Source organism: Rhinolophus sinicus, chromosome 17 (genome assembly GCF_057876585.1).
Source record: "Rhinolophus sinicus isolate RSI-liver-muscle chromosome 17, RSI-T2T, whole genome shotgun sequence".
NCBI lineage: Eukaryota > Metazoa > Chordata > Mammalia > Chiroptera > Rhinolophidae > Rhinolophus > Rhinolophus sinicus.
In genome coordinates, this window is record NC_142517.1 from 46,959,367 (window position 1) to 47,179,938 (window position 220,572).

Sequence of the window (220,572 nt, forward strand, 5' to 3'; positions counted from 1 at the left end):
AAAAAAACTAACACGCACCACACTTTTTTTAACCCCACATTTTTAAACTTTGAGTCGTACTAAGTGCAACTAATTCCCCTGTCACTGATAACTTATTCATTCATTTTCTAGTATACATTCAATCTATAGATGGACTTTGTTTCATAAATCTAAAAAGGACAAAAGAGCTACACAAAATATTTAAATCTTTAAACTGCCAGATTTAATTTAGAATGCATGTTAATTTCAAGTCCAAACTAAGGACCTCGGGGCTCAAAAGTATTAATTTTTTTCCAGATTGTTTTAAACAAACAGAGGAGCAGATAGGACTAGACACATGGAAGCAAGCAATAGATTTCAGGGTTTTCATGAATTCTGGCTAGAGATATAGAGCCATGTCTCTGTTCGTGTTTATTTCTACCAGCGCTACATGTAACATACAAGAGGTATGACTTCCCGCAGGAGCTAAACTTTGTAGGCGTTCCTGGGGCACTAACTAAAACTCCGTTCTTCTCTGCCACTCAACAAAATATATCAGAATGTAATAAGTGAACAAAATAGAATACAGTCAAATTTATTTTTTAATTGTTCACTCATTTATTCAAAAATACATATTGAGTACCTACTATGTGCTGGATATGGCCCTCGGCACTACAGATACACAGGTGAGAAAGTATACAAGTTCTCCACTCTCATGAAGCTCGTGTTCACATTGTTTGGCCCTTTCTTTGCTAGCAATTAATACAGATACATAACACCACTGGTATATTCATTCCTTCTCTTTGGCTCCTTAGCACTGTTCTATATACTGTGGAGAGAACAGAGAAGTGGGATCTGAGCTAAGGGAGGTCTCTAACTCAATCCTCAACAAATCCTAAATGTCGCCCCCTATGGAGGGCCTGGCCAGGATAATGCCTGTATCCTTCCTTTAGTATTCGGATCATCATAATAATATGGCTCTATAATCACTCTAGACATCTCCATGAACCAGAAATGGTAATGGAGATGCATGGATCTTATCAGACGTTCTCATAATACGCCACTGTAGAAGAATATGTCACAATAAATTTGTTAGATTTTTAATGAAAAAAAAAAAGTTTCTAAAACATTAAATGCAGTTATAACATTATATATGCAGTGAAAACATTATAATACAGTTTTGTTAAAAGACAAAGAATAATTACGCATAGAAAAAGAAAGCTAGAATATATAGCAACATGTTGCCAGAAGATAGTTCTGGTTAGGATTGTGGGTGCTGTGCATGTCTGCATGTATGTGAACTCACGTGTACATGTACTTTTCAATGTTTTCTAAATTTTCTACAATGAAAATATTTACTAAATTATCTAATCACTGGGAGAAAAACTTTACCCCTCGTCCCAGAAAACTACATCGAATATTACTACAACAGAAGGCGGGCTCCAATGACAGAAGAGCCAGCCTCCTTGTCCAGGTGGCCTCCTTTTGTAGCTTATGAGGTGATATTGTTAGGCCTAGTCACACTGGAAATAACGCTCTGAAGTTTCCCTTGTCAAATTTCACTTGGACCTATTAGCCCACAGCAACCCAATGACCATAATTTTTTAAACCCTGCTATTAGGAGCCGTGCATAGGTGATATTTCATCACCTATGAATAATTGGTAATTTTTACAATAGCACTTGTTCTGCTGAAATAAATTATGCATTTTTTACAAACATCATCAAAAGAAACTTACCACAATGTTATCAAACACAAGACCTTCCAACAAGTAAAATTTTTTTCAAGGGGGTCGTGAATTTCTAAATCAGCCAAGGTACTATCCTTACTTGAGATATATATATGAAAAAAAATATATATATATATACATATACATATACATATACATATACATATATATATATATATATATATATATATATATATATATGAAAGAGCCTGCTAAAACAGAAACAATGACACATAGCATACCTCCTTTCATTTCAGTCTGTTTCTTCCAAACTGAATCACTCCCCCTTTCACTCTACCTTTTGGAGAAAGTACAAGGCCATTCACCAGTGGAGAGAAAATAAATGACTGTGTAAACTCATAGAATCAGCTTATCACAAATTGGCAAATACACTTAATGGTTAATTATCTGCAAAGACTTCAGTCTTGTCACTTTTCAGTTTTCTGGTCAGCATTTAAAAAAAGGAACCAACTCTAATTAGTAAAATAATTTTCAGGTCCCTATAGAGCTGATTCTTTATAAAGCTCTTAGAAAAGCTGGCTTTTGTTTTGTGTGTGTGTGTGTGTGTGTGTGTGTGTGTGTGTTTTAAGTTAATATAATTCCCTTACTCCTATATGTGAGCTAAGAGCACTTGCACACTTAACCCACCTCCTAATCAGGAAAATATCTTTTTAAAGCTTCCTATTTTTTTTTTTAGGCACAAATCTAACAGCTCTAAATTTCTTCTGCCATTCATCTACGCTGAATGGCAAGAAGAGAGCCTAAACCTCCCAGATAGAAAGTTGTATTTGAGAGTTAGGATGAGATTTGCTTCACGCATGTAAATTATCTCAGGATAATAATAATAGAATCTGAGGAGATGACATGTATAACTATTATGGAGTCAAAATTATAGATATACATGTAGATAGTTCCAATTAACTACTGGTTCCATTTAGAAAAGAATCTCCCCTGAGAAAAGAGGGTTTGAGTTTATCTCTCTGTTCCTCGCTCCTTTACCTTTGAGCTTTTGGGGGGCCAGAAATGCTAACCTTAATTAATGGAAGAGCCACTAGACCCCAGGCAAGGGTTTGGGTCCCAGACCCGGGTCTCCTCCTGTGCCTCTCCCTGGAGTAACGAGCAAGCAGGCTTCATTACTGGCAGCTGAGGGGAAGGGTCACTGGGAATGGATTTGCAGGGCCCTCATTGAGCGATCACTCCATGCTGAGAGGAGCTGGCCATGCTCTCGGACACCTGGTCATTAACATTGCTAATTAGCAGCCATTAATCAGGGCGCTCGCTTTTTTTTGTTGTTGTTGCATGTCACCGGCTCAGAGGAACCAAGTGAATAAGAAGATTGTTTCATTACCTCCACAAGAGGTGGAATGAAAGCAGTTCCCATCAGCTCAAGATGAGATGGATTAAGGGAAAGGTTAGACAACAGTTTGAGATGAGCTGGGGCGGGCAGGGGGTTGTTGGAGGGGCCAGGAGACCTGAGCTGTCTGCTCAGGGAAAATCAGTCACCTATAATTAATGAAATCTACTGCAACCTAATTCTAATCACTGTGTGAGCGGTCCTTCAGCAACCAAATTTTTGTATCTTAAGAGCTTTATTTTCTTCTGTTAGTGCAGGGAATTAGCTTTAAGTCGTTTTAATTGTTTCGAACTCAGTAAGTTTAAGTTTGATATTTTCTGCCTTCTCATTCTAACTTCATTTTTCCTTCTAAAAGATTATGACATAATTTAAATTTTTAAGTAGTTATAGCTAAAGCACTTTTAGAATAACTTCACGTATTTACCCAAATGTATACATTCCAACCAACAGTCAAAGGGTAAATTAAAAAATAATTATTCTACAGTTTTTAGAATGGAAATAATAAAAATAAGTGGTTCATTCTTACTCGTAACTGCCCTTAAAAGGCAACAGGAAATGAAAAGACACTATACAGATTTATACATAATGACAGTGAGAAGAATAACGTCATTAAAAAGGGCTAAAGACTGTGTGACTATGTGTGTAAATTTATTTTTGTTGTTAATTTAAATGCAATGTAATAAACCTGTTTAATGGAGCGTTTTCTCTTCTGGAACGTGGAGTGTCGTGTGTATATGTCACATCATATGCATATTTACCTTAGTTTCTGGAAAATGGAAATCTTGGTAACAGGTTGCATGTCCCGGTGTTATCATTGTCATTGTTTTTTATCTAGAAAAAATATATATTTAAGAATATTTATTTAATTAGCAGTTAGTTAGCTGCTATGAATTCATTTGTTTATTTGTTAAAATGTGCTCACCCAGGAGCTGCAAACCAGATCTCCTCAACTTATGTGGGAAGTTCCTTTCATTAAACAGTGAGCACTTCAACAAGCTTTTTGCTGTTTCTGCTCTAGTCTCTCTGTAGTGGGTTACAAAATGTGGTTTGCAGTGGCACTGAGTGACTAGGACGCAGAGATTCCCTAAGTATTTATTAGTGTTGCAGCCTCATTTGGACATGTGTAATAAATATACATTTGCACATGTAATACGTACCCCTGCACTTTCAAAGCAAAATTATTCATTTAATGCGCCCTACATTTCCAAACAATAAAAAGCTAAACCTGTTTTTTATGTACTAATTTGCTCTGTTTACAAAGAACTATGAAGTTGTTGGGGAAAGGAAGCAAGTATGTAAAACTAATCTGAGGCGCATTTCAGTTGGGTTGGAAATCTGTAATATGATTTCTAGGACTTCATGGGAAAGTTGAACGCTCAAGGGGAAGTTACACAAAGAACAGCTGAGAAAAAGTTGCATTCTGGCACAGAATCATGCAAATGGGGCACATTCTTCAGTTTTCTCATGACGGATTGCCTCTGAAACCACTGAGCCAAGCTGCAGCAATGCTAATGAGGGAGATGCATCAATGAACAGTGTCATCCCAGGGGCTTCCAAAGGGGATGGGGACGGGGGAGGAGGAGGGGCCCGGAGGGAGCTGAAGGAGGAAGAAGGAAGAAAGGAAGAAAAAAGTGAGGGGTGGGGGAGGAAAAAAGAAAGAAAAAGGAGGGAGAGCAGTCGAACTTTGAATTATTAGGGCTAGACCATTAAAAAAAAACGAAAGGAACTTAGCAGGTAGCGATGGAAGATACAAAATGAACAGCACTACAATTATATCCTGTTAAGTGTTTAGAGATTTTAAGAAACAAAATAGGATGGGAGATAGAAAACTGTTGAAACTGCCTGTTGGACTAAACACGAAATTAAAGTTGGGAGCTAAAATGCTTCTACCCAGAGAATAGCTTGTGGTTTCTTTATTGAGTGCTCTAGACTATAATGGAAAAGACTAGGGGACCGACTATGCCAGGAAAAAAGTAGCACTTTTCAGTCTTAACTTCTTTGTGGTTGCAGATTTCTCATTTGAATTTTTCTTCTTTAATTTCTGTAAATGCATACATTTGTAGTTCATTTACCACAAATGAAAGACAGTTTGCTTGTCATCCCAATTGTGTTTTGAAAGATTTTTTTATCTTTAACCGCATTAACACAAAGACTAGTTTTTTAAACGGAATGTTTCTCTGGAGATTAACAAATGATACTTTTGTAGAGATCTGTGAGATTTCTCTTTCTTGAGTTCCTAAAACCATCCCACCTAGTGAATGCAAAATTATTAATTTACTTTGAATTTACCTTCCATTCTGAGCTTCCAATGCACACTTCTCATGGAAATCAATCAATAGTTATTTATTGAGCACTTATTATATTAAAGACACTTGAAAGGATTTTTATAAAGAAATTTCTAAAAATATATAACACTTAAGTTTCAAACCGTTTAAAGTGGTATAAAGTTTACAAACATTATGAATTAACTCCCTTTAGAACAACACCATGGTGAGAACAGCCAATTTGGTATTGATGTGACTTGTGTGGTACACTTTCAATATGTCCCACTGAAACTTACTCAGTGCTAGTTCAATCAAAAGTATAGTTAAAATGTATCATGTTTTTCATTTCAGTATCTTATTTTATTAGCATCTGATTTTTAAAATGTAAACAGCCAGTTGTGTCCCCTGTTTGATAGCCATTTCAGCCCCTTTAGCTAGGTAAATAAACAACTTAAATAGAAAAAATAACGACTGGTAGATTTAAATTCTTTAATCAATGAGGAGTATATAAGGAGCTCTGCTCTAACCCATCAACATAGTTTGAGGGTAAAATCAGGTCCCTTTTATTCTTTTGCTCGATTTCAACCAATAGGAACTGCAAGATTCAGAATTAAAGATCCCCAACTCACTCTATTGTGTATTACAGTTCATATGGTATAGTTTCCAAGACCACCCACAGTTCTGAGACTGCCTAATGGAAGATTGTATCAGCTGCTGCACCTAATGACAACTAGATGAGTTAAGAATGAAGTGTTAGCATTCATAGTACTTGTGGGCATAAAACAGATTATTCACATCATTTAAAAGATAACCTTTGTAGCAAAATGCATTCATTCGTGGAACACATTTCTAACTAATCAGCTACGTTAACTATGGAAATTGGCTTTAAAATTTTAAATTTCTCAGATAAAAAAATTAACATCTATTGGCATTAGAGGATCTCTTATATATTTAGACAATTTGAAATTATATGTTAATGGAAACTACAAAGCATGTTTCTGGCATCTCACAATGTCCTTTAACAGCATAATTCTGAACAACATTATTAATTGGCAGTTCACTATTGTTCATCACACACCTACGAGATCCCACAGTGTCTCAAAAAACTTTCCCTCTGAAAAATCTGTAACGGCAGAGAGAATACATTTGAACCACATGACATCTGGGAGTAAGGGCTGAGGTAGCCCCTCTTCTTCCTCCCCTGCCTTCCTTTCCAAGAAGGGACATTTCTTCGAAGTCTCCTGTTTTGTTTATTAATTCTCTATGATTTACTCCACAATATGTCCACATTCATTTTAATATAATTTTTTTAAATTACTATTTAATTTGCTAGCCCGCTTGCTTGCTTGCTTGATTCTAAATCTTAAAGTAAAACTAATACTCCAAGAAGATGCACCAAGTTAATACCCCTGGAATACTGTTGTCTGGAGTGAGAGGGTGCTGCAATCAATGAGCCTTCCTTTGGGCTAAGAGACTCTGGTCTTAAGCCCTGCTGCAGACTCCTGGTGGGGTTTCGGCACCTAAGTCCCTTAGTTGCTTTGGTTCTTGGCTTCCTCATGTGTAAAAGGAGGTGGGTAGACTAGGTGTTGTTCTTTAAAGTCTTTTCACTACTAGGATGCTATAAGAATTCTGGTAACACATTTTGTTTTTTCAATGGAGAGGAATGGCTACTACGCCATTAATGTAGATTAACTCTGTGAATCTCTTCCAATAAAAGGAGTTTAAGAGTGCATGGCCTCCACATGTGAAATATAAAAATAAAAACCTACTTACTGTTTTGGCAAATTTAATCCCAAAACTTTAAAAATAAAAACCTCTTTGTATTTCCCTCAGTTTTTGCATGTTCAATAAAGCCATGCTTAGTTGGAAATAAGTAATCAAAGCTTTTTCTTTGAGCATAATTCCAAGAGGAAGATGCAGAAAGAAACCCAAAAAACCTCAAAATTAGTTTTTTGTGTGTCTACATTTTGTACAGTTATTCACGAGACTCAGTGTCCAGCACACTGTACATCCTTAACTATGGAATTCTGATTTTGAGCTCAGGCTCTGGAGTCAACCCTAGGTTGAAATCCTACTTCCACCATTTAGTTATGGAGTTAATCATCCTACGTCTCAGTGCTCTCATCTTGAGATGACGATAATAACAATACCTCACAGAGCTGAGGGGATATTAAATGAGATAAGTCAAGTGCTTAGCACAGTGTTTGGTGCAAGACCAGTGCCTCACTAATGTTCTCTCTTATTAATACCATTACTAGACAGTGGAAATTGATATTTCCCTTAACATTAAAGACCCATTGTCAAGACAAGATATGTGGAGCATATCAGAGATACAATAATAGGAAAGTAACCCAGAATACTTAGCCAAATGTTGTCCAAATTATCTTCCCCAAATACCTTCTCTGACCAAAAACAAAAGGCTTCCATCTCCCTCCCCCTCCCCAGCTTCCCTGATCCCACCCCAGCCACTAACATGGTGCAAGGTCTGCAGGGACACCCCTCTCTGCTGGCATGGTGACTAGCTGCACATTCAGAAGCAGTCCCTAGGGGTCATCAGGAGGCTACTTCCTGTCCTGGGCGCCTCACCAGCACCCTCAGGCTGAATCTGGCCAGGTTCGCGCTTACCTCTCTGCCATCGCTGGTGTGCCCCTCCCTCACTCCACCTCAGGGCAGTCTCTTTCCTCCCAGGTTTCATTTTGGCACCCTTCACCCCTTCGTTAGCTCCCTGTTTCTTTCAGTATCAAGTCTAAATTCCTTCACGTGACCTTCCAGGCCCTTCTTTCTTTCTCAGCCTCAATCTCCTTCTCTGCCCTCCACCCACTACCCAATCTCCAGCCATATCAAACTACTGAAAGTTCTCAAAATTCCCCAATATTCACCTGCACCTCCAGGCCTTCAGGGTTCTCTTTTTTCTGAAATGCTCTTTGTCTCTTTCTCCAAACCTCCCCTCGCAGGCTCCCTGTAGCTAATTTCTGTTTGGCTTTTAGTTCTCAGCTTCTAGGGGAGACTTTTCTGATGGCAGAAGATTTGGTTAGGGACCTGCTCATGTGTTCCATGGTTTTCCAGTCCTCGCCCTTATCAGAGCTTTTATCAAATGTCACTGCAATAGGCTATGTGCTTATTCATCCTACTCCAAATAATAAATTCCTTGACAGCAGGGGCTGGTTTACTACTGTACCCTTAGCCCTGAGCACAGAGCCTTCCCCACATTAGGTTCTCGGCAAACATTTGTTACACAGATTTATTTTATATCTATCTTCATATGATCATCTTTGGTGCCCAACATAAATAGTTACTTTGATTATAAAAGTCATTTTTAATAAGTTGCATCAACATTAGAAACTGCTGTTAACTAGCCAACCATAGAAGCGATACTGACCTAGTGAAACACATTGACACTTCTTGCCCTACTGTCCTGGAGAATGTTGCAGAGAGGCCCTGGAAGAGCTACTAAATTGGTACTGAAGAAAAATTTCCTGGCTTATTTATACATCTTCAAGGCTGCCCCATCTTAAAGGCTAAAGAACATGGTGGGAGAGTATTATGCAGAGATGAAGAGCATAGAACCATTAGGAGTAACGGAGACGGTACCTATTTGAAGTTCTGATTGGCTGTGTAGAAGAATTTAGAACATAAACCTTTTTAAAATGTTTCATTTATGATTAAGAAAAACTGTGAGGTTGTCTGGGCTCTGTACCTCTCCAGTGTATATGTGTGGACGTAGAAGTGAGGTGGGCAGTTCTCTTCATCATGTCTTATGATTCATAGTATTTAAGTGTTTTCTTTATATCTTTCTCTACCCTGATTTTACCCAGTGTTTGACCCAGCCAGGCCCTCCTACACATTACATGCCAGTAAAGGAACATCTCAAATACCTCAGCTCCAATCACCGACACTTCTTTCTGAAATACCTTTCTCACTTCACTTCTGACTTTATTCCCATTCCACTTTCTCCTGACTTTTGATCCCATTTTCATGCTCATTTTTGGCTCCCTTTCCGGATCCTGGAACTTGCTTTTTCTCAAGTGTTCCCCCTTGATGCTCTTTTAGAACTTTGTTTACTGATACTCAATGTTTGACTAATTCCAATACTAGACCCTAATTCCCCTGAAGGAGTAGATTTTTAAAATCTCTCTTTTACTAGACATAAGAATTTCACATACATCAAGAGCCAACTTAAAAAAATAAATAGCCATTCTAGAACTAAATATTCATAATGGACTTTGGACCACCTGAGCCCCCGACCACATGATGGATTGCTTTTTCCTGAAGTATAGGACATGCGCCACCTGTGGACATGCCACCAGAGACGATAAGTACGTATGCAGGTGGTAGGCTGGCATGGCACTGGATACCAGAGGTCCACAGAGTGTGTGCAAGTTATTCTTTTCAGTTTTTTCACTCCTTCTGATTACAGTAAGAACAAAGTCTCAGCTAATCTTGAACACCTTTGCTATGCTTTACAATACCTCTAACACAAAAGAATTTAATAACAATTGTTTTCATTTGTTTACTTTAATAGTTACATTCTCTTTATGGCATATCAGATTTGTTTATCATTTATTTAGTGCTACTTTCATAGCAGTAGTTTTCCTTGCAACTAAATTACATTTAACCGATAAGTCCATATAAAGAAAATATTCTTTAAAAAATAGTGCAGGCACAAGTCGTGTGGGGCCATGATAAAAACAAAACAAAACAAAACAGAAACATGACAGTGGTCATGAATTGCTGAATTTCGGTAAACAATTAAAATATAGGCCAAAGCTGTACATCAAAATTACAAACTAGACTTACGTATCAATAACAGGTTAGATATTTTCTGACCCTTCACATGCTAGGTTTTCTTTAAATCAGCAATACAAACATTTTCATTAATTCTCTAAGAATTTCTTAAGGGCATTTTAAAAGATAGAAGCTCCCCATACTTTCATCCATGGCTTTTTCTTCCTCAAAACCATGAAATGATTATTCCATAGACTACAGCATGGGTCAACGAAAAAAAAAAAAAAAAAAAGAATGCTTCAGTCCCGTAATTGCCAAAAGAATAAACAGAACCTTGAGAAAACAAGCTGGTGTTCAAGAAAATAATTTTCATTGCCAGCACCTAACCACCGGCCTCTTTCTTAAAAAGAGGATGAGGCCCGTGGGGTAATAAAAGGCCCTATAGAACCACATAAAAGTTCCACATGTGCTACTCCCTGAGTGGCCCTCAAGGGTGTAAGGGTTGGAGGGGGCAGGGGAACAGAGCTAAGAACAAGACAAAAAAATCTTGCTTCTGGAGAAGCAGTTCATTTTACACACAAAAACTAATGAACATGACTCGTTCCTGTTTGCAGAAGATTTTTATCAGTGAAAAACAACAACAAAAATAATAATCGCAAAAATAACAAGATGAACCCTAGCAGTGGTTGGGGTTTCTGCAATTACAGTGTGAATTGCATGAGAGGATTATATGAAGTGCTCTTGGCTTGGAGGGGGAAGTAAGACGCTTCAGCTTGCGACTCGCAAGCAGCTGCTTGGGGGTCATGCACCTGCCGGGTCCAAGGCTGTTTTCACCTCGAAAGGAAAACAGGCCCTTCTCTTTCCCTTTCACAGCCCCCAATCCAAAACCCACCTCTAAGGAGGGGGGAGAATTGGGGAGAAAAACAGAGAGGAGAGAAAAGTGTGGCGGGGAATAAAACTAAAAAAGTTCGTCCATAACAGTGAGAACGGCTCCCGGACTTAGTGAGACAATAGTGGGACTGGAGGGCTGGGGAAAGGTACGGGTGGGAGGAGGGAGACGAGTGGGAGGGAACGACTTCATTTTAATGCAGCAACAGACAGAGTGCGATCTGATATTGGCAAAGTTTCAACGAAAATGGGGGGCGAGGGCGGGAGGAGAAGAAAGGGCTCTTTTACTGTTTCAGGCGGCTAAGTCTTCCCGAGGAGCATAAGCTCAGCTCGACATTCTGGGAATAGCAATGAGGCACACACAACAATCAAAACACACTACATCTGTTTGATGATTCAAACACATCATGCATCTGCACCCACAAAATAGGGCTTCAATTAAATAACCTTGCCGATTTGAGCAGGAAAAGAAGGGAGAGCTTGAGGAGTTTTAATTCGTACCTCCAAAATACAAGCCGTTCTGTAAAAATTAGGTGTTTGCACTACACTTCATTCTAACGTGAGTTGTAAGCGTGTGCTGCTAAGAAGCACGACCAGCTCCTCTCTAGCACTGGCTTGAAGCTGTGTTTCCTGCCTTGTCAACAAGACTATAGGAAGCTGCTTCCAGGAGGCCTTTACCAAAAAGGTGAGAAGAGTCTGCCTGAGGCTTTTTCATACACATTCACACAAACAGATGCATATACACAGACCTTTTCCAGTATTACAGGAAAACTCTATACAGTTTATGAAAACAACACACACACACACACACACACACACACACACACACACACAAAGAATAAAGCCCATGTCATTCTACAAACTATAATTTCTGTTCCCAAGAAGTTTTACTTATAAGGATTTCTATTTCTATGGTAGGGATAAATTATTTCACTACACAATTATTACTTGGTCTTTGAGCATATGATCTATCATATATGTTTGTATCCACACAGTAGAATAACACACAACTGTGAATGATGTACTTGAGTGCCCCAGAAAAGGCCTTTTTTTGTTGTTGTTAGAAAGATCCAGATTCACTTATTTTCAGACTGATTTCCAAATAAGCTTGGCACCATCTCTGCTTGCTTTTAAAAAAAAAAAAAAATCAAAAGAAATAATTCATATTGAAGAGTGGGAAAGCATTTGTAAGGCTCTCTCTTTGGACTCTTAGAAACACTTCTTTTATTGAAAATTTATTCTACCGTCAACCTAAGCAGAAATTTGGAGAAATGAGTACAAGTTTTTGAAATTTCCTAGACTACACTCCCCCCCCACTACACACACAGAACGACTCCAAAGGTGTCAGTTATCTGACAGAATATAAATAAAATCTATTTGAGATGTAAGCTTTTTTCTCAACATGAGTCTCTGAGGTTAATCCACAAACTATTTAGTAGAGCAAGAAAGCCAAACTTGCAAACTAATAAGACATGAAAATTGACTAAATCATTCTTTAGGCCCTAAAAATAGAAATGAATCACAGAAAGGGAGGCAAGAGGTCAAGAGTCGGAGCATGAACATCAAACGTCTCACCACATTTATATTTTCAAAGAGGAATCGGAACAGTTGGGAGGTTTGAACCATGGTGGTTTTACTTACTAGAAAGCACACAACTTTGGGTCAAAACCAGAGCTCCAGCCAGGGACATTGGATATACCCATCGGTCCCAGTGAATATGAACCCCCTTTACAAGACTTAGGTAAAATATGATATAAAGGATGGACAATTTTGTTCATCATGGAAGTGGAAAGTAACTTCTGAAAATGGCAAAGTGTAGGGACTTAAGAGTATCCTTCAGTAAATGAGTGAAGCTTTACCTCCTGCTGCAGAATGAGGCCAAATTTGGGGTGAGTTCTTCCCTAATGGAATTGAGGAACGGGCTTAAACCTGGGAGGGAGGAATCCTGAGGCTCAACCCTAACTCAGTGTAGCCTCGAGGAAATAACTGGGTCTGTCTGGCCTCAGTATTTTCACCTATGAAACAGGGGAATTGAATCACTAGAAAGTCTCGGAGATGTCATCTGGTTCTAAAATCCTGTGATTCTATGGGTAGAATCAGTCAAGACATAAAATATTTTGCACCAAGTGGTACACAAGCCAATTTCTATTTCTCTCTCACTGCTATGATTAAAATCCCCAAAAAGATGAATCTCCAATAACTCACAGCTTCGAAGGCAGCTCTTCAATTAGGCTGCGTAATCTCAAAAAAGTCTAACAAAATAAAAATTGTCAGTTATGGAGTCCCCGGAAGTTCTGAGTGCTCACCCATCTTTAAAGCCCCAGTATTTTTCAAGGTGCATTATGTGAGGTGAGGGTTCAGCATCTCAATGGAAAATGGAGTGAAAGGCATTTTTTTTAGCCTACTCACAACTCCACCCCCTCAGCTCAACCTTCATCCCACAGTGAGACTGCTATTAATGGGAGTGTGTCCTCACCAGGTACAGGGAGAAAAAAAGATGAAAAACGTTGGCGCTACCTTACCTCCCACCTAGCCAGATTTAATCTGTCCTTCAAGCTTCTGTTTTCCTTCAAGATTTTACAGACTGCTCCTCATTAATCTTTCTCCTTTATAAATTGGTACCATAGAGAATGTAGCACACATCTGACATTAATTATGCCTTGTGACATCTCATATTCTTTATTTAACTAAAAGCAGCATTTCTTCAAGTATGATACTACTTTGGTGTTCCTCAACATGATGCTGTGGTCAGAATCTAGTACAGACTGGATCAAACAAGGTTGAACACATTTTACAGCAAAATGTCTCACAGCAATTAATACACTGATGTGCAGAATGACACTCCAAGTGATGTAGGTAAGCACTTGATCGCCCCAAGCTTACTTTTTTTTAAAAAAAGCCTTTACCAGAAAATATTGTCCAATTTCTATAATAGGATTTCACTTAAGAATTAGGATTCCAAGGTTCACTTATTCATTTGATCATTAATGCCATAAATATTTACCCAGTACCTGCTTCATGTCAGAATAGGTGTGGAGCCATCAGCTGGGTAATTCCCAGGCCCTCAGTCCAGTGGGGAAGATGTAACAACTAATCATAATCCGATGTGATGAGTGCAGTGACAGCAATATGCACATATGTCAATGGAGAAGTCCCCCCCCCCTAGTGGGAGAAGAGTCATCAGGAAGATAGAAAGCTTTCTCCATGAGATGACATCAGAAGTGAGAATAGGAGGGAACTATCATATTATTGATATACGTATAATGATTTATAATTTATGAAGTTTTTCTCATAAATTAGTACAATACCTACTTTTTCATATTCCATGACCACTGCAATATATTAGATATCTTAAATGTATTTGTACTTTATTTTACCTTTCTGAGAAGGTGCGTTTTCTTTAGCATTTCCCCATATAGTCTTCCTATCTGTGAAATGCTTCTATCTCAACTTGAGATGATAATGAAAGGAAACTTAAGCTTGGGCCTCTCCTGTATGTATCTTTTTCATATATCCTTAAGGCCAAAACTCATAAAGCAATACCTATGACATTTTCAAGGAAAGAATGTGGTAGTATTTTTCAAAATAGTGAGATTTAAACATTGAAAGCCTCATGAGCAGCACAAATCACAGAAAGGAACTTTTTGTTTTTTTCTGGTAGAGATATGATTTGGAATTTCTTGGGGGAGTACCAACAGAGAGACCCTGGACCCTGGAAGGAGGCTAGCGTGACAAAGACAAGGTATTGTTGCCCAGTGGAACCCTTAAAGACACTGCCACTGAAAGGAGGACCAAAGCTTGACTTGTTGGCTAATGGGTATTGCTAATCTTTCAAGCCACGTGATAAGATAACTTACGGAACATGTTTGGACCATGGACCATCCAAAGTCATTTGATAATAACCTGTGGTTTATCAGGATTCTGTAATAGTTACACTATTATCACTTCTTACACATATGTAAACATAATGGATCATCGACATAGGACACATCTCTGATTGCTCCTTTAAAATAGAGATTTAACACCACCTACCTTCCTCCAGTGTCATGTTAGACTCATGACATAATCGCTCACATTTTTCCTTTCATTAGGGTAATTTATGAGAAAGGATATAAGATAGGTCCTCCCCCTCCCTACCAGGCACAGGAAAAAAGAGATCCTCCTCCTGATTCCTACCTAGCTGTGTAGAGAAATTTTAAAATCAAATAAGGAAACTTAGTGGTGGGAGGATGGGACAGCACAAGTGAGGATCAGTGTGTGGGAAACATAACAATAGCTTCAATGCATGTGACAGACTCCATTCATTCTGTAGTGAACAGAGCACTAAACTAGAAGCCAAACAGCTGGAGTCCTGGCCCAGCTCTACCTCTTACTCACTGCGTGACATTTTCCTTGTCTTCAAATGGAATAATAATGTCCTTCCAGTGTCATCCTTAGGGTGCTTAAAGGTTCAGATGAGTCACAATAGGAGAAAGGACTGTGAAAAGTCTACAGTGCCAAGTGCAGTACCCAGGCCTCTCTCCACTATATACGCTTCTTGGTCAAGAGTATGGGGTCCCAGTCAGACCCACCTGAGTTAGAATCCTGCTTCTGCCTCACAGCAGCTGTATGACCTGGGCCAGTTTCACTCTCTAAGCTTCATATGCTTCATCTGTAAAGTGGAGAGTACTAAACCCCAAAGAGCTGTGAGGATTTAATGGATCATAAACATCGCACCCTGACAGTAGCTGAAATAAAGGTTTCTCAGTGAACACTGCTTCATGTCCTTGGTGAAGAGTTACTGCCACATGGATCACCTTATTGCCACCGTATGGGAGAAGGAGACTCATCGAGTGTGCTTGGCAACCCCATCACATATGAAATTCATACATCACTTCCTCGTGAGAGGCTTTCCTCCCTCCTCCAGACCCCTGCCCAAGTTCATTAGTCCTCTCCCATAACACCTCTGTTTCAATATTCTATCGTATTTATTAGGCACCGTTTTGTAATTTATTTATTTATTTATTTATTTAGGCATTTCCTCTACTAGATTATAAGAAACTTGATGGCAGGACTCTGCCCTAGTCATCTCAAAGTCCTCCGTGCCTAAGACAGCGCCTACCTCACAGTAGGCTTTGAATGATACCCCATGGATAGCATCTTACGGCATTGAATATGTAAATATATAATGTTCTGCTACAACTTAACCCTCAAATAAGTGATAGAGACATAAATACAAAGGTGACGTGATACAGGAAAAGAGCAAAGGGCTCAGGATCTAGGAGAGCCTTAACTCTGGCATTCTCTCCTGCCAACTTTGTAGCATGATCTTATGCAGGTCTGGTGCCCGGCTATGCAGTTCAACCAGTTATAACTCATTCGTTTTACTGACCCTGTAAGGCCAATAAAAAGGAAGCAAGACAGTACTGGGAGTAAATTTTTAAAATTCAGCTAACTTCATCTTTCTTCAGATTTTGCATCCCTAATATAATGTCACAATATCCTGAACTCCAAACCAAGGAGAACAAACATAAACTGTCTAAAAACCAGGAGATTAAAGCAGAGGCTAAAACTAGATGGAGTTGATGGCTTCCCACATAGTGGGATTTCCAGATAGAACAGCAAGACCCTCCCCTTTCAATAACTTTTTTCCCACGAATCTTTCCCTCCTTCCAAACCAGCTTGAAATTCTTGCCTTTGTAAGTTTATGTGTAAGTATGTGTATTTGAGGTGGTGGTAGGGGTGGGCTGGACATGGCATCTTCAGAAAACCTTTGCAAAAATGCCTATCTTTTCACTTGCCTTTTCTCATTAGCATATTTGCATCATCCCTAGGAATGTGCCTTTTAAATCATAAAAAAGTATCATTATTAACACAGAATAAATTATCAGATCAGCTTTGTGGTCCCAGCTTGGCCTTGGGGCAAGAGAAATTGGAAAGAACAGATAGATTTTAATCATGGGCCTCAGATCGCTATGGGATCGGAACCATGTGCAGCCTAGAAAAGGTGGACCAGAGAGGAGTAACTTACTTAGAGCCTGGGCCCTGGGCCCTGGGCCCTGGGCCTTGGGCGAGAAAGCCTAATGATGAAAGTCAAGGTCAATATTCCATCTTGTGGTCCCTGGAATCCTCTCATTATTCTTTGCGTTACTGTTGTTTTCAAGTAAGGCTTATTGAGTAGTGAGCACGCCCTAGCACTAGGACAGGTCTTGGTATACAGTGATGTGAATGCAGATATGGTACCTCCCTTTTTTGGAGCATATAATCCTAATGTGAGAGACAGATACTTAACCAGGCAAGCATACTGATTGATATTTAATTTTAAAACACGCTGAGAGTAAAAGGAGAAAGGACAATTGATCATGAGAGAATAATGGAGCACAGGAACCTAACTTTAGGATTGAGTGTGAAAGTCCCATTTATTTCTAATCACACTTGTTTAATTATAAAAATAATGCATACTCATTGTAGTAAATTTGACAAGATCAAAGTTTATGTTGAGAAATCAGCTGATAATCTTATGGGAGCTCCCTTATAAGCAACTAACTGCTTTCCCCTTGCTGCTTTTAAGATTTTTCTCTTTGTCTTTAACTTTTGGCACTTTCATTATGATGTGTCTTGGTGTGGGCCTGTTTGGGTTCACCTTGCTTGGGACTCTCTGCACTGGGCTTGTATGTCTATTTCTTTTGCCAGACAATGCACAAACTATTTTAGTAGAGCAAGAAAGACATATTTGCAAATTAATAAGACATCAAAATTAGCTAAATCATTCTTTAGGGCAAGTTAGGGAAGTTTTCCATCATTATTTCTTCAAGTAGTTGTTCAATTCCTTGCTCTCTCTCTTCTCCTTCTGGTACCTCTATGATGCAAATGTTGGTACACTTGATGTTGTCCCAGAGATCCTTTAAACTATCCTCATTTTTTTAAATTCTTTTTTCTTTTTGCTGTTCTGATTGAGTGTTTTCAGCTACCTTATCTTTCAAATTGCTGATTCGATTCTCTGCTTCATTTAATCCTCTGCTGACTCCCTCTAATGTATCCTTCATTTAAGTTATTGTATTCTTCATTTCCGAGGGTTTTTTTTTTTGTTTTGTTTTTTTTAATGTTTTCTAGCTCCATTTTTATGTGTCCTATTTCTTTGGTGAAGTTCTCATTGAGATCATTGAGCATCCTTATAACCAGTATTTTGAACTCTGCATCTGGGAGATTGCTTATCTCCTTTTTGATTAGTTCTTTTTCTGGAGCTTTGTTCTGATCTTTCATTCAGGACATGTTTCTTTGTCTCTCCATATTGTCTGTCTCCCTGTGTTTGTTTCTATGTATTAGTTAGGGCTGTTATGTCTCCCATTCTTGGTAGAGTAGCTTCATGTAGGAGGTGTCATGTGAGGCCCAGTAGTGCAATCTCTCTGGTCACCCAAGCTGGGTGCTCCAGGTGTGTCCCTAGTGTGGGTTGTGTGTGCCCTCTTGTTATAGTTGAACCTTGATTGCTGTTGTCACATTAATGGGAAGGATTGACCCTTGGGCTGATTGGTTGTGAGGACTGGTTTTGATTATGGTAAAGGAGCTGTTGTGCAGAGGCTGACCCTGCAGAGTAGGACTCACTTTAGTGAGGCGCTGGTACTTTCCCAGTCTTCCCTTTGACTATGTCATTTGCAGAGGTGGTTAGGTGGTGCTCTGGTGTGGTCTGAAGGTGGCGACCAGGTGTGCTGGTTCTGTGGTCTCTTTGGAGGGCTTGTAGTGCAGGCCAAGGTCCCTGTACCTGCCAGGGCCCATGTGGTATAAGTAAAAAGTAATCTGAAGATTGTTGCCCCTTGTGCTGGGATTGGAAGTGTCTGGGAGAGGCTAACATGTGAAATGAAGCTGTCTACTGATAGTTTCAGGCCTGGGGCTGCTCAGCAAGAGGTATGGGGCACACTGAGGCTAGATGTTTCTTGTTTGGGGTTTGTGACCTTTGAAAGATTTTTAGGAAAGTCCACAGTATGAGCCAAACAAGACAGGTAATTCGTATAGAAAAGCCACTGGAGGCAGCTTGGGTGGGTCCAAAAATTGGGTCTCAGGGAATTACCAGGGTAGGGTGAATGGTGTTAGCTAGGTTGATGGAGACTCAGATATGGCGCTCACCTGCACGTGCAGGCTGGGTGAAGGGAGTTCTCAACAAATGAACAATGGTTTCTGCCAGCATTTCTGTCTAAGAGAAACCTGCCTCTCCAGCCCTTGCCCTGTAGCCAGACAATTCAGTTCCCCCCTGTATGTCCCTGGTGCTTTTCTAGCTGCTGCCCCAGTGCTAGAGCTCAGAACAAGTGAGTCTGTCAGTGAGTAAATCTTTGTGTGGGCCCTTTAAAAGGAGTACCTGGGACTCCAGCTGCCCATTTTCTTACTCAGCCACAATCTCTGCTGGTTTTCACAGCCAGAAGTTATGGGGACTTATCTTCCCAGCACTAGAGTCTGGGCTGGGCACTCTGATGTGGGGCTGGGACCCCTCACTCCTCAGAGGGGACCTCTGCAGCCAAGATATCTCTCCCGATTTTTAACCACCACACATGGGTGTGGGACTAACCTGTTCCATGTCTTCGTCCCCCCCCCCCCCCCGCACCAACTGGTCTTGACGTGGTTTCTTCTGTGTGTCTTTAGTTATAGGACTTCAGTTAAGCTAAACTTCAGGTGATTCTCAATGATGGTAGTTCTGTAGTTTACTTGTAATTCTGAGGTGGTAGTGGGAAGAGGTATGCACAGTGTTTACCTACTCTGCCATCTTGACTGGATGCCAAACCTGGCAGATTTTTAAAGCACTGTACCAATATAAAGAATCTGCTAAGTGAAATAAGTCAGACAGATAAAGACAAATATCACATAATTTCACTTATACATAGAATCTAAAAAAAATTTAAAAATTTAAGAAAACAAATAAATAAAACAGAAACAGACTCATAGATACAGAGAACAAACTGATGGTTGTCAAAGGGGAAGGAGTGGAGTAAAAGACGAAAAAGGTGAAGGGGACTGAGAGGTGCAAACTTTTTTTGTTATTAAAATTTATTGGGGTGACAATGGTCAACAAAACCATAGGTTTCAAGTGTACAATTCTACAATACATCATCTGTATATTGCATTGTGTGTTCACCACCCAGAGTCAGTTCTCTTTCCATCACCATACATTTGACCCCCTTTACCCTCTTCTACCTTCTATAACTTCTAATTATAAAATAAATTAGTTACAGGAATGTTAATGTATATGACAAGGAATCTCATCAATAACATTGTAATAACTTTGTATGGTGACAGTCAGTTACTAGGCTTATCGCGATCATTTCATAAGTTACTATGTTGTATACCTGAAACTGATACGATGTTGCATGTCAACTGTACTTTAAGTAAAAATTATTTAATTGAAAAAATAATCTGGTTGCTCTCATCATCATCATCTTCACTATCATCATAATTATAAATGCTTAATCAGAAAAACAAAATTAAAATGCCCTCTTTTAAATCTTTTGCCAAGATCACCCAGCTATGAAAATCTACATAGCACCTCTGTGGCAGTAAAGACATAGATGAAGAGAGGTCCTTTAGGGTTCCTAGGAAGTGAATATTTACTGTTCTGCTGTCCAACACTCTCCCTTACTCTAGAAACAGTCCCTCTCTTTTTAGGGAGCTAACCTTTCCACTGTTTCAGCTATACAAGTTTAATAGAAAGTAGCAATCACAGTTCCTCTTCCCAGCTCCCAACCTCAGTTGATGGTTTGGGAATGGGTACATGACCCATTTGGGCCAATCTGAATTCTACCCCCACAGTTTCTAGCTGGAGCTTAGAGAGGACTGGCCCCCTCTGTAGTGGTAAAGATCAGAGATGTGGGCCTGAGAGCAGTAGAAGGCCATGTTTCAAACCAAGTAGAAGTTAGTCTGAGAAAATAAGGCTGAAGATCTGGGAAAGGAGCAGATAAGAAAGATAAAAGAGTGTCCGCTCCCCAGAGAATTCCTGTTTCTTGGCATCTCTGAGACCTAGCAGCCCTAACAGCTTTTCCTGCTGATTGTCTGATGACATAGTAAATAATCCCCCTCTTGCCTACGTTAGTTCAAGTTGTATGTCTGCTACTTGAAGCCAAATTATTCCCCAATGTGCTAAGTTTGAATGCTTCCTGGGGATCTCTATCAAGTATGTCACCCTGCTGGATTTAGGGTTTCTAACAAAGAAGAAAGGGACAAGAACTAACATATACTGTCTACTGCATTTCAGGAACTACACGCAAATTTCTTAATTTCTTCCTCATAGAAACTCTAGCAAGTAGGTATTGTTTTTAGGAAACTGAGTCTTAGTGTGGTTAGTAATTTGTTCAAGCTCTCACAAGAAGTAAGTGAGGCAAAATTTGAACTTAGATCTGACTGTGCATTCCATTCTTATTCCTCTGCTACATGATGCCCATCATGGGGTCTTATAAGACAATTCAGAAAAGAGAATTTTATGCAAATAATATAATGTAATATGAGCAAACAGGGAAAGAGGAAGCAGTGGGTATGGACTGACTCACTGCCCAAAGGATCACCCATTTCTAGGTACCAAACTGGAATCTTGAAGCGCTATTATTGCTTTTAAATCCTGTCCTTACCATGAACCTGTCATTGTTATTAGGTAAGAGCTTTAATCAAAGCTCCTCACTTACATATGTTCAGATCTATGAGCTGGAGGTGGGGGAAAAAATCTTCAAAGACTTAGCAATTTTATTGGGAGAAGAGTAATGTTTAACCAAGTCTATAATAAAATGTGGGATGATCAACAAAATACAGCCATCCAAAAACAGGGCAGAGAAAATGGGTCTAAACTACAGCAGAATTACTTAAGTCCTTTATATGGGAAAACTGTTGGCTAATAGTAAGGGCTGTTAAACAATGAAATGCGTTACCAGGGCAAGCTAAGGAATCTCCTCATCTACAGGCCTTTAAAATAGTTAAATTTTCTTGGTCTGAATGGCTTTACGTGTGGTCTTCCTTGAGGTGGGGTGGGGTCAGAGAGCTACAGAGGGAGGGATGACCCCTCCAAATGCCTTCCCAAAGCCTGGGATTCTCCCTACCTGACCATCATCACCTTGAGGAAAGGGCTCTTTGCTATTCGTCAATCTGCCCCCTCTTTTAGTTCTTGCCTACCTTAGTAATGCACTAATTCACAACTTTTTAGAAATGACTGAACATTTAGACCTAACGAAGGAAGTTTAATAGGGTCCAATGGGAAACCCAGGTGTTTAGATCAGCTTAAAAATAATAACCACCTCCCCTGCTGGGGGCTTTCTATTCACAATCAACTCTGCTTTTATTCTTAACCATAAAGGCTACCTCAGACAGGAAATTATTCACGTGATTGGTCTTTACAAGTGCTGTTGGGTTTAAACTGAGGGTTGTAGAGGTCATTAGTGGGCAGCCATGTGATTAACCTTTGCTAGCCCATTGCTTTTCACACTTTGTTAACAGCTTCCATTATTGCCCCTCTGAGTCTTGAGGAAGCCGTTTATTGACAGTATTAAAAATACATAGCTACAAATTCTTAAGAGCCTCATGTTAAAGGAAAAAACACACACACAAAAAAAACACCCTCCCAACATCTTATAGCCATCCAAATGGGGAAATGGGAACCCTCTAATTTGCCATAAAGGTTTATCAAGAACTGCATTAAGTTCTTGATAAACTACGTTTACCTCAATGGTGGTCCCTAACATCACTCCTTTCTTTCATATTTATGGATGTTATGGTGACACCAGAGAATTTTAAAATTTGACACAGGAGCTGTAAAACCTCTGGAAGTATTTGAGGCTTGGAGTCTGTTATTTTTGAGGAAATTAGTTTGTACACAAGTTTGAGGAGGAGAGAGGGAAAGACGTTGATAAGAAAAATGTCCCTCTTAAGGAAAAGAAAACTCCTTGCCCACATAGAACAACCAAAAGTTTCAGAAAGAATTTTTATGTGTGAATCAGTAATCAATCTCATGTGAATAAACGATGGCTGTTTAGTTTTCACCCCTCTCGTCACCCCCACTCTGGGCTATAAAATGTCTTGGGAGGCATTTCCTAGAATTGTTTGTGTAAGAAAGACCACATTGATGTTTCCCAACCAGTGATATGCATAAAACCTACTTAAAGGATGGCACTTTTCAATTAATCCTCAATCCACTGCCCTCCCACTGCCCCAATGACCTGCCTGCTAGAATTGAATGGCCTTTCTATGACACCCCACCTCAGCATAAGACGTTTTCCCAAGCACATTCCTTTTACTTTCTGAATTCTCGTGAAGAATTTAACTCTCACCTTCAGAAGTATCTAAAGCTTCCCCCCTCCATATTCAAGGTGGGAAAAATCCAAAAGATGACTCTTCAAGAGATTTATCACATGGTTTTATATATATATATATATACACACACACATATATATGTATATACACACACATAAATATATATGTGTATATATATATACACACAAACACAAACTGATTGATTACAGATATATAAAATAAATGCATATATACTACATTGTGCATGTATATAATATATATAATATATACATACATAAATACATATATATTATATATAATAAATGAGAAGGGAAGAAAAATTAAAATTCCTTATAAAATTTCTATGCCGAAAAGATACAGAAAAAGAGATAATATACAAAAGGAGAGATGAATCTCCTTCAGAGGTCTCGAGTTTTCATTTGTTCTCTATTTTGATGCTACTGCTCTAACTTTTTCATGTGCTGTTTCAAATGTGCTGCTATAGACCCAAATTCTTTTCCTGGGAAAAATCACAGGGCAAGTATTATTTCTTCCAAAAAAAAATTAATTAATTAATGTTCTTATTAAAAGAAGACAAGCATAGTAAATGAGATTATTGCCTTCCCCCCAGAACCATATGTTATATGCTCTGATTTTTGTGTGAATTATACTGTATGTAGCAAGACTTTAGTTCCCACATATATACTCTGGTCAACAAATCCAAGCAAATAAAGGTTCGATTTCCTTTTTTAATTCCTCTATAACTTTTAAAACTGACAAGCCTCATATTCTTCTTTTTCATGATGAAAGAGTGGAGGGGAAATTGTTGCTAGGATAAGACTTTGTATTTTATGTCAAATTCTATCTGGAAGCTCATTTTAAAAGTGGAATTATAACCCGCCCACCCCCCAAAAGCAGGGATTTGAGATGAAAATGCCAAAATAACTTTAATTATAGGTTTCTTGGGGGTGTGACATTAAAATATCAGTCAGTGGAAAACTTCACATTGTTAATGTGTCACTCAAAAAATTTGAAATTTGTGTTATACCATTACTATTTATTTGTACATTCTTCATCTCCAAAGCACACGCTTGCTAGATAAGAGCCCAAATAACTTTAGCAAGTGGTCCAACATTTTCAAATTTCTTTTAAGATCATAGTTAAATATAAATCATTGTAGTCCTCTTAATGTAAAAACCTTGCTTCTACTTATTGCAGATTTTGGAAATTGGGCTAAATCATATCTAATTTTTTAAAATAGAAAAATAAATTTCAATTTCACCAAAAATCTTTTCATTTCGTTCTATAAAATACAAAACAATATGTGGCATTGGGGAAAAATATACAGTAGCCTCTAATATCGAACTACTATTTCTTGCCCTAGACTTATGGAGACAGTAATTAGTTTTCTCTGCTCCCTCTCCCAAGCTCCATGAGAAAGGTAACCATGGAAACTGGGCCACCATAAAGCAATGCTTTCTAACCTCAGCTGAGCTTTCACTGATCCTCAGAAATGGTTTTATACACATCCCTTGTTGACTAATTATTACAGGGAACCATAGTGGATGTTTGAAACACTCTTCATCTTCAAGGGCCCACCCCTTGACTTCCTCCAACTTCACCTCACTAATATAAGACGACATCATGGCCTACTTCCCTGAGGAAAGTCAGTCAGCATGAGCTCCTTGCACTGGTCCTTGGTCAAACTAGACCTGTGCCTGACCTGCCTGGCTCACCTAGCTGGGTCAGCACGTGTAGCTGGCTTAAGTTCTCTCCACCTATATTGCCTCCGTTCACCAGGCAGCCCCAACTTGACAGTCTTAAGGTCTGTATGTCACTGCCTAGTCCCAGCTAACCTTGATTAAAAGCCATTACGACTCTTAACAGCATTTTCTCTCTTCTGCCAATGGCCCCCTATCTATATCTGAGAATATGGCCAGCTTCCCATCCTTATTGTCGGGCGGGAGACCTTGCTCGCTCCGCCATTTGTCGTGCGTGGCGGCCTGCGGGGTCTCTCGTCCCGCTCCCCACATAAGAACGCAGGATACGGTGAGGCCAACAAGGAATACCCACGGAGCCATAGGTAAGGGAGCCACACCACCGGGGTCTCACTGGAGGCTGGGCCCACCGGACGCCGACCTGCCGGCCGCTTTTCCGCCAACTGACCGACAGACGACTCTTCTCCACTCTCTCCTCTGTTCCTCTCTCTAGGCTCTCCTCTTCCGCTCTCTTCGGCTCTCCTCTTCCGCTCTCTATGTCATAACACTTATAATGAAATTCTAACTCCTTTCCATGGCCTAAAAACTCTCTCTGTAATCTCTAATTTCATATCCATATACTCTTCCATGGCTCACCATGATTTAGCCTTGTTTCTGCTTCTCAAACCCACCACTTGGGTGTTTTATGCATTATCTTCTCTGCTCCTAGAACTCTCTAACCCCCAGATCATTCCAAGGTGGCTTCTTGTCATTTGGCCAATATGTCACCTTGTCAGAGACACGGTCCCAGAAACTCTGTCATTTCACACTATTTATATTTTTCCTATAACAACTTTTATGACTGATGTTAATCAGCTAGGATTTTTAAAAAAATGATGAGTAGCTAAACTTCAGTAACAACAGGCAGGCAAAGGAAAAGACAGGCTGGAGAATTCAGAAACAAAATCAAGAGAATTTGATGACAATTATAAAAGTAGCAAGGGTGAAAGACTCTGACATGGAGGACTGTATGTCTGGTGGACTTACTAAGCAGAATCAAAAATGCAACACAAATAACTGATTTTGGAGAAGAGACAATCAGTTCAGTTTAGGACGTGCTGAAGTTGTGTCTTCCACACAGACTGAAAGATTTCCACAAGGCAACCCAAAACATGGGTCCAGAGCTCAGGAGAAACGACATGAAACTATAGGAGTACAAGACATAGAGCATGAAGAATAAGAGCAAAAGAGGGACCCCCGAGTCCACAGGAGAACACCAACATGAAAGGGAAGAGAAACTCATGAAACAGGGGACAGCAAGGTAAGAAGGGATTGTGGAAGACAAGTGGGAGTTCCAAGAAAAATGAGGGAATCAACAGTGTCAAAAACAAACAAACAAACAAAAAATAGCTACAGTACCTAAGGTAAGAAGTTTCACATGCCATTGGATTTGGCAACTGTGCCATTAATGAATTCAGTGACGGCAGTTTCAGAGGCAAGGTGGAGGCAAAAGTCAGGTCACGCAAGGTTGAAGAGCTTAGAAGCCAATGTAAGGGGAAGAAAGAAACTTCAGAGGAGTCTCAAGCTTTTAACTCAAAGCAAGAGTTAAAGAGGAATACAGGATGGAGACGGGTTCTTCTTTTACACGATTAGATAGACTTCGTTGTGTTGGTATATTGAGAAGAAAAACTGGCAAATTGAGACAGAAAGGGATTTTCAAGGTCTCTCTGAGTGACACTGGCGTATTATTTCCAGCCTTACCTGTCACTCCTCTGTTCCTTACCCCGAATGCCCCCAAATTGGAGCTGTGAGGCTGGAGGAAGGCACTTGAAGGGGAGGAGGTACACAAGACCTAGGATCCCTTCCTCATCATTATGCCTCACACCAGCTCCAAATACCTGACGTGCAACTGACGGATGACTCAGCTATTTCTCCAGGTGTGCTACCACATGTTTACCCCACCCAGAATGAATGCTGCTTGGGATTCAGAGGGTGTATAAGGAAAAGTATGTGTGTCTTGGAAGAGAAAGCCCTCCCTGTGTGTTAAACTTAAAATGATGCAGTTTCATCCTCCCCCAAGGTCCTCCATATTCTAAAAAAAAAACATGTATCTATGCATTGTAGAGTCTCAGTACATTGTAAATAAATTTCAAACTTTCAGCTATAAAATTACTTAATGTCCCTTAATATCGTTCCTAATTTGAGAAGAAAAAAGGAAGAAAAACTAGTCCTTAAGAAGATCTCAATATTCTTCTTGCTCTCGTGATACCATGCTTCTCAGAAAAGCATTGCAATCTTTTTTATAATCCTCTTCCATTTGGGCCTTCTTGATCTTAGCCTGTTTAACTGCCCTATTTCCCTGAAAATAAGACTAGTTGGACCATTAGCTCTAATGTATCTTTTGGAGCAAAAATTAATATAAGACCCAGTATTATATTGTATTGTATTATATTATATTATATCATATTATATAATAATATATTATTATGTAACACCTGGTGTTATATTATAGTAAAATAAGGCCAGGTCTTATATTAATTTTGCTCTAAAAGATGCATTAGAGCTGATGGTCTGGCTAGGTCTTATTTTTGGGGAAACACAGTAGCTTCCACATAATAACTACAGACATGGCACCTGAAGCAAGTCCATTGGCTATGTGACCTTGAGCAAGTCATTTTACTTCTCAGAATGTAAAATATCCTATCCAATCTACTCTCAGTTCAGTTACATCATGAGATAAAACATAATACCCTTATCACTCATTTTACTGCAGGTGAGACATACTGCAAACTTACTGGAAAAAATCTTTTGGGATATATCAGAGGTTTACCATTTCAGTTTCTAAGTTACAGCAGAAAGTTGAACCTTCCAGCTTTGGGAGGCATTTATAAGGTCATTCTACATGAGAAAAAGACAAATAATGTTACTGCAAATTGCTATTGTAATTCATTCTTCCATAAAAATTACCTCTGTTGTACTAGCAAGTTCAGCAAGACCTTGGGTTATCAGCCAAATAAATGCCACTTCAGTAAGTTATTGCTGCCTGGGGCCAGCTTTAACTTGCATCGTCAACTTTTTTCCTGTCTAAAGTTCTACTGTAAGTTTTGCATTCATAAACCGTGTTCCCCTTGTCTTTATTGCTTGCCCTTTTATGACTTTTCCCCTCCTTGTGGTTGCTAAAGAGAGCCTGATTGTGTGTACTAACACCAGACAGCTTCACCCAGTGATGTAAAAGAGTTACAGTCAAATAGTTTTTTGTTTTTTTGTTGTTGTTTTTTTAGGTAGAACAAAATGCAAAAGCCCACTGAATATTTCCTTAATATGTGAAAATTGTTTCTTGCAACTTCGCACCACAGTTCTGGGAATTCAATTCAAGAGATGTGTTCAAAAATATATGACTTTGGCTCCCATGTATAATCATGAGACAATAAAGGAACACTAAACTTTGTGACAGGTTTTCAAATTTGTGGTTCTATGCAAAATTTCACCAACTTCCCATCACTTGAACTGAACTCAAAATGGAGTCAGAAAATGTGATACTTGTCTAAATGAAAATAAGAGTTTCAACAGTCTTTTTTCCGCCTTTAAATTGATGGTTAAGTGTACAACAAAAGAAGACAATAAGCAACATATACATACTTGTCTGAAAAAGCCCCCCAAAATGCCACCCACATACAGAGAATACCACACACAGTTGCTTTATGAAGAAAAGTCAGATCCATATAGGGTAACTATTGAATATTGATGACATTTTTTTCTACCTCATACGAATTTCTCCTGCTAAAGTGCACCCAGTTTGTTTTTTGCCAGTGTTTCCCTCCATTATATTGTCAAGTGTAGATTAAGGACACATCCTGGGAGCATTCTTCATAAGAACATTTCTCTCAGTGCTATTTACACGTGGCCTCTCACATACATTCTCTGCGTCACTGGCCTTTGATAATCAGGAAAGCATCTTTGCTTGAAGAAAAATGAGTAGAATAAGCCTCTTCTAGGAAAAATCAACACATGTAAGTAGGTAATGGAGGTTGAGCGTACAAAGCCCAGAAACCTAATACAAATTCTCCTTAAGGACATAGCCTTCTCCTGCAACGTGAGAATGACTGGCATTGCCCTAATATGTCCCCTATGCATCTTAAGCAATTTTAAGTTGCTGGAACTGATGCATTTAAAGGCATTATTCCAGTCCCTCATGTTAATAAAGAAAAACCTGATTAATCCCAAAAGGCAGATTATACTGATTTGAGGAGGATATTGTTGTACTTACATCAAGTAAGAGTATGCCTGATGTTGGAGAATTGGTAACTCAGCAGAGAAATAAAACTACACTGTGAAGCTCTGAGTTCTCCACTTTGCCTGCTGTGCTAAACTCATTCTCTCCTTCCAACTCCATACTAAGCTTGTATTCATTACTTCAACAAATACTTACTGAGTACTGCACGTGTGCCTGGTACTCTTCTAGGCACTAGAAATACAGTCATGAACAAAACAGACAAAAAGCCCTGCTTACGTCCTTCATCTCTCAGACTTGTGCCAAACTAAAGTGGAGCTGTCTTCTCTCTTGCAAGTCTTGCTGATCTGAACTTTTACTCAGAAAAGGGGTCAGTTGTCTAAGAAAGAAAGGCGTCTCATTCATTAGAATAAACAAAGGTCATCAACAATCATACATCCATTCACCCAACAATTATTGCTGAGCGCCCCTATATTCTGGGATTCAGGCTTCAAACCGGGGACAGTAAGATGAAAAGCCATACTCTGTCTTGTATGGAACACAGTAACACTTGAGTTTTTAAAATTGAATTTGAATGTTTGAGGTCTGCTGATAGCTGAGAGTTAGTTGCTTTTCTTTTTTCCCAGGCCAAGTATTTCTCCTGATACACTTGAGTATAGACTCTAGGGATAACAGCCATTTCTCAAAAATATGCCATTGCCCAACTTGAAAAGGGTGAGCTAGACTTGGACGTGCATCTGAGTGTTCTCACTCCATTTTCCATAGTCACAACTCCTGCTATGTTTTCAATTAGCTACAGTAACTGAAATTAATATTCCATTACACTTTTTTTTTATTGTGCTTTAATTTAACCAACAATAATGATCAGAGCGTAAAATAGCCCAAGTCCTTTGTCTGTGGCCTAGTGAATAGAACCACATGCCTGACCTCAACCCTTTGGGGAATGGACATTCAGAAAGTATTTACATGGTCCCTCAATTTTGTGTATTATTTTCCTGTTGCTTTTTTAGTCTATGTGGCTTTGTTTACTCACTACATGTGGGAGGTGAGGCTGAAGTCAGGGGTTTTGCTTTTCTTCTGGAATTATGGCATTGGAAAATGTCGCCCCATTTGTCATCCATTATGCCTCTTTTCTGGTAAGTATTTATTCCAGAAGCCTCTAGTCAAAGTATACACAAAAATTAACAAATTTTTCGTTTTATTTTTCTAGTTGAGTGTGTGTGTGTGTGTGTGTGTGTGTGTGTGTGTGTGTGTGTTTGTGTGTGTGTGTGTCTGAATCAGCAGATTAGTTACCTGGGTTAAACTGTTGATATCTAGATATCCCACCTAAAGTGGGAAGTTGACAATCTATAATCCAAATACCCTGCAGGAGGCATGCAGGCCCCTGGTGGTACCTCTCCATCATTCCTCACCAGGTGAACATACTATGGCTTTGAGCCAGACACTCCTGAGAGCAAATCCTGGCTTTACTTCGCAGCAGTACAGCAGTATGTGAGTGGGCAAGTTACTTATTAACATCTCGGAGCCTGTCTGCTCATCTACACAGTGAAAATAATGTTTCTGACCTGGCTGCCTGGGTTATGAAGATTAGAGATAATCATGCGTTGAACAGAATCTCTATGAAAGACACTCAATAACTGGCAGGCATCACAAGTATTATCATTATTATTTCTCCTCCATTCTTTCCCTTGCTCTCATCACCTGCCCTCTCTCATTTCCCTTTTTTCTTTTCTTCTTGCTTTCTCATTCTCCTGTTCTCTACTCTCTCCTGCTAGTGCCTCAGCTCTCTGAGTTGTGTTCAAAGGCATTGCTCAGTCCCAACAGTAACACTCGGAGACAAATGTGTCGCAGATCTTTGTTCTCCATGACCAGCCAAACAAGAAACAGCCAGAGAAATTGCCATCACGGAAATATTGTCTCATGTAGAAAGATGTCCGATGTAGCTAAAGTTATCCTATTGCTTAAAAATGCTGAGTTTCTCTTCTGCAGGTAATATCAAGCCCCAGAAATGTAACATTCCTTCATTCATTTAGAAAATGTATTAAAGATGTATAATGTGCTGGATCCTCTGCTAAAATTGAAGCTATGACAGGTTTGTTTCTTATTGATCTTTGTATCAACTTACTCTACAGATATTTGTTGAATAAGTAGCAAATGAATGATGAACAACCCAAAGTTTCCAGTTTTGAAGACACTGAAAAGAAAAAAGTGCATTCCGTATTCATGAATGTAGGTCATGTATACATGCCATAGTTTTTTGTTTTGTTTTGTTTTTTGTTTTCCAATTAAAATGAGTAAGCACCCTCTATGTGGCAAGTTCTGAACTGTATGCTAAGATACAAGATAAAAAACAAGACATGGCCCCTGCTCTTCATTCGTCCATTTATTCACTCATTCATTCAGTAAACATTTCAAATACCTACTTTGTATTGGGCAGGGGGCTGCAGATGTAGCCCGGATCAAGACAGACATGGACCCTGATCTCATGAAACTTATTTCCTAGTATGGAAAAATATACAAGAAAACAAACATAATCTCCCTAAAGGAAATAAATTCATTACAAATTACGAAGAGAGCCACCAATGAGACAATAATGGGCTGAGATGGGCAGGGCATCTACTTTAGACAATTTAGTGGGAGACAGAAGAGTAATTTGATAATTATAATTCAATATTTGCTTTTCTGCCTATCAACCTATAGGCTCATTATTCCCTCCTTCACCCTCAAAAAGTTTTGAAGATGCAGTGAAATAATCTAAGAGTAGTAAAGGCGCATACAGCACTATGTGGACAGAGCTGAATGAGGAATCAAAACCACATGGAATCCCAATAGTAACAAAGAAACACAGAAGGGCAAGTAATATACTTGCCAAAAAAGACCAGGGAAAGGGCAAGTCATGAGGGTGGGGTTGGTGGAATGCCACCTACTTCCAGTCCAGGCCCATGGAGAATAGCAACAACTCTTACTTGGTAATGTAGTCAGAGCACCTCGGTGGCACCCAGACCTTGGATCTGCACGTGTGGTTTCTCAGTACCCGCTCCAGTAGCCCTGGCAGTTTCCATGGCTGTTCCCTGCGTTTGCTGCATGTCCTCCTGCTGAAGGAGCCCTTACTTGGCATCGAAGGCCCTAAGCTCAGTCTATCCCTGCCACTCATTAGCTGTGGGACCTTGAGCAGGTCACTTCCTAGCTCCAAGTCTCAGTTTCCTCTGCTGTACAATGGGTGTATTTGTGAGAGCACAATTACAGACAACAAAATCCACTCTAACTTGTTAACACAAAAAGGACTTTCTTACGGAGTAAGAATAACCTTCCAAATCATTGAAACGGCTAGATGACTGGGCTCCAGGCTCAGTTTCCAGGTACAGTTTTCAGCCCCTAGAACCACTTAATCTCTGGGATCATCTTTGCTAGAAATACTGATGCCTCACACCCAATCTCTCTCCCTTTATTTAACCTGTGACTAATCCAAGTCTCTTAACAGTACAAGTGATAAAATAGAAATTACATCCAAAATCATAGCAGCAAGGGCATGTGGAAAATGTTATTTTTAGTTGTACAGCTTCTGTAGATCACGAAGGCACACCAGAAGGGGTTGGAACAGGTGGAGCAAGCCCATCTACACAATTTGCCACAAGTTACAACAATGCATCCCTCACATGGTTGTTACAAATACTGGTGTTTGTGAAGAGGTTTCCACATAGTAAGTACTGGCTTGGCCCGGCACCACTGGCTAGCATGCCTTGTGCACCAACACTGAGTCTAGCCTGGGAGCCCAGCTCCATAACGCCAGGCACCTCCCAATGCCCTGAGGCCGGACCTTGCTTTCAGCAAGCCAGCCCTCCTGTCTGATGGACCTTATAGCCTGGACCCATTCAGAAAGAGAGAGGTTCCTGCTCCTCAGCAAATTAAGCGCACAAGGTAGAATGGTTAAGTGCTGGATTTGAGTCTTCAGCGAATACTATGAAAATCCAAAGTGGCGGGGGAGGCAACTAATTCTGCCTGGAAGAGTTAGGTAAGACTTCATGTTTTGTCATCCCTGATAATAAGTCTAATAGACAGAATAGAACATCACTCTATTTGGCTTTCTTTTTTGACCTATAATCCATCACACATTTTTGGTGCTTAAAGCTGCTTCTATGACATATAAACTCTGTTGTATGCAAAGTTAGGCAGCTGTTTAAGAATCTGACCTCAAAGAATTAAGCCTGACCAGAAAGGAGGCTCTCTCTCGACTCTTTGTCATTTTTACATTAGATTTTTAATACAATTTTCCTAGTTATGAAAGTAATGCATACTTATCACATTTGGACAATACTGAAAAGCATAAAGAAAATACAATTACTTCTCATCTCATAATCTAGCATTTAACCACTGTTAACCATTTCAGACCATTTCCTTCCAAGCAAATACTAACCAAAAGAAAGCCAGTCTAGTTGTATTATCATACAAAATTGACTTTAAGGTAAAAAGAATTATTAGAAATAAGTATGGTCACTATACAATAATAAGAGTTTCACTTCACAAGGGACATATAACAGTTTTAAACTCTTAGGCATGTGTTATACCTTCAAAACATAAGAATACAAAATTGAGATATCTATTAAGAAAAATTTTTTGTTCACACACTTCAACACACTTCTCAGAATTCATACCTAGATCAAGCCAACAAAGAACAGCAAGGACACATATTTGAACACAAATAGCAAGCCTAATCTAAAGCGTATGTTATGTATCCAACTACTTGGTGAACACACAGAGTTATTTACAAAAATAGACCATGCATTGGGCTATAAAACAAGTCTAATAAATTTCAAAGACTCTCTGTAGGCCGTATCCATGGGTCACAATGTAATAAATATAACTCTTCAAAAGCAACAGAATAAAATCAAATATTTCATTGGAAATTTTAAAATACATTTTAAATAATTCATGACAAAAGAGAAATAATAATGGAAATTAGATTATTATATAATATTTCAAAAGAAATAATATGAAACATCAACATATCAAAACTTGAGGGTTTCAGCTAAAACATTTCTTAAAAAGAAACATAGGCTTAAATGCTTAAAGTATGAAAAAAGGACTCAAAATTAATGAGTTAAATACATACCATGAAATTAGAAAATACTTAGAATTAAACAAAGACAACTGGGGACATTAAAAAGAGTAATAAAATTGAAAGTTTTCCAACTGAAATGCCCATCAGTAGATGACTGGATAAAGAATTTGTGGTACATTTACACAATGGAGTATTACTCTGCCATAAAAAGGAATGAAATCTTACCATTTGCAACAATATAGATGGACTACAGGGTATTATGCTAAGTGAAATAAGTCAGACTGAGAAAGACAAATATCATATCATCTCATTTATATGTGGAATCTAAAGAACAGAATAAACAAGCAAACAAAACAGAAATAGACTCATGGATACAGAGAACAAACTGATGGTTGCCAGATGGGAGAAGGATTGGGAGATGCGTGAGAAGGTAAAGGAATTAGAAAGTACAAATTGGGAGTCACAAAATAGTCCCAGGGATGTGAAATACAGTATGGGGAATATAGTCAATAATGATATAAGGACTACGTAGGTTGTCAGATAAGTACTGGACTTACCAGAGGGATCACTGCAAAGATTATATAAATGCCTAACTACTGTGCTATACACTTGAAACTAATATAGTCAATGCTATTGTAAGAGCTATGTATGATGTCAAAGGGGTAGTAGACTTGGTGGGGTTATCACTTTCTGAGGGGTGTAAATAAATGTCTAATCTTTATGTTGTTTTTGTACACCTGAAACTAACAATAAAATTAAATTAAATTTTAAAAAATGGAAAGTTTTCTTGTAATGTTAATCAAGATAGAAAAAGAAATAAGTAAACAATATTAATGAAGAGGGCATAACTTCAGATGCTATATAAATTTAAAAGATAATAAATTAATAGTATGAATAACTATATGCGAATACACTTAAAAACTCAGATGAAACAAATTCTACAAATATACAATTTAACAAGAGTGATCGGAGAATTATAAAAATTTAAAAATAAAAGAAAATCTGAATAGGCTATAAAAGTATAAAAGTATGTTTCATTCTAAAAATGCAAGGTTGGTTTAATATTAGAAAATATTACATTACAGATTATTATTCAGTATCCACATTAATAAGAAAAAAAGAAACATAATCTTCATATGTAGAAAAATCATACAAATAGATGTAGAAAAAACAATTGAAATAAATGCAGATTCATTCATGAATTTCTTTAAAAACTCTTAGCAAACTAGAGTAGGGTTCTTTGTTTCCTTAAAGAGAGTAATCAATCATAAGCATCTACTGCAATGTCATACTTAATGGTGAAATGTTGAAAATATTCCTTTGAAATATGTTCATACCTCTATTATAGCACTTATTGTGAATTACAATGATCTAGTTATATTTGTCTCCCTGACTCCCCTGTTCCACTTCCCCCAACTCTGCCCCCAATGCTTAGTACAGTTCCTGGCATAGAGCAGGCATGCAACTCATGTGTGTTGAATGAATGGATGAATGAATAACCAGAACTCCTTAGTACTAAAATGCAGGTTGCATAAAGGTCACCAGGTAAGTTCTGACTCCCCAACTGAATCCATTTAGCACTCAAGGACTTTTTGAATGGAATTTGAGTACTGCAAATGTGTTGCCCTGTGAAATTTAAGACATTCCAGATGGCTCTTGTACCTTCCCAACTTTACTGTGTAAACACATATCCCCAACTTGTTTTCATTTACTTAACCTTTCTGAGATTAAGTTCTTTCCCTTCTAAGTGGAAATTATAATAATAGTATGTTTGCCTCACAGGGTTGCTGTGAGAATTAAATGAATACTCATGAAACAACTTAGTGCTTGTCACCTAGTTAGTATTCAATAAATGTTGGCTATTGTTGTATGATTGTAATAGTTAATAACATCATAGTTAGTACAGATTTCCATGGTATCTGGTATAATGCTTTGCACATAAAAGCAACTTCTCAAAAAAATTTTGCTAAATGAATGAATGAGTGGTCTGTGATGCTGCAATACATTAGTGGACTTTGTGCAACCAGCATTTACTCATTCGTTCATTCATTCAGCCAAAATGAATTGGACAGCTGCTGCATGTCAGATGCTATACTAAGCATTGGGAACACAACAATCATTAATGATTAAGACATGATTCTAGCCTTTGAGGAGCTCATAACATATCTGAAATCACTCGGCAGGATGAATTTATTTTAATTTGAAAATTCTACATTGACAGCTCTCTATTTTTATACCTACCTCTTACAAGTAAAGTCCATTGACCCTTGTCAAGGTGGAGTCAACATGGAGAAAGTTCAAGCTATATCAGAGCAGAGATCCTCTCACAAACACCGGAGTCTCAGACGAGGGTCAACTCACTTGGCTATAGGGGTTGGTCTTAAAGGAAAACCCAGAAAATAAAGGGCACGGTATTCAAAGAGAGTCATGAGCTGAGGCATAGCTCAGAAAACTATTGGTAATTAAAGGTCTCATCTTAAAGCTGAACCATGGACATAAGGGATGGTATGCAGGGTCCCAATAGGAAGTAACCAGTAGAAAACATGACCCACGCATCACCACCACCACCCCACCCGATATCCCCAGTATGTGGGAGAATGAATTTGCGAGAAGAGACGATGTGAAGAAAGTAATAAAGAACAGGGTCCTTCATTAGGAAAGAGAGGTATCAGGGATGGGAAAGATGGTCTCTACCACAAACTCTCCCAAAAAAGTTTCAAATACTACTAAGTTACCAGACAGACTAAGGAAATTAGTATAACAATGTCATATAGTTTTATGTTGGTTAAAATAAAACATTAATGTCTTATAGAAGATAGATTATTCTCACTTTTTCTAGTTGCTCACTGCCTTTTCAGAGCCCTTGTAATATCTGGAAAACTTTCTGCCTTATGAATTTCAAGTCCTCAAGGTAGAAACCAGAAAACAAGTCTCCTCAATTCCTTAGCTGCTAAGATGTACACATGAGACCATGGATCCACCAATCAAGTGCAGCCATGTAATGCTTGTATTCAAAAGTAAGCAATGTGAAAAAGGAAGCCTGTAAAATTCACCTTCTAAAGAATATATGGCTAATTTGTCCCATGTCTTAGAGAGCAGACGAGTCAACGTTCCTCATGTCTAGTCCCTTATTTCATTAGTGACAGCTGCCCAGTATTTGTTGAGCTATGGAGTTGATGCATGGTAGGTGAGGAGTTATACTCTCAAGATACATTTGATATAAGAAACTTCATTTCATTTCTCCACCTTGACATCAAAGGCCTAACTTGCTCATACTTTTGTGATAGGAAGGCTAAAGCCTTCGCTTCCTGGAGTAACCCCTGAGCGAAACACTGGAGTATAAAAATGAAGAAGGCTCAGCTTCTGCCCTTAGGAAGTTGGGTTGAGTGGGAAATACAGACAAATGTACCACAATGGAAAAATGTATAATAGACACATAGACAAAGTGTTATGGAAGTCATGCTCATCTTCTCCACAGGTGGGGAGAGAGAAGCCTTTAGAAGACTTTACAGAAAGAAGTGACATTCTGGCTTTTATGCATGAACAGAACTTTGATGAAAAAATAAAGACATCCCAGGAAGAGAAAGCAACATAAACATAGGCACAGAAATATAGACTTGAAAGTCATGTTCAGGAAATGTTGACTGTTTGATGGGTATAGTGTGTACATAACAGAGGAAAGGGGTGGTGGGGAGGACAGACTGTTCTCTGGGCTACTTCCTTAGTTAGAAAGCAGCCAGACATTACACTTGTTGATTGAGAGATTAGGGCCTAGAGTCACTAAAAAATTGAAACAGTAAAAACAAAACAAAACAAAAATCCAGACACTTCACCCCAATGTCCCAGCTGCTGAACTCTTCAAAACTTTCTGACAGAACTCCAATATTGCTTGGTAAGACATTATTATTTTAAAGGGGGAGTTCTTCTATAAAATTTAATTAAGCTATTTTACTCAGTTAAAAATCAGTATAAAGATAATAGTGAGGAACTCACTGGAGACTGAAGTGCTACTGAACTGTGAAGAGAAAGAGGTCCTAAAAGGGAAATATTCAAACCTGGAACACTGAGTTTATGCTCTGGACCTTGAAATGGCTAAATTTTCAGGATACTCTAATTTCCTCTTGACTGGTTCACACACTTCTAGTTCCTCCCCTATCTCACCCTAAGCCCTCGCTGCCTCCCAGAAAGTGGGAAATGTCCCTCTTAAAGAGATCAAATGAAACAGGGAAAGAAACTATATATTTTAGTCTGAATCCCCCATCAGCTCAGAAAGGAGGCAGCATTGACCTAACTTAGCACCATATACCTCACCTTTCAGCTGGTACCTTTGTGTACCCCTAACTGATGCCAGCAACTCCGCCCCACGTCTCCCACTCAGCTCTCCCAGGCTTCTTAGAACTCAGATTCCCAAGACAAAGCACAATTGAGGCCCAGTTAGTGCTCAAGTTTACTGAGAATTAAACCATAGGCAGATACCATCAAAACACATTTCACTTGTGACCTTTCACAGCCAACGAATGGGAAGGATTTTCCTTTGCCGGGATTGAATTTAAAACGACTTCCCAGGAGCGAAAGGTCAGCCCATGGAATCATGATATCCAGTTAAACACAGCTAAATAGAACGTTTTAGCATGACAATAAATGGAGTTATATTTAGCTGATTTGGGAAACTATCTGGCTGAGGGAAAAGGAGGAGTACAGAGATTCTTCATCTACCACCCCTCCTCCCCCAGCTAGAAAAAGTAATGGAGTAGTGCAGGAAAGCACAAAGGTGAAGAATTTTACTAAGTCTGTCCAGTGAGACCGTTTCTGCTTTCCCAACATTTACCATGTTCTGAGTAGGACGTGTTCGTTGAACTGCATAAAGGCTATATTGTCTTCTTGACACACACATGAAATTCCTATTAGCATGACTGGAGCAAGATGGGCTCCAAAGGGAGAACATACCCTCAAATAACTTTCTAGGCAGCTTTGATTTCTAGATATGTATGAGGTGAAAGCACATTAGCCAACTGGCTTTGATAACAAATGCATTCTTTTTTAACAAGGAAAGACTGAAGGGAAAAAAATAGTTGGCACCCGTCTGCCCTTAACTTGAAATGCCCCATGCCATTTTGAAATAGCCTCATATTTTGCTGTTGTTAACTAAAGATGGTTTTGTTAGCTGATGACTGTTTCTCTAAATAACTCCTGACAATAAAAGGCTGTGATACATGAGAGCAAAACGGGGACCATAAGTGGTAGCCTTTTACCTCCAGAATCTTACCTTGTCGTCCATCCTGAAATTTGATGTTTGTAATTGCACCCACTGGGAAGGTGTGGAGTGCTATAGCATCACAGATCTGCCAAGAGTTAGAAGAGATTATAGATGTATATTGTTTTCTTAGAAGGAAAAAAATATTTAATTGAAACCAATTTAGAAATCAGGATCCCTGTGAGTTTACAGTGAGAATGTTTTCAATGAAATACTGTTTTACCCTGGCTGAGAGACCCATAACATTTCTCTCCCAGGCTAAGTGAGCTATTTGATAGGGAATCCACTGTTTGTACTTGTACCCCAAGACTCTACTACACAATAAACTGGTGCTCTGGGTAAATATAATCCATAGTGATTTAGCAAAATCCATCAGCCTGAGCCTTGTGGATTCCATCTAACATTGTTTCAGTTACAGTGACTGATCTCTCTGCTTATAAGGTCTTTTTTATATAAATCTGCCTTCTTTCATTTTATCTTTTAAAAAATCTAACCTGATTTGACTATCTAAAACTCTGTTACTTATCTTTTACTCTGCCGATGGACAGTCCAAAATTGGCATGACCTAACCTGTTTGGGAACAATATTGGCCACTTTCAATCTCTAGCTAAAGAAAAAAAAAAAAGATCTGGCCAGGGAGCATTACTCAATTCATAGAACTGATACTCAGGCTTCAAGCCCTTGGTTACTAAAGGTCTATATTGGTTCAACCACTTTGAGTCTACCCTCAATCTGGGAAGACCTTGATACAACATAAAGGAGAATATGGCTGTACACAAGTCAACAAATACGTCCTACTTAGAACATGGCAAATATTAGGAAAGTTATGATCTTATCTCTCCAACTTTTCTTGTTCTTTTCTCTTCATATACTGCTGACCTCCCATTGTTCTCTTAATACCTTACTTAGCTTCTACAGTGTAGCACACTGATCTGTTATGCCCAGAATCCAAACCCAGCTCCATTTTCTGCTTATTGATTTAATCTCTTACCCTTGGCTCAAAGGGTTCCATAATGATTTTTGCCTGCCACTAAAATGAACCACCCCAACTTGTATTCTCTCCTCATAGATGGTCTCTCATCTGGCTCTATGACCACCCATTATCACTCAATCCCACCGTGCTCTATACCCCTCTAGGAGCATAAATCATTCCCAGACATCTATGGCTCCAAGAGGCCTAGATAAGCATAGATTACCTAAGATATTTCATTTTAGGTACAGCTAGCATGTTGTTGCAGTAACCCATCATTGAGATGAGGAGATAATGGTGAATTGAAGTTTAGCACTGGCAGTAGAAAAGAAGAAATACAGTCCTATTCAAATTATATTTTTGACAAGATTTGATAACTTATTCACAAAAAGGAATAAAAAAGAGGGAAAGTTCAAGGGTAACTCTCAGATTTCTGACTTAGCAAAGCTGTTGGATGCTGGATGTGATAAAAGAATAAGGGCAAAGAGTTTGAGATTTTAAAATCATTGAAACAAGTGCTATCTAGTCACATGCCCTGCTTTTATCCTTTTTAAAAAAATCAAGATTCTTATGTAAAATCGCTGCATGAATGTATATGACTAGCGTATCTTTCACTTGAATAAACTGTCAAAAAACTGAGTAGGGAAATCTTTATCCAATCATTGAACTTTGAAACCCAGTCCCCTTGTCTATAAATGGTGATAAAATATTTATTCAGGATATTGGTGAAAATCAAACACGCTTTTTACAGTGCCTGGCACATATATATATATATATGGTTTCTGATGATATATATATATATATATATATATATATATATATATATATATATATATATATATATATAAATGATAGCTACTAGTGTACTTATGCTTCGAAATAGCATACTACACAAGATCCAAGGATTGAGTCAGGCAATTTGAAAACCAAAAACTGAACCAACACTAAAGTGTTAAAGCATGCAGAGGGCACCCAACTTAGACTGTGATCTCACGGAGTCACTGCTATTATTTACTGTTTACCTAGCACTTTAGCTCGGCAAAATTCAAGGTCAGTCATTGTCATTTATCGAACACAGGAAATGAGAATATCACTTCACAGATGGGGAAAACACAGGATCCTTGCTGGTAGGAGTTGTATAGTTCAACTCAAACAAGTTCAAACACTTGATGGCCTAAAGCCATTGTCTGTGAACAAATCTCCACACCAAGACATCAAAGAAAACCACCCCAAAGTACCTCTGGCTTTCTTTGCTATAAAGACAGAGGCTGAGTAATTGTGTTGTATATACAGAATATACAACCTCAGATAACCTTGTGGATGAAGTGGTAAAGTTATGCAGGCTTTTCCCTCAAAGAAGGCCTTATGTTCTCTCTTTCTGAAAATGACAAATTATGAGTAATCTGTCTTTCACATAAAAATAAACAACTCTGAGAATGATTGTACCTATAAATACATAAAACAAATAGAAAAACTAAATGTGCCTCCAAAAAAAACCCCAACCTCTTTTGTGAATAAATAGGACACACATCTCCCACACCCCTTGTTACTGACTGAAATCTTCTCTAAAAGAACTGATCATGTCATCGTGTAAATAATTTTCAGAATCATCTGCCATGGTTACAGTATAAGCTGCTGGCAACCCACATATCCACCCACAAAGATGTGTGTATCGGTTAGAATTATCTGTTTGCAGGTAACAGAAATGGACTCTGGTTCACTTAAACAAAATAATGATACTAACAATAATAATAAACAATAATAAAATAGATTACAGAATCTAATGAAAAAGTGAACACTGAGGTCTAGGATCAAAGATGCTCCAAAAAACTAGGAAATAGGCAATGTGGATCCCGAGAAGAAAGATTCATTTGACATGAACCCCAGGAAGGAATTTATCTTTTGAGATGGACTCCCCATGGTCAACCAGGGACCCAAATTTTATAAATAATAAGAGCCTAGCGGCCATTTGCCTGCAGGGGCTCCTCATGTACTCTGTGCACCGGGAAGATCCTTAGACTGAACTCTCAGCTTCCCGCACTCTGCCCCGCTTGTACATGCCGTCTGAGTCCACCACTGCAGGGAAATCCTGGTTTCATCTTTCTACCAACGGACTGAGACCTGCCCTAGCCAATCAGAACCGCACAGTTTGGATACCCTATTTACATTAAACAGACCTAATTGAGAAGCTGGGTGAGAACTTTCACCATAAATGGCAACCTCCCCTTTGTCTCAATGGAATACAATTTAGATTGCTACCTGAATCTGTGTCTCCTGGGCTGCAGCTCCTTTTGCTCAAATAGATGCATTTTCTTCTTTATTAGAGTCTAAAATTACTATTGGTTTGCAGCATTAACAGACTACTTCTGCTTCAGGAGATGGCCATTGGAAGGACGAATTTCACTGTTTTGTGTCAATGTCCACCCACTGAAGACTTACCCTCCCGGGAGCGTAGGATTAGCCTTACCTCAGACATGTGTCTGAGGAGGATGAGGAAAATGCACGTGTCTATCCCACCAGAACATCATGGAAGGAGGGAAGCAGAGTCCTCAGAAGGAAAACTAGAGCACTATTCACAAAGAAAAGGGGACGGGCTGCCGGCAGGTCAAAACCACAGATTCCACCATAGCCCATCTCAGAGAACACTGGTACTGAACAGAAACAAGCCCGGGTTTATGATACCTATTTGTGCACTTCGATGCATAGAGCTCATGCAACATGAAAACTTATTAAACATTTTTAATTTAGAAAAAAATTCTGTTGTGAGCTCAGACTCTTAAAAACATCTTTCCCAGCACCATCCACAACCGCTGCATTTGTGTACACAGCTTCCCGGCATGAGCCCTCGTAAAGCTCAGGTTATGGTTTCAAATCACACTCAGAGGATCCAGGGCTCCTTGGAAGGCACCTGCTTACATGTCTTAGGGCAAACAAAATGGGGATGGTGACATGATGGTACTGCCTGTGGTTACAGAAGATCAAGCCTCTTTTTAAGATGACAGGATATGTTGAAAAGACAACAGCCAGCTGAAACAGCTGCCACTCACCAAGCTATGATAATTCAAACATCCAAACCAAACAAAAATGTAATAATGGTTATGATTAATTAGAAAGAAGAGTTAATTTTTTAAATGTGCAAAAGTAATTGTAATGTAAAAATGGTATTTGTACTTAATAAGTAGTGAAGTATTGACATAAGTGGGTATTTTTTTTCTTACTTCTATAAGGATATGTGTATTTTAAAGTACAGCTATGTACTTATTTCTATCTGTGTGTAGTATGACCACAGGAAACTTGAATAAGTAAAATAAATCCATAAAAAAGATAGTTTGTTACAGGGGCGGTTGGTTAGCTCACTTGGTTAGAGTGCAGTGCTCTTAACAACAAGGTTGCTGGTTCGATCCCCACATGTGCTACTCTGAGCTGTGCCCTCCACAACTAGATTGAAACAACTACTTGACTTAGAGCTGATGGGACCTGGAAAAACACACTTAAAAAAAATAAACCTTTTAATAAAAAAGTTTAAAAAAAAAGGTAGTTAGAGTACTAACAACAAGGACTAATTAATGCCTGTGGTCACAGATAATAACCAACTAGAAAAAGAGTCTTTGGTAAGTCATATACAACAACAAATTGTTTTAAAATGGCTGACAGTGTGTTACATAATGAATAGATACACCGAAAGCCCAAAGAGAATAAACTGAGCAAACTTGATCCCTTGATGTCTGATACAGAAAATCTCTAGGTTTTCTAATAAGGTTAGTTAACCTTATTAACTATAATTAAATACTAATTTGATATATAATTTGGTTCCAATGAGATCAAAACAAGATCAATATATCATAATGGCAAGACAATATCCAATCTAGGGGGAGGCATTTCCAATTTCAAAAATAGTAAAAAGTTAAGGATTTTAAAATTCCACTATTAACCACCAAGTATGAGACTTAACCATAAAAAAGGCTTCATCCTAATGATCACAGACTTGGGTTTCATTCAACTTGGGCTGTGTAACCAAGTGTCCCCTTATCAGGAATCAATCCAGATCCTGCCTCAGTTAGTCTTTCCTTTCGTTTTTTCCCCCCCACCTTGGTGTCTGGTAATATTACTGCAACTAGGAAGATTACTGCAATCCCAGAAATAGTTTCTGCTTAATTATAATAACCAGGAAGGTAACTTGAGAAAGGTATAAAGTTAAAATTAAGAATAAGGATATCAATAGAGATAATGAAGAAACAGACTCAAATCCATGGTGTTAGAACTTTTGTAAATAGTTTTAGTATAACAGTTTGTGTGAGTTTTGTAATCACTATGATATTTTGTAGTCATTATTAACATTTTCTTTGTTTGGATTATTTGGTGGGGAATATGTTAAAATATTTAGGAGAATAAGACATTTTAAGTCTGTGGATTTAATTAAAAGTCAAGACAGTGTGATTAAATATATAATCAATGTTTTTATTTTGATAAGGCCATAAGTTATTTCATACTAACTGGGTCAGCAGAATGAAAATATTCGAACTAGAGGTCAGCAATGTAAAAGGACACAGAGTAAATACAGAGGGTGCAAAAAAAAATGCACACACATTTGAAGAAAGGAAAACTGTATTAAAATTGTAATATTCAATATATACCAAAAACAAAAGATGAATACAAGTCACGTTTGACTTCTGCAATTACAAGAGGTGCTCAAAGTGGTTACCATCAGAGTCCAGACACTTCTGTTTATGGCAAACGTTGACCAAAGTATCCACTTGTATACAATTTTTGGTACCCCCAGTATTTTAGGTTTGTAGGGCAGATCGTCTCTGTCACAACTACTCAACTCCACTGTTGTAGCATAAAAGAAAGCATAAATAATACCTAAATGAATGTGCATGGCTTTTTCCCAATAAAACTTTACAAAAACAGACATCAGACTGGATTTGGTCCATGGGCCATAGTTTTCCAACTCCTGACTTAGAAGAACATTAACTGTTTAATATTTAAAAGATCATTAGAAAGTTTTTTTAAAATAAACTCAAAAGGTAAACAAGATACAAATGGTATTGAGTATGCTTTTCCACATGCAAAATTCCCTGGGGTATGAAAGAAACCAGTCCCTCTAATTCCAAGTCAAACCTGCAGCCAACCACAGATGTTGACAGCCCCAGTTTCCCCCTTTTCCACTGTTCAGTACTGATCATGTATCAGTATTCTTAATTCCTTCCAAGTTGTGCTGTGCTTTGCCTTTATTGAGGTGAAGGTACAATCTCCAGATGTACTCCCATCTATAAGTTTTCTTTCATTAGAAACATATATTATTAATTATTCTGATGGGAGGAGGGAGGGAAGAAAGAAAGGATAGAATGAAGAAAGGAAGGAAAAGGACAAGGACATAAAGACAGCAAGTTGCTAAGAATTAGAACATAGTCATGAGCCACAAAACCTTATGGGTTAAAACAGAAATAATAAACATAAAGTGAAAAACACTAATCAGTTTTAGTTTTCTTATCTATGTAGATTCTATTCAAAACATTGATCTTGTCTGCCTGATTCAATCCCTACATCATCAGTATTAGAATAGATGTGTTTACAGACAATAGTTTAGCGGTTACCAGAGGATAAGGGGGGTGGGGGGTGGAAGATGAGGATAAGGGGGATCAAATATATGGTGATGGAAGGAGAACTGACTCTGGTTGGTGAACACACAATGGGATTTATAGGTGATGTAATACAGAATTGTACACCTGAAATCTATGTAATTTTACTAACAATTGTCACCCCAATAAATTTAAAAAAAAGAATAGAGGTGTTTAGCACATAGTAAATGCTCAAAAATATTTGTAAAATAAAATAAATGAATGAACTCATGAGTGTAGGTACTCAGATCCAATTCTGTCCTGATGATTGGTCAACATGATAGCCAGCCTGAAGCTGTATCAGTTCAGGTACTCCTGGATGCAGATACAAAGATATAATTAGAAGTGCAGAGATGTATTGGGGGAAATAAATTGCTGTAAAGGATAAAGGGAGTAATTACTAGGAAAGAAGAGCCTTATATCACAATGCTGATTTGACACTTGTGGAAGGCGAGAGGAAAGGAAGGAGGATTGGGTAGGAAGAGCCTCAGTCTGCAGTGTAACTTGAGAAAATGCCAGCCAGGCCAATGGGGAGCCCCAGAGTAAAGATTGCCTATGGGAGGTACCCCATATTGGGCAAAAATGACCTGAAGAACCCTTGCTGTGCTGTTACTGGCTGTGAGCAGCCCTAGAAAAGTGTGAACTTGGAATTGAAAGCTGTGGTGGAACCCAAAATTGCAATATCTGGAGTCAGTCTGTTAATTACACTCTCAAGCAGGTTCTCTCTTGATGGGGGATTTGCGAGCACATCTCTATGACCACAGAAATCAAAAAGTTCCCTGTTTCTAATGATGAGTAGATCAGATTCAACATCAACACTTAATTTTCTCTCCTCATTTCTGCCATAAATTCTGTAAACTTTCCTCCTTGAATATAGGAGATCATTCCTTTCTTCTCATTCAAATATGGGCCTGGATTTGAAAACTTTCACTTATGTTTCTTTCATCAAGAGAGTTGACAGATTACAACTTCGAAAATTACACGTAGAAAGAGCATTTCTATGTTCCAATACCATCAAAGACTACAGTCATTCCATCATTTTTCAAATATCCCCCACTTAGCATTTAAAATTTAGGAACCAAGAGCTTCCTAAAATTTGTCAGTTAATTCGTCTTGCTGCCATAAAGTTTTATGCCCTAAGTTTTTGTTTTTGTTTTTTACAAGGTTGTGCTTTATTGGCCTCATGCTTTTGAGCATATGATTCACTATCATTTACCTCATCTCCACATGCACAAATCTTACTCATCTTCTTAAATGACATCTCCTACATGAAACTCTCCCCCAGTCCTCCCAGTTGGAAGTAATCTCTCCTTTCTTTGAATACCATAGTATTTATTTATACTTCATTAGCACTTTTTGAGGATACATTTTATTAGCACGTGCAACAAATGTTAAAAGAATGAACTGAAGACACCCATGGAGTGTAGCTATTGCGTGACAGGTAGAGTGTTTAAAAATAAGTTTAAGAGGGTGTCATTAGTTCAAGTGGTGGCTCTGACACCAAATAGCTGCTATTTGACTGATCTAAGAATGAACTCATTCTCTCCCTACAGTGTTCCATTAGCGATTTTAATTGCATGCTAAGCTTTATAATGTGTTGCTGTCATTTAGGTTCATGTACTGTACTAATATTTATTCTGCATACTATATAACACCTTATTAAGTTTATTGCCCGCTTTCTATAAATTTTTTCATCTGACTTGCGTGTGAGGAGCTAACTTTCATATCTATTAAAAGTAGTGCTTGAGTTATAGGTCCTCTTAGTATTCTCAACAGTATTTAAATTGCTTAAGTCTATGGAAGGAAAAAGGAAATTATTTGCTTCCTAAATAGAAAAAAACACAAAAAACCTATATATACATCAATTACACAATAGCTATGCCCTGAGGACCACCAATAATATAAGTGTAATTACTTAATGTGTCTTTTCCATGTCCTTCATGGAGCCGCCTCTGACACATGGGACCAGTATATGTTCTCTTCTTGAACTCACATCCAGTTAAGTGATGGGTGCTTCATTTTTAAGTGCCTAGCACAATGCCTCAGACATTAAAGTTTAATGAAAGAAAGAAATATTTAACAATTAAGATTTACTTTCTAGACATCCTTTGTGTCACATCATATCATATGGTATAGTCTCGATAAATCAGCATGGTAGAGACACAAATTCAGAACAGAGTTACAGAGCAACAGCAAACTCCTCATCATAGTAGGAACCATATATCCTTGACTGTCCTATCAATTTCCTTTAATTCTTTCTCCACTCCTTTCTAAACTTAACTCTTTGATGCATCAACCCCTGCTGAACATCTGCCATGTAAATATTAAGAAGAATGTGTGAGCACTCAAGAACATTTCTGTGAGTCTTGTCTCTTTTCTTCCCTTGCTTTCCCCCCAAGTTCTTTCTTGAAAAATATCTTCAATAATGAATATGCAAGTCCACAGGTTCTACTCACCCCAGCAAACCAAAACTGTTTATTACAGGCCAGAGATGATCACCATATATGAAAGTTTTTAAGATGACAGGCACTCTTTTCCTACAAATATAAGGTAAGTTAGATTTAAAAAATCTATGAAGAAACATTCTTTGTTTATGCTCTAGAGACTATAAAGCATTTTGAATGATGGCACGCTGATCCCTTTTTCATAATTGGGCTGATATTCAAATTATTGTCTCTATCCTTGCTGACTTTTTGGCAGAAGCAGGGTCTAGTGAAAGAACAGGCTAATCCACATGACTCCCCCCATTGATAAAAATAAAATGTGTCACTGTTTTTCTGTTAATAAGTCTGTCACATGGAAGGAGCTCCAGAGTTAGCTATACCGGGGTTTAAATCCCAGTTCTTCTATTTTGTATGTCATCCAATCTCTCTGTCCTGCCAGTTCTTCAGCTAGGAAATAAAGTAATAATACACACTTTATAAGGCTATTGTTAGGGCTAAATGAGAAAATGTATATGACGCAACTGGTACAGAGCCGGTACTCGATAAATGGTCATTTTTATTCCGAAGTTATTTTATTCTTTTTTCTTATATTTGTTCAACACTCTTTAAAATTGCCCTATAATCTGTTACACATGTGCAGCTACAGATTTCCTAGAAAGCTCTTGTCACATCATTGCATCATTGGTATGTGTAGCAACCCTCAAATCAGTCAGGGAAGGGAGAGCCAATTAAAACAGGTTTACATTTTCTTAGAATACAATTTAGGGAAATGACATGTGTATCACAAAATGTGTGTTTTAGAAGGTGAGTTTTACATTTTAAAATAAAGGAATCCAGAATCTAAATTATTAATAAATTGCTGCTACTTTAAAATGCTTTTTTAAAGCCATGCATTTCTTATCAATACCTATGAATAAAAATGCTAGACAAGTAGAGAAGTGACAGGAAAAAGATGGAACTGATGGTGTTAATTTATGACCCTGTGTCATCTATTGTTGAAGAACAAAATCAACAGAGAAGGGGTCAGGAAGTACAAGAAGGAAAAGAATGAGAGATGCATTTGGCATTGCAGTATATCAAGATGCCAGTATCTGTAGCTTATTTTTTAAGAATGCACAGAAAATACATAATTTTAGAAAATAAATACAGTCCTTCCCATCAGGAAGCTTATAATGAACAAATCAGTATTTTGATTAACACAAATATAGACGTCTTCAGGAGAAGCATAGGTTAATTTCCCACCCTAGATGTTGAACACATGGTCAGAGAGCTGAGAGTGGGGCCTAAAGACAAGATTTCAAACCTGCATATATTGTCAGTTATAAACCTAAAAGTCTTTTGAATGTATCATATAATCCATCATAATTTCTCCAAGATAAATAGCCGTGTACTTTTAAATCTATATTAAGCAGCTGAGGGAAACAAACTATTGGTTTACTCCAACCAGTATAAGTTGATTGATTGTCCTACCTTATCTCTTTGAAGTAAAGAAAAAGTAATTAGATTTCCAGTCAAGATGGCAGAGTAGGTAAACACTGTGCTTACCTCCTCTCACAACCACATCAAAATTACAACTAAACTACAGAACACCCATCACTGAGAATTGCCTGAAGTATAGCTGAACAGAAGCTCTACAACTAAGGATATACAGAAGAAGCCACTTTGAGACTGGTAGGAGGGGCAGAGATGCGGAACAGGCAGGTCCCACACCTGTTTGTGGTGGTTAAAAATCAGGAGGGCTATCTCGGCTGCAGAATTGCCCCACCATCCCCACCCCAGGAGGAGGAAGGGATCCCAGTCCCACAAAAGGCTCCCCAGCCCAGGGTTCCAGGGCCAGGGAGAGAAGTCCCCATAACTTCTGGCTGTAAAAACCAGCAGAGATTGAGGCTGAGTGAGAAAATGGGTGGCTGGAATCTCAAGTACTCCTCTTAAAGGGTCCACACACAGGCTTACTCGCTGACAGACCCACTTGCTCTGAGCTTCAGTGCTACAGCAACAGCTTGAAAGGTGCCCAAGACATATAGGGAGAGACTGAACAATCTGGCTCCAAGACAAGGGCTGGGGAGTCAGCTATCTCCCATACTGAAGTGCTGGCAGAATCCACAGTTCCCTTATTGAGTCCTCTCCCATCCCAGCATGCAGACTTAGGCAGATGCCATATCTGAGTCTCCATCAACCTGGCTAACAATGTTCACCCCGTCCTGGTGATCCCCTGAGACCTGACTGCACCCAATTGTGGGCCCACCAAAGCCACTTCCAGGGGCTTTTCCATACAAATGGCCTATCTTGGCATATGCTGCAGACTTTCCTAAAATCTCTCAAAGGTTCACAAACACCACACAAGCCACATCTGGCCTCAGCATGCCCTGTACCTCTTTCTGATCAGCCCCAAGCCTGACACTAGCAGCAGTCTGCCTCCGTTCATGACTTGCCCTATCCCAGGCACCTCCAAGCCCAGTTGGTAACCATCTGCAGATTGCTTTGTGGCTCATTCCAGGAGGTCCCAGGGACTGACACACCCAGTGGCTGGCCTCAGACCTAGCCAGAGCACCACCTGGCTGTTTCCACAGACAACACACACAAAGGACAGACTGGGAAGGCACCAGAGCCTTGCTAAATCAAGTCCTGCTCCATAGGGTCAGCCACACCATGGAGCTGCACCACAGCTCCTCTACTGTAGTCACCGTCAGTACTCATAACCAACCAGCCAGAGGGTCAGTCCCTCCTACTGACCTGAAAACAGCAACCAAGGCTTAACTACAATAGGAGGGCATACACATCCCACACAAGAGACACACCTGCAATACACAACTCAGATGACCAGGGAGACTGCGCCACTGGGCTCCACAGGACACCTATTACATTAGGCCACTCTACCAAGACTGGGAGACATAGCAGTTTCACTTAATACCTACATAGAAACAGACATAGGGAGGCAGCCAAAATGGGAAACAAAGAAACATGTCCCAAATGAAAGAATAGACCAAAGCTTCAGAAAAAAGAACTAAACAAAATGGAGACAAGCAATCTACCAGATGCAGAGTTCAAAACACTGGATATAGGGAGACTTCCAAGATGGTGGAGTAGATTAAACACTGTGCCTACATCCTTTCATGAACACATTAAAATTACAACTAAATTACAGAACAATCAATCTTAGAACCTGAAGTCTGGCTGAACAGAAGTCCTATAACTAAAAACATAAAGAAGAAGTCATCTAGACTGGCAGGAGCAGCAGAGACATGGAACGGGCCACAGAACTCCGTATGGCAATTGACAATCAGGAGGGATACATCAACCATGGAGGTTCCCCACCAGAGGAGCAAGGGACCCTGGCCCCACACCAAGCTCCCCAGCCCAAAGTACTGGTGCCGGGAAGAAGAACCCCCACAACATTTGGCTGTGAAACACAGTGGGACTTCTGGGTGGGACAGAAGGCTGCAGGAAACCCAGACATCCTCTTAAAGGGCCCACACAGACCTTTTCGCAGGCACTCACCCTGGGTTCCAATAAAGGGATAGTGTCTTGGGAGGCATCAGAGACATATGGGGGCAGACTGAGGTGTGTGGCTTTGGACAGGGCTGGAAAATAGATAGCTGCCATTTCCCCTGTGTGGGTGTCCTCCTCTCATTAGACTGGAAGGTAGGAGCCATCTTTCTTGTGTTGAGCCTTCCCCACACACACACAGCCAAATCTTAATCTGATTGGTCTGATGAGCTCTGCTGCTCCACCCTGCTAACTTACTGGAACCCTAAGTCACCCAACTCCCCCAGTGCTGAAGGCACATTATCAGCGAGAAGTCAGTCCTACCCATATTGCTCTCTTCCTTGGAAACCTATCGGAGTTCAGCAGGCTCCAAATGTGCAGTGACTGGCATCAGTGTACTCTGGGACTTTTGCTGAGTCGTTCCAGGATCAGCACTGGCAACAAACCAGAATTTACATTAACGTGGTAACCACAACTCTTCCCACTTTAGTGACTTCCTGAGACCCTGCCTCACCCAACTTGTGTACTACATGAGGCTCTATCAGCAACTAACTGATAAGGGAGCTGGAAGGTGGCAGCAGGCCTCAGAGTGTCCTGGATTTTTGCGGAGCTACCCCCGGCCTGATATTGGTGGCAGACATCCTCAGTTCACAGAGTAGCCTCTCCCACGTGCCTCCAGGTCCAGTACAGGCAGCAAACAACTGTTGATTGCTTTGTAGCTTCTACCAGGTAGCCCCTGACTGGTCACAGGCAGTGGGTTACCTGGGCCTACACTGGAGCCCCTCTGAAGAAGCCCCAGAACCAACATACTTGGAGGTTGGCTTCAGATCACAGCAGAGCACCACCCAATTAGTCCCATAAATGGGTGGTCTCAACAGGCACCAGAGCCCACTGGGGCTAATCCCACTCAGTGGCGTAAGGCCCCCACACAGCAGTCCATAAACTGTAAACAGGCCAAACACCATAGCCAATCAGCCTGAGGGTCAATCGCAACCACTGACATGTCAGTAGCAATAAGAGCTCAACTATAACAGGAGGACACACACAACCCACACAAGCGATACTCCTGGAGTACCCAGCAAAGGTGACCAGGGAGACTGTGCCAGGGCCCCACAGGGTAGCTACTACATAAGGCCACCCAGCCAAGACGGGGAGACATAGCAGATCTACTTAATACACAGAAACAAACAGAGACAGGCAGCTAAACTGAGAAACAAAGAAATGCATCTCAAATGAAAGAACAGGAGAAAACTCCAAAAATGAACTAAACAAAATGGAGGCAAGCAACCTACCAGATACAGAGTTCAAAACAATGGTCATAAGGATGCTCAAGGAACTTAGTGAGAACTTCAACAAAGAGATAGCAAGCATAAAAAAGAACATAGAAACCATAAAGAAGAACCAATCAGGGGTGAAGAATACAATAACTTAAATGAAAAATGCACTAAAGGGAATCACCTACAGACTAAATGAAGCAGAGGATCAAATTAATGATTTGGAAGACAGAAAACACCCAAATGGAACAGTGAAAAAAAAAAGAAGAAGAAGAAGATAGTTTAAGAACCTCTGGGACAACATCAAGCCTAACAACATTTGCATCATAGGGGTATCAGGAGAAGAGAAAAAGCAAGGAATTGAGAACCTATTTGAAGAAATAATGACTGAAAACTTTCCTAACCTGGCAAAGGAAATACACATACAAGTCCAGCAAGTGCAGAGAGTCCCAAACAGGATAAACCCGAACAGTCCCACACCAAGACACATTACAATTAAAATGCCAAAGGTTAAAGACAAAGAGGGAATCCTGAAAGCAACAAGAGAAAGCCAACTAGTAACTTATAAGGGAGCTCCCATAAGACTGTCACCTGATTTCTCAACAGAAACTTTGTAGGCCAGAGGGGATTGGCAAGAAATATTCAATGTGATGAAAAGAAAGGACCTACAACCAAGACTATTCTACCCAGTAAGGCTATCATTTAAAATTGAAGGACAGATAAAGAGCTTCACAGACGGGAAAAGGCTAAAGGAGTTCATCACCACCAAACCAGTATTACAAGGCATCTTAGAGGGACTTCTTTAAGATGAAAAAAATATATATATGTGAATAAAATGGCAATAACCACATATCTATCAACAATTACTTTCAATGTAAATGGATTAAATGCTCCAATTAAAAGAGAAAGGGTGGCTTAATGGATAAGAAAACAAGATGCTTGCGTATGCTGCTTACAAGAGACCCACATCAGGTCAAAAACCACACAGAGACTGAAAGGGATGGAAAAAGATATTTCATGAAGATGGAAACAAAAGAGAGAAAAAAAATCTGGGCAACATATTTATACCAGACAAAACAAATGTTAAAGGCTGTAACAAGAGACAAAGAAGAACTTCGTAATCCCACTTCCGGGTATTTATTTAAAGAAACCCAAAACACTACTTCGAAGTGACATGTACATCAATATGTTCATTGCAGCATTATTTACAATAGCCAAGATATAGAACCAAGTTCATCAATGGCTGAATGGATAATGAAAAGGTGAAATATACATATATATATGTGTGTGTGTATATATCTATATAGATATAGATATAGACATATAGATATAGATATAATGGAATATTATTGAGCCATAAAAAAGAATGAAATCTTGCCATTTGCAACAACAAGGATAGACCTAGAGGATGTTGCGCTGAGTGGAGTTAAGTCAGACAAAAGAAAGACAAACGCCACATTATTACTTTAAATGTGGAACCTGATGAACAAAATAAACAGACAAAACAGAAACAATTTCAATGATACAGAGAACATTTTGATGGTCACCAGATGGGAGCGGGGTTTAGGGGGATGAGTGAAAAAGGGGAAGAAATTAAGAAATACAAATTGGTAGTTACAAAATAGTCATGGGGATGTAAAGTACAGCATAAGGAATATAGTCAATAATATTGTAATAACTGTGTATGGTGTCAGATGGGTACTAGATTTATCAGGGTGATCACCTCATAAGTTACACAAATGTCTAATCACTATTTTGTACACTTGAAACTAATATAATATTATATGTCAACTGTAATTGAAAAATAAAAATATTAAAATTAGCAAGAGAAGTAATTAGATGACTTCTGAAAAATTAGCCCATAGTTATTAAAATCTTTAAAATGAGTCCTGTTTAATATGTTTGTTTTTGCTGTGGTTGTCTTGTGCTACTGTTATTTAAAGGGAAATCTATTTTTTAAAAGATGTCCAGAATGATGAGAATGAGATCCAATTAAGACCTCATGACAATGAAACATAATATCTTCAAAGAAAAATTCCCAGACACACCTTGTCAAACATTAGGGGTTCATTCTCCCAGAGGATGGAACTATCTGTGATGGTAAAGAAAAAAAGACCTATATTCTCAAGGTCAATGAACCAGAGGTGCAAATATAGTTAATGATGTGTTTTTACAACAAATCCCTGTTTTTCCTTTCATCCTTACTGAGACCGTGGTCATTCTGACATTGCCATATTTGATGCTAACCTAACAGTTAATGTGTGCTCTCAAATGGAAGAGCTAAAGAATTTTAAAATAGAGGTTCTACCACAATGCAGCTTTTAAATATACTTTCAACTATTGTTTGATCTTTTTGCAAGGAAAACTTCTTATGAACTCTAAAGTATTCTTTCATCTATTCCACTTTAGGTGACCTATTCATTTTATTTTTACCTTCATCACGCATATCCATCACCAAAAAATATATATGCTTTATTTGTTTTATTCAGTCACAGCATTTCATTTTCAATTTGAGTTTATAGGCTCCCTGAGAGTACACGATATCAAAAAAGATAGATTTGCATGTCTTACCTGACTTACAATTAGGGTTATTAGCAACAATATATCCAAGAAAGATTTTGTGTAAGCTAAGTTCTGGGCTCCTTGGCAACAGATAAAAAAAGAAATCCAGGACATTTCCTTCACAACAATCTCCTTCCATCTTATAGTCTTTTGTTGAGTCTTTTCATTTTAGATTTTCTTCCCAAGAAAGTAGGTAGATACGGCTGCTGGCATCCCTAGAGTCTTTGTTAATACTGAAATGACAGAAGTAGACCATTGAAAGATGTGCTTGAAGTATGCAATTTCCAGTTCCTTTTGAATGATTCAATACAAACCCTTTGCTTTTGATTCAGACTAAACATAATCATAAGTATACTGTAGAAATTACGGATTGTATGCTTTCCAACTCCATATCCATATTTCCCATTTGCACAGAACTGGAAATCAGGTTATCAATATCACACCTAAGAAAATGTGGGAAGGTGAGGATCTCCTTTCTTTTTAATGAACCCTAAGAACTCCATTACATTCATGGTGATTTTTCTCTATACCATTTCACCATGATGCCAAACCATCATGATCCTACTTCACTACAATAAAGTATCCAAAATATTGGGTGAAGCAACCAGGAGACACACCTTTGCCATGCCACCAAAGTAAGTTTTACTATACAAATAGTAATGATATGAATACTTAGGGGAAAAGTTGAGATCAACATACTGATTCCAAAATGAATTCTGCTACATATTTCCAAAACCTAACATTTAATAACATTTATTAATAACAGCATTTATTACAAATTATTTATTTTATTATGTGTGTGGTCCAGTAATAATAACACAGAAATCTGTATAATGTAATGGCTAATCAGATCTTCTATTTGTTTAATAAAGCTTTAGGAAAATTATCAAAGCCTTGCAAATTTGGGATTAAGTACCTATGGGAGGGTGTGTGTATGATATTGCACTGTGGTAAAAATTTCCATTTTTCTGATAACTAATGATGTTGGATATCTTTCATGTCCTTACTGGTCATTTACATATATTTTTTGACGAGGTGTCTGTTCAAATCTTTTGCTCATTTTTTATTGGGTTGCCTTGTTATTATTGAATTTTAAAACTTTTTATGTTTTGGATTTGAATCCTTTTTTGAACATAAATTTTGTAAATGTTTCCTCCCTGTCTGTGGTTTGCCTTTTTAATTAAAAAAATGATGTCTTTGAACAGCAGAAAACTTTTGTTTTATTGAAGATTTTGATTTAAATCACTTCAAAATATTTATTTTGATCAATTTTTTATGGTGAAGTCTTTTATGTCCTGCCTGAGAAATCTGTGCCTACTTCAAGGTCATAAAGATTTTCCCCTGTTTTTTTTTCTAGATGTTTTGTAGTTTTAGCTTTTGCATTAGGTCTATGATTCATTTGACCTAGTTTTTATGTATAGGATAGAGGTATAAGTCAAGGTTCATTCTTTTCTAATAGAATAGTCAGCTATTCTAGTATGATTTGTTGAAAAGACTTCCTTTCTCATTATCCCAGCATCTTTGTCAAAAATCAGTTAACCTTAAATGTGTATATCTATTTCTAGAGTCTCTGTTCTGTTCCATTGATATATGTTTATTCTTAGGCTAATACTACACTCTCTTAGTCACTATAGCTTTATAGTAAGTCTTAAAACAAGGTAGTAGAACTCTTTTGCATATCCATATATGTTTTTAGCATCAATTGGTCAACTTCTGCAAAAAAAAAAAAAAAAAGGAACGAAGGAAAGAAAAGAGGAGAAAAAGAAGGAGAAGGTTGCTGGGTTTGGGGTTTGGGGAGATTTTATGTTAAATCTATAAATCAATTTTCGGGAGAACTGACATTTAACAAAAGTGAATCATCTGATTCTTGAATATATCTCTCCATTTATTTAGGTCTTATTTAATTTCACTCAGCAATACTTTGTGCTTTTCAGTGCATACATTTTGTTAAATATACCCCTAAGTAGTTCATGTTTTTTGATCTACTGTGATTTAATTTTTGTAATTTCCATTTTAATGATTCGGTTGCTAGTATGTGTACAATTGATTGTTTTATATTAACCTTGTATCCATGACTTTGCTAAATTCATTTATTAGTTTCAATAGTTTTCTTATGGATTTTTTTAGAATTTTCTACATATATGTTCATGTCATTCTTGAATCAAGTTTTACTTCTTTCTTTCCAATACATGAGTATGTGCTTTTTATTTACTTTTCTTCTTTTTTTTTTTTTTTTTCTTGACTTATTGTACTGGCTAGGAACTTCCAGTGGGAAAGCAAACATTGTTTTCTTGTTCCTAAACTTGGAAGGAAAGTTTGCATTCTCCAACATTAAGTATGATGTTAACTATAGGTTTTTAGTAGATGCCCTATATCAAGCTGAGAAAGCATCCTCCTATTCCTAATTTGCTAAGAGATTTTATCCTGAATGAATGTTTAGTTTTGTCAAGTGCTTTTTATAAGTATCTATAGAAACTATCATATGCATTTTCTAATTTATTTTGTTAATATGGTGAATTACATTGCTTATTTTTGTTTATAAAACCAAGTTTATATTTCTTGGATTAAAATCCATTAGTCATGATAGATTATCAATTTTATATACTGTTATATTCAAGCAGTTAACATTTGTAAAGGATTGTTGCATTTATGTTGATGAGGGATGTTGGCTGAAATTTTCTTTCAGTATTTGTCTGATTTTGGTATCAGAATAATGCTGGCATAAAAAAAATACAATGGGAAGTCTTCCCTCCTCTTCTATATTTTGAAAGAATTTGTTTCAAGTCAGTACCATTACTTCATTAAATGTTTAAGTGAATTCATCAATTGAAAGCATCTAAGTCACCTGTTTTTATATACGAAAAAATTTTAAACTATGAATGCAATTTATTTCTACTTCTTTTATATCTTTCAAGGAAATTGTCCTTTACATCAAGTTGTTGAATTTATTAACACTATTCATAGTAATGTCTTATAATTTTAATGTCCATAGTAGGTGTCTCTACTTTTTACTTTCATTATTTGTGAACATTATTGCATCCCTGAACTTCGGGTACTCTTTTCTGTTCAAAATTAAAACAGCTTTATTATAGTTTTTATTATAAAAGGAATAAATTCTGATGTAAAAAAATCAAGCAATACAGAAAAACAATAAGTAAAAATCACTTAAAAGTCTGACACCCCAAAGTAAGCACAGTTGAAATCTGTACATTCCGTCTTATCACCTATTTTTCAATTCAACAATAAATCATGGACAACTTACCATGTAAATGAATAGTGCATATATAGCATCAGTTTTATGATTATTATTATTATATTATTATACCATAAGTTCATCAGTTACTGTTGAATATTTACTTTGTTGCTTTTTTCAAAACAACTTTGTTGAGGGATAATTGACACACAAAAAGCTGTACATATTTTCTATGATTTCAACACTAAAATTTGTTCAAGTTTTTGTTTGGGCCCAAAATATGGTCTACCGTGGTTAATGTTTCATGTGAACTTGAAAAGAATATATATTCTGCTATTATTTACTACAATGTTCTAAAAATGCAAATTAGTTGGTTAGTAGTGTTGTTCAATTCAGTCCCCTATATACTTCCTAAATTTTTGTCCATTTGTACCAACAATTACTAAGAGTGAATTGTTAAAATCTCCAACTGTAAATTTGGAGTTTTCTATTTCTCCTTTCAGTTCTGACAGTTTTTTAAATCAGGTCTGTTATTAGGAGTATACATTTCAGGTTGTTATGGTTTCTTCATAAATTGACTCTTTAACCATTATAAAATCTTCCTATTTTCATCAAAGTGTATAGTCCATTTATTGATATAGCTGGTTCTAAATCTCCCATGTTACTATTTGTTTTGTTTGGTCCCATTTGTATTTGTTACTATTTTGCCCTTTCATGATTTATTTAGGACTGTTACCTTTATGATTTCATTTTATCCATCTATTAGGTTATTAGTTAAAACTCTCTGTTCCATTAATGATTTTCTAGATTTTAAAATATGCATGTTTAACTTTTTACAGTCTACATGCAAATATTACACCACTTCATGTATAAAATCCTCACAAGAATATTCTTCCACTTACCACTGCCATGTCTTTTGTGGTGTTGTCATAAATTTTACTTCCACATATGTTGTAATCTCCTTAATACACTGTTTTGCTTTAAACACAAAATTATCTCTTAAAGAGATTAAAATGATTTTAAAAATTCCTTTATATTACTCACGTATTTTCCATTCCTGGTACTTTTCATTCTTTTGTATATATACTAGTTTCCATGTGGTATTATTTTCCCTCAGCTTGAAAATTTTCTTTTAATATTTTTGTAATGCTCATGCAATATTTTATAATACTGGTAATAATTCTCTCAGCTTTGGATTATCTGAATACGTCTTTATTTTACTTCATTTTGTATATTATTTTTGCTGTCTGCAGAATTCAAGGGTAATGTTATGGATAAATGTTTGTGTCTCCCCCCAAATCCAATGTTAAAGCCCTAAGCCTCAGTGCTGCTGTATTTGGAAATGGGACCTTTTAAGTTGAGGCCATAGTGGGAGCCTGATCCTTTCCCCATCCCCTGCCATGCACAGAGGACAAACCATGTGAGGACACAGCAAGAAGGCAGCTGTCTACAAACAAGGAAAAGAGTCTCACCAGAGACCAACTCAGCTGGCACTTTTCCAATCTCCAGAATCGTGAGAAAATAAATTCCTGTTATTTAAACCACCCAGTCCATGGTATTTTCTTAAGGCAGACTGCACTAACTAATGAGGTTCATAGTTCTTTTCTTTTCACATTTTAAAGATGTTTTTCCTTTTCTTCTTGTTTGCATTGTTTCTGATAAGACATTGGTACCCTTCTGTATAACATGTAGTTTTCCTCTAGCTGCCTTGACGATTTTTCTCTGTACAACTGGTTTCCAAAATTTTATTATGGTGTCTCTTGTGGTTTCAGTTGTGTACATCCTATTTAAAATTTGATTTCCTTCGAATGTAGGTTAATAGTTTTTTTCAAATTTATAAAGTTTTGGGCAAAATTTTCTTCAAATTATTTTCTCCATCCTATCTCCTTCACATTTTTTCCTGTCAACATATGTTAGGTGGCTTGATACTATTTCCTAGATCACTGAGGTTCTGGGAGAGGGTTTGGTGATTGTGGGGTGTTTGGCCTTTTTCCTCTCTGATATTTCTTTACTGATATTTTTTTCTGTAGTATCTAATATGCTGCTAGACCCATGCTGTCAATTTTTCATTTCAAATTTTTATTGTTTTTTATCTCTAGGAGTTCCATACAATTTTAAAAAAATGTATTCATATTACTTTGCTGGGGCTGCCATAACAAATACCACAGACTCAGTGGCTTAAAAAACAGAAATTTACTTCCTCACATTCTGACATCTGAAAGTCCAAAACCAAGGCGTTAGCAGGGTTGGCTGCCTTTCTAATTACAAATCCTCATCTAGCTATTTTGAGGTTGCCTCCCTCTGTCTCCAGGCTCCTAGACCAGAATCATGTTGTGTAATAACATTTCAGACCTCTTCTCCAATAATGATAAATGAGGCTGTGGATTTCATCTGTGCCACCCTCCTCTTGCTAAACCACCCCCACCTCACTGGAGCCTGATAGTTGTTAAAGCCAGAGCCCCAAGTAGTGATCAGTTCCTGAGTTAAAACTGTTAGCCTGTATATAATGCAAGGAGGTGGTCCAGCTTCATTTTTTGTTTGGGGAATATAATCAATAATGTTGTAAAGATTTTGTAGGGTCTCAGATGGCACTTGTCTTATTAGGGAGACCACTTCATGGAGAGTGTAGATGTCTGACCACTGTGCTGTACGCCTGAAGCTGAAGCTAAATAATATTGAATGTCAACTATAATTTTACATATATATATATGTGTGTGTATGTGTGTGTGTGTGTGTGTATATATATATGTTGTGTATATATAGAGATATATGTATGTGTATATATATATATATATATATATATATATATATATATATATATATATAATCACTTTGAGAGGGGTATAAATGCCTAACTACTGTGTTTCCCCGAAAATAAGACCTACCCCAAAAAAAAGCCCCAGTTAAGATCGTCAGCCAGACGGATGCATTTAGTATGTTATGACGATGTTCCAGAAGAAGATGCCATGACTGTATTTGAATAAATGTCGATTGTTGTACATGAAAAAATAAGACATCCCCTGAAAACTTGCCCTAATGTGTCTTTTGGAGGAACAATTAATATAAGACCCGGTCTTATTTTTGGGGAAACACGGTATTACATTGTTTTGTACACCTGAAACTAATTTTTAAAAAGTGCACATAACAGATTTAAAAAAACTGTTAGCCTGGCTGTGACTACTTCTTTCCCCACAGGACTCCTCATACCTTTTCCTATTCCTAGGTCTAGAGTTCCCATGCTTGTGAAATCAGGCCCACAGGTCTACAGTGTTGTTTGTCTTGAGTTTTCATCAGCATATGCCTCTCTTCAGTTTTCTATTTTCGTGTTTTATCTACCATTGCTCTGTATTTGATGAAGTGAGTTGAAGCAGAAACTTACTGAGCCATTCTACTGAAAATCTTCCCCCTTTCTCTTTACTTTTTCCTTTCTTTTACTTTTTAAAAATTATCCTTTCCTTCTTTTCTTCTACTCCTTCATGCATTTTCTTCATAAAAGCTAAGAATGCATAATAAACATAATTTAAAGGTTAAAGAAATAGAGACTTCTGTTTTTAATTTCATATAATAGAATTTTTCCTGTTTCTGCTCTTCCTCTATCACCTTGCGCAATGTTCATACTAATAATACAGAAAACAGAAGTAATATTTAGTACAAGGCATGGCTTTTTCACATAAAATGAGGTGGTGATGCTGGTGTTCTTTGAGGGAGAATTTAATGCGAAATGCCTAAGCTAAAGTTCTGACTTTTCAGCAGATGAATGAAGGGAGAGACTCTCTGTGATGACCACCACAATCCCTACTCAGCTATCTCAGAAGCCTTTACAAAAGCTAATGATGGGCCACTGTACTCATCCAGATTCTTCAGAAGCAGGAGAGTGTTCTGTGGTGTTGAAGGACAGCTGTTCCCTCTGCCTGTCTGGTATTTCCTGTTCTTGTTTGTCCTCCTTCACTTTCCCCACTTTTAGTAATGACCATCTCTCTTTGTATTATCTGTCTCCCTATTAGATTTAATGGCTCTTTAACGGTACTTAGAAATTAAGACATGAAAAGGTGAAAGGTTCATATTAGCTGTCTCTTGTTGCATAACAGAATATCCTCAATTTATAGATTGGAAACAATAAACATTTGTTATCTTAGTTTCTGTGGGTCAGGAATCCGGGAGTGGCTTAGCTGGGTAGTTCTGGCTCAGGGTCTATTATAAGGCTGCAATCAAGGTGTCAACTGAGGGTACCAGCATCTCGGGGCTCAACCGTAGGAGGATCTGCTTCTTAGCTCACTTACGTGGCTCTTGTCAGGCCTTAACAGACCTGCTTCCAAACTCACACACACAGGGGTGCCTCGTTGTATGGCAGCTGGCTCTCTTCAGAGTAAATGATCCAAAAGAGTTCCCCAAAACTGGAAACCACAACCCTCATATAACCTCATCTCAGAAATGACATCCCATTCACTACTGCCATATTCTGTTCATTAGAAGGGAGTCAATAAATCCAAGCTATGCTCGGGGGTGGGAGGGGAAGTGGATGACAAAATCGCATGAATACTAGAAGTCAGGGATCACAGGGGATCCTCTTAGAAGATGCCTAAGGATCTTCTAGACCAGGGGTTCTCAAATTTTCATCACCAAGAAACAAACATCCCATAAGTATTTTGTGTTTTGAATTTTTGCTCCTGGCAGACTTTATTTTATAAAGCTTCATTGTATTCATATAAAACTATAATATACAATATAGTAAAGTGCAATAGTTAATCAGCAATATTTAAAATTAATGAAGATATGTAATTAGATGGCTGACTCATTAATTTACTTGTAGGGCCTCTTCTAACATACACGTGACATTTTGTTCAGACTTTCTGAAATACTAAAAATGGTCCGCAGCTTCTCATTATTTCTTTTATGAATTCTTAGAGGTTTAGATAATCCAGATGAAGTAAAATTGATCTAGTCAAACCCCATTATTTCATAGATTAGGAAACTGGGCCCCAGAAAGGTGATGTCGGAGCTAGAACTAGAGTCTCTATCTCCTGACCCCGTATCCGTTACAGCACAGTGCCATTCGTGGTCTCCTCCTTCACTCCAAAGCTGAGCAAAGGGCTCTTAATAGCTCATAATGATGATTATAATAATGATATTAAGATTTTATGGTATGATAATCATTTCATAATATATGTAAGTTAAATCATTATGCTGTACACCTTAAACTGACACATTGCTGTATATCAATTATATCTCAATAAAACGGGGTTGGGGAGATTTATATGTAAAGCTAATGTCATTAAGCATTACCACCTCAAAGGGATTAACTTATACCACAGTAATGGGGCATTTTATTCCACCTGATACAAATCCAATCCTGCTCTTAGGATTTTCATTATTCTAATTGGTAAAAAGTTGACTTTTATAATGTTTAATGGCAATTTATTGTGCTAAACAATTTGCTTATCAAATGGAAAATAAGTTGGAGGAATCACTATAAGCCTGTGAATCACCCGTAGTTCCAACGTGGTTAAAAATCAGTAACTATGGATAAGAATGACCCAAACAATTAATCTAGTTAAAGGCTCGTTGTTAACCAATGTCACCCCAGTAAACTTAATAAATTTTTTTAAAAAGCTCATTAACCCCACTCACCAACACGAGGACAGTGAGGAGGTTTAAAACAGGCAGGTTTTCCATGCCCCAGCTCTTGGTGTTAAGTACTGGATCATTATGGCTCAATGTGGAATAGCGTGAGCACCATACAGATGTTACAAAATAGCACAAGTTACAATGATAATGAGTTTTACTACCTCTTCTCCCAAAGTAAAATAGTACACAGAAACAAAACTTTGCTTTGTCGTTTTTACCGAGCAGAGCTCTTTGAAATAAAGTAATGAAGAAGTTAATCAGAGAGTGTGTTTGAGAGGTGTGCACAGAAAAAAAAAAAGAAAACAAACTCTATTCTTATATTTATAAAAGGTTGTGAAAACTAGAACATATGAAATTTATGCTTTCTTTGCTCTGAAAAAATAAGAGTTGATGGAAACAGAGTCACTAATGCTTGCAGTGGTAGGTGTGCGTGTGTGTGTGTATGTGTGTGTGTGTGTGTGTTAACCCTCCTATTTTTTTATTAAATTACTAGGTTGACATTGGTTAGTAAAATTATATAGGTTTCAAGTGCACAATTCTATAATACATCTCTCTCTATATATATGTACACAATTATATATTGCATTGTGTGTTCACCACCCAAAGTCAATTCTCTTCCCATCACCATATATTTGACCCCCTTTACCATCTTCTACCACCCTCTCTCTCCCCTTACTCTCTGGTAAACACTAAACTGTTGCCTGTGTCTATGAGTTTTTGTTTATTTGTCTTGTTCGTTTGTTGCATTTAGTTTTATATCCCACATACGAGCGAAATCATATGGCTCTTGACTTTTTCTGTCTACAATCTCAACATCCATCTATGTTGCTGCAAATGGCAGTTATTTCATCTTTTCTTATGGCTGAGAAATATTCCATTGTATATATATACCACATCTTCTTTACCCAATCATCTATCAAAGGACACTTTGTTTCCATGTTTTGGCCATTGTGAATAATGCTGCAATGAACATAGAGGTACATATATCTTTACAGATAAATGTTTACAAATTCTTCAAAGAGATACACAGAAGAAGAACTGCTGGGTCACATGGTAACTCTATTCTTAATTTTTTGAGAAACTTCTATACTGCTTTCCGTAGAGCCCGTACCAATTTACATTCCCACCAGCAGTGTATGAGGGTTCCTTTTTCTTCACAACCTGTCCAATATTTGTTATTACTTGTCTTGTTGGTAATAGCCCTTCTAAATCTCATTGTGGTTTTGATTTGCATTTCCCTAATAGCTAGTGAAGTTGAGTGTCTTTTCATATACATATATATCCACTGGCTATTTGTATGTCTTCTTGAGAGAAGTCTGTTCAGGTCCTTTGCCCATTTTTTAATTGGATTCTTTTTGTTGTTGTTGAGTTGTATGAGTTCTTTATATATTTTGGATGTTAGCCCCTTGTCGGAGGTGTTGTTTGAAAATACCTTCTCCCATTCTGTTGGTTGCCCCTTTGTTTGGTTGATGGTTTCTCTGGCTGTACAGAAGCTTTTTAGTTTGATATAGTCCCACTCATTTATTTTTGCTTTTACTTCACTTGCCTTTGAGGTCAAATTCATAAAATCCTCTCTAATGCCAAGGGCCATAGTTTAGTACCTATTCTTTTGTCTATGCAACTTATTGTTTCCGGTCTTATATTTAGGTCTTTGATCCATTTTGAGTTAATTTTGATGTATGGTGAGAGATAGTAGTCCAGTTTCATTCTTTTGCACATGGCTTTCCAATTTTCCCAGCACCATTTATTGAATGAACAGATTCCAGGCCATGTCTCAAATGTGACCAGCATGGTTCACTAGCGCATAACTAACAGGAACTCAAAAACTTTTGACCCTCACCTGCCTAACACTATGAGATTTAGATGAGATTATATTCACACCTCAGCATCTCTGCAAGGAATCACCTCTATAAGATCAGAATAAAAGAAAATGATCAGGGAAAAAACAAAGATGAAATAAGATATTAGGAAGAAGCAAAGAGAATAATGAAATATTTGTAGAGATGTTATTTGCTCTCTCTGTTTTTGAAGAAGTCTGAGAAGCCAAATCTAAATGGAATTGCCTAAAAGGTGAACCACTATTTTAGGAAGGCTAATAGAATTGGATTCAGAATATCTGGATTCAAGGACCAGCTCTACATTTAGCATCTGTGTAATCTCAGCTGAGTCACTGCACTTCGCTGGATTCCTATTTATTTATAAAATGACATGATACCAGTGGTTTTCAAACTGCTCTATGAAGGCCTAAGAGTTTTTTAGAGACAGTTTTTGGAGTTCAGTAGGGAAAGGTGATAAGGTAAAGAAGAGGCTTTCACCACCTTCAACATCAAGTGAAAGAGCTCCACTTTTGGCTATTCATGCATTAAGCTCTCAAATATAATTTTTGCTTCCAAAAGTATTTTGAAACCACTGGTCTAGCAAAGGTTTCAAAACAGCAGCATGGTATTATATTATCTGGGTTGGTAAAGATCCCTCGTAGCACTACAATAGAAAATCTAGATGATCCTGCAACATCTGTGTCAGAACCTACCTCTGCCTAAAGATACCTGAGATGCAGGTTTGGAGACATCTTGTGGAGCTCCAGCTGGGACCAAAGAATGGCTCAAGTAATCAGACAATGTGGGAAAGGATGCTATCTAGGATGCAAGAAATGAAGGCAGTCCTGGGGACGTTAACTTTTTTTTTTTAAGTTTAAATTTTATAATAATGCACAGATGAATTTTTGTAAAAGAGTCAAATAATATAGAAATATAGAGCTATGTGTAAAATTTCCTCTTTATCTGCCCATCCCACAATATTACCCTTCTTACCATAGGTAACCACTATTTTCAGTTTGGTCTATGTTCTCACAGCCCTTTTTTCCATGCATATGTATTTTATACATTTATATGCACATACATTTTTTAAAAAATAAACTATGCATTGTTATGCAATTTGCTCTATTTACTTATCAACATGTCTGGGAAATTTTCTGTATCAGTACATGTACATCTGTCCTTTCTAAAATAATTTAACTCTATTTCATAATATAGATATGCCATATTCACGTAATAATTCCCAATTAAGGGTTTTAAAGTTGTTTGCATCTTTTTATTAATATAACCAATCAGCATCATTGTATGAGTTGTGATCGAAAAATATGGTGAATGTTTAAATTTTAAAAAATTATTACAGTAAAAGACACATTGCCATTAATCCCCCTCAAAGTACTTCGCCTCACTTCGAACTTGCCACTTTCTAAAGCAGTTCTGGAAGTCCTGTTTCATGAGTGTCTTTAGTTGTACTGTCGCAGCTGCCTCGATATCCTGAATTGATTCAAAACGTTTGCCTTTCGTGGTCATTTTGACTTTGGGGAAGAGCCAGAAGTTTCACTGTGCCAGATCCAGTGAAGAAGGGTGGATGAGGACACACCGTAATGTTTTTATGTGACAAAAATTGCCGAACCAGAAGCAACGACAGCACAACTAAAGACACTCACGAAAGAGGACTTCCAGAACTGCTTCAGAAAGTGATAAGAACAATGGCATAAGTGTGTTCAAAGTGAGGGGGAGTATTTTGAGGGGAATTAATGACAATATGTCTTTTACTATAATACATTTTTTAAATTTAAACATTCAGTGCATTTTCTGATCACACCTAATACACACATCTTTATGTACAAATTTGAGTTTTTCTGTAGGTAGATTACTAAAAGTGAAAAGCTATGTTAAAAAGCATGAAAAAATTTTAAACCGCATCTATTCACATGAACACCAACAGTGTGTTTCTCTATATATTTGCCCAGAATGAATATTAATTCTCTTCATTTTTACCAAAGTGATGATAAAAATTTTGATATGATAATTTGTATTTCCCTGGTTACCAGGGAGGTTGATCATCATTTCATCTATCATTGCCCATTTAAGTTTGTATTAGTTAAAGGGAAGCCTGACTGGGAATCTAGAGACTAGATTTTAGTCCTAGGTTTGTAATTAGCTTTGCAGACTTTGATTAACTAAATTCATCCTTCTGAACCTCAGTTTCTTAATCTGACAAATGGAAATAATAATCCCAGTCCGGCCTCATTCCACAAAACTATTGTGAGTGTTTAGAAAATAATGGATGAAAAAGCAAGTGGCAAAGTCTAAAATGCTACACATATAAATGGGATTTCTTTTAGTTTTAAAAACATGTGCAACATTATTGAATAACTCTGCACTTGGGAGTTTTTCTAAGCAAAAGAAGCCTGGTGTCTGCCACTGCTCATTTACCTACCAACTTCAGGGTGTCCTCAGACAAGCTGTGCGAGGAGAATAGAAGGCAAAGTTACTTGTTCTGCTCCAACACTGCTCCGCATTCCAACCTGACCTGGGTGAACACAGAAGCTTACTCCTTGTGAGATTTCTAATCCAAGTTTGTTATTTTAAGGAGCTGGGGGAGGGTGGGGGTGTTCCCTCCCACATCTTCTCTGGTTCATCCATCAGCAATAACAATGCCATCTGGTTACCGGGGACCAGTGAGGCATAAAATGCCCAGAAAAGCAGCTGTCTTCCCCTTTACCTGTGTCAGAATTACTAATTAAGTAACAAATTTGCCTTTAGCTATAAATTAAATTTCATGCTGCTGAAACTAGTGCAGCTTTTACTCTTTATTAACCACACCTTCTTGCAACTACAACTCTTCTTTTAAAAGAAACTTACACTCTGTGAAACCAGAATAAAAATTTTCATCTGGCCATCTGTTTTTCTTGAGGTTTTGTTTTGTTTTGTTTTTAGAATAATGTATGCAGTAATTTGTATAAACCTTTAAATGTCATTTTACCTTTTGCTTTTTATCATGAGGTGAAACCAAATTGCCTGTTTATACTTAGTTTCCTTTCTCTGGTATAGGTTCCTACTATTGCACATGGCAGAATTCTCATTTCGTTTTTCTACTTGCCAATGTATCACATAAACCTGGATGTGAGGGCGGTGTGACTGAGCTCTCATAGTGTTATCCTTCCGAAACTTTGTAAAACTTCATATAAATATAAGTAGACTATTTCATACTCCCAAAATGTTAGCACTTCATCTGTATAATCTGTTGAGTAAACCAGGAAATAGAAAGTCTGAATTCGATTGGATTTTCTACAAACAACAATTCTACTTAAAAAGATCTACATATTTTTGGTAACTAATATGCAAAGGAGCACAATATATTATTCTTCAATGTACTGAAGTCTTCCCCAGATGCCAATCTTCATGTGTAGCAAACCACTTCCCTCATAAAAACTCTGGGTATTTTTTTTTTTCATCACTTAACAGGATTAATAGACTGATTAAAAACCATTAAAATAATATCTCTTCCATTTTTAGAAGTTCATCCTTCTATGCAACCATTTTGGATGCACATCTAGCCCTTGCATAGCCAAAATCAAAAGGATGCTCCAAATTATGGTATCTTTCATAATTGCCTTCCGGACCTGGCCTATTTGGTAATAGACAGGACTGACTTGGACCAGACTGTTCTGTTTGCAACATGACCCAAATGCCCAGAATCACCAAGGCACACTTTCCCCTCAGTGCTTTATGTTAGGTCATTATCAAGGTCTTTCTCATTCTCCCTAGAAAGAGCGATGTCATGCCCCTTTCAAACATACTGCATATTGATAATGTTATCAAATCAATGCAACCATCATATGTTGAGCTTCTATTACGATAAAAACCCTGGGCTAGGAATGTGAAAGGGATAAATATGAGTACTTATATTTAAGGATATTAATATTTACTGCCTCAAGAAGTTTTTCATCTAACAGGAGAATTGTCATACATAAAAATAACTACACTATATGACAAAATGTAGCATTTTCCCTAAAATGGGTAACAAGAAGATATACGAAGTAGAGAAAACCATCTGAGTCTATTGGGTCATGTGGAAGCACTGGGTTGTCGTGTCTGTGAATACCCGTTAACAGAGACATGTGGGCACTCTCTCCATTTGTGTTCAAATCCCTTTGTTGCCCCTGTGACTCATCCTCTAAGTTTACCTCAATACTGTTGAGAGTAGGGAGTGTTTAATGTTGTTTTAGAGGAAATGTCAATAGGAATATCCATTTTCAGCTAGTACTCTCCACAGGAAGCAAATCGTTGAACCAAAAAGATTTACAACGTTCCTTGAACCTCAATGTGCATATGAATCATCTGGGTAACTTGTTAAAATGCAGATTCTGATTCAGTAGTTCCTGGGTGGAGCCTGAGATTCTATATTTATAACAAGTCCCCAGGTGATGCTGATGCACTTCAGCCCATACTGTGAATAAGGGGGGAGTTAGAACATCACTCCCACAGCTGCAGAAGACGCTAGAAGTTGTTGGAGAGAGACCAACCTAAAGAGAGCTGGACAAATAAAGCACACAGCCAGCATTTTACAGAGCATAATGGAGGGAAGCAAAGCCTTTTACACAAATCAACTGAGCAGGACTCAGTATTAAAAGCTACATTTTGAGCAAGGACATGGGCAAATGTTTAGAACAATTCTGTCATTAGCAATAATAACAGATATGAAGGAGAGCTGGCATTCCAGGCAACAGTGAGACTGTGGAACCAACGGAAGAGAAACTAAACTGGATCACAATTTCCCCACAAGTTACTAGTCTCACTAGTTCCTCAGTGCTGAGATGAGAACACACTCTGTATCCTTCATGCACATATTGTACGTATGTGCAGTAATCTGTACAGAATTTTTATTGAAGAGTGAGGATTCAGTCCCACTCAACACATCCTATTGCTGTCTGCCTGAAGTACTAAGCTAAGGACCTCCACTGTTATTGAGAGAGGTATGAACTTGGTAGGTCCTACCTGTATATTAAAAATCAAGATCCAGGAGCTTGGATCATTGACTTGATGCTTGAGTCTCCACATATGGCTGCTATAGAAAAAAATAATTGAAATAAGATGTGTTTGCAGCCAGGCTTTTGGTTCTAAAGTACATGACAAAGCAAAAGGATCTTGTAAGATTTTTATACTTCTAAGGAAAAAGCTCCACAACATGGACCTTATAACCAAGGTGGATATTATAACTAAGTTCCAGAGTAGTATATTTTCTTAATGATAATAGACATTATGCCTGGCTGCTGACTCTGAGTAGAAGTCAAAGGCAGACAAAGCAGAATTCCTCTCCTTCTGAAGGGGGATTTTTACCATTATTCTCAGGGAAGAAGCTAAGTAATCTTCAGTTGAATTCTGAACTTATTACCCAATAGGCTTAAGGTTTCTTATACTACCCAAAGGGCCTCAGAATATTTTATCTAATAAAGGGATAGTTATATCAATCTCAGATTGCTTTATTTAAAACAACGACTTTAAAAGTTCAATTTAAATAGTTTCAGTAAGAACTGGCCCATCATCAAATTCTGTTGAATCCTTCTGACCTCCTATTCACAATGGGCATTATGGTTTATTCTTTAATGTACATTAATTTGGTTCAAGCAGGATCCAGACTGCACATCTCAGCATTCTACTTGAATAAAGAAGAAAGCATTCAATTCCCCTCTATAGCAAATTCAGCCTTCCACAAGTCAGTTCTGCCAGTCAGTGATGGCTGCATTGCAAAAACTGCTTTGCGAATGTTTTGCTGGGTTTTGTTGCTAGGTGATGACCGGGAAAACTTTGCAATTCCTGCTGAGAGGTTTTAAAAAAATGTGCCTGTAACCAGTTTCATATTAAAGAGGAGGGAAAAAAATAGGGCAGCCTGCACCTTAATTCCTCCAGATTTACTCCTTGCCCTCCACTCCCCCTTAGCTGTCATATAGAGAAATTGTCACCATTCAGAAACGTATATACACAACACTGAAAAAAAATAAAAAGAAAACAATATTGTTTATCATCAAACAATCCAAAGTAGAGTTAATAAAACGGAACCTGTCAAATGTCTTTCGTATAGTCTGAACTAGAACTTAAATAACTTAGGGATGGGGGAGGAAAGAGTAGAGGAAGGGATTGAATGAAAGGACACCAACGACTCTCCCAACATTCTTTTCTGTTCCACATATTAGCAAAGACTCTGCTTAAGAAATTGGCCTGAAGCTAGAGTCAGCTTGTACCTGAACTGTGTTTCAGAAACCCTTGGCCTGGACCCGACTTTCCAGCCAAGCAGCAGGGATTCCTGGGAAAACCCAGAGGCCTGTCTGAGGCCTGGTCCTGTGTCAGTGATTGATGAGGAGAAGTGCGAGAGGTGACACACTGTGAAATCAGACTGAGGCACAAAGAGTTAATCCTTGGGCTTTTACCAAACAGGGTTCTTTGACAGAAAAAATAATATTTATTCCTTCCTCTAATTTTGCAGCTAGAAAAGCATTCTTGATATCTTATTCACTAGGCTAGATGCCAGCTTGCGACCTCCTGAAACTTCGGGAGACAAATACCATACTAGTGGCAGTAATTATTTGTCCTTGTTGCAGTATCATCATAAAATTATTTTGAACTGCTCATTTAACGAGTACCATATTATAACCAGTAGAGAGAGGAGAGCACTTGTGTCTGCATACAAATTTCTTTTCACAAATTAAAGGACCTACCTATAAATCACAGGAGAGAAAAAACTGAGAAATTACAACTTTGCGACCTCGGCTTCTCTATTCTCAGAAACATGGCAACAGCTTGGTAGTAAGCGTTCCCTTCTCTCCTTCACTAACTCATTCGCTTGCGCTTACTCCCCACTGGGTCCTCTCCTGGGAGGATAGGAAAGGCCATGTGTGTCTTTGACTTGGCGACACAGGCGAGTTTCTTGTACTTTCGTACCCTCCACAGCAGATGCACAAACTTTAGCAGCATCTTTTTAACACTTCATTAATTATTGAGCTGTGCCAAGAGTAATTATTGAGCTATGCCAGGAGTCCTTTTCTCCCACATCAGTAAACAGTAATTTAGAGAAGGGGGGTTATAACCTTAGGGTGAGCAACGTATTCCCCCCACAGCTGTGTGGTGAGCTCAACAATACTGCATATGCTTCAACAAATGAAGAGGTCCACAGCCCAGCCTCTGTTGCACGCAGGAAATGTTAGGACCAAAGAAAAGAAACCCACCACACTAATTGTGTGACATACAATTTGGAATATCTCATTTGCTCACAGATCCAAGTTATCTGTTCTGACTTTGTGCTTTTGCCTTAATAATGATAATAACGGTAATAGTAATAACAATAATAATAAATCCAATAATAGCAAGGGAATTGACTTTCAGGATTTTGCTCATATATTGTAATGGAAACATGCTAACATGAATATAATACGAGTACTTTTTCAATTGCTAAGAATTCTTTTTTTTGCCATTATTCAGTAAGACTTTCATTCTCTCCTTTTCCTTCAATTAATAGATATTACTTCATGATCACTGGAAAACCCTAATTCTGGGACTTGACAAAATACAAATGTCTTTTTCCTAATTTTCAAAGCGAAATCGGACACAGAAAAGGCTAATTGGAGCTAAATGTTCCTCTGGCTGTTTGGACCAAGGGTTTTTCTGCTTCCATTTCAGAACAATAGAACCTGAGGGATAGAAGTTTACTTAGTCCATATAACACTCTTCCCATCCCATATGATGTTTAAATTCCCTCCAAATAATTCCCCCAAAAATGTGGTTATCCAGTCTCTGCTTCAATGGAAGAGAACTTACTTCTGTCAAACAAAACTCATTCTGCTTTAAGATGACCAGTATTTGAATGTTCCATCTCGTGTGTAGCAAAAATCTACTTTTAGCCTCTGTTTATCAGTCTGTCAGTTGGAGATGCAGAACAATTTTGTGACTATTTCATGTCAAGTAAGAATCCCTATAAATCAGCAGTTTTCAATCTTTAGGGTGAAGAAAAACTCTTAGGGCTAAAAATGCAGATACCAGGTCTCCATGTCCCTGGAGATCTGATTTCAGGAGGCCTTCAGATGGTCCACAATTACACTGCTCTAAAACTTTTCTTCCCAAGGGTAGCTGTCTCCAGGCTCTTTCATCTAATTCTCATGAGGAACCACAAAGTCACCAGTGAGCTCTACATTGCCAAAAGTAATGATGCGTTCTCCATTCTCATTTTTTTTAATTCACATTTGTTACTCTGTCCTTCTTGAGATGCTTCATTCCCCTGACCTTTGTCACAACCTCGTCATGCTTTTCCCTGCATCACCCCCTGCTAACACAGTGCAAGGATTCCTTAAGTTCCTTCCAGAACACAGAACACGAACTCCCACCTTAGGGTTTTGTGTTTCTTTTTCCTCCACGTGGAGTTTTCTTCTTTCATTTATGATGGCCTTTCTTAGTTATGACAGGTCTCTGATCAAATGACAAACATTCAAAGATACTTCCCTAACCATCTCATCTGAAATAGCTTTCACCTTATTTTCTATCCCCTTACTCGGCTTTATTTTATTCCATCAGTTATCACTATCTGACATTATAATACACATTTATTTGTTTATTTGCTTTTTTTTTTTTTTGCCTCCCCAGTAAGAACATAAGCTACAAAAGGGCTGTTTTGTAAACTTCCATTACCTCAGTGCCTAACACAATGCCTGGCACATAGTAATCCCTCAAACAAAAATACTTACCAAAAGGATGAAAGAAAAATAGTACTGAATCCTTTCACAATCTGTCTCCCTCCAAAGGTGTACTACCCAGAACGACTCACAGGATCCACGTAAAACAAAACAATCTATCTCCTTGTTTAGAATTCTAGATTTGTACAAATGCAGCATCCATTTTCATTCACTTTTAGGGCAGCAATGTCACACTATGGAATCACACTGAGCTCACCTTGCCCTGTGCAGCTGGAAATTGGGAACCCAGCTCAGGATGTAACATGTATCTCCGTCAAATGTTCTCTGATTAAATTGGCTGCAGCCTATTAAAATCCTTTTAGATACTAATTCTGTCGTTAAGCACATTCCCCTATCAGTATCTCTTCCACATTCATTTTATATGCCTATTGATTCATTTTCTTGTTCTAATCACTAATGTTAAAAATAGATAGTGAAGCAGAATCAACAGACCGAGATTTGTATTTGGGCACTGCCACTCATGGCTGTATGGCCAACCTTAGTTAACCTTCTCCCACTTTCCATTTCCTCACCTATAAAATGAAGAGAACAATACCTGTCTGGTTAGGTTACTGTGAGAATAACATAAGATTATGAAGTGCTGAGCACAGTTCCTAGCACATGTGAGCCAGTGTTATCCGAACACTCAGCACAGTGGCGGACACAGAGTAGACATTCAACAACACTTTGTCAGCTAGTGATCAGGACACAGGCCGTCTGTGTGGTAGGATCCTAGAACTGTGCAGCAAGGTCGGAGTGAGCAATTAATTAGCCTACTTTGGGGTTCATTGATTTCCTCAGCCAGCTATGAATACATTTCCTGGTACTGACATCATATTCGCCTTTCTCCATTTTCTTATAAAAAAAAAAAGCAGAGAACCATATGATTTCACTGATTTGTGGTATATGAACCAAAAACAACAAAAGAACAAGACAAACAAATGAGAAACAAAAACTCATAGACACAGACAATAGTTTAGTGGTTACCAGAGGGTAAGGGGGGAGGGCGGTGGGAGATGAGGGTAAGGGGGATCAAATATATGGTGATGGAAGGAGAACTCACTCTGGGTGCTGAACACACAATGTGATTTATAGATGATGTAATACAGAATTATACACCTGAAATCTATGTAACTTTACTAACAATTGTCACCCCAATAAACTTTAATTTAAAAAAAAGAAAAGTTCAAGACGGACTGCTAACCACAATCCTAAAATATGGCTATGCTATCTATGTTTAGTTTACTCTCCTGAGCTACTAAGCTACCGTGTTCCCCAAGAATAAGACCTAGCCAGACAATGAGCTCTAATGCGTCTTTTGGAGCAAAAATTAATATAAGACCCGATCTTATTTTACTATAATATAAGCCCAGGTCTTTAATATGATATGATATGATATGATATGATATGATATGATATGATATGATATGATATGATGTAATATAATATAATATAATATAATACCGGGTCTTAACATTAATTTTTGCTTCAAAAGACGCATTAGAGCAGATTGTCCCTCTAGGTCTTATTTTCAGGGAAACACGGTAGTATCTCTGTCAAAACAAAGAAGAAAATTTAACTTATTTAGCACAACTTAGTGAACCCACAGCTTTCTTTATAATATGTTCACAAATTATACTTTCATCTGTGTTGGATGCCTCAATTCCCAGTTTGTCACTGAATTACCAGTAAGTCATATGTCCCTTTTTAGTGCTTCTTCCATTCTCCACAGTTCCCTAAGGACTAAGCTCACGTACAATTTTTCTCAGTGCCCTGGGATAGGTAACCCCAAACAGGAAACCAGTACTCATTTATTGCAACTAAGACACTCACTTACAAGTTCCTCACATACCTGAAGTTTCACGAGTCTCTTACTAATACTATTCCTACATTTGATAGTTTATTCCTATCCATTTCCAAGATCTGCATTGGCACTTTGAGAATACCAATCACTTAAGCAGGGTTTGTAGTAGACGAAGTGTCTGTTTCTTCTTTCTATCAAAAAAATAGGAAGGCAAAAGCCTCCTTTGTGAACACATAAATATTCAGGAGAATTTCTTGTTCCATTAACTAAGAACTAAAGCTTAATGCCAGGTGGTAGTATTGGACAACCTCTACCCAGAAGGCACAGCAAGTTCTCATCAGCTTTGGGTATAAACCTTCTATAGCAGGTTTTTCAAGATTCTTCATTTAGTTGGCATTCTTTAAATGTTAGTGTTCATTATTAAGAAAACCTAGTATTGCTCTCTCCCAACTCTCATAACACTTTATATATACCTCACTTGGGAGCTTAGTCTGATATTCTTTCTATATTGTGAGAGCCTCAAATAGAGAGACTGCAGTTTATTCATCTTCACTAAAAACTGAATCCATTAATTAGTGATGGCACAAAAAATAACTGTGATTTTATTAATATCTTTATTGTTTATAGTAACTAAATGCTTCTAAAATATTTTAAAATAGTATTCATTTTTCTTTAATGGCTTTAAACAGTTAATCTTCATTTACTTGGCAAATACTTTATGGAGAATACAAAAATAAATATTACTCTGAATTTCTGAATTATTGTAAATGTTGCCGTTTAGTGGACTGCTCACTGGCTATGTTTCATTTATTTATATGGCTTTTTAAATATGTACCCATTTAGCCTCAGGGCTCAACACCAGAAAATGCAAGTTTTTTAGCACTTTGAAATTAATTAAGTGAAGTAGAGGATAATATATATTTTTCATCACCATAGTTTATTTTATTATTATTATTAATGGATTTAAACTTTGATAACAAATAGTCTGAACATTTTATTGTACCTCTCCAGAGCAATTAGAACCCAGATTATAAGAAATGCTTCTACTCTTAGCCATCAATAGCTCAGAACACCAGGAAGACCTATATTTTTAGGTAAGATAAACACAACCTGCAAGGCTCTTCCGGGTTCACCTCAAAGAGCTAACACACAGCTGAATAGTTTTCCTGTGAATGTTCATTGGTTTGAACCTTGGCTAATTTCACTCCAAAGCTACACCTTTGCACTATGCCACAGTAGCACCCTCGGATACAACATGTCCTCTGCTCACCAGGAGCTTCATTCACCCAAAACAGTACCAAGAAAATCTGTCAGAACTGCAACTGTTCTTAGTGACAATCATTTACTGTTAGGAGAAGAAAATGATTTAATCAATTAGACCCAAATTTCAAGAAATATCCATATGGGGGTGTGCTGTCATTTGAGATCAAATAAGACAGTCACAACATGTATAGTAGTGGAAGGAACTGTGTCTTCACTGCTTCTCTTCGTTAAAATTGTGATTTAACTGAAATTTTGCATGTATCAACATGAATAAAAACATATATAAAACCATATTGGAGACATCTAGGGAAAGAAGGCCAAATGAATCAGTATCACAAAATTTCCTTCCCCTATAACCTAGTAGCTTACGTTAAACAAACAAACAAACAAAAAATGCTTAAAAGAAAGTTATAAAAAAGGAAAAAATCACCAACAGCTACCAAACCCACAAAAGATTTTATCCTTACCACCCAAACTCAGAAAAACGGTAGCCAGGGAAGAAATAAAAAGTTCCAGTTTATCATAGCCCAACTTCTAAACTCGCACCGACAATCTCTAACCTCTTAAAATCAAAATAAAGTGTGCCAACAAAAACTTGTGAATTTTGAACAGTAAGTACTCTTGGAGCAAAGGAGACTCAGGTGGGTAAAGGATAGTCTAAGGAAGAACTCCTATAAGTAAACACTCCTTTAAATGACCAGATGACACGGGAGTAGTAGCCTGAGCTTGCCACATCCCAGGGTTCTGCGCCAGTTGGGGGAACGAGCTAAACCTCATGGAATTATGATACACTCTTGGCAGATGGAGTGGATCCCGGTACAGAACACTCAGCAGGTTCTCAAAACAGAGAGCAGATCTCTGAGCCCCCAGGGTGTGGCATGCTGGGCACCAAGGGAGCTCCACCCACTCCACCCATACACCCTCAGGCTTTCAGAAACTACATAGAAAGCAACACTTCGTCCTCCCACAGATCAGAGGAAGACCAAAAAAATGGAGGAGAATGTTGTCAAGGAAAAGTCAGAGTAAATGTAAGATGCAGACTGAGCTTCCCACATTAAGCTTCAGTAAGTTAAAAAGAAATGATATGGCAACTTTGTAATCATAGTGCAGAAAAATATTTTCAAGTATATCAAATATCCTAGGAGGCAAAAGCCTCCTTGGTGAACAACTCAGAAAAGATTATCCAAGAGTAGAAAATGCCCAAGGCTGCTTTAACGCTAAAGGAACTTAAAAGAATATCTATTCAAAGATGGAGTGGTAAAACAACAAAATTAAATGCAAAGAAAATATCAGATCAATAAACAAATTTAGAAGCAAGATAACATTGAAGATCTAATAAATAAATTAGAAACAGCAATCATATGGCAAAAAATCAAATTAATGGCCAAGAAGAATGGCTTGAGACAATTACATATAAAGGAAATATATATATATATATATATAAAATAAATTATAAAGTTTTAATATAAAAGGAAGAAGACAAGCTATTAAAGCAATTACAAAGAAATTAAAGGAGAGATAAAATCTTCACAACACCATAATAATCAGTGACAGAGAACCAAACAAATCAGAGATATATAGGAATACTAACATGAAGGAAGAACTAAATCTAAAGATCGAAAGAGCACATTATATATACCTGGGAAAACTGACACAAAACCATCTAAATAAAGGCAAATCTTGATTAAGTTATTGAATTTTAAGGCTAAAGAAAGAACTCTTATCACATCTAGGCAGAAAAAAGAAAAGAAAAAAGAAGAAGAAATATCAGCCTTGCCTCTGACATCTATGCAACATTATTCAATGACTGAATTTAATTTTTCCCCCTAAAGAGTGCAGGGGAAAAAATGTGTGTGACCAAGAATATTATATCCAATCATGTTGCCATTTAAACAGAAAGGCAATAGGCCAGATGTATTTAAACATGAAAAAACTTAGGAAATACAATACCCACAATACCATGTGAAACCTAAATAAAGAAATCACCATTTAAAAAGTTACGGTAAGAGAAGTAATGGTGAAATTTTAATCAATTTAAATATATGACAAAGACTATTCCTCTGGGGAAATTTTGCAACCAAATAAAATGAAAATATTAGAATCCTAACATAGTAAAAATTAATGTCTAGTTTCTGTTTTCAGTAATAACAGAGTAGCTTATATCATACTAGCCCTCCCACAGATAACAATTACAAACTCTAGACAAAATATTTTTTTAATTAGTTTAATACATTGGAGAATGACAAAAGGCAGACATACTGGAAAGGAGTTGACTCTTGATAAAAGGAAAATTTGCTGGGCAAAGTACAACTTTTTACTTATAGTTACTTTCTGTTCTATACGGCACATAACAACTATTACTAAGCAGGAAGCGACATTCTTCCTGGCTTGAGAAGTCAGAGAACATAGTTTGGGGCTGCCAAAGTAGCTGAAAGTGAGGAAGTGAGGGGAAAACTCACGGAAACTGGAGAATCACAGAAAAAATTACTCTAAAATCTGCATGTACATTCTACCCAACCTTTGGCTCACCCTGAACTACACATAAATGTGGGAACTTCAAAGACAAAATAAAATGTTTCACCAGGAACCTGAGAGGTGATAAATACAAGTCTACATGCACTGAGCAGAGGCTGTGGAACCTGAGTGTGCTTGTAGATTGTGGAGTTTGTGTTAACGGACATTAAAGGCTTACTAGAACAAAAATCAGCACATTTCAGAAGTAGGTAAGAGAAGTCAAAATCTTTACAGCACATCACCCACAATATCCAGCATACAGTCAAAACATCAGTAGACATTCAAACAAGCAGAAAAATTTGACCCATACTCAAGAAAAAAATAGTCGAGAGAAACCAACTCTGAGTTGACCTACATGTTAGAATTAGAAGGCAAGGAATTTAAAGCAGCTAGTATGAGTATGTCCAAGAACTTTTTAAAAATCAATCAAAATAAATAAATAAATGGAGAACCTCAAAGATATGAAACTATAAAAGGGAATCCAGTAGAAATTCTAAAATGATGAAGTACAATATTTTAAATTATATTCACCATATAAACTACTGCAGAAAAAAGAAGCAAGTGTCTACAAACTTGAAGATAGATCAATAGAAATTATCCAATCAGAAAAGAGGGAGAAAAAAGGAGGAAAATGTGAGCAGCCATTCAGTGACCTGTGGAATGGATAGAGAGAATAGAGGGAAAAAAAAGAAGAAAATATCACCAGAAATTTCCCAAATTTAGTGAAAAACATAAACTTAAGAGATCCAAAAAGTTCAATAAACCTGAAGCAAGATGAATACAAAGAAAATCACAACTACATACATTGTAGTCATACAGTTGAAAATTAAAGATAAAATCTTGAAACAAAGAAAACAACACATTACATAAGATAAACAATGATAGTAATGATGGCTGACTTCTCGTCAGAAACAAGGGAGACCAAAAGAAAATTGTGGAGGACTTTGGTAGATAAAAAATGGAAAAACTTCTTTGGTACTCCTCCCTTTGAGAGATTCCCCACCCCTCTTTGAATCTGAGTGGGCTATGTAATATCACAAGAAAAAGAATACGATGGAAGTGATGTTGTATACATTAATGACCTGATTCCTAAGAGAATGGCAACTTCTTCTCAGCTCTGGAAACACTTGCTCTTGAAGTCCTGAGGTGTCAAATACAAATCCAATTGTCCTGCTCAAAAGAGCATATGGAGAGGCTCCATGGTTTGGGAGAAATATATAGCTGAGCCCCAGCTTCCATACATTTACCAAGGTGACAGGTATTTGAATGGACCTTCCTGACTAGCCTTATCTTAACTTGGTTAAATCTACAAAGACCTTATTTCCATAAAAGTCACATTCTGAGGTGCTGGGGCTTAGGACTACAACATAGCTATCTGGGGGAATGAGGGAGACACAATTCAATACCTAAGTGCATAGTGCAATGAAAATATAAGAAATGACGGATAAAGTAAAATGCTTCTTTATAGTAGAAAACCAACCAATAAATATAGAAGGAACTATGGAAATAGAAAATCATCAATGGACGCTAAAACTAGTGAGCACATTCTGATGCTCTGGGATATTAAATAGTCTTAGAATATCTCTGCTCACTATACTTATTCATTAAAAAGAGGGAAATGCTACCTTTACAGCAGAGAAACCTGGTGGACGCCACCTGAATTATGTGATTAAAGTTAACATCACCAATGCTGGGACACAAACACACACACACACACACACACACGCACACGCACACACACATCCAACCTTTGCCTCGTAACATGGTGCACTGAGAAAAACACATTGCCTCAGTGGTATTCTTGCCAACATGCATGACTTCAGTCGAATCATGAGGAAACATTAGACAAATCCAAATTGAGGGACATTCTACAAAATAACTGGCCTAAACTCCTCAAAACTGTCAAGATCAAGAAATATGAAAGGCTGAAGAGTCACTTCAGTTAAAGGAGACTGAAACAACATGCTAACTAAACAAGGCATGATCCCAGATTGAATCCTGTACTAGGAAAAAGATATCAATAAAAAGCATCTTGGGACAACTGACAAATTTGAATATGAACTGCAGACTAGATAATAGTATTGTATCAATGTTAAATTTCTTTGCTTTTGAAAATTGCACTGTGACTATTTAAAAGAATGTCCTTGTTCTTCAGCAATACGTCTTTAACTATGTATTAAGTATGGTTCAGAAAAGAATAACATGCATATGTGTAAAATACAGAAAAAGAATAATTTAAAAACTGGGGCAAAATATAAATATTTGGCCGATCTGGGTAAAGCGTGCACAGGAATGCTTTGCACTATTCACACAACATTGCAGCAAGTTTGAAATTATATTAAAATTAAATAAAATCAGAACAAAAAACAGAGATGAAGGAAAGAGGTAGAAGAAGGATAAAAGTATTAAAGGCTTCATCCTTCATAGCAGGAAACCAATGTTAAAAATGGCAACATTTATTTCAGTTAAAAAAAATAATGTTTCTAATGTCTTGATGGTTTTCAAAATCTTTCTTTAAGCTTGGGACCTTTAAGCAAGGGAGTAGTGTCTCTTGAGGAGAAAAATATCAAAAACTCGAAAATCCTGCATTTCAAAATCAAATAAATTAGAATAAAATAAAAAATATTTTTAATGGTGGTGGACTACGACCTCAATCTTATAATATTATCTATCTATCTATCTATCTATCTATCTATCTATCTATCTATCTATCTATCGTCTGTCTATCTAATGCCCTGCCTATCAATTCATCTGTCAATTTCTATATGTGCGTATAGAGTTGTATGAAGCAATGTTCACCAAATGTTATACTCAGTTATTTAGGAGTAGTTTTTTTCTTTTTTTGTACCTTTCATCCTACATGAAATTTTGAAAGTATGTATCATTTTTATCAAAAATAAAGCACATACTCTAACATATATAATGGCATTTACATTATGATTCTCAAAACATAATGATATTAATTTTAATTTTATAAAATATTAACATGCTAAAGTCATTTCCAGTTCTATAAACAAACTAAAAAACCAACACAAAGTATCTGCTCCACATTTCAACAGTAATGAGTTCAATCATGTTAAGGTTATAATTTTGTTAGTCTATTAATTTTTTTCCTCTCAATGCAACTAGAAATTAATTCTTTGTCAGTCTTAACAATTAGTGTTCTTATCTTTTTTCTGAAATAAAGATGACATTAGATCAAAATCTTTTCATTTTTCTTCTTGTAAAAAATTCACAGTAATAGCCTACTCGTGACAAGCATATGATAATACCATCTGCATAGAAAAATAAAATTCTGTGATTTCACAACTAACTACCTCATTGGCTATGTGGCTAAATTAGAAGTACTCTCACTCACATTTATCCCAAAGCTTCCTTTATTACCATTTTCTCCCACATTCCCAGCTTCTCTCAGAACATCCTCCGTATTCTTATTCCCTATGTCTTGTTCTCCAGAAATATCTTAAAGTCTCAAGATTCTCCTCTACGACATGGAGTCTTAAGGTTGAGAAAATAGACTGGAGGCGAGATGTGGTAGATTACATTGGTGTTCATCAATATTCACTGCCCCTCCCTGTGGGATGATTACACTTACTTAGCCTATTGAATTCAGGCTTGCCCATGTGACCTTCTTTGGCTGATGAAATGTGTGAACTGAAAAACGTCACTTCCAGAAAGAAGTTAAGAGCCAGTGCACACCTCTGCCATAATGACCAGCAACGGTCCACGTGGGAAACATAATCTATTCAGCCTGGGTCCCTGAGTGAAGACAACATGCAGTAGAGCTGCAGCCAACCCACAATGGACAAAAACTGTCCTTGGGAACCACTGAGCTGTGGACATTGCTTGTTGTTGTCACAGCATAACCTGGCCCATCCTGAATAATCCACGTGGGTATACTGGTAGCACAATTACCCACCCTTTTTGAGTGGTAGGTTTCTTCTGCACCCATCTGGTACACGTGATGAACTCTCACGAACCTAAGCTCCTTGGGAGGGGGCACCTTATCCTAATCATGTCTAGACCTCCAGAAAATTAGCAAAACTTCTGACATTGAAAGATCCTTTTCTGGTTGTCCAAGAGCAGTCTGCTTACAAAAACCAACAGATATAATGGATCTGCGGAACTGCAGTGCTGGGGCTGATTTTATGTATCTGCCTTCTATAAAATAAATGTCGTACGTGGTCAGAGACTCAGACCTACTAGATAAATCAAAGAGGTTTGAGTGTTTACTTAATGGTCATGTTTTGTCCTCCTAATGACCAATTATTGCTCTTACGTTCAACTCAAGAAACAACTGAGTGTCAGAGTTTTGAATGGCTCCCTAACTGCCCACAAAGGCAGCATATGACCTTTAATAAATAGCTGTATTTGCCCTCTATAATCCAAGAAATTCTGGGAACTAAGCGAAGCCTGATAAAGCCACACCCTCAAGAGAGTCACCTGGGACACTGAGTGAATTCCATAGATTCTTGGCTGTTTCCTTATAGTTATTGCATCCAATTAATGGCCATGCCCTCTCCATTCTCTCTTCAGTTCTTCTCACATTCATTTCCTCCTTTTCTTTCCCACTGATACTGTTTTACTTCACAACTTCATAACATAACCTTCATCACTTTAATCCTTTCTTGACAATTTATGTTCATGTTTTGATTCACCTCCAAGAACCTGTTATTAGAAAGAGGGTGCATGCCTGGTTTGTCTCTGTATCTCTGACAGAGCCTACTCCAGATCCTTGTGTGCTGTAAGCATGCAATCAACTTTTCCTGAATGAAATCGGAAATCTTATCACACAATAAATTCATCCTTCACAATCAATATTGATTACAAAGCCAATCAAAAGGAATAGTTTTGTGTAACTGGAGTCACCTGGAATCTTTACACTGACCCCAAAAATGAGAACTGCCACATTTACTGCTAGGCCATAAAATCTAGCAAGCAACATCATCCAAGCTGCCTCACGACTCATAATTCAGCCCATCAATAGGATTGTAGCTTTGTCTTCTGTAGTTTCTGACTGAGCTTCAACCCTTGACATCAGATCACTAGTTCCCTTATGAAGTAACTTCTAGTGTCTCCTCAGGAGACTCATTATGACCCACCTATGTACCCACTGTGACATGACCTCCTGGATTTTGCCCAAAGCCAGAGGATGGAAAGAATACTCATATTCCTAATTCACCATGCAACCATATTTTATTTCTGCCATATTCTAAGTCTGGTTTGCACTTTTTGATAAGAATTGCCTACCCTTTAGTTTTAATTGTTTCATATGATTTAAGCATCCCTTTAAAATCTGGGCAAACATAATGCTTGATGACAGAACGTAAGATCTTCAAATCAAATGTAAAGATCTTTGATCAGAATTAAGATAATCATTATTTACTGATACATATTTTATTTATAAACATAATACATGATATATGCATATACAATTTTAGAAGTATATCAAGTAATAGTGTCTATGTATATATATATGAGGATCAAATTTTATTTGACAGATGTAAGTCACTCAGAAGAGCTCATTTTCATTTATTGGTTACATAATAATATGCCTCTCAAAAGAAAAACATGTTCATATATATTTGCTTGACAGATTGAAATGCTGCAGAACTAGTGCTTTGTTCTTTCAGAAATATATATAGATAAACAGATAGATAGAGGTATATATCTTTCTCAGTGTGTTCCTGGACTAATCATCCAAGTGAATCCAAAGAAGGTATTCTAGGTTCTTGAATAAATATTACTCATTTTATAACTTTTCATTAAAGTAAAATATAAATATCACATATTCTTTACAGACATCATCTACAAACCTGTAATTGGTGTATAGATATATGCAAATTACTTAAACTCATGTACTCACACCTACTATCCAAAAGCAAAACCAAAGCTAGGACATAAGAGTGGAATTTCTTTCTTAATTCTAAGGATTCTATGATACTTCTTTTTCCACATCAGTTATTCTACACTGGAATCTTGTAAATTTTGCTTCCCTTGGTTTGTATCGCAACCAAATTTTGTAGTTTATTGGACCTTCGTAAATTTAGCTGTGTGTTGCTCTGCGCTCGGAAGGGTCAAGGGAAACCAACACACTTCCTGATTCACTGAAGCCTCAGAGAAGAGATGAGAAACATCCACGGGTATGGCTGCAACGGAAACTGCACTTGAGATGAAAAGTCAACATCCCTTCCTTAGGCTCTGTTGTGGTTTAGCTTCAAACCTGTCCCCCTGACGCCTTGCTTCTCCAGAATGTGGGAAGCAGCTCGTCCCAGGGAGGACCAGGCAGCAAGACCCAGTGGTTTAGGCCAGCTTCAGGGAGCGATCAAGACCTGACAAATCAAAGTCATATGTGAGGAGCAATGTTTGAAGCAGATGTCCAGAGCCTCAGAAGCTTGGAGCACAGATGAAAGCCCAGAGAGCCAAATGAGAAAATGGAGGGCAAAATTGCTGTAACTCAAGCTTTTTAGACTCAGGAATGAGACATCATAGTTCTCTTAGCCACACAGAGCCAGACAGGGCAGAGTGAAATGGGCCTGGGCAAAACCAGCCCCAAGTGTGATGGTAGATAAAGAGCTGGAAGCCAGGCCTGAGGTAAAGGCAGAGTTCCTGACCATGAAAGGCATGATCTCAGCCCAAAGACAAAGGCAGAGAAATGAGTGTTAACAGGTGTGAGGCAGGACTCTTCCCCAGTCTAGACAAGGATACTCGACTTTATTCATTCAACAAGTATTTATTGAGCATCTATTACATGCCAGGCATTGTTCCAAGCACAGGAGATTCACTAATGAGGAAAACAAAAGCTCTGACCTCATGGAAGTTACTCCCTAAGAGAGAAAGGCATATAATAAATAATAAGTATATAATAAATAACAATAAAAATCTTTTTAGAAAGTTAAATAATGATTTATGCTAGAGAGGAAATAATACAGGACAATTTGACTGAGAGTGACCTTAGATAGGTTTCAGTAAAGGCCTTTCTGAGGGAGTGATATTTGAGCTGCAACCTAAAGAATGAGGCAGAGGCAGTCACGCAAAGATATGAGGAAGAGTAGGCTTGGCAGAGGAAGCAGTAAATGCAAGGGGTCTGCTGTAGGAGAAACCTGGCAATTTCAGGGAACAGAAGGAAGAAAGTGTGAAATGATTTCAGAAGGTGAGAAGGATTGGATCAGGTGGGGCCAATGGACCATGTGGAAGAGTCTAGATGTTATTACAGGGGCAATGGGAAGCTACAGGGGGTTTCAAATTGGGAAATGATCTAGTCCTGATTTTCGTTTTTTAAAAAAGCACCCTGCCTGCTCTGTGAAGAACATATGCAAGGGCAGGAGCAGAAGCAAGGAGGATAAGTGAGGAGGGTATAACCATAGTTTAGTGGAGAGATGATACTGGTTTGGAGCTGGAGAAAAGTTAACACATCGGAAATCTATTTTACGTATGGGAACCTCCAGGACTCACTGATGGACTGTATGTGAGGGTGAGGAAAAGAGAATAATCAAGGATGAGTCCTAGGTTTTTAGCCTTAGCAACTGATATAGCGATTATTAATAACTTAGTGGAAGAAAAGAGCAAGACAGATTTCAAGAAAGCAAGCCCAAGTTCCTTTTAAGCTATGATATGTTTAAGATGCCTCTTATACCCTAAGATGCTACTTGGGCATTTGGCTATGAGTCAAGAGCTCAGGAGAAAGGTCAAGACTAGAGATGCTACATGGGGGCACATCAGTGTGTGCAAATGGGATTTAAAACCATGGAGACAAATGAGAGCATCTAGATAGAGAAGAGAAGGAAATAGAGACAGACGGGGTGCGGCAGGGGGGAGAGATACTAGCCTATGATTGGTCCCTTGTCTCTCCAACTCTTAGAAGCTGGGAAGGGATCAGAGAGAAAACCTGTTAGTGAGAGAGGAGAAAAATGAGGCAATTTGGTGTCAAGGAAGCTAAGAAGGCAATGACCGCCAACCAGGAATCCAGCAGGGCCATCTGGGCAGAATCTTAACCTTGTGTCCTGGGCTAATACAAGAGGGCTAGAAGCACTCTATTATCAGGGGACAGATATATGGAGCCCAGGACTTGCCCTTAGAGAAGCAGTTCATGGGTTTCCTTGGCGGTCAAGGAAAGTGAAAACAGGAACCTAGGAGTTGTAACATGACAACTAGACAATTCAGTTCTGACAGAAGAACTTTAATAATAGATCTGCATGAGCAAGTTGGGGAGGACTGCTTACATTCATTCTGCCTTTGTTGGCATCAGCTTAGGAGGTGGGCTATGTCTGAGCCCACACTCCCACGTTAGGGTGATTGGGAGTGGAGATAGCAGCAGCAGCCAATCTTGACTATCAAACCTTAGGGAAAGCAGCAACAAGAGAAATGAGATAGAGGATGGCAAAAGGAAGCCCGAAGGTATAAGCCCTGGCCATGAGAAACCAGGGGAATTGCAGGATGACAAGAGGGTAGAACAGGTGGGCAAAGCACCCAGGCAAACATCCAGGTGGCAGGCCGTGCTCGGGAACAAAGGATAGTCTTATATTGGTAATCACTCAGTTGCCTTAACCCGGAGAACCAGAACTGGCCCAAGAAGAAAAGGGAAGCCTGAAATTAGACTTGGGAGGGAAGGGAACCACAATGGCAGATGTAAAATACATAGCACAGTGCCAGACAGATAGTAGGGCTTCAGTTGATGACAGGCACATTCATATTACCATAGTTTTAACCAGAGAAAGGTCCCACTACCTACGGGGTAATCACACATCTTCATACTGACTGGTTTCCGTATTCAAAGCCTACAAGAGAATGGCCTGCCTGGGATTTTGACCCCAAAATTACTTTCTTTACAGCAAAAACCTTGAAATGGAATTTCAAGGTTTCTGCTGAGTCTCTGTGTGCTGCAAATATACCTATAATATGTCCACACTCTCTTCAAAAGTCAGATTCTCTTCCTCTGAGTATACCTTCAACTCTGAATCCAGCCCCCAACAATGTTGCTAGGGAAGAAGATTAAATCAAAAAGCACTGGTGAGCCTTGGGATTATCTATGGATTTCATTCATGGGGACTCTATTTCCTCCCAGGAATATTGATACCTGAGAGACGCCTGTTCAATATGTTGTGTTTATGTTATATGAGCCCTGTAACGGGCCAAAGAAAGAAACCCCGAACTCGGTTGTGGTGGAATTTAATACAGTCTTTAGTTCCTTCCACTAGCGTGAACCCCAGCTGCATACACATATTTTGAAAGACTATTTCAGCAGGGTGAGCCACTGAGCTTTTCTTTGCCCAGCCTCAAAATGCCTCCTTGCTCTCACATTGACCCACCTTCCCCATGTAATACAGATGATGTAAATGTTTAATTTCAAACAGCATATTTCTAAGTTCCTGTAAGGACTAGCCAAACCTAGTTAATGTGAGACTCTTTGGGGGAAACAAACTTCTTTGTGGCAGAACTATCAGCCTGACATGCTGTCTGGAATTATATTTCATCACGTGCCCAAGGCTTGAACTTGCTGCAGAACTGGCTTCTCTACTCTCTTTCTGACTGTCAAAACTCCAAGGTGTCATTTAGTTCAGTGCATTACCCTATTGGTCAAGCAGAGCTAAGCAAGCCAATGGCAAAAACTGGGTGAGCTACATGCTGCTGTGTTTCCCCGAAAATAAGACCAGGTCTTATCTTAAGTTTTGCTCCAAAAGACGCATTAGGACTTATGGTCAGGGGATGTCATCCTGAAAAATCATGCTAGGGCTTATTTTCCGGTTAGGTCTTATTTTCAGGGAATCACGGTAGGAAGCAGATGCTATTAGTGTCAAAGACCATTCATCTAAATTCCTGTATTTTCCAGCAAAACCTATGTGGATGCCTCACTCCCCAGAGAGAAGTGCAGATGACATGGAAAGAGCGAAGGGGCATGTGCTACAGACAGCTAGGCCACACCACCCTAGAAAATTCACATTATAAGTTAGCAAGTTCAAAAAGTTCTGAAGTCGGCACTTAGCTTTTTTCATAAATCTTGCTAATGGTGAGCAGGGTCGCAGGAAATCCTAAACAACCACTGTTTTCTTTATATTGGCATTAATGGGCAACATGAAGCATTTAAGAAAACTTTGTTGGAAAATTTCCACTTTGAACACCAAGGGATTAAGTGTCTATTCCAATTTCTCTCTGACTCCTTCCCTTTCTGAGAAGGGAGTTCACTCTTAAGTTGAAAAGCAAACAGCCACAAAAAGCATTTCCAGGTACAAAACCACTGGGTATGTTCCGGCCTTTAGGTAGAGCCTTGCAGGTTTCTAACCACAGCCGGTTTTATGTTCCGTGCATCAATCCACACGCATGATTGTTACCTACACCTGTATGACATTCAGAGGTTCACCCAGCTCAAGCAAATTATATTTTAAAACTGCACTGATAAAAAAAAAAAAAACTTCAGGGAAAGGGATTTCCTAGCTCTCAAATAAAAATGTGCAGTAGAGCGCTTACTAAGTAAACAGAAAACATGGGCAGCTGAGAAATCAATTTAGCTGAACAAACAATGTTCCATGTAATGAACTACTAATTATCCTTTTATGCCATGTCAGTCTGAGTGATTACAGAGCTGTGCAGTTTAATTTGACGTTTGAGCATTGCCTTGCTCCATTAGCTTCATATAAAGCTACAACACATTGAAAAAAGGAGGGGGGTTCCGTATTTATCTGGAACTGAGTAAGCACCTGTATTAATAATAAGAGAAGCATCTGAGAACCTTTTTTAAAACTATGTTTTTAATATGAGGATAAATAAAGCATGGGGAACCTAAGGGAGTGAGATGAAATTGGGTGCCTTATGGTCAGTGGATGAAACACCTTGAAGCAGTGACATGTGCTGGGCTCCTCTTGGTAACTCCTGCCACTGAAAACACCCCTGCCTTCATGCTAAAATACCCCCCTCTCCAGCCCAGGCTCCAATCAACTGCAGGACTTCGGAGCAGGACGAGCAAGAGGATGCAGAGTGGGAGTGGAATAAGGAAGGTGCATTTTCAAACTACATTCATTAAATTGCACGGATTATTTTATAAATGAAACTGTGTTGTAGTGAAAAGATGATGGAGGAGAAAACATGGGCTAGAACTCTTCACTTCATCTGCTTTCACATCCTATCATATAGTTAGTGAAATGGCTGAGGGAGGAAATGACGATCTGGGAATTTTTTTAAATTCCATTTAATTCAAAAACTTCATTTTGAGTTCCAGCCACGTGCCAGTGCTAAGTGCTATGGTAGCTGGAGAGTGCAATAAAGATACAATGCAAGTCCTTCAAGGATCGGGCAGCCTTTAATACTTGGGTCATCTTCTTTTCGTCAAATTACTGATGGGAAAAAAACACAACTGGCCCTCGTAAGGCAGTGATTCTCCGCTTTGGCTGCACATTGGAATGACGTAGGGACTTTCAAAAATAAATAAATAAATAAATAAATGACCCCTGGATCCTATCCCCAGAGATTCTAATAGAAGAGCCATGATTTTTAAAGCTCCTCAGGTGACTCTAACTGGAAGCCACTGTTGCAATCCACTGCTGTGTTGACTAAAGTTGTATCTTCAAATTATGCCATTAACTCAGTTGACAAATATTTATTGAGTACTTGGGAGGCACTTAGGTGATGTGGGAAAGATATACAGTGGTGATAAAATGATCCCCAAGAGAAGGAAGAATCGCATGCCTCTTCAGAAAGCATAACAGCCTGATTTGCACAGCACTTCAGACAGAACAATCCCCACCAGTGCTCACCGTCCTTCTGAGGTGAAGCTTCCCCATCCCCATTTAACAGATGGGAAACGAGCCATGGCAAGATTACGTGGCTCACTCGACGTCGAACATTTAATAAGTGAAAAACTGGGATTCAAAAGGATCATAGAATTTTAGAGCCGGATGAAGTCTCAAAGGTGACCTAATTCAAACTCTTCATTTTTGTGTTAGGAGAGTTCCCTGAGTTCTGGAGAAATTAAGTTAATTTTTAATTAGAGTGTGTGCTGAGTTCCAGAGAGATTAAGTGACGTGGCCAGCCAGTGGTCAAATGGCTTTTAAAACCCTAAGACTGAAACCCAGTTCCCCAATTCCCAGTTCAATGTTTTTATCTGAACAATACATTGCACTTCTGAATGGTCAGTTCTGATCACTAGACAACCAGAATTAGGATAGTCAGTAAGAAACAGGGTTCCATAGCTCACTTGTTTTAGCCTCACATCAGACTGATGAGTAAGGAAACAAATCCACTCTTGGCACTCAGTTTTTAAACTACTTAAGAAAAGTAAGTAAACAGAATAATACTGTCAGTTAAACCCATATAAAGAGACTTTTCCAGGATCCCAAATCTCAAATCCTTGACCAGTTACGTACCTGAGGCCTAGTCTTTGTCCATGGCTATATCTAGAATTCTTAGGCAAATATGTTCTTTATGTCTAGTGAAGTCTGCAGCTCATAATCTTGGATGCACATTCGAATCACCTGCTGGGCTGGTGAAAAGGACCCAGGCCTGGGCCACATCCCCCAAAATTCTGATTTCATTGGTCTCGGGTGAGTCTGGGAATCAGTATTTTTCAACGTTCCCCCAAGTGATTCTAATGTGCAGTGGGTGAGACCACTGACTCTAGGAGTTGCCCTAAAAAATGCTGGACCATCAATGGTCCTCAGATGCTCTTCGTGCCCTTTAGCAGATCAGAGTGAGAGAAGGCTCACGTATCCTCCTCCATGTCTCTCTCCCCCAGGCTCTACCATGATTCCTCTCTGACCTTCCAACACAGAAAGCAGTTTCTCCCAAGCAAGAGAGGATCAGGCCTCATTTTCAAATACAGTTTTTTGTTGTTGTTATTGTTTTTTCACATTTTACAACATACCTAGCCAATACTCCTCAAAACTATGAAAAACAAGGAAAGACTGGAAAACTGTCAGACATAAGGAAACATGACACATAAATGGAATATAATATCCTGGACTGGATCCTGGGACAGAAAAAAAAAGACATTAATGAAAAACACTGATGAAGTCTAGAGTTATGTTACTATTAATGCACCAATATTGGTCTCTTATTTTTGACAAATGTATCATGATACTGTAAGATCACAACATTAGTGAAAATGGAAACTGTATGAGGGGTATAAGGGAACTCTATACTGCCTTTGCAACTTCTCCATAAATCTAAAACTATTTCAAAATAAAAAAAAGTTTAGTAAAATAAAAAGTAACTTTTTAGGAGCACTGAATGAGAGTTTAAGATTGCTTACCAGGCCTAGTTTTAATCATGCCATTTACTTTCCCCCTAGAATCTTTATCCCTAGCTAGTGTGGCATACTGTCTGTATTTGAGGATTTTGTCTTTAAATATATCATCCTTAAACTATCTCATAGATGGGGAGGGAGGGCTTGAGTTCTCCCCAGAGGTTACAAGTTACCACTGACAATTCTGTCAGTGTTGTGTATTAATCATGTAGGAAAAGGGAGGATTGTAGCATTAGACCTCAGTGAGTCTCACCTCTAAAGCACATAGCCTGGCTGCCATGGTTTGAGACATGAAGCCACGTGGGTTAGCCAGCATAACAATGTGTTTCCATTGTGTGGGCAGCACCATTTTTACTGTCATGTTCTTACCACACTCACATGCATATTTTATGAACTTACTGAATGCAATGTGTTCTCTACATAGCACATATGTAGTCTCCAAGCACATTAAAAACAGCTGCTTCCCGAATCCCTGTCTGCTTTCCCAGCCTATAGGCCTCGTTCCCAGGTCTGTCTTCCAAGACAGTTCCACTTAAGAAAAAAAAAAATGAATGAATTCTTAGCAAGTGGTATCTTGCTACCAGATCTCCAAGATGATCTCCATGAGAGCTCACTGACGTTGAAAGGAGTCTAACTTGTACACGGAAGAAACGGGAGCTAGCGATCTTCACTTCTTTTCAGATCCAAAGAGAAACCAGCTTATGGTGAGTACAGTAGTTTTGCTGCTAAAAATATAAACCCACTTGGTTCTGATCCGAGGCCCACTAGAATCATACCACCTTCATCCCAGAAGCAAAGAACGTTCCAGGAGCCTCCTAGTCACTGCTTCTGGGAGGTGAAACAAAAACAGGAAGCTAGGGAGGAAATATGCTGAAGTAGGGCTTTAAAAAGAGGAACTTTTATCCAACTGGGTGTGTTCTTCCGTCCCCAGAACACATGTAGTCTCCAAGCATAAGGTACCTCAGCTTTGACCACCCTGCTGGGATAATGCTTTAAATCAGTCCTCTCCATCAGGCCTCCTGGTTTTCCATGTGGCCAGCATGGCATTTCCATTATGCTATGTTCCAAGTTGGCATCCAGAGCCTGGGTGTTTCCGGATTTGGCCCGTGTTCAAACTTGTCCTTCCGGTCACCCTCCCACGTTCTTGTGTTGCTTCAGTGCCTATCGACTTCTCCAATAGATTAGAAACCCCCATGGAGGAGAGAACCATGTCTTACTCATTTTTGGGTCCCTTGCTATGCCTACCACGATGCCTGTCAAATAGCAAGTGTTCAACAAATGTTGGTGAAATACGTTTTGTAGTTCTTTCAGTGGCAATGCTTCCTATGCGGCTGGTTTATGGCTGCAGAAGGCTGCAGGCCCTGTGGTCACACCAGTGCGGGGATCAGAGCAGCGCTCAGTCAGAACTCAGCAGGAGGACCCTACATTTCTCCTGCCCACCCTGGAAAGAGTAAGGGTTGATTCATTGGAGCCCAAGGCAGTGCTAGAAGCTCCTCAGAATTACGCACCAAAGAGACAAATTTTCTTTCATCCTGAAGCTGGAGGGAAGTTATGGTTGCAAATTTTCTCCACGGTGCAAAATTCATTAGCTGAGAAGTCATGGTACAAGTATGTCTCATAAAGGAGACACATAATCCAAGGGCGAGCCCTGAAGGCCAAGAGGAGACAAGCTCTTGTAGCATGGTGATATATAGATGACTTGCAAGTAGGAGGCGGGTCACAGCACTTCCAACAACATAGTCTTACTGACAACAAAGCACAACAAGACCAGGAGGAAACACAATTTTTTTTTATGTGAAGTTGGAGCAACATTTTCCAACCTGAGTGATGGAGATTAAAGGAAGGCCTCCCTCGTCTATTCCGTCCCTCCCCAGCCCTAGCATAAGTTTTAGTTCTATACTCTAGGGCTTTCCTAAAAAGTCACCCCCTTGTGGTCCATTCCCACACAGCCACCCATTCACTCAATCTTTTTTTCCCCCCACACCATTTTTGCTTTTAAAATATTTTTGTTGCCTCCTGCCAGGGCTCTACCTGGCGCTAAGCATCCAGGTGGCTTGTCAATCATCAGCAATAGTCATGTTCCCGGACTCTAAAGGTGGAGAAGCAGAAAGAGTAGAGGGTCCTTGGTAATTACCTGCCTCAGAAGGTGTTATGAATTATGAATTCATACCCATCATACTGCTGTGATTAACCTCTTGCTAGCATATATCCTTTGTGTCATTAAGCTAAAATGGTTCAGATTCCTTCTTTACCTCAAATCTTGCTACTTTCTTGTTTATAAGAACCCCCTTTGTATTTCCTGTGTATGTATGTATATATGTATGCACATATGGCCATATGTCTTGTTTATTAAACGTACTTTGAGGGAAACCCGTATCTCCAATGTTTACTTGGTATGTACTGGGATCCCACAAAAGGGGTGGGAGAGAGAAGGAAAAATACCTGAGACATCCATGCTTTTATTCCAAGTACATAACTTTGTAGGTTTTTCATAAATCTTATGTAAGATGCCTTGTTAAAATCATCTTGGCCATTTTGGCAGACAAAAATCCAACAAAATCTGAGTAACATTAACCATTGTTTTCATGTCTTAAGTTAAATTTTGCTCTATACAGGTGCAAGCATACATGTATATTCGTCAGCCAAACTGGACAATTACCTTCTCTTCTAATTTGACCTATCCTTTCTGACCTTGTATTAATCAGATTTTTTTTCTGAAATTATGCTACATAACAAACAACCCAAAAAATCTCAGGGTTTCATAAAAATTGACATTTCTTTTACACTCACAATTTTGCATGTCTGCCGAAGTTTACATGATCTCATCTGGGCCAGGTCAATTTCAGGTCTGCCTCCATGTGCCTTTATTTTGGATCCCAGGCTGAAGTAGTCACAGTTACCTGAGACGCGTTCTTCTCATGGCGGAGGGAAGAAGCTCCAAGAGGCTGGCAGAAACTTATCAATCCTCTTTTAAGGCCTGGACTCACAAGTATCATGAAGCTACTCCCACCCACATTCCATTGGCCCAGGAAAGTCACAAGGCAAAGCCCAAAGTGACTGAGGCTAAGGGAGTATACTCCACCCCACACAATTTGGACAATGAAATAAATCTTAACTGCTGTACAAAGATCTAATCTACCACAAGTCTCTACAGCTTTATTCTTACTACGTATGGCATTTGGCTGAAATGCCTTTACTATCCACAAAGCTACCTGTTTAAATCTGGCCTGTCCTTCAATTCCCAGTTCAAATGTCACCTCTTCCATCAAATTCTCCCTGGTGTCATGGGGCAAATATAAGCATTCTGTTTTCCAAACACCATAATCCATATAGCTCCAATAGTGTTTATTATACATAGAATTGCACTGCAATCATAAGCCGTAGAACTTTAAAAAAAAAAGGGGGGGGGTGACTATGAACAATTCATTTTTTTATTACCAACATCATCCAATGCCTTTGGCATGGTTAATGCTCATTTTATATTGCATAAAGAAATGCATACATATGCATATGTGTGTACATGTGACTGTGTGGGGGGGCTGTCTGCATAAAAGAGAAAATATAACGTAATGATTAAGGGTTTCAAGTTCTGGCATCAGCCAGAGCTTGGTTCAAATCCTGTCTTTCCCTCTCCTTGTCTGTATGCCCTCTGGGAAGGTACTTGAACTCTCTGCCTCAGTTTCCTCATCTACAAAATGGAGATTATAATAATCTATGTAAAGGGTTGAGTACAAGACAAGCACTCAATAAGTTCTACTATTTATTATTATTATATGTACATTACAGTAATAATAAATGGTAAAATGTTATTTTATTATATACAATGTGATGGAAATATTTTTTAAATAAGTACATAATGACAGGGACTAAAAGGGAACATGTGTTAGGGTAGTAGGTTTGTAAGTAAAACATCCTCTTTTTGTATTTCCTTCAAGAATAATATGGTTTTATTTATGCAATTAGAGAATTAAACACTTATTTTCCTTGGTGTTTAGCCAATTCTGTTGTGGTTACACCCATATGGACCTACCGCTCCATAGAAATGATTTTTAAACAGATGCTACATGCCAGACCCACTATAAATGCTTTTTTCCTAATTCTCACAACAACCCTACAGAGTAACTACTATGATGCCCATTTTATAGATGAGAAAAGTGAGATCCTGAGAGGTTAAATTATTTGTCCAGGGCTCTGCAGTTAGTAAGTGGGAAATACGGGAAACAGTTATAAGGCCTGACTCTGAAGTTCAGACTTCCTTCTCCACCCCACATTTCTGTTCAGTCACTACTTCACAGGTAATTTATAGTGTGAAAAATAAACCAGTGGTACCCAGACAAGTCTTGGTTTCTAGTACCATTCTCCAATAAAAGAAACCAGAGCTCCTTGGAGCAATGGTTAAGTCTAGGACTGTAACAGGAAATATGTAAGATAAGCTTGGAGCATCTTATAGTGCCAGAAAGTAAGATAGTACTAAAAACATTTACAAACAGAAAACACGCACACTAAGAGGGGCACAAGAGCCACCTGAAAGGGCTTCCAATGGCCAACGCTAGAGCAACCTGAGCAACAAAGTCAAGGAATATTGGATTATAATCCAAAGTGTAAAATAAATATCCCATGAGTCCATACTAATATAAATAAAGGATTGAATAAAGAAATACATGGGGAGAATATACAAATTTCCCATGCAGAAAACTGCCAAATAATTGATGTGGATACTATCTACCCTCAAGGAGGTGGAGCATAACTCCCCACTCCTTAAGTGCAAGCTGCACATGCTAATAACTTCTTTCCACGGAGCACAGCATGGGAAAGGGAGAAAAGAGTAACCTCCCAGTGCAGAAACCTAACATACACGACCGCAGCCAGACGATCAAAGTCAACCTCAACACTGATGTCATGTTGGTAGCAAGCACACCTGATATGATGTGATGAGAATACTTTATAGTCCTCTTCCTACAAACCTATAACTCCATCTAATCATAAGAAAAACATCAGACAAATTCCACTACTGGGGCATCCTACAAAATGCCTGAGCAGTCCTCCTCAAAACTGTCATGGTCATCAAAATAAGGGAAGTCTGAGAAACTATCACAGCCAAAGAGCTAAGGAGACCTGACAAATATCAATGCGTGTAATGTGGTCTCCTGGATGGGAATCTAGAGCAGAAAGAACATTAGGTAAAAACTCAGGAAATCTGCACAAAACGATGAACTTCAGTTAATAGCATGAGTATCAATATCGGTTCACTAATTACGACAAATGTCCTACACTAATGTAAGATGTTAATGACAGGGGAAACTGGGCGTGGGGTATACGGGAACTCTGGATTCTCTGCACAACTTTTCTATAAATCTAAAACTATACTAAAACTAAAAGTATATTTTTAAAAAATACAGGTCCTGGATGTGAAGACAAGTTACAACTCTGGGATTATTTCCGGAAAAATCTTAAGAAAGTATCACCTCACAAAATGCTTGCACACTGTCACTCTGAAAGCGGACTCACCAACCCAGTGGATAGTCTATCTGGTGATCCTAAATGAGGGCCCTATGTGCCAAATCATAAAGCAATTCATTCCATGGGTATCCAATGATATCTACCAAAGTCCCCACTATTATATTTTCTTATGGCACACATTGTGAATAATTATTGGAGCAACTACCTGTTCAGTGTCTGTCTTCCCCAGACATGGGGAGTTCCAAGAAGGGAGGGACTCCTTTCACCACATTTCCCCAGAACTAAGCCGCATGACACCTACTCGGTGCTCAGTAATTATTTCCTGAATTCATGGGCTGCCGCTGCAGTCTAGAGGAACAATGATAAACATTGCCAACTGTGGTCCATGGGAAATGTCAAGCCTTGGCTTTCTGAAGATTCAGAGGCCATTGGGACAGACGTACCTTCTCTTGCAGTCTTCCCAATCTCTCTAAGACCCCAAATACCATTCTTTCTAAGTCTTTCAAGCAAAATCAGAGTGAGGAATTTTATCTCTTATTATCATATCTAGTCCTAGAAAACACTAAATTTTCCTAAATCCAAGGAAAGTATAATAAGAGCCACTTATTTTGGCCCATCTAAGCCAAAGAACTGAGCCTGTTCCAGGCATCACAAGGAAAACTTAGACTCCTAAAAACCATAGGAAACAGGTAGCCAAAAGCGCTTCAGGGAAAAACTGTGAGCATAAAACAGATTTCATTAGGGGCGGTTGGTATTAAGTCTCTCTGGTACATCAATCTTCATTATTGTTATTTTATTCTATCAGTGCGTTCCAGGTCACAGCAAGTTAGTAATTTTGCCATATCTTTCACTGCCTGGCTTTATGTAAGTGCTGCTAAGAATAAAATTAAGCAGTGGGAGAAAAACATCAGTTTGGTGTCTAAATTTAGAAAACTTGATGAATAAATCTATTAAATTCATTGTGGGGAAGAGAGAAGAGCAAATCACTCCTTATTGGAAAGATAAAATAAATAGAAAACAAAAGGTGATTGTCTTTATAATTTAGAACAACAGATTTAAAGCCCCCCCCAAACTTTTTTATTTACGAATGAGTGTATTGGATGATTTTGTTATGTTCATTCACGTAACCCTCAACCTGAATTTTTAAAAAGACATAATCCCAGGCAAGAAACCACGCAGAAAACAGTTATATAAATCCTGGATTCAGTATTGACTGGGGAGGGGTAGAACCTTTATGAGATCCTACGGATGTGACATAAATCATCTTCTGAAGATCATGGAAAGCAGGTGCCCCACACTGCACTGCAGACATCTGGCAGGCTTTTATTCTCACTCCACCCTCCCGCTCAACATCTGGCAGCCCCTTCATCCCTGTGCCCCACCCCCATCCCCAACTGCCTCTCAACATCTGCCACACACTTCTCTTAACCTCAGAAGCAAATCCAGTCAAAAGCTCAAAGCACAATGTTCCAAGGGTGGTGACCTGGAGTCACATGCTGGGCGGGGGTGGAGCAGGGTTTGTTTTTATTTTGTTCCCCTAAACTTTAAACGAATACACAGTTCACTTAGAAGTATGCTTTCATGTCTAACTGGATCTCACTGAGAAGCTTGTTTAAAATTGAAATCCACAGTTAATATTAACTTCTTAAAAAGTTTTATAATGACCTGGGAATTGGAGGATACAATAAAAAAAATTATGGGGGAAAAAAAATTTTTATGCTGATGACACGTGTCTTATGAGCAAAGAAAATTATTGCTGACTGGGAAAAAATGGACAAAACACCTATGTCTTCCCTGTAAAGTACAAATTACTTAAAGAAAGTGTCTGAAACCTAGTCCAAAAATGTTTTGTAACCTATTTAAGGAAATGAGTGGTATTTGAATTCCACCTTAGCTTAGAAATTCCCTCCTAGTGTCTCCAACACCTTATGGCACTTTCACAGAGCCATCTCACATGTGGTCTCCCCGGTTCTGAACAAGAAGATAACTTCCTGGTTAGGCTCTCCCTGAAACATCTCCCCTCACCTGGAATAAGTCACCTGATCTAGGTTTCCTACTATCCAAATTTTATCCTGGGCTATACCACTCTGACAATTTGCTGTTAACCATTTCATGGTATTTATCTTAGGGCTACACCTGAATGAGTCAACTCCCCAACAATTCCCTTCCTCCCTGCCCCCCACCCCAATACATTCACAATTATTTATTCCCTCCTTTCTTTAGACCAATCCCTATTCCTTTCCTCCAAATGAAGCTCTTTCATTTTCAACAGGAACGTGGATAACACCATGTAACCCTGAGTGTGCTAGACACAGGTGAATTCCTGAGGTGGTCTTAGTTTCTGATGAGGTAGATATTCCAAACTTGAAGCCACTCTGAGATTTGGATAGCTGCCAAGCTGCTGGATATATCACAGAGACTCTGCAGGCCAAAGGCCTATCAAAGCATTTTATCATTTTATTACATACTTAAATTAGTAATTACTTCTGGGACATTATTTAGATTCTGTTGTAGTGTACGTTTCTTGCTTAAAAGTTTAATATGTTTAGGGACTGTTCATCAGTTGAAATTCCTTGCACATGTCATTCTGTTTTGTTCCCTGTTAACACTTTATTTTGGTCCCTAAGAATACTATAAAACAAAGAGTTATATCAACATTGTTCTCTTTTGATTGTTACCTGGAGTGGGGAAATCTTTGCGCTTATTAAAATCATAGGGAACAGTAAACTAAGATAGGTTGGAAGCAGACTAGAATCATAAACAGTATTTGCATGTGAAAGTTATCATTAGCAGGATGAAGATGACATGAATAAAGCCTACAAAGAATGCAAAACAAGGTGAACTAATATACGTATTATACTGGAAAGAGCATTTGAGTGGGAGATACCCTGCTAGTGCAAGTTCTCCATTATTTAGCTTTGTGGTGTTAGGTATGCCCCCTCACCTCTCTGGGCCTTAGTTTCTCATCTAGAATAAGTAGGTTTGTCTACATACATTTTTCTTAACTTTCTATTATAAAAAAAAATCACTCACAAAAGTAGAGAGAATTATCAATATATCTTGTTTCATCTATACTGCCTCAATTTCCCCCCATTCTTTCCTGCTGACATTTTTAAAGCAAACCTTAGACATCATAACATTTCATCTGTAAATACATGAGTATTTCTGAGAGATAAAGACTTTTGCCTTAACTATATTATCAGCATTACATCAAAACAAAACACCAAACAAAACCAAAAACAAAAGAACAAAAACATTTCGCAATACTTCCTTCGATCCCTTCAACTCTAGCATTTCAAGGCCCAAAGCCTCTCACAAGCTACTAAGTCAGTTATAGCCACACCCTCCTAAAAACTGAAGCGTTTTTTACTCTGTTCTAGAAATGAGAAAGAGTTTTAGCATGTGTACCTAATAGCTCCACTGATCTCCAATTCTGGGCTCCCACCCAAACGGGAACATGAAAAACTTAGAGATGATTGAGTAAAGAGGCAACCTGAAAGTTCAGATGTTCAAAAGAAGGCAAATTCCTCATGAAACATTAAATAACTAGAATTGTTCTGCCCAGAAAGGAGACACACCAATTGGGTAAACTAGAAGCAAGAAATATTCATTCATTCATGCACCTTTTTCATTCATTCATTCATTCATTCATTCATTCAAGACATACTAACTGAATGCCTGCCTTGTGCCAATGACAATGGTAAGTGACGGGAATGCAAATATGAATATGACACAAAGTATCATCCACAGAAGTGGGGCAATAAGCTAGTCTCCATCTTCAATTAGGGAAAAATTAATAGCCGTGAGACTAGATCTATGCAGTGGGAAGGAAGACAAGCAACACATTGAAGTGAGATGTCAAGGGACTCTGGGAATCTCCTCTCCGAGACACGGGAATTTCATTGTTATTTAAGGTGGTTTAACTATGTATAGAAGATGGAAAATACTTTATCTTTCAATTCTAAGATTTTTATAAACACTGATATTTTGGCAAGAAAGGTATAAAACACAGAGCAGATACTATAATGATTATTTTTAACTGATATTTGTACCTGTCTGATATTGGGAATTTTCCAGTATGTAAGGGTAAAAATCACCTTGATTATTGAGGACTGCTTCTGTCTGAAATTGAAAATACATAACCTAACCTCACCTCTCCAAACAGAAGTCATAGATGTGTGAAACACAATTGGAAGATACAGAAACTGATTAACTCATTTCAATCTCCCCCCCCCCCACACTCTCTCCCCCTTGAATTCCTGCTACTGGGATATCAGGCTCTACGATCTGATAACTATAAATCTGTAAGTTGCTAGGTCACCACAGTAACTTTGGTATCAACAGCTTGTAAAACCAGTGACTAAGAAAGACCATGTGAGGTAACTCAGAAACCTGCAAAAGGACAGCCCTGGGTCAAACTTTGATATGAGAAATGTTCGTCCTGACTGACCCCTTCTTACTCTTCGCCTGTAGCCCCAACCCATGGCCTTCATACTGATTGGCTGTTGAGACCCTCTCTTAGGTGAGGCTCTGGCTCCTGACTTGCCATTCTTTCCCTGCCTCTCACTCACCCCAACAAAGAAATGCCCCTCCCCTATGCCCTATTCACCCAGAGCCATCCATTATCATAAACCAATTTTTAAAAGATAATGTGGGTATAAAAATAACTACACTTGTTTGCTCTCCCAGAATGTGTATTTTCATTTTAACATGGACCTCCTGAATACATCAGTTGTTCCTTAATGGAGAACGGGTGTGTCTAAGGCTGCATTTACAAAGGGTTTTCAGTGACATCGTCCAATTTAACCTAATTACCACGGCAGCCCTGTAAGATATATCATTTTACAGATTAAGAAACTGAGGTCCAAACAGATGAAGTAGCTCTTCCATGATCATCTAACAGTCAGAGGCCGAGTTATTTCTGATTTCAAATCTCGTCTCAACATCTGGAAACCTGAGCACTTACAGGTTCTCTGCTAGAGCGCCAGCAGGGCCATCCCCTGCTTCCCTGGGAAGGAAGCAGCACACACCTCATGCCGACCCTTTCCTGCCAGTCCTCTGGCTTTCAGATTCCAAACGCTCTGTTGTGTCGTTGTATTGTTGTAATTGTTGTTGTTGTTGTCACTATTCATTTATTTTGTTTTGTTTCCACAATCTCAGCACACTTAGGTCTCTTACCCTGAGACCTTTCATGGTGGATGTTTCAGACCCCTGTGACCCCCAAGTGGCAGAGAGGCTTCCAAATGACACCACAAAGGCAACACACAGCCAACCAAAGGCCAGCCAGCTCTCCACACCATGGTGGTCACATAAGAGAGCAAAGTCAACCACAGAAGAGGGAATGTCTCTGGTGCATGAATGGACAACTTCGGCACCCTTGGTTACCCTGGTCGGAGATTCAGAAACATTAAAGTACGGAGTCACGTAGATGCCAAACTGAGATGAGTATTACTGGATCAGCCAATGAGCGAAGAGAGAGGTAGTCAGATCTTTATAAAGCAGACAACGCTAACACATCTAGGGTCCACTGAGCTGCCTCTGGCTTTCACTATACACAGAACTTAAGTTTAAGGCAACCTAGCTAGATTCATGTATATCCAAATCTGTGTGATAACATACTGCCTTCTAACAGGGGCCCTATAGAGTGGGAGTCCAGATATCTGTGGTCTAATCCCAGATCTCCCTGGCTCTGTGATCCTGGATAAGTCACTTAACCTCATTGGGCCTCAGTTCATTCATCTGTAAAATAGGGGCACTGAGAAGGTTTGGACTGAATGAAAATTTCTATTTCTTACACTGCCCAGGGGACACTGTACTATGCTCTCTTCTGGAAGAACATAACTTTGCACAGAGACAGAAGGGTATATGCACTAAAGTTAGTCAACCTGGGTTCAAATCCTGGTTCTGCCACTTACTAGCCATGTGTCTTTGAGCAACTTACTAAACTTTTCTAAGACTCAGTTTTGTTATCTATAAAATGGAAATAATATTTATTGGGAGGCCAAATGAAGTAATGCATGCCAACTGATGAGGAGGATGCCTGGCATACAATAAGTGCTCAATAAGTGTTAGCAGGAGTGCATATTACATTTAAACATGTTTCTCATCCTTTACTGTCAACAGTCCACAGACTCATGTGCATCAAGAATGGAAATGATTCATTCTGCCTTTTAAGCTTTCTGGTTTCTATATAAACCTGGAAATATGGTTCTCCAGCTCAGAAATTCAAAACAGTCTGATTAAAAACTTCCTTTGCCTCATTGTGAAACCTCATTTGCTGTGATACTGCATTCAAGTAGCTATGAGCTGGCTGACGAAATACCCACTATGTGTCAAACACATCTGAAAGAAGGTAATTGTTTGAAAAAGACCATTGAAGCAAAACCTACATAAAGAAATATACTCCTAATTGCTTTATTATTGACGCTATTATTTTATATTATCGGCCCTTCGACACGTTATTAATATTAGTCCAGCAAGGCAGTGTGGTATTTTATGTTATCCCTGACCACATATTGTGTACATAATGCAGTGCAAACCACGGAGGCAGACTCAGATCACCTAATCCCCAGTGCCTGGGAGCCTGGAGTCGTGCAGGGAAGACGCTGCCTTCGTAAGCACCTACTCACCAAAGCAGGATCCAAGTGTCATAAAAGAGGTACAATGTTCCAAAAGATGAAAAAATTACCTGTGCCTCAAAGCAGAGGAGAATCAAGGAGAACTTCTTGAAGAAGGTGGAATTAAAACAGGTCCTTCAGTGGTGAACAGGATTCCAATGAGAAGAAATGGGTTTGGGGAGCAGCATCCCTGAGTATCTGGGAAGGATGACAGGCCTCCTCAAAGGCTGCGAATGACAAATCTGGAATCCCATTTTTTCAGTGTGTGAGATAGAGGGGAGCATGAGCACGCAGCCTGGAAAAGGCAAAATTAGGTGAGGGAAAGGTTTTGTCTCCACTAAGTTGCAGCATTATTTAGCAAACAACGGCAAAACACCAAAGCTTTCAAGAGCGAGGGTGCCTTAGGAAGATCAATCTGGCAACGAAAAGGCGATCTTTCTTCTGAAAGCTAAAACAGATTATTGAGGGCCTTTAGTGCTTAAATGTTAACGTGTAAGGTCAAATCTTCCTCTGGGAAGCAGCACTGCTGTATTTGCACCAACAGATAGCACACAGACACCTTGCTAGGGTTTGGTAAAGACCTGCAGGCATGTTGGACGAGAGCAACACTATCCACGCACATGATCGATTTCGCATTTCCCCTGAGAAAAGCACTGCAATCTGTAGCTCTCAAAACAATTTGTTTATACTCACATCCCTAGAAAGTGCTAGAGCCATCACTAATAGCGTAGTACCTGTTCAAATCAAAGCGTTATGTTAAAGTCTGTGGCCTTTATGTCAAGGTAGCAGTGAAGGTGCAAGGCCCATGTCATAAAATTAAATAAACTCACAAAGCCTATCCCCTCTCGAGTCCTAGATTTATATTCAGGTTGCATGATAAATGAAATGGGCTTGGTGGCCTCCGCCTATTGCCTGGGAACATTTGTTTGATTTACAATTATAGGACATGATTTGACATACTCGGTGTAATTAGTATTCACGGCTTAGGAGAATGCTCCAACAGTTAGAATTTTAATGTACCGACGGCAGCCCTGAATTTCTCTCTGTCCCTCTTCTCTCTCCCATTCCGTCCTCAAGGGACCATGCAAGCGGGAGATGTGAGTGAGCAAATCCAGATGTCAAGGGTGCTCTACACCGAAACAAGGAACAAAGTGCACGTTCCAGCCATGACTGTTCTGCGTCACTGGCAGAGGCTGCTGTGATCTGTGCTGCTCCCCAAAGCTCTTCATGCAACTGCTGATTACATAGCCTTGGTTTCACTTAAAGAATATTCTGGAAGAAGCCCCAGCTTAGAGAGGGGTACTGAGCATTTACCAGTGCTTTGCTAACAGTCATTAAAGTTATTACTCTTACTTAAATAAAGCAGGGCATAAATACACAGGAGATGTGGTAACTACTGCTCACAACATATGAAAACGTCCTCTGTTCCCAAGCGCCAAAGAGTTGGCCTGTTCACTTTAAATCAGCTTAATTCCTGTTTTAGGAGGCCTTGTGACAGTCTTCCAAAAGAGAGCTGCCAAAACTGTGACTATATTTAGTTGTTTGTTACACACCAACTCAAGGTGGTGCGTGCTGGGAGACACACAGAGAAGCAAAGAAAATTGGAGCTCATTAGTAAGGGAGGCCAGGAAAGCTTTATAGTAAAATTCTGGACTGGGAAATATTTGTTAGGGAATTTTGGTTGTGTTACTTCTAAGGACAAAAAAAAAAAAAAAAAGAAAAAAGAAAAAGAATCTAAGTTACAAACAAGCAATGTAAAACAAGTATAACAAGCAGCACAAACAAGCTAATTTTAAAGTTATAATGGACAATGAAGAAGTGATGATAAATAGAAAAAACCGACCCCAAACTCTGAGATAATGGATGAAATCTTTGATATATTGATCCTTTGGTCTGATATGGTTGACACACATCCCCTGACTCATAGCCTGAAAATGCAAGGGCAGAAAATTATTTTGAATTTTTTTTCTATCCAAGTCACATGCCATTTAGGAATCATCACAAGTTTCAACTGGGTGGCATGCAGATAAATGACCACTTCCTGTGAGTATGTGGCAATTAGAGCAACGCAGAAATGGAATCACAACTGACCTAGAAGACAAGGCGCAGTGTCTGCAAACTGCCGGACCAGATGAACACATTGCATTTAGTTTCTTCTCGGCAGTGACTAATTTTTATTAAATTGGAAGGCCCAACTTAAGCTTGGCTTAGAAATTGCTTCGAGTGCTCATTAGTGGTCTATGCCTTCATTAGCTATCATTGAAGAGAGGGAAACTTATACATTTAAGACCATCTACGCTACATTCAAAACCACAACATTTTATTTTATCCTTTGGTTTGGTGAAGGCTTGGCAGGGGGAGCAGTTCATGTTTTCCTTCATGTCTTGGAATAGAAGTAGAAACTAACTACATGTTGCTCTTAAAATCAGTTTAAAAAATAGTTTGAAACTAGTTAATAAAGTCACATAGCCATAGGTGACAACTGACCCCTAATTGTACCTCAAAGGTTGGTCACTGGTAGTTCATTTATACTTTCTTTCCCAATACACACACTACTCCCCCGACTCCCCACAATACCCCAAACAAAACATGCAACTTTTGAATTAGGATTTGTGGAAACGGCTAAATGGAGTAGCATAGATGAGTAAACAGTGCCACCTAGTGGACAGGAAAAGAAGAAAACTAGTGAACGGGCACAAATGGAAATTTGGACCAGTTGTCAACTTTTGGCCACATTTTCCCCTCACTCCAGCCCTCCATTATCACCCACGAGCAAATATGAATATCTTCTTCCCTCAAGAAGATACCAAACACAAATACAAACAAATAAACCAAAACATGCATAGCTTTTCCTCTCTAGTTTTCTAGTTCCCTACCAAAGGTCCTATCCAAATAAAAAGAACATTTACTGAGCATTTTCCATGAGACAATATTTTGCACAGTGCTTTACCTAGATCATGTCACACAGTAATCCAAACAGTCCAACTATTTGTTAGGGAGTTTGGGTGATTTTTCCAAGGTCATAGAGCCTAACTGTGATAGCCCAGGCAGTAATACCCACTATTTAACACCCTGCACACACAGCCCAAAGGCAAACAAAGAAATCTTGGAAAACATATGCAATAACACAATAATTAAATACATGTTAAGCATGTACAGTGCTCTTGTGACTATTTAAGCAATACAAAAATGAACTGACATGGATCCTGCCCTACAAGAATTTAGTCTTAAAACCTAAATTTGCAGTGTACTTTAGAGTCGACATAATTTCAACCTATCTTCACAGCCCTATAAGCTAATTATGCCCCTTACTTTAGAAATGAGGTTTTATGATTCACCAAGGTCAAACAGATAAGAAGTGACGGCTCTTCAGATTTAAAAGCAAGTTCATCATTCCACATCATGCTGCCTCTTTCCCAAATGCAGCTGCTAGAGATCCCTGGTTTTATGACAAGGGGTAGAGGATGAAGGTGGCAGAGAGCTGACTCAGGAACTAGTCATCATAGGAATCAAGGGTGGAATGTCCTTTCTCTCCACCACTTCCAAACCAACCCCCACCCTAGGAGGAATGACCGTAAGTCAAATCTCTCAACAGATCAGATTAAAACAAACTATTTCCATTCTGTGGGTCTCAAAAAATGAGAACTACAAGAAAACTTTCATAATCTAAAAAAAAAAAAAGGTATACACAAAAACCCCACAGCTAACATCATACTTAATCGTGAGTGACAGGACACTTTTTTCCCTGAGATTGGTGACAAGACAAAGATATCTTTTTTCATCACTATTATCTGAAGTCCAAGCTAGTGCAATAAGACAAGAAAAATAAATAAAAGGTACACTGATTTTTTTAAAAGGAAATAAAACTTTTCATTTGCAGATGACATGATCATTAATGTAAAGAACTCAAAATAATCTACAACAACAAAAAACTCCTGGAACTAATAATAAGTGAATATACCAAGGGTACAGGCAACAAGATCAACATACAAAAGTATTGCTTCCCTACATATCAGCAATGAACAAATATGAAATTATCCAACAATACCATTTACAATATTACCAAGGAGAAGAAAAACAACAAGTTAGGCATAAATCTAACAAAATACATATAGGATCTGCATGTGAAAAATTACCTTCACTGGGGAGAAAAAGCTTTCTGGTATATAAAAGTAGGTAACAGAATCAAGAATAAAGTATATTCTTCATCTAAGCAATTCGGTCAGAGATAAAACTCTAGATATCAAAATCCCAGGATTAGTAGCCCATCAGAGGTTGTCTGATCACCCTCTCCCTTCTATACTCTTCTAATAGAATAAGGGAAACATAATCAAGTGTGGCATACTCAGAGTCCCTTACTCACATAGGAAATCTGAGGAAAGAACTAAGAGGAGGGAAAAGTAACGTTTTTCATGCAAAGCTTTGATATTGTCAGATGGTGAAAAGAAGTAAATGCAGCATTTCTTTTGGCTCCAAGGACATGATGTTTTGCCTTTCCTCCCGAAGTTAAAATTCCAGATCTAGAATCCTATAAGGATCTTTTTAAATTAAGAGGTCATTTTAACTTGTTGAATGCAGCTGAGAGACACAGTTAGAGTTTCCCACTTACTTTCCACACTGTCAGTCCACAGAGAAAATTCATCTGCACAATCATGCATCGTAAGAACAAGGTGGATCTTGACTTGTATGATGCTTACTCTATGTGACTCTGTGCCAGGCACTTCCACAAGAGCTTTATACATATTTGCTCATTTAATCCGCAAACAAACCTATAAGGGAGGTGTTATTGTTATTCCCATTTTACATAGCTAAATATAAACTAGTTTTTTTTTAACATTGTAAAGTTTTTTTTGAAGTTTCCCTTTGGCTTTCATAACCTATAATATGTGTCAACTATGATATAATAATTTGAATCTTTCACAACATTTCAAGAAGCTATTATTTGTGAAAAGCAAGGTGTATTGGTGTTGTGGGGCTCTTGTGTAAGTAGTAGACAGGCAGGAAGTGTGACTCAGTTGAGGGGCATCTCTAAATTTAGTGGTGTGCTGGCCAGTGTTTAACTAGTAGCTCTAGATTTAAATAAAAGGAGGAATGGAGGAGAAAAGAAACCACAAAGAAAACCCTGACTTGTAGCTTTTGCCAATTTCCATGTTTCAATACTCTCACCATTGCTGATTACAAGGTTCACGGAAGTTCCTGACAATTTAACCATGGGCTTTCAACCAGACGGTGGGAGCTGGCTCTAGCACACTACTGCAAACTCCCATGAAGACAGGTTCCATGATTGTTTCATTCAAGCTAGCACCTACCACAGTGCCTAACAGTTAGTAGGCACTCAAGAAATATTTGTTGAATGAATGAATGAGTGGGTCAATAAGATGCAATTAAGTAAATTAGATAGAGGTAAGTATACTCTCCTCCATGGATTGTAACATAACTAGGACCTTGCTGCTTTGACATCATAGTCTCTATTCATCATGATGGTTGTAACTTGTGCTGCAATTTGTGGAGGGAGGGGAGTATTATGTCAACATTGTACCTTGTTGATCATAATGGAAGTGTTAAGAGATGTAAGACTCCTGCGTATGTTTTTTCAAAAGCAGTGAAAAAAGAGATATTAAACTTTTATCCAATTTAATAAAAAAGAATAATACTTATAATTTTTAAATATTATTATTTAATCTCCTATGAGAAAAAAATAGCTTTGTTATATAAATCTGAAACTCTAGCCTCTAACCCCTTGAAATAATAATTGAGACAATTATTTTGAAAACCAAATATTCTTAGGAACTCAATTGTCTCATTACAACAAAATAGACAGGGAACTAGCTCTCCACTACCACCAAATAATTTATTTCTGCTCCTGTCAATGATTTTTTTCTTGTAGTACATACTAGACAAAATGTCAGAAAGCAACTGGACATTCATCCATTCATAAATAAATAAACTTATTTCAATTTGTCTAATACCGATTGTGTGCACAAACTTCAAAACCTGTAAGACATGGATGCAGACTGTGTATAATACCATTAAATTTTAAATAGCAAATGAGAAAAAGTAGTAGTGCCCTAACATAACCAAAATTGAGAATCAAAACCATCTGAAGTATTTAAGTAGATAAGCTAGTGGCTCTCCACCTAGGGTTGCCAGGTAAACTACAGGATTCCCAGTTAAATGTGAATTTCAGATAAACAGTTAATTATTTCTTTGTGTAAGTAAGCTACTAATATTGCCATGAGACATACTGGTACTAAAAAAATGATTCATTGTTTATTTGAAATTCAGATTTAATGGGGCATTTGTATTTTTATTTGCTATACCTAGCAATCTTATCCCGAGAACATATTTGCTTGAAATGGCTTATAAGGGAGCCTGAAATTTCAAATAGATTCAATATTTAAAAGTAAATACAGAAAAATTTGAAAGAACTATTTTTTTAACTTTTAGTGTTGAAAGCCTTTTTAAATGACACAAAATCCAGAAGGCATGGAAGAAAAAATTGATAAGATCCATACTGTAAGAATCAAAACAATTTTTCTGCGGGAAAAAATAAGTCAGGCAAAAACCAAATGACAAATAGGCAAAAATACCTGCAAATTAAAACATATAGGGCCAATCTCCCACATATATAAAGAGTATCTACAAATCTATAAGAGCACAAAGAAAGATCATTTATCCAATTAAAAGTTCACAAAGATATGAACAGACCATTCACAGAAATGAAATAGATATGGTTCTTAAATAAGGGGGAAAAACAGATGTCCAGCTTCACTCATAGTAATAAAAATGAAAATGAAAACTAGATGAAGTCAAAGGTATTTTCATCCACCTAACAGACTGGCAAAATTCCAAAAGTGTGATAATAAACTATGTTGGTATACTGCATAAAAATAGCACTTTATTATGTTGCTGGTGAGGATACAAACGGGTAGAATTCTTATGGCATGCTATCTGACAGTGTCTATCAAAGCTTCAAATACATGTCCTATTGACCCAGCTATTCTACTTCTAGCAATTTTTGCTACAGATAAACAAATGCAAAATAAATTAAGTACAGATATGTTATCTGCAGCACAAGTATAACGGAAAAAAATCTGGAAACAACCTAAATGCTCTTCAATAAGGAACTCATTAAATAAATTATGGTACATGCACACATGGAATACTATGCAACTGTAAAAAAAAGAATTAATAAACTATTAATGTATTGATATGGAAAAAATCTCTATACTTATTAAAAATAAGATATGTACAGTATCTTACAATTTTGGAAACACTGAAACTATATATACACCAGGGATGCCAAAAAAAAAAACATATGCACATTTTAAGAAAGGAAAAAAATGTATTAAAATTGTAATACTCAATATATATTCATAACAAAAAATAAATACAAGTCACATGTATACCTTTTTTTGGCACCCCCGGTATATATGTTAGTGGTTACCTATCAGAGGAATAGGGATGGTTGGATGAAGGGCAGGGAAGGAAAGGAGTCTTTTAATGAATACTTTTTTTTATATATATTTAAAACCTGTGAAAGCATTAACAATTTAAAAAATTAAATAAATTAAATAAATTATTTTTAAAAATACATGTATTATGGTTATCCTGATACTGCTGTTATCCAAAAATAATAGGGCCTGGAGATAGTACACTCCATTTACTACATGGTCTGCCCTATTGGATGGCCATTTAGACCATTATCTCTTCATTTATTGAACCATTTATTAAACACTTACTATATACTCAGCTGAGTATACTTTTGCTGACAGCTTAGTGTACAGATATAAATAGTATAAACATGGTTCTGAGCTTAAAGTCTGGATGAGCTTAAAGTCTGGTTGAGAAAAAATGCTAATAGCTAATCTTTATGTAGAGTGCTTATTCTATGGCAACCACTGTGCTATGCATTTATGCAATTTATCTCATTTAATTCTCACAATAATTTTAAGTAAGGGCCATGATTTGAACTGGAGCTTGAAGGGTAAGATTTTTCCATAGGCAAAGAATGAAGACATCAACCCTGCAAATTGAGGAAACAGCATAAGCAAAGACGAAAAGGTAAAGATAGCTGGCAAATTTGCGTGACTGTCTCATCAGGTTCATGGAGGGATGAAGGTCTGAAAACTCCATTTGGAGCCTTAACCCCTAGGCTAAGGAGGTTTGGAAATTTATTCTAATAAAATAAGCACAGATCGTATCTGATACTTCCTCTTGCTTTTATTTGGGCCACTCGAGACTGTGGACTAAAGCTTTAGTGTAAGAATAGGACAGAGGTCCCAGAGTAGAATTCAGTTTGCGAAAAACTAGGCTGGCTCTCCCAGGTTTCTTGACGATGAGCACGTCAAGTTACAACTCCATTCAACAAGCACCTACTAGGAGCCAAGCACTGAGCCAAGTGCTAGAAACGCAAAAATAAACAAGTAAAGCACATTCCTTGTGCATGAAATTTTATAATTTAGCAGCAAAGAGAGACTATTAAGTGAGGAATTACAATTTAGTGACATCAGTATTTTGGTCTGGGAAGCACGCAGTGTGGACACAGTGAGCAGAAGCATACGAAGGTCTGACAATTAAGTTCACAAACTTGTTGCAACGATGTCTCTAACCTTTTCTTGACATCAGAGGGATCATTCATTATGAATTTGTACCAACTGGACAAGCAGTTAACCAAGTTGACTATTTGGAAGTGCTGAAAAGGCTGCATGAAAAAGACAAAAACGATCTGAACTTTTTGCCAACAATTCATAGCTCTTGCATCACAACAACGCACCAGCTCACACATCACTGGCTATGAGGGAGTTTTTAGCCAGTAAACAAATAACTGTATGGGAACACCCTCCTTACTCACCTGATCTGGTCCCCAATGAGTTCTTTCTTTACCCAAAGATAATGGAAATATTGAAAGGAAGACATTTTGATGACATTCAGGACATCATGGGTAATACGACGACAGCTCTGATGGCCATTCCAGAAAAAGAGTTCCAAAATTGCTTTGAAGAGTGGACTAGGCACTGGGGTGGGTGCATAGCTTCCCAAGGGCAGTACTTCAAAGGTGACCGTAGTGATATTCAGCAACGAGTAGCACTTTTTCTATGATGAGTTCATGAATTTAATTGTCAGACCTTGTATGACTTAGTGTACTGGAGTCCAGGACCAGTCCCCCACCCCAAGGAAATGCCTCTGAGACCTGAAACACAAGTGTAATTTACCAAGTAAAGTAGGGAAAAATAAGGAACACCATGTGCAAAGACATGGAGATATGACAAAGCACAGCTTGGAGAACTGGGAGAAATCCAGTGTGGCTCAAGTGTGAAGGACAAAGACTAGGCTTCATTCCCTTTCTACACTCTGGGTTTCTTTCACTGGCCCTGTGAACCGCTTGTCTCTCCCCCAACAGTCTTAGGAAACAAATGGAGAAGTAGAAGGTGAGAAAGAATTAGAAAAAGGTAAAAATTAATTGGAAATAGAAGTGAGGAGGAAAAGAAGGCAAGAGGAAATGACTGAGGAGACAAGAATGGAGAGGAAAGAAGGGAGAGTGGTGGGGGGACAGGCAAAGAGGTGATGTAACTGCAGGTATTCCTAAAACCTAGGGCACTGGTAAAGATTAAAATGCCCTGGGGGAAGGCGTGAAGGGGGGAGAAATTAAACTGCTCTGGAAGTTAAAAGAAGTAAACAGTGGGTATCCTTAACAGTGCGGGCTTTGCCTTCCTCTGAGTGTTCCTGGAAATGACAAGCTCAAATTCTGATAGCAGTGGAAAGGATTCCTTTGAGGATGAATTAGATGAAGAAAGTGTGATTCTCACATTGGTTCCACTTAATGAAGAACCTAATGAAGAACATCAAATGGAACCAAGCGTTTCTTCAACCTCAGAAGCCAATGTGAAGACACCTAGGACAAATGACAAACTTTATCTTCCTCAAAAAATAAATAATTCAAAGCTTGCCAAAAACCAATCCTCCCCTTGCCAACCATTTTGCCTCCAATTAAGAAAGTGCATTGGGACACTTTGCAGTATGGATATCAACAATTTGAATACCAATGGCAAGAAAACAGAAGTTTATCTGAGGCTCAAGGAACATGCTTTCTCTGAAGAAAAACAAGTGAGTGAGGAGTATGAAGAAGTGGAAAGAATATTCCTGAAACACCACAGGAGACCGCATTGCAGGCATGCTCAAGGAAATGCAAGTTGGCGACCAAGAGAGCAAGGAGTCAGAAAAGTTGTAAGATGAGAGAGAGCGGAAGGGACCAATACAGTTGATGTGACTTCAGCTCAGGAAGCCACGCTGACAGCATGGGCAAGAATTGCTACAAGAGCCATTCAACCTAAGGCTGTTAGTTCATGTTCTGTTTCTACTTCTGCTGAGAACTTTCTGCTGCAAACCTTTGGTGTCAGGTTATGCGTGATCCATGGCAGACCTCCCTTGGCAGACACAAAAGGTTGGATTCACCTGCAGTTCCTTCCAGGTCAGTCCTGGGTGCCTGACACTCCCAAGAAGATGATCTCTCTGTTCCTGTTATCAGCCTGTACTCTCCCCTACCCAGACCTAGAATATAATATGTCTTGCCCTGAATGTGTTAAGAGGAGTAAGAGGATGGAAAGATTAATTACAATATGAAAGGAGAAGCAATCTAGTTTGAACACACCCACATCATTTCTTTTAGATGGGCCATGTCTTAATAAAGAATAAATGGTGGAGAGCTCACAGCTAAAATAAATAAATAGATAGATAAATTAAATAAATAAATAAGTACGTAAGTAAATAAATAAATAAATAAATACTGTTCTGAGAACAGCAAAACCCAAAAGCATGTTTGAGAGAATCCTCAGAAAGGACCAGAAGAAAACAGCCACTGAGCATCCACAGTGCATACTAAGTATTTTCACACATGGTATCTCAATCTTCACAAAAGTCCTGCTAGATGGATACTATTGTGTCACTTACAAAAAAACTAAGGCTCTGGAAGACTCAATGAGTGTTCCAATTTTATATGGTTGGTGACTGAGGAAGCTGGCATTCGTCATGCCTGAGTCTACATGAAAATCTCTACCATTCAAGACAAGAGAATGGGGACACTTTCTTACCATTTTCCTCAAGTGCTTTCTTTGAACCTGGGAAAGGAGTCATCTGCATTCTAACATGAAACTCTTGAAATTATACATTATTAATAGTAAAATATATCTTTAATCTACTCGTGACTGTACACGTTATCCATGATAATAAAATCATGGGAAACAAGAAGAAAACAGATACATGAACTCTAATACTAACCCACAACTTCAAATTCAACTTCAATTTATACACAGACACACACACACACGCTGTAGGGAAGAAAAGAGGCATAGGCACAAGTGCTAAGAAATGCCGAATTAAGTTAGCTATTATTTCATCTTCCTGTGACATACATAATCCAAAATGGCAAAAGGCAAGAGAAAATATTAGAGCTGTAGATGGTCAGCTAATTATATAATCATCCCACTCCATTTTCTTTTTCCATAGATAGCCACTCTTAACTATTTGGTGTGTATCCTTCCAGACCTTTCTCTATAAATATAAATATATATGAATATATATTTATACACACACACACACACACACACACACACAGAAAATATATAAGTGTGTGCATATATATTTGATAATACACAGAACACACACAACATACGCTAATACATAGGGGTTTTTAACTATATAATCATACTATGCAAACTACTCAGCCCCTTGCATATTAAATAAAAAATATATCCTGGATTTCCCTGATTCCTTTAACTTGATGAATAATATTCTATTGCATAGATATACCATAATTTACCAATTTCCTTCTTAATGGACTTACAATGACTTCAGTTTCTATTATTACAAATCATGTGGCATTTTGCACCTTTGCAATTATACCCTTGTACACTATGTATTTCTGTAATTTAGCTTTCTGGAACTGAAGTTACTGGATCAAAGTGTTTATACTTCTTTTTTGATAGATATTGCCAAGTTGCCTCCAAAAAACTAAACTTTTTACTTCTTTTGCTAAAACTTCTGATACCTAAAAATTTTCTCATAACCACCACCATATATGTGGAGTCTCATGTTGTTACAAAAATCATTTATTTCTCAAATAGTTTTCTAAAAGGGCCTTCATTTTTTCCAGAATGGGTTGGGTTTTATTGTAAATAAATGAAAAACTGAGAAATTTTGAAACAGGCTACCTGACAAGCATTCCGTCCGAATCTCAGCACAGGCAGCAGGTTGGGCTGCCAGAAGGACGGGCTGGGGGCCCACACAGGCTCCCAAAGCCAGGCAAAGCCTGGGGTCCCACAAATGGTAGCAAGATCAGAAGGCAATTCTAGCGGCAGCCATCAGGCAGGGCCAGCAGTTGGAACTGGGAGCTTGACCCACGGAGGAAAAGGCAGGTGAGGTTAGTAAAGGCCCACACCAGTTTATTGTCATTCCCTCAACTATGTATTCAGCAACTACTACTATCTGCCTGGCACTACACGAGGCTTGAAAACTATACAAATGAATAGAGAGTTTCTCCCTAATGTTAGAGTTGCTCACACTCTAGCAGGAAACACTCTGTGTGGTCTTCTGGAACTCAAGGGCTCCGTGATCCCGCTTTTGCTCTGAGCCCCCTACCTTCACTCCACACCCCTAGCTCCCTTTCCTCTCTCCACACTGCACATCTTACACATCTTACAGTCCTGGTACAACAAGAGGGCGATGGCCAGAGTGTCAGGGGAGATGTGGTGAAACGTAGGATGTATCTTAGCTCCTCCAAAGTTTCTGGCCAGGGCGATGGAAAATCATCCGCCTTTGCCTCTTCCCCAGCCATGAGTCAGTCTCACTTTATATTTTTGGTTCGTTGAACGTGTTGAACATTTAAATACTTCCTGCTGTCCTGCGTGGCTTAGGACAGCCAATTTGGGACTGCCAATCACACTCAGATTTAGAGAATTTCAAAAAGCAAGTTCTGTGTTTGTATCCATGGAGACAGGGCTGGGGGTGGTTCACGTACTGCATGTAACAGGTAACCTAAAGCAGTCTCTGGGGAGGACCTCACAAGGTGACACTTCAAGCTTGTCAGAACACCTCCCTGTACCATTACATCGCCAATTTACAAAAGAGGGGGGACATCATATTTTCTTAGATAATTACACTGAACCGGCAGAATGACTAATCCATCCATTCAAAGCCATCGCTTGTATTCCGAGAGTAACCTCAGTCCCTGCTCAAGATCAGAGTTCAAGGCAGGCTAGGAGCTCAGCTCAGGGTTCAAGTGCTCAGTGCACTCCTCCCAAAGCCCGCCCCGATGTGCTTCAGAAAGAGCGCAGAGCTCTCAGTTAGAAAGTCTAGATTATTTTCTTTGCTCTGATACTAGGTATATGATTTTAGAGATTCAGCTTATTCATACCTTAAATGGTAAGACAATCAACACCCTTCTGGGCCTCAAAGAACAGCCATAATGACCAAACAAGGCAATGCATGAGAAAGTGCTTGGAGTTGCAAAGCGCAATAGCTACATAAGAGATGAGGAAGAGGAGGATGATGATCCTGAAGGAGGAGGAGGAGTGGGGGAGGGGACATGGCGAAAGTCCACCAACTGGATAAGGTTGGTCAGCAAATAATTCAGTTTTGTCAGAGGAAGTACATTAACTCTCAACTTGAACGCTTATTTCACTTATTGTTCTAAGGGCCAACTTAAGCCTTAGAAACCAAAGAGTAACCCAAACACAGTGTATCACTTTCTTGGGTTCAGCAACTCCTGAGGAGCTAGCACTCACACACAAAGTCACTCCACCCAGTGTAAGTTCCCCTGGATATACAAAAGTAAAATTATGAAAGCTTCAAGTGCGAGAATCATGAGGCCACACAAGTTGCTTAATCTTTGTGCTAAATAACTACAATTCCAAGGAGCAGAAAGAAAACAATCACACTCTCTTGCTAGTGACCCAGCTGTCCAGGTGAGTATGAGTTCATGTGAATGCCCACGTTATTGGGGAGTGGGCTGGGGTGACCTAGACAGACACTAACGAATGATCTTCCTTCGTGGAGTTCTCACTGCAAACCACGGCAGCCTGTTCCTCTTTTTGTTAATTGAAAAGCTACCCTCCTGCCTCAATCCTATGATCTCTACACTGCCCTAAAATACTGCAGATGAAGTCCCAAGGCCTCCTTAAGCTAAGATTTTTAGAATTGGCTTGCTTTCCTAAAGCAATGAGAGGATTAGAAAGGGTTTGAGGAAGATGGGGGGCTGTGAGTGGATGGGAACACAGATGTAAATTCCCTTGTATAAAATTATTGCATAATGGAACTTTTTGCAAAACCAGAGATTATGTAAGTCATAAAAAGCAACAATTCCAAATCAAAGCACTGTATTTGTCAAAGTAACTAAAATAGTTGTTTAAAACACACACGTGCGCGCACACACACACACATACTGTTTTCCAAAGGGTGATATTTTCTGCCTGAGCCCTTTCTTCTCACTTGGCAGCCCTGTTGTGTACACTATCTCTACAGGAATGCAGAAAAACCACCTGAGGGAGAAAATTACTAATCACTAAAAATTACTAATCACTCTCTCACACTAAACAAATCCCACTGGGAGGTTTTTAGTTACACGTCGGGATATGGGTTCTTTTTTTTTTTTTCCTCTCAGGTTAATGACACAAAGGCATACAAAATAAAAAAAAGGAAGCATGTCACATCTTAATATGCATTAGCAGGGATATTTTTACATGATAGCATCTAGGTCTCAGTCCAAAATAAAGGCAAAGTAGACTGAAAGTCTCTAATGCCCACCACTGGGTCTCTCAGAAAGAAAAGAGGTTAGAAAGAGAATTGTACTTCCCACAGCACTGAATGCAGGGCCTGTCATCCCCAGGCGGTGGTCCCTATCGTTTACGCTAACATTCAACAACCTTCTTTTCACATGATATTCAATTCACAAGCTCATCGGGTGCCTGTCATATATTATTTCATTAAATAGATTGGCGTGTTATTTATGGCAGTCCCCACCAATTTATATCATATCTCTGCACTGTTTATCTCATACTTGTTTATCTTTTACTGTTTCTTTAGTCCATTGTAAATAGCCCAGGCCCGTGTACCTACTTAGCCGATCAGAAGTTGCATGTATCCAGTTCGATGGTCATATTACAAATGAGAGAAATTAGTAGAAGCAGTAGAATTCAGAGTTTCTTTCATTTGAGTGTCCTTTGGGTTCTTTTCTTTATTGTTATGGTTTGGCTGATTATAAAACATAACACCATTCACAATAAAAAAAATGTTTAAGGGGGTCAAAGGTGTATAAAGTACAAACTGAAAGTCACAATAACCCCCTCCTCCAAAGACCGTTAATATACAAATACATTCTTTACCTACATAAATATAATTAGAGGTATAATATATATTCATCCAAGTGGAATAATATTTAAAACATAGTTCTATAATTCACTTTTCACTCAGGAATATATTCTAGACATCTTTCCATATCGATAAATATAGATTTACATCCTCCTTTTGAACAGCCACTGAGTATTTATTCCATTTGGGGTATATCATAATTCATTTAAATAATTTCCTATTAGTGGGCAAGTATCTTGTTCCCCATTTTTCACTCTTATTAATGAAGTTGAGATGAATAAGCTTATAAATTGTCTTTGAATACCTTTCTTATTTTCTCCTGAGAATAAATTTCTAGAAAAGGGATCACTTCATCAAGTCATGACCATTTTAAATTCTGAAATATATTTACAATATACTCTGCAAAAAAGTTGATCCAATATACCTGTATTCTCACAAAAAACTACCTATGATCAATATTTTTTATCTTCGCCAATCGGATAGATAATGATCAAATACAATGTCATTATTCTTTCGGGTGCATTCCTTTGTTAGTGAAACAATATTTTCAGATGACTATTTCATTAATGTGGTAATGAAATCTAATATTTTTTTAAGGTTAAAATTCTTCACATGCTATTTTAGACTGAAACTACCCCTTGCTTTTATTAGCTATTATCCGTTTATCACAACATTGAAGAATCATTCCCATTTTAAAGATGAAGAAGCTGAGTCCAAAAGCAGTTAAGCAGAGGGCTAAAAGAGTGAACAGTTGACAAGCCTCCTAATGCTACCACTACTTCTGGGGGCAATAAATGGATGGAAGGTACTCTGCTCTAGACAGGAAGTGGAAAGCCGAAATATTAAGTGACTCACATTTATCCCCATTCTAATCTGAGCCATATAAGAGTCTAACTGCATATACAGCAAAAAGCAACCTAACTGGCAAAGCATTTGAGTTTGTGTTCCAAAACTCCAAATTCTAGACCCCCTGTTTTGTGTGCTGCACTAGCACCTAAACTGCCCATAGTAACTGTGTTCTATGTTCAGTTCTTTTTCAATGTGTGGTTTAAAACTTGGGACAGATTGCATTCGGTGCTGAGAAAAAAAGGAGTGATTGAACCCCACTGAAAAATGAGCTACATCTAGAGGCAATCCACCTATGACCTGTGGCTCTAACAGTGCATGGGGTTAACCGAATGGAGTCTTTCAGTCTTTAATTTTCTAGGTGAAGGAAGAGCAACTGCCTGAGAAAGAAAATGCAGAAGAGGGTGTACGTCAGAGAGAAAAAGGGGAAGAGGGATAAGTGGGCATGTGTGCTCATGCACACATGTTAAAATTCTACTTCCTGGTGACATTTGCCATTTTAATTACATTTTGGCACTCAGAGTAATTAAGCAACATCTGCTAAACACCCTGTGGAAGAAGTGTGTCCTTCCCCCATCCCAACCCCCACTGGCTTTGTTTTTCCCCTCTTTATTTGGAGGCTTGTTGAGGCGCCCAGTCACCACCTGTGTGGCAAAACCAGCCTTCCCTCAAGATTGGCTGCTCTGCAACAGTGCACAGGTGTGTCCTGAAGCAATCTGGGCATTCTTGTTTTTCACTTAGGCAGAAAGAAAACAAAGAGGCAGAAGATTAAGTTATACCCAGGTACTAACAGATGAGAGAGAGAACATAAGAGAAACCATGTAAGCTAGAACCTTATGTAGATAAATGGTCCTGGAGGGTTCCTAGTGATATAACTGGGATCCAAATAAACTTAAAAATAAACAACTACAGAGACAGACACAGAAACCTGACTTTTGTGTGACAGCACCAATTAAATTTAGTTGTTAGGGAAATGGCAAGTCTATAGCAAATGACATTATTGGAGGGAAAGAAGAATAAATAGAATTGACGTGTATCGAGCACACCTACTGTGTGCCATACAGTGCTTATGCCAAGACGTTAGGTGTTTTTCTTGGAAGGTTGAACTTTGTTTCTAGGACAGAAAGTACATGAATCTATCAAAATAAGGCTCTCCGGCCTTTTCTCCTACCCCTCACCAGTTTGCTGGCAGTTCCTGATGCCTCAGATCTGCTCTTTCAATGTGAAAACATTTCTCTAATTCTGGCTCTCTCATACACACGCACATGTTGTGATAATAAATATGAAGATGCTGCATTCTTAGAAAAGTACTACACCCACCCAAGGATCACTGAGCCCTGTTGATATAATGTGTAAATCCAAGAAGATAATAACTACAATATTATATTGCATTGAAGGAAGGCAAATTAAAATCCTTAAAGAAAAATGGTTGTTTTTTTTTTCAATAGAGGACAGCGGGCTTCTTCCTTCTCCCCCCCACCATCTCTCTCTGTCTCTCCCTCCCTCCCTCCCTCCGTCCTTCCCTCCCTCTTTCCCTCTCGCTTTTAGGCCTCTCCCCCTCGCCCCCGACCCCCCTCCCCCTCTCTTTTGGGCTGACTCCCATGTTGCAATAACGTTTCCACAACCTTGGGCAACTAAAATACCAGTCCTTAGCTACAGAGTATTACTCATTCTGTGTTGAGTTTTCTCAGGCATTGGCATGCCAGGATATCAGAAAATCATAGAGAAAAGGCTAGCGTAATTAATTTTTCATATGTCTACAAAAAGAAAATATATTTTAAGTAAACAACCTCAGCCAACATAAATAATTCATAACAATATTTTAGAGAGGCTTCTCATTCAAGGGAAACTCACACTTGGTTTTGTTTCTGGGTTTTTTCATCCCTGAAGATGGAGAAGCTGATACCAAAACTGCCCTAAGACCATTTCTGGTAGAAACTGACTCTTGCTACCTGAACGTTTGCTGGCTGCTTCATACAGGCTAGGAGAGCGTGCGTAGGCTCAGCACAGAGGTGGGAAATTGAGGAGCACAAACACACAGGTCTCCAAGGATGCTGCCGTCACACTAATCACAAATGATATGCACATGGTCCTCCTGAGCCCTTAAAGCTGCTGCTGAATTGAGAGGCCATAGAACTGAGCAGCACAGGGTTGGGGGGTAAGGGGTGCACAGCCCTGTGGTTCGGAGCACGGGCGCTCAGACCACTTGGCTTCAAATCCCAGCTCAGCTACTTACAAACAAGTTATTTAATCTCTCTAAGTTACCATCTCTTCTTCTGTAAAATGAGCACAGCAATAAGACCTTCCTTGTGACTTGGTTAGAATGATTGAATGGCATGATGCCTGTGATGCTGTGGGTTGTACAGTGCCAGAGTCAGTGCTTGACAGATGGTAGCAGTGGGCATTGCTAGCCAGTGTCACCCTCTGGGAGAGGACACAGGACTTGCCCAAGGTCTCCCAGCTAATTAGCCAGAACTAAGACTCAGTTAAGTCTACTTCCTCTATTGCCACCTGTCACCTACCAGCTCTGCCATCACCAGGCCCAACTGATTTAGAGAAACAAGTCAGTTTCCCATGCAGTCCAGCCACACCCAGCTCTACTCACCCCACCTTTACTTCACCCCAGCCCTGCCCTGCCCTGCCCTGCCCTGCCTTCCCCAGCCAGCCCGGCTAAGTCTCTGTGGGAGGCTCTAGATGAGCCAGGCTTGAGCACCAGTCTAACTGGGTAGTGAGGCCAAGGTCTAAAACCAAAACCTTGACCCACAAACCCAGGTTGAAAACTGCTGCCATTGCCGGCAAAAGGCAGGGGCTTTCAAACTAGGAGAAAGGGGAGTAGAAACAAATAAATGATCCCCAACCAGCTCTTGCCAAACAGCTATGTAAGAGGTTTGTCAAGGTTTTGTTGACAATAGAAAGCCCAACAAACAAAATAAAAAAAATAAATAAATAAATTTCCACATAAGGGTGGAATGAAGGAAAGGCAAGGCAAGGCGCCCAGGCCACCAACTCTAGGGTTCCTGAGACACAGAGGCCGCGGTTGAGAAAGTGAAAAAGAGCAAAGGGAGACTGAGAGGGCACAGGTATGGGCAGAGAATGTCATGTTTGCAGCTGTCAGGCGCACACAGAATTCTGTATTCACAGCTGGGACCCTACAAGATAAAAGACAGACAAACATTGGGATGTGTCCACGAGACAGCCAGCAGGCTAGTGGTGAGTCTCAACACTGTGCAGGAGGAAGAACAGAGAAAAGCTTTTAAGGCATTTATCCTGGAAAAGAGACGTCTCGGATGTGTGATGTCAGCTTTCTCTGAATTGATGCTTTCTCAGCTAGCCCAACTTTGTCTCTGTGGCTCTTGAGGGCAGAGCTAGGCTTGGTGTGTGGGACTTATAGGCAGACAAATTTCAACACAATATGAGAAAGGTATCTCCAACTGGCATACAAAGTATTCTGGCAGTTGTCAAGAGGATGGTGGAAATCGTACAGGTGAGATTCCTGCATTGGGTAACAGGGGTTGGAAGAGCTGACCTCTGACACCTGAGGTCCCTTTCTATCCTGGCATGGCAAAGCGAGGAAAGTCAGCAAGCACACCCAGAGGTACTTTTCTTCAGAATTAATAGCAACTTATGTTTCCTCCCCCCCTTTCACCACTTGATATTTTTCTAAATAAGTAAATTGTTTTTTAATGCTCAGATTCAATAACATTTAGAGGCTGTTTATTAGCTTGGCTGAAAACAGTGGATTACCTCTCTCTCTCTCTTATTCTCATGTGTTGGAAACAGGGAAAATAAGAAGTAATTTAAAAGAAACCCACATTTTTAAAAAGGTCAAAATTGAAAGGTTCAATTATACACATTTCTAATTTTCCATTTAAGAAATAAAACTAAAAGGCAAACACACTGGAAAATGTAATGTTTGAAACATGTAGGACAAAAGGATAGTGTCTTAATATATAAAGAGTTCATATAAATCAACATGGAGACAATCATATCATTAGAAAAGAATGCAAAGGGCATGGAGTAGAAAATAATTAAAATTTTGTGTATGCACATATACATATACAAAACCAATAACTACATGGAGAAATGTTCAGACTCGAAAATAATCAAAGAAATGCCAGTTCAAACAATAATGAGACAGTATGTTGCATCTCTAATACTAGTTTCTACTTTTTTAAAATCAAATATCCAAACAGATCTGGATCCTATTTTTTATAGAATAAACACAGTTTTACATACAAGGGTGTTTGTTTCAGAGGGGGAAGGCATTCTGACCCCTTTCTGACGCTTGTTAGAAACAATGCCAATGGAGAAGTATAATCATAGTATGATTATACAAGACGAGTTCAGTGGGCAGACCCTCTTCTCATCTGTAGTTGTACCATTGAAAAAGAAGCTGGCGCGATTTTTGCAGAAAGATTTCTTTCAAGGATTTCATTAAGCATTACATGTTTTTTCTGCTGAAATGTAAAATTTATGTTTCTGAGAAAGGTGCAGACAGATCTTGGTGAGACATACTAGGAAACAGTAGATAAGAGTCACAACTTACTTTTCCCAGATCTTTGCAAGAGAAAAGTAAACATCATTAAGTGTGTGGCAAGTGTCAGGACTCTGTAGGCTTGTAACAGGAAATCCAGCCAAGGGTCTCTGAAACACAATTTCAAATAGCTAATTTCTCTTCTATATTGCTTGTCATATAGGTAGAATTTAAAAACACACAAACAAACAAAACCACTAAAATTCCACTCTAATGCCTATAAAAAGCTTATGTGAAAAGTTTTGTTCAGGTAAAGTTTCTAAGCACTAACTTAAAAAGGATCCCTGGTTATCTTCAAATTTCAGTGGTATGTGATTTCCCTGTCCCCCATCAGTGAAACAAAGTCAGGGGTAACTGAGTGGAAGACAGAAAAAAATCACTGTGTTGAGGAAAACGTGGAAAGAAGGGTGGACAACCTTCTCTGAAAGAAGTAAACTGGAACAGAGGGACTGAACGATTGTCAGGAAGGCAGGTATGATAGGTGAAAAAAAGGAAAAAAACAAAAGTATAAAAAAGGGAAGCAGAGAAGGAAATAGAAGAGCTGGAAGAAAGAAATGGAAAATTTCAGTAGAGCAGCTGAAGGAGTATTTTCTTTAGGGGTCTTCTCTGATCAGATAGTTTTCTGGATGTCCATCTCCTTGAAGGCAAGGAACAGTCAGTCCACTTTTGAATGCTCCTCCTTCCCAACCATCATTGCTTATTGAATCTTGTTGATTAGAACTGAATTTAAAGAACACTGAAGTTGTTCTTATATTCTTCTATAAATTATAATAATTTTTTATTATTACAAGGTACATTAATTGTAGAAAATTCAGAGAATACAGATGAAACAAAAAGAGTAACATAAAATTCACTTTTACCTATCTCACAGATAAAATATTAGGCTCAGGTATAGTCTTACTGTCGTTTTTCTATTGTTTTTGTTTACAAAATGAGAGCCAAAATCAATGAGCAATATCTAAATATTGTACCATACTTTCAGATAAATTTTAAAAAGGAAGAGTAGAAACCATTTGACATTTTCAAGATTTTTCAATGGTATATAAGGGGGATCGAATATATGGTGATGGAAGGAGAACTGACTCTGGGTGGTGGACACACAATGGGATTTATAGATGATGTAATAGAGAATTGTACACCTGAAATCTATGTAATTTTACTAACAATTGTCACCCCAATAAATTTAAAAAATAAATTAAAAAAAAAACTTCCAATTTATTGTTTCTTTAAAAAAAGAAGGATGAAATAGGACCATTTGTGACAACATGGATGGATCTTGAGATTATAATGCTAAGCAAAATAAGTCGGACAGAAAAGTAGAGAACCATATGATTTCACTGATATGTGGTATATAAACTGAAAACAACAAAAGAACAAGACAAACAAATGACAAAAACTCATAGACACAGACAATAGTTTAGTGGTTACCAGAGGGTAAGAGGGGAGAGGGGTGATAGATGAGGGTAAAAGGGATCAAATATATGGTGATGGAAGGAGAACTGACTCTGGGTGGTGAACACACAATGGGATTTATAGATGATGTAATACAGAATTGTACACCTGAAATCTATGTAACTTTACTAACAATTGTCACCCCAATAAGCTTTAATTAAAAAAAAAAGAAATAAAAAGGAGTCAGTCCTGATTTTGTACCTTTCTCAACACCAATGTACAACTAGTTAAGAAAATACCATTATTTTATAGTTTTCAGGGTAACAATTTTCATTTCAATCATTATTAGAAGCTGTACTGCATCCTAACACGTTTTTGCAAAACAGTCTAAGGACCTCAGGACAAACCTCCCCAAGAAATTATAAATAAACTGAGACCTGAGGGATATGTAGACTAGATACAAGCAAGCTGACAGGCTGGGCCTGTGACTATGGAAGCAAAGAAAGAGGATTCCAAGTAGAAGGAATAGTGTGCCAAAGATGGAGGAAAGGCTGTCACATTCTAAGACCTAAAAGGCTTCATCATGAATGGAAGTGGGATTCCAGGATGATGTGGCATGAGATGAGGCCGGCGGACAAGCCAAATCAGGCAGGGTTTCACCTCGTTCCACAACAGTCCTGGTGCAGTGCTTGTTCCAAATTAGAAATGTTAGCCATAGAAGCCATTTCTGTGTGAGCCATAAGCAATGTTATCTATAGGGAAAGCCACTGATCTGGAGCCTTCTCACTTGTAGCACTCTACCACAAAATGTACTATTGCCGCCAATGTGTGGCTCCTGCAAATTCTGTCAAGGTTGGTCAAAATCAACTACCAAGTGCACTAGCCAGTCGGCCCTTCTACAGCATTCCCTATGCTGCTGGCACTGTGCTAAGAGCTATGCATGAATTGACTTATTTAATCTGCACCATACTCATATGGGATAGGTACTATTATTAGCCCCATTTTACTGATTATAAAGCACAGAGAAGTTAATGAAGTTTCCCAAAGTCACAAAGCTGGTAAGTAGCAGAAGCAGGCAATTCCGCTCCAGCAGCCATGCTCTTAAGGATTACCCCACATCTTTTTCTCATGGGCATTACGTGCCTGCCATATGGCTTGGACTCTGCATCGGTGAGAAACAAACAAACCAGAGTGGGGAATGCACCCCGGTGACAAGAGGCCTCAGTCGGTATTCTGCTGCAGAAGACAAAACTATAGGGCAAGATCCTCAGCTAAACATTTCAGTAATACACCAACAGGTGTGCCTCACTCAGTGGCAACAAAGTGATAATGATTCCCTCTGGTATTTGTATAACGCGCTGTCATTTAGGAAGCACTTTCCCATATTGTCTCATGGCCATGGTTGTCACAACAACCTTGTGAAGCCAGAAAGACTAGATTAGCCTGAGAATCAGAGGGAAGTGACTGCCAGGATCATTAGCTGCGAAGCTCAGTCGCAAACCCTGGGGTCCTGACTCACTGCCAGAGGCTCCAAGGAGCCTCACAGCACCTGCCGGCCTTGGGGTGGAATCTTGACTGGGACGTCCAGAAACTACTTAATTTGCCATGTGACCTCTATGCCTCAATTTCCTCACCTCCAGAATGGGAATTGTACTGTCTACAATATACAGTTGTTGTGAAGACTCAATGAGGTAACAGAAGATAAGGCTCGCTCACCAAATTCTGTTTCCTGTCTCCTGTCCATTACGTGTGTCTCCCACGAAGAAGGTGTACGCTACCTTCTCTTTATAAATTCAGTGATCATTTAGATGTGGTGATATAAAGGAACACATGTGGTAGCCTGAATATTCAACACTCCCTTCTTCCCGTACCATTTTCACAAATTCACGTCTTCTGTTTGAGGTTTTCTTAAAGTAGGTCACTTAGCGTACAGCCTCCAGAAAATATGCATGTATGAGAGTGGCGTGCACAGACCCCCCCCCCCCCCCCCATATTTCTGAAGGGACAAAGCGCCTGTAGCTGGCTCAGCTTCAAACTCCCACGGCCAGAAACAGCCCAAGATGGAAGGGACCTGCTCCAGGATCCGTCCCCAGAGACACTACCAGACCACTGCCTTCCTGCAGCCCAGCCCAGAACGCAGGTCACTGAACACACTCTGTGCTTCCCCAGGCCCCAGGGATTCCACTGTCTCAAAAATAATAAAAGCCTGCACATCAGGGTAAGATGCTCCACCAGAGCATTTAAACCCCCAGGGACAAGCATCATAATCCTGCCACTGGCCCTTGGGCTTCCTTCTGGCAGCTGCAGCTGCGAAAGTTTGTTCTGTGTTCTCCTATAGAAGCGACCAGCAGAAAACGCTGGGAATTGAGGAAATTCACTGTCACCTTAAAAAAAATATATAAAAAAGAAAACATATGTCATGCTTTTTATGTGAAATAAATTCAGACACTGAAATGTCTGAGGGAGAAAATGAACCTTTGAATAGGAGCTTGCAGCAGGGAGAGAATGGAGGGAAAAGACCGAATTTCGAAAATAGCTACGTTTCTTTTCTTTCTTTTAAACACTGCCTGTTCAAGCAAGAATAAGCAGTCTCCAACAGTATCCTCCCCTCCGCTCTTCCTAGGGCCTCTAAATCTGGGGAGGAAGAAATGGAGTAGTTTGCTTTGCATCTTTCTGCTGTATTTTTGCTGCATTTGATTGCCCTGGTGGTGTTTACCTTACAAATGCAGCCTAGTTCAGGCCAGAGAGGAGGCAAAGCCAGTGAAAAGCACTCCGCGGGCTAGAAGGTGAGCAGGCTGGACATCGAACAGTGGAAGCCTTTTCAGAGGCAATCAATCAGAACTAGTGGTAGCTCTGGCTGCAAAGGATGCAGTGTTTGTTGGGGGATGGTTAGAGTACGCGCAAGGGACAGCCGACCTTGCGTTACAGGCAAGGACTCCATTATCTTAGAGGGTGGGCCGGAGCATAGATGGCCTCCCTCATTTCTGCCTCAACTGGAGCCTAGTTCGCCCTCCTTTGAAGGAGTAGGAGGAGAGCATCACTTACAAAAAGATCTAGAAGGTTTGTAATGGGCTATCACATTCTATCCTCCACCACTCCACATCCTACAGGATTCTCTCTATGGCTCTGTGCTTTAAATCCCATCCTTTCCAGGAAGCCTTTGTGGATCCCCCAGGGCAGAGCTAGGGCTCCTTTGGGGTCTCTCATTGCAAGCTGTTTCCTTTCATTTGTGGCATTTCACTATGCTGTATTTTAACTATCTTTTGACTTGTCTCTCTCCTCTCTCTGGCTCTAGCTTCCTTAAGGACAAGAACTGGCTTGTTCACTATTGTATTCCTGCACCCCATTATGGTCACTCAATAATTATCAGTTGAAGGTTGAAATTTGAAAAGAGAAAGAAAGATGTTAGGCATCTACTGACCAGGTTGGTCCCCTCCATCTATCCTACCCATCGCCCACACCCATTCATTGCTTTCCCTGAAATGCTTTGGGTCATTTACATGGGAGGAAAATGTTAGTATATGAGGGTGATTATGAGCTGTAATGGGTAAAACATGGGCTTTAGTGTCAGAACAGATCTGGCTTTGGATTCCTGGTTCTACCAACACGTAATATCTGTATTTTTTGTAATGTCTCTTAACGAACTTTCTTATTTACAAAGTAGTAGTAAGATAAAACTCATAAAACCTACATAAAGAACAAAGGAAATCAGCATGTGATAGGTAATGTATGAAGTGTCAGTCCATGCACTGCACTGCCCACTGGTTTTCCACTCCTGTACCCTCTACCCAGCTCTTCAAATGAGGCCCTGGCCTCTGCTATACCCCAACCTCTACAACTTCCCATTGCTCTCTGCCTAGTACCTATGAAACAAGGAAATTCTTGATTTTATTTTTTCAAAGGACCAGCTCCTAAAAAACAATAGATTTGGAAAGAACACAGGCTGAGTGGGGCCCCCTTCCAGTTCCTCCACTTTTGCCTCCAGGTCCTTCAGAAACAAAAGCCATCTACAAAATGAGAGAAGTGCAGAGAACAAGTTAGATGCTGATATACTCATATAGGCCAAGATCCTGCACCCTCAGACCAAGTCCCAGTAAGGAGAGGCACTGCTTGAGGAGGGAGATGACAGAACTTTGCATAGGTTTGAGGATCCCTGAAGAGAGGGACTTGTACACCACTTGTTCTAAAAGGTTCTACTGGGAGACGTATAAGGGGGTCTCCAGGCTGAATGAGGAGACACTGCAGGAAGGATACAGCACGTCTACTCCCTTGGTGGAGCTAATGAGAATGTAGTTATTTCTCAGGACACCGCCAATGCACAGAAGGATATGCCCAAAGATCAAACCAACCAGCTTTATTTCGTGGGAGACGGAACAAGATCTTAACAGATCAGGATCGAGAAAGCTTTCCATCCTCTCAGTCCCATCTATAGCAGCACATTTACAAATTTCTGCAGTTTTGAGGATCAATACCAGGAAGACGAGAGAAAGCCCAGATTTGAATGAGTTTATATATAAACCGACTAATGTAATCACGGAAGGAACTGAATTGACATAGATATAACTAGACTTAAGTTTTTTACATCAGAAAAAAAAGAAAATTGAAGACAAAATTTAAGTTCACTTTTAGAAAAATGAAGCTTTTTTCTTGGGCCTTGAAACTCATACTCACAACAAATATAAAGCACCTAAAATGGGACCTAGTACAGAGGAGGTTCTGAAGAAAGTAACTTCCTTCGCCTAGATTACCTTAATTTTTTATGCTACTATTTCTCTCTCTTTAAAGTCTGTGACATTTGTTGCTTGGCTCAAGAAACCAGCTAGGTTCACTTTGAGAATACAAACAAATCAATCAGCAGTAATTATAATATCCAACAAGTATAAAAGGAGAGCACTGACCTTCCAGGAACTGACGTTGTAATTAGTAAAACAAGATAATGTTTTCACATTCCCCAAGTAGCAGTGAGGGAGAAAAAAACGCCATATAAGACCTGTAGGTGGTACCTCCTATGTATATGCAGATTTCAACCACTCTCATCATTTCTACAACTCTCACCCTGGTCCAAGCTGCCATCTCTCACCTGGCTGCTGCCTAGTCTCCCTCCTTCCCACTCTCACCCCTACAGTTGTCTCTCTGTGTAGAACCTAAAACACTCAGCTTAAAATACTCCAAAGGAGCTTAATTCCCAGCACCGCTCTTTTCCTGAGAGTGAGCTAGATTCTAAAGAATAGAGTAGGAAAAGGAAAATATAGTAACTTGGTATCGTGGAGAAACCTGAAAAACCTACTTTAACCTAGTAATAAAAGTTAACATCACCAGTGAGCTCATATGGCTATCAGGTACTACTTGCTAAGATATGATGAGACATACTTTCCAAAAACCCACAGCCCTAATCTAATCACAAGAAAATTAACAGATTAATCCATATTGGAGGACATTCTACAGGATACCTGACAAATACTCAAGAGAGTAAAAGTCATGAAACACAAGGAAAGACTGGGAAACTGCCACCAACCCAGGAGACATGGCAACTAAATGCAGTGTGGTACCGTGGATTGGATCCTAGAACAGAAAGAAGACATTAATGGGAAAACGAATGAAATCCAAATAAAATTTGGAGTTTACTTAATAGTAATATACCAATATCAATTTCCTGGTCTTGACAAATGAACCATGGTAATTTAAGATGCTAGCAACAGGGATAAGGGATATATAGCAACTCTGTACTATCTTTGCAACATTTCTGTAAATTTAAACTTTTTCCTAAAAAGAAGTTTATTTTATAAACTCATGCAGAAATGTAATTTTCTTTATATTTCTGTAATCAACTTCAGTGTTTGAAACCCACTTCTATAAATGATGGAAAACTTTTTAGTTTTATTATGTTAGGTAACCAAGTTACCTCCAGAATAAAATTTACTTACTTTTCGTTTAAAAAGACAAGACTCAACTTAATTCCCACATTCCCAAAGCCATGGCCTAGAACATCCTATACGGCCTGATGGTGTGACCCCTCTTCTTTCCCCAGCATCTTTGCTGTTCTTGGAAGTGTCAAGCATTTTCTCACCTCAAGGCTTATGCATCTGCTGTTTTGAGAAACCTACATGGTGTCATTCCTTCATTTTTCTCAGCCCTCTACTCAAATACCACTTTTTCAGCGAGGCTTACCATCATCACACTAAAATCACATTCTCACCTTCATCCCCATCACTCCCAAGCGCCTTACCTTGCTTTATTTTTCTTCATATTTCTCATTCCCTAACATCATTCTAATACGGACTCATCTGAGGTGGGTTTTATGGTTTGTTTGGTTTAGGGGATTTTTGTTGTTGTTGTTGTTGTTTATCACTTTTTCCGTTAGGAGAGGGATTTTATCTGTTTTGATCACTGCTGTAACCCCAGTACTTAGCAGTTCCTCATACATAGTAAAAGTTTAGTCTGTTGAATCAGTGAAAATTAAATCTGTGCCGTTCTTTCAGTCCATCTCTCTTCAGGTGGCATTGGTCCACTTCAACAGGAAAACTAAAACTGCTTTGGGGCCCCAGAGATACAAATGATGGACATGTTTGATGTAAATAAAACAAAACCCCCTGCCTTGGACTAATTATAAGAAGCTATTATAATTAGCTCGTTGGTAAATTGATCACCAAGCTTTTGCTGCCTCAGGAGTAAAGTTTTCCCCAAATGATTCCGGCACTGCTGATAAGCCCATGGGTAATGGACAATATTCAACTGCCCGTAAATAAAGAAAATTACTTGCTTGGTTAAAATGCTAGTAAAATGCATTAATGAGACCTATCTTTTTAACTTACTGTCATGAATAAGCCATATTTCTTACTGCAATTATTTTTATAAGCAAATAGAGTCTATATACTTCAAACTACGCCCCTACATTAGGGAATTTTCTGGAAGGATGGAAATGTTCTGTATCTTGATTGGAGTGGTGGTCACATAGATTCATTGAACATGACACTTAAGACATGTACACTTAACTGTACGTAAATTCTACCTTGATTTTTTTTAAAGTATGGCCCTGAATTTCTTATAATCCCAATGTACACAACCCATGTTAACATTTTCACTGCGACGTTCATCCATAGTCGAATGATATTCCATGCTGCTGACTGTGGCATTTGACTTCACCCCACGAGCTCAGCGACCCAGAAAGGAAGTTTAGGAAAGCAGATGTGCATTTTTCTACATTTTTGTGTTTTTCAAGAATGAATAACAATAGGACATTTTTATACTTTAAAGTAATAATTTATTTTAATAAAATGTAGCACCTTAACTGTATTTACTTAAAAATATAAATACTGTAATTATTTTCTGTGGATTTTGACACATTTGGGAGAACTAACTTGAAATCAATTAACACAGTGAAAAGATTAAGAAAACCCAATTTATAAAGAGAACTGTACATGTTTATAGATAAGTCTATCAGTTGTGGAGGGGATATATATGCCATGGGGACTAACCTTTGAAGTATATTTCCTGTTTGGAAGTTTCTCACTAAAAAGTACTGTACTAGTATTTGCCATTATCACCATCAATATCTTTTTTTCAGTTTAAATACAAATCATCTTGAAACTATGTCACCCTTGTGAAATAAAATGCACAACAATAGGTAACAAAAACTATCCCGCCAATTCTAAATATAATTTTAGCAGCACAATCTTAACTGCAGGCAAAATTTACTTGAATACTTTCAATTGCAGGGAGAATTTGCATAGAGAAAAGGTAAATTGGAATAAATCCAGGTGAAACCCCTAATTTCTTAAAGGGGGAAATAAGGACACCTGCAGGTAATTAGAACAATTATTAACACAAAGGGAAACACAAGGTAATGAGCCAAGATATAAGCACTTAGCTCAACTCTGGGAGCAATACTGTGAATCTAGAATTTTAACAGTAAATTAGTTCTTAAAATTATTCCAATACAATAACTTTATAATATACATTTCTGTGTCTAAGTTATCAGATCATAACCTGTAAGCAACTGACATCAGATTTTCCCAAGAAGGGCACTTACATAAAAGCAGAATAAATATTTGCAACACTTCCACTTTCAATTTCACAAAGATAACCTAATATACTACCAATTGCAACATGAAAAGTTTTTTCGTTATATTTTTACTAAAGAAGGTCCCTTCAGGTAGGAATTGGATGTGTAACGCTGACATCCTTCCCCTCCTAAGTATTTGCTTTGGTCTTCAACCTTCCTAACGTTACTTATGCACTTCACAGCACATCTCCCATCTGAAATCACATGATCCATGCCTGTTGTCTGACTTGTTTATGGGTGGGCTCCTCCATTGCCATGTGAGCTCTATGAGGGCGAAACTTGGATTCTCTTGTCTTGTTGTGTGTCCCAGTGCCTACAATAGTGGTCAGGCACATAGTAGACACAGAAACCACCCAATTCAGCCACCCTAATGGTTTGTGAATACGCTGGGGAAAGGCTGCTGTGGGTAACACTAAAAGACCTATACTACCTCAGTCCCCAATGCAAGTGTGTGTGGGGCCACTCCAAAGAGACTCACACGGGGCGGTGCAATGGCCAGAGAAGCAGTGGACCAGGGGAGGCAGTATGGTGGCAAGAGGGTTTGAAGGGGGTTGGTCAGGGCCATGAGCAGTGAGGAGAGGGCCTGGGTTGGCTGAGGCTACGGAATATCATGCCCAGCAGATCTGAAGTGGGTGACCTGGGCAAAGCATACAAAAGCATGGCTTGTAGGCCAACGATGTCAGCGGCACAGAGGGATCACGAGGCTGGGCCTGGAGTAGAGCAGTGACAATGACACAAGAGGCAGTATGAGGCACAGTGGACTGATTCACAGGCAAGGCCAAAGGACATGTAGGGTACACAGGAAACATTGGAAGAAAAGACAGAAAAAATTAGTTATAATCCATCTGCAATACACAGTCATCATTACTTTATGGGCATTTCATTCCCAGTCCTTTTTGCTAGCCCACACACTACACAAACACATTACGTCCTAGGGAGGCAGTATAATTACTTCCCCTGGGCCCATGCACTGCTCACACCCGTTCCCCAGAAATGTTCTCCAGTGTCCTCATGTCTGCCCTCACTCTGTTCCTTCTGCCCGAAATGTCCTTTCCTTGGATTCCACTTTCCTTGTGATTCCATTCCACCTGCTTGTCAAAGGCCAGCTCCAGTGTTGTACTCATATAAATTAAATTATTTCTTATGTCCTTTTAGGAAATGGGTCTCTTTAATTAGCTGTATCTTCAGAAAGAGGCAGTGAGGTGTAATAGAAAGTTCTAGGCTTTGGAGTCATAAACATCTGGGTTCAAACCAGCAAAAATCACACTGACACAGCATCAGGTGAACTATCCACTCAGTTTTCCTTCTGCCATTAACCCATGATCAAAGGGCTAATCATATTTGATTAGTGATAAGTTTAGATTCTCTAAAGGCAGGAGGTGGGTTTCTGGGATGACTCCTTTGGGTTACCATCTGTCAGTGGACTAGATATAGAAGCTGACTCTGGTATCATTTTAAGTTCAACATTTTCGATACAAGACTTCTCATACCCTGTGTCAGGCGGCTGGCACAAATCACCAGGGCACAGGTGGGTATCTGTCTTGCTGCTTCAAATAGTGCTCTATTTGAAGGCAATGAAAGATGAGGACACCTTCTGGTGTCACTGTCTACCTGAAAGGCCCCCGGAAGTCCTCCAGCTTCTTAGTGTAAAAACACTAGGAGAGGAATCAGAAATTATTTTGTTCTTAGATGGTGCTCTGAAGCTCCCATGCTAGAGAGTATGCTTCAGGTCTTGACTTTGGCAGGCCAGAAGGCGTCCTGGAGGTCTACAAAATATACCAGATATGGTGAGCTGCCAGGGCCCTGCTGACACTGCAGAAATAGTGCGGAGGTGCCCAGAGGTAGCAGAGGCAAATGCCATAACTGCTCCAAATTCAGATGTCCTGATCAAAGCTCAGTTCTCATTATGTGAGAATTTCCTTGTGTGTGACTTGCCCTGTGGCAAGGGAGGTCTATACAGGCATACTAAGTCAGGCCTCTTAGAGCTCCTGGTAGCAGTTTTACTGGACTATCAGTGTAGATTACACAAGATGGACAGGTTTTGAGGGTCTTGACCAGTGAGATTCAGGTCACACATTAGGACTTTGGGTGATCCATGAGAGCAGACTGGTCATGATGACAATAATGATAATAGCTAATATTTTGTAGGCTTTCCATGTGCCAGACACTGTTCTGTCCCATGTGGGACATACTGTTATTATTGCCATTTTATAGATGTAGAAACTGAAGCCTAGAAGTAAAGTGATTTGCATAACTGCACACAATGAGTAAACACTGAAGGTGGGACCTAAATCCATGCAGTCTGAATCCAGAACCTACCCTGAAAACTAGGCTGGGAGCAGGGCCTGGGCAGTGCAGGGTGATGAGTGCAGTCTTGGTGAGAATACCCTCTACCTCACAGTGGTCAGTCAGCGTGAGAGACGTTGGTCAGAGATTGGAATAAGGGAAGAAGTAGAGGGACTCAGCCCAGATCATCAAAAACCATGTTCCTTAGCCCTTCGTAACACTAAGTCCTAAGACTCTGAAACTACGAATTACAGCTGGCCATTTTCCCACTTCTGGGCAAAACCATCATAACACTAAAGCCAAGATACACCAAGCACAAACCCAAATTTGTGCCTTAATGATGCTAAAAGTTTCAGGAAGTCTTCTAATGGAGGCTTACTAATCAGGAAGAAAAGTTCTATTTAACTCTCTGCTTCTTTCACCAAATAAAAGGCAAAGCATATCACCTCCCTGGGATCATATTTCTATATGTTCTGATAAATTGGACCTGCAGGAAAAAGCACAGCAATGTTTTTGAGTTGCAGGTAAACTGTCCCCAGAACAGCTATTGCAGGATTAGGGCAGCAGGAATGCCAGCAGGACCAGGTGTCCTAGGCTATGCACTTGAATATGAACTCCCTTGGCTACAACCTGAGGAGGAGGCCATAGGGCTCACTGCCACCGTGCCATGTCCCTCTGTGGCCTCTTGAGGTATCTGAGACCTAGAGTTGAGTCATCTGGTCCTAAACACCGAGGTACACCTTCTGAAGACACCTAAGACGGGCTCTACGCTACTCCCAAATCTGCTGCAATTGGAAGCCTGGGTAGGTCTTCGAAAACACCAGGATTGCAAAATTTGAGAATAATAGTGTGACATTGTCTCCCTGTGGCTTCAGGGTATTGGGATCAGCACCCATGGGGGAGATGGATCTGGGAGCCAAGGCAGATACAAAGAGCCAGGTCTGGGTGAGTGGGCAGAGAAGAGGACAAAATCCACAGCGCAAAGTTAACAACAAATAAAAGCAGTACAGGAAAGATTTCGAAGGTGGAGCCCAGGCGGAGAGCAAGAGCCTGACATAGAGACCTCTAAGTTCTTGCCACAGTAACTGTGGCTGAGCCCGTGGACAGGGAAGCCCAGATAAGGGCACTGAGTCTATTCAGACAAGCGTCCATAAACCCCAATTCATCCTCACACTTTTTCTGACAAAACTGGTATTGTCTTCCTCCATAAAAGATAAAAGGAATTTATGTTTGTCCATTCAAGGACAGATTAAGAGTTTCCTTTTACTTGGGGTTTATAAGTATTTAGGACACAGACCCTACATGTTTTATATAATTAGTCAACTGTTTCTATAGGTAATGTACACATAATGTCTAGGAAATATATACATAACACATCTGTGACTATAAGTATTTAGTTGATGAAGACATAAGAAGAGAGACATAGAGACAAAGAGAAAGAGACTGAAAACGACAGAGACACAGAGAAAAAGAGTTAGAGACTTTAAAAAATGGGAGAAATTTACAGATCTGAGTTCCACATGAAGGAAGGAACCAAAGTCTTGTTTGTTTTTTGAGAGGGGTGGTGCACTTTGGATTCGGAATGCCATGTCAAGAAAACAATGTCCACATGTCTGGATTATGTTTGGGTTATCTGCACCCTCCGATCTTAGTGCAACAGGATTTGCCAGTGGACCATGTCCCCTGGAACAAAGACGTAAAAAGGATGCACATTCCTTCACACACACCATCACACAGTGACCTCCAGGGTCCAAGGGCCACTTCTGTCTGTGGCATGTCCATCTCCTGTCATTAGGCTTCCATGCCATCAACCATGAAGAGCTGACTCACAAGGAGAAGGAAAAGAAGCTTTACACCTTGACCAATTAAGTAAAAGCCCCTTTATGGGTATATTTGCTTCAGTATTGCTGTTTTCCACCTTTATTACCCAAGGCTACACTTGACTACAGGTGAGGTGGAGGCTACCGTGATCGTAATCATTATGCTTCAGGATGTCATTATTTGTTGATATGTATGGAGTACTGGTCACTGTCTTCCTTTGCTAGATACAATGCATTTGGGTGAAGGGTCCTAACTGCTAGCTGATATCCCCACTCAGTGTCAGAGTGTCAGAGTGCTAGGGTATGCATGCTACTCTTTAGTGTGGGTCACTTGAAATGATAAATGTTAGAGGATGTTAGATTAGCTTTTCCTGAAATTCTAGCTTTCATTTGTATAAGTAAATGTCATCTGATGCTTAGCAAAAGCATTCAACTGAAATGAATAAGAATCTTGGGTTTCAGGCAGAAATCACCAATTGAGATAATTTGTGTCAGTGAATAAAGGTTGCTAGAACTCTTCCATTTCTTTTTTTTAAGAAGTCTAAGGCTTAGCAAATAGTGCCTATATGCCAATGAAAACATGATTAGTGAAAGAAGGATCAATGTACTGCAAGAAATTTTAATTTTTATTTTAATAATTTTAAGGAAATTAATTCATGAGAAAATTAGTTTAAAAGACAAATGAGTTGATTTCCACAAGCTGTCCAAAATCATAATCACCCATCACATTTTAATTCATAAGCAAAAATAATCTGACGAAAGTGTATATCCTTCATCACTGCAGACATTTCTCTCTGCCCTCATTTTCCCATCCCATTTATCTTTTCTAACTCACCAAAGTATGCAATTATTCATATGGAGAAAGGCTTTGTGACCCCCAAACTATCTTCTGAGAAATCCCAAAAGAATACATAGTGACACTGAATGCCTTTGCTTATTAGTTATTTCTGTAACCCACAATCAATCTATTTATTCTTTCATTCATTCAGAAAATATTTATTGACTAACTACTACGCCAGGCATTGTCTATGCTGCGAATGCAATAGGAGTAATATAAACAGGTTTCCTACCTTCATGAAATTTATAGTTTGCTGGGAGAGAAGATGCTAATCAAAAATCACATAAATAAATGCAAATTTTCGATTGTGGTAAGTGCTATGAGTAAAAATTACATGATCCGAAAAGAGGTTACAGTCAATGGATTTGACCTAGAAATAGCAGAGACTACTTCCTTAAGCAAATGACAATTGCAATCTATATAAAGATTGCAGAAGGGAGAACCAAGTTATAGGTAAAGGGACTGGGTAAAAGGGTACTAACTATACATGGAAAGATTGTGCCAATAGGGAATATGATGCATTTTAGAAATTAAAAGTACACCAGGAACTGCATTAGTCACTAGGGAAATGAAAATCAAAACCACAATGACCTACCACTTCATAACTATTAATATGGTTATGATAAAAAAGATGAGGACAACAAGTTGGCAAAGATATGGTGACACTGGAACCTTCTTCATACAATGTTAGTGGGGATGTCAACTGATGTGGCCACTTTGGAAAACAGAATTATTGTACAACCAAGCAATTCTATCCTTAGGTATATACCCAAAAGGATATGTCCACACAAAAATGTGTACATGAATATTCATAGAAACAGTATTTATAATAGCCAAAAAGTGGAAACAACTCAAATGTCCACCAACTGATGAATGGATACATAAAATGGGCTATGTCCATACAATTTGACATAAAAAGGAATTAAGTACTAATACATACTACAACATGGATAAACCTTGAAAACAGTGTGCAAAGTAAAAGAAAGCCAAACACAAAAGTCCACATTTCATTTATGATTCCATTTATATGAACTGTCCGAAATAGGCAAATCCATAGAGGCAGAACATACATTAGTAGTGGCCAGAAGCTGGGAGAGAAGGAAATGGGAATGACTGCTAATGGACTTCTCTTTGGGGTGATGAAAATGGTCTGAAATTAGTTAGTGGTAATGGTTGCACAACCTTGAAACTATATTAAGATGACTGAGCTGTACACTTCAAAAGAGTGAATTTCATGGTATGTTATACTATAAAAAAGTGAATACCAAAAAGAGTGAATTACAATTCTTTTTTTTTTTTTAAAGTCAGGATGAGAAAAGCAAAGAGGGTTATGAATAATATAATGTAAAATGAGGCTGAAACAAGAGCTAGGACCCTGATCTCACAGGGCCTTTGTGACTTAAGGATTTGTTCTTTGTTCTAAGAGTAATGGAGTCTTTTAAGGGGAAGGAAGATATTAGATTTGTGGTAAGAACCATCACTCCAACTTCATTATAGATAATGGGATAGAGAGGGCATGAGTGAATGCGACAAGGCCAGATAAGCCTTTGTTAGGAGTCCAGGTGTGAAAAGTTGGTAACATGGACCAAATGAGGGAAGATAGAGATGTAGAGAAGTAGATGGATTTAAGATTCTTAGGAAGTCATATCTATATGATATGAGTGTGATGGAGGGTAGTGTCAAGGATGACTCCAGGTTTCTGATTTGCGTAACAGAATAAATTATAATACCATTTACTGAGAAAAGGAACACTACAAGAAGACTGGCAAAGACAGGAAGACAACGATCTTGAGTCAACATTGAGTTGGAAGATCTTTCACGCGTCCTAGTAGAGATTTCAAGTAAGTTCATGGATATACAGGGCTGAGGCCCAGAGGAAAGATATAGACTGGAGCTAGACATTTGTGAGACATCTCTATGAGGCAATCATTAAAGCCATAGGCATGGGAGAGAGATGAGGAGAATAAGAAATGAAAAGAGGAGAAGGTCTAGGGCTAAACCTTGAGGAAATCCACTATCTAATGACCAAACAGAAGACAATGAACCAGCAAAGGATACAGAAGGAGTATCCAGACAAGTAAGAGGAAAACTAAGAATGTGATATCATAAAAGTAAAAGAAGAAATTATTTCAAAAAAGATGTGCTTGTGTTCTCCATATGTCAATCTTGTTTCGTGAAAAACATGTCCCATAAAACTGAAAGCAACAAAGGAACAAGACACACAAAGAAACAAAACCTGATAGACACAGAAAATTAGTTTAGTGGTTACTAGAGGGTAAGGAGGGAGGGGGGTAGGTGAGGGTAAAGGGGATCAAATATATGGTGATAGAAGGAGAACTGCCTCTGGGTGGTGAACACACAATGTGATATATAGATGACGTAATACAGAATTGTATACCTGAAATCTATGTGACTTTACTAATATTGTCACTCCAATAAACTTTAATTTAAAAAAAGTAAAAAAATAAAAATAAAATGAAATAGACTCAAAAAAAAAAGAAAAAGAAAAACATATCCCATGAGGAGAAAAAGGTGTCTATAGTCAAATCCAGTGGGAAAAACTGGATTAAGCAAAGTTAAGTAATTTTCTGTACTGAAGGAATACTCAAATTTCTTTTTGATCCTGTTAATGTATACTATAGTGAATCTCCTATGGCATACAACATACCCCAAACTTATCTGGCCATAGCGCCTTTTCTTGGGGTGGAACACCTACTAATATTGTTTGAGACACTGTCTGGGGAACACTGTAGGAGGCGTGTGTAGGTGGAGCTCAGCTGTCAGCCCGTCCTTGAAGTAAGCATCATTCTCCTCCGCAAATGACAGATTTGAAACACAGGTCATTTGTCCTTGTGTTTCACTTTCCTTTGTCCTCCAACACACCAGCACACAAGCCTGTTCAGACACGTCAGATCCCACTGAATGGTTGAAGTAACTAAAAATATTAAAACAGGGGGGTGAAGTGGGCAAGAGAGTGGGTTGATGGACATAAAATTTCGTGTGACTTTTCTCACATCCAAGGGTCAACCATCCAATAAAACACTGTATGGTAGGAGGAGGGTCCTCAGTCACAGCATCCTAGCTCCTAAGGTTGCTCCTCCAAACCTACATCTCTACTGGAGCATCTCTGCAGTGAGAACCTCCCCCTATCCGCAGCAAATCCTACTTACCTTCTAGAGAGGATCTCACCTCAAGTATCTTCCCTCTTTACCCCAAAATACCTTTCCCTGAACCCAAGGTTTTCAGTCTAGAGAAGAACATTCCCAGGACTCCAGGAAACAGACTGGGCAGCATTTGACACATGAGGCCCTAAAAAACAGTGTGGGGTTGGGGTAGGGGTGGGAGTGCAGATGTATTAATAGCTTTAAGGCTCAAAGATCACAAAGCAGTCCAGAGTGGTCCTAAGCATCCTAAATAGGCACCTTTTGGTATCGCACCTCCATCATACAACTGTTTAGTAGATAGCTGTTGAAACAGGAACACACACACACAAACTTCCCAACATTAATACTCCGAGGCAGTATAACTAGTAAAGGGAAAATATGTTTTCCTAAATTCTTTCACATCTTGCAGTAACAACCATCTCATAATGGAACTGGTAGTTGACATTTTTATGAAGGCCACTTCTTTAGTTAGTTTCTTTGCACCCCCGCCTGATTTAAATTGTACTCCCTGAGATCTGCGAAGAGCAATAAACCATCCCATTGTTGAGCCATATATCTTTTGATAATTACCAAACGACTCAGTTTATAAGGGGCCCCATCAAATTTTTCTTACAGTGGGAGAGTTTGATGCTGCTAAGAAAACATAGCCTTGGTTCTTCATATTCTTAGAAAAACATCTGGAAAAAGGAGTTGCAATGAAAACTTCTTCAACTCTTAAATGCATTAAATACAACTAAATTCACACATGTAATTTTCATGCATCATTGAATCTTCTCGTAAGAGATCGTTAAAACTCTGGAACTTCCTAAAAGGTGGCAATGGGTTCCATGTGCCATTTTCATATTTATAAATGTCTAAAAGAAATCATATACTTGGTTACCATAAAGGAGTCTATGATATCTGCAACATATTTCTTTGGTTTAGGTGGGAATTATAGCAATTCAGTGTTGAATATGCATTGTTTCACATTCATTACAATGGTAAACTGGTAGCTACAACTGTCTTTGCTTATTAAAATGAAAAAACTCACAATTATTTAATAAAATTTCATGGGGGGAAAAATCTTTCAAAATTTGCAGATCATGGCACAGGTGGGTGATGGGACTTTTGCTACTAACAATGTTGGAAACCACCTCTTCTGTGGTTTCACTGGAGTCCTCTGTCCCCTGAACAATGCATTAAATAAAACAGCTGCTTTCTGGCTTAGTAGTCACATAAGCAGGCGGTCTTCTGTGACAAATTTTTGTTTTGTTTTCTGTATTGGTGTTTACAGTTATAAACATGTCTTTCCTTGTATCTACAAGGGTGTAATTATTAGGTGTTCCAATTAAAGCCATCTAAGGACTCATCTATTGTTGCATGATTTGGAAAACATGCTATCTCTTTTGATGACTATGATATTACTAATTGGCTAACTATCATCATTGGAAAAATATGTGTCCAAGTACTTTTAAAAACACCTTCTAAAAACAAAGTAATTTGAAGTCTTAAAATGCATACGTTATTTACAGAGAAGAAGCATTTTTCTATGTAATTGTTCAGCTCCAAGCAATGGCAAAAATAAGCATAGGACCCCACAGGAACTGTGTCACCTTGTCGACTTCTGATGTTTTTGTGACATTCCCTCCAAGCTCAGCACCAGGTATGTGTCTGTCAGCAATGGTCAGCTAAAGGATTAGCTGACACAGCTCTTCACTCTATGGGTCACTGGCAGAACAGACAAGTTCAAATATACAAGATGTTGGCTCTAGCTCTTCCTGAATGCCTTTCCTACTTCATTAAGCTTTGAGCATAGCTGATTGTGTCAGAAAATAATGCACATTGGCACTCAAAAATATAAACCCACTGCTTAAATGCAATGGATCTGTGTAGGAATAATCTAACAGACTGATTCTCAAGAAAGAGTTGTGTAAGGCTTAGATAAGAAAAGATTTCAACTATGTTTCATTTTGAACTGTGTTTTATCCACACGACCATACAATTATGACACAGCGGTAGACACAAATGGGGTCACAATATCTGTTCCCCTTCCCTAAATCATACCCATGTATGCAGACAATATCAACAACAATTCATCAAAATAAATTATGACCAATAAAATATGTTTGGCATTTTCTCAGCACATCTTATAAGACAAGTGTTTGATGTAGTACCATGGCATTGTATTACTCTGGAAATGATTGAGGAAGCCCAACAAATAGAAAAAAAGATAAAAGAAGCGTGACTTATATAAAATGAGACAATCCAAAGGCTAATGTTAAACTAAAACTCTTATTAAATGTCATCGGCAGTCTTCCTTCCATAGACAGACTATTAAATATGAGACTACCCCTGAATTCTGGGAGACAGGAGGCCCTGTCTCCCTCGTGCATCACTTCATCCCGAGATCCTGGAACTTGTTGGTACTCATACATACTTGTTGACAAATAAGTGGAGTTTGAAAGAATCTTAGAGAATCTCTAACTTCATTTCACAGAGAAAGAAACTGAAACTCAGAAGGGCAAAGTGATTTGCCAAAGTCCTAAGTACCTGGCAATCGAACCACAGATACGGTTGTAGTGCTTCTACAACATCTTGCTAGTGTTTCTTGGAGGAGGGCCTCATGCTCCATCCTCCAAAGAAGGTTTTCATCCTTTTATTCCAGGATTCTACTTCCCCTGGAAGCTACAGAGTTAAAAGTGGCCACCCCTAATCTGAGATACAATTTAATCTTAGTCCACATTCCAGTGGCACCGGAATAGTTTCCTTTGCACTCAGAACTGCCCCAATTTATGCTCCTCTTGCAGTGATAATATTTGCTGATGAAAGCAGAGGGATGGGCTCAAGATGATCCTGCCAATCCAAAAAAAAAGGAAATCAGTGTGAAGATGAAGGAATTTTAAAAGCCATTTTCGTAAAATAGAAAGTATAATTGAAAGCCAAGGATATATTTAGACAAAAAAATATCTTATCCCAATGCCTAGTTTCCATAGTGTTGAAATGTAAGCTAAAGTCCTTATATAAATAAAGGGAGTCATTTCCTTTCTCATTTTGAATGTGCTTGAGTGGTAATGACAGAAGATTCTGTCATCAGAAAAAAAAGAATATTACCATTTGTACAGGGTTTTGTAGTGGAAGGATACCACTTTATAAACACAAAATTGAATGTGAGAGATATAAACCAATGTATAAATTCTATAGCCTGTAAGAAGGGATTTAACAACCAGCTATTGACTTATAGCCAAAATAGGTATGTCCACAAACCTGTGGGGCTGGATTCAGCCTTTTAGGACAATGCCAGTCAGACCCAAAGGGAGAACATTCCCTCCCATCAGTAGGAAGTGCCCAGCTGCATGCCGCTCTAGATGAGTGCCATTCAGACCAGGTCAAACACACATCCTGAGCTCCAGGCCCTTACAATCAAAGACAACTCTTTACACAACTGAACCAAGTAGCATAGGAACAGTTAGATACACATAAACCAAAGAAATCACCACATAGGTCGTAGTATATCCCCATTAATCCCACTTACACAGGGTAGATATGTTTCACAGAGAAGTGATGGAAAGGGGAGAGAAATCGTGGCATTTACTTATGCAAACAGCTTGAAGCCTGAAAGAGTTGGGACCTATTGCAAGAGTATTCAGGATGACATCATGACAGTTACTGGGCATTCCAGAAGACCCTGACTGCAGGGTATCTGATGTGCACATGAGGTGAGGATAGTGTAAACAGGAAACAACAGCCTAGAAGACCTCTCAGGAGTGAGACGGAGATGATTTGACAGGTTACTAAATAAATTTGCTTGGGAAGCCTGAGGGTGTGCGGCTACGGGGAAGCAGGGAAGACGGGAGAAAGCAGAATAGGCCATACATGGAAAGGACTGCTACGGCCCAGGTAAAGCGTTTGGTCCTGACCCTGCAGAGAACAACCACTGGACTCCTAGTTTACCTGCAGATACATTTGAGAATTCAGGAACAATATTCACTTTGATAAGCCTGGTTCCCTACCCAGGCTATAAGCACTTTGGAGGTAAGAACAATTATCTCCTGTTTCATTTTCATTTACACATATTGGGGGGTGGGGGGGGAAGCAAAATAGGAAACTCAGACACGTGGCCAGACCTGGGAACGTAGGAAAATCAAACCACCAGGCTCAGGAAGTGACAAGGTCTGAACTGAAAGGCCACTCCAGATCCAAGGAAGCTCTAACAGTCCAGTTATTGTCACCCACAGGTGTCCCTAGTCCCTTAATCTAGTGTTCAGTTGCAGAGTTGTAATCAAATACATCCCTAAAGAAATTTCTACTTTCTGGAATGATGTTTGCAAAACACCCTCTACAAGACACTTACCATCCCAGAAATGGCTGGGGCTCTTGTCTACGTGGCTCTATAAATGCCTGTTCTGGCCCAGAGGGCTCTCGGTGCTCTCCCCCAGGTGTGCTCTGCCATGCTATCACAGGGGAGGGTATCACATGTGCCTCCCTCCCCACCTCTCAGCCCCCACCTCCCATAGCACTGTGGCCATAGAGTCCTAGGTATGCCCTCCGCATCGCCTACAGGCCCACCACCAACAGATTCAATGGTCTTGTTAGAGCTCATCAGTCTATAAATACATAGTGTTAGCTCTTTTTCCTTAAGTGTGATAATATGCACATACGAAAAAAATTTTGATGAAAAAAACTTCAATGGCTGAATTATCTTCTTTCCCCTTAGTTTACTGTTAGTAAAAAAAATGTGCTTCCATTAAAAGCTATCTGGATAGCTAAAGGCTAATCTATTTTAAACAAAGGAAGTGAGCTTAGAAACTAGTAAACAGGACGAAAGTGGGTATTTTAAATAAATTCAGAACTAAAGCAAGTGTATGATATTTAAAATTCTAGATGTCAAACTCCATTTTTCCAACCCTAAATTAATTTTTTTCTAGGACCAAAGTTTAAAAAGAGAAGGCTTTACTGTACATCTGTACTTCACGGGGGCCTTGTTATATCACAACACTCTTGTGTATTGCTGTATACTTAGCAAATGCCCAGTGAGCAGAAGGAGAAATAACAGAATTTTTTCTGTGATTAAACAGAATCAGTAGAAGCACAGATAAAAGAATTTGACTCTATATTAAATTTTAAAACATGATCATTGTTTCTGTGCAGGAGGGTTGGATGTGAATAATTTGGTACAAGTCCACATTTTACTTAGATAATTTGCCCACAATCCTTGCCTTGACCCTCCCATTTGACTTAATAGGTATACCAACTTTCAATTTCCGGAACAGCAGATTAACACAAAGATTAGCCTAAATACTAGGGTAATGTTCAAAGTAAATTAAAATACCAAATTACAAAATACAGCACTACCCACTGACGAGTTTATTCCCTTTTTAAGTCTTGATTGTACCATTCTTGATTTCCTAATTAACCAGTTGTCACTAGCAAGAGAATGTTCCTGTCTCCTTAATTGAATTGAACATTTAACATCTCTTGGATTACAGCAGTGACTTTCAAACTTCACTGATCATCAGAATCAGCCAGTAGATTTCTTAAAACACAGATCGCTGGGCCCCACCCCCAGTATTTCTGATTCAGTAGGTCTGGGGTAGGACTGGAGAAATTGCATTTCCAACAAGTTCCCAGTTAATGCTGATGCTGCTGGTCCAGGGATGAAATTTTCAGAACCACCAGATTAGAGGATGTTATTATTGACCACTAGCTTTCACAGACAGAAGAAACTTCACTACCCAGAACTACCAGGATCTATGGTTTTCCAATGAGTATTTCAATAATGTTATTGTCATCTTCAGCAACAGGCTGGTAGGCCAGAGGCAAGCAACTGCTGAATCTGCTGAGGGGTTAGGAAGTGGGGATTGGTCAGTTCCATGGGGTAGAGAAAGGAATCTAAGATAAACTAACAAAATCAAGTCAACCATAACTTAAGTTTCCCCAACTCTGAACGCCATTAGAAGATATGCCAGCTAAAGACCAAATCTGAATAATACCTTACTTTGAATACCTGACTTGCCTGGTTGAGTGAGGGAGTCCAGGGAGTTGTGGGGCGGTAAGGAATGGGAATCAAGTCAGGGAGACGGCTCGTCCAGAACAGAGTAGAAATAGTGTGAACACTAAACCCAGGCCAGATTGTTCCAAGAATTTCACTAGACTGAATAAAGAAAAGTGTCTTCCACAGGTATTGTAGGTGTTTATGATGTAACACTGGAAAAAAATTGAAAATTCTGAATATCCAGAAGTACCTGTAATATATCACCTGGGGAACTTTTCAAATATACCAATGTCCAGTCACCACTGTAGACCTTAAATAGAATCCCTAGTGATGAAACCTGAATATTAATATTTTTTTAAAATCTTCTAGATGATTCTGATTGCTAGAGGATTGAAAATCACTGGTTTAGAATAACAACATTGCATGTTCATGGTAGTAAATAAGGAACCAAAGACGAAAAGTAGAACCAAAAGATAAAAACAAACCCAAATCAATAATTAAAAAAATAAAAACTTCAGTAAACTAAACAATTTAAAGACAAAGAAAGGTACTGGCATACTGGACAAAAATACAAAGAGCCAAACATATGCTGTTTACAAGAGACACATTAGAAACAAAGTAGAAATCTATTATTCCTGAAAAACAGAAATCTGGAGTTGCTACATTATCAGCCAAACCCGAACTTGAAAGCATAATTAGAGATCAGAGGGTTCCTACATGATGATAAAATGCTCAACTGCTCAGAGTAATACAACAATTTTAAGCTTATATGCACCCAAAATAGCCTCAAAAAATATAAAGCAAATATTGATAGAACTACATGGAGAAATTAACAAATCCATGCTATATTCAGAAGTAATTGCCTATTCAAGAGATTCTATTAAAAAAAAAACTATCTTATGCAAGTGGTCATTATAATCAGTTGCTCTGGACCAGATAAACTTACACATAGTCAGAAAAGTGGCATACATTTTTTTCCGTATGGATACAGAGTGCCAAACATATCCAAAATTGGGATGAAAATTTAAAATCTGAATAATCTACTCAATCTTGGATACAGATATCTTAGATGAAAGGTAATTTTCAACAGCAGTTTGGATTACTAACCACAGCATCCTAAGTATACTCCCCGTATCTTTTATTCTTGACCTATCATGCAAGGCTGCAAAGAGCACCCTGTTTTCTTTTATAACTCTTTTTATAATCTTGCTCATAATTTATAATAGTATTCATAATACTCTTTATTGTTGTATGTTGATTTCTGTGCTCATTCCTTCACTGTCTCTCTCTCCCATAAACTATAAGCCATGAGGACCAGGACCAAGTCTATTTTTCTCAACAGCACATACCCTAGCAATTAACAGAGTATCTGACAGGCATCTAATAAATGGTTCTTAAAGAATATAATCAGAGCAAGAGAGAGACTAAGAGGCTCAATGCCTGCTAGCTAACTAAAAGTTTACACTGCACCAGAAAACAATCAACTCAAGTTTTGTTTCAAAACATGAAGCAAAATAACCACAATCAATTCAATGGACAAAGAAAAAAACATTTCCCATTTTTTATTCTCTGCCAGATTAAAATACACCTTTGAAGCACATTAGAATGAAAATACTGAGATACCTTCAACTGCCATAGCAGAAGAAAGCCCGGGAGAGGATAGTGATACTGTATTTTAGCAAAGCTATGATCCACTCTTTCAAAAAGGATCAGGTCTTAGTGAGTAGACAAATCTATTTATAAGCTTTGTCGTGGCAACCAAACATAGTGACAACACAACAACAATTTGGTAAGGTGATTATATATTCTAAGATACTACTGAGAAAATTTTTAATTTTTATTCTTTCTTTCTTCTGGAGGAAGTATATACTTTTTATAAAAATATAGGGGGGACTATGAGACAAAAGAAAAGTCAAGACAACTTGGACAAGATGGGGTCAACTGAGTTACACGAAGGCAGAGTAAACTGAATTTTACACCAGCTCACATGGGAAGCTTTGGAACAGATGAATCAGTTTCATACACTATTCTTGTTTGGCAAAAGTCTTCCTAACTGTATACTTTATATAGAAAAAGACAGTTATTCTTCCATTCACAAAGAAAAAGGATATATGCTAATGTTCCTTAAGTAATGATTATGCATTAAAAAGGGCTAAAAGATAGGATTAGCATAAAATACAAAGGGGATAAAATTTCAAGTATTTTTTTCAATTTTTCTGCTGGGAACTATTTACAGAAACAACATTTTAGTGTGGGTAACATAAAATAGTGCCTTGGACATCTCTATATTGTTCTTATAATTTGGGCTAATATACTATAAGATACAAAATGTCAATAATGGAAACAAAATTTATTGACTACACGAACTCTTTACTTTTTGAAACAACTTCTAACCTCATTTTCACTTTCATTTATGTATGTTTATTTGTTCAGTTTACGTTCAAAACTGACCTTGTCAACTTCCATTTAAGTTCTTACTTGGAATTTCTCTGTCATGGTTCATTCAAGTATAGAAACACATGGAGCATTTTTTATTTGTCCTTGTTGTGTGTTGATGTGTGTGTGTTGAATGTGTGTGTGTGTGTGTATAATAAATCCTATTAATACTGCTTAAAAATGCTTAAATCTAAAATCTATTGATACCATTTACTCAGTAACTCCTTTCTGCTAAAGAAAAGTCAAAATTAAATGACATCAAGTTGAACCAAGACATTTATAGCAGCATGATATATAACAGTATAAATTCATGCATGATCTCTGGCACATATGTCCACTAATGGCAAATGAATAAATTGATTGCTTATGAAAGGAAGTGCTTTCATTTTTGCAAAGATATTTAATATGTGAAAATACTGATTAAACATATTGATTGATATACTGACAAAGACTGAAAAATATATAGTAAAATATTAAGTTTTTATATTTCTATATTTACAAATTTTCTACTATGAAATGTTTTGTTTGTTTGTTTTTTTAATAAAGGGGAAGAGCAAGTTATTGAGAAGGAAGAGAATGAGAAAGAGAGGGAGGGAAAGAGGAAAGAGAGGAAGCGGGGAGAATTTCTTAGAGTTATTCCTTCCTGTCTATGCTCATTTGACCCCCACTGAAGTTCAGTACCTGGTCATGGCACCTCTGCATTGCTGTATGGCTCCAGCATCTCTTCCTCCCATCCCTCCACCTGCTGCTGCCAGATGGCTCTTCCTCTGATCAACACCTCCACTGTGTCCGGACTTCCCTGCAGAGAATGAAATGAAATTCACACTCTCAGATTCTGTTAGTGGAAATATATATTGGCACAAGCTTACAGTAAAGTAATTTAACAAAATATTATCAATAACTTTAAACATATTCATATATTTTGGACCAAGACGTGTCCTTTCTAGTAATTCCTCCTATGGAAAAAAATCAGATTATTTTTTAAATCATCCTCATGGTAGTGTCTTACATTAGAAGAGAAAAAAATACAGCAACCGAAAAGTCCAACAATAATAGACTTAATAACTTACAAGAAGATCACAAAATGTGGTATTATGTGGCCATCAGAAATCATGCTTCCAAAAAATAAACAATGGCATGCAAAAATGCTGATAACGTATGGTTAAATATAATGCTAGAAGCAAGTTACAAAAACGTATATATGTTTTAAATAGAAAAGTAGATATTTGCCTAGGGAAAAAAGCTACAAGGAAGTATAGCAAAGTAGTTATCTCTGGGTGGTAGAATCATGGGATATTATTCTTCTCTCCTTTGTTTATGTCTGTTTTCCAATTTGATGAAGTATAATAGATCTACTTAATCAAGCTTGTCTTTCATGACCCACATCTTCAGGTCTCCTCTTGTCCCTCCATGATCTTTCCCTTCTCCACACCTTTGCTTACTTACACTGATCCTCATACCTGGAATTCTCATCATTTTGTTTTCCAAGAGCAAGTTTGAATCGCTCCCTCTCTATAAAGGTTTCCCTGGATATAATGATCTTTAGCCATCACTTCTTCTCTCTGGACCTCCGTCATTCCTCAGTAGGTGGCATTATATGCCACTTACCAAGGGCATGGATTATCTCCTTTAATCCTCAAACCTCCCTGGGAGACTTACATTATTATATCCATTTCGTTGGTGAGGATACTGTGTGATCCAGAGCGATTAGGTAACTTGTACAAGAACACTGTTTCATTACTCTTTAATTATTTCATGTCTTTACATGCTTTGTCTCTCCACCAAGATTATATGCACTTCGTGTTCAAGGATCTTATTTTACGCAACAGTACCTGACTTATCTGGTACCCAGGAATTACTTTTTGCCATAATTGTATTTTCCAAACAATTGTTTGCTTTAATTATCAAACAGTATTTGTGTTAACCATGTTTAGTCATTTTAACAATTTCCTGCCTTCTTAAATTGAGTATTTTGAGCATAATTAACTTTTTTCTAATATGTATTATCAGTATGAATATCACTTACGACCCAATGCTGTAACATAGTGATGCTATCAGAAAATATTGGGAAATAGAATTTGCCCTTAAACCAAGTGTCAGCCATAGAATCCTAGTATGTGTTACATTAAGTGTTACCAGTGAGATACATGTATCTAGTAATTCCTTTTCTCTTTTTCCCCCTATTAAAATGGACAAATGAGCTCATTTTAACAAGTATCATGTCTATGCATTTCCAGTTGTATCTGTCTGTTGATAACGGGAACTTAGCACTGAAACACAACAGCTGGGCTGACTGTAATTGAAACTAATGAAAAGTGAGCAATTTAAAGAATGGGTCAGATAACAAAAATCTGTTCTATTTCAAGAATCCATATGTGGTATTTACATTTCAAATCTCCAGTTAAACTCTCAGGTAGGTATAGGTAAGTAGGTAGGTAGACAGACAGACAGATAGGCAGACAATGCATTATATATTATATACACTCAGACACACACACACAGTGCAAAGTTTACTGCTTACTGAAAGTCTATTCACTCATTTGCTGAAAGATTAGATTCAGAGTTTTCCAAACTTGCCTTATGATTATAATTACATGAGGTCCCTCTGAAATACTCACTTTAACATTTTGAACTATTCATATTCCAGGTCTTTCCTCAAGAAATCCTGATTCCATTGATCTGAGTTGAAGCCTAAGAATCTATCCTTTTTTAACAAGCATTCTAGGTGATTCCAAGGTCTCTCTCAAGAAGTTAATGAATTTATGTTTGCGGGTAGTCTAGTCTCTGAGTCCCTGAATATCAGCATCCTTTTTTTTTTTTTTCCATGAAGGAGAATTATCTTGGCTACACATAGGACCTTCTCCCTTCATTGGACAAATGGTGAATGATCATAAGGGCCAGTTCTAGGAGGTAACAGGAAACACACAAATCCTTTGTCCTCACGGCACTCATCTTCTGGTGGGAGAAAAGATACAATAAACAAATACACAGGAAAGCAGATAGCAATAAGTGCTCCATAGGAAGTAAAACACAGAAAGGAGATAGAGAATGACCAGGGAGGGGGAATTGCTATTTTATTAAAATACAGGGAGTTAGAAAAGGCTTCCTTGGTAAGACAAGAATTAAACAAAGACCTGAAGGCAGGGAGGACGCCACATGGGAGTCCGGCAAGTGACTCTCCAGCAAGGCCAAGAGCAAGAAGGCCACTGTGGTTGGTGAGCTGTGAGCAAGGGGAGAGGAGTCGCAAATGAGAGAAGGAAGGGGAGAGCCGCTGAGATGAGAACCACTACGGGGGTTTAAGCACAGAAGTGATGCCATCTGACCAGTCTTTGAAAAGGTTCCTTCTGGCTGTTGTGTGGAGAACAGACTCATGAGTCGGCTATTGCAGTAATCCAGGGGCAAGATCTGGGTGGCCTGCACCAGTGTTTGGGGCAAAGGTTCACAGGTTTGTTTCTTTTTCCTCTCGTATGAATTAGATGACAATAATCTTATCTCAATCTTCTATAGATGCCATATTCCACATTTCAAAGAAAAGAACAAGGCCTGTCTGACTCTTTTTACATTTTTACATAACTCCTTTGTTTGGAAGCTTGTAAGACTTTTCTGTTTATCCTCGAACTAAGATTTTTTTTTAATGAAGCAGCTAAAGATGTATTAAGTGGGGTAACCAAAGGACAGAGACGGGTTGTCACAGATCAGAAAAACACAAAGCTGGGAAAAAGAAAACTATTGGAAGCCCTGGGCCTGAAACACAGGCAAATGGATAGGGGCAGAAAGTCAGCTTTCAAAATCTTTCCTTGGGCCTTCCTTACTTGGCTGCAGGGGGGCTGCCCTTCCCCCACCAGCCTCAGCTCAAACCAATTAACCTCAGATCACAGCCTCCAAGCTGGACTAACATCCTACACATCACATGCTTTTACTCTCTCTTTCCTTTGCCAAGAAAAAGATGTGGTAAGATTTAGATTTGGAGATAATTTCATTGGCTACATATGTTGCCAACATTTAATTTCTATATATCTACTTCCATTTCTATTAATAAGCATCTGTTCTAGATACTTACTTAGTACTTAGATAGATCTAAGTATCTATTCACACATATCTGTGGCCCTGAAAGAACTTGGATATATTTATTCAAATATATAAGTAGAAATGCTGCTTTATTTAGATGCATCTCTTGATTTTTTAAATTTCATATTTGGCTAAAAGCTGAGTTCGTGTCTATAAAAAGTTAGTCTCATTTTGGATGTAGACAAGGAAGAGCCTTGAAGAAATTATTTATGTCTTGTGCTATTTGGTTGGGGAGAGGCGGGGCTAAACAGGGAAGCCTGATTAAAGTGAGACAAAAGGCTCCTCCATCTACCATGGAGGGTGAGTGAATGCATAGCCTCCAGAACTACGTCAAGAAATGAGCAGCTAGTCTAATGGGAGATCACTGCATGAAAGTAAACGATAATATTTGATAGTGATCCACAGAAAGACAGAAGTGCAATGAAAACAAATAACTTCTTATTTTATTCTGCATGTCCTGCCCTCCTCTGTCTCCTCGACTACTGGGATCTGTCTTGCTTTCACTCTTTCAGTCACCCAGAATCAACATTTTCTCTCCCACCCATTCCATGAACATCTTCATCTGCTATTTCTGTGTCTGCAGGTGAAGAAACACTTCAATGCATATAATGTGCAGCATAGGAGGTACATAGGCATATGCAGTTGTGGATGAAGCTAAGTGCCCAAGGAACACCAGGAGGACACGAAGACCTAAAGAACCAGGTGGGTGAAATGCCCAGTCAGTGGACAGAAGATGAATAAAATCCAAAGTGCCACCTGGAGTACAGATGGGGACCAGGGACAAGAATGATCTTCCCAACTCAAACAGAAAATAGGAAGGCTGTCCAAAAATGGGGTGGGTGGGGGAGGGGAGGTGGGCAGGGAGAGTGAGCAATGCAGACAGAATCATGACCAATGAGCTTCTTTCCTACAGAATGGATCTAAAGCAGGTGCAGGCACAATAGGGGATTCCCATTGTCACGCAGGGTGGCCTGTGGGGTCTCTGCTCCCGCTCTCCACACAAAAACAGGATGTGTCTAGGCCAAAAAGGAACACCCACAGAGCCATAGGTAGGGGAGTCATACCACTATAGTCTCACTGGAGGCTGGATTCATACAACGTGCGACCTACTGTCCGCTTTTCTGCCAACCGACAGACTCTCTGACTTCCCTCTACTCTCCTCGACTCTCCTCGACTCCCCAAGGTAGCCGCAGCAGTTATATTAGTGGCCAATGACTCAATGGTTACAGCTGACGGCCAACTAGCCACAGCTGATGGCCATCTACTACCGGAGCCAGCATCCCTCCATGTGAGGCCGAGAGCCTGGAAACTGCTCTCTGGGGCTCTGTCCCCACACCCATTAAATGTTTATAATATGTCCAACCAGTTCTAGTGAGAAATCTCAAAGGATGCCACGATTTTCAACCTTAAAATACCCTTCTTCTTCACTGGTACATTTGTTTGTAAGAATAAAGGTACAATAAAATACTCATGGTGGAGAGTATTTGATAGTAAAACGGTATCCCAGGGGTATCTTCTGGTGCTGCATTGTCACCTTGTGTGGAACTTTCTCCCTCTCACTTCATTCTTCATTAGGTTGGAATTGGGATAAAAGAGCAGAATGGGTCATAAGGTCCCGTTCCAAGTAATTAGAGAGTTTTTTTCTTTTATCTAAATGTGCCTTGTTAAAGTATATCAGTGTCAGCCAGGTTAATTGGAACTTTAATACATAATTGATGTTAATTTATGGCCCTTTTTGTTCCAGGATGCTACTGCAGACCTTAAAGTCAGGATACAGTTTTCTTGTTATTAATTATATACAGAAAGCCAATATCCCCTTTGAGAAGAGACCCATGTCCTCTGTAGCTTATTAAAGATACAGTGTGTCAGCCATAGGTCACTTTTACTGAGTAAGTTCTCCCCAAATTCCATATTACTCTGTAATAACATAATACACTAATCACAGTAAGTGAAATTAAGAGTTTTGAGCTAAGGCTCAAGCATGCTGAACATTAAAATGTTTAACACACAATGTTAAAATATATTCTATTTCTATGGACTCACTGTATGCCACAGGCCACAGAATCCTCGTTTCATTTTGGAAATCAGTACACCATCCTGGAACCCAAAATATCTTCATAAATATAAAGGCAATACTGCCATAACTGAGGCTGCTATGAATACAGAGTGCCAAATGAAGCCTATGAACTTTGGATTTTCCTGCAGTTTTCACTGCAGTTCATTGTTTTGGAGACAGAGCAAGAGAAATGGTGTGTCCCAAATCCAATAAAAAGACCTGTGTTCTAAATGTTTTCCACTGTGAGAACCAATGCTGCCTTAAGAATTCAATAGACAAAAGTACAGAATCATGCAAAAACTGTAAGCCACCTAAGCCCATATGTTGCCCAAAGTGACTTAACCAAAATTGAGAGAAAGTCCAGCGTATGTACTGACTTGCTGAATAGCAGCTCTAGATATGCTGCCGGTTAAAAGATGCTAAATTTGCCAATTTCACCTAGTGACTATACCATTTGAAAGAGTGAAGGATGGATGACTTTATATAAATCTAATGCACTGGATTTTTCCTGGTATGTCACTCTTTCTTGTTCAACTTAACAGTGGCACCATGTGATCAGATATGACATAATGTGAGAAACAGCAGGGGTGTCCCACAATGGAACATGACACAACATGATGTGTCAAGTTTCTTTTGAACCTTTCTTGGGATCCAATATCAGCCGAAAGGAGGTCATTTTAATTATCAGATGATTAATTAATTAGACAGTTAATTGTCAGAGGTAGATGAATCCAAAGACAATGGGGTTCTGCACATGCATGTTTGTACACAGAGGGAAACGTGACTTTTTTAAATCTACCAACTAAACGAAAAGATACCGAGGTTTAAGGATATTCAAGGAACATGCAGGAATAGCTACTATGTATTACACCAGATGCTGTGTCAAGCACGCTCCGAAATAGAGAATCTTTCCTGCCCTCAAAAAGCTGATGTTCAAGTTAGAAACACAATGCCTTTCTAGAAACAATCTGGACATTTAGACATTGCTTGCTAAATAGGTATATAGTTTTTAAATCAACAACAAAGGAATAAGTTCTAAAGGAATGAGTAAAACAGTATGACCTACACTGCACCGTAGTGCTTTGCCACCATTGCTTTTTAGGGGAAACTACCACATTCCAGGAACAAGGTTGACTGGCATAGCAAAAGTTTTTTTAAAACATAGTAACGAAACCCCAGCGTCAAACACTCTTATGAGTTAGGTATAAACCTAAAAAAAATGAAGATCCAACGTAAAATTTTAAAAGCATCAGTGTTTTGAAGTTATTGTCTACTTTTTTATTTTTTGGCTAAAAACGAGATTCAGGATATGCCAAATACTCAGTTTCACGTTTTTATCTAATGAAGAGTATTTTACCTGTGGGACACCTAAGTCCCCATTTCTCTTGCTTCCAGGAAAAGCTGGAGACTCAGAACCCTAATGTAAGGGACTGTTAATATTGTAAGTCCCTTTACACATATTTAGAAGGATTTTGTGTTTGTTTAAACAATCTGTGGCAATTAATGCATTATACAGACTCATTGACAAATACATTTCTTATCTATTTGCATTAGATTCTGTCCTAAGCATTATACAAAACAAAAAAGCATGTAGTAATGATCTGCAATCTAATACGTAAAGTGCTTGTCATCATTCTAAATTAATGAAGAGGTTTTTGTTTGATTTTTATCCCCAACATTTGTAACTAACTCTGTTGACCTTTCTGGGTCTCAGTCTCTTCATCTGCAAAATGAAGATGTATTATACCCACTCAGAGCCCAATGACTGCCAAGAACTTCTCTAAATCATGTGTGCTGTTTTTTAACCATTCTGTTAAAAATAAAAGATAACCACAATGTTAGAAGGGGGGTTTAGATAAGAGCTATAGTGTGCCCAGTTATGTGAGCCAAGATGGTAACGGCTCCCAGGCCTTCATTTCGATGTAGCTAAAACAATTGTAATTTACTGCCTTTTTAGGATGCTTTTCAAAGCAGTGTTATGATTGCTCCTCCCCTTTCCCTCACATTCATCCAAATCCATCACCAAGTCGGCACGTCCTAGCTCTGAACATACCTGGACTGATGCATTCTCTCCATGTCTAGCACCCCCGCCCTACCCACGTCCTCAGCATTTCTGGCTGCAAATGACTGCAACGGTGTCTTCTCCTGGGCGTTGCCTCACCCAGCCCACCCCCCACACGGCCACAAGCATGATGTGCTTTCAACACAGCTCAGTGGGTCTACGTCAGCCCCTTTATTTTTAATTGATCATCTTACTTCTTATTTCACTGAGAAAAATAGAAGCAAATTAAACAGAATTTCCACAAAGCTCCGCCACCACATCTACTCACATACCTGCATCCACACCCTCCCATTCTGCCTTTCTTCCTGTTACTCCAGGTGAATGGTTTCCGTTCCTATCTAAAAGCGACCCTTCCACTTACTTGTCTTCTAGATCCCATTCCTTCTTCCCTACCTTATGGCATTGCTCCCATGATTCTCTTCTCTCCGGCATCACCAGTGTCTCCTTTTCTACTGAATCATCCGGTCAACAATCGTACACCATACAGTTGACTCCTGAGCGCTGGGGTTCCGGGCCCCACCTCCACGCAGGCGCACAATCGAACATCGGGGTATAACTCTTGATTTCGTCAATCGGCAACTGCGCATCCGCAGATTGAACCAACTGCAGGTGAAAACAGTATTTTCAATCCCCAGGCAGGGAATCCACAGCTGAGAAAGCAAAACTACTGTTCTCAATCCAGGGTTGGTTGAATTCACGGCTGCGAAACTCACAGATTTGAAGGGTCAGCTGTATTTATTGAAAAAACATCTGCCTGTGAGTGGACCAGCACAGCTCAAACCTGTGTTGTTCAAGGGTCAACTGTAATTTATCACATCATAAAAAGAAAATTCTCCCTAACCCTCACCTACTCACCTCCCTAAACCTCTACATTGAACTTGATTCATGCATTCAGCTCCCCATATATCACCTCCATGTGGATGTCTAAGCGGCATCTCAAAGATGACATGTCCCGGATAGTGGATGGGGGGAGGAGGGTTCACACAGTGTGAGGGATATAAATGATAAATGTGTAAGTATTGCTTTGTCTTGTGCACCTGAAACTAATAAAATTTAAAAAAAAAAAATCGAACTACCAGATCACCTAGCAATTAAACTTCTGGGTACTTATCCGAAGAAATCCAAAACACCAAAAGGATATATGCATCCCTATGCGCACTGCAGCACTATTTGCAATATCTAAGATATGGAAGCAACCTAAGTGCTCATAAATAGACAAATGGATAAAGACAATGTGGTACATTTATACAATGGAATATTACTCAGCAATATAAAGAATAAAGTCTTGTCATTTGCGAAAACATGGCTGGACCTAGAGGATATGCTAAGAGAAATAAGTCAGACAGAAAAAGACAAATACCATATTATTTCACTTATTTGTGGAATCTAGAAAACAAAATAAATGAACAAACAAAAAAGAAACAAACCCACAGATACAAAGAACAAACTGATGGTTGCCTGATGGATGAAAAAGATGAAGGGATTAAGAAACACAAATTGCCAATTATAAAAATAGTCATTGGACATAAAGTACAGCATAGGAAATATAGTCAATAATATTTTAATAATTAAGTATGGTGTCAGATAGGTACTAGACTTATCAGGGTGATCACTTTATAAGTTATATAAATGTCTAATTACTATGTTGTATACCTAAAACTAATATGTCAACCGTTATTGAAAAGTAAAAAAATAATTTAGAAAAAGAAAAAGAAAAAAAAATGATGACATGTCCCAACTGTACTCCTAATGTTCCCCACAGCTTGGCACATTTAAGAAGTAGCTAGGAGTCTTCCTCGTCTTAGTGGATGGTAACTCCATCCTTTCAGCTGCTCAAGTCAAAACCGGACTTCTCCCTTCCTCATCAGCAAATCTGTCATTTCACTGCACCTACTTTTGGACTTTTCACCAACCATACTGCTACCCCCCTAGGCTAAGCCACAATTTCCCATCTTCTAAACTATGCAATAGCCTTCTAACCAGCCTCCCTAGTACTTCCACCCTTGCCCCCCTTCAATCTATTCTCCACACAGCAGCCAGAGTAATCCTTTGAAATTTAAGTTAGATGATGCCTCTTCTCTATTCAAAACCCTGCAATGACTCATCTCATGTAGAGTGACAGTCAGAATCTTAGAAATCGTGTACTATTCCCTACATGAGCTGAGCCCCAGTTATCTCTCTGACTTCATCACCTTCTCTTCTCCTCTTTATGCATCACACTCCAGCTATACTGGTCTCGTAGCTATTTCTTAAACATGCCAAGAATGCTTCTGCCTCAAGATGTTTGCACTTGCTCTTCCCTCTGCCTGAAAAGCTCACTCCGTAGAGAGCCTCAAGGCCCACTTTCTCACATCCTTCAGTTCTTTGCCCAAATTCAGTTTCTCAGTGAGGCCTTCCCGATGCCTATATGAAGTTGCACCTTCCCCACGTCATAAACCAGACACTGTATCTTCTTGCCCTGCTTTATTTTCCTCCATAGCACCTACGTCATCTAACACACTCTATGTTAGTTTTTTGAGAGCAAGGAGATTTTTGTCTGTTTTATTCACTGCTGTACCATCATGCCTAGAATAGTGCCTGGTCTACATAGGCTGTCAAAAAGTATTACGGGAATGAATGAAAAATGTGTTTTAAGAGCTAATGCCTTTGGTGAGAGTACAGGGCAACAGTTACTCTCATATTCTGCTGATAAAAATACCAGTTTCAACAATTTTCTGGTGGCTAATTGGACAGTTAGAATGCAAACCCTAAAACCATAAGCATTATTCAATGCAACAACTACACTTTTGTAATTGAGCCAAAGAAATTATCATGGATATGTGAAAGGAAAGTTTGTATAAAAATGTTTATTGTAGCACTTTCTGCAATAGTAAAAAAATTGGGAACAATTATAAAAGTCAAACAAAAGGGGCTTGGTAGGATAAATTATAGTACAGTATACCTATATGATGGAGTTTTATTCATCTAGTCATGATAATACTTTAGAAGATCATATAATGACATACAAAGTTGTAATAGACACCATATATTAAATTAAATTTTGTGAAAATGATTGGAAGTAGATATCTGTTTATTTCTGTGTGATGGAATTATATATAATTTTCTTTCCTTTTGTTATAATGAATAGGAATCACTACTATAATAACAAAGTGTTGCTAATAACACCCATTAACATTTACTGAGCATTTATAATATTCCAAAAACTTCATATGTATGATCTCATTTAATTGTCAAAGGAGTACTATGAAATATTGTCTTCGTCTGTTCAGCTGCTATAACAAAAATATAGACAGAAATTTATTTCTCACAGTCTAGACTCAGAAGCCCAAGATCAAGGCACAGATTGGTGTCTGGTGAGAGGCTGCTTCCTGATTTATAGACATCATCTTCTCACTGTGTCCACACACTGCAGAAGGTCAGAAGGAGCTCTCTGGGAACACTTCTATAAGGTAACAAATCACATTCAGGAGGGTTCCACCCTATGACCTAGCTACCTCACAAAGGCCCACACTTCCAAAGACCATCACTTGGGAAGTAGGTTTCAATATATGAATTTTAGGGGAATACAAATAGTCAGTCTATATTAGCTGATTATCCCCATATTGCTGCTTTGGAAATTGAGGCTTAACGAGTTTAAAAAATTTGTTCAAGTTCCCACAGTAAATGGCAAAGCCCTGATTGGAACACAGTTCTCTCTGACACCAAAGTCTGTGCTCTTCATTATTACAGGGGTAAGATAGACAAGAAGTGAAATATTCTTTTTTCTCTCATAATCCAAAGCAGACATCTACTCAAAGCCAACCAGAATAGGGACCACCAATTTCTGATTCTGAATTTCTATTTGACTGCATCCCTTCACTCTGCTAGCAACTGCCACAATCCCCTAACTTCTTTCTTGCCTCCCCTTCCAAAGCAGCAGCTTCTCCCATCTTGGCATTCACCTAGTGTAAGCTGGCACAGAATACCATGAGTAATTACTGTGAACATCTTAGGACGTACCCAAGCACCTCCGTGGTTAGGGCTGATGAATTAGGAGACTCCAGAATTACAACCATAAATAGAATATACAAAAATGAAGGCTATTTATACTGTGTCAACTAAAGATATGCTTTCTTTATTGAGCTCTCTGACAGCACTAAGTAGGAACTTAGCAAAATGGGTAGTTGGTTTAAAGGCAGTGATTAATCATTCCTACTGAAGAGTGAAGAAAAATTCACAAGATGAACCGACTATTCTGTCTCCATGTAACTATAAAAGACCACCAACCATTCAATTACTATATTAAATATGTAACAATGACTAGATTCAAGAAGGAGAAAATATTCATTGTGGTGAATGAATGTTAAGAAAATACCACTTCGAGGGAGGGACCAAGATGGCAACTTCAGGGGCTCCTAGAACCTCCCTTCTCCCATGGACACACCAAATGCACAGCTAACACAGAGTAATTCCCTCTGACAGAATTCCAGAAAGTAACTGAGTGCCTCCTATCCATAGGGTAAATGAGAAAATACCCACATCTAAACAGGTAGGAAAAGCTGAAACAGAAACCTTGCCATATGACTCTTGCCATAAACCTCATCCTCCACACAGCATATAATCAGGAGGGAACCCCCAACTGCCAGCTTCTTCCTGGGGAGCAAAGGGTAGTATCCTGTCTTCTAAGGATCCCATCCAAGGGATGGGCCTCAAAATATCTACCTCTGAAAGCCAGTGGGGCTTGGGTCCTTGAAACCCATAGGAGTATAGCAAACAAAGAAGCCGTTCTTAACAGGAACATAAGTGCTCACCACTTTTATCCCTCCAGGACTCAGATCAGAGAGAGTAGGCAAAAATTCCCATCTCCCAATTTTTCCCTGGAAGGGGCTTAACTGCATAGTTTCGCAGCTGTTGTCTAAGTGTCTGGCTTCTCATCAGCCTCCATCTAGGTGCTGACTAGGATCCTCCCCTTTGGGACACTGACAGGTCTTGGCACACCCTCAAATATTGGCTGCCACAAAGAACAAAGATGGCAACTAGGACAATCACAAAAGTTTGAGAGACAACCAGGAGCTTGGGCTGAGCTGATTGACGAGATTTGTCTCCTTCATGAGACCATTCTGTCAAAACTGGGAGAGGTGGTTGTTTTATTACAAAAACCAACACAGACAGTCAAGGAAAATAAAGAAACAAAAGAACTAGAAAAAGAACAAACTATTCCCAAAGCTAGTAGAAGGAAGAAAATAAAGATGAGAGTGGATGTAAATGAAATAGAGACTCAAAAGACAAAAGAAAAAATTGATAAAACTAAGAGCTTTTATTAAAGATAAATAAAATTGGCAAACCTGTAGCTAGACTAACAGGAAAAAAGAGAGAAGACTCAAATAAACAAAACTCAAAAATGATAGAGGAGACATTACAACTGATAACACAGAAATACTAAGGATCATAAGCAATTGCTAGGGACAAATACACACAATAATTTAGATAATCTAGAAAATTCCTAGAAACTAGGACCTAACAAAATTGAATCATAAAGAAATAGAAAATCTGAACAGATTTGAATCAGTAATCAAAAACCTCCTAACAAATAAAAGTCCAGGACCAGATGGCTTCACTGGTGAATTCTACTAAACATTTAAAGAAAAATTAATATCAATCCTTCTCAAACTTTTCCAAAAAATAGAAAAGAACGCCTCCAAACTCATTTTATGAGCCCAGCATTACCCTGATACCCAAGCCAAACAAGCACACTACAAGAAAAGAAAATTACAGACCAATATCCCTGATGAATATAGATGCAAAAATTCTCAACAAAGCATTAGCAAACCAAATTCAACAGTATATTAAAAGTATCATATACCATGATCAAGTTGGATTTATTCCAGAGATGCAAGGATGGTTCAACATCCATAAGTCAATAAATGTAATAGACCACATTACCAAACTGAAGGCTAACAATTATATATGACCATCTCAATAGATGAAAAAAAAGCATTTGACAAAATTCAAACTTATTTTCATGTAAAAACTGTCAACAAACTAAGTATAGAAGGAACAAATTCAACGTAATAAAGGCCATATATGACAAGCCGACAGCTAACATCATACTCAGTGATTAAAAACTGAAAACGTTTCCCCTAAGAAACAAGACAAGGATGCCCACTCGCACCACTTTTATTCAACATAGTACAGGAAGTCATAGCCCGAGCAATTAGTCAAGAAAAAGAAAGAAAAGGCATTGAAATCAGAAAGGAAGAAGTAAAATGGTCTCTCTTTGCATATGAAATGATATTATATATAGAAAACCCTAAAGATTCCACCAAAAAATTGTTAGAACTAATAAATTCAGTCAAGTTGCAGGATACGAAATCAATATACAAAACTTAGTCCCTCCCCTGATCCAGTTGGCTCCTTATTTTCAGTAAGATCTCAAGTTCTCTGTGAGAAAGACCTTCCCTACTCATAGAGCATCAGCCAGCACCTTACCACACATGTGACACTCTCTGGCTTGCGTTTTCTTTACAGCACTTTTCACCATCTAAAATTGTCCTATTTAGTTGTGTCCTTATTTATTGTCTGTTTCCTCTGCTGCAAAGTCAACTCCATGAAAGCACCAACCATGCCTGTATTGTCCACTACCTGTACTTGGCTTCAATAAATATTTATGGAATAAGCAGATGAATGAAAGGTAGGCAGAAAGAAGCATGTCAGTGTTGATGAGTTATCCAAGAGGACTCCAGAAACTCAATGGGCCTTGAAGGACAAGGAGTGGTAAACCACTCAGAATCTGACTAAGCTGGCTTTCCTTCACTGTTTCTTTCACTGGGAAAGGCTATCTCCCTCAACATCTGCAAAAGTCAAACAAGTAACCCAGAACTGTTAAATGCTTATTAAATTTAATAACTTTATTTTTAAATAATTTCACACAATGTATATCACTTCTCAGTAGAAGCTGTAAGAACTAGTGTGAGGTTGAGAGGTTTTTCAAGTTCAGGCCTTCAGTGTCCCAGATAGATTGTTCTGTGAGGTCTGACACTTAAATTCATGAACTCGTTTCAATGATGTTACTATCCTTTTCTTGACATCAGAGGAAGTATTCATTATGAATTTATACCAGCTGGACAAACAGTTAACCAAGTTGACTATTTGGAAGTGCTGAAAAGGCTGCATGAAAAAGTTAGACAACCTGAACTTTTCGCCAACAATTCATGGCTGTTGCATCATGACAATGCACTAGCTCACACAGCACTGTCTGTGAGGGAGTTTTTAGCCAGTAAACAAATAATTGTATTGGAACATCCTCCCTACTCACCTGATCTGGCCCCCAATGACTTCTTTCTTTACCTGAAGAGAAACAAAATATTGAAAGGAAGACAAAGGAAATATTGAAAGGAAGACATTTTGATGACATTCAGGACATGACGTGTAATACGACGACAGCTCTGATGGCCATCCCAGAAAAAAGAGTCCCAAAATAGCTTTGAAGGGTGGACTAGGCATTGGTGACGGTGCATAGCTTCCCAAGGGGAGTACTTCGAAGGTGACTGTAGTGATATTCAGCAATGATGTATGTAGCACTTTTTCTAGGATGAGTTCGTGAATGTAATTGTCAGAACACGTAGGTCTAGAGTAACGACAAAATCAAGTAGAGCTGCAGGTAACCCAAACCAGTGTTGATGTAAAAAGAAAGAAAGATCTACTCCAATAAAGCTCTTTTCCCATCTCTAAGCCTCAAGCCTAACCTTATAAAAGTACATGGGATGTGGAATCTTCTCAGCTTTTGTGACTTAGACCAGTTTTTGCCTTTTATAATATATCATGCTTTTATTTCTAGGAATACTTACATAAAGAAATGTAAGGCTTAATCTTTCTCCCCATTAAACATCCATACTCCTGAACTTTTTTTTTTTTTTTTAAAGCTTGTGTTAGGGAAGGGGAACAGGACTTTATTGGAGAACAGTGTGTACTTCCAGGACTTTTTTTTCCAAGTCAAATTGCTGTCCTTTCAATCTTAGTTGTGGAGGGTGCCGTTCAGCTTCAAGTTGTTGTCCTTTCAGTCTTAGTTTTGGAGGGCGCAGCTCAGCTCCAGGTCAAGTTGCTGATGCTAGTTGCAGGGGGTGCAGCCCACCATCCCTTGCGGGAGTTGAACCGGCAACCTTGTGGTTGAGAGCCCACTGGCCCATGTGGGAATCGAACCGGCAGCCTTCGGAGTTAGGAGCATGGAGCTCTAACCGCTTGAGCCACCGGGCCGGCCCATGCTCCTGAACTTGTAAATCATTACTACTTGGAATAGTTGCACCCCATTCCCATCCCATGTCCCTAACATTATGTCATTTCAACCATAACCAGGAAGAATACCAATGGGTATTATATGTTCAGTTAAAATGAGATATAGTCGGAAAATCCTAAAGAAACAAAGACCCTTTTTCTATTCATGTGTTTAATAGTAATGAACAAGAAAGAAAAACCACAAATGGAAGAGCAGCAAGAAGCATTTGTTGCGTTGTTGTTTTGGAACTAAGGGGTTGACAGATCTTTCCCTCGTATGACAAGAGGTCTTGAGCCTAGTGTTTGTCAGACTGAGATTGTGATAACTTTTTAATTGACACATTATGTCCTGAAAAAAACTCTAAGGGCAAGGGAAACTTAGTAAATAAGAGAAGGAAAATGTGCTATATAAAATACATAAAACTGCCTCAAATCTTAGATTACAGAGCTTAGAGCGAATTAATTTGTATATGTGGCAAACAGTGTCACAAATACTTATGAAATTATTTCTTTTTACTTCTGGAGATCAAAAACTACTCAAACACACACACATAAACATACATACTTTGTATGTGGCAAAAGGTTAAGTCCTTATTATGTAAAACACAGTTTACAAATTAATAAGAAAAAGACTGCTGGGGCAGCCGGTTGGCTCAGTTGGTTAGAGCGCAGCGCTCATAACACCAAGGTCGCGGGTTCAGTTCTCACATGGGCCAGAGAGCTGCGCCCTCCACAACTAGATTGAAAATGACTTGACTTGGAGCTGATGGGTCCTGGAAAAACACACTGTTCCCCAATAAAATAAATTTTTTTAAAAAAACTGCTATCACGATAATAAATGAACAACATGAAAAAAGCAACTGACAAACTAGAAATTCAAATGTCCTGCTAATATTTATTCATCTTTCATTCATTCAAACAACGAATATTTATTGAGTACCAAGTATGTGCCTACCATTACACAAGACACCAGGTATATGGTGATAAGCAAAAAAATGGCCATGCTCTGCAAGAACTCAGTATAATGTTAAGCCTGACTAGTAACCAACGAAATTCACATTAAAATGGTATTTTACCTATTAAATGCCTTCAATTTACATCCTATAAATTTGGCAAGATACTCTAAGAAGTTTAAAATTTTTCATATGCCTTGTCTTAGTTAGTTACACACCTGGGAATTTTCCCTAAAGGAATAATTAGAAAGATGCAAACAGATTTATGCACAAGAATGTTAACTGTGGTACTTATAATAGTAGAAGCTGGAAACTACCTTAGTATTCAACAATTGATAATTTTTTCTAAAAGTATTTAATGTCATTAGAAAATTCTTGCCAAAAAAGTGTTCCTGAAAAACACATGATACAAAAATGGGCTGAATGTTAACGTGATATTGATGTTTGGATATATGTGTATTCTACATTTTTTTGCAGTTAAAGTGTTAGTATAATATTAAGAAAACACCTTTTAAAATAACCAGTATGAATGTTTTGATAACAATGCTACCTTTTAAGTTAATTGCTAAATATACCATCTGAACATGTTTTTTTTTAATGTTCACAATTTGGGTATATTTTGGAGCATACTGGGGCTAAGAAAATCCTCCTAATGTTGGAAGCAATACAAACCAATCCTCTTAACTGCTTGAGCAATGAAATGCTACTTGATTGTTTCAGTTGCTCTTGAGGGAAGGTTCAAAGTTAAGCTCGACATTCACCTCTGCCTTTATAAAAGAAACATAGCCTATAAAATCATTTCAAGCCCCAGACCACCAAGTTTGACTCAGGACTGGGGTTTTCTCTGTTTTGCTCTGACACAAAAATCCCCAGCCAACCCGCCTTCTGCAGATGGCAGCCTCCAGCGCGAAGCCCCGCAACTCCACTTCCTGCCTGGGGGAGGCACCTCAGGCCCTCGCCGACATTTCAGAGACCTGTTCGAGCCTTTCCTTTATGGCTGAACGTTCTTATTTACTAAATGTTTATTTAGCTCTCTGAGGACTCAGAACTAATCACTGCCACTTCTCTTTAATAATAAATGGTGAACTTCAAATGCGGCAGAACTCAACCGACTAATCAGTGCTCGCCGGGAGGTGCAGAACTGCAACCCACCAGTGGACATGAAAGACTGAATATTTCCTGTGCCAGCTCACGGCGGCCCAGAATAAACTTACACCAAGTGGGATGGTGTGGATGCAGCCGCCCCCCGCGCGCCGGCCGCGGGAGCCCCGCATCCATCTGCCCACGGCCGGGCGGCCCGCCCTTTCCCCTTTCGCCTCCGGGACCCTCAAAGCGTGTCGCTCTGTCCGCTCCACAGTCGGGGCTGCGGCTCCCTTGGGCTTTTAATGCTGCCTTTTAAATTCGCTGTACAGTTGGAAACCAATTAGCCCTTTCCGTTTGCTCGGGCGAGCGGCGGAGAGGCGAGAGCGCCCCGCGCGCCCCTCGCCAGCGGCAATGCGTGGGCCCTGCACAGTGGGCTCCCCGGCCGCCGCGCCTCGCAGCGGCCAAAGCGGGTCAGCGCTGCGGGCGGCGTTTACGCCCGCGTTCCAGGCTTTGGTCTTCAAGGTCTTTTTCTTTTATTTACTAGGAAAAGTAAGGGTCGCCCCTTTGATGGTTTCACTGTATAATGTGAAGTGTAAGGGCTACCCCATACGCTTGTGTTCCCATCATCTCCCACCTGCATCCACTGCTGATCTGGAAATGCTATCCGGCCTTTGGAAATCTTGAAAGACTTTTGTCCCAGACACAGGGATAAAGATACTGAATATATGTTAGGACATAATTCATATTTATCTAAAATTCTGTTTATCCATGATGTACTGATGTAATTTGAATTCTATATTGCCCATGCTAATGAAGGCATGAGCATTTGAAGTACAGCTGACTACAGTTTTCTGATAATCCACACTATAGCTTTAAATGAGAACTATACTGTCCCCAAATTACTCCATCTTTTGTATAATTATAATCATATATTGTATGTATAACCTTTTTTGTGTAATGGAGACCAAAACAGATCTTAAGTGAAACTTGTTTTCATATTTAACACATTTCGGTTACATTTTTAAACGTGAATTAATTCCGACTAGGTTGCTAGTAATATAGGGATTGATATTAAAATACCTTTGCCTCGTTCACACAGAGCCCTGCCAACGTAGTTTTAACTTTGCCTACTTAATCATCCCTAGGTATAGAGCAAAGATTGTAAGCGCTCGTTCTCCAACCCCTCGCTCACGGCAAACACGGGGCATTTCAGTGATGAGCTTCGAGTGCCTCTCTGTGGAAGAAGGTGAGCACTACAGTTTCTCTCTTAACAGGTGAGCGCGTTGCTGCTGCTGGTTTGGGAACCTTGTAGTTCTTTACCTTTGCCCAACATCAGGTCGGATGTTACTTTTCCGTTAACATCTGAGTTGAATCTCATTTCTTTCCTTCCATGGAAACATAAATATTTGTTGAAAATAATGAATGCATGAAACCTTTTGTCTCCTCTCCTCCCAAAGTTTTCCACCTGATAAAAGGCGAGAATGTTTTCCTGCAAAACCCATAGCTGTGTTAGCCCCCATTCTGACATTTAGTAGTAGATAGGATGAAACGACAAGGACCACAAATAGGTGTTATCTCGTGTCCCGGAGGCTGCCATAGAAGGATACAGAGGCCAAGTGTGAGCTAAAAAGGAAAAGAATGGTGTGATGAGTGAGCAGATGCAGAAAGGAAGTTAATCACTCTGTGCCCTGGGAGCTGCAACCTGCATTATTGATCTATCACAGTGCTGGCTATTGGCTTATACTCACGGAGTTTATTTGTAAATTTATTTCAGACTTTGTTTTTATCTCAAAAGTCAAAACAGTATATTCATCATCTCCCTTTAATCCTGCCAAACAATAAATCCCATGTTTATTTATATTTATAAATTAAAGAGCTCTCTACCTAATTAATGCTATTGCCTCTACCCTTGTTTTCTAGAAGCTGACCGGTTCTGTCCTTCATATACTGTTCTATTCCACAAATTTGCTTTGATCTGTGTGCCTCCATGTGCTAGCGCTTATGAAGCCCATGAAGCTTGTAAGTAGGAACAGGTAGAGGGCGCTGTTAGTAATTATGATGGCATAAAGTGGGCAAATTGGGACATATGGTCACCCTGCTTATAAATTCTGACGTTCAAGGGCCAGGGTCTCTATGCACTCCAGAATGCGATGAGTAATTACACCTGATAAGCTCGCATCTTGATGAATTCCCCTAAATAAATGTTCAGAAACAGTGTATGTGCTGCCTAGTTATTCACTCTTGTTTGCTTGACAGCAGATCTAACTACAAATCTCAGACTCTTTGCAAGCTTCAAGCTAACTCCTGGAGGAAACTTAGACACCTGCCACAGAAAGTTTCCTACTACTAAGTCCTCAGAAGTTGAGTACAGAGATGACATTTTAAGTACCCACAAGCACAGAACAGGCATGCTTCCACTTTATACAACTGATATGTCCCTGAAAAAAGTAAACAGCAGGTGAATCACATTCTGAATTCACTGGTGAAAATGGCTAAATAATGAAACCTTGGAGTGAAGCTCCCATTAAAAAAATAACTTTTTAAAATGCAAGTAATTGTTTTATAAATCTGGATTTTTAAAAAAAATTAGCTGACTTTTTTAAAAATAAATTTTATTGGGGAATATTGGGGGACAGTGTGTTTCTCCAGGGCCCATCAGCTCCAAGTCATTGTCCTTCAATCTAGCTGTGGAGGGCGCAGCTCAGCTCCAAGTCCAGTTGCCGTTTTCAATCTTTAGTTGCAGGGGGCACTGCCCACTATCCCATGCGGGAATTGAACCAGCAACCTTGTTGTTGACAGCTTGTGCTCTAAAAACTGAGCCATCCTGCCGCCCCTTTGGAAGCTCAGAGGCAGCTCGTTGTCTTCAATCTAGTTGTGGAGGGTGCAGCTCACTGGCCCATGTGGGAATCGAACCGGCAACCCTGTTGCTCAGAGTTCACGCTCTAACCAACTGAGCCAACTGGCTGCCCCTAAATCTGGATTTTTGTAGCGTTTGTTTTCTTAAAGCAAAAAGTGTGGCCTAGAACTTTGGTTTCCCTCAGAGATGATGAACCTTTATCTGAGTTATATGTTCAAGTTGTACTTGAAATGGAGATCTTCCATTAGGATGCTTTTAACTGCAAGTGACTAAACCCCATATCTGTCTTATACAGTGAAGGTGATGGATGCATTGGCTCGTAATACTGAAAATTCCAGCTCAAACCTGAAGCAAGACTTGCTCCAGAGGCTCCAGTACTGTTGCCAAAGTGCCAGTTCCTTTCCCTTTTTCTGCTTTATCTTCCCAGGTATTGGCTTAATTCTAAAGGTGGATGAATGAAATCCCCAACATTATCATAGCTGCATGAAGGAGGTAACTCAATGTTCTCTAAGAAGGAATAACAGATGAAAATGGCTGAGTTGTTTGATTTGAGATATTTTTTCATGAAATAATCTATAAATTAAACAGTATTTAAGAAGAAAAATAAAAGCTTTGTGTGAGCCTGTTGAGATCCATGATGGAGAAACCTGTCCTGCCTTTTTGCTACTGTATTGTATTTAGTGTGGTAGTAAGGGGAGGCTGTGGTGAATACCAACACGTACCCCAAGCTTCACATATTGCACCAGACCGGTAGTGCTAGGAGAAACCTTAGAGAACACTTGGTCCTGCCTCTGTAATGTACTGGGAACATAACTGAGACCTAGTGACAAGGAGCGAATATAAACTTCATTTTATGAGATTAAACAGACGCCTTAAAATGGGAATGGGAATCAAGTTTCTGCACACCCAGACTTATTTATTTGTCAAGAAATAGCACCTGCAATTCAGAGCCTTACCTAGAATTTCAACCACTCCAGACCAACAAGCCCCCCCCCCCCGCCCCCGGTGAAGACTCTTGTGCAACTTCAGAAAGCAAGCTGGTTCTGATACCACAACTTCTTCTTGGCCTTAATATAGTGTTTTATGAATTGAAATATGCAAAGGATACATTGTATATTGTAGGAAAATATAATCGGTATATCAGGCTCATGATTTCACCAAGATTATTGTTTAGGATGTATCATTGGTATTCTGCCTATACAATCCATTTTTTAACCTGAAGTATAGGATTCAGAAATACCTATGAACATTCTACCTAGTTAACTTTATGCTTGAAAGCTATATTCACAGAAAAGCTTTGAACGTGCTGGATATTTATGAAGATTTAAGAGAAAATTTTTATAAAGCTTTGAAGACTTAATCTCATTGATGTCAAGCCATTGATTTCTTTGCTGTTTTATTTAACTTTTTTAAGAAATGGGACTCATTGGCTTTCACTCAGTAATGATCACACTCCACTATTTGTTTTGCGAGTCTCTTCTATATGTAATCTTTAATCTGACAGATTGTCACATGACTTGTGCTGGGGTTAAAAGATAATTGCTCAGGCCAGCCCGGTGGCTCAGGTGGTTGGAGCTCCGTGCTCCTAACTCCAAAGGCTGTCGGTTCGATTCCCACAGGGGCCAGTGGGCTCTCAACAACAAGGTTACTGGTTCAACTCCTCGAGTCCCGCAAGGGATGGTGGGCTCCACCCTCTGCAACTAAGATTGAACATGGCACCTTGAGCTGAGATGCCTCCCGGATGGCTCAGTTGGTTGGAGCACATCTTCGCAACCACAAGGTTGCCAGTTCGATTCCTCGAGTCCCACAAGGGATGGTGGGCAGTGCCCCCTGCAACTAAGATTGAACATGGCACCTTGAGCTGAGATGCCTCCCGGATGGCTCAGTTGGTTGGAGCGCTGGCTCTCAACCACAAGGTTGCCAGTTCGATTCCTCAAGTCCCACAAGGGATGGTGGGCAGTGCCCCCTGCAACTAAGATTGAACACGGCACCTTGAGCTGAGCTGCCACTGAGCTCCCGGATGGCTCAGTTGGTTGGAATGCGTCCTCTCAACCACAAAGTTGCTGATTTGACTCCCGCAAGGGATGGTGGGCTGTGCCCCCTGCAACTAGCAATGGCAACTGGACCTGGAGCTGAGCTGCACCCTCCACAACTAAGACTGAAAGGACAACAACTTGAAGCTGAACGGCACCCTCCACAACTAAGATTGAAAGGACAACAACTTGACTTGGAAAAAACGTCCTGGAATTACACACTGTTCCCCAATAAAGTCCTGTTCCCCTTCCCCAATAAAATCTTAAACAAAACAAAAGTCATATATTCTACCTATTTAAAAAAAAAAAAGATAATTGCTCATTTGAACATTCTAAATCTAGGCTCCCATGGCAAGTTTACATTCCATGACAAGATAAAGTGAATGAGAAGTTCATTAAACTGAAGCTATGAGAAACATTGTTTGATCATGGCAGTTTTATTCTCTTAATTACCTTGTTTAATTCTGCTGAAGAATTAATTGTAAATATTTTAAACCTTATTAAAGAAACACTTAGAAAAAAGCCTCAAATTTCTGCTTCTGGCAGGAAGAGGGACTAAATATTCTGAAAGGTCCTCCTACCACAAAAGAAGAAGATCCTGGATAAGCCATCCTTTATTGCATTTCTAAATTTGCAAGAAAAAAGGGGAAATTTCCAGATATTCTATCCAAAAATAAATATTTAAAATGCAGGACAATGAGCAGTAATAAAAAGGGAAAGTGGACTGGCATAAAGCCAAAAGCCAATATCAGAGCTGTAATAGCTAGACTAAGTCTTGGGCTAGAAACAAGTACAAGAGTTGAATCTAAGAGTCCCACATTAAGCTGATATCTTCAAAGGGAACTAAAATGTTCCAGATCAATAGTCTCCATGTTTCCTAGTAAAAGCAAAAATATTTTCTGGAGAAAACCATCCCCACTGTATTCTCACAGGATTCCCACAGATTAAGGGCCAGCAAATATTAAGTCAAAACCAAAATCAGAAAATACATGTGGAAAGAAGACACCACTACTGCAAGTCATCTGTAACCACAAACAGATTAAAGTCCCCAAGGAATTCATATTTTGAAATTGTCAGACACAGAATATAAAATTGCTATATATAAACTTTAAATAATTAAAGATGTGTTCACAAAAATGAGTAATCATTAGGAGACTGTCAAAAATATCCTGCAGATTTGAAAAATAAAAACAAAAAGAACTTTTGGAAATTAAAAATATTGTTGAAAAAGAAAACTTAACAGATGACTTAGATTGCAGGTTATAAATCAATGAAGAGATAATTAGTAAAGTGAAATATATATATGGAAAAAATCTAGGATCCTGTATAGCGAAAATAGGCGATAGAAATTATGACAGATTGAAAGATGTGGAAAGATAGAATAAAAGAGTTTAATATACATCAAGTCAGAAAATAGAGAGAATGGAGGCACTACAATATTTGAAGAGAAAATAACCAAGAATTGTCCAGAATTGATGAAACATATAAACTCACAGGTAAAGGAAGTCAATATATAACAAGCGAGACAAATAAAAAGAAATTCACAACACAGAATTTTTTGTAAAATTGCAGACCACAAAAGACAAAAAGAAGATTTTAAAAACAACCTGAAAAAAAGGAATGATGATTAGACTCTCAACAGTAACACCAAAATACAAAAGAAAGGAGAATAATAACTTCAAAGTGTTGAGAGAAATTAGCTGTCAACTTAAAATTATGTATTCAACAAAACTGTCTTTTCAGAAACAATGAGAAACAAACAATTTTCAGTGGAACAAAAACCTAGAGAGTTTGCCACCAACCATAGGAATTTTTAAAGACTGTCCTTCAGTGAGAAAGAAATTTATTAAAGGAGAGTCTGAAATGCAAAACAAATAGTAAGTAAATGGGTACAGATGTGGATAATGCTAAAGATATATGTGCTCCAAAGTTCATTGCAGCTTTATTTATGGTGGCCAAGACATGGAAACAACCAATAGATGACTAGATAAAGAAGAAGTGGTATATATATATATATATATATACCACTTCTTCTTTATCTATATACCATAGAATACTATTCTGCCATAAGAAAAGATGAAATAGTGCCATTAGTAACAATATAGATGGATCTTGAGATTTTTATGCTTAGTGAAATAAGTCACACAGAAAAAGTCAAGAACCATATGATTTCACTGATATGTGAACAAGGGAACAAGACAAACAAATAAAGAAACAAAAACTTATAGACACAGACGATAGTTTAGTGGTTACCAGAGGGTAATGGGGCAGGGGAGGTGGTAGATGAGGGTAAATAGGGTCAAATATATGGTGATGGAAGGAGAACTGACTCTGGGTGGTGAACATGCAATGTGATATATAGATCATGTATGACAGAACTGTACACTTGAAACCTATGTAATTTTACTAACCATTATCACCCCAATAAATTTTAATTTAAAAAGAAAGGTGTGGATAATTCTAAAATGACATCATATGTATGAAAAAAAGAAAAGGACAAGGAGGAGGAAGAAGAGACAGAAAGGAGAGGGGAGAGGAGGAGACTTAATTTACAGTGTTTAAAAATAAAGTCAGAACTAAAGTTATAGCCTCTGATAGCATCTGAATCAGAAGTGAGTAGCTAATGGAAAGTATTCTAAGAAAAAGGGGAAATTCCCTTTTACTTGTACTTTTGCATCCTAATGAAATAGCTTTGTACTTTTCAGGAAAACATTGAACATATTGACTTACTTTAAACTTAAATTTAATATGTATGCTAGACTTTCAGTGTTAATTACTAAAAATAAAACAAATTATTTTTAACTAGTAAAGGGGACATTTTGGTTAAGAAAAATTTTAACTGAAAAATGAATTTTAAAAAGGCAAGGGGAGGAAAGAAGCAAGAGTGAAACAGATGTGGGAAACTTTACACTGATAGAAACAAGTCCAAATATATCAATAATCACAATAAATGTAAATGAATTAAATACATTAAAAGAAAAATATCAATTTTTCAAAATCTAGCTATACAGACTATAATACTTATATCTAAAATATAAAACTTTAGGTAGGTTAAAAGTAGAAAGACTAAAAAGTAAATACCAGGAAAATACCAAAATAATGCAGAGATCACAGCATAATTAATATTAGGTAAAATGGAATGTAAGAAAAAGTATTATTGGAAATAGAGAAGGTTGCTGTATAACAATAAAAGTTTTCATTTATTATGTGATTATAATAATTTTTAACTTGAATGCACAAAATAAAATTGCCTCAAAATTATTGTAGGATATTTTAGCACACCTCTAGCTATTAATAATGGTTTAGAAAATAGCAAATTAATACAGAGAAAGAATATTTAAAGAATATGTACAACAGGATTGCTATAATTAACATTTAAAATTATGTACCTAACAACTAAAGAATACACATTCTTCTCAAGCTCACAAGCAATTTTTCCAAAAATCAAGCATATGGCCATAAAGCAAGTCTCAACACATCTCAAAGAATCAGTACAATAAAGACTACATTCTCTGGCAACAGTATAGTTGAAATGTTACGGGACAATAATACAAACTTGATGGAAGACATCAAGCCACACATTCAGCAAGTTCCATAAATCCTAAAAAGGATAACTACAAAGAAAAGCATAACCAGCACATCAAAGTAGAAGATCTGAAAACCAAAGACAAGAAGCAAATTTTACAACCAGCCAGAAAGAAAAGACATTATCTTCAAAGGGGCTAAAGTAAGATGAATAGCCATCTTCTTAACAGAAACCATAAAAGTTATACGACAATATGCTAAAAAGAAAATAACGGGGCAGCTGGATGGCTCAGTTGGTGAGAGTGCAAACTCTTAACAACAAAGTTGCCGGTTCAATTCCCACATGGGATGATGGGCTGTGCCCCCTGCAACTAAAGATTGAAAACAACGGCAACTGGACTTGGAGCTGAGCTGTGCCCTCCACAACTAGATTGAAGGACAACGACTTAGAGCTGATGGGCTCTGGAGAAACACACTGTCCCCCAATATTCCCCAGTAAAAAAATGTTTTAAAGAAAATAATAGTAAGCTAAAGTTTTATATTCACCAAAACTATCCTTCACAGATAAAAGAAAAATAAAGACAGTTTCAGACATACAAAAATTGAGTGAATTCATACCTAGCAGATCTGCATTAAAGAAAATGATACAGGGTGTTCTTCAGGCAGAAAGACAAATAATCTCAGAAGGAAGCTCAAAGGAGGAAGAAAAGAAAAACAGATAGGATAATATATGGGTAAATATAAATAAATATTTACTATATAAAACAAGGATATTGCTTTATGGGGAAATATATATGATTATGTATTATATATAGAAATGTACATATACATGAGTTAGTGTACACACATATGTTTCTTTGCTCTGTCAACTGAGCAGACTTAAAAAAACAAACAAACAACATTTCGATAGCAATGAAGACATCTAGCACCCAGATCTTGGTTTCTAATGCCATTCTCCAATGAAAAGAACAAGGGCTCCCTGGAGAAATGGCTGGCTAGGACTAAGGGAAGAAATGTACAAGACCAGCCTGTAGTATCTTGTAGTGCCAGAAAGAATGGAAGTCTTTAAAAAATAAAAATAAAAGTTGGTGGGGCTATCTCAAGGGGGTACATACAGGAGCTAACTGAAAGAGCTCCCAATGGCCAAAGCTAGAGCAATTAGAGCAACAAAATAAAATAGTATTGGTTTATAGACCAAAGTACAAAATAAATATCCATGAGCCCATACTGATATAAATAAATGATTGAATAAATTAACAAATACAGAAAAAAATATTCTAAAAATGAATTCTAACTATACTGTATAGATACTCCACCTTTAAGGAGGGAGAACGTAACTCCCCAATTTAAGTAAGGGCTATGTGTAGAAAATATCTTAAACTGAACAACAAATAAAGTACATTTCCAAACATATGGGTTGCATACAAAGCCAATGGAAATTTTTAGATTTAAATAGTTATGTTAGAAAAGAGAGTGAAAATCAATAATCTAAGAATTTATTCTCACGAAGCTAGAAAAAAAGAGAATAGCAAAATAATCCCAAAGAAAATTAAAAGAAAGAAATAAAAGCAGAAATTTATGTAGTAGAAAATAGACATACAATGTAGAAGAAAAAGAACACACAACTTATCAATATCAGCATTGGTTTGAAGAGGAGATATCACTATAGATACTACAGATATTTAAAAAATAATTTAAAAGACACAATAAATAATGTATGCCAATAAGTTTGACAATTTAAATGACATGGACAAATTCTTTGAAAACATAATTTACCAAATGTAACACAAGAAAGAACAGAAAAATTTTCTTTATGGGAAGGTTTTTACCTATATATTCAATTTCTTTAATAGATATAAGACTATTTAGTTATTTGTTTGATCTTTCATGAGCTTTGGGCACTTGTGCCTTCAAGGAATGTAACAACCTGAGTTGTGAAATTTATGAACATAAAGTTGCATGTGATATTCCAATTATCCTATCAAAGTCTGTAAGCTTGGTAGTTATGGCCTCTTTTTCATAACTGACATTCATAACTTTGTCTTCTCTCTATTTTTCTCAGTCTGACAGAAGGTGTGTCCTTTTAATGGATTTCCTCAAATAACCAGTTTTGATTACATTGTTTTTTTTAATTAAAGTTTATTGGGGTGACAATTGTTAGTACAGTTACATAGATTTCAGGTGTACAATTCTGTAATACATCATCTATATATCACATTGTGTATTCACCACCCGAGGCAGTTCTCCTTCCATCACTATATATTTGATCTCCTTTACCCTCATCTACCATCCTCCTCCCCCCTTACCCTCTGGTAACCACTAAACTACTGTCTGTGTCTACATTGATTTTTTTTTATTATTATTATTGGGGAAGGGGAACAGGACTTTATTGGGGAACAATGTGTAATACAATGTGTACTTCCAGGACTTTTTTTTTTTCCAAGTCAAGTTCTTGTCCTTTCAATCTTAGTTGTGGAGGGTGCTGTTCATCTTCAAGTTGTTATCCTTTCAGTCTTAGTTGTGGAGGGCGCAGCTGAGCTCCAGGTCTAGTTGCCGTTGTTAGTTGCTAGTTGCAGGGGGTGCAGCCCACTATCCCTTGCAGGACTCGAGGAATTGAACTGGCAACCTTGTGGTTGAGAGCCCGCGCTCCAACCAACCGAGCCATCCGGGAGGCAGCTCAGCTCAAGGTGCCATATTTAATCTTAGTTGCAGGGTGCACTGCCCACCATCCCTTGCAGGACTCGAGGAATTGAACCGGCAACCTTGTGGTTGAGAGCCCACTGGCCCATGTGGGAATCGAACAGGCAGCCTTCGGAATTAGGAGCACAGAGCTCCAACCGCCTGAGCCACCAGGCCGACCCCTCTACATTGATTTTTGCTATTGTTTTCCTGTTGTTGTTTCACAGATTTCTGCTATCTTTATTTTTTCCTCTTTATTCTGCTTACTTTAGGCTTAATTTTCTCTTCTTTTTCTAGATTCTTAAGATAGAAGTTGATAAAGGACATCTTTAAAAACCTTACATTTAATATAATACTTAATAAAATCACTGAATGCCTTTCCCCCTAAGATCAGGAACAAGACAAAGATGTCTACTCACTGCTGCGATTCTACATCATAATAGAGAGCCGATGGAATACAGAAAGAAAAAGAACTAGAAGGCATTATATTCGAAATAAATAAGCCAACCTTTATTTGCAGAAGACATCATTTTCTACATAGGAAATCATAAAGAATCTACAGAAAAACTAAACTATGAGTTTGGCAATATTGCAGGATACAAAAATCAATATAAAATATTAATTGTAATTTTATATACTACGAGTAAACAATTGGAAATTGACATTTAAAAGCAGAATTATTTATAATAACATCCAAAAACATGAAATGTTTAGGGATAAATCTAACAAAATAGTGCAAAAGCTGTATACTGAAAAGTGTAAAGCAGTGCTAAGATAAATTAAAGAACTAGATGCACTGAATTTACAGATCAGAATATTTAATATTGTTACATTTTCAATTCTTGCCAAATAGATCTACAGATTCAACACATTCCCAATTAATATCCCAGGAGGACTTTTTTTGTAGAAATAGACAAGCTGATTCCAAAATGTACACGGAAAAGAAAAAGACCTAGAATAACCTATTTTCCTACCAGCCACCAACAGAGACCCTATACCCAAGTTTTATACTACTTTATGGTTTAGAGTTTTCCCTTAACTAAATCTATGAGGTTGGTACAAAAGTAATTGTGGTTTTTGCAATTGTCTTTAACCTTTTAAACTGCAATTGCCAACCTACTATTTGTTCTGTTCTCATTGCTTAATTTATTGTACATTGAATGATTATACATTCTTTAAACTGCATAAAATCACATTTTATTATGAGCAATAGTTGACATCAATACATTCAATTAAAATAACTTTCCCATCTTGACTGGCTTGTTGGGAAGAATCAAGAAATTCACATGTCAATATGTGAATTTACCAAATAATCCTTTTGCTAGAAAATAAAAGTGTGAATCTGTATTTTCTCACTCATAAGCAGTGGAAGTAATGAGTGCATTTTTTCCATGTATTTTTTTGCACAAAATCTTTGTGGCCTTCATTCAACATCTAATCTTTTTAAAAATTTTTTTCAGTTACAGTTAACATTCAACATAACTTTATATTAGTTTCAAGTGTACAACATAGTGGTTAGATTTCCATATTTTTCACAGCAGCTTCTGTCACTAATATCTGCTGCTCTTTATATGATGTTTATATGAAGATACATACCAGTTATTGTAAGCTCTATCAAAAAAGATTATAAGTAGAGCATGTGTGAACAAACACCTTAAAATATGAATAAGTGTTTTTAAAGCACTATGTATGTTGTTTTCTGTTATGGACTGAATTGGGTTCCCCCAAAATTCATATATTGAAGCCTAATTCCCAATGTGACTATATTTGGAGACGGCCTATAGAGAGGTAATTAAGGTTAGATGAGGTGATAAGGGTGAGGCTCAAACCCAATATGACTTGTGTCCTTAGAAGAAGATGAGACACCAAGGAATCTGGGGTGGTAAGGCCATGGGAAGACACAGAAAGAAGGTGACTGTCCACAAAGCTAAGGAGAGAGGAACCAAACCGGCGGGACCTTGATCTTGGACTTCCAGCCTCCAGAGCTGTGAGAAAATAAGCCTCTATTTTTTAAACCACCCAGACAGTGGTATTTTGTCATGATAGCCTTAGCAGACTAAGACATAGTCTATCAAGCATTTGCCACTAGTTTTGGTTTTACCTATTTCTGTGGATGTTTCTGTAAAATAATCCCTCCAAACTCATGTCATTTGGCCTCCTCACCCCTTACATTATCCCATTTGTTTGAGGAGCTAGTCATCTCCTGTGTGCGGCTTTCCTGTATGTGGTATGTCTCCAAAACCTCCCAGGTTAGGTTTCTGCTGCAGCTATTTGATTAGCTCATTTTGCACGTTTCGGGGTTGACACAGACCATCACAAAGGCTGCTTGGCCAAGGGATAGAAATCAATAAGGAGGGAGACAGCAGGAACGACAGGGGTTGGGTTCAGAAACCTTGCCACACAGTGCGCTGGCTTTGTTGAGCTTCATGGCACAGGCCCATGTTCTGTAAACTTTTTATCTGCACACAAATTGCATTTCACAGCATACTAAAAGGGTGGGTTACTGATGCTGCATGTGGGAGGCATGTGCACAAATCCTGTTATCAGATAATAGGATTACCATGCATGCCTCCTGAGCATGCTTTGAAAGTTAACTCCTAAATCTACATATACAGCCACGGGCCAGCCATTTTATTGCACAACAAATAAAATTGCTGCGAAATCATTTTTAAAGTTACTATTATTTTCCTCATTATTTCTGTCATTGTTTCTGAGTTGAGCTGCAATAACAGCCATGTCCAAGTGAGCATTTTCTTTTTCCCACATCCACACCATCACACCTCAACCCACCCAAGTAACACAAAATTATTTCTTAATTATTTGTTCTGAAGACCACAGGAAATTATACGAAACTAAGGAAAGAAAATCAACAGAAAAGAAAATGCCAGGTACTTTAGCAATATAGATGAGGAGTCTTCTTCAAAACTTATAACCAGAAAGTTATTTTAAATGGTTATTTACCATACAGGGTGTCATCGGCTTTGATTTGACCCTTTTACTTAGTCTTAGCTTATGGATAGCACAGGTGCCGGTTCAAAAATTTCAAAAATGTGATGTGCATGACTCTGCCCTCTTGCGGCTAGGAGGACTTCATGCTGTGCTTCAGCTTCAGCGCTCGGGCTGAGAAAACTGCTCTGCCTGGGAAGGCCAGGGACGTGAGCTCAGCCCCGTGGTGATGACGATCGAACTCCCTGAACCAACCATCAGAATGCCCTGATCCAGCAAAGATTTTTCTCTCAAATGTGAATTTGTTTATTTGGAAATTATTCAAGGGGTACAAATAAATCTCATTTACATGTACATTTAACAAATCATTTTTGCTGTAAATTCTTTAATGAACAATACAAAATAAAATATTCAATTCAGTGAATGCTATACCTGTTTCAGGTCACAGACGAACACTTGAAATCTAGAGTATCCTAAAATATCTAGGTTGTACCATTACCTCGTATGCAAGATGAGTCTAAGGAGAAATTGCGAAACACCTAACGTTATTCAATACCAACACCATTCAAAACCCTCACGGGGTCCTTTGACCAGTCAGAGCCTCTCCTTCAGCTGCCTTTCTAACTTCCAGATTATTCCCACTCACCCTTCTTTCGCTACCTGCCCTGAATCTCATTGCCTCAGGATTTTACTTTAAGTCTATATTGGAAAAGAGTATTCCATTCCATACCCCTTAGAGGTGTCACACTGCTGTATTCATCAACGTAGGTTTAGATTCTAATAAATTTTGCAGCTCACCACCTTCTTGATTTGGCCAAATCCTGGAAATGCCTTGACCCAATCAATCACTTACCCCTCCCCTAAAAACTCTCTTGAATTTTATGGTAATTCTCTCCCTGCTTTACTTTATAGTTTTACTACCCAAGTATAAATTCCTAATCAATATAATTTAGTTTTGGCTACTTTTGAACCTTATTTAAAAAGAGTATTTATAAAATAAGGGGTTTGAGGGGTTTGAGGGGTTTTTCTGCATCTAGCTTCTTTCACTCAAAATTATGTACATGAAATTCATCTATGTCCTTGTGTGTGGTTGTTGTTCCTTCATGTTTTTCTTGCTGTATAGTATTTTATTTTCTGAATACACTATAATTTGTTTATCTCTTCTTTTGTTAATAGTTATTTGACTTGTTTCCAATTGGGGCTATTTTAATCAATCCTGCTCTAAATATTCTTGTATTATACCTGAATCCTGGTAAACATAATTTCTTCAGGGTACATACTTAGGAATTTCTGGGTCATAGTATATGCAAATCTACAACTTTACTGGATAATGTCAAATAGTTTTCTGGGATGGTTGAATCAGTTTACCTCATTCCACCCCACCAACAGTATATGAAATTTCCTGTTGCTCCACATCTTCACCAACAGTTCTTACGGTTAGAATTTATATTTTACCCAATCTGATGGATATGTAGTTATACCTCTCTGTAGTTTTAATTTGCATGATCTCGATTATGTACTAATGAGTCTGAATGTCTTTACATACATGTTTATCCGTCATTTAGACATCCTCTTTCGTGAACTCTCTGTTCAGGTCTTTTCCTCCATTTTTCTATTTGGGTGTCTACTGAGCTGTTTTTTCATTATTGAATTGTAGCTATTTATATATTTGGATGTGAGCCTCTTGTCTGTTAAGTGTGTTGCAAGTGTTTTCTCCTCTCTGTGACTTTCCTTTTCCTTCTCTTATATGTCTTCTGACGCATGTAGTAAAATTTAGCAATCTTTTTTCCTGAGCCTTATTTTAAATTATCTTTTCCTAGCTCATGAACATAAAGATAGTATTGTAGATTACCTTCAAAAAGCTATATCGTTTTGCATTTGACATTGAAATCTACTTTCCACATAAAATTGACTTCTGTCATATTGTTAATTATTAGTCTTCTTTTCTTTTTCTTCTTTTTTGTTTTGTTTGAGGTGGGGGTGGGGGGTGGTCATTGAATTATCAGATCCATAAACATTTACTTAAGTTCCCTTTATTTTATTTCATTAAGTTTTATAGTTGTCTTCACACAGGTCTTGCATATTTTTTTATAGTGTACCTAGGTACATGACTTCTTATGCTATTTTGAATGGTATCTTTCATTTCCTTTTCTAAGTATTGGTTGCTGATACTGAAATACAATTAAATTTTATATTGGTTTTGTATCCACTGTTCAATATGGTTATACATTCTAATAATGTAGTCACAGTTTTTTGGATTTTGCATGTCAGAATCGAATCATCTTTAAATAATGACAGGTTTTTTTCGTCCTTTCCAATCCTTATAATTCTTATTTATTTTTCTTTCCTGATGGCTCTGACTGGGATTTAGCTAAAATTCTGAATGGGAATAGTAATAGGGGGCATCCTTATATTTTCCATGATTGTCTCATTTGTAAGCATAGGATTTTAATTTATGGTGATGACTGGGAGATGACATGGAGAGGTTAATGGCATTGAAAGAATGGCATTACTTATATTTCCTGAGAGAAAGGACCACACCATTCACACAGGATCACACGAGGAGCACCACGTGTAGTGAGGAGGCAGAATACAAGGGAGGGAAAAGCCTAGGCCCAGAGCTCTTATTTTAGTTTCCGTGGGAAAGGCAAGGCAGAGTACACAGTTTAGGATTAGCTAGTTTAATAATAAATGTTGGACTTTGGACTAGGTAATCTCTAGGTAGCTGCCTGGTTACTGGCCTTGGGATGATTTAGGCCAGGGGAAATATTAGCTTAGTGTGTGAGAGTTAGATAAAGCAGGTGATTGGCTCACACATGAAAGGCATGTTCCTGTAAGTTATTTACTAATTTTAGGAATTAGCTAGCCCTGGGAAGCCAGCCCCTCCTCAGCCAGCAAGATTTCAAAATATCATAAGATATAGAAAATTTAAAATACAATTAATACACTGATCTCAAAAAGAAAGCTTCCAATGTTTCATCACTTCTGTTTTGTTTTATTTTGTTGTTTTGTTCTAGATGTCCTTTATCCTTAAAAAGTTCTTTGCTATTTTTCTAGGAATCGCAATATGTCATTAAATTTTTTGTGTTTTTGGTATGAGGTTGTTCATATTATGTTCTTACAATCTTTTTATATATTGATTTATTGTTTAATTATCTTTTCTCTTTTTTTCTTGATAAGTCCCCCAAAAGTTAATTGATTTTATTAGTCTTTTCAAATAACTACATTTTCGCTTTGTCAACCTTTTTTATTGAATTTTTTCTATTTCATTAGTTCGTATTCTCGTCTGTTTTTATTTCCTGCCTTCCAATTTCCGTGGGTTCACTTTTCCGTTCTTTTCTAACTTCTTGAGATTGACAAATCGCTAAGTAGTTCTCAGCCTTTTTTCCTTCTTAATATATACATTTAAGGCAATACATTTTCTGCTAAGTACTGGTCTAACCTTATCTTAAGAGATTTAATTTATATCATTTTCTCTATTATGTAGGTAAAAATATTTTCTAATTTACATTGTCATTTGTTCTTAGACCTATGGGCTATTTAGATGCATATTGATTAAACATATGGGGATTTTTATCTTTTTGTTATTGATTTCTAGCATAAATACACTGTGTTAGAGAATATATTCTGTATGATTTCAGTTCTTTTAAATTTGTTAAGACTTTCTCAGTATAATGTTAATTTTTGTAAATATTCTACATGACTTTGTGAAGTGCAATATGCAACTATTGGTGCAATACTCTATATGTCTATTTGGTCAAATGTGTTAAGCATATTTTTCGAATGATTGATATACCTACTGCTTTTTTGTCTCCCTGCTTTATCAATGAATAAAAAAGATGTACTGAAATCTTCCCTATGTTGGTGAATTTGTTTCTCCTCATAGCTCTGCCAGGGTTTGCTCTATATATATTGCTGTTGTTGTACTAAAAGCAATGTAGAATGCAAATGTAGAATTGCCATATCTTCCTGGTGAGTTTAACCTTCCATCATTATAAAGTAAAGCCCTTTAGCTCTATTACCGTTTTTTTCCTAAATTCTGTTTTATCTGATGTTAATGTCGCTGCTCCAGTTTTAAAACAAACTGAGCAGGGGGTTAATATTTTACTTTCTATCTTTCTATATCCTTATCATCTTTTTTGTATGGGTATATTGCTTGAAAAATACATATATATCCAGTCATACGTACAATTTTTTAACTGCAGCATTGAGTCCATTTATATTTAATGTAATTACCATTGTCTTTGGGGTTATACTTACTATCTTACTGTGTGTTTTCTATTTGTCTACCAGCTCTATGTTCCTTTTTATTTCTCTCTTCTCTTGCCTTCTTGTGTAGTAAATTTGTATGTGTGTGTCATTTCCCTATTAGTTTGAAAAATATGACACTTTCAGATTTTTAGATTTAGATACTCTCTTTAGATTTTTTTTAGTGATTACAATAGAATTTACAAAATGGATTAAACTTACAAAGTCTAATGTATATTGAAAAATTATTTGTAGAAATAATATAAGGCCAACAGCAAGATTATAATATTCCAGGTGTTATTTTTTATTTGCTCCATTCAGGCACCTGGAGACAATAGCAGTCAGTATCACCTTGCTTGGGGTTTTCTAGGCTCCCCCTATGACTGGAAAAGACCACACAAGATCTGATTCACTTCTGTTTCATGTCCCAGTCCAAGGAGTAGTGGGGGGGGGGGGTGTTATTTATCAAGACACACACCCTTTGCCTGCCCTGGATCCCAATTCTGACACCCCCTAATTCAGTGAGACCTCAGCTCAGCCTCAGGGCTACCTCCTGCAAAAGTGATCAAATGATATATTCCCATTCTGAGCTCCCATCCTCTGCCACATCTCAGTCTAATAAGAGTTCACCATGTTGTTTGCTCTTTGATGCTGTCATATTGTGATTTATAATAAATATATTTTTGTGCTCCTATTTCTAGCACAGAATTTCCTAAGTGATGAGAACAACAAAGGTGTCTTTTATTATGTTAATGAGGGCTTTTGAACTGCACCTAAGGATGGTGGCTGGTTGCCAGGGGAACCAACCACCTCATTAGAGCCTTGATATTTTCAGAACCCCCCTCCCCAACTCAGGGAAGGGGAGTGGGGCTGAAGGTTGAGTCAGTTGCTAATGGCCAGTGATTTAATCAGTCATGCCTATGTAATGAAGCCTGTATTAAAAACCCAAAAGGACAGCGTATGGAGAGCTTCTGGATTGGAGAACAGAGGGAGGTTCTGGGAGATGGTGTACTTGGAGAGGGCATAGAAGCTCCTTTCCCATACGTTGCCCTATGCATCTCTTCCATCTGGTTGTTCCTGAGTTACATCCTTTTATAATAAGCCAGTAATCTCGTAAATAAAATGTTTCTCCGAGTTCTGTGAGCCACTCTAATAAATTAATCCAACCCAACGTGGGGTCATTGGATCTCCAATCTGTCAGTCAGAAGCACAGAACTTGGACTTGTGATTTGCATCTGAATTGAGGGACAGTCTTGTAGGGCTGAGCCCTGAACCTGTAGGATCTGACGCTATCTCCAGGTAGACAGTGTCAGAATTAAGTTGAATCATAGAACACCCAGCTGGTGTTGGAGAATTGCTTGGTGGTGTGGGAACTCACACACACACACACACACACACACACACACACACGTATCAGAATTGCTGACCAGAACCTTTATTTAGATGCTTTTTAGAAAACATTTTAATATATTTCATTCAGCTCTTTCATTCCAGGTCTTTAGAGATTACTGCTTGTTACTGTCACTGAGATTCCTGGAGTTACTTATAACCTGATTATCCATTGAGCCAGTACTGATTGAGAGCCTACTATGTGCCTGGCCCTGTTCTAGGCTCTGGAAATTCAGCAGTAAAGTCCTGCCCTCTTAGAGTTGACAATCTAGTTGGAGAAAGAGAAGATAAGCAAGTAAACATATCTATATAAAGAGTGAATGGATTGGCAGATGAAAGAAGTTCAAAGCAAGTTCATAGGCCCTGAGGCAAGAGAATGCTTGGTTCATGGTGTAACAGTAGGGAGGGCAGACTAGTAAAATGTGGGTAACAGAGACAAGGTCAAAGTAGCCAAAGCCAGATGGTGGAGGAGCTGGTAGTGTTTTAGTCTAGGTGTAATAAAAAGCCCTTGGTGTGTTTTGAGTAAGGGAGACACTGGAAATGATTTGTGTTTGTATTAAACTGCTCTAGCCACTTTATGGAAAAGAGACTGAATCTTTTCTCTGATTCTGACAACACACTCCAACAAATTCCTTTTCCTTCCTAAATTAGCTATAGTTGTAAAACCAAAATAAATAAACAAACAAACAAATAAATAAATATTAACTAGTTTAACTAGAGAAGAGACTACATAGAAATGAGAGATATTTCATTAGATTTGGTGAAAAACAGTGACAAATCCTATTCATATTCCAGACTACGAAATTAGTAGCCCTTGGTATGTAGGACTCCAGCCCTGCTATCCTGGGTCTGGCCTCCCCAGGTAGCTTGCTTCTCCTTATTTGATACAGCCACGCCTACATCAAGAGAGTGAGGAAAGTGCTGCAGCCTCAGCCCCAGGCTGTTCCAGGAACCAGCCACATCCCTGAAACAATCAAGATCCTGTTTTCAACCTAGATCTCCAGTCCTGATTTCTCCCGCCTTCATCCCTAGAGGGGACTTCGGTATCCTCTGTCAACCACTGCTTCAGTTGAGGTCACCTCTGTCACCTGAGATGTTCTCAGAATGGAAAGAGATCGGGCAAGGGTACAGCAGTTACAGATTGCACAAAATATGTACCCACTAAGTAGTAGTTGAACACCCACTCAATCTCACTGCCGCAGAGACAGCACGCTAATAGGCTGGCCAGAAAACTTCACAGAGTAGTTTTCTGACCACTCTTGAAAAACGGAGGAGTAAAGCATGGTAAAAACTCTAATGAGCACTGTTCACCATTCCTAGATTAAGTGTCTGAATATAACTATCCCAAGATGGGCCATGAAGTCAAAATAGCCATTTTATTCCCATGGATGGTAACATTTCATCTTCAGAATCCAGCATCCTAGCTATTTCAGCTATCCAGAGTTCAGATGAGAAAGGTAGAAAACAAAAAATTATCCAAAGACCTCAAATAAATTCAACAAGGTTTGTTCACTAACACCCATATCTTTTACTCAGAGGAGAGCCCCTTGCGCCCTCTTTCAGCCTTTCTTTTCTCTTAGTGTACTCACATTTCTCTCGGTTCTCTCTTATTCTTGTTCTTTTATCTCTTAGTTATGTTACCGGCATTCGGGTTCTTGGGTTTCTCAAGATAGAAATCGAGAGGAAACCCCAGAAAAATTTTCCAGGCAAATTTCATTAAGCTTATGCCTGAGCACAAGGGAGGCACAGCCCGGAGGAGAGGAAGGAGGTGACTTGGGAGCTGGGCCGGCTTGGCTGCTTTTATAAGCTAGGTACAAAGCAGGCTGAAGCAAAGGGGCGGGCTTTTTGAAAACGGAGGGCTTTCTTTACCCGTTATGTTGCCTGGTAACCATGGTTGCACCTGCCCTGTGGGGCAAAATGGCAGATTGCTCATTATCCCCGCCCCAAGAATGTTGTATAGCGGTCTAACCTTGATCAACTGTGCATGCAAAATAGTGCTTTTGACATCTGTATGGAAGTAAACAGTTAGAAGGGAGATAATAATCAGCTATTGCTGCATTTTTGTGTAAGGGATGACAGGATGGTGGCATTCTTGTGGTCAGCTTATCTAGCGTTTTCTCCTGGCCATCTATTACTGCAGCTGGGGCCCAAGTCCCTCTGCTGTCTCTGTTATACACAACATATTGATAGTAGAAGTAAGAGATGGGCTACCGTATGAAATGCACAGAAAGCAAACAGAAAAAAATAGTCTGACATCAAGATGCCAGAGTAAAAATTTGAAAATACAGATGTAATATCTCAAAAAAATATGGCAGTTTGGATTAATTTTGGATTAATTTTGTGATTGGGCAAATGGCACTTAGATGTGTAGATGTGATCAAAAACCATCTCCATCTTTGCGTCCCGGATTTGACTTCATTTCATTTTTAAGTTTCATGTTGTGACCTTGGACCAACTTCGGTGTTCTTGGCAAGCATATCAAAGCTTTCTAGTTGATGATTATCTGTGTTCCTTAAAAGGTAGCCATAAATATTGTGAGCAACAGCTGGAATGGCATGACAACCAAGATAAATACCGAGCTGGTAATAGTATGATTGTAAACAATCATCTATCATAAGACCACCAGGAGGTATGGCCCTTGGAGCTACTGAATTTTTCGTCTCTTTGCCCTGTCAATCATTAGTACCCAAGTTATACTACTTAAAAAGTACTGTAACAGGAGTCTAGTAGCAGAGAATAATCTGTCTAGAATTGCTGGGTCATCTGTTCCTCTCTGACCCGATCTTCCCTAAATAAATTACCCTATAATAAATTATGTTATATTCTATGGAGTTGTCTGCTTCATTGTTCAGTCTGAAGATTCCTTCCCCTTGTGGTGGCTATTATACCTTTGCCCCATCGCCAGACAGCACTACAATTGTCAATTACAGCATCAGGCAATAGCTGAAGTGCATAATGATTTCCCTTAAAGATCAAGAAAAAGTTAATTTTTTTTTTGAAAAGGGCAAGAAATGTGTATTACACTGTAGAAAGAGTCCCACTAAAACATAATGAAGAATCATTTTTAAATGAGGGCATGTGGGAGTATAACTCACCTATTCCGAACCATTATTTTACTGTAGTCATTTTTTCTTGTCTTCACATGGTGAATAGATAACACTTTATGATGCCGTATGATCATGTCATTAAGAAATCGGGCTCTAAAACAGCATGGTATTGGCAGAAAAACAGACACATAGACCAATGGAATAGAATTGAGAACCCAGAAATAAAACCACATAAATATGGACAGATAATTTTTGACAAAGAAGCTAAAAACATACAATGGAGGAAAGACAGCCTCTTCAATAAATGGTGCTGGGAGAATTGGATAGCCACATGCAAAAGAATGAAACTGGACTGCTATTTGTCACCATGTACCAAAGTTAATTCAAAATGGATCAAAGACTTAAGCATAAGACCTGACACAATAAACTGCATAGAAGAAAACATAGGTACTAAACTTATGGACCTTGGGTTCAAAGAGCATTTTATGAATTTGAATCCAAAGGCAATGGAAGTAAAAGCTAAAATAAACGAATGGGACTATATGAAACTTAAAAGCTTCTGCACAGCAAAAGAAACCATCAACAAAATAAAAAGGCCACCAACTGAATGGGAGAAGATTTTTGCAAATAGTGCCTCCAATAAGGGGGCTAATATCCAGAATATACAAGGAACTCATGAAACTCAACAATAAAAAAACAAACAACCCAATTGAAAAATGGGCAGAGGACTTGAAGAGACATTTCTCCAAAGAGGACATACAAATGGCAAATAGACATATGAAAAAATGCTCAACATCACTAATCATCAGAGAAATGCAAATCAAAACCACAATGAGATATCACCTCACCCCAGTCAGAATGACTATCATCAACAAGACAAATAGTAACAAATGTTGGAGAGGCTGTGGAGAAAAAGGAACCCTCATACACTGTTGGTGGGAATGCGGACTGGTGCAGCCGTTATGGAAGGCAGTGTGGAGGTTCCTCAAAAAATTACAAATAGAATTGCCATATGACCCAGCAATCCCTCTCCTGGGTATCTACCCAAAAAATCTGAAAACATTTATACATAAAGACACATGTGCTCCAATGTTCATTGCAGCTTTGTCTATGGTGGCCAAGACATGGAAACAACCAAAATGTCCTTCGATAGATGAATGGATAAAGAAGTTGTGGTATATATATATACACAATGGAATAATATTTGGCGGTAAGAAAAGATGATATAGGAACATTTGTGACAACATGGATGGATCTTGAGAGTGTAATGCTGAGCGAAATAAGTCAGACAGAAAAAGCAGAGAACCATGTGATTTCACTGACATGTGGTATATAAACAAAAAAAAACCAAAAGAGCAAGACAAACAAATGAGAAACAGAAACTCATAGACACAGATAATAGTTTAGTGGTTACCAGAGGGTAAGGGGGGGTGGGGGATGGGAGATGAGGGTAAGGGAGATCAAATATATGGTGATGGAAGGAGAACTGACTCTAGGTGGTGAACACACAATGGGATTTATAGATGACGTAATACAGAATTGTACACCTGAAATCTATGTAATTTTACTAACAATTGTCACCCCAATAAATTTAAAAAATAAATTATAAAAAAAAAAAAAGAAATCGGGCTCTGAAATCAGATTGATCTGGACTCAGTTATTTAAGAACTGTATGATTTTGGACAAGTTACTTAACTACCCTGAGCCTAGGCTCCTGATATCTAAAATGAGATAATTACGACGTCCTTCATCAGGTTAGTGTGAGGCTGAAATAAGGTGAAGCACGTGAGGCACTTAGTCCACATGGTCACTGCTCATGATCACTTCTATCATCTTAGTGCTGGAGGTAGTGTCACCTAATGGCTATGGACTCTGCAGCCCAAATGCACACTTTTAAAGTTCAAATCTTGACGTGGCTATTTACTGAACTGTGTGACCTTGAGTAAGTTACTAAATCTCCCTGTGCCCCCATTTCTTGGTCTTTAAAATGGACATAGAGAGTGTACCTATCTCGTAAGGTGGTTGGGAGGATTAAGTGAGTTGATGCATACAAAGGGTTTAGATCAGGGCCTGGCACACGGAAAGCACCAGTAAGTGTTGGCTGTCATTGTTATTAATGACTGACCATACCATTTTTACGAAGGACTTTCCTCCTTCAATTCACTGTGACTTCCTAGCTTCATCCTCCACTGGCAATCATGTCATATACAAAATGCTCTCGTGTGCATTGTGCCAAGTGAATCTTAGGATGTGCTTGTGACACAAATAGGAAAACCTGATACAAATGTATATAAATGCCACACACATATTTGTCCAAACAAGTGTTTCACTGAATCAGGAATCCTAGTATCAAACAATTCAAGTATCACATTACATAACGGTAAATTTTGAAAAAGGAAAGAAATTAACTGTGTAGTTACAAAAATCGTTTCCGTATCTCTCTAATTCAAGGGGAATTATAGCTGCTGAGTCTAATACAGTGAAACCTAGTCTACATAGGTGCAATTCATGCAATTTAGCATAAGATGGCGCCAAAGAATGTTTTACTCTGTGGTTCTACGCATTGGACAAGGTGTTTCAGCCTCACCAGAAAGTCTAGGAATACAGTAAGAGCTTCCAAGTTAACTTGGGCATTCCCAAGGAGCCTCCGCTGTCAGCAGCTTTCGTGAAGCTTCTGTGCCTCACCTCCTGAAGTTACTTCATTCTGGGTAAGATTGGGAAAGTTCCTCTACAAAAGCATGCCTGAAAGTAACCTAACCTACAGTTGTACTAATTTTATTAAACTGGGGTATATATGTTTGACACCTGCCAGGGAGCTGTGCTGTTTTTCCTTTGTTTTTTTGGTTTCATGTCTGGTAAACAAAAGTAACAGATACACAATACAGGAAACTCATCCAATTTTAAATACTAGAAGATAATCATTCATAATACCACAATCCAGAGATAATCATTAACCTCCTGCCCAAAATTTCAGCCTCCCAAATTCCTTATTTCTGTCAGAGGACCAGTATTTTCCAGTTGGCTAAATTCACAACATTTGTGGGATTTTATTCTTTCCTAACAACAATAATAATATCCACCTAGCACTTTGTTTTAACTGTTTAAGATCTGTTGCACAACAACAACGTGAATATACTTAACACTACTGAACTGTATACTAAAAGTTGGTAAAAGTGAGATGGTGAATTCTATTCTGCGTTTTTTTTTATCACAATTTAATTTTTTTTTTAAGTTTTAAAAAGAAAATAAACCAATAAAGTATTTAACCATTAACATTTTGATGCATTTAGTTCAAATTGATTTAAGCAATCCTGTCCATAGTCTAGAGAGGCAGTAGAAAATGGGCCAATAAGCAAGCTCGTACTAAGGAAATAAATAAAAACAATCTGTGACTTTGGGAGTCACCGGGCACGTGTCCCAAGGAACACGCACCAGGCCTAGTGCTATGGGTAATAAGAGGGCAAGATGTATGTGGAGGATGAGGGTAGACCTTCAGCTGCAACCTCAACTTCTCCAACGACTTGGCCACAGGGGCCATGTGACCCTCAGCACTTCTTTAGGAGGTCAGATGGTGAGCAAAACTGGAAGAGTCCTAGGTTAGTCATTGGCACCACAAGAATTTTTAGAAATCTAAGATGTGGGAAATAATGAGACAAAAGTAAACGAGTTGCTTTTTTCCATCTGGATTTCAGGTGGGGTTGGAGGTGGGGGCATTTAAATGATTGACAGCTGGAATTCATACCAAAGTGAGATTATGGAATCTGCTAGACTGCTAGAGGCAGACTGCGTGGGTTCAAATCCTGGCCCTGCCACTCACCAGGTATATGGCTAGTTATGCAAATCACTTCATTATTATGTTCCCTGCTATCCTCCTTTGTAAAGTGAGAATGATAATGGTAATAGTGATACCTCATAGAACTGATAAGTAAATTAAATGAATTAATATGCATAAAACTCTTAGTTATGGCACTTGACATACAGAAAGCACCTGGTAAGTGGTAGCTATTAGGACAGATTTTGGAGGGCCTTGAAAATTGATCTGAAAAGTCTGAGTGGTAAGAAACAAATTCAGAAAGGTAGGATGAAGAGAAAGCACGCTAGAAGATCAGTGTTGACCTAAGAGTGGGCTGGAGGGAAAGACAGAAATAGAGACTCTCTCAGTAAGTTGAGCTTTCAAGGATTTAGCCTGTGGTGGTGCAGGAGAGAGCAATGTCTGTGAGAAATTAACTGTTTACCATGAGGAACAAATGTTAGCAGGTTTAGAAGTGGAAAGAGCACCCTACTAGGAGCTGGGTGACTTGGGCCCGGCAGGGACTCCACTCGCTATGGGATCTTAGGTGAGTCACCAAGTCACCCCTCCCAACCTCCAGTTATTCCTCTGTCAGTCTAGAGAATATCTCTAAGGCTTCCCTTACAGGGTATTAGGAGAAGAAAATTGCATGGTTTGCATGAAAATATTTTTATAACAATAGAAGTACTGGGCTGTCCGACTGCTAGTTGGTTACCTATTTCGTGCCATCTGTAACTGTTTTGTTCTTGCCTGATCTTTTTCAATTCTGAGAACATCTCAGGTGACAGAGGTGATCTCAACTGGGTGACAGAGGACACCAAAGCTCCCTCTGGGGATGAAGGATGGATATTATTATTGTTTTTATTAGGAAAGAATAAAATGCCTCAAAGGTGAATTTAGCCAAGTGGGAAATATCAACAAAAATTTCTAACAGAAATATGGTATTGGGGAGGCTGAAATTTCGGGAGATAAATGAAATTTTTGAATTATGGACTGGAAGTTTTTGGAAGACTAAAGCTAAAGAACTGGGTTTAAAACATTTGATATGTAGTCTTCTACCTTGGAATTAAAGGAAGAATTCAAAATGTCCTATAAAAGTGACATAACCCAAAGGATTCAACAGAGAATAACAATATATAGATGTACCAATCAAAACAATAAAAGAGCTAAATTTCCCTGTTAAAATGACAAGGATCATGGAAAGGATTTTTTTTTTATTCCATCATTTGTTACCCTGAAGAGACATAATGGAGAACAAACTGAACCACTCCAAGTACAGGCTGATTTCTGGTTAAACAGATAGATCACACACGAGTACATTTATCACCTTTCCATTTCAAGTCCTCACTAAAATGTCAGTAAGTGAGGAAAAAGGTATAAATCTATCATAAGGCAAAGAGCATAGGAGAGGAGATACCAGTAAATGTAACAAATTTTTACAAGATAAAAAGCACATTGTTTTAGTAAAGGGGGGAGAGCTATGGAAACTGTCTGTAGAAGGAGACCCCAAGGAGAATAAAAACTGATTTGCCTTGTAGAACCATTAAGAAGCTTAGGATTGGGAGACACCAGGCGCCACAGAAGGTGGGAGATGCTGTGAAGTTCTAAAACAGAGAATTGGTTGAAAGTCCATACATGGAGCTTTGGACACCGCCCCCCCCCCCCCCCCCATATGGTTGTGATTCAAAGTGTTTGCAGGTGATGGGAAGGCGGTGGAGCAGGGGACAACTGCCTGGGCAAGCAATAGTTCTGTTTTCCTATTGTTTGTCAAATACTCAGAGGGACCTGTGCATTGAGGGAGTGGACTCGGGATTCAAGGTCAACACTGCCAGCCATGTCTTCCCAAAAAGAGGCGAGAAAAAGGGATGAGCTCCCTTCTCTGAAGCAGTTTCCTAGAGAGTGCCCCACCTTGTGAGTGCAATCCTCTCTCCACTCAGACCCAAAAATTGAGGAGTAAAACTTCTCAAACATTCAGAAGGATGATGAGGAGGAGAGAAAAGAAGGTTCACAAGCAGAGGGTTGGAAACAGCAAAATACCGTGTTGTTATTGAGCATTGGTTTGAATGCACATAGGAGTAGCAGTTAAATACCCCTTTGACTGATTTAATCTCTTTGTGTTCAGAGGTTTCCACCTTAATGCTCACCCAGTAGCAGAAGCCTAGAGAAGACAGTCACCCCTGATTTGGGTTTGTGATTCAAAACACAAAAACTGAAACTTGGAGACAGAAAAGGAAAGGTGGGAACCCACCACCCCTCCAGAAACCGGAAAGACAAGGTGTGCCTCTGTTTCAGAAGTGAAACAATCTGAGAAAAGGAAAAGTAATTGTCTGCTTTCCATGTTCTCCTTATTCTTCCTATGTTGGTTAAGACCCTAGAAAATAATTGGTGACCTGAGCATCTACCCGTATCCTAGCCCTATTACTTGCACATGGCATCAGGCAAGTGCTTACGTCTTTGTGACTCAGCTCTCAACAATAAAATGCACAGAACAATATGGAAAAAGTGCATAGTCACTAACAGGACAAGCTCCCTAACGTAAGACAATGCCTCCCTGCTAATTAGCTGATGATCCTGGGCCATTCAGTACTTAACCTCTCTCTCTGAACCTCAGTTTCCTCAACTATAGAATGGTTATAGCAGCATCGAAGTCATAAAGTCATTGTGGGGGTCCAGCGAGATTATAAGTATAGCAAAGCTTTGGGGAGAAAACAAAACTTCATCACATGTAAGGTTCTGTGTGAGTTTCCTGTGGCTGCTGTAACAAATCACCACTTGCTTTGGGGCTGAAACAACACATCTGTTCTCTAACAGTTCTGCAAGTCCCAAGTCTGAAATGGCTTCTTAGGGCCACATGAATGTGTCGGCCGGGCAGTGCGCCCTCCAGAGGCTCTAGGGCTGAGTCCATTTCCTTGCCTTTTCCAGCCTCGAAAGCATCATTCCTTTCATTCATTTTCAGGGCCCCATCCTCCATCTTCAAGGCCTGCAGTGTAGCATTTTGCTTCAGTGTCAACTTGCCACCTTCTGTGTCAAATCTCTCCCTGCCTCTTTCTTAAAAGGACACTGGTGAGTGCAGTTAGGGCTCACCTGTATAATCCAGAATAATCACCCCATCTGAAGATCTTTTAACTTAATCACACCAGCAAAGACATTTTTTGCCATATAAATTGACAATCCCAGATTCCAGAGGTTAGGACCTGGATATCTTTGGGGCCATGATTCAGCTTACCACAGGTTTTAGCTACATCCTATGCTTCCAAGAGGAGGAAATTCCAGTGATTTACTTTTAAACTCATCCAGTATATTGAACATAAAATGCCCCTGCCAGCCAGGCTCCCCCGTAGCCTGTTTCCCCCTGGCTTTTAACCAGCTAACTGGGAAGATAGCTCTATCCTGGCCACAACAAGCCAAGAAACGAAGTTTCACAAGCTACCCTATCATAGGCTTGTCACCCTTCCATCACAAAGCCTGGGAAAAGGGACACAGCTAGCCCAGAAGATTCTCCACAGGTGTTGCTTTGTCACCTGTACTTTGCCTGCCCAGCTGGAGCTATTTGCAAATGCCAAGAGTGTGAAGGCAGGCAGCGGAACTCCAACAAAAGTATGGGAAGGTTTCTTGCCTCTGGAGTACAAACCTGGAGGTCAGCCAAAGCCAACACCAAACATGGAGACTACACACTCTTTTCCCTTGGCCAGGGACAGGGGTATCAGAACCTCTGGAAAAGCATTACTTTTTAGACAGCACCATCTGGCATGGTTCCCTGTCACTAGTAATTAAAGATTTTTGTTTTAATTCGGCATGGCTTATGTCATGTAATTTCCAAGCCATGTAATTCTCAAGTGTTGGCAGTATTGTACACACTCGGCAATTCACTCAGTGTATTTGATTGGCTCTACAAGCGAGAGAATCAGGAAGCCAAGGAACCAGCATTTGTTGAGGGCTTACTATGTGCCAGGCACTATATCAAATGCTTTACTTAGATAATTTCATTTCTTACAACAAACACATCATGCAAGTGAGGAAATTGGGGCTCAGCTAGGTTAAAGGTTAAGTCACTTTCTCAAAATCATAAAGTTAATAAGAGACAGAGTCTGGAGTCATACTAAGGGGTTTCCCACTCCTAAACAATTGTTTCCCCACTGTATCGCTCCACCTAAGAGAAGGAGAGCTAGAAAGCAGCTGACCATGGCCACAACTCTGATTTGATTTGGAGTTCCTCAATTACTGGCAGCAGATTCTTCTTTATAGTCTTAATATCCTAACCACCAAACCAACAGCTAAATGACAAGTAAATAGCACACAAGTGAGAGATTGCTCAGCAAACTAAAATCTAATATTATTCTGCTCTGTATGCCTAACTGATTGCTTTATGGGCCCGTGGTCTCCAATACTTTTTGATTATGCATCCTAGTCAGTAAAAATTTGTTGAGAACACACCCTCAACAATGTATATTTATTTTTTATGAAGTATATTCAGGCACTATCCATAGAAAAAATACACAAAGTAAACATCTATAATGTGAGATTTTAGCAATTAGAATTCTGATATTTTCTTTCCACATTTGAATGGGTCAGCTTGCGTCATTGCGGTATGAACAGTCCACCTGGAAGACCACAGTTATGTGCAGTGACTGTTGAGATACAAACTCACTGCTATATACCAAGACTCATTCATCTACATCTAAGGAAACCCCAACAATGGTCAGAAATGCCTATAATAAAACATTAACTACTTCTGTAGCCAAAACACTCAGGTGACTCTGCAGTATCTTCCACATGGCCAAACAGAACCCTCCCAGATCCCTTCACGCCCAAGTGGAGCTAGAGTCCCTGGACACATTTGCCTCGCTCCTCCCTAAAAGTTCTGATTCCCATAGTAACTATGTTCAAAAATGGTCCTCAGCTGAGGAATATACCATTGAATCTGATTTTTGCTTAAACTTTGGCCATGAAAAATTGCCCTGAATCGGGGGTGGAGAGTATGTCAAATCTGCATTATGTCTATATTGTAGGAGATTATTCGGTCACAAAAGAGCATCCATTCTCTACCACACTGAGTCTAATTTATGTTTTCTTGTCAGGAACAAGTACCCCTGGGTTTGTCTGTCCTATGGGATGTCTAAAGCTCTCCTCCCTGAGTGAAGAAGCTTTCTGTAATGTCTTTGTAAGTTACCCCTTGTCCATGGCTTGTCTGAGCTAAAGAGAGAGGCTGGCCTGGCAGGTTGGTCTCACTAACAGGGGTTTCTTTCTCCTGGACCACAGATGAATGCAAATGAACCCACTATACTGGGCAAAGCAGCCTATGTAGTGTGTGTGGTCTTGGGGATGAAAGACTGGGGGAGGAAAAGGGTGATTATCTGGGGGAGATCTGTTCAAGAAAGTAATTAAACAAGGAGAGTCTAAGATAAGTATCACAACTCAAAGTTCAAATCCAAAAGCTCAAAGAACTTGGGATTTCCAGCAGAGCTAAAATTTCATGGGCCATCTGGGTGAATACCTCAGAGGAGGCATATTCCTTCAGCTAGCTTTTCCACGCTGAGACATGGGTAGAGAAGACCAACTCCAAGGTGAAATGAATTCCCTGGCTGTCAAACTTTACTGGGTCCAGAATCACGTGGGGACCTTGCTAAAAATGGTGGGCAGCAGCAACCTACAACACCCTTTAGGAGTCATCTTACAAGAATTATGTCATAGATCACAAAATTGAGTTTACATTATTCCTATAATAATTTCTAATATCACATTATATATTTTTTGTTTCATAACTCATGGCTCAAAAACAATACATTTCTCTAACATTAGAGTCAGGCTTAATGTTTTAAGACTTCAAGGGAAATGACTAATAGGGTTGCCAAGTGATATTCAGATCTGACAACAAGCAAGAAAAGTATAGACTTCAAAATAAGAAGAGAAGCACTGAGTTGATAGTAAACACACTATTGTAAAGCAAACGATAGTGGTGAAATCTGTCTGGAAATGAGGATTTACTTCAGTTGTTTCATTTCTAGTGCAGTGATACCCAACAATGAAGAGACCCATCAGGATTCAGCAATGACAAAGGGTTTGAGCTTCATGTTTGGTTGGTGTTGAAGGAGGTTCTGAGGACAGAGTAAACCTCCACCACGTCTTTTTGTCACATTTCTGCTCATTGTTATGGGGATATGGTATTCATTGTAATACGGATTTCTGTTGGAATTCAATTTGTTTCCTGTTGCTTTTTCTATACTAATATTCTGTGAACAATTTGATTTAACTGCCTCCATGACTATGATATTGACATTCCTTCCAATGCAATAATTTATTCCTGTACTTTTCCTAGTTTTTACTGAAATATTTGTTTGGCTACATGTCTCCCTATATAGAAACGTATTCAAATTTATTTTATCTTGCCAATTACTTTGTGCCCATTTTTATTGATATATTTACTCTGTAGAGACTATCAGAAATTTATTCTAATGTATTTCATATTATAACTCAACTTTTTAGTATTAGCATTCAATAAAATATAGTCTCATTATTGGCTTTTACAACACAACATGTAGAGTAGGGGATTTAATTTACCAGTTTGGATGTTTTACTCTCTTCTGGGTACCAGTATTCAATAGTAATCAATATATTTCTTTAGAATTATGTACTTTTTTATTTTTCCAGGGTTAATAAAATATTATATATTATATACTGTATTTTATGAATAAAACTATCTTTTCCCCTACAAAAGCCACTTTAAATTCACTTTTAATACAAGTTTAGAAATAGATCATTGAATATTTCCGATGTTGCAGTCAATCTTACATGGGTTATTTTATTGAATTCTTACGGAAAGTCTAAGAGGTAGGTACTATCATCATTCCTATTTTGTAGATAGTGGAACTAAAACTCAGTAGATAGTGGAACTAAGACTCAGCAGAGGATGTGGCTGGTCCAAGTAACACAGTAAGTAAGTAAGTGGGCTTTGGGAAGAGAACCAGGACTTCTCCAGCTTTGATACTATCTACAACCTCGTCTGCCTCAGGGGCCCCTCCTAGTTTCTATTGTGTACATGGGCCAAGGAAAGGAGCAGGTGGAAATCGGAGACCTCTGTTCCGTGTGCTATCAACAGTGAGTAGAAAGAGTCCCAAACAGGGGTTAGACCACTTAGATTCCACTTCTGTCTCTAATTCACCACTAGTTACCAAGGGAAACCAGAGAAGTCAGTACCTTCGCTTGTCTTGAGCTTCTCCAAAGTACAAAATAAGTATCTTGACTGAATTCTCATTGAGAGCTTGCCAGTTCTAAATGTTAGGAATTAATTTCCTTTCCATGTTTGTAGGTTCAGGAAAGAGGTGTTGGAAAGCCAAACTTCTTGTAAGCCTGTTTAGTCCCATTCTTACAGCATTCTGATATCATATGCCTTATTCAGCACTTACTATACACCAAGCATCAGACATTCTCTCATGTAATCCCCAAAGAACTTTAAATGGCCAGTAGTATGATTCTCATTTTACAAGAAAGGAGACTGAACCTCCGATACAGCCAGTAAATAGCAGAAACAGGAGTGGAACACAGGTTTGTCTCCCTCCAAAGCCCCTGCAGAGAACCACCACACTCGCCTGCCTCTTCCAGCCATGCTGTGCATGGGTCCAAGAGAGGGATGAAGGAGATGGAATGCACTGGCAGGTGACTCTCCCTCTTCTCTGTCTGTGGCTACAATTTTGTGCATATGAATGTGTATATAGTATGAGTTGTAATCTCTCCAAGCATCCCACTTCCTCCCTCTTCCATCCTCCAAGGCAGCTAAGATGAACTGCATTAGAGAGAATGCAGCACAGAGGACTTAGAAGTCCTGGGTTCTGTCCTAGCTCTACCACTTATATGGTTTGGGCAAGGACAGATATTCTAAAATATATCAGTAAAATAGGATTGAGAATATTTTCTCTCCCTGTCTCACAGGACTGTTAAGAAAATCAAATTTATTCTTTCATGTCTTGATCCATTGAACAAATATTTTTTGAGTGCCTAATATGTGAAAGGTACTGTTCTGGATGCTGGTAACAAAATGAACAAAATAGGTAACACCCTACCCTCATGGAGCTTATATTCCAATAAAGGAAAATAAACAAAAAATGTGAACAAATAAACAGGTTAATTTCAGACTAAGATAAATATTGTAATTGCAGTAAACAGTGACTAGGAGAAGGGAGGCCATTTTAGATGAGGATGGGGAGAGGACCAGGAAGGAATCTGGAAAAGGTGACATTCAGTTCTAGCTATGAAGCATGTGAAACAGGTAGCCATTTAAAGAGCATTCAAGGCAGAGAGAACAGTCAAGTGCAAAGATCCCAGGTGGGTTCAGCCGAGCGTGTATGGGGAAGAGAAGGAAGGCAAAGGGCACGGGATGGAAACGAGGACAAAGAGAGGCATGTAAGGAGGTGGTTTTTATTCTAAGGGCAAAGGAGGGTATTAAAAGGTTTGAAACTAAGTGGTGACATGATGTGGATAATTTTTAAAAGAGATCTTTATGGCTGGTGTGTGGAGAAGAGATTGGGGGTGGAGGGAAAAGTCTAGGAGACTAGGTTGAAGGCTATCGCTGGAGTCTGCCAGAGAGAAGATGTTGGCTTCGGCCTGGGTGAGGCTGGGTCGCCGCGGAGAGGTGGTGCACAAGGGGAAGGGTGGGATCAGGATGACAAATGAGACAACAAACCTGCAAAGGATTGCTCAGCTGTCATGCGCTGCATGTACCAAGCTAAAGAATTATTGTTAGATTATGGTTTGCTGGTAGGAGGATGTATGGCAGAGAAGATTCCTGCTGGGAAAGAGGTAGAAGTACAAAAAGGGTGATGATCAGGGACCCTAAATATAAACTTCTCTTCCACAATTTCCTTAAGTCTGCCCCTGCTATATGAAAATTCTGTTTCATTTGGTGGTTGCCAGAGGGTAAGGGGGGTGGGGGGTGGGGGGTGGGAGATGAGGGTAAGGGGGATCGAATATATGGTGATGGAAGGAGAACTGACTCTGGGTGATGAACACACAATGGGATTTATAGATGATGTAATACAGAATTGTACACCTGAAATCTATGTAATTTTACTAACAATTGTCACCCCAATAAATTTAATAAAATAAAATTTAAAAAAAAAGAAAAGAAAAAGAAAATTCTGTTTCAAAGGTTTGAAATGAGGGAGCCTGACCAATTCCCAAACCATTTGTGCCTTTTTAAATATTTTATTATTTCACTGAAGTTCTTTTTTCATGGTGAAAAAAACACATAACATTAAATTTACCATCTTAACCATTTTGAAGCATGGGGTTCAGTAGTGCTAAGTACGTTCATGTTGTTGTGCCAACAGATCTCTAGAATTTTTCAGCTTGCAAAACTGAAACTTTATACCCGTGAAACACTAACCCCCATCTCCCTCTCTCATTTATGTCTTATTTTGAATGTAGCTTCAAACACCTCAATGCATTCTCCACAAACTCAAGCTTCATCACTTGGTATTTGTCTTTCATATTTGAAAATGGCACTGAAATCCATCAATGTCCAATAGATCCAACTTCATTGGCTTTTGTTTTCAAAGAAGATGACTCATTAAATTAAAATCTATGAATCTAGTGCTGATGACTTGGTGTTTTTCAACAGGGTGCTATTAGCATGTTCAGTGGGACCATTCTTCCCTGCGCTGCACTCTATATGCAGTCAGCACAGGACATTTAGCACCCCTGCCCTCTACTCCACTGAACACCAGTAGCACCCCCAACCGTTATGACAACCAGAAACACCCCTCACATTTCCAAACACTCCTTGGAGAGTGTTGACCCATCCCGGCAGAGATCCACAAGCTGTGCATTTAGTAGGACCCCTTGACCCTGGGGAATCGTGTCAATCATGGTCATGTGACCTAATTTAATTATATCATCACAAGTCCATGATACAGACATGGTTCCAGCTACTTGTTTTGCAAGACATCATTATGTTTTCCCACGCTCTCTTCTCCTACAAGCATCAGCTTAATTTTTTTTTTTTTTGGGGGGGGGGAACTGCAATTCCCTTGAGCTCACACTTCTTAGAAGTCACTATCATTAAGGTCTTAATAAGAGAGTCCTGCCCTGTTTGCTTACCTGCTCACCCAGTCCTGCCACCACTTGTGCTTTTTATTTCCTTATATAGATCCAAGAAAGGGTGTGTCCAGGAGCACAGAGGGTGCTAGGAAGAGACAGGGTTAGAGGGGCATGCATGCCAAATGAGTGTTTCCAAAAGGGAGGGAGGGGCTGGTTAGGGGCCATCACCACCATCACACCATTGGCACAGACTCCCTTTGCAGGGCAAAAGGTATTGCCTTGAAGAATAGTCCCGTTTTGTCACAAAGAGAGAGAGAATACAGTAACTTTTATCAGACAAGACACAATGAGTCACTCCTACCCAGCTGGTTTCTCAGGTTTTTCTGGCATTGGGTAGTTTGATCTGATAGTAAGAACCAGAAACAGAGTACCTCCTGACTCTGCTTCTGATTCATTGCAAGGCTTTCTTCTTCTTGTGATGAATTTATTACTCACCAAAGTAAGCCACAGCCACCACACTTGATAATTGGCTTCTCTGGGATCCTCCCAGAGAAAGGAGCATATATATTCCACCGCATACAATTATGAAATTTGTCACCTCCGACTATGTCTATACTTTTACTTCATATAAGCGATGACAGGTTGTATGTATCATGTCATGATGAGATTGCATCATCTGCTTCTTGTTATGACAATTGTCCCATTTTCAATGAAAGCTACAAAGCTAAGGTGTGCATCAGACTGAGTAGCCTTTTATTTTTTTATTTTTTTTTCCTAGCTCAAACATCAGTTTACAGTAACATAAGCTTCTGTGAAGTCTCACGGGGAGAAAAGCAATTTGGACATCCCCACTGTAACTCGATTCACAGACTGTTGAATGCAGCAAGCACCTCATGTTACTATCTTATCGATCCTGGAAACACCTGATAGATGCCTCACCTCCTCTCCATTCGGCCTCCGAGAGTCTCTCTTTACACCGTTTTTCTCATCCTTTCCACCAGTCTCCGACGGGGGATGTACTGCTTCCTTTCCCATCTGCTCTCTCCACCACTGTCTGCCTTACCTCCTTCCTTATTCAGGGGAATCCTCTCTCCATAGCTTCTTCACTCCCTTCTAATTCACTGGCCCTTTCTTCTGTCTGCCCTCTGAAACAAGCCTCCTCTGTTCTAGAAATAAAACAAAGGAAACAAAAAACAACCTTGGCTGAGCTGCTCCATTAGTTAACTCGCCTGTTCCTTTCTTTCCTTTCTCTGCCAAACTTCTGTTCTCCACCCACTGCTTCCACTTTTGTATCATCCATTCCCTTTAATCTAGTTCCACCTCCAGAGTTCCAAGGAACCCGTATTCTCCAGTGATGTTCCCTTGTCTCTCTGCAGTTCTCTGCAGCTGGCTGGCTATCCACTGTTCCAGAGGTTCTCTTTCTTTGAATTTCAAAAGACTTCTCTAACCAGTCCTCCCATCTGTGTTTTCTTTATTCTCTACAAACAGTCCCCCCAGAAATCTCACCTACACTCAAGTCTTCAAGCGGCTCAATTCTTGTAAGGGTACTTACAAGCAGCTGGGCCTTCCCGAGAGCATGCCCCCGTTTCACAGACTTTGCTCCCTGAGCTGCAGCAGGTGGAGACTAGATGTCTGGCAGGGGAGAAAGGCCTGATTCATTCCCAGCCCTGTTCCCCTTCACATTCCTGTCCATCAGCCCATTGCTCGTTCTACTGTTACAGACTTACCTTTCCCCTCAGATCATCACATTGTTTCATCTTGGCAGCACATTTACTTATTGTATCTTGGATCCTGAGTTTTCTCCTGAGGTTTACTCGACATTTTAACTACCTCCTAAATATTTCCATTTTATTCTCCTCTTATCACCTCAAACTCAAAGCCAGAAAATAAAGAGGAAAGGACGTTTTAGGCCACATTAGGGTACAAGGATCTAGAATGCCAGACTAAAGGAATATAACTGTATTATATAGTCATGGGAGAGTGCATTGGACATCTGTCGCTTTGCCTACCCAGAACCCATCTCCTCACCTTGTAATTGCGCCTTTATTTCCTACTGGAACCAAGCTTTTCCCCCACTCTTTTTCCCACTCTTCAGGGAATGGGGGAGAACATGGTATTCTTTCTGAATTCAAATTTCTGCCGATGGGACCATCATTCTCTAAGACTCAGTGAGTCTCTAAATTCCAGTCATTTTTGCTTCCTCTTCCTATTCTAGTTACCAGGCCCTCTTCCTTCTTCCTCCATACTTATTTTTTTTTTCCCTTTCTATTTCCATTACCAGCATCTTGATTTCTGTATCTCATCTGCCACTAGATTAGTCCTTATAAAACCCTGCTCACAAACACTGATTGTCTATATTAATCAGATGTCAAATAAAACTCCCAGTTCAAACCAACAAATTGAAAAAGAAATGTTTTGACACACACCTAACCAAAAGACCAACAGTATCTGCCTCCAAGCATGGTTGGATCTAGGTATTTAAGCGACGTCACTAGGAATCTTTCTTCCTCCATCTCTTGGCTACGGGTTGGCTTCATTCTCAGGCACACTCTTCTTGAGTGGAAAACAGCCACCACTACCTGCAGAATTAAGCTGAAGAAATTTAGCATCATTAGCAGAAACAGAGTACTGTTTCTCAATTGTCCAGCAGAAATCCTAACACTGACTCTGATTTGCAAGACGGGGGTCATAGACCCACCCCTGGAGCCTGGGTTGATGTCAAGCCACTGAACCCAGCTAGATCAAGAGTAGGGAAAAGCTTGGCTCCTATAGAAAATAAAGGTGCTATTGCAAGATGAGGAGATAGGTTCTGGGGAGGCAAAGGCAACAGATGGCCAATACACTCTCCCATGACTATGTAATACAGTTAAATTCCCTTAGTCTGACATCCCAGATCCTTGTACCCATGTGGCCTAAAACTTCCTTTCCTATTTTCTCACCCCCTATTAAACACAAGACTTCCACTTGAGCCAATCATTTCTTTCCAGCTTTGCTGAGTTAAAATTGACATATGACAATGTATAATTTTAAGGTGTACAACATACTGATTTTACATATGCATATATTGCAAAATGATTATCACAATAATGTTAGTTAACATATCCATCACCTCACATAGTTACAATATTTTTTTGAGCCAGTCTGAACTATGTGTTATCCTCTGATCTCTCCATGGTCTTGCTATCTCTACATCTTTGCTCATGCCACTACCCTTGTCACCTCTTCAAATGCTACCCATCTTCCAAACTCAAGGTTAGTACACTCTCTTTTGGGCCCACTTACCCAACCAGATTGCAATGATTAATACTTTTATTCACTCAACTAACATTTATTGACTATGAGCTAGTCCAAACAGAATGTCACTCAAAATTCAGAAGTAGGAGACAGTGTCTGTTGTGAGATTGTAGACATTTAGCCCAAAACTTGGTAAAGATGAAAAAAGCTGGTATGAAAGTGAATATTTATTGAGAAAGAAAATAAATTACAACTAGTTACAAATTTTGAAAATTTGATACATCACAAAATCATAAGATCCAAAAACAATATTTTTCATTCATTAACTGTCTATCATGCCTCTATAATGCGTGTTTGGTATAGTTTTGACTATAGATTCTTTGATAAGCTCTTCATTTGACAATTATTTTGTAACATTTCCTATAAAGAAAACATAAAGATAATTTAGGGTTTTCTCACTGAGGCTTTTTGCTCTTTATTATTGATGTATTACAGAACTTACTTCAGCTTCACAACTCATATTTGGTAATGTCATGTCAATATTTAGGATGCTGTCAAATTTGGGGAAAAACGCCATCTTCAAGTATTTTTCTATTTATGATTTATTTATGATCTTTGGAAATCTTTTCACAGACTAGCTTCTGGCTCCTAATATTTTAAACCTTGTTGCTCCAACATACTGCCACTGGTACCAGTCTGTGTGGAACACATACCGCTCATGATGACAATCTGTCCCTGCACTTTTGGGTGGAGAATGGCATTGGAGAGGTTGGTAGGAATGTTTTTAGAAGCCTTTTCACATTTACACTGGGATAGCTAGCAATAATTTTACCCATGGAAGAGACAGTGAACTTTGTAAATGTATCTTACTAAAATCTCCACTAAATATATTTGCACCTCGCTTCTGTCCCTGACCTTTTGTGAATAGGGGTGACCTTGTATGCTATGTTAGACTGAAGTTACTGGTGGAATCCAAAACGAAAAAAGACAAGAAAGAGATGGGGAACTGATGCAGCCATATTCAGGGCAATAACAGCTCCCACCACCACTTGAGACTGAGTGTAGCACCTAGGAATCAAATCCCGGGTCTCCTTCCAGCAGCCTTCTTCCCATATTCTCCAAATCTGATGCTCTTTATTCCAAGGCATCTCCTTTCCCAAAAGGGAACACCCCAGATCAGCAGCAACAGGTATTTTACTGCCAGAGTTTGTCTAAGCACCTAGACCAGTTCCACCAGTCCTTCCCAGTTCAAAGAACTGTGAATGCAAGGGAATTAGCCAAAAACATGCAAGCGAATACTTGTAGGGACAAAGAAGTGATGCTGAGTAACAGTATAGTATCCTAAATGGACAAATGTAAAATTCTAGTACCTGTTTACTAAATGATGTCTTCCAGACAATAAGTGCCTACATAGACTAACTGTCAGACTAGAGTGGCAGCTGCCACCCACAGCCCTACAACTGATCACGAAGGGCATCAACTTTTCCCCCTTCCCTTTAACTAACCTGAGAAAAGTTGCAGTTTGTTCAAAAAGAATTTTTAATATGTGAAAAGCAAAATAGAGCTCTGTTTTTAGTGTTCTTTTTTTAGAGCTGAAACTCAAATTTCAGGTGCCATTCATTCCCCTTGTGCTTCTGACATGGAAGACACAGACCTCAAAGAACTGTGCCAGGAAAGCCTAGCCCAGACAATCTGAATTTTTTGAAAACTACAGGCCTCCATCCTTGATCCTTAATCACTCTTTTGAGTGGCTTTAAGGCCAAATATGTGGTTAATATAAAGGTGAGAGAAATAGTGAACTAAGAAAAGGAGCTAAGAGGTCTCCTCCTGTTAGTTCGATGAAGTTGAAATTTTTTAAAAAAAAGAAAAGAATAAATGTGGAATACTATAGCTGAGCCAAAAATTCTCCAAATGCTAAAAAAAAGAAAGAAAAAAAGAACAACAAAAAATCCAATTGCTTGCAGAAGTACAAGAAGATAAAAACAGTTAACATTTATTGAAAGTTCTATGTGTCAGCCACTATTTTAAGGGCTTTCCTTGTGTTTACCACATCTTTATGAGTTGATGGTAAAGGCTATGTATTAGCTATCATTAACTCACTTGGCAAGGTTGTAAGGGTTAGAAATGGTGTGGGTACAGTGCCTGGCACACATGAGGTACTCGGTAAATGTTAGCTAATATTTGTTTCTAAAGAATTCTTGAAGGACCCTGTACATTTTAATATACAGTGATTCTTTATTCTTAGGTGGAGGAATGTGATAATAATTGCCTCTAGTTAGTTGTAGAACTATCTGTCTGAGGAGGGAATGAATTTCTTTTGTGTGGCCCTGGAGAAAGCGTAAAAAACAATGGGTTGATGTTGTAAGAAGCTGGTAAAAAGAAAGGGAGAAAAAGAAGAACAGAAGAAGGACATTAGGAGCAGCCTTAGAAGTAATGAGTTCCCAGATGTCTATGGGGCTACTGTAGAATGGGCAGGACAGACCTTTGACAAGCATAATTATAAGGGTAATTCAAGCATCATACAAGCTTGCAGATGGGATATTTTTAACCACTAGCTTAATACCAAGTCTCACCTCAAATCCACCCAGATGGCTTGAGATACGAAAGCTAACATTATGGAGACTTTTCACCAGGCCTCATGCTACACAGGACAGTTTTCTACAAAATGGAGTTCTCATTAATGAAGCAAAGAATAAGGCTGGTTCCTGTATAAACCAACAGGTAATGTCCACACTGTTGATTTTTTAAAGCCCCTTTAAAATTAACAAGAAAGTAAACTTTCCCCTATCAGCCCAACATTCCCTGAGGCCAGTAATTCAGTGACACACATATATATTTTTTCCTTTCTGCTGCCAGAAGACAGTGGATAATATTTGTAAAGCTTTAGGGAGTTCATTTGTTAAATGAATGTAATAAAGTAATATGGAAAATGCTGGATATTTTTTGCAAAGTAAAGAACTGTTCCGCTTATTATAGAGAATTCAACACTATAAACATTTTATAAATAAAACACTAAAGAACTATAAAGTGCCATTTTTATTATTTTCAGTCTCATTCAATACATTCCTTGACAAAGTGAGCTTCATTATAAAACCTAGTTTTTTAAAGTTTTTTTTTTTTCATTATAAAGAACCAGCTTAGAGGTTAAAAACAAAATCTATGTTAGCTAGATAAGATATATATCAATATAAAATATTTTACAAAAATATTATAAAAGTTCATTATAACATAGTCTCTGAGTCACACTTCTGATTTTCATTTGATTTAAAATCAACCTCTAGTCAGGCATTTTGTAAACATTACACATTTAACTCATTAATATGTAACTTAGCATATAGTATGGTATACTGAGTTGTAACATGAGTTGGTGTTAAGGCCTGACTATCTGGTTCAAATCATGGCTCCACCACTCACTAGCTATTAACCTTAGGCAAAGTACTCAAACTTCTGTGCCTCACTTCTAAAATGGAAATAATGAATATCCAGCTCATAGGGTTGTTGCAAGTTAATACAAAGAAAGCATAGGCATGCAGTAACGAGTCAGTTATCGTCAGGTACCACTGTTACTAGTATAAATAGTAAAGAAGTAAGAAAATGCATCACATTTCAGAAAGATTGACTGATGCTGAATTAAAATACAATACCCTAAATAACCAATTGGAAAATTCTAATGCCTGTTTACTAAATTATGTTCTCCCAAACAATAAATACCTATATTGGCATGAAAAATTCACATTTTATTTCAGAGACATAGATTTCTTGTTGTGTCTTGCATGCAGACATTGAGGCAAGCAATACCTTCTGCTATATACGTGTGAGAGTGTAAGTGAGTGTGTAGGTGTTGTTTAGGGGGTGGGTGTGTCTCATGGCAGAGAGTCTCATGACAGAGTTCCATGTGATGCTATAGTAAGGTTTTTCTACTCTGATGATTGAGATCACACTTAATAGCTCTTTAAGACAATCACATTTGATAACACATGGTGAATTTTCTGAAGCTTCATTATTATAAGAAGCAAATATGTTAAATATATCATATGCATTACTTTTTAACAAATGAATAAATAACAGTTATCCATAAATAATTGGTAGGGTGGATTACATACTGTGATCATTTACAATGGTGCCTCATTCTATTAAAAAATTAGTAACATTTACTAAGTACTAAATATGTGTCAGGCATAGTTCTAAGTGCTTTACATTTGTTTTTTTCCTTCTATCCTCACAACAACCCTGTGAAGTAGATATTATCATCATTTTATGGATGTTCTGAGAGGCTAAGTAATTTGTTCAACATCAAGCAGAAATTAAGATTCAAAACCATGCACTCCGATTTCTGAGCCATTATTATTAACCATCTCATCATGTTGCAAAGAGATAAATTATTGGTCAACTCTTCACTTTCCAAAAATAAGTTTCTAAGAAGAGTTTTATTAGCATATCCTAATACTTTTTATTTTTATTTTATTTTATTAAACTTATTGGGGTGGCAACTGTTAGTAAAATTACATAGATTTCAGGTGTACAATTCTGTATTACATCATCTATAAAGCATATCCTAATACTTTTAAAATATGATTTAATTTATAAAATTCTGTCTCACACACATCTCAGGAGCACATAATTTGCATAAGATTCTTTTATTAGTTCACTCTGGAAAATGACATATTGTTCTCCTTTTAAAATGATTTTCACCTTCAAGTTATGTAGTTAAATGCCATTAAATCAATCTATACATGGATATTTATTTAATATACCTAAAATACAAATGTAAAATACGCAAATCTAAAAATATGATTATCTATTTGGAAATGCATATATATAAAACATAGTTTCCTGTGCTAGAGAATACTGCAGGGTACAAAAATTATTTCAAAAGACTGTGATTATTATCTTCAAAGAAAAAAGATAAAATATTGAATCCCTGAAGTGAAAACAGAATGATATATATCATATATACCAGATATATGATATACATATTTCACATATACATACATGATACATATATAGAGCAGGAGGAATGTTTAGTGATATTGCAAAGCAAATGCTTTGGGAATCTATTTATCCCTTGGACACCAAGTAATGAATGTCTTTTCCTAACATACAAAGTTTGAAATGCGTCCACAAGCTGAAGTAAGAGAGGAAATGCCACAGAAGAACACAGATCAGACCTAAACCTGGGCTACAAGTTCTTTCCAGTCCCAGGAGGTCCTGGAAATTTATATCACATCATATATTTGTCTTTAACATAGTTTATAGTAAAGTATCCATACAGAACTTTCATTCTAGAGTAGATTTAATCAAACATAAATGACTTTATTTTCTTCATAAAATCCCAAGATAAAAATCTTTTTGAGGGACTGGTAGGACCTGTGTTAAGATAATTTTTTTTTTTAATTTTAAATTTTAATTTATCCAATTCTCCTCCTCCAGTCTCAAGAAAGAAGGAAAGTCCTTTGTAACTTCTTACATTAGGAATTTTTACAGAGCTGCAAACATATATATATGAAGTCAGAGGTGCTTCTGGTCTTTTGAAAAACCTAAGTCTATAGAAGACATAACCCTGGGTGTCTTGGAGAGGAAGAAGAGAGAAGAAAGTATTTTTAAAATCAGAAAGGAGAGAGAGATGAGATTCTGGGAGAATGGCGAGTGGACAGGAGAGACCTGTTACATAGCTTGATAGCAGTGTCAGCTTCTAGTGCTCCAAAGGAGGACAGACTCTAGGCACAGGGGCCCAAAGCCTCCCCCAAGACTCTCCTTCCCTAGGCATGGTCCAGAAGCAGCTAAGCCCTCAGAACACACTGATGAGACACAGACATGTCAGCAGAAACCAGAGTGGGCCGCTGGTCACTAACCAGAACTGTCAGTATCTCCCCAGGATCTGAGCACAGTTCTGTGGCCAGAGCCACTCAGACAGTTGAATGAATTATCTGCCTGTTCTGCAGGATGGGGGCTCAGAGTCAGATTTCAGTAGATTTAGGGAAGATAAAGAAATGTGATATTTCCTGCACAGCTGTTTATGAACTGAAATTCATTCCCACAACAGATAGGTAGGTATCTACAATAGATGGATACCACCACCTTTCATAGACACAGTTATGGTGCTCAGAAAGGATAAACTCAGATATTCATCCTGTCTTACAAAATGATATCTTAACAAGTTTAAACAAATAAGTGGAGTGGTTTCTAAAAGTTACTTATGGGAGCAGTTATCCTATTTCTACTTGTTTGGGAATGTTATCTAGTGAATTAAGCTTCAAAGTATAGAAAAAATGGTAATAGAGGAAAAATTGGTATTAAAAAATTATTAACTTTGATAGTTCAAATATGAAACATATCTGTACTCACAGTATATATCATGGGCTCTTCAACAGACTTAATTAAGAATCTTAAAAAGGTAAAATATTTGCCTCTAAGAAAGATCCTCCCAAAAGATTAAAAATCTGTCTGTGGTTCCAGCTTACCTCTTACTGCTTAATAACATTATACAGGAATGTAATGTATATTCTACATGGGTCAATTATTAGATTTTATTTATTTTGATCTATATGGAATGATTGGTGTAATTATTAAAATCTATACTAGAAACTCAAATATTTCCGTTAATGTTTTCATGCCTTTTAAACTTCAAAGTACATAGTTAGGGAGTTTATTAACATAGCAAAAAAATTAAGACATCATGATTAGTGCAAAAGACAAAATATGAGATACTGTGACAGATCCAACATGGCAGAGTAGGTAAACACTGTACCTGCTTCCTCCCGTAACAAATTAAAATTACAATTAAATTATAGAACTATCAACCTGGAGAGCCATCTGAAGTCTGAATGAACAGAAGTTTTATAACTAAGGATATAAAAAAGCTACATCAAGACTGGTAGGAGTGATGGAGACACGGAATTGGCTAATCCCAGACTTCCATGTGGCGGTTGAGAACAAGGGATATCTCGGCTACAGAGGTTCCCCCCAGAGGAGCGAGGGACCCCATCCCCACACTGGCCTCCGAAGCCCAGAGTACTGGTGCCGAAAAGAGGAGCTCCCACAACATCTGGCTGTGAAAAACAGTGGGGATTCCGACCACCCAGATAGAAACCCAGGCAACAGGAAACCCAAGCGTCCTCTTAACGAGCCCACACACAGACTCTCTCACTCCCAGGCACTCACCTTGGGCTCCAGTGGAGGGATGGTGGCTCAGGGGAGTTGAAGACATATGGAGAGCTGACTGAGTTGTGTGGCTCGGGAGGAAGGCTGGAGGACTGTCAGCATTTTCCCTGCGAGGAGTCCTCTTCCCGTGAAGCCAGCAGGCAGCCGCCATCTTTAATGTGTTCAGCCCTCCCCCTATGCTTACGACCAAATCTGAATCTGATTGGTCTGGTGATCTCCCAAGCTCCACCTGCTGACTCATTGGAACCCCACTCCACCCAACTTCTCCAATACTGGTTGCACTTTCTCCAAGAGGAGCCAGCCCCATCCTCACTGTACTCTTTCTTGGAAAGCTATCAGAGTCTGACAGACCCCAGGAGGGCGGCAACTGGCCTCAGTGTGCTCTGAGACTTTTGCTGAGTAGCTCCAGGCTCAGCACTGGCACCAAACCAGAATTTACATTAACCTGGTGACCACAACTCTTCCCACTCTAGTGATTCCCTGAGACCCTGCCTAACCCAACTTGCATATCGCATGAGGCTTTATTAGTGGCTGAACCTTAAGGGAGCTGGCAGGTGGCAGTAGGCCTTGTGGTGTCCTCGCATTTTGTGGAGCTACCCCAGACCTGGTACTGGTGGCAGACGTCCTTGGTTTGTAGCGTGGCCTCTTCTACGCACCTCCAGAGTTAGCACAGGCAGTAAATAACTGCAATCACTTTGTAGCTTTTACCAGGTAGTCCCGCCCAGTCACAGGCAGTGGGTGACCTGGATATATACCGGAACTCATCCCAAGAGGCCCCAGAACCTACGTACTTGGATGTTGGCTTCAGACCATAGAGAACACTGTTCAATTAGCCCTACAAGCAGCACACCCAAAGGACGGTCTCAACAGGCACCATAGCCCACTGGGGCTAATCGCACCCAGGGGGGTAAGCCCCACACACAGCAGCCTACAAGCTGTGGACATGGCAAAACCCCACAGCCAATAAGCCCGAGGGTCAATCCCACTCACTGATGTGCCCAAAATAACCAAGGCTCAAATATAACAGGAGGGCACACACAACTGCACAAAGAACACTCCTGGAGCACCCGGTGTAGGTTACCAGAGAGACTGTGCCACTGGGTCCCACAGGCACCTACTACATGAGGCTACCTGGCCGAGACTGGGGGACATAGCAGATCTACTTAATACAGATGGAGAAACAAACACAGAGAGGCAGCCAAAATGAGGAAACAAAGAAATACATCCCAAATGAAAGAACAGAAGAAAACTCCAGAAAAAGAACTAGACGAAATGGAGGCAAGCAACCTACCAGATACAAAACAATGGTTATAAGGATGCTCAAGGAACTTAGTGAGGATTTCATTAAAGAGATAGCAAGCATAAAAAAGGACATAGAAACCATGAAAAAGAGCTAGTCAGAAGTGAAAAATATAATAACTGAAATGAAGAATACACTAGAAGGAATCACCAGACTAGATGAAGCAGAGGACTGAAACAATGATTTAGAAGACAAGTTAGCAGAAAACACCCAATCGGAACAGCAAAAAGAATCCAAAAAAATGAGAATAGTTTAAGAGACCTCTGGGACAACATCACATGTAACAAGATTCGCATCATAAGGGTACCAGAAGGAGAAGAGAGAAAGCAAGGGATTGAGAACCTATATGAAGAAATAATGATGGAAAACTTTCCTAACCTGGTGAAGGAAATAGACATACAAGTCCAGGAAGTACACAGAGTCCCAAACAAGATGAACCCAAACAGGCCCACACCAAGACACATTATAATTAAAATGACAAAGGTTAAAGACAAAGAGAGAGTCCTAAAGGTAGCACGAGAAAGGCAACTAGTAACTCATAAGGGAGCGCTCATAAAATTGTCAGCTGATTTCTCAACAGTACCTTTGAGGCCAGAGGGATTGGCACAAAATATTCCGTGTGATGAAAAGCAAAGACCTACAACCAAGGTTACTCTACCCAGCAAAGCTATCATTTGTAACCACAGGACAGACATAGAGCTTCCCAGACAAGAAAAAGCTAAAGGAGTCCAACACCAAACCACTATTACAAAGAATGTTAGAGGGACTTTTTTAACATGGAAAAAAAGATCAAAATTATGAATAAAATGGCAATAGCAACATACATATCTATCAATAATTACTTTCAATGTAAATGGATTAAATGATCTACTCAAAAGACATAGGAGGGCTGAATGGATAAGAAAACAAGACCCTTACATATGCTGCCTACCAGAGACTCACTTCAGATTGAAAGATACACAGAGATGGGAAGTAAAGGAATGGAAAATGATATGTCATGAAAATGGAAATGAAAACAAAACAAACAAAAAAGGCTAGAGTAGCAATGCTTATACCAGACAAAATAGACTTTAAAACAAAGGCTGTAACAAGAGACAAAGAAGAACCCAGTAATCCCACTTCAGGGTATTTATCTGAAGAAATACAGATGCTAC

The 220,572-nt window shown here is 38.7% G+C and overlaps 1 long non-coding RNA gene and 1 pseudogene across 1 annotated transcript; one reads left to right on the forward strand and one right to left on the reverse strand.

The window, feature by feature from the left end:
• Positions 1 to 39,395: 39,395 nt before the first annotated feature.
• On the reverse strand, positions 39,396 to 161,488 carry LOC109450251 (uncharacterized). Its single transcript, XR_016019889.1, has 3 exons — positions 161,285 to 161,488; positions 153,387 to 153,504; positions 39,396 to 39,477 (listed from the first exon to the last, which is right to left on the reverse strand). It is a non-coding gene; the product is annotated as an uncharacterized LOC109450251 (long non-coding RNA).
• LOC109450250 (developmental pluripotency-associated protein 2 pseudogene) lies at positions 115,726 to 116,616 on the forward strand (annotated as a pseudogene).
• Positions 161,489 to 220,572: the final 59,084 nt, after the last annotated feature.